At 44.2% G+C, this 219840-nt stretch overlaps 1 protein-coding gene across 10 annotated transcripts; it reads left to right on the top strand.

The window, feature by feature from the left end:
* The first annotated feature begins 44678 nt into the window (after nucleotides 1-44678).
* Nucleotides 44679-219539, top strand: Zfat (zinc finger and AT hook domain containing). Of its 10 annotated transcripts, none has more exons than XR_015624236.1 (16): nucleotides 44679-44875; nucleotides 78272-78448; nucleotides 90159-90407; nucleotides 114195-114380; nucleotides 116637-116787; nucleotides 120194-121632; nucleotides 122405-122637; nucleotides 126931-127018; nucleotides 128283-128432; nucleotides 131114-131287; nucleotides 149659-149969; nucleotides 185374-185512; nucleotides 194175-194260; nucleotides 199369-199492; nucleotides 202125-202255; nucleotides 218688-219539. XR_015624236.1 is itself a non-coding variant. In NM_001134957.2 (16 exon segments), coding segments are annotated over 16 exon segments (3657 nt in total). In that variant the 5' UTR covers nucleotides 44679-44856; the 3' UTR covers nucleotides 218928-219539.
* Nucleotides 219540-219840: the final 301 nt, after the last annotated feature.

The raw sequence follows: 219840 nt of genomic DNA, 5'->3' as shown, positions 1-219840 counted from the left end.
ATATTCTTCTTCAATTAGAACAGGTATTTTTATAATATTTGTTGGTGTTTGAAATTGGAATATGATTACATAATTTCCCTTCTCACCTTTTCTCTCTGGTTCTTCCCATGTATACCCTTCCTCAAATTCATGGCCTCCCTACTTCACTTGCACACACACACAACCTGCTCGGGGTTCAGGCCTTGTGAACTTTCCTCCTTCCATATGAGTGGATCTGTTGGTATACATCTTGTTCCCGTCTTGTTTAGGCAGCCATGTTGATGAGATTTCATGGGTGTAGCTTCTCTAGGAAATAAAATCTCATAGCAAACTTCCAGTTCCTCTGGCTTTTACAATTCTTCCACCCCCTTTTCTGCAGTGATCTCTGAGCCCTAGGTACAGGGGTTATGTTACAGGGGCATCAGGTAGAACTGAGCACAACACCATCGCTCGTTCTTTGTGTTTTGATAAGCTGTGGTTTTCTGTAGTGGTCTCCATCTGAGGCAGAGAAGCTTCTTTAATGAGGTATAATAACTACACTTCTCTGTGTAGACAATAAATATTTAGAGTGTACTTAAGGATCATGCCTGTTTTATGGATCAGTAGTTTCAGGTTCTTTTCCAAAAGCCATGACTTCAATAACTTCTGGTAGTTGGCTAGGTAGTTAATATCACACATGATTTCCCTCTTGGTGAGCTGGCCCTAAGTCCAATTAGAGAGCTGTTGGCTGTTGCCAAGATATGTGTGATGGCTATTCTTGGTTGTCACCTTGACTGTATCTGGATTAATTAAAACCTCCAAATGAAGGGGCACACCTATGAGGGACTTTTGCTTAATGTAAAGTGGGAAGATCTACTTCTAATTTGGATCTCTGAGGTGGGAAGACACACCTTTAACCTAGACACTAGAGAGGTGGAAAACCCCACCTCTAACCTGGGCCATGCTTCTGCTGACAGCCTATATAAGAATATGGACAAAGGAAGTGCTTGCTTTTTGCCTCTTTGCTCTCACCTCCCTAGCAAGTCCATTCCTTCACTAGCATTAGAGCCTACTTTTCTGGGATTCAGTGTATACTGAAGACCAGGTAAGACATCCAACTTCACAGACGAAGCAACTAGTGGATTCTCAGATATTCTGTTCATAGGCACCCAATGTTGGGTTAGCTGGTGCAGAGTGGGTGAGTCATATTAATAAATCTCTCTCTCTCTCTCTCTATATATATATATATATATATATATATATATATATTATAATTCATTCTATAAGTTTGTTACTCTAGAGAACCTTGACTAATACAGTATGTGTGTGGTTACTGAACATTTAGTAAAACAAGTATCTCAAAAAAGAGATGTTGCCGTGAGGAGTAAAATGGAGAAGCTCTGCACTTCTGGTCAGGGTGTTGCTGCTTGCCGGGGGAAGCTGACAGAAGACACATGGATTAGAAGGGAAAAGTTCATGGTTCCCAGATCCTACTGTGTGTGTGTGTAAATATGTGAAAAACTCTGAAAGAATTTACAATCAAAATATTACTGATATCAATATCAGTAGACCACAAATTCCTTGAATCTCTTATTTCAACAAGAAATAATAGTTAACCATATGATTTACAGTAATCACAATACAAAGTATATTTTTGAAATTATTAGTTACTTAGGAATTCATCCATACAAAGATTGACAAGGGTTTTTAAAGGTTAAAAAAAGTTTCGTACAATCTGATAGACTATTTAAGTGAACAGTAATTGTACTGTTTTTATGCTTAAAAAACACAGCACTATAAAAATGTCACAATCTCCTAAATAGTTCCATGTATCTGGCGTAGTCACAAAGGATTGATAAATTTTATGTCATGGCTGGTGATGGACCTGATTTTTAAAGAAAAAATGAAGATATTTATTTTATGAGCTATCAAGACAATATTGAATTCGTCAAGATGGTGTATCTAAGCAAATTCTAAGCATAGGTATCAGTGATGGAAATGCACTTGATTTAAGATGGGGTTGAGGAAGTAAAAGACATATTTTCAGTAAGTTACTTATACCAGAAATTTGACTCATTTCTTCCTGGTCCCATGTATGAAATAAAGTCCAGATAAATTAAAGACCATTGCATCATCTTCACATGCTTTCACAGTCATTCTGTGACAAAACTTTTCCTGAGAAGCATCAAACATGTCTATTCATTGCAGATAGGGAACCCAAGACCAACTAACATACAGCTAACACATGTCCAATTTGGGGAACTGTCAGTTTACTGGGGTTGCTTACAGAAATGTGGATGAAGCATTACTTACAGGAGCAGAAACGACTCAGAGACAGCTGCATCACCGAAGCCCACCCCAGCATGGGTGACAGTCACAAAAGCTGGGAACCTTCACCCTGCAGTTTGGAGGCAGCTCAACAAGTTGGAGCATCTCTTTTCCAGATGCCTTAGTTGATGTAAACTTCTCCTATGCAGCTCAGCTGGCTTCTGCTTATTTTAGGCAGTTGTTTTTGTGTCGGAGTCTTCTTTGCAGCTTTTCTCCTCTGAGAGTCTTTGCAGCTCAAATTGAGTCTTCCCAGTTTAGCTCCTCTGAGATTTTCTTTGAACTTGGCTTCTTTTCTGTCTGATAGGGACTTTAAGCTTTTATTGTTTACTCTGGCAGGGGAAGGCGGGGGCGGGGGAGATAGTGAATCTGATCAGTTTCAGGGAGTTCCTGAAACTATTTTCAGTTTTTTTACCTTCTGCCTGAAGGGGCTTCCCTGAGGGAAGGAATGTTTCAATCTTGGAAGAAACTGTTACAGAACCCAGTGTTATATTTTTAGGGGTGAAAACATTTGGGGCCCTTACAAAGAGATTTGATGGAGCTCCCTTGCCTCTTCTACCATGTGGAGACATAGGGAACCTATCCAGAAGAAACAGGTTCCCACCAAATACCAACACTTCTGGCTCCTTGATCTGGACCCTTCAAAGATATAAACAATACATTTCTGTTATTTATAAATTACCAGCTCTGAGGTAGTTTATTATAGCAGTTAATGAAAACAAGACAAAGACTTAATAAAGCTAACCTTTTAGAATGTCATATGGGAGAATTTCTTAGTATTTGTGAATTATTTGTGTGAAAAGTACAATACAAAGAAAAAGTGTTAAAGTATGAAGTAAGAAAAATTACCTATTGATCAAAATATAATGCAAAGAGTTGAAATATAAGACATAAGTTGAAGAACACAATTGTAATGTGTATACTTTTTTAAAGGACCAGTATGCAGAATATATAAAAATATTAAAAACAAATGAAAAATAATACAACATGATGGAGAAAGGAAAATGCAAAGATAGATGCTCCTCACAGAAAGTGATGTCGTCAGGGCTCTTGGGCATATGAAAAGTACTCAGTCTCTTAGTCAATTAGAAAAATTAAATCAGAATCAGATGCAACCATATTCTCAAAGGCTTGGCAAAAATTAAAAAGCCCAGCAATATAAAATGCAGGCCAGGCCATAGTGATTTAGAAATTACGTGCTTGATGGTAAGAAGGTGAGGCAAGAAGCTCATTGCTGTGGTTTCACTGAATACAAGGAGCTATTTCATGGACCTTGGAGAAAGACTTGTTTATATAGATTAAGAATATGGACAAGAATAAATAAGTACAATTTTTAAAAAAAGAATATGGACAAGAATTTTGGGAACAATATTTTTAGTAATTATCAAAATCCAGAAATAAGTAAAAGGCTTGGTGTATGGAATATTTATGGTATGCATCTCTATACAGCAAGGAAATAAATATTCAGTTCTGTGCAGCAATGTGATGAATTTTACAATGTTGAGAGGAAATGCATCATAAACACAGTGAAGCATAGTGCATTTCAATAATTCACGAACAGATAAAGCTGATATGTGTGGCTTGGGGATTCATCCACAGACAATAAGTGTACATGGAAATCATTACCATAAAAGACACTGGTCACTTCTGGGGGCAGAGGGTGAGGGATAAGAGGGAACTTCGTTAGCTAACATTAACTTAATAAACCACGTGTCAAACTGGACAGATACATTTTATGCATCTATCTGCATAACCCAGTTTAAAATTTAAGCATTTTTAAAATCTGCCAGAACTCCAGATATTTCAGAGACATGATGGATGTGCTGATGATGAAAGTGATAGATCATAATGAATGGACTTTGGACATTTATATTAAGAAGTCATCAGCTTTGGACTTCATCAGTACCAAAACCTCGGTGACCATCAGAGGGCGGTGTCAATTCACATCTCCTGTGGTCCCTGTAGACCTCAATACAATGACAGTACCTGTATTATAAATAAGAATAAATCCAAACCAAAATCATGTCACCTCAGAAAACGTGAGGAATGCATAAGAAAACCAAGTGGCCTAGATTCCATTATAGCCAGTTGACAGTTCAGGGATCTACCTGACCGTTCTTCACAATTTCAGCCTTCACTGCTGTCTCTCAAAGCTTGTTGTAGCTGGGTACATTTTGAAAGTATGTGCTCAGGGGCTGAAGAGATGGCTCACCAGTTTAAAGCACTTGCTGTTCTTTCAGAGAACCTGCCTTTGGTTCTGAGCACACACATGGTAGCCCAACACTCTCTGTAATTTCAGCCCCCAAGGATACCAGACATGCGTATGTACATGCAGGCAAAATACTCAGACCGTTTATACAATCTGAAAGTGTCTGTACTGGTTAGCATTTCATCAATTTGACATAAACTTGGGAGAAGGGAACCTCATTTGAGAAAATATACCCACCAGATTGCTCTGTGGGCAAACCTGTAATGCATTTGCTTGATTAATTATTGATGTGGGAGGGCCCGACCCATTGTGGATGGTGCCAGCCCTAGACTGGTGGTCCTGAACTTCATAATGAAGAAGACTGAGCAAGCCACCTAGTAACACGATTAGCAGCATTCCTCCATGCCTTCTGCTTCAGTTCCTGCTCTCAGATTCTTGCCTTGAGTTCCTGCCCTGGTAGCCTTCAATGATGGATTGTGCTATGGAACTGTAAACTAAAATAAACCCTTTCTACCCCAAGTTACTTTTGATCGTGGTCTTTTATCACAGCAAGAGAAATCCTAACTAAGACAGAAGTTAATACTAGGAGTACAATGTATAAGAAAGCAGGCTAACACCCCCTAACCCCTTATCCACAGCAGGTGAGCAAGCTGGCCCAGCCCCCTCACCTGGACAGAGACCTGGCCCTGATAGTGAGAGCGTAGGAGAACCAGTCGCAGCTCTTGACAGCTGCCACAAGCAAGAGAGCTATCCAGGCCCCTTGCCTGGGCAAAGCTTAGAGAGCTGGCCTTGGTGGAGAGATGGCAGGCTGAACAACACAGCCATGGTCCAGGCCCAGGCCCAGATCCAGGGCTTTGAGTGAATCACCCCAACATTTACTCCATCTATAAACTGCTGGACCATTTGAAGGGACCACTCCTGCAGTACCAAAGCTTCAGGATCTCCATGATACAGGGATAACAAGATATATGAGAGGAGTTCTCATGAGGATCCAGTACAGACCGTGTAGCAGAAGCTGAAGGCCTCAAACCAGACCCTGACTCACTGCCATGAACACTCATGAGTAAACACTAGTTGAGCAAAAGAGAACACAGTGTGACACACTGTGACATGCCACAGCTTCCAAAGTGAGAAGTTTATTGTTTATTTTTTATGTTATTTCTTTCTCTTTTTAGGGGGAAGGATGCAAGGGCAGAGGGCAAATATGCAAGGATGGGGAGAAGAGTGGGGTTGGGGTACATAATATCAAATTCACAAAGAATCAAAAAGTTCTAAAAAAAAGATTAAAGTGATACTAAATTAAATCTCAAACAGCAGCAAGCTGAGCCATAAACCTGAGCCATAAAAGCGAGCCAGGAAGCAGCGATTCTCCATGACCTCAACTTCAGATTCAGCCTCCTGGTCCCTGCCTTGCTCTGCCCTGGTTTCCCTCAGTGACGGGGAATAATCTGAGAGTTACAAGCTGAAATGAACCCTTCCATCCAAGTTGCTTTGGGTTATGGTGCATTATCACAGCAACGGAAACACTAAGCTAGTGTGTAAGTTACAACTAATAGTTCATAACATTGTTAGGGGCTGGTTGTTTTGAATGAATAGAATAGTGTTGTGGCTTTAAATCTATTAAGACATGCGTATATATAAATATTCACATAGGATGTTTAAACACCTGTGTTTTGTTCTATCATACTCTGTGTGCACGTTATGCGTGCATTTGTGTGTGCAAGCCTGTGGAGTTTAAAGGACAACTCGCATTGTAAGCCCCCTCCTTCTATCACGTGGCTCCAAGGGATTGAACTCAGGCTGTCAGTTTTGATAGAAAGCACCTTCACCCACCAAGCCATCTCACTGTCTCTAAGCCCTATGCTGTAACAAAATACTGAAATAGCATACAAAGAGAAAGGGTTTCTTTTGATCCACAGTTTTGGATAGCAAACCATAGCTGATTGGATAGGTAGTAGAGAGAGGAATAAGAAAAAAGCCTGCAGTTTCTGTTAGTCATATTGTGGATTATGCCACTCCTAGGCTGGTGGTCCAGGATATATGAAAGCAGGCTGAGCAAACCTTGGGTTTGCAAGCCACTAAGCAGCAGTCCTCCACAGCCTCTCCATACCCTACCTCCGGGTTTCCGTCTTGAGTTTCTGCCTTCCATGATAAGCCTTGAAATATGTGTGGATAAAGAGAGGAAAAGCTGAACAAGCAGCTGATGTATTGTATCACAGACTCTGACTTACAAGGATTTAAACACTGCTAAAATAGGAATCAAACAAAATGAAAACCATTAAACTAAAAGAAGTTAAAGAAAATTGGAAGACTCACTCTGGCATCCGTGTACTTGTGAAAGACACACAATTAAGCCAAGTTCAGAGAAATGAATGAGCAGTGTGATAGCGCCCTTTAAAACCTAATAGGATTTTAGGGTGCCTACCACAAACCTAATGTTCGTATCAAGTAAGGGTTGGTTTTGCAGCACTCTGCACCTGTTAAAGATGGTAGGAGCCTCCTCATTTTGGGGTATCTCATTAATAAAAGAGTTAGAGACCAAAATCGAGTGCTCTGGAAACCATCCTGCAAATAGTACAGGCTGTTGTCACAGATTTGTTTTTTATAACTGGAGATACCACATATTTTGGTCAAAGGACATGGAGTAACAAAGTCGGTTCTGAACAGGAAGATTCTTTTCTGCAGACTAATTTTCAAAGTACTAGAAAGACCTGTATAGACTGCTGGCTGGAAAAGTTATCAGCCATCTTCTCCACCTGGGAATCCTGTGAACTACGATACTAGCCACAGTGGTGAAATATGCCCCTGGGTGCAATGGTGGCATGGATGTTACGGGGAACCAACCATTTCCCAGTGGGACCTAAGGCTCACAGAAGGAAATACTTGCCGAGGACTGCAGATCTGGTCAAGAATTCAGTTGGAGAGCTCATGGGGTGAACCTACTCCAATTACCCTGCTAAATGGACGTAGCTTCAAACTGTCTTCTAAATTTGTGTCTCTATACCCGCAGATTAGAACAATTCTCAGATCTCATCTGAGAAGCTTCTTTATGCAATGAATGGCAGGTAACACAGAAACAACTGTTCAAAAGTAAAGGGAATAAGGGACTTTGGCATACTCACACAGCTATGTCACCTTGCTTCACCCATAATGCTCTGAGACTAGAAAGGACTAGAAAGATTGTAAGAGCCACTGGTTGTAGAGGACAGAGCAGTGTCTTCTGGACACAGCTGGACTGTTGCACATAAGAACTCACAGCAGCTGTGGCTGCCTACACAAGACCTACGTGATATCAAGGCAGTCGATATTCTAGCACGGAAGGGCCAGGGGCTTGTGAGCACCCTCCACTACTTGAGGAACCACAGACAAGTAATGGATTTGGGGTGAGGGTAAATCAGTATTCTGTAAGAGTGTGGTGGCCAGTAGGTCCAGTGGATTATACACACTCATGAATATATGGGCAGGACAAATTAGACTCAGTGGGCTTTTTTTTAAAGAAAGCAGATAAAGAGGGTACTACATTAAAAGATGGTAGATGAGTGGTGGGTGGATACAGGAGGCAGAGTATGAATATGGCCAAAATAATATTTTATGAAATTCTCAAGAAATACATTCTTTAAATAAAAAACATTCTACACACCTGATTGGCTGATTTGGAGAACTGGAATGTTGCAAGTCCAGAAGTAAATTGTCTTGGATTATTTCACCCCCATAAATATCTATTTAATGTGACCCAACATCTCTTTGATTATTAGATAAATCCTTTTGGAGGGATTAGGAGCATGTGATAATGCGTTATGTTTGTACCAGGCCAGAAAGGGGCTTGAGTACTGAGGTCATTAGGCAATCATCACCACAAGGCACTGATGGTGGACTAGCAAAGAGAAAGATCAATGGGCAGAGTTCAGTCAAGGAGTGTGACTGAGCACCTACTCACGTAGGCTACTGAAAGATGGGCTGGGAGGAAATAAGGTTAACACTCATCTCAGAGTTCCCAATCAAAACCTGAAGAATCGAGGTGTTGATGCATCCCTGCCATCCCTGGCTGATAGCTGCTTTGCAGGGCACACACCCTTCTTCCCCAGCAAACTATATGCAAGGACCTGAGCTGTGTACAGTTGGACAAATTGGGAATCTAGAGGTAGAGCTTCTGCTAGTTTGCCTCCATCCGTAATGCAATCCCATCAGACCACATGCTTCCTTATTATCTCATGCTGGGTGTAGCTTGAGTGTTCCTTAAGGAGTTATGTGCCCTGTTAGTCAATTTTCCATTACTGTGATAAAATACCCGAGAAAAGAAGAGACGGAGGATTTGTTTGGATTCATTTTTCAGTCTGAGGCTGCTGGCTCCATTCCTGTGTATCTGAAGCAAAGCTAAACTATCATGGTTGGGAGTAAACCAGTTTACCTTCCATAACCCAGAAGCACGGAGGCAGAGAAATGGAACTGGGAACCCTTCAAAAGCACTCCTGTAGTGACATTTGTCCTCTCTATTTAGTGTACATCACCTCACAAAAATATACTCCAATACACACACACATACACACACATGTATGTATGTATGTATGTATGTATGTATGTATGAAATATACTCCAACACATGTATGTATGTATGTATGTATGTATGTATGTATGTATGTATGTTATGAATGATCTGTTGATCAGGTCAAAGTCTTCATGATCTAACAAGTTCTCCTAAGCTCCACTTCTGAAAGCCTTCAAACCTACAATGCTTTTGAAAGATCTTCCAAGTACGTCATAATATGCATGGAAGTTATGTACTCATTGCATGTACTGAGAGGGGTGTCACATAGCTGCTCCTTTCCGGTGAGACCAACTACTTGTTTTCTTGAAGGAGAGCAGATATGATTGATAGTAGGAGGTCTGTATGGAATGGAATGGAGTAGCATTCCTTTGTGAATGTATAGGGGATGTGCATGGGACTATAAGGCCTTCAAGAAAGCCTCTTGAAGTCTTCTCCCCAACATTCCAATTACATAGACATCATTTTCAACAGTCAGGACCTCAGTCTTTCCTTCTCAGCCTCATGTTAAGGTTGCTTGGTATTCTAGTTTCTTTGTAAGATTGGTGACCGGCTCCTGATCTTGCCTGATGGCCTCTTTAGAATGACCTTCTGGTCATAAAGTGTGTTTGTCAGTGAGGGACTTGCATGTAGCCTTTTCAATGATTTAGGCATTTTTGATCCTGATCTGTGCTTTATTTGACATAATCACGGATTCTGTGAAAAACATGTTCTTCCCTCTTGAGATCCCAGGGTTAGTTTTTCTTTGATAGGAATGGCCTAGTATGCATCTGATCTCTACCAGAGGCACTGTGAGTGATTTATTGATTTCACTTTATAACAACTCCTCGGGTTACCCTAGTTTCTCAGTATTTCATTTCCAGTCTCAAGGATTAGAGGAAATCCACTGGTAAATAAAAGGGGTAATAAAATCAGAGTGTGCGCGTACACACACACACACACACACACACACACACACACACACACACACACACAGAGAGAGAGAGAGAGAGAGAGAGAGAGAGAGAGAGATGCTTGAGAAAAGCCAATCAAATCTCTCATAAGAGTTAAACTAGAGAGTCCACTTCTGTCAAGGATCAAATCTTTGTTACATCTTATATTGTAGTTCACGGTAGATTTTGTTTGTTTGCTTGTTTATGAGTGAGTCTTGGCCTGCTAACACAGTTTGATATGCTGGCCACTGCACAGTGCTTTTGGCAAATGACACCATGACCCTTTGTCAGAGAGAATTGTTTGGCAATTGCTCTAATTTAAAAGATTACACACACTTTAGGACTCAGGGAAAAGCTTGGGAACATTTTCCTAAAAAACAAAACAAAACAAACAAACAAAAAAACCAAAAACAGCCATAGCAGGATTTTGTACATGATTTTTGAGATTCTCACATATTCCTCAAGCCTTGGTTCAAAATAAAACAGAAATAAACAAAACCCCAAAGCTTGCTGTAAAATCTTTGCAATCTGGCCACTAAGTCTGAATGATCAAAAAGAACCTAATCCCCATGCACAGTAGGTATATAAGGCTCAGCCAGACAGTCCAGCCTAATCAAGCATCAGTAGGAGCAGGTGACAAGCAGACACTTGCACCCATGTGATCTCCAGTCTGCCAGGATGAACTGAGCATAGAACAAATGGCAGGTGTGTTTCACAGGACCTGGCTGCTGAATTGCTACTGACTGGGGACAGAGCAGAGGAGAGGAGGTGGCTCAGAGCTGGCTGATCTGATAAGAGGATTGGGTTACAGGGCTGCCCTCCCCCCCTTTCCCAGTGCCTTCCACTGAGCAGCTGCATGTGCTTGTTCTTTCTCAGTTAGAAAATGTCTCTCTGTCCAGGGCAGAGCTGCACGCCAGCACCCTTAAGCCAGCGGTCTTCCCCGAACACATAGTGTTCTGTCATATTCTGCCTATGCCATGCTGTGCCCTCCATGGGGGAACATGCCCCTCCCATCAAGGAGACAGTTGATATGCAAGACTGGGGTCAAGTGACAGCTCCTTTGAACTGTCAACCTAATTCTGGGGTAGGTTTTGCTGCTCCCTCCCGTGTGGCCTGGCACCATGCCTGCCTGTCTTAGCAGTTTTTTTCCTACCAAGATGAAGGCCAGCTCCCTGCGGTTTTTGGGTATATTTGATTATAAACCTTTGTGGATGCCAAGGACTTTGTGACACATAGTTTAGCTTAAAGGAGAACTAACTACTGGCACTTCCCTGAACTACCATAATCCATAATCCCTAACTGCATTTTATATTCATATTCTTATAGCCACAGAGAAGTATAGCTCTAACCCATGATCAAAGAAGTTTCCTTTTGAAGCAGATAGAAACCATTATAAAAGAAGGCTATATCTCATCAAAATACAGAGAATGGACTGTGTAGTGCCCAGACTCAACTGATCCATCTGCAATATAACGCCTAACACCCAAGGCTCAGGAAGTATGGCAGAAGAGAGAAAAAAATAGTAAGAGTCAGAGGACCTGGATATATGCTGTAAGAATGTCTCCTAAAGACATGGCCTTGCCATTTGTCTGCCCCACAGTGGTGTGGGCAGATATACACCCCCATACACACACACATACCTTCCTGCTTGACAGCTAGCCCTGAGTCTTAAGAGTGGGGGAGTTGTTCCAGCCCCTCTCATCCTGCAGCACTCAGGAGACTGGGCCCTGCACCTGAGAGGTCTAAAAACCTTGAGATGAACTTTTTCAGTTTCCCAGGAAAATGAACTAGGCTCCTCTGGGGAACCATGAACAATGGGCCATTAGTCAGTGATGACCCTGAACTTGGGAGGACAGCTCCAGAGCTGAGACAGTTCCTGGCCTCAGGAGATAATGGGGCCAGAGCAGAACTAGTCTTTGAACTTTTGTCAAGGTTTTACCACATAAAATGGAACTAATATAGTAAGCAATCCAAACTCTACTGATGTTGCTGCTATACTTCTAGCCAATTGTGTTAGAGGTTACCAAACCCTTCTAGAAAATTCCCCCAGCCGAGCATAAAAGGTAACTTGCCATCTCCTCTGGTGGTTGCTATTTTGATGAATGCAACCCCTCCATGCTGGTAATTTCTGCAGAATAAACTCTCTTTGCCTTTGTATACTGTTTGAGTCTGGGGTCTTCCTTCAGCAATCCTCAGACCCTAACACACCTCATCTGGTCAGTACCATAAAACTGGCCGGAGTGGGTATAAGTGAGCCAGCTCTGAGGGCATTAGAATGGGAGCTGGCTCTGCCTCTCGCCAGTTGCAGCATTGGAGGGAGCACTGAAGAGCTCATCCTGATGATGTGGGTATGGGAGAGTTGGCAGGCTGACCAGCTCAGCGATCAACCAGGCTCAGATCCATGGCTTTGAGTTGGCCACTCCAACACATCTACCCCATCAATGTTGGAGCATTGCTGGAGCACCTGAAGGACCTGAACTATAGACTCAAAATTGTAGGATCTCCATAGCAAAGAGCAACCAATAGATATCTACAAGAAATACCAGTGAGGTTCCAGTACTGATAGTGTAGCAGAAGCCAGAGGTCTCAAACCAGACCAGTGACTCATTTCAATGAACATTTGCACATAAAGAAGTGTAGACAAAAAATATTTTGTGGGACACACTATAGCTTCTACAATTATATATATTTATCTTTAGTTTTCTTTGGTGGGGAAGTTGCAAAGGTGGAGGGTAGGTACAAAGAGATGAAGAAATGAGTGAAATTGGGGTGCATGATGTGAAATTCACAAAGAATCAATAAAAATTAAATATTAAAAAGAACATTTTCTAGAAATGACAGGGAACTATACCCATGAAACCTTAATAATACAGTTACCTAAACCAGATATGAAAAATGACAACATCAATTGACTTCTGATGTAGTTGGGAGAAGTCCCATGATGTCCAACTCCTAGATGAAGAACTATAGACCCATAATGGCTGTTGAGAGAGGAAGAACCAGTCTTCTCTAGGGGTAAGCTCCCTAATAGGTTATTACATCCCATTCAGTCAGCTCCAAATACATGCATGCATACATACATACGTACATACATGCATACATAAGTACATGAATTGAAGTTATATAGGGAACATGAGAGAAGTTGAAAGAAGAGGAGGAGGAGGAAGAGGAGGGGGAATGACGTAAATTTAATAATCATTCATGAAATTCTCAAAACATAAAACATCAACCTAAATTTAAAAGGAAAGGGCAGAGATGACAGGAGACATTTTGGAGAAGCACCAAGAGTCATTAAAACTTCTTTCCTAAAAATAAAGACTGGTCAGAGTTCAGGATCAGCCTGAAGTGGGAGGAGCACCTTGATACAGAGATGAAACTCATCTCAGAGGAGAAACTGGAAGAAGAGATAGCCACCGAGCCACTGGTGAGCGGGGGCAGGAGAAGAAGCAGCTGGAGAAAGAGTCGGTGACACCTCTGACAGAGCTCTGTACTACTGGGCAAGCTCTCAAAGCCGCTCTGTGGTAAGAGCCTCCAATGGCTCTTCATAATGGGAAGGACCTTCTCCATCCATGGCAAGGATGAGTACTCTGAAAGTGGGATTCATGCAGGGCCCCATTGTTCAAAAGCATCCTTGGACATGGTCATACCTTACTGTTGTATTTCCTTTTCATTAACACTCGTGGCCTTGACTGTGAGTTGCTGGCCTCTTGCAGAAGTAGGACAGAAGGACAGTTTGTCCAGTAACGCAGGTAGTCCTGGGCAGATGCAAAGGGTGTTCCATAACAGGGACCTCTTTCACACAGTCATTGCATCTGACACGGGAGTCCTCTGTTGGACTAGAGTCCTTTCGAGCAAGGACTAGAAACAGAAGGGTAGAACTCCAGAAGGATAATCAGCACACAGCACAAGATCCACCTCACAGCAATCTCGTTAGTTGTTTTCTGAGCCATGGTCTCCATCTTATTTGTCTTATTTATTATTGTCTTATTTAGGAAATGGCAAAATAGGGTTTTTCTACAGGAGGAAACCCCATAGGAGAAGCTATGTTTCAAGAGGGTTAAGGGTCTGTTGGATTCAAGATAGTCTAGGAACATGGACCCAAATTCATAGATAGACTTTCTAATGAAACCAGAAATCAAGGGGAGTTTTGTTTGTTGGTTGGTGAATTAAAATTGTGTGTGTGTGTGTGTGTGTGTGTGTGTGTGTGTGTGTGTGTGTGTGTGTGTATGTATGTGTGTGTTTTGGAAATATTATTGGATGTATTAAATAATTTTATATTCACAATGCTTTTAATTTATGATAGATTTGTTGTTTTATAAGTAAAAGATTACAGAAAAAATAAAAAGAGAAAGTTCTTATATATTCCTTTTCTGTCCTAAAATTTTGCACTATTGAAACATTCGGGTGATACTAGTGGAGGACCACAGTTCACATTTGGTTTTATTCTTCAGATTGTATTTTAGAGATATTTTTACAAATGTGGGAGAGCACGTACTCTTAAAATATCACACAGTAGGTTTCACTGCATTGGACTCTACCCAATTTCTCTGTAGCCTCTACCAGCCACGAATAGTTGACTGCCTTGATATCTTGCCTATTATACATCTTTGCATCTCCACAATGTTATTTATAGATACTCCTTAACTTATGAAGCAACAAATCTATTATAAATTAAAAGCATTGTAAATAGAAAAATGTGTTTAATACATTCAAACTTCCAGATTCCCTAGCTTAGCATTAGTATTTCTCCCACAATCCTGCATATGCATACAAATGTGTGTGTGTGTGTGTGTGTGTGTGTGTGTGTGTGTGTGTGTGTGTGTGTATTTAGAGCTGTTCATGCAGGTGTGTGACTGTGTATACAGTTGCACATACAGAGGTCAGAGGTCCACATTGGTTGTCTGCCTCAATAATTCTGTCTTAACTTAGAATCTCTAGTTAAACTAGAGCTTATCATTTAGCTCCCTAAATTCTAGGGATCCTCCAGTCTCTCCTTTCCTAATTCTGGGATTACAAATATGTCCAGCTTTTGCTATGGTCTCTAGGCATTGGGAATCATGTCCTGGACTTTACCAGCACTGAGAATCAGTTGTTTACCTTCAAGAGCATACAACCGCCTAAGATCTGTGCTTGCTGCCACTCCCAAGTCTAGAAGTGTTGAACTATATACTATCAGTCTAGAAAAAGATCAGAATTAGGAATATTCTAAACACATCTATTGAATGTCTATCACTTTGTACCACCACAGAATTGAGAAAATTGGATATAGTTTCAACTACATAGCATATAGTCTTTTCAGATTAGCTTTTTTCATTCAGTAATATACATGTACATCTCCTGGCTTTTAACCACTGGTAACTCCTTGAAATTTTCTGTTGTGTAACAGTTTTGTTCAAGATTGAAACATTCCATCCTGTGGAGCCTGCTCTTTACTCGGGAAGGTTAACAGCACAGCTTCAGGAAGTCTCTGAAGCTGACCAGATTCTCTAGGCTTCTCCCTCTCAGAGTGAACAAGTCAAGCTGCTGAAAGTCACTCTAGACAAACTAAGCTGCAGAAAAGAATCTGAGACCAGAACAGCTGCCTGGAATGAGCAGGAAATAACTAAGCGGCTTCAAAGGGGTTGAAGACAGTCATTCTCCAACCTTCTGAGTTTCGTATAGGCTGTGCACTGTGCTCTAGAATTCCAGCTTTTATGAGCTGTCTCGACATGCTGTAGTAGGTTTTGGTGACACAGATGTCAAAGTCATGTCTGCTTCTATAAGTTACACCCCATTCATACACCTGTAAGCAACGCACAACGAAACTCATTGGTCATCAGTTTGGACTTTGTTGTTATCCATGCCTTAGTCTGTCATGGTTTCCCTAAGTGTGGTGAGGACATGTGTATGTGGCGTCACTCAGGAAAAGTTTTGTCACACAACAGTCCCCAAACCCAACAAGACAGACCTCTAACTCATGCAGTTCTCTGAGTTGTATAAGCGTATACCTTTATCATGTGAGAAAATGGGTGCTGGGGGCAAGGATGGGAAGTGATGTAGTGAGCTAAAGATAGGAATAAAATTGAGTGGCTGGTGACCACCAAAGGGATGCATTCTGCAGCCCATTTTGACGAGTTCCTCCACCTCAGCATACTTGCCTTTCTGCTTTCCCCAGCTGTGGAAATAACATACCTCAGGATCCTGCTGGGCTCTTCTCTCTCCAGCCCTTCCCATGCTTGCTTCAGAGAGGAAAGTCGGTGAAGAGTCAGAATCCTAGCTGTGCCAGTGCTTGCCAAGGGCAGCAGGCACATACTAATACGATGTATCAGCCCTGTTTGCTGGCAGGAGATGGATAATATTTTTTGGAGGGTGGGGCATCTAAAGCCTGTGGAAGCAGTTTAAGAATTGGATCAAATTAGATGGATCTGGGCTTAAATGGTAGCATTGTTTCTGCTGACTAGTGATCCTGGATAAGTTCACAACTTCTTGGCCTCCCTTCTCAACTAAAAAAAAGTATGTATAAATACCTTCTCTCAGTTTTCATGAGGAGTGGGTATTGTGAGTGCCTTGGACACAGAAACTTCTCATTAGTTATGAATTTTATTATTAGAAGATAGAGGCTCAGTTCCAGTTGGGTATTATCTTTGATTTGAGACTGATCAGTAAACCATTACACATTCCCAGGCCAATTCTCTGTTCATGTATATTTAAAACCTTGTTATTAAGTCATTTTGCCATGTTTTATTTTCATGAAGCATGGCTTACCCTACAGCCTGGACCAGCTATAGCCTAGGCTAGCTTGGAACTCGGTATGTAGCCTAGGCTGGCCTCAAACTCATGATCTTCCTACCTAAGCATCCTAAAGGCTGGATCTGTAGGTATACACCACCATGCTCTGCTTTAAACAGCTTTAAATCTTTTCATATACACACATATTGGAACTGTGGACCTTAATGAATGTTCACAAAAGAAACACACTATATATGCCGTCTGCTTTGTAAAGTTTTCCTGCAATAGCTCTGCTCATATATTTCTGTATGTGTCCGTCTGCAGCTGCTTTTGCCCTACACGGACAGAACTGAGCAGCTGAAATGGAGACACATGCTGTATGAGGCTCAGAATGCCACTTGATCCTCACAGAAAACCTTGAGTCCTGAGCAGTATTCCATCGTGTGAATATACTTGGCTTTGTTTATCCATTCTACTCGTGGACAGTCTGTCTCTCCTTTGGGATGCTAGGAATAGTCAGCAGAAACAGCTCATGTATGTTCTTGGTGAAGCATGCATATGCAATCTTGTGTCTGTTCCAAGGAATGGAGTGGGTAGAACCCAGGGAAGACAAAAGCTAACCTCACTGTAACTTCCTATCTTCTTGATGGCATTGCTCTCCCTCCTGTCGGTCGTCAGGGACACTTCCGGTTTTTCCTGTTCTTTCAGTACTTGCTGTTTTCAGTCTATTATTTTTGTCATTTCCTCTGCCTTCATGTTTGTGCTTCCTTTCTCTCCAAATGGTATCTATTTGTGTGACTGGACCCCTCTAGAGACAGCATTCAAGATTCTAGGGGCAACCATTTCTTCCTGGACACGCCTAATCTCTTAGAAAGCTCTTTTTTTTAAATATAGTAACCTTTCAGATATTTAAAAGTCAGTGCTTATTTTCACACTGAATGCCTCAAGCTCTAGAAAAAGAACCCAAGTATTTCCAGCTTCTTCAGCATTGCTCAGTTACATGCATTCACACTTTTTTGTCATCCTGGCAGGTGAATGAATGTAGTGTTTGTGGGCTTCAGGTCCTTCTCTATGAAATGAAGGATTTCAGGGCAAAGAACATTATGGCCATTGAAATCCCATCATTCTGTGTAAATGTTAGCATCGGCGACTCTTGAAGACATGTCTCATATATCACTAAACTGGAGAACGCTGCATCCCTGCAGCATCCCTGGCAGCTCTCTTTGCTGTCCACTGACAATGGAGAATGGACACACTCCTTCATTTCTAGTTCCTGAGTGACAAGGGTATTTCTGCAGCATCCCCTTAGCTCAAGATTATGAGCCTGATACAGGTCTCTCTTGTGAGGAGCACTGTTCTGGCAGGAAGTGGGAAGGGAAATGGATTGTGTGCCTGGGGGATGCTGTGGCATCATGGGAGGCTGTAACTGTGCCAAATGCATCTTTAAAAGGCAAGAGTCATGGGAAATGTCGAGGTCAGTGAACATCACAGGAGGCTCCAGGCTATGTGGCCAACTAGGGGAAGAGAGGAGAGGACTCAACTTTTGTCCTGTCTTTGGACTGGTACGTTGCTCTTTTTGGTGATAAGAAAGTGCCAGGATCACCCTGAACATTTCAGGACACACACATTTATTTATATATAACTCACAGGATGTGCTATGCTCTGGCACAAGTGTGAGCAGCATGTAAAGACCAGGATACAGGTCTCCAAGTCCAAGTGACAGATGGTCCTCTGATATCTGAACTGGACAGAGACAGGTCTTATTTAAGTGACCCAAATGGTGCCAAAATGCAAAAGTAGGATGGATAAAGAAAAGTAATGATTTGGCCCATAAGCTGTTAAATATCACAGAGGGAAAAAATTTAATATCTTCAAAGAAAACACAGTATTGATTAATGTAAGCCAGAAAATTGTTCCATGCAGTGGATACTATTGTCCCATTGTACTTCTAGGAAGTTTGAGAGTTTCCCCAAGCACTCCTTAAAGAATGAGGCCAGTATTCGTGCTCAGGCATCGAAACTCCAGAGTATGTGCCTAGAAGCATGATACCACTGTAGGTGTGATACCAGAGAGCTTCAGGTTTCAAGGACACTGTCACCTGCAGGTCAGAATCGGCCAGTGGCCAGGTGTCTATCTCTGTGTTAGAATAGTGAGCTGTGTGAAATCCAGGGGGAACCAATCGACCCCTAGCCTGATTTTAGAGACTAGGGAAGGGGGTCCAAGGCCATGGAACTTACTGGCAATGCCACTAACAGAGATACGAATAATCATTCTATGGATAAAATGAGGTTCCTTTAAAACACTTTGTTGCCATCAGCAGGAGCAAGGAACACTAGGCAGGCTGGAAGTATGGACGTCCACTCTGGAGCAAGTCTAAGTCTCCCAGGGTCACATTGCCAAAACAGGGAGGAGGAATCAGATGTAGACGCAAGTCGTCTAACCGTGGAGCACTGGACTCTTCTTTTTGCTAAACCTTAAGCAAGAAGGTTCTCTCTTGTCATTCTAGGCACAGAGGATCCTATCAGTTGAATAGAAGACAATGAATAGTAAAGACAATACAAGGTGCTGATGACCCCACATTTCTACTACCCTATAGCGATGTCCAAAGGACTTCACTTTTAAAAAAAAGATTTTATTTATTTCTTTTATATATGTGAGTACACTGTCACTCTCTTCAGACACACCAGAAGAGGGCATCAGATTCCACTACAGATGGTTGTGAGCCACCATGTAGTTGCTGGGAATTGAACTCAGGACCTCTGGAAGAGGAGTCAGTGATCTTAATCACTGAGCTATCTCTCCAGCTCACCACTTCACTTTCTATCTTTTTGTCAAAAGCAGAACATACACATTTCCCAGCCCCTTGATACTGGGGCAGCATGCTTTGGCCAGTGTATTAGGAGAGCAATATACTGGGGGTTTCCGTTTGCTTCCTTTTTCTGCCTACCATCCCTAAAACAAGGACAAACCAAGTCTAACTCATCTTCTCCACAAGCAGGAAAGCGGAAGCCACATGGAGCAGAGTTACCATGGCTAAAATGTCCTAGCCAAGCACAGTTTATAACAGAGTCCCCATTCAACCTGCCCTAGAGAGCAAGCTTGGCTGAACCCAACACAGATCAGCTGACTCACAGCCAGCCCTACAGAGCTGTGATTATCAGATAGTTGATGAAAGACAAATGTTGGCAGTATAGCTAATTTTCTGTCTTTTGTTCTGAGAACTTCTAGAACATGTCCAGTTAAATAAATTAGCATTCCTTTCTTGGCCATCTCTAAGTTGTCTCACTTCGAACTGACCAACACAACTCCTTTACTAAAACTGTTCAGATATCCATTGCATGACCATCTAAATAAGCATTTAAAAGTAGCATTACATATTGATATTTTGTGTGTGTATGTGGGGTACATGTGCACTCTGTGTGAAGGACAGAGAGCAACTTACAGGTATCAGCTCACTCTTTTAACCATGTGGGCCCAGAGATTGAACTCAGATCATCAGCCTCGGCAGCATGCACCTTCACCTGCTGAACTGTCTTGCTGGTTCATAACCAAGTTTTGAAACAAGACATTTTTATTTTTAATTTTCCACATGCCCTACATTTGGATGAAAGCCAAATCTTTCAAGCTTGAAAGCTTTTATGAGGTCAGTGCATTTCCTGTGTTTGGTTTGGGCATGTCTGTGTTACAGACCATCACTCTTCATACAGGATTAGCTTGATGGAACTACTTAGTGGGATTGTGGTATTTGCTTTTCTTACAGTACAATTCTAAGAACAGTTAAGGATTGTCTTAGACTTTGGCATACGGTAATTCTTTTTAATATATCGACAAAATTTCCATATAAAAATAGTCACAAATTTTACTTCATCTTAAGAAATCAAGAACAAGTATTTGAAAAAAAAGGGGGGAGAGATCAATTATAAAAGATGAGAGGTGCCCTGTACTTTGTATAATTTAAAATATCTTCCCATATCACTATGAGGTTATATATACTTCTGTGTGTGTGTGTGTGTGTGTGTGTGTGTGTGTGCGCGCGCACACACATGGGTGCCTTTAACAGAAAATTAAAAAGGCAACATGTGAAAGCTTTGTTTAGGAATGCAAACTTCAGAAATGCTGCTATAAGCTATGAAACATTTGATTAAGACATGGCCTCATTTTTTTTTTCTCTAGTAGAAAGCATTCGAGAATCTCTGCATGGGCATGCATTTCATGCAGACTTGTTTGCCATTTGTGGTGGAGGCAGGAAGTCAGTGAGCACTAATCCTTGCCCCATTCAGCATGGTATACTGAGCTTAATGCCAGGTTTTGCTGCTACTCTAGCCCCAAGAGCTAAGTCTACTGGGGCATCTGTGTCATAGGACCTTTCATGAGCTGCTGTGTAGTCTAAGTGGCTTAGACATCAACTTGTGGAAAATACTTAAATGAAGAACTTAGGAAAGCATTTATTTGGAGTCATGGTCTCAACTTATTTTGGTAGGGGACATGGTAGAGCAGAGCAGTCACCATTTGGTGGCCAGGAAATGCACACAAGATGCCCATACTAGGTGGGTTCCTCTTCCTCCAAGATTCCATGCTTCCAATCCATGGGATGGTAACAGTCACATTCAGGGATTGTAGCCCCCTGTCTTGTTTGTTCTCCTTGAACATGCTTTATAGGTAACACCCACAACATGATTCATTTTTATTTTTTAAATATTTTATTTTATATATATGGATGGTTTGTGCATGTGCATGTGCGTGTGCGTGTGCGTGTGCGTGTGTGTGTGTGTGTGTGTGTGTGTGTGTGTGTGTGTGTGTGTGTGTAGACAATCTGTGTACGGTGATCATGGAGGCCAGAAGAGGGTACCAGATCCCTTGGACCTGAAGTTACAGATACTTGTGATACCTAGTTTTCCAAAAAGAGTTGAATCCTCTGGAAGAACAGCCAATGCTTTTAACTGCTGAGCCAACTCTCCAGAAAATTCCTAGGTGCTTACTGATCCAATTAACTGATACTCAAGTTTGACCCTCACAGGAGTTAAAAGGAAGATCTTGCAGACTTTCAGGAAAGGCTATGGATACACAGTTTTATTAGACACAGCCACGATCTAGTCATTCACAATCACCTTTGGTTGCTTCTACATGGAAGCCTGGAGGATTTTCAGCAGGTACCCCATAGCCTGCAAAATGGAAATTATTTATACTATTTGTCTTTTCACAGAAAGGAAGATAGCAGAGCTTTGAGATCATGAGCTAGGTTTAGTTTGTAGCTATAAAGTTAGCTTGTGTTTTAAAACATCAATAAGGAGTACTTTTTAAAGGTGTTCTGTGTTTTGGTTTGTTTGTTTTGTTTTGTTTTTGGAAATTTGAGGCTTATATTTCAAGGTGCATGAAGTCCAAGAGAGGACATTTCCAAAATAGGAAGGGAACAAAGGTCTTCTGACACAGAGTAGTGGTGAAAAAGGCACCAAGACCCTTTACCTTGTCTCTTGCAGAGCCCCTCTGTATTCTTCTTATTCTCAGGCACAGAAGCTTTCTTGTGGCCTCAGAGCTCTCGTACCAGCCATTTCCTCTGTCCAGGCTAATTTCCACCCAGCTGTTTCTTTTCCACCACTCTGGCTTCAGCTTGAATGCTACCTCCATGGAGAGATTTTTCCAGACTACTCATTCCAATGAGTCACTTCCTTTTATCCTCCACATAGACACTAGAAAGACTACCTTTTCCCTGTCAGGATGCCGATTTTTAGCTGAAAGTCTCTGTGCTTGTTTAGTGAGTGTCATCTCAGACACCCTGAGACAAGGGCCCTTGTTTGTCTCATTGTTCTTGGTATCCTCAGTTCCTGGACTGGTCCAGACACACCCTGGGGCTCAAAGGAAAAGATGGTGTTAATGGAATGAGTTGGCTAAGGAATCAATAAAATTAGTGAATTCGGTCGGTCATTCCATTAATTAAGGAATGAATAAATGGATAATTAACAGCCACATATTATTGAGTTTTAGGCTTCAAATCTCTCAATACTAGGCCCTGCCTCACAGTGGAAAGCTAAAAGTAGGGCTTTCCTGTTCACACAGGGTGTAGGGACACATATCAAACTGGCAGCCATACATAGTGTTCTTAGCACATCAGGAGGACCAAGCTTACCTTTAGCTTCTGTCTAGCTGTTTGATTTAATTTAAAAATGAGTAGAACATCCATTCTTTGTCATTCATTGGCACTTGTCCCCTGAGGAAGTTTACAATTCAAGGGAGAAAGATCACTAAGCAGGTGATGACAGTATTTAGGATATCTAGTAATGCATGTCCAGGAAGGATGCCGACATTAGCCTTCATCCATCTGGTTAGGTCAGAGAATCTCTGAGTAGAATGCCATATAGAGGCATGGAGGATGAGCCCTGACATAAGAGTCAGACTAAGGAGGGCATGGTGTAACAAATAGGAGACGTCTCTCCAGCACAGAGCATGCTAGTTTTTAATGAACATGCAGAGATCTGATTGGAGCTGGGGAGGAGAGTGCCATGCAGAGGATAAACCAGGATACTGAAAAGCTGTGGGCCTGAGTTCCCAGGAGAGCAGAGTTTTAACTGAAGAACTTAGCGGATGTCTCTTTTCTGCGGACAGTGCCTGTGAAGGGCTCCTGCCCTTAATTGTTGAGTGAGTGACCTCACTTGTAGAGATAACAGCTGGCGCCATAATATTCTGGGTGGGACTAATAAGGATCTTGGAACACTAAAACCTAGCCCTAAAACAAAGTCCCAAACTATCTGCAACAAAAGTAGTTACCATGACAAGAAGGCTTGCAGTCAACACGTACATACTGGTATAGTCACAGTGGTTACTACAGCAGCAAGATATTTGCTGCTTTGATAACTGCCTGCACAAGCCCCTGCCCTGTGTTCTGGCATTAGGTAGCTGGTTGGATATTAGCAGGAGAGTCAGTGAGGATGAACCCTGTCTCAGTGAAGGTTTTACTGCTGTGAACAGATGCCATGACCAAGGCAACTCTTACACGGACAACATTTAATTGGGGCTGGCTGACAGGTTCAAAGGTTCAGTCCAGTATCATCAAGGTGGGAGCATGGCAGTATCTAGGCAGGCATGGTGCAGGAGGTGAGAATTCTACATGTTGTTTCAAAGGCAAATAATAGAACACTGGCTTCCAGGCAGCTAGGATCAGGCTCTTAAAGCCCACATACACAGTGACATGCCTACTACAACAAGGCCACATCTCCTAATAGTGTCACTGCCTGGGTCAAGCATATAGAAACTGTCACATTCCACTATCCAGTCCCATAGAATACAAACATATAAGTTTATGGGGTCAATGCCTAAACATAGCATAATGCAAAATACATTTGATCCAACTTCAAAAGTCCCTAAAGTCCCTAAAGTTTATAGCAGTCTCAACAATGTTAAAAGTCCAAAGTTCAAAATCTCTTCTGACATTCAAGCAGCTTCTTAACTGTAATCCTGAATAAAGTCAAAGATACTGGACCAAAGCAAGACAGAAAAATTGGCTGGGCAAACTTCAAATTTAATGTCTCCATGTCAGATGTCAAAGTACACTTCAGATCTCCAACTTCTTTTTCATCCTTGTTGACTGCAACAAGTTCTTTCTCCTGGGCTGGTTCTACTCCCTGTTATCAGTTTTCCTTAGCAGATAGCCCATATCTCTGGCATCAAATGTCTTGGGGGTCTCCAAAGCAACTTCAGTGTTACAGCTTCTTGTTTCAATGTTTGAGATCCACACATGATATTCTGGATTTCTCCTAAGGGCTTGTCACATCTTCATCTCTGCCCTCTGTAGCACTCTAAGTTCAGGTTTATCTACTCCACTGATGCTGCTGTTTTTGGTGATCATCCCATGGCACTGGCATATCTAATACACTACAGGGGTCTTCCACCACAACTAGGCTTTACCAATAGTCTCTCTCATAGGCTCTTTTATTGGTGTCAAGCTTCAATTCCTTTGCATAACCCCTTCAGTTCTGGGCTGTCAACTTCAACTGAGACTGTACCTTCATCAATGGCCTTCCATAGTCTCTCACAGTGCCATACTTCAGCTGCTCTTCATGACCCCATCATGCCTTCAAAACCAGTACTATCTGGGTGACTCTTACACATTATCAAGTGCAGCTGTAGCATGAGGTACAACCTTGGCTATCTCTGGGAACACAGCTTCTTTGTGCTCTCCAAAAACACTTCCCAGAAGATTTCACCTCAGTGATGCTGGCCTCTTATAAATCTCCACTGTTTTCTTAGCTTCAGGTCACCAGCATCAATTGTCCCTATGGTTGCTTCTAGTCTGGATTCTAAAACCAAAGGCATATGGGCAAAGCTGCCACGTTCTTCTGTTTGCTGTGGCAGGAATATAATCCCCCTTATTATCTTAGCAGCTTTCTGTTTTCCACTTCTCTTACTGCTTAAGCTTGACTGTCCTGGAACTTATTCTGGAGATTGACCTGGAACTCAAAGATCTGTATGGCTCTATCTCCTGGGATTAAAGGCATGTACCTGAACCTAAACTTAGCTGGGTTGGATCTTGCCCCAAAGTCCCAACCCCTTAATCTGTTCTCACTTATAACATAGGATTCAGCTCCATCCTAGTTCCTGGTGCCCCTTTAATACTTGAACCACATATTTTGTATTGTTCCTTTCTAAGCTTTCTATACTTGTTTAAAATACTCTTCATGAGACTTAACCAGAGAACAAAGTCTCTGATGAGCTCTTTTGAGACTTTCTTTGTCAATGCAATATAAATCTCTTTACCTTAGGACTCAGGTAGACTCTTCTGACAAGGGCAAAAAGCAGCCACATTCTTCATCAAAATACCACAAAAACAGTCTTAAGTCACATACTTGAATTCTACATTTAAACCTCTTAAGCCAGGTCTTCACAGTTCAAATCACCCTCAGCAACAAAGTCTTCCACATTTCTACTAAGATAGACCATTAAGCTCCAGTTAAAGCATTTCACTACTTTCCAAACCCAAAGTCACCAAATCCACATTCTTCTAAATAAAAGCATAATCAGGCCTATCACAGCATTACTCCACTCTTGGTATCAACTTCTCTTTTAGTTAGGGTTTTGCTGCTGCAAACAGACACCATGACCAAGGCAACTCTTATAAGGCCAATATTTAATTGGGGCTGGTTTACAGATTCAGAGGTTCAGTCCAGTATCATCAAGGCAGGAAGCATGGCAGCTTCTGGACAAGCATAGTGCAGGAGCTGAGAGTTCTGCATCTTGTTCCAAAAGCAAACAATAGAATACTGGCTTTCAAGCAGCTGGCATCAGGTATCTTAAAGCCCATACCCACAGTGATAGATCTACTACAATAAGGCCACACTTACTAATAGTGCTACTCTCTGATCCAAGCATATACAAACCATCACAAACCCCTTCATCACAATCAGCAGCTTGTGATACCAGGCACTGAATCTACAGGACTTTGATGAGTAGTGGGCTCTGGGTCCTACTCTGGTCCTGGTAGAGAAATGACTTTCTAAACCACCCCAAAGATTTCAAGATCACTATCTATCCAGAGGCTTTCTGGAAAACAAGACAAAACAAAGATACATTGTCCTCTCTCTTAGAGTCAACCCAAATGGGCCTGTCAATCACCTGTGCAGAAAAACAGTCCACAGGAAATGATCTATTAAAAAAATCAAGAATCCATAGGCTGCTTAAAAATATAACTTAGCACAAGGGCCCATTTGGCCATTGTCTGTTTTCACTTAAGAGTATGACCTGCGTAGTGTTCTCTCTTACCATTGTCTCCCCTTATTTCTTGAGATTGCCACATTTTACTCTGTAATAAATTCTTTCTATGTTCTGCACTATACTCTCTGTGTCTTAATTCTTTCAATGGAGATGACAAATACCAGAGCATCAAGATGAGCCCTTCCCCCCACCCCCCGCCAGTAACACTGACAACCCGTTGATACAGCCCAACCACTGGCAGAGGGCCTGCAGGATGCTAAAATTAGAGGGATGGACTTTGGACCAAGAATGTATCCTTCTGATTAGTTAGCATCTATGCTGTGCCTAGTAACAAGAGGCACCTCGAGTTTCCAGCCTATCAGTGTCTTTTTTTTTTTTTTTGGTTGTTTTGCCTGGATGTAATAGTCTTATCAACTTGACTGAATTTAGAATCAGCAGGAGATGATTCTACAATCTGGGTATGCCTGTGAGGGCATTTTCAGGAAGATCCACAATTATGAATATGAATGGCAGCACCCTGTGGGCTGAAGATACAGCCTGAATCAATGCAAAAGCAAGGAAGGCTATGCTGACATTTCTTTGTTTCCTGCCTCCTGAGATATGTGGTGACATATCTAGCTGGACACTCCTACAGCCATCAGCCACCACTCCTCTACCATGATGGCTCTATGTGCTCAGCCTGTGAGTCAAAGGAAAGCCTTCCTAAATTGCTTTTGTTATGTGTTCTGGAGCAGTCCTGAGGAAAGTGACTAACACTTGGTTTAAAGCTGCTCCATCCCCCTGCCTCTTTTTTTTTTTTATTGGATATTTTTATTTACATTTCTTTTTTTATAATAACTTTCTTTTTTATTTTTTTTTATTAACTTGAGTATTTCTTATATACATTTCGAGTGTTATTCCCTTTCCCGGTTTCCGGGCAAACATCCCCCTCCCCGCTCCCCTTCTTTATGGGTGTTCCCCTCCCAGCCCTCCCCCCATTGCCGCCCTCCCCCCAACAATCTAGTTCACTGGGGGTTCAGTCTTAGCAGGACCCAGGGCTTCCCCTTCCACTGGTGCTCTTACTAGGATATTCATTGCTACCTATGAGGTCAGAGTCCAGGGTCAGTCCATGTATAGTCTTTAGGTAGTGGCTTAGTCCCTGGAAGCTCTGGTTGCTTGGCATTGTTGTACATATGGGGTCTCGAGCCCCTTCAAACTCTTCCAGTTCTTTCTCTGATTCCTTCAACGGGGGTCCTATTCTCAGTTCAGTGGTTTGCTGCTGGCATTCGCCTCTGTATTTGCTGTATTCTGGCTGTGTCTCTCAGGAGCGATCTACATTCGGCTCCTGTCGGTCTGCACTTCTTTGCTTCATCCATCTTGTCTAATTGGGTGGCTGTATATGTATGGGCCACATGTGGGGCAGGCTCTGAATGGGTTGATCATCCGTCTTGAGTTTCATTTGTTCTAGGCATCTAGGGTAATTCAAGCATTTGGGCTAATAGCCACTTATCAGTGAGTGCATACCATGTATGTCTTTCTGTGATTGGGTTAGCTCACTCAGGATGATATTTTCCAGTTCCAACCATTTGCCTACGAATTTCATAAAGTCGTTGTTTTTGATAGCTGAGTAATATTCCATTGTGTAGATGTACCACATTTTCTGTATCCATTCCTCTGTTGAAGGGCATCTGGGTTCTTTCCAGCTTCTGGCTATTATAAATAAGGCTGCGATGAACATAGTGGAGCACGTGTCTTTTTTATATGTTGGGGCATCTTTTGGGTATATGCCCAAGAGAGGTATAGCTGGATCCTCAGGCAGTTCAATGTCCAATTTTCTGAGGAACCTCCAGACTGATTTCCAGAATGGTTGTACCAGTCTGCAATCCCACCAACAATGGAGGAGTGTTCCTCTTTCTCCGCATCCTCGCCAGCATCTGCTGTCACCTGAGTTTTTGATCTTAGCCATTCTCACTGGTGTGAGGTGAAATCTCAGGGTTGTTTTGATTTGCATTTCTTTTATGACTAAAGATGTTGAACATTTCTTTAGGTGTTTCTCAGCCATTCGGCATTCCTCAGCTGTGAATTCTTTGTTTAGCTCTGAACCCCATTTTTTTTTATTATTAACTTGAATATTTCTTATATACATTTCGAGTGTTATTCCCTTTCCCAGTTTCCGGGCAAACATCCCCCTCTCCCCTCCCCTTTCTTATCGGTGTTCCCCTCCCCACCCTCCCCCCATTGTCCCCCTCCCCCCAGCAGTCTAGTTCACTGGGGTGAACCCCATTTTTAATATGGTTATTTGTCTCCCTGTGGTCTAACTTCTTGAGTTCTTTGTATATTTTGGATATAAGGCCTCTATCTGTTGTAGGATTGGTAAAGATCTTTTCCCAATCTGTTGGTTGCCGTTTTGTCCTAACCACAGTGTCCTTTGCCTTACAGAAGCTTTGCAGTTTTATGAGATCCCATTTGTCGATTCTTGATCTTAGAGCATAAGCCATTGGTGTTTTCTTCAGGAAATTTTTTCCAGTGTCCATGTGTTCCAGATGCTTCCCTGGTTTTTCTTCTATTAGTTTGAGTGTGTCTGGTTTGATGTGGAGGTCCTTGATCCACTCGGACTTAAGCTTTGTACAGGGTGATAAGCATGGATCGATCTGCATTCTTCTACATGTTGACCTCCAGTTGAACCAGCACCATTTGCTGAAAATGCTATCTTTTTTCCATTGGATGGTTTTGGCTCCTATGTCAAAAATCAAGTGCCCATAGGTGTGTGGGTTCATTTCTGGGTCTTCAATTCTGTTCCATTGTTCTATCTGTCTGTCTCTGTACCAATACCATGCAGTTTTTATCACTATTGCTCTGTAATACTGCTTGAGTTCAGGGATAGTGATTCCCCCTGAAGTCCTTTTATTGTTGAGGATAGTTTTAGCTATCCTGGGTTTTTTGTTATTCCAGATGAATTTGGAAATTGTTCTGTCTAACTCTTTGAACAATTGGATTGGTATTTTGATGGGGATTGCACTGAATCTGTAGATCGCTTTTGGTAAAATGGCCATTTTTGCTATATTAATCCTGCCAATCCATGAGCATGGGAGATCTTTCCATCTTCTGAGGTCTTCTTCAATTTCTTTCTTCAGAGTCTTGAAGTTCTTATTGTACAGATCTTTTACTTGCTTGGTTAAAGTCACACCGAGGTACTTTATATTATTTGGGTCTATTATGAAGGTTGTTGTTTCCCTAATTTCTTTCTCGGCTTGTTTCTCTTTTGTGTAGAGGAAAGCTACTGATTTATTTGAGTTAATGTTATACCCAGCCACTTTGCTGAAGTTGTTTATCAGCTTTAGTAGTTCTCTGGTGGAACTATTGGGATCACTTAAATATACTATCATATCATCTGCAAATAGTGATATTTTGACTTCTTCTTTTCCAATCTGTATCCTTTTGACCTCCTTTTGTTGTCTGATTGCTCTGGCTAGAACTTCAAGAACTATATTGAATAAGTAGGGAGAGAGTGGGCAGCCTTGTCTAGTCCCTGATTTCAGTGGGATTGCGTCAAGTTTCTCTCCATTTAGTTTAATGTTAGCAACTTGTTTGCTGTATATGGCTTTTACTATGTTTAGGTATGGGCCTTGAATTCCTATTCTTTCCAGGACTTTTATCATGAAGGGGTGTTGAATTTTGTCAAATGCTTTCTCAGCATCTAATGAAATGATCATGTGGTTTTGTTCTTTCAGTTTGTTTATATAATGGATCGCGTTGATGGTTTTCCGTATATTAAACCATCCCTGCATGCCTGGGATGAAGCCTACTTGATCATGGTGGATGATTGTTTTGATGTGCTCTTGAATTCGGTTTGCCAGGATTTTATTGAGTATTTTTGCGTCGATATTCATAAGGGAAATTGGTCTGAAGTTCTCTTTCTTTGTTGGGTCTTTGTGTGGTTTAGGTATAAGAGTAATTGTGGCTTCATAGAAGGAATTCGGTAGTGATCCATCTGTTTCAATTTTGTGGAACAGTTTGGATAATATTGGTATGAGGTCTTCTATGAAGGTTTGATAGAATTCTGCACTAAACCTGTCTGGACCTGGGCTCTTTTTGGTTGAGAGACCTTTAATGACTGCTTCTATTTCCTTAGGAGTTATGCGGTTGTTTAACTGGTTTATCTGTTCCTCCTGATTTAACTTCGGTACCTGGTATCTGTCTAGGAAATTGTCCATTTCCTGTAGATTTTCAAGTTTTGTTGGATATAGGCTTTTATAGTAAGATCTGATGATTTTTTGAATTTCCTCTGAATCTGTACTTATGTCTCCCTTTTAATTTCTGATTTTGCTAATTTGAACACACTCTCTGTGTCCTCTCGTTAGTCTGGCTAAGGGTTTATCTATCTTGTTGATTTTCTCAAAGAACCAACTTTTGGTTCTTTTGATTCTTTCTATGGTCCTTTTTGTTTCTACTTGGTTGATTTCAGCTCTGAGTTTGATTATTTCCTGCCTTCTACTCCTCCTGGGTGTATTTGCTTCTTTTTGTTTAGATCTTTTAGGTGTGCTGTCAAGCTGCTGACTATATGCTCTTTCCTGTTTCTTTCTGCAGGCACTCAGCGCTATGAGTTTTCCTCTTAGCACAGCTTTCATTGTGTCCCATAAGTTTGGGTATGTTGTACCTTCATTTTCATTAAATTCTAAAAAGTTTTTAATTTCTTTCTTTATTTCTTCCTTGACCAGGTTATCATTGAGTAGAGCATTGTTCAATTTCCATGTGTATGTGGGCATTCTTCCCTTATTGTTATTGAAGATCCGTTTTAGGCTGTGGTGGTCTGATAGCACGCATGGGATTATTTCTATCTTTCTGTACCTGTTGAGGCCCGTTTTTTGACCAATTATATGGTCAATTTTGGAGAAAGTACCATGAGGAGCTGAGAAGAAGGTATATCCTTTTGCTTTAGGATAGAATATTCTATAAATATCCGTTAAGTCCATTTGGCTCATGACTTCTCTTAGTCTGTCTACATCTCTGTTTAATTTCTGTTTCCATGATCTGTCCATTGATGAGAGTGGGGTGTTGAAATCTCCCACTATTATTGTGTGATGTGCAATGTGTGTTTTGAGCTTTAGTAAGGTTTCTTTTACGTATGTAGGTGCCCTTGTATTTGGGGCATAGATATTTAGGATTGAGAGTTCATCTTGGTGGATTTTTCCTTTGATGAATATGAAGTGTCCTTCCTTATCTTTTTTGATGACTTTTAGTTGAAAATTGATTTTATTTGATATTAGAATGGCTACTCCAGCTTGCTTCTTCCGACCATTTGCTTGGAAAGTTGTTTTCCAGCCTTTCACTCTGAGGTAGTGTCTGCCTTTGTCTCTGAGGTGTGTTTCCTGTAGGCAGCAGAATGCAAGGTCCTCGTTGCGTATCCAGTTTGTTAATCCATGTCTTTTTATTGGGGAGTTGAGGCCATTGATTTGGAGAGATATTAAGAAATAGTGATTACTGCTTCCTGTTATATTCATATTTGGATGTGAGGTTATGTTTGTGTGCTTTCATTCTCTTTGTTTTGTTGCCAAGACGATTAGTTGCTTGCTTCTTCTAGGGTATAGCTTGCCTCCTTATGTTGGGCTTTACGATTTATTATCCTTTGTAGTGCTGGATTTGTAGAAAGATATTGTGTAAATTTGGTTTTGTCATGGAATATCTTGGTTTCTCCATCTATGTTAATTGAGAGTTTTGCAGGATACAGTAACCTGGGCTGGCATTTGTGTTCTTTTAGGGTCTGTATGACATCAGTCCAGGATCTTCTGGCCTTCATAGTTTCTGGAGAATAATCTGGTGTGATTCTGATAGGTCTGCCTTTATATGTTACTTGACCCTTTTCCCTTACTGCTTTTAATATTCTTTCTTTATTTTGTGCATTTCATGTTTTGACTATTATGTGACGGGAGGTGTTTCTTTTCTGGTCCAATCTATTTGGAGTTCTGTAGGCTTCTTGCATGCCTTTTTTTAGGTTAGGGAAGTTTTCTTCTATGATTTTGTTGAAGATATTTACTGGTCCTTTGAGCTGGGAGTCTTCACTCTCTTCTATACCTATTATCCTTAGGTTTGATCTACTCATTGAGTCCTGGATTTCCTGTATGTTTTGGACCAGTAGCTTTTTCCGCTTTACATCATCTTTGACAGTTGAGTCAATGATTTCTATGGAATCTTCTGCTCCTGAGATTCTCTCTTCCATCTCTTGTATTCTGTTGGTGAAGCTTGTATTTACAGCTCCTTGTCTCTTCTTTTGGTTTTCTATATCCAGGGTTGTTTCCATGTGTTCTTTCTTGATTGCTTCTATTTCCATTTTTAATTCCTTCAACTGTTTGATTGTGTTTTCCTGGAATTCTTTTAGGGATTTTTGTGTTTCCTCTCTATGGGCTTCTACTTGTTTATTTATGTTTTCCTGGAATTCTTTCAGGGATTTTTGTGTCTCCTCTCTATGGGCTTCTACTTGTTTATTTATGTTTTCCTGGAATTCTTTCAGGCATTTTTGCGATTCCTCTCTGTAGGCTTCTACTTGTTCTCTAAGGGAGTTCTTCACGTCTTTCTTGAAGTCCTCCAGCATCATGATCAAGTATGATTTTGAAACTAGATCTTGCTTTTCTGGTGTGTTTGGATATTCCATGTTTGTTTTGATGGGAGAATTGGGCTCCGATGGTGCCATGTAGTCTTGGTTTCTGTTGCTTGGGTTCCTGCGCTTGTCTCGCCATCAGATTATCTCTAGTGTTACTTTGTTCTGCTATTTCTGACAGTGGCTAGACTGCCCTATAAGCCTGTGTGTCAGGAGTGCTGTAGACCTGTTTTCCTGTTTTCTTTCAGCCTGTTATGGGGACAGAGTGTTCTGCTTTTGGGCGTGTAGTTTTTCCTCTCTACAGGTCTTCAGCTGTTCCTGTGGGCCTGTGTCTTGAGTTCACCAGGCAGGTCACTTGCAGCAGAAAAGTTGGTCTTACCTGTGGTCCCGAGGCTCAAGTTCTCTTGCGGGGTGCTGCCCTCGAGCTCTCTGCGGCAGCAGCAACCAGGAAGATCTACGCTGCCGTTTCTGGGAGCTTCAGTGCATCAGGGTTCCAGATGGCGTTTGGTGTTTTCCTTTGTCATCTGAGATGTGTGCAGAGTGCAGTCTCTTCTGGTTTCCCAGCTGTGTCTGCCCCTCTGAAGGTTTAGCTCTCCCTCCCACGGGATTTGGGTGCAGAGAATTGTTTATCCGGTCTGTTCCTTCAGGTTCCGGCGGTGTCTCAGGAGCAGGGGTCCTGCTGCTCCTGGGCCCTCCCCTACGGGAACCCAGAGGCCTTACACAGTTTCCTCTTGGGCCAGGGATGTGGGCAGGGGTGGGCAGTGTTGCTGGTCTCTTCTGCTCTGCAGCCTCTGGAGTGCCCACCTGACCAGGCGGTGAGGTCTCTCTCCCACGGGTTCTGGGAGCAGAGAGCTGCTGCGGGCCAGGATCCATGGGTGTGGGACTCCCGGTAAACACAGGAGGTGCCCAGTCCTAGATGAATTCTGCCTCTGTGTGTCCCGAGTTCAGCAGGCAGGTCTCTTCCAGCAGAAAAGTTGGTTTTACCTGTGGTCCCGAGGCTCAAGTTCGCTCACGGGGTGCTGCCCACGAGCTCTCTGCGGCGGCCCATCCCCCTGCCTCTTAAGGCATTAGTAGGGTGGCATCACTTTCTAGGGGTAGGCTGGCAGCTGAAGCCAATGAACATACTAAAGTTATCTCACTCACTTTCCTAAGCTTGTGTATTGTGTGTGGTGACATGAGAGTAATGTATGCCAACTTGCAGAAAATTCTGTACCAACCAAGATATGACAGAAGTAATTCCATGACTCCTGGGAAGGGAAGAAAGCCAAGTAAGAAATGGCTAAAGCCCTTACGTCAATTTGGATATTTGGAAGGTAGGGTGAAAAGACAAAGCAGTTACTTTTTTTTTTTTTAATGTCAAACTGTTTTTAGACTGTTGGTGGTGAATGAGATTTCCTTGGACATTTCTCTCTCAAGGTTCCTCACACAAATTATTTCAGATGTTATAGCATTTGCCTCTGAACTGGATCTAGTAGTTCTAGTAGTTCTGACTGCATACATAGATGCTTCTAAGAAGAGGCTTTGACCGTCTACTTCTGTCCAGGTTCAAATATGCTTTTGTTGGAACTGTCCCTTACATGTGAAGCATAGGAGATAGTTGATCCCAAAGGGTAGCCCCATGGCCCCTGGCCCTCCTTGTGCAATTCTGGACAGTCAAGACTTGAATATAGAGGTTTTGGAAAGACACCAAGTTTCTGCAAGACTCAATATCTGAACATTTGTTCCCTGTCTCCTTAGCTAAGTGTTAGGGCTTTTGACATGTTTTCTAGGCTCTGTGAGGCCTAGAGTGAGAGAAAATCAGGAATGTACTGCACTAGCTCCTTTATCTGTCCTTAACCCCCCAATATATCTTTGTAGTCTCTGTATCAACTTTTGCCTAGTTTGCATACTTAGAGGTGCCTCCTAGAGGTTGAACCACCAAGGACCTTTGCCATTTAGGTATATTCAAGGTGCTCTTTGTGGGGAATGGAGTTGAAACGTTGACTCATGGTTGACCAGTTAGCTAACCAGAATCCACATTATTCTACATTCTAATAGGTAACATGTCCGTCTTTCAGAGTTTATCTATCAGTTGGCTAGGGTCAACATAGTAAATATTAGAATGGCTACCCTAGCTAGCAGGCCTCCATTACTCTACAGTTTGAGAGGAAGTCCCAGTCTAGAAGTCAAACATCCAGCAGCCTGTGGGGTTGGTTTTACTCCAAGGCATCGTTTTAGATTATAGCTGGTCACCTCATTTCTTGTATCCTTCCATGTCTTTTTTTTATCACATTCCCTAAACTCCTTTCTAGAAAGACATTTTGAATTAAGCTTCATTTGTTGTGGGTATGGATTCTGGGGATGACACAAACAGCCACTTAAATAGTATTGGCCAAAGCACATAGCCTTTGAATGCAATTGGGTGAACCTATGTTTCTGCCTTCCTTGAAGACTGGGCAAACCTGAGCCCAGGTTTCTCTATTCTGCTTCTGGGCCAGGGTGTTCTTTTTTTTATTTTAAAAGACTTATTATATATAAGTACATTGTATCTGTCTTCAGACACACCAGAAGAGGGCATCAGATCTCATTACAGATGGTTGTGAGCCATCAGGTAGTTGATCGGATTTGAACTCAGGACCTCTGGAAGAGCAGTCAGTGCTCTTAACCGCTGAGCCATCTCTCCAGCCCAGAGCCAGGGTGTTCTATCACCATAGCATCACTGGGTCCCTCATGTTAGCCTCCAGCAATCTTCCTGATTCTTCAAGATAGTTGTGTCTTTCTTGATTTTTTTGCTCATTTATAGTGAATTGGCCCACACTCATCTTTTTAGGCTTGTACTGGCTAGTTTTGTGTGTTAAAGCAGACTGAAATTTTAATGTGTTTGAATTTGTAAAGAATGTGGGATTTTTAAAGTTATTTATTGAATTAATGTGAGATCCTCGGGATGATTAAGAAAGTAGAGGGTTGGGGCTTAATAGTGGTTCAGTGTTTGTATGTCAAGTGGACAAGGGGTCAACTGCTTTTGTGTATAACCTGACATAAGTCAGAGTCATCAGAGAAAGGAGCCTCAGTTAAGGAAATACCTCCACGAGATCCAGTTGTAATGCATTTTCTCAATTAGTAATGAATGGGAGAAGACACAGTCCATTGTGGGTGGTGCCATCTCTGGGTTGGTAGTCCTGAAAGTAGGCTAAGCAAGCCATGAGAAAGTAAGCTAGCAAGCAGCATCCTCCAACCCCAACCCCCATGACTCTGCATCAGCTACTACCTCTAGGTTCCAGCCTTGTTTGAGTTTTAGCTGACTTTTTCTAATGTTGGACTAAGATCTTGAAGTGTAGGTATAATAAGGCTTTTCTCCCCAACTTGCTCTTTGGTTGTGGTGTTTCATCACAGCAATAGAACCCCTAAGACAAGGCTGAATCCTCTTTTGAGCTCACAGGTTAGTGAGAAACAAAACCCACCCAGATCCTGTGATCTGTATTCTTTGAACGGTTTTGACACATGGTAGGCTTTCCACAAATGCTAAAGGGTTATATGAACAAGCCAACTCCCCTTTCAGAATGAACTGCTCACCAAAGTTATTCAGTTATCAGGACAATGGGTATTTTTCTTTCTTACACTAAGGTAGCAGTTGACTATCAACTTCTTGAACCATGCAGATTCAGATCATCTGTGGAGAGGTCATAGAGAATGGTTTGGTTCTGTTGCTGGGCCACAGAAGCCTCTTGTTAATCATGAAGACAGGTAGGTGAACAGGTACAGATGTAAAAAGTCATGAAAAGGGCTGAGAGTCATTAAACAGCTTGGAAGTCACAGAGTAGGGACACTTGCTCTGGGGTTTTAAAGGATGGTACAGGAGTCCACTGAACAGAAAAGCAATGAGGAAACTTTCAGGATCTGGCATCTCTAAGAGGTGTCAGTGAATACAGCTTGTCTGGTTTGAGGTGAATCCTGTTTCCTATAAACAACTGAATGGAATGGAACATTCATTTCCTCTAACTTCTGTCTCCCTCTTCTATTACCCTGTGATCTCCTTGGCTAGACAGGGATGTGTGAGAACTCTTATTTTTCTCCCACAATCCTTGCATCTGTGGAGGCTAGACAATATGGTTACTTGCCATGTGATACCAGATTCTGTCTACTCTCCACCATGCTTTGAGGTCATTCACCAGGTAATTACATGGTACTGGGGGATGAGAGTATGCCCTAAGATTATTGTCCTGAGCCTTGCATTCTTTTTTTTTAAGTGACAATGAATGATTTCCTTTTTTTTATTTTAACTTTTTTTTTATTAACTTGAGTATTTCTTATTTACATTTCGAGTGTTATTCCCTTTCCCGGTTTCCGGGCAAACATCCCCCTAACCCCTCCCCCTCCCCTTCTTTATGGGTGTTCCCCTCCCCATCCTCCCCCCATTGCCGCCCTCCCCCCAACAATCACATTCACTGGGGGTTCAGTCTTAGCAGGACCCAGGGCTTCCCCTTCCACTGGTGCTCTTACTAGGATATTCATTGCTACCTATGAGGTCAGAGTCCAGGGTCAGTCCATGTATAGTCTTTAGGTAGTGAGCCTTGCATTCTTACAGAGATGAATTTACTGTCACCTGTGATCACCGTGTCAATTCTTTGGTCTGTGTCACTACCCCACAGTAGTGTGCGGGCTGTCAGAGATCAAGCGGACAGAAAACTCTAGGAACTTGGCCTACATGACCATGATTGATTGTTTTATTACATGTCATTTCTCCCCACTTTGGAAGTGATCCATTCATACAGCAGAGGTCCCCACTGCTCCAAATACTCTATGTGGTCTGAACATTGCACAATGAATTAAGTGGGACAGAGTGTTTGACTCTTAGTCTTCTAGACTGCAGCTAGAATGTCCAAAGAATCCTGCACACCTAGAACCTCCATGCATGGGCTTCCTATAAATACAGGTAACTAACAAGTTTTTAAGAATTACTTTCACCCTGATTTTCCATTCACTTATGCATCTGTTAACAACTTGCTAGTTGCTGCTCTTTACTGAAATAGAAACCGAGGGTAGGTAAGAAGCTCATGTGCAGACTTTGCTTTCCTTCTGTCTTTTGCAGCAGGTGTGAACAGCTCTAGAAGGTATTCTCTCTTGCCACAGACCTCTGGCATCAGGATAATTTTTTGTACAAGTATTGCAGCTCTTGTGTAGGTCAAAGAAGTTAGGACTCCTTAGCCCTTGACATCAGACAGTGTTCAAGGTATTCTATAGTCTCAAAAGCCAGGACCCCTCAGTCCTTACCACTGGCCAGGTTTATAGCTCTTTGGACAGGGCTGATGAGACCACTGGTTATGAAGATCGGAGAGCTCTGTTACTCCGTTGGTGACTATCCCCTGTATTTCTCTCCTCTGGCTTGTTACAGCTCCTTCTTCTGCTTTAGTCTCAGTTCTCTACCTTCTTTAACTGCACTTCTCCCTGCCTTCGTCACTTGACCTGTTCAGCTGTGTTTTTTGGCTGCCAATGTATCAGATGGCTTGCCATGCCCTCAGCTTGGCCTGCCTACTGCTCAGCTGTTGCCCTTATTATTCTCCCTTTATTGCGACCAGTGTGGCTGCCTTACTGGAAACTGGTACAAAATTGACCACCTGGGCAATGATGGCTTTTATTGCAACACCAGGGAGGTAGCACAGTGTCTCCCAGTAACTGCTCAAAAGAGCTTGGACAACTTGTCACAGTCCTTGCCTCTAGCACCAGTCTCAGTAGGCCTTTGAGTAACTGCTCTGGCTCTGGCCAGGTAGAAATGGCTGCAGGATAACTGAAGTTCACTGACGTCTCAGACAGGTAAAAGCTGCACTACCCACCATTTCAACAGCCCTGGATGAGCCCATATTTTCAGGAGGTAGACCAATCTTCCTGCAGCTTCCTCAAAAGATTCCTGAAGACTCAAGGTGGCCAGTGTGTGCCTGTGGGTAGACTTGGCTGGCCATGACTGACAGTCCTTTTGTTTAAGGCAGCTAGGGCAGCACAGGGAAGGCAAACAAGTGCCAATCAGATGGTCAGACTGTTCCATCTCTTGTCACTTTTGCTTATTTACATAAAGATGAATGAACATGAGCAGTGCTTGGAATAAGAATTTAAAGAGCTTACCATTCATCCCGACAGCGATTTTTAACAGTGCTTAACCCCGTCTGTGCCCTAGAGAGGTGGATGGGTGACCCGTCTCCAAGTGGGTCGTTGAAATCTTTCCAGTAGCTGCATGGTTATTTCCATGTGGTGCTGAAGTGTTCATTCAACTTGCTTATAACCGCCCCCCAATCTGTTCTCTATTGAGATCCCTAAAACAGTGCTGATTATACAGTACAAAATAAATATCTTATAGTGTTGCTCTCTCCCCTTTCCTTACTGACAGGCTTTTCTCTTGAAATAAATCTTACCCATCCCTTTCTTCCGTAAGTGTTTACTGGGGCCTTGCTAAGGGCCTGGTATCCCTCCAGGCTCTGGGAGGGCTCCTGCTTTCTTCCTTGTTGCTGGGATCCAGGACCATCCTGCCCTACTTTTCTTTCCATGGCCCACTTACTCCTAAAAAAAATTTAACAATCTTAAGAGTTGTTACATTCCCTTAATTAAAACCCAACTGATGAGACCAAGCTTAAAACCTTATAAATCAGAATGTCTTAAACATATACAGCCAGAAGATCCTATTTTAATCAAGTGTAATGTAACTGCTCCCATATGCTTTGGGTATGTTAAGAACATAAGTCTTTCCTGTGTGCATATCTAAGTCTATGGGAAGCACTGCTATTGATAGTTCTAATTCTTTATCTCTGAAAAACCTCATTTTTGTCCTTTTCTAGAAGTGCATTTATTTGCCCCCAAAGAGGATTATCTTCTTCCCAGGTAAATTAAATTCACAGCCTCTGGCTGATAGATTCCTAGAAAAAGTTCCTGCTCTCAACTGTGGATTGAATCCAGGACCTTGTTCTAATACTGAACTATAGTGCCAGCTACCTTTCCACACCTCCTTTTTTTTTCTTTTAAGACAACACTTCCCAGGATATTTCCATACAGCCCCTCATGCTCCAATGTGACTTAAATGAAAGCTGGTGTTTGTAGATCAGTTCTACTTCTGACCAAGTTCAGTCACTACGTTAACAAGATTCAGATACAAGTTCTCCCAAGGCTCTTGAGGCAGGGTGTTATGGTTTGTATCTGTTTGGCCAAGGGTGTAGCACTATTAGGTGTGGCCCTGTTGGAGTAGGTGCATCACTGTGGGTGTGGGCTATAGGACTCTTGCCATAGCACCTGGAAGGTAATATTCTGCCAGCAGCCTGCAGGTGAAGATGTAGAACTCCCAGCTCCTGTTGCACTGTACCCTTTTGTAGAGGGATACACAGAACTTCAAAAACTAAATCCTACACATACCACATTTACCTCTTTGCTAAAATACCTAATTGCTATCTTTTAAGTTTGAAATAGCTTAGTAATTAAAGTAGCACATGCAGTTTTGTCCATAGGACATGCATGCGTGCGTGTGTGTGCGCATGTGTGTGCATTTGCCCTAGAAATCAAGTCTAAGGCATTATACATGCTAAGCATTGTAGCTATGCTCTTACATAAGTTCTTCCTCTTAGTTCCATGCTCCCAGAAATAAGACTCAGACTCAAAATATATTTACAAACACCTTGGACATATAGCTAGGCTCTACTCTGAACAGATCAGGACAAAAATAACCCATTTACATTCTGTCACATGGCTCATTACCTATGCTAAGATACCATGTGTCCATCTTGTCACGTCTCCCCAGTGAATCACCCCACCTCCTCCCATGCCCATCTTCTGTTTCCTGCCTAAGCCATAGGTCATTGGTTTTTGAATTGACAGGTGATTCATCCATACAATCAATACACAAGCTGTTCGTTCTACAGTCAGTCTAACATCAAGATGGCTCAGTGAGTAACAAATCTGCTAAGCTAGCTGGAGGACCTGAGTTTGGATTCCCTAGCTGTAATGTAAGAAAGTTAGGTTCAACAGTGTGTGCTGAGAGTCAGTCCTGAGGGGGAGGAATGAGGGATGACAGAGGAGCCTGCTTCAAAAAAACTAGCCAACCCATTTCTGCATCTGCCCTTGGTGTGGGACTCAAAGGAATGAAACCCAACCTTGGGGGTTGGTGTGTTGCAGTGTGTGTTTTGGGGGGACAACCTTCTCTGAGACGGTTTTCATTGAAACGGCTCTTTTATTGGGGATAGCAAGAGCTATATTAACCTTGGGGGCTGGGTGGAGCTTTTCAGGGTGAGTGTAATTATTGGTTGGTAATGCTTCATTTGCATGAAGAGAAATTTCAGGTGCTTGCTGGACATGCCCTTATAGGGAGAGTGGAAGTTAAACCTGTAATTTGGTCACCAGGCTACCTGTACTACTTCAAAGATGGCAGAGGTAGGGGTTGCAGGGCTGACATGCATTGGGATGCGTCCAGTAAGGGCCAGAGCAAGGAGGAAAACAGTCCTACTCCTGGTAGCCTTAAGATGAGATTTTCAGGGTTGGACAGGTCTCCATCTTACCCCTGCTCCAGAACGGTTCCTCTAGTCACAATGCTTTCTGGTCCCATGGAGAGTGATAAGGCATGCATATTAACCTCTAGCCTTCACATTCAGTGTACAGACATAGGCACAGGAACCTACATATGCACAATTTTCAGGAGCTCATGGCTTTCCAGACGTCACGTACTTAAAGATCAACAACTACCAATTACAGTCATGCTTTTGGTATGCAAATTAGCACACAGAGAAATCTATGCCTTTCTCACTAGATCCTTTGTCTTTCCAGCAGGCCAGAAATTTTCACAGCATCCTGTATTTGGAGGACAAAAGAGCTTCCAGCTTTCCTGAGTTTTCTTTATTGCCAATGCTGGGAACAGCTTCTTAGACATTGGCTATGGCCAATGGAAAACTCATGCTAACATCTACATACTAGGCACACACAGGTGAACGAGACATGGAGATCTATGAGGAAATGACACTGTGGCTCTTACTGCTTCCTGAAATCAAAATCATGTGGATATTAACAGCTTATGCTGTTCTGTTGGACAACATCCCTATTTAGGTTTTTAACATATTGACTACAACGCTTCTTTCTCTCCTTGTCTTTTAATACTTATGTGGCTCAAAATCCTTATGTTAAGGCTATATGTATCCTTTTCCAAGACTGCTGTCAATCAGCACTATATAAAATTATGTACATAAACTGTTTTCATATAAATGCATTTGCTAGCTATTGATACAATCATTTAATATTGCCACAAATATATTTAATTATACAAGGCACTACATTTCTCATATAACTAAATACCATGTCATGTCCATAGATTTGTCACAAAGCTATCCTGAAAGGTGGACTGTCACCAGTGAGCAAACTGGGTCTAGTCTCCTCCAGGAACCACTAAAGCAGGGGGCTATTCATTGTGAAATTCTCAGTGATTTATACTTCATTCCACCAATTCTCTCGTAACTGAAGGTATCTAGAAATATAAAGATTAAAAATGTCAGCCAGGGCTCAGTGGGTAAAGTGTTCTGCCGAAACATGAGGGCCTAAGTTTGAATCCTCAGCACCTACAAAAAAAAAAAAAAAAAAAAAAAAAAAAAGCTAGGTGTGGTGGGCATGTAATCTTAGTGCTGAAAGAGACAGGAAGATCCAAGGGGTTCATTGGCCAGCCAGGCTAGCCAAACAACAAGCTTAAGGTTCAGCAAAAGGTCCTATCTCAAAACATGAGGTACACAACAATAGAGAAGACCTAAAGCCAGCCTCCGGCTTCAACGTGCACACTCATGCCCTGATCCAAAAGTGTGAACCATACAAGGAGGCAAGGAACCAACTGTGTCTCTGTTCACAAAACTGGGTTCCCTACCTTTCCTTACTAATTTCCATCTGCCTGGGGCCAGCCCAATTCCTGGGAAAAGATACCTAGTATCTTTGAGTAGATTTAAGAAAGAGATAGTGGAGAAAAATCACAGCTATCCCCCTCCCCCATCCCCAGCGCCTAAACCCCCAAGACCACCATTTACAGTCAGTTTCTTTTCTTTTTAAAAATTTGCCTTTACTCTTTGGAAGCAATTGAGTTTTGAGATATATTTTAAATTGTTTCATTTCCAAAACTTAATTCAGCTACAACATTCAGGGGCAATCGACCCATCTGATAATCAATAAATAACATTTCAATGTTGTTTTAAGAAAGGCAGCCCAGCACAAAACCAGTATTGTCAGCAACCAGGACAACTCTCATTTCCTGACAAACTATTGTAAATATCTCTAGTTCTAAAAAGGAAAGCACCCACACACAAAAAAATTGAAGCATTTTGGATAGTTTGGACAGCTCATTTTCAAAACAAAGAAGTTCATGTTCCCCATACCTCCCAGCTATCCACGTGGCAGAAGTTAGTGGAGGTGAACAACTCTATGGTTCTCCTCATGTTGTGTCTGTTGGGCAAAGTGGGTATCTGGTGGGTCATAGAAAGATGGGGCCACACACTTCATCAGCTGGCTGTGTGATCTCAAAAGAGCCATGCAACCCTCCTGAACACCTTTCCTTTGCTCACCTGTCCAATTCAATTAAATAAAGGCGATATTTTTAAGACATCCTTAACAGAAGAACGAAGAATTAGACCAGTCACCTTAAGGCTCACTGCCCAAAGGCACTTCAACATTAATAAAAAAAAAAACAAACAAAACAAAAAACCTGAACAAAATGAATGAGCTCATTCAGTATCATCACTATGCGATCTGTGTCGGTTAGGTAAAGACTAAAAGACCCAGGGGCCTTTGCTACAGGACTCTGTGCTCTGCAAACAGCTTAAGTGCACCTTAAAGTACAGAGGGAGTAACCACATGACCTTGACCTGTGAGGGTGCAGGGAGGAACCTAGGGCTGTGTGAAGAGCATTTCAAGTTACTACAGAAGGATTATTCCCACCATTTCACCAGCACTGTTAAAACAAACGAGTGTTCCCCAGACGCAGGTCATTTCTGTTCTGCTTCTTTTAAAATTATTTTTGTCTTGTTTCTGTACGTGTGGAGTTTTTTTTTTCCCCCAATGGCTGATTTAAAAATCGATCTAAAAGATAGCCTTACCGGTACAAGTACGATTGTTATTATATACATATTTATTTGCCAACTCAAAACTCATTTCCAGTTTCGAATGTTCGAATGCTAAAGAGCTGACCAAAACAGGCAGGAATAATCGACTTCGACGTCGGTAGAAATATATTCTACTAAAGTTACGTGGGACAGGCACTTTCTACAGCGTGCGGAGAGGGCTCTAAGCTCCTAACATAAAAAATGGAAAGGTGGTTACTGAGCTTCCAAGAAATGATGTGTGAGGCACTCTCACCTCCAACCCGGCTCTTCCCATAGGCAGGGAGAGGAGCTGCGAACTCACGTGAGACTGCGCACCCGGCTTACCTGTGCCAACTACACCTAGGCACCCCGATGTGCAACCCTGGAAAGAAACAACCCTGGAAAAGCTAGTGTGAAAAACGGTGCACTATCCTGCCCGCTTGCAGCTGTACCCCTACGTTGGAGGATCCAGGATAGTCCGGATCCTGACACGGACGTCCCAGGATCACAACGTCCTGACCCAGGAGTGGCTCAAAACAGCGCGGAGAACGCCGGGACGACAGGCCAGCACCCCTGACAGCCCCGAGCATGCGCACTGTGCCTTGCGTGCCGAGGGCGGTTCCCCACGGCGGACGTCGCTACGTAGGCGTAGGATCCCCGTGGGGAGGAGGGCGAAGACTCCATCCGCCATGTTGGATGCCGCAGATTCGCCATAACCTCTCCGGCTCTTTCCCTAAAAAAATAAAAATAAAGAGCGAAGTTTCCTCAGGGTGTCCGACCTTCTCGCTCGGCACGGGAGGGAGCCAGGAAGAGCCCGAGGCTTTTTTTTCCTCCGTCGTGGGGGCGTTGCCATGGAGACGCGGGCGGCAGGTGAGCCGGAATGGGGGTTGGGGTGCGACAGGGTGGGGGTGGGGCGCGGCGCCGCGCGGGAAACCGCTCGTGGTGTGCTGTGGGGAGGCCGCGCGCAGGCTCGGGGTGGCGGAGGGATCCGCGGACGGGCGGAGCGCCGACGTCGCAGCGTTCTGCGGACCACGTTCAGTAGCTGGCTTTATCCTGCCGCAGGAAAGAAAAAGAGGGAACCAGTGGAGAGCAAGCTTGGGGAGTACCCTGCGCGCCTTGCAAGCTATTTCCAGGGCTGTGGGCGGTGCCAGGGCGCCCGCCAGCGGCAAGCCGCGTACTTCTGGTTGGATAGGTGTTCGAGTCCCGTTGCCTGCTGCTGTTTGTGTGAGCTTTGTCTGAATTAGCTTTTTGCTTAGTCACAGTTCCCCCTCTGTAAAGTAGATGACATCTCCATTCCAGTTATCAGCCACGTGTTCATGGCCAGGGCGTGTTTAAAGTCCAGCCTTCTCGGGTGACTCTGCCCCATGCACGTATAATTTACTTCTGTCTTTGGCCCAGTTCTGTAGAGCATTGTCCTCATGGGCTTGAGTGAAATGGCTCTGGGGCCACTTCTTCCAGGCAGCCCTTAGACTCTCTAGCCAGAAGCAGTTTTAGTTGGACTCATTGGAGGGGTGGACTTCCTATTTAACCCCTGGTTTCACTTAACCTTAAGCTTGTCACCCCTGGCCTGCGATCGATACCAATTTAGACTCTTGGACTTTGACTTCCAAGGGTCGCAGGCTGCTAATGTCTTCTGGTTGCTCTTAATTGTTCATTTACGGAGGAACCGAAAAGTTGAGAGGCAAGATTCCTAACAGAGGAGCCTTAAAGAAATCAGACTTCTTTCAGCTTGGAAAACAGTGTGAACTGCATGTTTGCTTGGCCATTGCTGCTGTCCGCTGGAATTTAGACAGGCTGTTAGTAGGGGCAACCTATATATTGAATGACAGAGTGGAGGAGCTGCTGATCATTCGTACAGGTCGATGTGGTTTCCTGCTGGAGCCTGTGTCCACAGGGAACAGAAAAACCGTGTTCCTGGGGCTTACCCTCCGCTATTGCCCCTCTCCAGCTTGGGCTTCAGAACCTATCACTTTATCTGTGAAAACCTCTGGAATTAATGTTGGTGATACAGAGCGGGTATAGGTCAAGGGGACACAAAACAAGCCCGGAACATACGCTATTTTTCTGACAAGTGTCAGAAGGCTCATAGTTTGAACAAAGTGTACTTCTGTCAACTCATGGGCAGCTCATTTCTGGGAAATTTCTGGTTTTGGTGTTGGTTAACTTAGGAGAGGTAGAACAGTAGATAAAGAGATGGGAGGGCAGTAAACAAGCTGGGTGGTCATTGCCCCAGTTCTTGCTCTGTTCTGTGTTGGTCTCTCTTTCCTGGTATCTCTTGTTCGGGTGCAAAGGTTTCTGCTTCTTTCTCCTCATACCTTGGAGTGTACACAACAGCCTTTCAACTATGGCTGTTTTGAAGGAGAATTTAGTACTTCTCAGAGCAGGCCTGGTCAGAATTGGGTGTGTTACACTGTTTCTCCTACTTGCTTTTCCTTTAATAGACATCTCATGCATGCCGCTCTGAAAACCTCTCTATCAAGATGGGCCAGTTTAATTGAGGGGGATTTAGCCTAACGTTTGCCCCTTGTCACCTGTTGGTGCTGCTAGGCTTTCAGTGTGTGAAACTTTTCAAGGGCAAGTATTCCCTTCAGAGGCAGTCACTCACTGTACAGCTTTGCTGGAGAGAGCGGCTCCTGAGATGTGAGGCCAGGGGCCCTGACCCTTGTGCTTGAGGCTCAGGTGTTGTGCCTCTACCTAGCTCCTGCTGGTGGCTCTCCAGAAGGTTTTCATAACAACATACTGTCACCATCCATTTGCTTTGGGAAGTGCTTGTGGATGGAAAGGTGGGGTGAAGTTTTTTTTGGTTTTGTTTTTTGTTTTTTGTTTGTTTTGTTTTGTTTTGTTTTGTTTTTGAGACAGGGTTTCCCAAGAAGCACGTGGCATCTCACGCAGCATGATTATGATTTCTTTTGTTTTGAAGATGGAAAAAAGTAATTTTGGAGTGAAGAAAAGTGAACATTTTAAACATGTAGACTCAAAGTTCGCTTAGAAAGAACATAAAATATAAGGACAAATGAATTTGCTTATGAAAAGATAATCATGCTTGGCATATTAATGTAAATTAGGGCCTTCAAGTTGAGTAGCAGAATTTTCTTTGTTCCTTTTAAAGTTTTAAAAATCGTAAGTTGATAGTTATAGCCGCGCATACTTGTGCTACTCACAGCCCTGAGATTGATGAGCACGATGTGGAATAATTAGGTTAGTCTAGGCTGGCACCTTTGCTTGTCATCATTTCTTAAGGTGAGAACATTTGAAATGTATTCTTTTATTGATTTTTGAAGTAAAAAATACATTATTTATTCTATTCACTATGGTATGCAGCATATCACACAGAAAGTGAAAACACAGTCCTGCTAATATAATAGAGTTTTGGCTCACGCCTCACCTCCCATTTTCTCCAACCCCATTCTGTTTTCTATGTTTGTGAGGTCTGTTGCTTCAGCTCCACCTGCCTATTTAAAAAGGCAGAGTCATACTCCATTGTATGTGCTCACGTTGCACAGTTCCTTCCTTCGTCTGCTTATGGACACTTAGGGAGATTCATCGCCTGGGTCTTAATAGTTCTTTAATGAACCAGAAGCTCAGAGATGCTTCTCTGTCAACTGATTTAGAATATTCTCATTCCTTTAACTCCCGGACAAGTGGCATTGCAAAATGCTGACCTCTGGAATCTGGTGCCTTTATGTTCCAGGACAGCAACTGGATGGGTAGGTGGGGACCTTGCTTCAGAGGATAGTGTACAGAGCTGCAGGCCCTCTGGATAGGAAGATGACATTGTCTCACAATGAGGAAAGGAAGCTGGAGCCAAAGAGCATAGGGAGCTTGTGGTATCTGCCACCATGATGAGGTGAGGGACCTGGGGCCAGGGAGCATAGAGAGCTTATGGTATCTGACAGCACTCAGTCACCAGTCTCTTGAGGTCCCAGCTAGCCTTGGAGTCCATATTGCTCCATTGTTGCCAATGGGCCTTCATGAGCTGCCATTTCTCATGCCTCGGTCTGTTCTTATTCTTTAGCTGCAGGGTCCCTATCTTTTAGACGTTTGTCAAACTGTCCCTTTCTTCTTGAGGGACCTCGGAGAGAAAAAACAGTTTCTGTAGGTAAAGGTATCAGGAGCCCTGGTGTGATCTCTGAATATTGCAGATGTCAGTAGGGCTCCAGGTAGGAATTCTGGGAAAGCATGAGGTACCGGAGTTGGATCTTGCAGAGTGAGTAGATACCCACCAAAAATGGCTGCCAAGACATGCGTGACACAAAACCACAAAGCTCCCATCTTTAAGGGAATAAGGGATTGTTGATTCTGGATTCGCTTTTCGTAGCCCTGGCCCCGAAGCAGAGATTCAGGTCACTCTGAATTCCATGTTCTACTGTGAAAGCAGTTTCACAAAGTTTTTATAGTTTTACCGAATCGAGAAAGGCAAGGTGAAAGTACACTGGTGGGTACATCAGAGAGGGAGGTATATCAAGATGGGGGAAGCTTCCTGTAGGCTCAAATTCTATCCAATTACATGCTGAGCTTTGGATTGGTCAAAGCTACTTGCCTGCTAAATAGATAGATTCTAAAAGGTTTTTATCTGTTGCCACAAGGTGTTCCGACACAGGTAGGTGTGGTGTGTGTGTGTGTGTGTGTGTGTGTGTGTGTGTGTGTGTGTGTCTGTCTGTCTGTCTGTCTGTCTGTCTGTAACCCAGCAATGACTGTTCTGGAGGGGAGGGCCAGAGCTTATCCCATGATAAGGTAATTAGTTCTGGACCTTCAGCATTCCAGTCCCTCCCCAGCGCTGAAATTCTAATCGACTGATCAGTCATAGCCACCTGCGGCTTCTTTTTCAGGAGTTTTTGTTCACGAGTTCCTGCAGACGTGTTGTGAGCATTGAGACTGGGGCAGGGACTGGGGCCTGTGACACTGAGACTGATGGGTGGGAAGCTGTTGGGAATTTGGCTTGAAAACCTTGAGAGCCAGGAGAACAATGCCTGCGGACTTGCTCTCTGGTGCCTGCCAGGAGGCATTTTGTAGTTGTGATTTAATACACAGAAGCACAGGGATCTTTTGTATAGACAGTACTCAGTTAAGCCACAACCTAATGATATATAGGCTTTTTTTATTTCTCATCACAGAAAATTCTCTCTTGCCCCTCCATACCCAGTCTTTCTCCTTCAGGCCAAACAATCTCCGGTCTTGCTGACCTCATAATTTATGTTTGCCTTTTGAGGACATCACATAATTACTTTGTGTCAAGCTTTTTTTTTTTTTTTCTCAGCATGAAGTTTCAGAAATCTACTTTAAAAAAAAAAATTGCTCAATGGTGTTCTAGTGCCTGGAGCCCACCACAGTTTGTTTGCTTGTTTCTTTCTTAGTAAACACCTGGGTTGTCATCATGTTTCCAGTTTTGGGTTCTTCTGTTTGCTTGTTTTTGTTTTTAAACTTTTAACTGATTCCTTGTGAGTTTCACATCATGTATCCCAGTCCCTTCATCTCCCTGTCTCCTTGTGTCGCTCTCTGCTCCTGCAGCCTCCCCCCAGAATAAAGAAAACAAACAAAACAAAATGAAGCATAGACTACATCTTATAGTGTGTCACAGTGTCTCCCACAATCTCTGTTCACACATCTGCCCTTGTGAGTGTTCATTACAGTAGATCATGGTCTGGTTTGAGGTCTCTGGCTTCCGTCACCCTCATCAATATTGGCTCCTCGACAGTACTTCTACTGACAAACTGTTGGTGCACTGTGTCATGGGGATCCTGCAGTTTTGGATCAGCAGGACCGTCCTTCCCTTTCATATGTCCCAACAGTTCGTAGATGATGTAGATTTTGGGGTGGGCCAATTCAAAGCCGTGCATCTGTGCCTGGGGGTGGGAGGTACACCTTTTGTTCTTCCTCATCCTTGTCCTCACCATCAGGGCGAGCTCTCTAGCACTGCTCTGGCTAGGCAACCCAAGGCCACCGTGGGCAGGAGCAGGGCGAGCCCTCCTGCTCTCATGCCCCCAGGGCAGGCTTGCCTGCTCCAGTGCCTCCAGAACCAGCTCCACCCTGCTGCCCAGTCAAGGCCTGGAGGCCTACTCTCCCAAGAGCTGCTTCTTGTCAGGCCATCTTTACTGTGTTTCTCAAGAGACATGCAGGGCCTACTCAACTGCCAGCGGGGGACAGGGTGGCCACCGCAGGTGGCTAGGGGTGAGGTGGGGAGGGCTTCACCCACCCCCAAGCCCACTCTATTACTGGACAGAGGAGGGGTCGGGCTAGCTCTCCTGCACCTCCTCTACTTGAGCTAGCTCTATTGTGCTGCCGAGTCGAGATGCAGGGCCCACTCTCCCATGTGCTGCAGCTGCTGAGGGGCAGGGCCATCTCTCTCTGTCCAGAGATGTCCGCATCGTCTCTAGAGGTAAGATAAGCAATGGACCCTTGCCTTTGCATAGCCATGACACAGACATCCATCACACATTTTTGGTTCCTGCTGCAGTGACCTCTTCGGTTCATGCTACAGTGTGTGGTGGCAAGCAGGCTTCTAGGTATCTACAGCCAGTCCGTGTGGCATGGAGGTGGGGGCGGGGGTGGAGGTCTATGGACATTTTCCCTGTCCAGCACCATGTGGCGTGGCAGCAGGAGGTGCTCTGAATGTTTATGACCTGCCCATGCTGTGCAGTGGAGGGCGTGTCTGCAGGTGTCTTTCCTATCCCATGGTGGTCAGCAGGTCTTTCGTTTTAAACTCCACTGCTATCTCCACAGCCCTTGCTGCTGCTGCTGCTGCTTCCTCTTCTTCTTCTTCCTCTCCTTCCTCTCCTTCCTCTTCTTCCTCCTCTTCCTCCTCCTCCTCTTCCTCCTCTTCCTCCTCCTCCTCCTCTTCCTCCTCCTCTTCTTCCTCCTCTTCCTCCTCTTCCTCCTCCTCCTCTCCTTCCTCTTCTTCCTCCTCTTCCTCCTCTTCCTCCTCCTCCTCTTCTTCCTCTTCCTCCTCCTCTTCTTCCTCTTCCGCCTCCTCTTCTTCTTCCTCTTCCACCTCCTCTTCCTCCACCTCTTCTTCTTCTTCTTCTTCCTCCTCCTCTTCCTCCTCCTCCTCTCCTTCCTCCTCCTCTTCCTCCTCTTTTTTTTTTCCTTTTTCTTTTTCTTTTTTTTTTTTTTAAGAAGGGTCTCATAATGTAGGACTGGATGGCCTGAAACTTGCTATGTAGAGCAGGCTAGCCTTAAACTCATAGGCATCCCTGCCTCTGCCCTCTGAGTGCTGGGATTAAAGCATATAGCCTAGTGCTTGTTTGCAGTTTGTTTGTTTGTTTGTTTGTTTTAATTACTGTGAACAAAGCTGTACTGAGTATTCTTATAAGCCTTTATGGGTATGTATTTCCGTTTCTCCTGGGTAAATAATTGCCTGGTGGTAACTGAGTTGCTAGTTTGTTGGCTACAGGCATGTTTAACTTTTATAGACACTTCCAGTTTTCCTGTCAGTGGTCCTGCCAGTTATATTACCACATTGAGGGAGTGGCTCTGGCTGCTGGGGGAGCCTGAGGTAGCCAGTCACACTGTTCACATGATCAGGATGCAAACACTTTCTCCAGTGAAACCCCAACCCATGGGAAGGGGCCACCAAACTTAGGGCAGGCCTTCCACCTCAACTCAATTTAGAAACTTTCTTGAAGTCTTGCAAAGAAGTTTGTCTCCTAGATCCTGTTGAGGTGCCAATATTAGCTATTCATAACCCAATGATGGAAAACAGGCTCTTCAAGTCATTAAGACAAGCAAAAGACTGGAGAGACTTCTGTCTTGAGATAGTACATAGAGGCATGTGTTTAGCATTGCTGGAGATGAGTGAGGTTCAGGTTAGACGGGGCAGCACTGCAGATGCTCTTGGTTTAAGATGACAATTAGAAGCCTTTGGGAACGTGGAGTGAGTAAGACTCTTAGACCAGAACCTGTGCTCAGGTTTGATTATTGTGAATAAAACTGCATCGAGTATTCTTATACTCTGGGCCAGAATGTCATGTTCAGTAATTGGGCCTGTGGCTCCTTGCTTAAGAGCATGTACGGTGCTCTGGGACTCAGTCCTGAGCTGGAGTGAGCCTTGTGAGCCAGGCTCAGGTAATGCAGTGAGCAAGGGAAAAGCCAGGGGAGAGGAGATGGTGGTGTGCGTATGGGAATTCTTGCTAAACTCTGGGACTGTGGCAGTCTCTGGACCATCACCACCATGTTTTAGTGACTTTGTTATTGGTTGCTGTGACTGAGTGACAAGAACAACTCGGGGAAGGATTTATTTTAGTTCTTAGTTTCTGGCACAGAGGCCTGGCTGCTGGTGCTCTGTCCATGGTTACAAGAACTTTCAGTGTTACCTGTTACATCGCAGTAGATCAGGAAGCAGACACACCTTGCCTAACCTGGGGGCCTCCACTATAAATCATAAGCCCCAGCCTTGAGGCCTTATAACTGTCAGCTGGTCTTCTCTGAACAGTGCCACCAGCTGGGAACCAACTGTTCAAACACATGAGCCTATGGGACATTTCATATTAAAGCCATGTTATAGTCTTAAGTGAAAAAGGTTTCCGCAAAGCACTGGGCTATGTGGCATAAAGTCTCCCTGGGAAACAATCAGACACTCAGTTTGGTCCTTAGTCCACTTTCTTCTATGCTATGATCTGTCTTTCACTTCCCCTCCTCGTCTCTCCCCATCTTGTGGATTTCAATAGTATCTTTGGAAATCTGATGCATAATAAAAGTGATTTGAAATTAGAAATCACAGTGCATGTTCAGTGGCCTGGCCCCTTATTAAATCATGCAGTTGTAACAAATAAAATGGGACCCAGTAATACCCACTGTTCTGTAGACCTGCTCAGCTGGGTGGTTCACAGCTTCTCACAAAAGCTCTGCACAGTGGCTTCACTGTCTGCTCTGCACTTGAGCAGAAGCTGGGACTGGAGTCGCTAGCCTGGCTCCAGGGAGGGTTTCCAAACAGGGTGCTGAGCAGGTGGGATTCATGTCAAGTCCCTGACTCCCTTAAGAGGCTCAACCTGGATTTTCTCCTGAAATTTTGGTAAGTTCCAAGATCTGGGCCTGGGCCGCTGTGGACCAGGCTTGGCTTTAGTTCTTATGACCTGGAGAGACCTGAGCAGAGAGGGATGGGAGAGTCCTTTCTTGAAAGCTGCCCAGTTTATTAAAGGCTATCAATGGCGCCTTCCAAATTGTCCAGGGCCCACTATAAGTGGATCAAGGGCTGAGCTTCTGATAAACTATAGCTTTATCTCTGTAGTACTCTTTGGGGTTGATTCTTCCTGGAGTTGTGTGTGTGTGTGTGTGTGTGTGTGTGTGTGTGTGTGTGTGTGTGTGTGTTGCCAAGGGCCTGTGTTCAAGGAGTTTATAACATAGACAACAGAGAAAAACATTTTCTAAATTGGCAGAAGGTTTTGAAGACAAAGTTATCTTTTGGTATCCATGGACAAGATTGGTTCCCAGACCCCCAGTGATTGAATGCTCAAATCCCGGATATAAAATGGTGTAGTATTTGCATGTGTTGTGCAAACATTCTTTTGTAAGCTTTATATCATGTATAGATTACTTATAATACTTAATTTAATACACAGTTAATGCTATTAAGTAGTGTACTGGTTTGTTTTTGTCCACTCAAACTAGATTCACTTAGAAGGAGGGAACCTTAACTGAGGAATTGCCTCTGGGAATTACCTGGATTGGCTTCTGGGCATGTCTATGGGACGTTTTCTTGGTTAATGAATGATGTAAGAGAACCCAGCCCACTGTGGGTAGTTCAACCCTGGGATATCCTGGGTTGTATAACAACAACAGATGAGTAAGTCATGGAGAAAGCCAGTAAGCAGCATTCTTCCATGATCTTTGCTTTACAGGTTCCAGGTTCCAGGTTCCAGGTTCCTGCCTCGACTTTCCCTGATGATGGGTAGATTGTAACCTTAGGCCAAATAAACTCTTTCTTATCTCCAAGTTGCTTTGGTCAGTGCTTTATTACAGCAAAACTGAAGCAGACTGGATCAACTATTTGATGTTTCTTTAGGGACTAATAGCAAGAAAAAGTTTCATGCATGTTTAGTACAGATACGTTTTCCCTCAAAGACTTCTCCTTAGTGGATGGCTAGCCGTAGTTGTTAGGATGGGAGGAAGGAGCATAAGGAATTGATGGAAACAGAGATTCTGTGTAGGAAGATGAAACGTTTCTGGATTTGTCTGGAGGTGATGGCTCTACACCAGGGTGAGTGTATACAGTGTCCTGAGCTGGACAATGAAAAGCATTTGGGATATTCTGTCTATTTTACCATGGCTTCTTCTGCTAAGATTTACTTGCTGAAGATGTTAGAACTGGAGAGGTGGGCCTGCCCAAGCCCTTGGGTCCTTGAAGATCATGAATGAGTTCAAGATGTCAGACTGGTAGGAGCTGGCAGGGAGAGGGGACTGGGTAGGGTGATGGAAGTGTTCAGTGTCTTGACTTGTCCACGGGTGATGGTAGGGTGCATAGGATAGGATGGGGGACGCAGAAGGCAGTCACTGCCTACTGGGTTAGAGAAGGGGGCTGGAAAGGCTCAGGGCAGTGGTTCTCAACCTTCCAAATGCTGTGACTTATTAATACAGTTCCTCAGGCTATAGCGACCCCCAAATCATAACATTTTCATTGCTACTTCTTAACTGTAATTTTGCTTCTGTTATAAATTGTAATGTGAATATGCATTTTCTGGTGGTCTTGGGTGACACCTGTGAAAGGGTCATTTGACTCCCAAAGAGGGCACAACAAACAGGTTGAGAACAGCTACTCTAGAATGATGTTTGAGCTGAGAAGCCATTCCAGAGGGATCTAGCAGGGGAAGGGCATGTGGTGGCTTCTGCAAATCCAACTGCTTGGCCAGTACTTCTCTGGGGTGAAACAGTGGCAGCTAAGAGTTGCAGACTTAGTTTCCATGTGTCGTCTTTGTACTCTGAGTCCGGGTGGGGAAGTGTGCTCTGCCTCTGTTCTCTGAGGAAGGCAATCAGGTGAAGTGCCCACTGGTACCTAGTGGCCAATGCTCTTGGAAGGATTTTGCAGTGGCCTTGAAAGTTCTTGTGCTTGGCACTTCAGAGAGCCTTGTAGTGCTTCATCTGTCATAGAACGCCACTCCCTGAGCATGTATCTGTCCTGGGATGTCACTCCCAGGATCCACTGCTATGTTTGCTTTATTGCATTGAGCCATGAGAGTCCAGCACAGCCCATAGGCTGTTCAGCTCTCACAGATGGGCTCAGCTTTCCCTAGTGTTGCTCCTGCTGGTCTCTACAACCTATCCAGCACGAACCTTCCAGCATGCATGTCCTTCAACAACAAGGAGGTTGTTATTATTATTACTATTATTTTACATTTTAAAATTCAGTTTGTGTGCGTGTGCGTGCGTGCGTGCGTGCGTGCGTGTGTGTGTGTGTGTGTGTGTGTGTGTGTGAAACCCCTGTGTGTGTGTGTGTGTGTGTGTGTGTGTGTGTGTGTGAAACCCCTGCAGCAGTTGCTTTCCCCACACAATTTCAATAATAGGATTTAGTCTTTGATTTACAGCCCGGAGGGCAGAGTCCTTGGGTCACACTCTGGTACCAGTACCAGTGAATAAAGCAGGAGTTGCATCTTATTTGTCTGACGCCAAACCACATCTTTTGATATATTTAGATTACAGAGTGAAGTTTCTCTGTTTTAGGAGCACCACCAGGGAAATAAAAATGGAAGGGCAGTGTGCATGGTGGGAAGGGTGGCATCCGCTACCTTTCTGGTCTGTTCTCCATAGAAGAACTTGGCATATGGGCTCAGGTCTTTCCAACCCCCACCTCCTTACAAGTGCATTTTAGGAAATGGTTTCCCTGCACATCTGTTGGTTTCCACTTGGTTTCTCTGGGGCTTGCTGGTTTCTTGGATGCTGCTAGGGTATCTGCATTAACCTTTTTCCTACTGCAAGAGGGCTTTCTTGCCAACCCTAGGGACTACTCTGCCACTTGTCACCCCTAGTCTGCCAGAGCAGGGACTGCTGGAGGAGTCTTAGCAACCACTTAGACAAACCAGTTGAGAGCTTTCTTGGGTATCAGAGACTGTGCCAGTTAGGACTGGCTTCAGTAAGAACCAGTTGTCCTCGGTGGCCAACATGTCAGTGGGAGGCCTCCCGTAGACATGCTGGGAGCAGACATATAGCCCCTCATCCTGTTGTGACCCACCTTAGGGACTGCCAGCCATGAAAATGTCTCCTTTACCTGCTAGTCTTATCTTCTAGAAGGATGCCTTGGGCTATGTTAAATCCAGTCTCCCTGGGCTTCCCACCCAGTTTCCTCTCCTGATACTAGAGGGTTTAGTTAGTAACCTCTCTGCCTATGGTGTTTCCAGGAAACAGCTATTGGTGGCACAATCTTCCTTTTTGCAGGCGACCTTTTTCTTATATGTTTTTAACAGTAAAGAGAGTTTCCTGGGAATGAATTTTCAAACTATTTGAAACCTGAGTTATATAATGTAGAAACATTTATACAAATTTCAGGACAAGAATAATTACAGTAATAGACATTTTCTTTATCTTGTTTGATGCCATCTGATGCTTTTGTTCTTTGCCAACTTGATGTGAGAACCCAAGTGCTTGAGGATTGCCTAGCTGTGAGAGCTTGTGAAAGACAATCCGATGGCCTGAGTGAGGCTGGAAAGGACAGTGGAAAGAGGAGAGGGAAAGAGTCTGAGAGAGGCCAGGGGGACTGTTCTGCGCTGACCTCTTGAGATGCTCAGAGGGAAACATTGGGCCTGCCCAATACATTTCCATCTCTGCCTTTTACTTTTGCATAAATGCTCTCTCGAAAAGAAATTGAGAGCATCGCAACCTTCCGTACCCTCTACTCTAAGCCTGGTTAGTGTTAGCATTTTAGTGTTGCTTTGCCTTTCCCACTTACCTGTCTGTCTGCATCATTTGAGATAAAGCGAGTGAATCAGTGCCCGTTTACCACCTTCTGACTCTTGTCAGTGTTTACTTTCCTGTAAACAGGAGTACCCTCTTGTATCAAGGGAACATCACTGTAGTCCTAATGTGAGAGTCACATCAATGCAGCTATTCACATTCCACCAACCGTCCTTTATAACAAAGGGAAATCCCGTGAATGTTCAGCGTTCCAGCATCGTGTTTCTGTGATCTCTGGGCTGGAGCACTAACTCTGTCATTGTTTATAGCATTGGCCCTGGAGGTGTGTAGCTGTTTGTTTTGCAGGTTACCCTTCTCTTACTAAGCACAATGCTTCCTTTTGACTAGGTCCTGGTCTGTGCACTTTTCAGAATTACCGCAGGGATGATACAGAGTCTCAGCACTGCTCACAGTGGGCTCATGATGGCCAGCATCTCCTTGCTACCAAGACCACATGTCAGGTTCATTGTCGTGAGGCTGCAGACTTTGCCTTTGTCATTAAATGCCCAATGGCAAATAAGTAGAGATGTTGTTTGTCAGGCTACACCTTAGTCCTCACGCCTTCTTTCCCTGCCCTCGCTTCTGTTAATGTTTGCTACCAAACTGTCATATGATGCTTGCTCAATGGTTTCTCCTGCTCTTACAGAGTGTCTCCCCTCATTGTAGTATGAACTGCACCACAGTATAAATGCTGGGTGAAGTTAAGGTTAACACATAGGTATATGCTTTCAAGGGATCACCAAGTTGAGGGAGTTCATTCTCTATGGACAAGAAAGTCTTTTTTGTTGATCCGTTTATGCTACATGGACTCTTATTTTCGTTAGTGGTTTTAACCCTTACTCATTATTTATTCTGATGACCACATTGCCTGTTTGGTGTGTTTGAAGCTCCTAAAGCCCCATGTCTGATGTGCTGACTCTTTCTTAAGCACCGCATTGCTTTCTGGGCCAACATGTTCTGCATTTATTCAGTCTCTTCCTTCTTCCAGGTCTGGCACCTGATGCTTCTTCCAAGAGCCTTGGGTTCTTGTAGGGAAGAGTAGCATTGGACACTGAAGACTGGGCATGTCACTGGTGGGCCTTTGTGTCTCAGTGCTCTTTGTAAACAACTAAGAAATAGGTGTCTCTTTATAGGTATGGTATATAATGTATTTATGCTTATCTATACTATCATCTTTATTTTTATTTTCAAGGCCATTGATTTTGTACAGAACTTTCCATTTCTAACTTAATATCACAGATTTAAAAAAAATTTATTAAAATTATTTATTTATTCCCTCCACTGGGAGTCCTGCTTGGCTTCAGGAAGTAGCCACTTCAAGATCCATATCCCTCTCTGCTCAGCTAGAGTTGCCCCTTGGACCCTCCTTGTTATTTGGCTTCTTGTTATTGGGCTAATATGGAAGTTATATAAAGAACTCAAGAAGTTAGACAAACCAAATAAGCCAGTTAAACAGTGGGGTACAGAGCTAAGCACAGGGGTTGTTTTTCCTCCCCATTCTGCACATTTGTCCCTTTCCTGGTAGCAAGGAAGCCTCTCTATACCCACAGCTTGCCTGACTGCTTGCTCTGTCCTAAAATATGCTAGGAAGTTTCTGATGTGTGCTCACCAGCCCTCCTGACTTAATCCGAGGCTGTTCCTCTCTAGCTTAAAGAGTGGTGCAGATTCTGCTCGGCAGAGTCTCTTGGGCTCATCTTGCCTGTCCTCCTGTTCAATGTAGTCACACATATTTCTTTAAAATGAGAACAGTTCACTTGTGTCATCTCCATTTCACTTTAGGGTCCCTGTACTTATTTTTTTTATTTATTTGTGTTGAATATATTGATTTGGGAGCAGTATATTTTTTTTTTTTTTGTATCTCAGTGAGAGGGCAGAATTTCTTTTTCTTATTTTCTCTCCTATTTTCAAGTTTTCAGTATGGAGACCTGCATGCAGAGAGTGGGGGACAGGGGCGGTACGTCTGTAGAAGAGAAGTAGAAGCCCTGAAAGGCATTGGAATTGAGCTAGGGCTCTGCCGTTGAGGTCAAGCTGAGCTGCCTAGGCTCTGCTCCCCTTCAGAGAGCATCACCTTTCCAGACACTTGGCCTCCGATAGGGCACCTCTGATAGGATTCTTTTAATCCATCACTTAGACACGGTGCGTATTCCTATTTTAGATAAGTTGTTGAGTGGGAGTCAGTGCTTTCTTCACTGATGGGACTCCTGAGCCTCAACTTCTTACCTACCTCAGGGTCTTACCTGTTTTGTTAGGAAGTGAGAGTTAGGAGAGCCTTGTTCCATGTTCTCAGAGGCCCTCAATGAAAGCTGGAAGTGTTTGTTCTGCCCTCACCACAGAGAAAGTGTGCTGTTGCTTGAAAAGAAGCAACTTCTTTGGTAATACTTACTGATGTTCTTAGTGCTTATACTGTGTTAGGGAGAACAGAAGCCAGAAAAATAAGCACACCATTAGACCCGCTGTTGGAAGTTGTGTTCATATTACCAAGCACGTATGTGGGAGGGAGACAGGAAATTCTGGAAATATTGAAAGTGGTTACTAAACCTCTCTGTGAGAAAAAGGCTGGCTCTAAGACTTCAAGAATGGGTCCTGAATCCATGAACAAGTTTGATAGACAGAGAGCAGGTGCTGCCCTCTCTCCCTCTCTGTGGAACACAAATTTGAGCTGGAGTTAGCTGCCCCTGGCAGAATTCCCATCTGCCCACTGTGTTCTCACAACCCTGAGCTATGAGAGGGCTGGGCTGCCAGAGTCCTCTGTCCTGAGGTAGCACTTCCAGGAACTCTTTGGGTGAGGGCAGCTGCCCTGCAGAGTGAGGTGTGTGGGCCAGGCAGGACCGTCTGACCCTGCAAGACTGTACCCTGTATCTGAGGTGGGCACTTCCCTGTGCTTCCCCCTCCCCCCTCCAGTGGCACGAGTCCTCAAAGTCAGGCCCCAGACAACAACACAGGCATGACAAAGGGAGTGGCTCATTTGTGTTCCTGGAGGGAGGCCCGGATGGATTATTCTCATTTCTAATTGTGACACGTATTGGGCAGTGATTAACTACTGGAGTATGAGCCACTGCATATACACTAAGCACGGAGCCTTGTTATTCAGAGAATAGATCTAAGACTTACTGTATATTTTGTCTTCAGGAAAAGAAGCTGGGGCATTTTGGTGAGCTGAGGGTAGGTGGGTGATCTGGAAACTTCTTTCCATACCTGCTGTTTTCTCCTAAATTTAAAGTTCTCTAAAGTTGCAAAAGACCTTAGCCGTGTCTGAATATTACAGGGCAGTTCTTACTCCTGGAATTAATTTTGAAACCCTGGACACTTAATAAGTAAGACCAATCTCAGGCTTTGATAATAAATAAAGCAGACATTTAGAATTTGAATTAGAATTAGCATGTTTCCCATATCCACCTTTAGCTTCTGTCTAGGCTGTTAGCTCTTTTGACTATGACCCTTGGAGCCCCAAGCACACAGCTGGCATTTAAACTGGCAGCAGTAATAAATGAACATGTCCCTCTGTCACCTGCCTTTCCCTGCAGAGTGTGACCAGCACTATGGAAATTTCATAGCCTGTATTTCCACCCACTCTTTGTCTGCACTTTCTAGACTGAGTTCCGAAGGTTTTGGGGTGGTAGAAGCTGTCCTAGCTTCCTGGTGGTTAGGGAGGTGTGCAATGGCAGACATTCCTGGTGTCTGGAAACAGAGCTAGTGGGTACTAGGTTTGTATCTAGCCCAAACTGGGATGTGATGTAAGTGGAAAGACTTTCGAGTTTGAAGATTTGGTACAAAGAGGATAGAGTTTCTCATAGAGCTTTCGGAAATGAGAAGTGGGTTACAGGGTGGATGCTGTTGTAGTATACTCAGTTAAATAAAGTGTGCTGCTAAACGCCATCTTATGTGCTTTGTTTTACTTTAATATGGGTTCTAGACAACTGAATCCCATTTATGGCTACCTCACATTTCACTTGGCATTGGTTGTGTCTGGGCTGGAGTGGGTGTAGTTCCTCACACATCTGTGGCATCTGCCTTCACCCTTGCTAGTGTTCTCTAGACAGGGCCATCTTCAGGGACAATGCACAGTACACTAGAGGAAGGAAGGATCTGTGGAGTCCACCCTGCCTGGCCGGTGGGACTTACAGGTCGGCGTTGACTCAGTGGATCGTCTAACTTGGAAGCTGCTCACCAAGTCCTACCCAGCTTACCCACAATGCATGCTGCGCCCAGGCTTGTTGATGGTAAATGTTGACTATGTACAAGTGGATTGAGCCAGGACAGAATTTCCCAGAGCTTGGTCTTCCTTGCTTGGACCGCTCTCCCAAGAAGCACCCTGTCCACAGATGGCACACATGGGGAGGGCACAAGGACACCATTGTGTGGCAGCCACAGAACCTGTGCCCAGGGACATAAACTCTTCCCATCTTAACATTAAGGCAAATGAGGAACAACAGCTAACAGGACAGGAGTGGCCTGGCCTTCCTGCATGCTTTGTTATCTTTGAGGACACCTTGTCCTTGTCTGCTGGGCTGAGGGTGCAGAGGCTAGATTATGTGAACAGAACTCGGGCCCTTGTGGAGAGGCTGGGATTGCCTTCTAGAGCTCGATCCAAGTTTCTTCCTGGTTCCCGATAAACCACTCTAGTACCTGGCATCTCTTCTTGCTTCCGTTCATCTCCTGTCTTCTTTTCTCTCTTCTTTCTGCTGCTTCTCAGCTCCTTAAGAGTCATAGCCTCCATTTCTACTTGGTATCACCGGATGCTATTTTGTTCTAGTAGTTTCTGAATTGCCTATGCCCTTTGATTCCCTAAAGTGTGTGCTTGTACTTGCATGTATGCATATGCATGTCATTTGTCCATACATCTAGGCATGCATTTTTGCTTGTATGTATGAGTACATGGATATTTATGTGCACAAGCATTTATGCTTTATGTGTGTCTCAGAGGACTGAGGAAGCAGGCAGTAGTGTTTAGCCAGCTAGGGTCTATACTGCTGCCTGTTCTCTTCAGCATCAGGACTTTGCTAACTTGCACTGCCCCATCCCCCACATGACAGCTCTCCCAGTAACCTCCCTGCCGTCCTTGCAGGTCAGTGGGGGCAGTTACAGTTATTATTACGTCCAGGGTGACTCTCTGTACATTCAGAGAGGGAAAGGTGGCTCCAGACTTGTTACTGGCTGTGGTGTCTGATGGGACACTTGTCAGTGACTTGAAAACAGCCTGTTACTTCAGAGGGAAGATGAGCAAAGCCAGAAAGCCAGATGTCCGTGGGTATTACTCTTTCTCTCTCAGAAACAGACAACATGGAGGTTTTGCTGCTTTTACTTTCAGCATGGGAATCATGGCAGAGGCTTGGCTGCTTCAGAGGCATCAGGTGAGTTATGGGTGGAGGCCTCAACCGTTTCCTGATGGATTGTGCTGTTGATTTGTGCGTTGAGGCCTCATGGTCCCATGCTCCCACAGGTCTGCTGGGTTCAGGGGCTATCCCTGTCTCGGTTAGTGTTTGTGGTGGTTTCCCATGGATAGGGCCACATTGTTTTTCAATGCTTGCCCTGGTTCAGTGTGAATTTATTTCATTGCACAGGGCTCTCACTTTGAGAGTGCTTAAAAATAACTTTAAAATTTTCATGTCAAGTTTTACCACGGAAGAAATGTGTATGCATAAAATTATAATGCCACTGTTGGCCCAGCCATAATTATAGCTGATATTGTACATTCCTCATTTTATTTTGTTAATTCAAATTCAGCAGAGAAACGCCTCTGGGATTTCTCCCTGGCATTTAATAAAGCCGTTAACTTTGTAAGCTGGAGAGGTTGGTGTGTGCATCAGCGTTTTCTGAGATGCTGGTAATCCCACACTTTTAAAGGTATGCATTTGTTGAAGCATCAACAGGGACTGAGCTGGCAAGGTACCTTGGGGGTTATCTGTGGGTAGGGGAGGCTGGCGTCTTGCCTGTCCAAGCTCCCCTTGCATTGGCATGGTTTTCAAGTCTTTGGAGATGGCTAACCTAAGACCAGCTTCCACTTCTAAACATGTCCAACCAACAGCTTGAGCTATTCATCCTTCAGATGAGAAATTGGACCGGAAGGGATTCAGAGACTTACATTTTATCTGCTGTTGGAGAGATGATGAGAGTCTTTCAATCCTGTCTAAGTGATGTCTGTTCTGCTTTTAGGTTAGTGTTGTCTCTGGGCTACAGGCACTGAGCCACATTCCCCTCTCTGAATTTGTGATAATAGCTACAACTGCCCCCACTGACCTGCAAGGACAGCAGGGAGGTTACTGGGGAAGCCGTCATGTGAGGGATGGGACAGTGCAGGTTAATAAAATCCTGATGCTGAAGAGAACGGACAGCAGTTTAGACCCTAACATCTAGCTGGCTAGCTAACATGACTGTCTGCTTCCTCTCTTGCGTCCTCAGACCTCTAAGACACACACATAAAGCTTAAGTGAATGTTCACATACCTATGCACCGTGTTCTTAACTTCCTCCTGCTCTCGATAGCTCTGCACAGAGGAAGAAACAAGTTCATAGAGGCCAGATCTGCTGCTCTGGGTCATTAGCTATTTGGGTCAAAGCCAGGGACTGAGCTATGCTGTTTTGAATCAGAATATGCACTTATCCCTCTATCTGTTCCTTTAATGTTAACTGTGTGAATTTCCATAGATAAAGAATAACATGTTGGTGATGTGTATATCACATACGTGAGTAGCTGAATGGATGTCACTGGCATTCACATGACCAGCAGACAGACCTGTAACAGATTATTATTGCCCCCACCCTCCCCAGGAGGCTCCAGCCCCAGCCACATTGGAGAAGCTGGCTCTGTTTCACACAGCATGCCTCAGTCACTGTCTGTTTTAGTCGCTGTTCTATTGCTCTGAAGAGATACCATGACCAAGGCAACTCTTATGAAAAGAAAGCATTTAGATGGGTCTTGCTCAAAACTTTGTTACAATGGGTTTAGTCTATTATCTGGAGCAGTAGCTGAGTGCTACATCCAGAAGGGAAAGAGAGAACTTGGCTTGGCATGTTCTTTTGACACTTCAAAGCCCAGCCCAAGTGACACACTTCCTCCAAAAAGGTCACATCTCTTAATCCTTCTCAGCCTTTCAAACAGTGCCATCCTGCTGGCTAAGCACTTAAATATATGAGCCTATGGGCGCCATTCTTATTCAAACCCCCACACCATCCCTCACATCAGTGCACATCTGTACCAATGCTCAACCTCCGGCTTAGCACCTTTGCTGCTCTGCAGACTTGTGCTCTGTAGCTTCCAGGCCGATTAAGACTAGGCCAGGCACTGACTGGTTATGAGGACAGTCTGTTAAGAGTTGACTCTCGCCTGATTAACCTGCCAGGGTTGACCAGGTAGGTGCACCTGGGCTGCCAGGACAAGTCCATTCTTGTGGACTTGACTGGATTTGATTGTGACTTTGGATTGAGTCCCTACTGCGTGCCCACCTGTTATGTGACCCAGTAATGCCTCACATGACCTAGCCTTCTCATTGTCAGGTGGACACGAAAGCCTCTCCTTGGTGAGGTAAATGTAAAGGCTAATTAAGTAGGTTAATAGGCAGAAAAATGTCTAGCAAAGTCAGTGTTGTAGCTGTTTTAAATTTTGTTGTATTGCCACAGATGACCACCAGAGGGTGATGTTAGCACATATATTTGTGTAAAGTTATCTACCTGGAATGGTGGTTCACTGTTTCCTGGTTTTGAGCCTGTCCCTAAACTGTGTGGTGGGCGAGATTAGTAAATATATATGGTCAGGGTGAATTTGCATCAAATTATTTCCCATTATCAAGTAATAACACACAAGGAACACAGTTCCTAACCTACTGTCTCTTCTAAGTTCTAATTATTCCTTTGATTATGATGCTGGTTGGGTTAGAGGACAGCAGGATTTAGATGCCTCTCGGCAATCACCAAACAACACACTGACACCACAGGTCGGCTGCTGTGCAGTCAACGTGGAAGGTTGTTGAAGCTTTGGTGTTGTTATTATTTATTCGGATGGGAGATCTTGGCGCTGGTTAGCCTCTGTCAGCCTCAGGCTTCTCTTCTGTAAGTGGGGATGGTGGTGATGATTATGGTGATAGCGGTGATGATGGTGATGTTGCTGCTGCTGCAGTGTATGGTCATAAGGGTGATAGTGATGATGATGGTGATGATGATGTGGTGGTGCTGGTGGTGGTGACAACGCCACCAATTTGGCTACTTCCTAGGACAGCAGTGATGCTGAAGTTAATCACAGATATGGAGAAATATGTGGATATTTTTCACTGCTGGGGGTAGCATAGATCTTATTCTGCAGTCAGGCTGACAGGGAAGGTTGGGCTGGTACCCAGGCTGTGGAATCTTGATGCATTTTTCTTGTGGAAAGTATGTGGACACTTGTAAAACTCTGAACTCTGGATAGGTCTTCTACCTACCCAAGTCCTCTACTTCCCCAAGCCTCTACTCACCTGGCCATCTATTTACCTAGGTCCTGTGCTCACTTAACTCTCCACTTACCTGGTCTCTCTCCTCAGCTGGACTCTCTCCCCAGCTGATCCTCCACTTACCTGGACTCTCTCCTCAGCTGGACTCTCTCCCCAGCTGGTCCTCCACTTACCTGGACTCTCTCCTCAGCTGGACTCTCTCCCCAGCTGGTCCTCCACTTACCTGGACTCTCTCCTCAGCTGGACTCTCTCCCCAGCTGGTCCTCCACTTACCTGGACTCTCTCCTCAGCTGGACTCTCTCCCCAGCTGGTCCTCCACTTACCTGGACTCTCTCCTCAGCTGGACTCTCTCCCCAGCTGGTCCTCCACTTACCTGGACTCTCTCCTCAGCTGGTCCTCCACTTACCTGACCTACACACTGCAGCCCTGCAATCTGCCACTCTGAGGCTGGGCAGTCTACACCTACCACGCCCGCTTTGAGGTTAGGCAGTCTACACTTACCACACCCACAGAGTGCCTAGGTAATGCACATACTTTGTGTATAAAAATATACTTTCTCATTTAAGCCACATGTGAATTGACTTTGCAACTTTTAAACCAGTTTCTTGCTTTTTTCTTTTGGGTCCTCTAATCAGTCTAGCCTGTCCTGTGAGAGAAAGACAGGGACAGACCCTGAGAGAGTTCCACCTGGCTCACGTCCATCAGGGAAATGTTTACATTCCCTTAGTTTGTCACTGTGTTCAGAGCTGGCCTTGGTCTCGTCTTGCTCAGTCTGGTGACCTGCACTAGGTGGCTTATATGAATGCAGAGCTGTTGGGGACTGCTGACTTCTGTCCCCAAGAAGCACACCCTATTGTTTTGTTTCAGTGTCTGTTTCCTCTGACACCAACTCAAGTGCTGTACATATGTGTGTGTATGCATGCATTCCTGTATGTGTGCATGTGTATATATCTGTGTGTTTGTGTGTATACGTGCATGTGTATTTCTTTGTGTGTATGTATATTTCTGTATGTGTACATGCATGTATATGTATTTGTGGGTATGTATGTGTATGTGCACAGGGCTGTCTCTATGTGCCTGTATGTATGTGTATCTGTGTTCACATGTCTGTGCTTGTGCACCTGTCTGTGCAAATGCATAGTGAGGTTAGAAGTTGCTGCCAGTATGCAGATGTTCTTGATTGCTTTATTACCTTTTATTTTGAGACAGGGTCTCTTACTGAATCTGGAGCTTGCCATTTTTAGTAGACTGGCTGACTACTGAACTTCAGGTGTCCATCTGTCTCTGTCACCCAGGGTTACAGGAGCGCCACACCACCTGGCTTTTCACATGGAGGCTAGGTATCTAACTGAGACCATGCTTGTCCAATCTAACACTGAGCTGTCTCCACAGAACTCAACTGATATGTATGTATGTATGTGTGTATGTATATATGTATGTATGTATTTAGAACCATGAAACCCCGAGTAAGACTCTATGTAGAAAATAGCCTTGTTCATAACCTGCCTCTCTAGGGCCTGTCCCTGGAACTGGTTGTTGGGAGCCACGTGGATGGACAGTCTGAATTTTCACTTCCTTCTCTCACTCACAGCAAGCTCCATTTCTCATTCTGTTTCCTTATGCCACTTTCTCTGACTGTCTCCCTGTAAGGTAGCAGCTATCTCCCAGCTGTCACCGAGGTGTGAAAGCTTTTATGAAAAGCTACTGGCCAGCAGCCCTTGAACTGTTTTGACTTCTGTGGTCTGCCAAACACTTTTGGGAGTTTTCTAGGAGATTCCTGAATCACATCCAGAATTTGGGCCCCTGCTGCCTAGACATAGGACGCAGATGATGACAGGTTTCCTCTACTTGCCTGCTAACTCCAGGCATCCTGGACAATCCCTTTCCTGGCCCTTGCTGGCTGACCATGCATCTGTGGTAGCCTATGAGGAGCTGGTTGCCTGCAGAGTGCCTGCTCTGGTCAGGGTCTCAGTTGTGTGTCTGAGCCTTCCGATATCATGCCGGGCTGCGTCTGTATCTCCTGGGCCCTGTGGGTTTTCTCCAGACTCAGCTGCTCTCTGTTTGACATAACCTGTTTTCTACATCCTGATCTTTAAGTTGATCTTTGTAGTGGGGCACGCCACCTCAGAGCTCCACAGGGCGTTCCTCTTAGACTAGTTGCATTTGCTCACCTGTAACACAGGATCATGTCTCCGTGTGCGGCTTAGTTGCCTGGCTCCTGGTGCTGGTGGTCAGATTGTACATGGTGTGATGGCATCGTGGTTAAGGAAGAGATAGCTCATTTCACATAATAGGTTCGTTTGTATCATGAAAGTCTACACATGGTAGAAATGTTACAATAATGTCTATGCACCATGATTTTCTACCGGGGTCTTAAGGAGATGTAGAGATGTCCTTTAGGTGGGCAGTACCGTGGCCAGGTGTGCAGCAGGAGTCTGACAACACTTGCTGTTGTTTTATTCGGATGTCTCGAGTTTGTCTTGAAAGAGTAGCTTGCAGCCGGTGTGCGGTGCAGACTGGGAAGTGATGTTCTACAGGGGTAAGGCAAAGCAGGACTCAGGTGTCTGCTGTTCATAGCCAGCCTACCTGGTACTTAGTGTGTGCCGGACCTGTGTTGCCTGCAGCCTTCACTGAATCATGAAAACTTTACGAAAGGCCATCGATGGAAGCCGCCCTGGCACCAAGAGGACTCTCAGTGGTGTGACTGAAGCTTGCGTATCTTACTTAGTCTGCTCCCTGGGTTTTTGTCCTTTTAGTGAGTGACCTGTAAATCGTCAGTACTTCTTAGGATAGATGTGGCCCTCTAGTGGAGAATCGTAGAGGATTGATTGGGATGTTAGGGCTCACTTCATGTGAGACTGTGTGTGGCACTGGTTGAGGGTGAGACTTGATGACTTTAAGCCTCCCCCCCCCCCACTTCATTCTTTTTAAATTTTAATTCCAGCAGGTTTTAATAAGTGATGGTGATGATGGTGGTGATGATAATGGTGACGGTGGTGGTAATGAAAGTGGTGAAGGTGGCATTGATGACCATGCTAATAACACAGAGGTGATGCTAGTAACCATAGTGGTGATGATGGTGATGGTAGTTATGGTGACTGTAGTGGTCATGGTGATGGTGATGATGTTTGTGGTGATGAAGATGATGGCAATGGTAGTTATGATGACAATAGTGGTCATGGTGATGGTGATGGTATTTGTGATGACAGTGACATTGGTGATGATGGTTATGGTGATGGAGATGGTGATGATAACATGGAATATATACACAGGTAGTTAAAGGTTCTTTAGAGTAAATGGAATCAAGGAAAACATCCTAACCTCTTTCCATCTGTAACTCATTCCAGGGGATCTGATGCCTTCTTCTGATCTTCAGAGGCACTATATTCAGGGTGTGTGTGTGTGTGTGTGTGTGTGTGTGTGTGTGTATGCAAATCACTCATACACATAAAAGGAAGCAAAGGGAAATAGGATTTTATGGGACTGATGTACTCCCTGCACCAGGGAGGCAGGTGGAAGGTGGTATCATATTACACAAAACTGCACAACGAGACTTTATTCATTATGTTGGGTGTGACAACAGTCTGGCTTTATGTTGTTAAAATATTTTCACTCCTATTTTGGTACCTGTTAGCACCTACGAATTTAATAACTTAAGGTCAATTGAAAAGCAGAAAAACAAAACTATAAGGATGCTCTTGCCCTACCTTCTTTTTTTTTTTTTTTTTTTTTTTTTTTTTTTTTTGGAGCTGGGGACTGAACCCAGGGCCTTGCGCTTCCTAGGCAAGCGCTCTACCACTGAGCCAAATCCCCAACCCCCCTACCTTCTTATAAGACAGACAATTCAGTAGGGACTTGGCTTTGGCTGTTGAACTCTTGCAGTTAATACATCCAAATAAAAGATATTGGAGAGCAGAGAGGGTGATTTATGCTAATCAAGGTGCAGAAGTAAAAGACTTTAAAAGTACAGTTTTTATTGGAGTAATTTAATAACGCAGCAATGTGGCATTTTGTCTTCTTGTGGTTACTGATAAATGTTTATGCATTTTTGCAATCACTAATTCATCTAACTGATTTGGATTCTTAATGGATCCCCATTGGCAGTATTACTAAGAGGAAGATGCCAGGCCTGTGAGGCAGTGGCTCATGAGTGGAGGCGACATGAAATGTACTGGAGGTGTGGGCTGTGCAGATAGGAATTCAGAATCCGAGCATCTGCCCCATCTCTCAGAGGTGGGCATGAGCTTGGACTGCACCTTGGCTATGCCTCTGTGAGTTGTGCACCTCCCTCCTGCCAAGTCTCAGGTCTCAGCAGTGCTTGGAATTAGATGGATTGTGGTACTTCCTTCTGGTCTCCATCATCTGGGGAGCAATCTGCTGTCTCCTGGATGATTCTCCTGATAGGAAATTATTTTCTTTTCTCCCTTGCTATTCTCATGTATTTCTTTGTTTTTAGTTCTCAAACATTTGATTATATTTCTTGGAATAGGTTTATTTGATTATCTTGTTTGGAATTTGCTCAGCTTCTTAAATCCATTAGTTTATTTTTCTAAAAATTTGCAAGTTTTCAATTGTCATTTCTTGCCATGTTCCCCAGTTTCAATATCTTTTTCTTCTCCCTGGGCTCTGATGACACAGTTTTAGTTCTTTTCCTGTGACTCCTGGCTCTCTGTGCTTTCTTCACCATTCTTTTCTGGCCATGGGTGTGTCCTCTGTTTCATGGTCACCATCTCCCCTGCTCTTGTCATTTGGGTTTGAGCCCAGCATTGGAGGCTTTTGTTTGTTACTGTTTTGGTGGTAGTGGCTTTAATTCTCTGTTCTAACTTTCCATTAGGTTCTCTTGGATGAGGAACTCCAGTTCCCACCGTGGGTGTTGCTTGGATTTGCTTTTGAAGACATTTTTGTGGTGGTTGCTTTAGTCCCTGACAGATCATCAAGGTTTAGAGCACCGCTGCTCTTTCAGAGGCCCATGTTTCATTCCCAGGACCACATGGTGGCTCAAGAGCATGTGTAACATCCTCCTGTTGGTGTCATGATGCTGATGTCTGTTAATGGCCTTCTATTCTTCTTCCTTATGCTATTTTCCTGTTTCTTTTTTGTCAAAGAGTCATGGATTGTGAATGATCATGAGTAATGACTGTTGGGGCTGTGAAATCCTGGATTTTATTTAGCTCTTCTGCCTAGGCTGGCTCTTGACTGTGTGTGGTAGAGACTCAGTGAGCCTGTGTTCATCTTCCCTGTTCTTCTTTTGACACAAGGCTGAGTGTTCTGGGTGGTAGAGGCCAGATTCTCACTGGAGTAGGTAATAGATTTCTGGCTTTACCCACATTGACCCTGGGGTAAATTGGTGAAATCTAGGTCCATACTGCCTCTGCCAACATTGGGTTGAACAGTGGGACCTAGTGCCTCTGCTGCTGTATTAAGGCTGCCCAGAGCCAGCAGGGCTGATGGATCTCAATGCTTTCCCATGTGACCTTCTGTAGCACTTTAGTGGAGAGCTGGCATGAGCGTTATGACTGGACACTTGTGAGAGTCATGGTTCTCTCTTAACTTTTGAATGTGGGATGGAGCCAGGGTCAGGAATTACTTAGGCGTTTGCTTATGGTTGGGGCATAGAGTTCCTCTTTTGCTTGTCTTTGGGTGGAAAACAGGCTTTTTCCTGGGGTTTCCAGATCTGTGGCCTCTGGTTTCAGACTAGCTGCAGGAGGCAGGATGAAACCCAAAGCATGCTACTGCTGTGCTGATCCCTGGCTCAGATTCGAGTTTCCCTATTGGCAGAGCCAGCGCTGTGAGCTGGTTGTTAGTGGGAAGAACGGATTCATGGATTCCATCTTTCTGGGACCTTTTGTCACAGGGTTTGGAATGGCAGGTGTGCATTGAGGGTGTCTGTCTATGACAGATGCCTTGGCTAGTTACTCCCCTTATTCTGACACCAGCCTTTGCATCTCCTTAGTGGGCCTTGGGCCACTCAACTGCCATGTCTTGTCTTGCCTCCAGCTAGCCTTAAGTTTTTTATTTTTTTCATTTCAGTCAATTTCATGTAGATGAAATCAATTTCTGGAGAGTTCAGAATTCAGTGTTGAGAAGGTGCCAGCAGTGGTCTCCCTCTCATCATGGTCTGCGTTGTCAGAGTCTGGCCTCATTAGGCTGACAGGCTCTAGATGACCGGCATGTCAGCCTTGTACTGCCCTGCAGGAGAGTGTCAGATGTAGGAATTGGTTGTGGCCTGTGTATTGCCCTAGGCACATATGTGTGTTGACTTCTTTCCCGAGAGTCCTGACGCCTGGTCTGCTCGGGTTTTACACCTTGGCTAGATGAAGCCAAACACAGAGGTATTCTGGGCCATCTGCCTCCCATCTGCCTCAGCCTTTTCTGTGTTGAGTTAGACCATTCTGCCATAGATGCACAGGTAGTCAGAGGGGATCCTGGAATCCTGACAGCCAGCCCTGAGAAGCTTCACAAGAGCGTAGGCAGTCATGTGTCACCAAGGATGTTCCTGTAAGACAGAGTGTTATAAGATTTCACCCAGGGCTCCTGACTACACCATCTATGTCAGTGATACCCTATGTCTCTTCTACTTTTCCCCATGCTGTGTCTGGAGTTGGAAAGAGCATGGGAGCTCCTGAAAGGACAGGAAAGCCTCTTAATGATATGAGAAATCCTCCTTGCTTTGCTGTCTTGCTCTGGCTGGGATGCAGAGCAGATCTGAAGACTTGCTGAGCACTCAGTGAGTCTATTGCCTCTAATTCCATTCGGCACTGTTTGATGATGGGCATGAGCTCACTGTTAATTCTGTAGTAAACGGCCTCTTCAAGATAGGCACTGGCATAAGGGCTGAGACCACAGAGGCCAGAGCCCTGTTTTAATCTAGTTATGACAAATGGATTTACCAAGATCCACAGCATAGGGTGTTAGATAGTGCGTCTGGTGCCAGAATATTCTTCATAGTGACTAAACCCTGTGGCTTCAGACCATAGCCTCACTGACACTGAATTATCTTGTGGAAGCCCAGACTCACAGTCTGGTTCATACTTACCTTCTGGGAGGACTGGGGCAGAGCCCTTGTTCATCTTAGGGTTCCTAGGGCAGTTTACAACAGAGGTTCACAGAGGACCTGGCTGCTCCTTAGCTTAGAATTTAGCATGAGGACTTGCTCACGCCAGCATCTGAAGGGTTTCCTCTGGAACAGTGCGGAGAGAATTCAGGGGAATTGCATGCTCATGCTTCAGACTGCTGTGGGTCTCCTTGTGCTGAGCATGTCATTTTTTCTCTGAGTTCCTTTGTTAAGGAGGCGAGCATAGTAATTGGACCCCAAAATGCACCCAAATTATCACATCTTCATCAGAGCTAGCTGACAACATAATTAGGACTATATTTGACTATATTTCAGGATGTAAGATACACTTTTTCATATCTGGCCACTTTAGAAATAAAAGCGGTTGTTATTTCGGTATATTAATACTCCTTAACATTTGGGAGGGGGTACAGCATAATACTGTACCCCTCTTATATGCTTTGGCATTTGCTGTTCATGTAATCATCTCCAAGAAGTCACCTATGTTGGAGCCTGTGTTCAAGAGGGTACGCCCTGTGCTTTGTCCTGGGTGTCTGGAGCAGGCAGTTACTGAAGACATAATTACGCTGTTAGTAACAGAGCAGAGGCCCTCACCTGCCTGCCCTCTGCTGCTCATTTCCAGTCACTAGCAGTGTTCTGCCCAGTGTGTGGTGTGTTTCTTCTCTCAGCCCTGCATATCCTGCCCTTGCCCTCATGCCCCATCTCTGTTCATGGCAGAGCCCTTTAGTGACCTCCAGTATCATGCCAGTTCTCCCCCAACCCCATTTTTTCTGTCTCCTCCCACAGCTCAGACTCTTGCTGTATTCTGCTGCAGTAGGTAAACAGATCCTCCCATTTGCAGAGGACTGGTGTAGTGAGCCTCTCAGCCGGGCAGGACTTTAGGGAGGTGGGTAGCACATGAGTGAGGGACTGGGGACTAGCTCTGAGAGTGAGGCCATCACTGCTGGACCTTTCATTCCTGTCCTGCTCTGCTCTTTGAACACCCCACTTTCTGGGCGTTTCCTTCCCATTTGGTGTCTGCTAGGATCAGTCTCTTGGTCTCAGTCCCTGTTGAGTAGATTCTTCCCTGGCGGCCTTTCCTGGTCCAGACTTTTCATTGAGCCCTGTCACATGTTTGGCCGAATCCATGTTTCTGCATATGGCCCTGGGTCTCAGGGCTTGTTTTTGTCCTCACTTGGAACTGCAGGCATAGTCCCCTGCCCAACAGCTGAAAACACAGTGGGTGCCTGGGAAGTTCATGCTAGTTAATAGCAGATGGCTGAGGTAGGTGTCACCCTGGGGTACCCATGCCCTCACTGGTGCTGTCTTATGAAACATCATCATATTTATTTAATCTCCACATGATGTTTACTGTGCCTTTGAATTGAGAGAGGCCTTATAATAACTCTGCGGTCCCCAGGCTTTCTTCCCTGCTAAATGTCACAAAGTTCTCAGCCTTCTGAGAATGTCTGTGAAATGACACTAGAACATTAGACCTAGCTAACATTGGATGCTAGCTAGGAAGTTACATCATGGCAAACTGTAAGAAACAGTGACTCTGTGTTGTCTGTTTTATGGTGGCATGAGGGTTATTACCTTTTGGCAGGCCTGGGACTAGATTCATCTTTGTATCGCAGATTGGATCAGGGCTTGTCAATAACCTGTGGTTGACATGTTAGTCAGTCATTATATGTTTAAGTTTGTGTCAAAGATGACTGGCTTTAGTCCCATAGATATCCTGAGTATTTTAGCTATAACTTGGTAGAACTCAGCTCACAGTTTCTGGTCATACATATCCATGTCAAAACTGGGTATCAACATGTGATGGTTAATCCTGTCCGTTGGACACCTAGATCATGTCTCTGAAGGATAATCTAGAGTCTGCTAATGTGAGTGGGAAGACCCATTCTAACAATGAGAGATCCCCATTCCGTGTGCTAGGGTCCAGACTGAATAAAAAGGAGGAAGTGAACTAAGCAATTGTCTCTTCCTCCTGACTGGCCGAGTGACCAGCTAGCTGCCTTGAGCTCTGTGAGGACAGGTCAGTCTTCCCTCACTAAGCTGCTTTCGTTGGGTGTTTTATCACAATACAGGAGTAACCGATACACAGGGCATTTGGCCTCTGGTCCTGCCGCTGGGACAGAAGCAAGTCTCTTCTCTAGCCTGTTTTCTGTCTTGTGGGCTGTGGATTATCAGCCAGTTCCTGCCTAAACCATGCTAATGTCTGTATGATCAGCAAGAATCACATTGAGAAAGCTTAGAAAGCAGTCTTTCTATGCAGAAAGAAAAGTGTTGTTATAATGTAACATCTTGCCTAGAAAACATTTGGCCTTCCCTAAGAATTTAAACCTTTTTTGGAAGAGATAAGTATGGACGGACAGTACTCATGAGCATGTTTTATCGACAAAGCAGTGTTCTGCTGTTACATTCCTGTTTTATATATTTGCTAGCACTGATCTCTGAGGCACTCACCTCCCCTGCCAGTTCCTGGTGAGATCTGTCCTGTGAATCCAGGGAGGGTCTCCTTCCTGGACTTCCTGTACCTGGCTGGCTTTAGTCTTTATGCCAGCAAAGCTGCGTGGCTGGTCACCCTGGTGCTCATATTGTCTTTCTTTCTACAAAGAGAAGTAGAGGAGGGAGCAGGGCGCTGGGGATCGGGAGAGGCTTTCGTTTGCAGATAGAAGAGATGGGGGGTGTTTGCAGGCCCACTGGAGAGCCGCAGGCGGGGGTGGGGTGGGGGGATGAGCTTCAGAGAGAAGCAACAGTGACCCAAGCAGTGTTGCCCAGTGGGTGAAAGGGGCAGGCCTGCAGGCTCAAGCCATTACATGATGTGGCCAGTGGCCTGCTTTCCTGGATAAAGACAACAAGAGATGCGTTGTCTTTTTTGGAGGGTGGGGAATATTTTTATTTACATTTCAAATGTTATCCACTTTCCCGGTTTCCCATCCATAAACCCCTATCCCCTCCCCCTCCCCCTGCTTCTATGGGGGTTCTCCCCCACTCACCCACCCACCCCTTCTTGCCTCCCCATCCTGACATTCTCCTACACTGAGGCATCCAGTCTTGGCAGGACCAAGGGCTTCTCCTCCCATTGATGCCCAACAAGGCCATCCTCTGCTACATATGACACAGTTCAAGGCACTCTGCACTTCTCATCTCTTAGAGCTCACAGTTCTGCATGCTGCCCGTGAGGCTACCTGCTGCCTGTGGCCCACCCATGAGTGCCAGTGTTGTGCGGATTCTGACACAAACCCCAGCCAGTGTCCTGGGATGGGCGAGGGAACAAGAGGGCCGAGCAGGTGTCTGTGGGGAAGGAACTACTCTGGCTGGAGCTAGTGAAATGGGCAGAAAGGTAAATGAGAGACTTGTGACACCTACTTAACAGGACAGAGTGCAAGGGCCGAGAGGTCTGTGGTATTGGTGGGCATGCGCCCAGCTCTCATAGCTGACATGTAGATCCCTTGGGGAGCTGGACGGTGTATGGTTTCCAGCTGTCTGCAAGGCAGAGGGCAGGGGAAGCATGGCCTTGGAGCATGGTGGGATCACCCGCTATCAGCTACCCAGAAGGCACTGACCTTCTGCCCACTGACATCAGCCACCGAGACAGCACCTGAACTTCCAAGGCCACACCACTTTAAAGTGTTTAGGGATGGGAGTTGGAAACTTATCTTGCATCTGTCTATCTGGAAAGCCGTGGTCTTTTATATCACACCAGTCTCTCCATTTCAGTAAACATGTAAAAATGTCAACAAAATCCTGCCTCATAATGGCTTCTGGGTCCTAAATAGAATGCTTTTATCTGTATCTATAATTCTTTTATCAAAATGAAATATGAGTTCTTTCTCCTCTCATTATGTCTCCCTACCTAATATTATATTAGGAATAATTAGTTTTGTTATGAAAAGTGACAGTGTCTTAGGTAGGAATTAAGTGGCATAAAGCAATATATTCTAGCCTCTGCTGGATGAGGCCTCTGAGGTGACCGTTATGCTAGGCTCCCGTCAGCAAGCACAGCAGATTTTCATAGATGGCTGTTGGTTGGCCATTTCCTCAATCTCTGCTCCCTCTTTTCCCCCGGTAGTTCAAATTTTGTGTGAAAGATTTTGTGGACAGGTTGGTGTTCCCATCACTGAAAGTCCTGCCTGGCTACAGGAGGTGGCCACTTTAGGCACCATATTCCCCCACTGCTAGGCGTCTCAGCTAGGGTTACCCCTATACCCTCTTAGGGGCCTCCCCCATCCCATAGCTCAAGCTTGTCCCAGAGACACCCCCCTAATGATTTCCCTTTTCTCTCCCAGTCTCCCACCTACCTCTGTTCTCCCCACTCCTGTTTCCCTCTCCAGCCCCCCTCTCAGCCAGTTCCCTCTTTCTGTCCATCTGAATGATAGTCAAGCATCCTTCCTTGTTACTTCTTTTGTCTGTGGATTGTAGCATGGCTACCCCATACCTGATGGCTAATAGCCACTTATAAGTGAAACATACCATGAGTGTCTTTCTGGATATGCGTTACCTCTCTCAGGATGATATTTTCTAGTTCCGTCCATTTGCTGTCAACATTTCCTGATGTCCTTGTTTTTAATAGCTGAATAGTATTCCATTGTGTAAATGAACCACATTCTTTATTCGTTTTTCAGTTGAGGGACTGAACTGGCTGTTTCCAGTTTCTGGCTATTATGAATAAAGCTGAATAAATATCTATGATAGCTTTACATAAATAAAACTATGAACATAGTTGAGCAAGTATCCTTGTGGGTAGTGAAGCATTTTCTGGGTACATGCCCAGGAGTGGTATAACTGGATCTTGAGGTAGAACTATTCCCAATTTTCTGAGAAATTGTTTTTCTCCATCCTCACCAGCATGTGCTATCCCTGGAGTTTTTGATCTTAGTCATTCTGATTGGTCTAGGATGGAATCTCAGAGTTGTTTTCATTTACTTTTCCCTAATGACTAAGGAAACAGAAGCAGAAACTAACATTCAAACTTTAGGCGGAACTCAGGGAGTCTTGTGGACAAGACTGGGAAGGATCAAGGGAGCTGGAGGGATCAAGGCCATCACAAGAAGACCTACAGAGCCAACTAACCTGGGCTTCTGGGGGCCCACAGAGACTGAACCACCAACCAAAGAACATGCATGGACTGGACTTAGGCCATGTGAATGATGTGCAGCTTGGTCTTCATGTGGGACCCCTAACAATTGGACTAGGAGATGCCTCTGTGTCAGACTCTGTCACCTGCCTTTGGATCCCTTTCCTATAGCTGGGCTGCCTTGTCTGACCTCAGTGGAAGAGAATGTGCTTCATCGTAATAAGACTTAATGTGCCTGGGTGGGTTGGTATCTAGGGAGGCAGGTTTGGGGGAAGAGGGGTGGGAGGGTGAAACTGGGAGGATAGGAGGGAGGGAGGGGGGCTATGATCAGGATATAACGTGAATAAATAAATTAATTAATGAAAATAAGAAAGCAACACATTTCTAGCTTTTATGTCTCATTGGGTGCTGGAACCAGTCATTCAGTTCAGTTGTTACAAGGGTCTTAGTTCTCAGAAAGTGTTGCCTTGGTCAAGTTTCCTTACACCTGGTCTGACAGAGCTTGGCTAGAATGCTGAGTGACCCCCAGTGTGCTTCTCCCTTCATCTGAGGGCAGGGTACGGCTCAGGCTGACTGTGCTTTGCTGGAGTTTGGGCTGCTGGGTGGATTTGGGTCACAGGGAGGTCTGTGTTAGTCTCTTCAGGAGAAACTTTTGAAATACAGAAAAAAAGGTTTCCTCATGATCATGGCCACCAGAGGTGTCCGAAAAGGGGACACTGTCTGCAGGGGTTGGATGACAATACATACCTCCCCTGCCTTGGAGTAATCATTGTTTATGTAACAGAGAAATAACAATACTTCCTGTTCTTTTATTTTTTTTTCTTACAGAAAACACAGCCATCTTCATGTGTAAATGCTGTAATCTTTTCTCGCCAAATCAGTCAGAACTCGTGACCCACGTTTCTGAGAAGCATGGGGAAGAAGGGGTCAATGTGGATGATGTCATCATTCCCCTCAGGCCTCTGAATACTCCAGAAAACCCCAACCCAAGCAAGGGTGGAGATGGTAAGGGCAACAGGCACGCTGGGCGGGGACTCGTGATCTGGGAACACTGTAGATTACTGTGAGGCCAGCTCTCTGGCTCATGGCCACAACAGAAACTTAGGAAATCCACCCCAGAGCCAAATAATTGTCTGAATGGAGATCTTCTTGTGTCAGATCAGATCTTTGAATTTCCTACCCAGTAGCTTCTGTAGGTGTTCTACCAATACCTGGTCAGGGATATGTATGTGTTTATTTGTGTGAGTGTATGTATGTATGTATGTATGTATGTACATATGTATATATATATTTATGCATGTGTGTATGTATATCTTTTTATATATATGTATGTATGAATATATGTGTGTGTATGTATATTTAGATGTGTTTGTATATATATGTGTATATATATGCATTGTATATATGTATGTGTGTCCATATGTATATTTGTGTCTATATATGTGTATAGGTATGTATGTTTGAGGCAGGTTCCAGGGGAATAAAAGCGGGAGTCTGACCTCAGACAAGTGTGGACTAGTTCAGCTTTGGCACCTATCAGCTGAATTATTTAAAGCAAATGAAATTTATTTTCTAATCCTCACTTATCTGAGAAGTGAAGACAAATATTCAGATTAAGTCAGAGAGTGTGCTTCCTGTGCCTCAGGTCCTGCACAGATGAGGATGAAGGTGGGTGTTGTACACTATCCATAAATTACCATCTGTAAGCTTGGGAACTGTCTCCAAACCCATAGTGTAAACCTAAAGGAAGGTTCAGATTGTGAGTCTTGGATTCACACAGCATCTTTCAGGTTCACAGTCAGTGGGCAAAGTGAGATACATCTGTCTGCAGCTGCTCTACCTCGATTCCTGAATGATAGCAGCTACAGCAGGCGCCATGGATTGGAGAAGCCATCTAGGCACTGTAATTAGGTCCCTGCAGACAGGAAAGGAAACAGTGCAGAAGAGACAGCTGCAAACAAGACTTAGAAAAATGCCCCACAAAACCCTTTATACACGATGAGGGACAGCAGCCAGTCTCCTGAGCAGAAGCCCAGGCTGGGTCGCAAATGTCCCGTTGAGGGATTCATTAGCCACTCTCACTGTACAGTTGCTCCTTCCCGAGAATATTCAGACTGGCATTCAAAACAGTTTGGCTTATTGATCATCTGTCGGATACTGTTAACAAGGAGAGACTCCAGATGAAAAAATGTTTGGTTAATAAGTCCCTCTGGCCAAGGCCTAGGGTGCTGGAGAAATATGTCTGACAGATGATTAAGTTGTTGAGAAACAAGAAATATTGCTGTTCATGTTGCATGATAAGAAACTAAGAACACAGGCCCCTGAAATGGGCATCGGGGGAGGGGGGATTCCCCTGGGTCAGCATCAACATTGCCCAGTGCCTGTGTTGCCTCCACCCTCAGAAGCTTTGGCACAGATCATTCTCTCTCTCACAGAAAAGCAACTCAGTGGAAAGTTATTCACAGTCACTTTTCAACCTGTAGGGACTGGTACTCAGAAAAAGAGGAGGAAAGCTTGCATAGACTGGAAGGAACTGCTTCTCCCAAGCACTGGAAGCCTCAGTTCCCACTCTTTCCCTGCCTGACCCCAATGGGGAGCTCCTAGGATGCAGACCATTCACAGAAGTGCTTCCCTGCTTAGTGAGGCTTCCCAGGAGGACTGCTTCCAGTTAAGAAACACCTGGACTGTTCGGGTTGAACAGGCATCAGCCTGGGGAAGAGGATTGTTTCTTTATCAGTGGATTACCGTGGCCAGCACGTCAGAGTAGCTTTTGCAAAGGTTTTAGTTCTTTTTCGTCAGTGTTTCTTAAGAGCTTCTTACTAAAAATGAAACGGAGCATGAATCAAACAGAAAACAGTTTTACAGTTTTGTTTCTTTTATAAGTAAGAACTGGAGAAATGAAAAGAAAGCCCAAGAGCTTACAGAGAGGTCTGTGGGGTGTTTGTGAGATGTATATTGTGACTTCTGCCCTCTCCCTTCTTACCTAATGATGCCATTATCCACACAAGGCCTCGGCTCCTTCCTTGTGGCATGATCTGTCTTTGACTGTGGCCTTCTATAAGGAGTCCCTTATGCCTGACTCCATCCTTTATTACCTGAGATCTAGCTGCTGGGGACGCAGCAATTGGCAGAAGGTAAAGGTCAACCTTTTGCCTGGGATGCTAGCTCCTGAAAGATGGTTTTGTCCAGTTCACTCCTGCACAGTTCTTAATCAGTTTGGGTTGACCTGGGAGGACTTGGCATTAGCCATGTGTAGGGTTAGAGCCCCTTCCTCTAGGCTATAAAACCTGAGTCTCAAAGCAATGCCCCTGGCCATTCATTAACTATGTCTCTGCTGTTCTCTTTCACTTATCCTGAAGATGGCTTTGGGCCATTCCTCTCTTGAGGGCACTGCCCCATCACAGGGTCTGGTACACAATCCTCTTACCCAAGAGCCAAGTATGTGGGTCAGCATTTGAAATTGCCCCCTTCTGATTTCTTGATGTTGACTTTGCTGCCTCACCTTGTCTCTTATAGAATCTGTTTCATTCCACACAGGAAGCATCACTAGTGACCAACAGAATGTCAATTACAATTATACATAATTTTAATTTTTATCATCAGATTGCTGAAAGCTCTTAAACATATACTGGTATTCTTGGTTGATATGAGTATGGAAAAATAGAAGCTTCTAGACCTGGGTATAATGTTAATGGGCAGTCTTTCTCACAGAGCATTCTGAAGACCTCTAAATGAGTACACTCTCTCTTTGCCGGAACAGAGCCTGCATAAATACACAGTGTATAGTGTTCATGGTGCATTGTGTAAAAGTTGGAGAGAAAAGAGATACGCTGTCAAGAAAATTATGTATTTTGTGTAGAAAGAAATATCACAGACATAGAAACAGAAGAAATGCTAATAATCCATTAGTGCTTGCTCGAAGTATGGGTCTTTGTGTTCATGTTAGCGTTTCCTAAGGTTTTGCTCCTTTCTATGCGTTCTACGTTTTCTATGACCTATTTTTTCAGACTGCTAATTCTATTTTTGCTCGACTTTTTCTGAGATAACACTGACATCAAATTTTGCCATATTAACAACCTTGGAACATATATTTCCATGACTTTAACCAGCATCAAAATGTGTATGTTATTATAATTACCTAGTTCTAGAACATTCTTGTCACTGTAAAGCCAAATCAAACCAACACTTGTACCTCTAAGCAACCATATTTCCCTTTATGTCCTGGAACTCAGTCTCTGATGGGTCCCTGTGGATGTCCACATTGTGTGTTTCATATAAACAGGAATCATAAGGTGTGGCCTTCTGTGTCTGGCTTCTTTCACTTAATGTGCTGGTTTCCTGATTTATCTATGTGCTAGCATGTACCAGTTCATTCCTTTTCATGAGTGAATGACATTTCAGTGCACAGACATACCATGCTTTTATCCATTCATTCATTGTTAATGACAGTTTAGCTTCTTTGAGCTTTGTGGCTATAGTGAATAATGCTTCAATGAATATTAATGCACAGATTTCACATGCATATATATGGGTTCATTTCTTTTAAGTATGTACTTAGGAATGGAATGTCTGGGTTACATAATTCTGTGTTTAATATTTTTGAGCGTGTGTGTGTGTGTGTGTGTGTGTGTGTCTGTGTGTGTATATGTGTGTGTATGTTTGTGTGTGTGTGTGTGTTTGTGTGTGTGTATGTGTGTATGTGTGTGCCTGTGTGTGTGTATATGTATGTGTGTGTGTGTGTGTGTGTGTGTGTGTGTGTGTGTGTATAGTATTTGTCTCTGTATGTCCATGTGGAGGCAATAGTAGGATGTTATGTGTTCCTCTAACTCTATTTTATTGTTTCGAGACAGGTCTCTCTTTTAATTGTGAGTTCAGCATTTTGATTTGGCTAGATGGTCAGCATACTCTCAGGATCTACCTTTCTCTGCCTCCCATACATATGTAGCATTGAGAGAGGTTAGCAACAATGGCATTATACAGAACAATTAAGATGATGGTCTGTAATAAAATTGCCAGCATGGCTAATCTTGTACTTTGTGGCCATTATTAAGTAGAATAAAGATTGGTGAAACATAAGCACTGATCCTTGGGTAGTTACTCTCTTAACCAAGGTCACCATGGAAGGACTAACAGACAGGTAGCATATGCAGTGTATATATGCTGAATGAAGAGATGATACCTAGAGATTTCATCATCCTGTGGACTCGATTAGTTCTGCTATTGCTCATTTGATATGTTTGGATTAACGTTGTCCTGGATGATGGTGGTCATGAAAAGTGCAACCTTGTTCTGCTGAGGAGGGTCAGCAGCACAGGACGGCCGGGAGTCACCACCTCGATGGTTTTCTCTGTCACTTTCTTCTGTGGTACAATTTACTTTTGACTAAATTCTCCTCTAGTACATTTTGTCCTTTTGTATTTAATAGATTAACTGCTTGTGTATTTTAATTTTAAAAAGTATTCCTTAAGACTTTAATTAAAACCATCTTCTTACAATGAGAAAATTTCTTCCAAAGTCTTTATTAGGAGCTCAGTGTTCCTCTGTTTTTCTTTATGAAAGCCTGAAGCTTGTCCAGGCTTAGTTTCTCTCTAAGGGCTGCCACCCAGGTTTAACCTTCACAATTTATTTTAACTTGAGAGATACTTGAAATGGTTTAATTAAAATTTTAACTGAGTAGTAATTGATTTATTGCTTTTCTCTCCCTTTATAACATGAAGTCTCCTAAACCCTCTGCTTTATTTGCTAGCCCTGTAATCTTTTCTGTTCACCAAAGATGTGGTCTGCAGAATGACCTTTCACCTCCTCCCTCCTGCAAATCAAGTCTCTGGCAGTGTTCCAAGCTGTGAGTCAGAAAACAAAATTGCCAAGTAGATTGAGCATCAAGTTCATTCTCCCTGCTGTGTTCATGAGTGTGTGTATGACTGTGATGTGCAGTTTGGGTGTCTTGATCCTGTCTGCATGGAAAGCTGGGTCATTGTTAACTGAAGAATTTATGGTCTTCCAACAACAGCATTTCATCTTACAGCCCTTTGCTGACCCTCAAGGGGAACACGTTCTTTTCCTTTTCATCTTCCCCTTCCTTCCCACTTGTATATTCACCACCCATTGCCCGTGGGCCTGCTTCGTTCTGGGTGCTATGCTAGGGGTCCCAAGTGCTCTGCCTGTTGCCTGTGCCTCTCAGATGGATGATGTGTAAGAGGTACTGTGAGTGCCCTGGCTGTGTGCTTTTGCAGTGCTAAGTCTAGGCTAAGCCATATGCCTAGACTTATGCTAGATCATATGCTCTGGCTTGAGGGTAAAAGGAGGCTTCCTGGGGAAGTTGATATCAAAACCTTTAGACCTGTTATTGAATTCAAAAAGGAAAAAGAAATTTATAAAGGGAAGGAAAGAAGATGACTAGTCCCGAGTTTTCGGGAAAGAAAGAAAGAAAGAAAGAAAGAAAGAAAGAAAGAAAGAAAGAAAGGAACAAGGGAAGGGGGGAGCGAGCGAGCGAGCGAGCGAGAGAGAGAGAGAGAGAGAGAGAGAGAGAGAGAGAGAGCACGAACATGACTGGTCCCAGGATTCAGCAGTAAATGAATGAAAACAATCAATAAACAGGGATGGACATGGCTGCTGCTAGTGTGGTTCAGTATAGGTAAAGGGAGAGAACAGCCAGAGCCAGACATGTCTGTGAGAGTCCAGAGTCGTCATGACACAGAGTCTCGTGAGGAGAGGAGGGAGGGGAAGCAAGAGAGGAGAGAGGGGAAAGGGAGAGGAGAGAGGGAGAGGGCAATCAGGTACAGCACTTCGGAGACTCAAAGGTACAAAGAGAACAGGTAGCCAAAATGGTTGGATTACTTTAGGGTAGGGGGTAGTGTATGCCAGCTAGAAGGGGCGGTAAAGAAAAGGTAGGGACTGAGGGGTGCCGGGGGAATCTGGTAGGCAGTGGGGGAATCTGGTGGATATGTGATATAGGCATCTCATCCGTTTGTCTCAGGTTTGAAACCTAACAGTTAGGTTGTCTCCTCTGGACATTTGTTACAGATAAAGCCATTTGTATGGTGTATGAGTATATTGCTCTGACATCGTTATGAAGGTTACTGACTAAGAGAGTTCTGTTCAAACCCTACCTCTGCTACTGACTAGTCCTGTGACTTTGGGTTATGCTAACTAATCTTTGCAAGTCTCAGTGGTTTTTTGTTTTCTTTTTTAAATATGTATAATTATATATATATATATATATATATTTAGTTTGCTTTATATGTGTGTGTGTGTTCATGTGTATGTATGTGTGTGTACCTGCATGTATATCTACTGCATCACATGTGTGGTGGTACCAACAGAAACTACAAAAGGATATCACAATTCATAAAACTAGAGTTACAAGTTGTTGTGAGCCACATGATGTAGTGCTAGGAGACAAACTTGGGTTCTCTGTAAGAAGTTGCAAATTTTCTTAGTGCCTGAGCCATCTATCTACCCTGTCTCAGTTTTCTTGACTGTGTAATTGGGATAGTGTGGCTGATGTCCCACCCCTGGGGATTAAATGAAGGAGAGCCTGTGCCGTGCTCAGCATGGTGCCTGTGCTGTATATACATCAGCATTATTAACTATGACTGTCCTCTCCACAATATGGCTGATGAAACTGCAGGGAGGAAACAGCGTCGGCCTTTGCCTTCTGATGCCTCAGCTGTGCTGTAGAACAGGATTGCAGTCTTTCCCCACAGAGGAGAATGGCATTGTTCAGAAACCTAAAAGGCTCCTTCTCTCCAGGTTCTGATAAATAATTCATTGTCTCCCCTATTGCTTCCTGGGCTTTGGAAATAAATGTCAGGGAGATTGACTGTCAGGGCCCTACAATGTTACTCTTACCAGACTTCCCAGTATCTGGAGCTATAGTGACTGGAGACCAAGCTGCCATAGAAGAGCATCGGAAGGCCATGAGAAAGCCAGTGTGACCTCAGTTCCACTTTGCTTTCATGGGTGTGAGCTATTTTAAAAGACAAAATGAAGGGAGAGCATCCACTGAGTCAGAGTGAATAGGAGAACAGGAGCCATGTTATTTAATGATAGCCTGATTGGTTTGATTTTTTTTTTTTTTTTGGGTTAATTTGAGATAGGGTTTCCTTGTGTAGTCTTGGCTGTCCTAGAACTAGTGCTGCAGACCAGACTGGCCTCGAACTCACAGAGATACCTGCTGAGTGCTGGGATTAAGGCAGTGCCACCTCTGTCTGTAGTACTTTCTTAACTAGGATATTGTAACTCAGAATGTTAAGGCCACAGTGAAATAACATCTAGTTGTCATTCTGCCAGCCATTCTGGACTACACTGCCTACTGTTACAGTGGCCACATTTCTATCAGGGGCTCTGTAGAGTGGAGACAGATCTGTGTGCTTAGAAACTTGAGGTGGGAGGATTGGACTGCTCAACTCAAAGGCATTTTCTCTGCACTATACATGGGTCCATCCAGATGTTTACAGCTGACTATCTATCATTAGCCAGCCCTGAGGTGCTTCAGGAGCAAGGTCTATGGTAGGGAATAAAAGCACCCACTTTCCAGCTCCACATGTCTAGCAAATGGTTTCGGAAAAAGTGCCAAGCCTTGGGCATCTCTAGGTCTTTGTTTTGTTTCTGAATGAGTGAATTATGTTTGGTGTACACATCTCACAAAGGTTTTTTTTAACAATAAAATAAGATACTAGCTGGGAAAGAATCTCACAAACTGAGATGTACAAAGGAAAGGCTTATAATAATTTTTTTATTTGTTAGGCTTTTTGTTTTGTTTTGTTTTGAAAACTTCTACCTGATTATTTCCTTTCTTTGCTAGGGCTTTTGGCTTTGGATCTTTAAGGGTGATTTTTCTGACAAAGAGAGTTGAATTCATAGGCTCAGATACACAATGGCTCGGTCCCTTTCTTTTGTTGGAAACTTAGAACACAAGACACAGCTCATTCTCCAAAAGCCCCTTTGGCTCTTGTCACACACTGATTATTTTGCTACTTACCTGTTTACACCTCTCTACTTCCATTTAAGAACCAGCAAGACCCAGGAATTAAAAGGCAGCTCAAGCCTCAGGGTTTATAGTGGGAGGAGAGGAAAAGGACTTAGGAAACTGTAGTTGAATACACAGTCCATGGACTTGTGCATGTGACAATCTAGTGAGGACATGGCTAGTCCTGCCCCAGTAGCCATTGGCAGCGTCAAGGAGAAGGTGCTAAGATTTGGATAGAACCACCTTTTAGGATGTTCATTAGGGTCTGACCTACAGGGAAGGAAGTGGACTTGGGGTGGGGGTGGGGGTTGACAGGGATATATATATATATATATATATATATATATATATATATATATATATATATATATATCCTAGCACCTCCTAGATTTGTGCGTCTGGGACGTTGGTGTAGGGTGAAGAGGGCCAGAACCTCAAGAGAGGGCTACTAGCCCTTGCCAGCCTTCCTCCTGTGAGGGATGGCAGCAGCCTCGACCTTAGGAGGGCTGGGTAGTGTGCCTAATCACAGCCGCTCCATTTCCAGAAGACAGCCCCTTGTTTGAGGATTGTGGGGCAGACTTGTTCAGAACAATGGGATGTTCCAGAGTCAGGAAATGAAAAGGAGACAAGGGCCAGTGGCAGGAAAAACCTGGAACAGAAGGCTAGGACAGAAATGAGTGGGCAGAGTCACTTCCTCTGTAGACTTAGGACAAATGGCCAGAGCCCAGTGACAGTCTGAGGCAAGGGACTCAGGGAGGAGCTGAGGAGGAAGGCAGCCAGTCTGTTCTAGTGCTTTGACTTGAGGCTGCGTGCTTTTCTTCCCAGCTCCAGAATTCACAGCTCCTCATGAAAATGTGGGTAGTTGACAGCAGCAACTTGTTTTCAGAACTTAAATTATTCCAAGCTCATTTATGAATATTTCATTTTTAGCTAACTAATTGGTTTCGAGGATCTGAATTATGGATGGAGAGGATGGAAGATTAGTTTTGTCGCTGTTGTGTGTTGGAGGCTTTCAGGGCTGATTTTTTTCTTTCTTAACCACCAGATTCCACACTGCTCATTAGTTCAGTCTGCCTGGCTTTGTGGGGTCAGGACACTGGCTAAGGTGCTAAGAGACATACGGCACAGTCAGGAGGAGGCCTCTGCCTGCCTAGAGCAGTTCACTGGCAAAGAGACTCACCGTTTGCCCTGCTGCTCTTTGTGCCGTGCTCCTGCTGTGTGTCATCAGCACCTACCAGCCCAGCACATACGTGCCTGGATATCCCTTGTCAAAGCAGGGGTACTGTTTACGCTGAGTCTCCCCGTCCTACAGGTGAGGACACAGCTCTCTACAAGACACCAGCCATGGCTGAACCTCTGAATGGGTAGCTCCAGTTTGGTGGATTGTTCTGGTCTTCCTCAGGTTTGCCGACTTGCTAGAGGAACTTGCAGAACACAGTTAGAGCCTCCATGCAGGCTGAGGCTGCGACTAGAACGGCTCCCAGGCTGGGCTCATCACCCCCTTTCCATCCTTGGTGCATGGGGTGGGAACTCACGGGAAGTCCCTCTAGCTCTAGTGCACCCAGCCTCTACTTTGGTCTGGAAGACATACTGCTCTTCTGTGACCTCTACCCTCCTGGAATTACCAATTCTCTTCAGTCCATCTGGAGGGCCAAGCTGCTATGTCGTGTTGTGAAGTCCCCTTCACACGGCACCTAGGTCACACTTTCAGGCAGACATAGACACACCTATCAGGAAGCACGTAAAGGCTGGAGGTTACCCAGGGCAAGGATCATACCTCTCCATGGATTAAATCTATCTTGACTACACAGCCGCATGCTCAGGACGTTCAGAGAGCAGCTTCTGTCTGCACAGCAGAGCATTGCTAGCCACCAGGCTAGGGCTGGGCCAGACTTCAGTAAGTGCCATGTGCAGCTAAGCTGGTGGGTGTGAGGTGGGTCTTTTATAGATTCTGCTAATGCTGCTTCTTGGATGTTAATTGCTGTTCCTTTGGGTTGCACATGCTGCTGTAAAGAATAATAATAGGACATTTGCAAGACGCTGGCATAAAGGCTTTGTTTTTATTCCATTACTGGATTCCTTCCTTCAACCTTCAGTGCCCAGCAGCTGGTCCTCCTCAAACACAGCCTCTGTCCCTTGATGGTGGTATTTAGGGGATGGCAAGGGGACCAAAGGGCTTTAATCGGTTGGCAGCTTTGTACAGTCTCTTAGTGTGTCTTCATGTCTCTATTTACTTCCATTTTTACCCAGCCCATATGCCCTAGTGAGATAGATTGAAGTCTGAAATGGTCCGCACTTCCTAGGCTGTAGCCTAGATCCTCAGGCAGTGCTGACCTGTGGTTGGCATTGTATCTCTGCAGAGACTCTGTCTCATAGGGTGCTCCCTTCCCAGGGGGTTTCTTGTCCCATTCCAGGGTCCCTGAATGCTTGAGGTGGGTTGGCTGGCTAGAGCACTGCAGTCATGCTGCTCTGCCTTGCAGACTGCTCCCCTTTCCCTCCCTGCCTCATGGGTTTGGGTGACTCCCTTAATTAAAGGGTGCCATGGTGCTAAGTTGAATAAAATGGCTGGTGTTTCTCATTGCAAGTCTCACCTTTCCACAACCAAGCCTTTACCGAAGATGGCACCAAACCCTAGGACCCCTCAACCCTGAGGGGTTGTCCAGTGACAGCTCTAGCACTGGGGGCGCCATCAATCTGGGGCCATAGCTTTTCAGAGTCCTTCCCTGGCATACCATGTCCATAGAACTGTATCAGTCCCTGCCCGCATGATTGTGTGCGGTTCTACAGTCCCTGCCCACATGATTGTGTGCGGTTCTACAGTCCCTGCCCGCATGATTGTGTGCGGTTCTACAGTCCCTGCTCGCATGATTGTATGCGGTTCTACAGTCCCTGCTCGCATGATTGTATGCGGTTCTACAGTCCCTGCCCGCATGATTGTGTGCGGTTCTACAGTCCCTGCCCACATGATTGTGTGCGGTTCTACAGTCCCTGCCCACATGATTGTGTGCGGTTCTACAGTCCCTGCCCACATGATTGTGTGCGGTTCTACAGTCCCTGCCCACATGATTGTGTGCGGTTCTACCTGATTCCCGCTCCCTGCTTCACTCCACCTCCATTCCAGCCTCATGATGAGCTCTAATGGACCAGAATGCTTCGTATCGTAGTTTGGAACTCACTCTGAAGCAGTTCGGATCATGCTATTTAAAAATCCCCAGGTCACTAGGCAACTTGAAAAATATTATCTTTTGCTCTGCAATTTGTGGCTTTACATTATAATATTTTTTCTCCTTTTTACCAGGACAATTTGAGTCTTTGACATAATCAGAATAGTTGTGTAACTCATTAGGAATGTGTCACTCTCAGCAGTCCCTGAAAACCTTCTACAAAGGCGTCCTGAAGCACTTTCTGAGAACTGGATTTAAGTGGAAGCAGGGATTAATAAGGGACAGAATTTGTGTACTTCCAGCCACGATATGAACTTGTGCCCCTTCCAGCTTTATTGAAGGACTGCGTGCAAAGGTTTTGTCCAGTTGATAGTCTTGAAGCAGGATATTGCAAAATCAATTGCCATTAGTAGATAGATACATCGGCATTAACATTAAAGATACTTGCAGCTGGTAATTTGGGGAACTGCTTCAGACCTCTTATTTTAACGAAACACAGGACCATTCCTACATAAAGAAGTTGAGTAACTGTCCTCCTTTGCCCCTCATGTGACTGCCTCCTGCCTTGTTTCTTTTACAGAGTTTTTGGTTATGAAGAGAAAGAGAGGCAGGCCTAAGGGTTCCACAAAGAAGCCCAGCACTGAAGAGGAAGTAGTAGAAAACCTCGTGAGCCCCATTGAGGATGGTCCCCTGGCTCCAGAAGAAGGGAGCAGACTGGCCCCTAGCAGCTTGGAGTGTAGCAAGTGCTGCCGGAAGTTTTCCAACACGCGCCAGCTGCGAAAGCACATCTGCATCATCGTGCTGAACCTGGGTGAAGAGGGAGATGCAGGTCAGTGCTGTGTGTTAGGTTTTATCAAGGGCGGTGGCAGCTAAGACCTGCTTTCAGGCTTGTACTTGGGAGTGCTGTGTGCTCGAGCAGGTCTCTCCGTCTGGTTCAGTGGTTGCTTACTGATCTTAGAATAGTCCTTGAGGTGAAGATGTCATGCAGTAGGTCAGACCCACGGCATGCTGGTCAGGAGAGGAGATGTGGGTATCACAGCAGTGGTAAAACTCTGTCTCTACCTCGGTGAGTCGAGGAGCTTTTGGAAGCAAAGTGTTGATGGGCAGAAGGGCAGTCATCAAGAACATGCATTCGAATGTGAGTACAGTGGACCTGGACAGTCTTGAGTGTGAGGTAAGGTGATACTCAGTGGACGGATGGAGCCAAGAAAGGCAGGCTGATCGGTCACTGCTGACTGAAGACTAGACTGTGGTGGCTGTTCTTGAAGAAAAAAACAGCATGGACTTCCTTTGTCTATGTTCCTGGCTAGATTTCAACTCTGAAGCAAATAAAGTGGGGTCAAGGGTGGCCCCAAGCATGGTATGAAGTGGGTATACCCTGGCACATCTGCAGATTACCTTCTAGAGGGAGATGCAGAGCTATTTCAAGGGCGCCTCGGCCACTGCTGTGGGCCTGCGGTTGTTTGATGCTCACACTCTTTCCTGCCTTCAAGGTGGGCTGTGCTGTGGTGTCCTAAGTGTGCTATGTGGGGCCCAGCATGTGTCAAGGTTTGGCTGCTCCAGCTTTGCTGTCCTGCTGTAGCTTCAGTTTTGTCATCGATAGCACAGGAGTAAAAACTGCTAATTTGTGTGAGTGCTTTGAGTGTTAAATGAGACAGGACCTCTGTGGAGTTTAGCATAGTAGTCGGAAGACCCAGTGTACATTAGTGCTGTTAGCTGTTATATCCATCTGGCTATAGCTCTTTTGTCTCCTGTGTTCTAAGGACAGCACACTTGAACACTGAGAAGGGAAGACATCTGCCTGCTGTCTGTTAGGTAACAAGAGGACCTGGCCTTCGACCCCAGGCCACCCTCTTGAATTGCTGTTTTTAATTTTTTTTTAAACTGTAAATGTCTCCCACTGATGCAGCAAGATGCTTGGTATGCAAAATCTCAGCACAGATTGGATGAATTATTAAGTAATTCATCAATTTATACTTAACAGGTGTCCAGGTGGGTGGCTGAGGCTCATTGCCAGCATCTGTGGCAGCTGATTAAAACATTTTTCCAATCCTCTATAGAGCGCTCTAGGTGATCACGTGGCCCTTGCTACTTTGTGTGTTAATAGAACCCTGACATGGCGGTAGGCTGGCTGCTGTCCCTCAGTGTGAGATTTCAGTGTGTGTGTGTGTGTGTGTGTGTTTGGGGGGCGGGAACCTAAAGTCATTTGGAAGGCTTTAGAGAGAAGTTGCTTAGGATAAAGTCATACCATCTCTGAAGCTGAAACTTGGACAGCCCTAGCTCTGTAATTCACTGATGTGGGTTATGGACAGTGCTGTTCTCTCTGTGTCTCTGCTTCTCCATCTCACTGCCTGTCTCTTTTACACACCACATGCGGACACACAGATATATGCATGAACACTGCCTCCTCTCTTCTTTTCTGCACCCTACTGCTTGTTGCACGTTCAGCAGCTCTGGTCAAGGCAGCCTTTCTGGTGTCTACCTGGTCCTTCTGAGAACTAGTTCTCTGCCGTTAGTGCCTGTTCCTGTGGTTCCACCGCTTTCTCCTGCTGCACCCCTGACCTTTCTGAGGATGACTAGGATCAGGGTATCTTTCGACATACTGAGTTCTTCCCAGAGCTAGGTCTGATTTTGGGGTGCAGTAATAAGTTCTCATGTAGCTGGGCTAGAACTTATCTCTCTATTTCTATACTTTATTATGTGGTACTGTGGCATCAGCTTTTTCAGTCCCCATATTCCAGTGTTGAGACCAGCCAGGGCACAGTTGGTGACAATTTATATTACTATTTTTCTTGTGTATTATAAACAACTTAGTACAATGTCTTTACATATGTGTATGTTCGTGTGATTAAATTCTTGACTATAGGTCTGCCTAGTCAGAAAATACATATTACTACACTTCTCCCTAGAAAGCTCCTACCAACTTATGGCCCATAAAGGCCTGGACGCAGCATTGAATGTTTTAACTTTTGGTGTGTGTGTGTGTGTGTGTGTGTGTGTGTGTGTGTGTGTGTGTTCTGGTGTATACAGATATGCATAGGGAGATGAAGAGATCCTCAGTTATTGATCCTCAGTTTCTGTCTACTAGACAGGGTGTCCCACTGGCTTTGAGCTCTGTATTCATCAAGGTACTCTAGAGTCACAGAACTTATGGAATGATTATATCAATATATGAAAAGGACACTTATTAGAATGTCTTACAGGCTGTAGTTCTGCTAATCCAACAGTGTCTGGCTGTGAATAGAAAGTCCAAGAATCTCATAGTTGATCGGTCCACTGAGTTGGGTGTCTCAGCTGGTCTACTGTATACACTGGGATCCTGAAGGAGTAGGCTCCAATGCCAGTGAAGAAAGGGATGTGCTAGTCAGGTGAGGGCAGGCAGGCAAAGAGCGAAAGCTTCCTCCTTCCATGTCCGCATATAGGCTTTCAGCAGGCGGTGTCTTCCCACTTTAAGATCCAGATCAAAGGTTTATGTTTTCCTATCTCACTTCAGACCAAGCAGGAAATCTCTCAGAGGCATGCCCTTCATTTCTGAATTATAGTTTAATCCAGATGCAGTCAAGTTGGCAACCAAGAGTAGACATCACACGCTCACTGTTTAGGCTAGGCTGCCTGCCCGGAGAAGCCCAGGGCTCTACTTGTCTCTTCCTTCCAGAGAAGACATTCTAAGAGTGTGCTACCACACCTATGTTTTTAAAAAGCTTTTTACTCTAGAGTCTGATCCTTGTTCCTGCAAGGTAAGCACTTTCCGACTGCACCAGCTCCCTCATCCTGTTGTCTCCTTTCACAACATGGGAAATTCCGAGAAGGCAACTCTAACTGAATCTCTGAGTACAGGTAATGTACCTGTGACACTGCCCGTGACGAGAGGCCTTACTCCACCCTCCGCCCCATACATCTTGACAGGACTTTCTCCAGTGTAGCAGATACACTTTTAACATTTTTAAAATTTTCATGTATGTATGTGACTGTGTGTGTGTGTGTGTGTGTGTGTGTGTGTGTGTGTGTGTGTGTGTGCCTGTATCTGTGATTGTTTGTCACATGTATGTTGGTACCCACAGGAGACAGAAGGGGGCATGGATCTTCTGGAGCTGGAGTTACAAGTAATTGCAAGCTGTCCCACATGGGCACTGGGAACTGATGTTGTATTCTGGAAGAAGTGTGTATATGTAACCACTGAACCATATCTTTAAAAATTTAATTTTTTGAGAATTTTATACATGAGTATATGATATTTGCATCATTTTCATACTTCTTTCTTCTCCAACTCTTCTTTCACTTCTGTTTTAGGGCTCATTCCCTCATGTTGTATAATTATTGTTACATGCACATGTGTGCCTGCGTGCGTGCGTGTATGTGTGTGTAGCATCTATCAAGTTCACTTAGTGTTACCCATATATACATAGGTTTAGTGCTGATGACTTGAGACTGGTTAAACTATTTGGAGGAAGTCTCTGGAGAAAGTTGATCTTCCCTCTCTAAATGTCCCCTAACTGCCTATAGCTCTTCATTTAGGAGTGAGGCCTTGAAACATTCTCATTATCCTCTTGGCATGTCAATTGCTATGGTAATTATGAATGCCGTTTTAGGCAACTGTAGTTTTGAGATTTCACAGGTACAGCATTTCTGTCATGTCTAAAAGATACTGACTTGCAGCAGGCATAGTCTGCATAAGGCTGCTATGAGCATAGTGGGACATATGTCCTTGTGGTATGGTAGGACATCTTTTGGGTATGCCAGGAGTGGTAGGTATATCTGGGTCATGAGGTAGGACTATTCCCAGTTTTCTGAGAAATTGTAGATTGACTTTGAAAGTGGTTGTACTAAGTTCGCACTCCCACCAGCAATGAAGGAGTGCTACCCTTTCTCCACATCCTTGCCAGCATGTGCGATCACTTAGTTTTTGAACTTAGCCATTATGACAGGTATAAGATGTAATCTCAGCGTTGTTTTGACTTACATTTCCCTGATGACTAAATGCTTTGGACATTTATTTAGGCTTCTCGGCCATTTGAGATTTCTCTGTTGACAATTCTCTGTTTAGCTCTGTACCCCATTTTTAAATTGGGTTATTTGTGTTGTTGTTGTTTAACTCTTGAGTTCTTTATACATTTTGGATATTAGCCCTCTGTCAGATGTAGGGTTCATGAAAATCTGTAGGCAGCCATTTTGTCCTATTAACAGTGTCCTGTCCTGTGTGTGCATGCATGTGTACAAGTATGTTAAGTAAGCTTATAAGACAGTATGTGCTCAGGTATACATTTTAAGACTATAGTTTTTTTCACTATCAAACACTTCTTCTTTCACTAGCACCTCTTCTGCTGCAGGGGCGATTCTCAGTGTTCCATAGAGAGTGCTTCATTTAGTTGTCAACCTCAAGAGGAAAGCATGGTGCCTTAGGAGAGAAGATTGCTCCCCACGATGATATCCCTGACTGGCCTGGAGCTTGCTATGTAGACCAGGGTGGCCTTGAATTCAAAGAGATTTGCTTTTTTTAAGCCTCGTAGTACTGGAATTAAAGGAATATGTCACTACTCCCAGCTTGAAAAATACTGACACGGCCTGTATATGGTACTTGTGACTGTTTTGCTAGACATCCCAACCCCAAACAATCAGCAGATGCCAACTGTTGTCATTTTTAAAAGCCATGTGACATTTTGTCATAGGTGTGGACCTATAGTTGAGGGGAAGTAGTGTTGTTTTAATGCATTTAACATGCAGTTTTATCTTTAGTCTTTGCGTACCATTTTTGACTTAGGTACACAGCTCATCACACAATTTGGGGTAAAGGACTGCTTTACATTTCAACACGTGTGGGTGTTGTCAGAGTGACCTGAGACTTCAGATCCCAGCTCTCTTCCAGCTGAGACTGCACCCACCTTTGACCTCTTTGCCTCTACTGAGTCTGTAGTTATCCGGTTGTTCTCATGCAAAGCATGCTTTAAAACTTTGAATCTGTAGCCTTCGTCACTAATGGATTCTCGTATGCATGTGTAGGTTATTGGCTGTTTGTGCTTGGAGATGACTGGGGTATTTCTCATTCATACCATTAACTCACTGTGCTTCTGGACTGTCCTGTGCTCTTAAAACATCCCCCAGTTCATCATTTATCCTTTACTGTCCCTTGCATTTCTTTGTGATGTTAAATTCCTTACCCTTTTTATTATTGCATAGAAAACTGTCATTATATCCTCCAATGATGGAAATGTACTTCTGTATATTTCTGTTTCTGGTGTGCTTTCATTCAACCTATATATTTGAAACTTATCATTTGGAAATTGTATTTTTGCATAACTTGAAAAGTAAGGCAATATATGCCTGCACCCATGCATGTGTGTACAAACACACACACACACACACACACACACACCCCTACTCACTCAATGCATTCCTGTAAAGGAATTCTTAATAAATATTATTTAGTTAATGAAATATTTAAAAATATAAGGTCTACAGAGAAGATAGGGTTTTGCAATTCAGAGTGTAAAAAACCCTTAAAAATAAACATTGTGCTTTTGTGTTTCAAAGACAGTGCAGAACAGCCCCATGTCCCCACCCCTTCACACAAAGCTAAGGAGTATCAACATTCACAGTGTACCCTGTGGTTCAGGTCACTTGTTGCCTGTATGGAGTTGTCAGCCATTCTGCCAGCAGGTGGCACAGTTGCCCTGTTCCCTCGAAGCTCACCTGTTGCTGCCCCTTTACCCACATTGCTCTCCCATCAGGTTTCCACAGGTCTAGTCTCCAAATCTGTGATTTTGTCATTTTGAGAATGCTGTGTAAATTGAACAACACAGTATGTGCTCTTGTAAGATTGGTTAAAAAACAACTGGGTGTTTAAACTCCTTTTCTAATTCGGTCCCTGAGGAATTTAAGTGTAGCCAAGGTGTTTATCCAGCGTCCCCTACTTATTTGGGGACAGGTGAGGAGCAAGATCTGCTCTTTCAGGCTGTGTCCTGTGCCACCACATTCCTGCCTTAACACTCAATGCCATCTCTGCCTTTGGGAGGCAGGGAACACTCCTTCCCCAGGCCTCTGGCAGGGCTGGTTTCCTGTACCTCAGGAAGAAATGAAAGTTCCTTTGTAAGCTTCCTACTGTTTGTAGTCCACTCCTTGAAAATTAGATAGTGACTGTAGCAAGGCAGGCAGGCAGGCAGGCAGGCAGGCAGGCAGGCAGGCAGGCAGGCAGGGGGGCAGGGAGGGAGGCAGGGAGGGAAGCAGGGAGGGAGGCACCGACTTCTCACAGGATTATCAGTGTACACAGTGATAAGCTCTGTGGAAAATATCCTCATCCTTCATTGATCCTGGTGGCCTAAAAGAACTTTAATTTCACAGATACCTAATGGGCAGGTAGAGGCCTAGTTGTTTTCCCCATCTCTGGTCTGGGCGGACGACTCTCAGGGATGTAGAAGAGCCCTTATGCCCAGCTGCTTACGGCTGAGTTCCACACACTGCATGGTGCTCCCTAGGCCGCCAAGCACAACATTGCAGTCGGAAAGTGGTCACCTAATTCCTGCAGTACATGCACTGTAAAGAGCACTTCAGTGACATTTCAGAAATTGACCTTGACTCCTTAGCTTGTTAAAGCAATTAGAAGAAAACAAAATAAGTGGTTTTTCTCTCTCCTCTGAACCCTGGCAAGTTAAAATAACATTTAGAATATGTATTCAACATTTTTTTATTTTATTCTGCATTTCAATAGTAAGAGGAACTGGGAATAGAGTTTTTTTCCCTGTTGTTATGAGGAACAGCTGGTGTTTTTGAAAAACATTTTTCAGCCTACAGAAATCAATATGTCAAGCTTGTGAAAGTGGCTTCTGAGCCCCTGAAGTTTCCTATTTCTGGGGTCATTCCCTGAAAAGAGAACTGTAAAATTCCCCATTGCTCATGTTAAACACATCCCATGCAAGAACACATGGTCGTTTGCAGGTCTTCTTGAAGACACCTCGGAGTTTTGGACTGTATTTCCTTTAGCTCTGTGCCTTGTGACACAGTTGCTTGAGACTTGATGAAGATGGTTCTGAGCTGCATTTGAGAATTTGCAGGTGGCGAGGGTGTGTGTGCGGCAGCCATCTGAGTGGCACACTTTCTCCCTGGGAAAGTGAGTGATGACTCTGATTTCTCCACTCCTAATAACTCAGGGAACCTTAGGAACCAACCGTAGCTCAGCGCAAAGGAGATTTGCTTGCTCCAGAGGAACGAAGGACAGAGAATAAGAGACAAAGACAGGAGGTAGAAGAAGAGGGAGAAGGGGAAGTGACCAGGGGAGAGAGAGAAGGGGTACTTATAGAGGACAAAGGACTTCCTCTGGAGAGAGGAGACTGATACGGCCTGTAGGCAAATGGCAGCTTATAAAGGTAAAAGGGGACTCCCTGTGTTAGGATGAGGTGTTTAATTTTAACTGGGCGTGTTAATTAGGTGGGCCAAAGGGGACATTTGATTACTTCTGTACTCTGAGAGCTGGACCTTGGTAGTTAACCGAAAGAGGAGGAAGTGACCAAATAAGGGAACATACTTTGTGAACTAGCTTTAGGAATGTAAATTTCTTTTAACCAGGCAAAAGAAAATGAGGGAGAAGGGCAAAGCCTGTTTGTCAAAGCTATGTTTGTCATGCTTGGGCTGGCTAGAGTCTCTCTGGAAACAGACACCAACAGGCGCGCGTACACACACACACACACACACACACACACACACACACACACACACACACACACACACGCAGACACACACACACACACCTACTCACCATAGATAGGGAGACCAAAGTATGGACACAACAAAGTCAACCTTGGTGAACCAGTAAGTTTATTACAGTTACTTACAGGAGTAGAAATGACTCAAAGCCAGCTGCACCACCAAAGCCTACCTCATAAAAGTGGAAAATCTGGAGCACACTATACAGCCTGCAGGCAGCTCTGAAGGTTGGAGTGTCCTTTCCAGGTGGCTTGGTTGGTCTAAACCTCTTTCTGGTGACTGACCGGTTTCTGCTGCAGCATGTGGGCTTGACTTAGACTCTTCTACGTGAACTCTTGGCTTGTCTAAGAGCGACTCTCAGCAGACTTTATTGTTTACTGTGGAAGGGTTAGTGGGGGAGCTATTGAATCTGGATAATTTCAGGACTTCCTGAAGCTAGTTTGAGTTGCTTCTTTCTGCCTTAAGGAGCTTCCCTGTTGGATGAAATGTTTTTATTTGAGAGCTAAGTGCTACATATTCTCAAATTGTTGTGGCCCAGGATGGTTCCTGTTCCCTGTGACTCAGGTTCTACAGCCCTCCTGCCTTCCCACTGTACCTGCCTAGTCTGCCCTAATCCCCCATCATCTGCCCATCACAGCACTGTGCCTGATTCTTCCCATAGGCAAGAGGCATGGCCACTCCTCCTGAGCAGAGCTCTGTTGACCTGTCTTTCCATCAACTTCTGGATTCTTGACCTATGACCTCCCTTACTTCTGGTCTTTTGTTATGTCCATATAGAGGCTATGTTGGTTTTAGTCCAGTCACTGACTTTCTGATTCTCATTCTGGACTTAAGAACCTGTCCAGAGTGTACAGAACATAGAGGAACCTGTGCTTCTTGCTGAAGTTTCTCCAGTGCCCCACCATTTAGATCATTGATTTGCCTGGCCTGTTTCACTATGGTCTGGGACTGGGCTATTTGTCGCAGTCCACCACCTCTTTGCATTTCTTGCTAGTCCGTGGCCCCTAGATTATTTCAGTGTTTGCCTCCTGCAGAGTCTTCTCATCCCCCTTAGCCAGCTATATTGTCCTTTACTGACAAGTACGGTGCCTATAGCAGAGGCAGTGCTGGGGAGGGGGAAGGGATGTGGATACAGGGGCGTCTGATTCTTTACACAACCTTCCCATTCATTCTTGGTGTTGCTTGGAAAAAGGTGGACTTGGGCACCTAGGGCTGTGAACATGTGTGGAGCTATACAGTATTTAGGGAAGCTTCCAGGGGCCTGCGCTTCCCACTCTTAATATAATCCCACAAATGTAGGTTGAGGATTGGGAAGCTGGGCACTGCTGTCTTCTTCATGTTGCCCACCTGAACCAGCCACTGTGCACTATATATGTCTGCTTCCTTCTACCACTGGGTGCTGGGGCAAGCATCTTCTCCTCCCTTGGGTTAAGACATGGAGGGTCTGGTGGACTAGAGAAATTTCTTAGGTGTGGGTGGAGAGTGCATTTAGAAATGAAGAACTGGGTTTTGATCTCTGAGACCACAATCTTACTCTTGCTATAAGGATCACAGTCTTTAGGAGGCAGCATTCCATGCTGCTGCTCTTGACTCTTCTGTCTGCCTTTGGAGCAAATGATGCTGGGCCCCTTTTCAAGGATCTGGGGTACCTACTAAATCTTGCCTCAAAAGATTTGAACCAATACTTTCTAAAGAAAGGCTCTGTCAATATCTTGGAGGCATCTGAAGGCTGTGTGCTCTTAGGACTGTGCAGTGGAGGCCTGCTGGAACATGACAGAGGCAACAGGAACAAATCAATGACTGTTGTTGGCTGGATTTCAGGACTGCTTGCTCTCTTCCAGTGTGAACAGGGCAGGACTGGGGTGCATGTAATGTAGCTCCTGTCACCGGGCTTTACTGAGCAGAGATGCAAGTGTATATAAACTGAGAGTTTCAGCACTAGATTTATAAATGGAGAACGTAACAACCACTCCAGAGTATGGTTGAGGGGAAGGTAACTGAATATGTCTAGCAGTCTGGACAGGACCATGAGAAGAGAGAGAGAGGAATGGAGGCAAAGAGACGAAGAGAAAGAGATTAACAAGTTAACAAGGGAGGAATCGGGAGTGGGGGTGGAGAGAGAGAGAATATGAATGAGAATGAGCTAGCAGAATAGCAACATTATATAGGAATGAGAAGCTGGGTGAAGAGCAGCCCATGAGCTGGAACAGTTTAGGGTAGGGGACAGGGAGAGCCACAGGTACTTGTGATACTGAGTGAACCTGAAGGCCAGCATGCACTTTGGTTTATTAATGGGACCAAAGGTAGCCTTTGTCCCTTTTGGCAGTGTTGAGGAAACGGCTCCTTTGGTAGAAGGGAGTGGGGCCCCAGAATGAGGGCCAGTACACAAGCAACTTTGGACCTGACACAAGCAACTGCTGCTTATTGTAAACCTGGGCCCAAGGACTGCTCTGTGTCCCAGTGGAAGTCTCTCTGGGCTGCGAGGTCCTGGAATAGATAGACAAGGGCTGGCAGTCCTTCAGCAAATTACCTAGGCTTCCAAGATGCTGAGGAAATCTGCTGTAGCTCAGGGCTAAGTGAGCCTTCGCAGCACACACAATCTCTCCTCTGCATTCTCCTCTGCATGCCCCTGAGCTTATGCTGCTGCTGTTGTGTGCCAAGGTAGACTGTGGGGATCATACCTGAGCTAGACACATCCACTCCTTTGAGCGGCTGAGCGGCTGGGGAGCAGATACATGAAATACAGTGGAGGAGTGAAGCACATGTTGGGGGCAGGACCACCCCGCTAATGGGGCACCTTGAGGGTTTCCTGCAGGAGTAGTTTGTAGGGTATGAGTTAACATGCTGTGGCGATGGAGGCGTGAGGGAGTGAAAAGGGTCTGCAGGCATTTGCTGCTTGATGGTGTGTGCCAAACCTAGAGGAGAAGCAGGAACAAGTTTACCCTGAGAGGAGGTCTGGGTGGTGCACTCAGTGAGTATATAGTGTTGGGGAGGGACATGCTACATGGAGGCCTCTGTGCATCCTGGTCCCATTTTCTTTGAAATCTCTTTGTGGAAGCTGTCAGAAGCGGGGTTCACCTGTCTTTCCCTCAGCACAAGAGAGCCAGGGAGGTGTGAGAAAGCCCCAGGGAAGAGGGAAGGGATGATGCATATTCAGCAGGTTAGAGAATTGCTGTGGATCTGGTCCTAAACTGCTGGATTAGCAGTGGAACAAATCGGTGGCAGAGTCCCAGAATATAACCCCTTTCAGTCTGCTGTCCTGACAGCTGTTCTGGGCCTCTCCTCAATGTGGCTGATCATATTGGACTCTCTGGGGCATTCTGAGATTTAATTAGTTCTGGGGCAATTTAGCAAAGGTGCTTTAGCACATTAGTGCAATGCTAATAATTCAGGAATGCACATAAACTAATAATGTCTACAAACTGGCACATCGGTCGGGAAGACCTGTGACGTGCAGAACATTCTGTGACTTTCTGTGGGGAGTTAAAGGATGGAAAATGTGGGTTCACATCCTACCCTTTGTGTGTGGATAACTGGGGGCAAGGAGCCCAGGGGCAGAGGAAAGAGCTAGAAGACATCAGCACAAAAGGAACTGAAGAGGTGTTAGAGCTTAGCATCCTTCTGTATCAGTTACTACACTGCTGTGACAGCTCCTAATGGAGCTGAAGTTAGAAAGGGTTTTGCCTTCTGTCTGAAAGGTTCAGTTCATTATGGTGTCATGGTGAACCGCTGGCTCACATCTGGATGGGTCAGGATGCTGAGCGATTAGAGCTGTTGCTCAGCCTCGCTCTTTCTCATTTACATTCAGTCCAGAGTCCAAACCAGTAAGGCAGGTGGGCTGGCATTCAGGGTGGGTCTTCTTCCTGAATTAATCTTCTTTAGGAACACACACACACACACACACACACACACACACACACACACACACACATCCACACCCACCCATACACACAGATCTCCTTTGTGAGTTAATCAAGTGAACAATGCAGAATACTAGAATTTCTTTTGTGCAAGTGTAGGGCGATACTGAGCAGATTTGAAGGTGAATGTGTGGGTGTATGCATGCTTATGGGTAAGGGGTAAGTGGAATGGGAGCTTTGAACCTCTGTTATGACCTAGAATCATCAAGTGTATGCTGTCTGTATCTCTGGAACTTGATGACTAAATAGTGTTCACAAAGCCAAGGTTCTTGCCATAAAATTCTCAGAGTATTGTACAGGGAGAAAGGTCTTCCACACTTCGGGCATGTACTAGTGATAGGGGTAGGACTTGCTGGAGGTGCAAGGGTGATGTGGAATTGCCCTGTAGCTGAAGGTTTGCTTCTGAAGTATGGAGAAGGAAGGAATACCTGAAGGCCTGAGGAGGTATGAGAAGCAAGGGAGAGGGACATAGTGTCAGTTCAGTTATAGAGAAACCAGCAACTCCATAGTAGGCACAAGGATCCCATGCAGGACTCTGAGGTATCAGTAGCTAAGATTGATAGACGGGACCCCACTTTAGAGATGCTGAGGGAGGGAGCTGGAGGCACTGGCTGTGTTGTTCTTAGCTTGGGAGCTTGAGCTGACAGGGGCAAACCTGGTAATCTCAGATACCCAGTGTGATAAACAGGTTTGGTAGAGAAGATAAGTTAATTTTGGTAGAGGATCAAGTTCGGCTAACTGAACATGTGTAAGAGAATGCCACCGGTCAGAGTGGTGAGCCAACATGCTAGTACAGGGCTGCAACATCAATGTCCTTAGTAGCTTAGAGTATGAAATGATGGTCAGGGGAGTGGATGGAAGCAGAAGAACTGGACATCTAGGGCAGCCTCTTGAGGACCTGGAATGACCAGAGGCATGTAGCAATAATGCTTACCTTCATGGGGAATTAGATGGCTGCAGTGCAGAATGGAGCTGGAGGCCCAGAAAAATGAAGTTGGTATAGAGGAGCTACAGAGTCATGTTACACAAGTAAGTGTAGGACCGGGGCTGGGAGATATTAGAACTCTATGGGGTCGTGTGTGGAATATCCACCAGAGGAGAGTACCCAGACAGTGGGTTTAAACCAAGAAAATGTCTTATTGTCCTGGCCAGTGACTACACAGGGTATTCTAGACCCCAGTGTAGCACCATGCCTTTCTCAGGGTGAGCTTTTAAGCACAGAACACATGTTGTGCTTTGAGATACTTCAGCTGACAAGAACAGTTAACTAGAAGCAGAACTATAGAAGCCAACAGACTTTGTCAGAGCTGTGGACTTTGATGGGTAAGGTTTGTTTTCATTTTGGCAGGCGATGCTATCTACATGCTAAGTTTTACGGCTTCAGTGATCCTTCCATTATGGAGTCAGTTGTGCTAAATTCTGGGGCCCTGTTATAGTTAGGGGCTGAGATGAATTTACCCAGTGATCAACTGGGAACCAGGGGCTCTGGGAATAAATGTTCACCCTACTCTCTTTTTGCTTTCACCTCTTGCTGGTGCCTCCAGTGGCCAGGCACAGTTTGAAACCAGAGGGTTCTGGGGTCTATTGTGTGACCCTTATGGATCAACCATAGGGATGGAAATTGGGTTAAGAAAAACAGAGGGTGGCCCAGAGGGATCATCCCAGGGTACATGAGTCCTATTCTTCTTATCTACCCTTAAAATGACAGATCAGATTTTGCTTCTTTGCAATGGCTGCCTCTAGTATTCCGTCAGAACACATCATTGCGTGCAAGGGTGCTAGAGCTGTGGTGCAGGGGAGAGCTGGAGCGCAGTGTGCAAGCATCCAGTAACATCTGCCTCACTTTCTAAGGTTTGCTTTCTCCTATGCAGTGTCATCACTTTTTCATTTCCAAAGGAAATGAAATATACAGAATTATGTTAATTTGCTGGGGTCGAAGAATGACTTTGCACAGATGTCAAGAAATTAAATGTTATAGTTGTCAGAAATGGTAAAACACATGACTAGGTAGCAGGATGGGGCAGGTACACACAGTCCATCTCTACCCTTTTCCAACTCTTAGAGCAGACCCATAGTGGCCATAGCTTTCACTAACACAAAGCAAATTAAAGCAGGATGTGATTCCAAATGGGATACCTTGCAAGACCCTCAGTGGATGCCCCAAACCTTCCTTGCATAGAGCTGAGCTCTGCACATGCTGTAGTTCTATACTTATGTTTTATAAAACAGCGGTGCGATGTGGTGGGAAGGAGTACCTAAGTGGGCTGGCCAAGGTGTTCACCCTGAGGAATAGGGTATGGCGTAGGTCTAATATAAAAGACGTTTATTGTTGGGAAGGGAAGGGGATCTGGGGAAGGGATAGAGGCAGAGAAAGTGGGGCAGAGAAGGACAGAAAGAAGAGGAAGAAAGAGAAGAGACTGGCCCAGTAAGGAGTGTTCTTATAAGCCTGACTCCTAGCTTGTACCTGGAGGCCAGAGACATAAGCTGTTGCTTGGTAACTGTTGGGCGGAGCCTAGAGGAATTGCTAACAATACTGATCACAGTTATGATGATGTGTATTCCTGACTATATATGGCTATAAGTGTTGATTTAGAAATCTGACATAGGAAGATTAATAATGATCACTACTAATAAACTGATCATGATAATATTGCAATAGAAGTGGCCTAAAATTCTTACTTGTTTACTTGTAGAATTTTCAGACTGTGTCTGACCATGTATAATTAATTGAAACCAGTCCCAGTGGGTGTGACTGAGTTCCAGTCCAGACCTGAGCTGGACTTGCAGTGGGACAGACATGTCTGTCCTGAGAACTTCTTATGTGTGCTTGCTTCACCCTGTGACAAGGCACTGTGATTGCTGTCTCATGAGTCTCACAGTGACTCATTCTGCAGATGCTGCTCTTAGATGTAGAGAATTCTAAATGGCTACAATGGAAAGGCAGAACAGGCTCTCAGCTGTGATGCCCTTGACATAGTATCTGGTGATCTCTGCCGTGCCTTCTCAAAGCTGACTTTTACATCTAGTGACATTTGGCAAGTACGTGGTGTATCCCAATCCAGCAGTTTTGACACTGATACCAGAATCCTTCAAAAGCGCTCTGAGGAAAGAGCTGCAGAGACCAAGGACAGGTGTGCAAGATGGTGAAGGGGTGGTGGTGGGACCACCCTCTTCATTCTACCTTAGTTGGCATGTCTGAATTGATTGATGACACTGAAATTGCCTGAACAGGTCATTTGAAAAAGTCCTACTTTTAAAAATTGTTTGAAAGTCACTATCCCAGTGTCTTGACAAACAAAGCTGGAATCACACAGCACTGAAGTATGGTACAATATTTGATGGACAAGGAGACTTTGGCTAAGGACGTTGTTCTTTGAAAGCACAGATTTTTAAAAGCCTTAGAGGGGAAAAAGATGTAGGAAATGATTGGCTAGAAAGGCACAAGCATGTGTGTAGGGAAAGTTAGGAGTTCTGGTCACAGCTCTCTGGAGTGCTTTGCCTGCAGGGACCAAGGCATCAGTACAGCAATATGGCGCCTCGCTCCTATGATATTGACTGCAGGAAGTGCAGGCGCCACAGACCATTGCTGGGCGTTTTGTGTGAACCTCACAGCTGCTGCTGGGCTTGATATTGCCTTCCTCCTTCCTGATGACACAGCTCATCAGTTGGGAACAAGAAAAGATTGCAGGGGTTTGACATAGTCTAGTTTGTCCTAAATCTTAAGTATCTCAGATGGGTTCAGCTACTGAGCTCCTAAAACTTATGTCCTGTTATCCTTTGAATGGGAATCTTTTCTAGACTTGTTGAAAAATGATGCTGCCTTAGATTTAACTGTGTGTGTTAATTTTTTGGGGGGTCATTATGATAAAATACTTGTGATAACTGACTTATAAAGAGGAAAGATCTCAGAAGTTTTACTCTGTGATCATCTGACTCTGCTGTACAGAGTGGGAGGAGCATCTTAGGATAACCTGGGGCTCATCCACTGACCCGAGTTCTCACTAGACCTCTCTTCTCTTAGAGGTGTCTCTGCCTCCACTGTGCCACAGGCTTCGGAGTAAGCATTTAGCATAGTGACCTTTAGAATCACCCCAGCTCCAACCAGCATTGTATAACTACGCACGCATCTGCCGAAGAGCACCCCACAACCCAGATACCTTTGCTGTCTTTATTTTTGGAACTTGGAAGTGTTTCTTCAGAGGGATCAGCTTGGGGCTGGAGTGATGGCTCAGTGGCTGAGAGCAGTGGCTGCATTTCCAGAGGACCTGGTCCTCTTCCCCACACCCACATGGAAACTTAAAACCATCTGTAACTCTAATACTGGGACATCCAGTGCCTTCTGGCTTCTGTGGGCATTGCATGCACATGGTATGTGAACATTCATAACCATAAAAATAGACAGACAGTCAGACAGTCAGATATCAGCTTGTCATCCCTTCAGCCATTCCTCACCAGGCATCCACCCTATATACTGAGGGGGAAGGAAGTGGGAAGGAAGTCAATGAGGTAGTCTCTTGAGCAAGAGTAATTGTTCCACATTTCTTGTTGACACTAACTGTGGATTCTGGATAGGGAGTCCCTCACTCTGCCCTGTGCCTTGCCATCACAGGAAGGCGGTGACTTTAGGGTTCAGCCTTCCTCTGTGCTGGGGAAATAAACACTTGTCTGCTGAACAGAGAATTGCTTCTTCATAACAAGGAACATGGCCGCCCAGCCAGAAGAATTGGGAATACCCTAGACAGCCTTAATGGTGTTGAGAATGCCTGGCCCTGGCACTGCATCTGTTGCTCTAGGAGCCAGCTGTGCAATTGGTGCATGGCAGGCTTTTGCCCAGGCTCAAGTGGGGCTGCTCATCTGCATAAAGTGATTAGGAGAAAATAGCCTCTTGCTGTTTGTGGAGACAAGGCTGAAGGCACAGAGAGCAAATGCCACTCTTTATTCTGGCCAAATTAGCCTTAAGCGCAGATGGCCTGGGCCTGTCTGAGTGAGCTGGGCTTGGGAGGGGACTGCTTAGCAGCTGCAGTCTATGAACTGCCTGTAAGCTGGCCAGGCTTTCTGAAGACTGCTGTGATAGTTGTGGCAATCATGGCCCAATGCATCAGTTTTCAGCCTGTGGGTCATAACCCTCTTGGGGTCATATATCAAGTCTTTACATTATGATTGATAACAGTAGAAAAATTACACTTATAAAGTAGTAACAAAATAATTTTATGGTTGGGGTAACCACAACACGAGGAACTGTATACAAGGGTCACAGCATTAGGACAGCTGAGATTCACCATTCCAGTATCAACTAGGCCTGTCGGTTGTGTCTGGGACATATTCTGTTAGATTTCTATCATATAGGCTTTGCTATTTGACCACATTCTTGTCCCATTGTGGAACTCCTCATGCAGTTGACTCCTTCCCATGTACTTTGTCTAACAGTTGGCCTTGCACAGTTTCAGAGGCAAGAGGGGACAGTGGAACATGCTTGCAGTTGAAGAGACTTACACATGATGCCGGTCTGTCACTTCAGGGAGAATCTCACCTATGTCATGCCTCCCTCTCCCTGCCTTATAATGTCTCTGAGGAATTGGGACAAGTCCCCTCAAGGGCAGAGGGGACAGACAATAGAGTCCAGTGAGCTGTATGACTGCGGTCTAGTCATTGTTCCCCATGGTTGCTTCTGAGCTGCCGGAGGATGGGCGACAGGTCTGGCCATTTTTCAGGTCCCTGGTACCCCATGTAGGGCCAGACACCTGGGACCCTTCCTTGTAGTTGCTTAAGGAATAAATGACTTCCCTTCTCTGAGATCTGTAGCTCTTCCTATCTCTCTCCACATTGTTGAGTATCTCTTTCTACTTCATCTTGTATTGGGCACTGTGGAAGTTGCTCAGCGGAATGGGCTGAACCCTGCTAACTTCACTGGGCTTCTCTTTTAGGGAGACAGATGAGAAAGTCTCAGTAGCTTTTCTGACCAGTAGTAGGGATGTTGGCGTGAGATGTGGATGTCTTTGCTACATAAGAACCCAGAGCACAGCCACACTTAGGAAATGTAAACTCACACTGCCTGTCAAGTCCTGCGCTTTACTGGTTCAGGTGAATTATACTTCTGCTGGGTGACTCATTTCTTGTGTTCACATCCAGTGTCAGTCTTTTCCTGCCTTGGAAGATCCTGACCAGAGACACAGTGTGGTGTTTGTCTACTGACTGTCCTCCATTGTTAGCAGACTGTTGGATATGTATGTTGGCCCATTGGCAGTGTGCAGACAGTAGGACTAAATCCTACATGGTTTGCAAGAGGGAGAACTAGAGAAGCAGATCCATTATGAGCTATTGAATTTTCCAAAGCAAAGGAAGCTACAGAGAATATAAGTATTGGCAAGGGTGGGGGTGAGGGAGAAAGTAGAAGAGCTCCTGAAGTCAGAGGAAGCAAGAGCCTGTTTAAAACACTTCAAGGAAAGGCCTCGAAGCGTGCTAGCTGAAAGTTGGAAATACCACATGTTTAAAGAAGCACCTACCATCATGACTGTCAGCCGATGTTCAGGAGATGTTTTGGTCGGGGAAGGCAACTGTGTTTGAAAAACAGAGATAGGTCAAGTGAGAGTGCTGGAAAATTCATGAACAACTAGGTCAAGAGTTGTATTGATTATTTTTCTCATTGCTATGACTAAACACCTGAATTCTTCACTACTCTCTATGTACCCCACTTTGGAGCAAGTTTGGACAGTTCTCTCTGAATGGCCTTATTAATTCTCCTGTCCACAAGGGATAGAAGAAAATTATCTCCAAGAACCATTTCCCATGATGCTCAGGATACTGCCTGGCCCATGGCATGGAGAAAACTTAAGTGTTAAGATTCTGTAGTCTCTTAAGCACAAGTTGTGGCTATTCTAGGCTGTTGATCTGCATCCTTTGAGGCCGTGTAAAACTGGAGACTGAAGGGACTCAGGAGTGTTCACTGGGAGGATTCCTGGAAACCTCTCAGCTTGTGTTTGTTTGGAAGTAGCTGTTGCTACTAGCCATTGATTGGGTTGTGATCCCAGGAAGGAAGAGTTGGAGTTGGACAAGTGAGACCTACCAAGTGAGTGTTGCAGAAAGTCATTTTAGAGCATAATGGCCATTATCTTCATCCTTCCCACTTTGACTGCTCATAAGAGACCCTGAAATCAGGCCTGTTGGCCTTTGACTTTCCTCCTATAAGGGGCTGGCCTGTGAGAGTCATTGGATCCTCACCTGAGATTCCAGACACTTTTGCCTGCCCTTCCTGGTCATTTGCACACACTTCTGCCATTATTGCATGTGGGCTCAGAGGTACTAGAGGCCATAGAATGTGAAGCATTGACTGCAGTTGTCATCCATGCAGAAGTAAGTGAGTTTTCAGTGGTGTGGCTGCTTTGGTTGGTGATACCCACAAACCAGTTAACAGCTCCTGAGTGACCCCTCACAAATGAATTGCTTCTTGAAGTTTGCTCTTGGTAGAATTGTACATTTATTAGCTGTTGGTACCCTCCTTATAAGGTTAGGGTAGATGCTTGTTATGTCTCCCTAGGGAAAGGTTTGTCATGGACACTGCCTTAGGTGTGGGAGTTGGACTTTCAGATGCTGCCACACGACTCTAGCAGTTGCAACCTGTGACAGTGGTTCAGAATGACTGTGTGCTGGCTCAGCCTCAGTGACTGCTAAAGTTGGGTTAGGCCATTTGTACATAGCCAGGCACTCGTGAGTGACTCTGCTGGAGGATATGTCAGAATGGTGATGACAGGAGCAGCGAGAGGTATATGATACTCTCTCGCTCTGACTTTTAGGTTTTCTTCTAATTAATTTTGTGGATCAGCATATAGGCTTGTGGATTTCATTGTGGCATTTTCATATATGTGCACGCACGCACACACACACACACACATGCATATACAAGTATAAACACGTCTACATACACACATGAGAAAAAATATGTACTATTTGTCTTTCTGTGTCTGGTTTAGCTCACTTAGCATGATGGCCTCTGGTTCCATCCATTTTTCTACAAGCATCATTACTTCATTCTTCTTTATGGCAGCCCTTTTTTCTGTTACTCTGATCTCTTACTCCTTTACTTTCCCCTCTTCTCAACACCATTACACCAGGGCTTAAGATTTCAGTGCATGAGTCTTTGGGGAACAGCCACCCTCAGAATGTAGCTACTCTTTGAATCACAAAAGATGTGTAGGTCCAAGGACTAAATGCAGTGTGGTTTTTCAGTCAGTTTGTAGCCCATGTTGTTGGAGCCATGAGTGGGAGAAGATATGCATTCGAGGGTGTTACTTGGGTGTCCAGGCTCTGGCCTCAGTGGGTACTGTGACAGATGGTGTATGGAAATGTTGCAGACTTGCATACTAGCTCCTAATGGAGACAGGAGAGTAGGCATTGAATAGTCCAAGTATGAGAGTAACTTAATTAGATTTGGATTGTAGAATGGTTCACTCTGGAGCTAAGGTGGAGGGTAGTGTAAAGATCTTGCTAGAGACACCAGTTAAAAACAAGTTTAGATCAGAATGGATCTATCCATAGAACAAGCTGACTGGGGTCAGTTGTCCAGACTGTCTTTGTGTGACATCTTAGATGCTGTGTGACATCCCTTTTCCTTTATGAACATTATGAACAAGCTTTGCCTTGGTTTCTCCTAGTGGCTTGTGCTTCAGTTCAACAAGTGGACCTGGTTAAGTCTGTGAGCAGTATTTTGCTTGTTAGGAAAAAAAAGTGCTTTCAGAAACTCCTGACAGCCTTCTCTCAGCCCTGACTGGCCAAGCCTGGATCCTGTAGCCCAGGCACTCTGCAGGTGCTGCAGTGTATTCTCAGTTCCTACAAAGGGTGGTGGCATTCCTACTGAGGGTGGAATTGGAGGTTGTAGCTGTGGGATCCTTTGAGTGGAGACATGGCTAGCAGAGGAGACACTGGTTGGTGGTGGCCTTTGACGGTTACAGCTTCTGGTCAGAACTCTTTGCTTCCTGATTGTCACAGTTGTATGACCAGACACCTTTGCCATTTACTGGAGCTAGCTCTGTCACTACCTGCTATGGTGGGCTACTTCCTTGGAACTATTAGCTAAAGCAAACTTTGTACCACTTAAGCTGCTTCTGTCAGGTATTTTGCCACAAGGATGGGGAAAATAACCAACCCAGGTGCATCCCAACAGCCTGACCACATTGCAGCCAGGAGGAGGGAGTCGCTGCAGTAGTTAAGGTGAGAGATGTTTTCATAGTCTCTACTGGGGCCGACGCAGGTCCCTCCAGTGTTTCTTAATCTGATGTGGCTTCCCAGTCTCCACCTGCTGCCAGCCACCAACTGTTCACACTCGTTTCTGCAGTGTGTACACCTGGCGCCCACAGCACAGCTTGCTACTGCTATCCTTGCAGTGGGTGGGGCCTCTGCATCCCCTATGACCCTGCTTGACAGTGGATACTGTTGTTTGCTCGTTATGGGTTTATATTGTTAACCTGGCTAAGCTTACGGTAAGCTCAGATTCTCAGGTCCTCTTTTTATGTCAACATAGCTATTCTTGGCATATCACCCACACATCGAATCATATCCCATGGTGAATTCTGTTATAGAGTGAGACATCATTTTACAAGCAAAAAAAAAAAAATCCATTAAATGTTGTTGTACCTTTTTATAGCAACCCAAATATCCTGCTGTAGTATTTATGTGCACACATCACCCAATATCTAGGCGACAGAAAGACTTCTGTGACTCAGACAATTTGTAGGGTTTTGGAAATGTTTTTGTAATAGCCATTAAAAAAAAAATCAAGCAAAACAAAAACTGTTGTGAATCATGTTGCATAGCAAGCTTTCCAACATGGAGGCTCCACCAGCCACCTTGGAGACCAGGTACTGTGCCCATCCTGTCGCTCTCAGGGTCTGATGGTGTTAGTATAGTGGTGCTCCTTGACTTTGGGCCTTGGAGCGCAGCATGCAATGCTGACTCATGATGCTTCCTATCACTTTTCTCTTTTGTTTGATGTTAATATATTTAATACTAATAATGCTCTGTTAAAGACTAACCCAGACTGTTTCCTGCAGGTCTGGAGATGATCCAGGAGCCTGGCAAGTACTGTTGGTTTGTGGGGCACAGTGTGAATGCTTGGGTTTGATCATTCTATTTCCCAGCTTCACCTCAGCTAGCATGGCTGCTAGGTTATCTGTTGTACATTTACTCGTGTTGTGCTGGCTGGAGCTGACTTGAGATGTAGGAAGCACCAAAGATTGGTTTCTGCTTGTCTCCCTTTGCCTGCTCCTTCCAACCCCCCACTGCTCTAATCTATTGTCTCCACCTCAATGTTTCCTGGTTTCAATCTCACATCCCTTATAACCCCATATATTCTGCCCTTGCCAAAACCCACCTTCACAGCTGCCTGTATACTCACCTGGGCTGTATCCATTGTCTGTCTGCTACACACACGTTTCATATAGAGGGATGTGTGGAATCACTCCCAGTGTTCTCTTTAGACATTCTGAAGATCTGCTCCTCAGGTGAGTTATTTTAGACGTGGTAATTCTACTAAAGCTCTCTGTCCCCTTATTCTCTCTGTTTATCTCATTTGGGACTGTCCAGGTATTTGTATTCTTGAGTGCTTCTTTGTCCTTCACTGATATGTGAAGGACATATGTCTTACTCCTCAGGCTAATACCAAGGTTGGACCTGTCATGGCTGCTGTTGTACGTCTGTAACTGATGCATTTGTTCTGCAATTGCATTTGAATGGTTGCGAATCCATTTATTTCATTCTCCACAATATGACATACATGTAAAGCTTTAAGCCAGCCCAGCTATTCCTTGGATTAGATGGCTTCAGTTGCTCACCAGTACCTTCAAGAGATGCATATGGGAGCCAGCAGGTCCCATGATACCCTAAATATGTTTTGCTTGGCTTCCCCTTTGTCTTAAGAAAGGTAAGGTAGCAACTAGCCTTAAAAAACAATGGCTCCTGTAAAAACCTGGATATACTGTCTTTTCTTTGGAGCCATTAAAAGATGTGACAATCACTCCATGTCCCAGGAGTTCCCAGAAGGGACAGGCCAGGCACAGTCTATATCTTCTCTAATGTAGGTTGACTGGGCTTAGTGTCCTCACCAGAGGAGATTGGGGCCCCTCTCAGCATTCATGGTCTTCCAGGACTTACCTCTTAATCTTGATATCTGTTTTGGTCACCCTCTCCTTTCTTATGGAGGTGTGGCCTCCAGGACGCTCAGCCGAGTGTTTATCTCTTGCCTCTGTCTGCCTTTGTTAGACCGCCCTTTATTATCACACACATTCCTAAGACCACACAGCTCTTTCCTCACCACATTCCTATCTTCCCCATCCAGTGCTTCATTAACCCTTGCTTTTTTAGGCAGCCATAGCTAACAGCTCAATGAAGCCTATCTGACCTATCAGGTAGCCTCTAAAACCATGTCCTTTACTTTTGTTTCATATAACACAGAACAGAGACTGCTCTTGATCACAACTGGTATCTCTTTGCTCTGGAGTGGAAGGCCCTTGAGGGCTTGGTATGTTCTTATTGTGTGTCCACCATGCCTGGCACAGAGAATGTGCCTGGGAAGCATAAGTTGGTTAAGAGAAGGACTGTCTTGGACTGTGAATTTCAAATCATTTTCTCTGTAGTGCCGATATTAATGTGGTTCATGAAATTGAGCCCAGGGTCTATGCTGCTTTGCCCAGCAGTTCATTCCCAGTACCCAGCTGTGACCTGGATACAGTGAACATGGCTTGCTTTGAGTTTGTGAAGAGCCAGCAATTGTGGATAAACCAGCACAATGTCTTGCAAGCACTGTGGGCCAGAAAAAGAGAGAGAAAGAGAGAGAGAGAGAGAGAGAGAGAGAGAGAGAGAGAGAGAGAGAGAGAGAATGAATATGTATATGGGAATATGGAAGTAGGCATGAGGCTGGAGGGAGGGAGGCATCTCCTTTGCTATGACCTCTGGTAAGAGTCATATTTCCTCTCCGAATGGAAAACTTATACATCTTGGCATTTGCTCCCTAGGTAACGAGTCAGACCTTGATCTAGAAAAGACATACAAAGAAGATGATCGAGAAAAAACTTCAAAAAGACCCCGGGCTCAGAAAACAGAGAAAGTCCAGAAGATCTCAGGAAAAGAGGCAGGGCAGCTTTCTGGAGCGAAGAAACCTATCATCAGCGTGGTCTTAACTGCTCATGAAGCAATTCCAGGTGACTGAGGACAGGCTGGAAATGATACAATGAGAGTGTGTAGCACAGCTGCCCTTGGGTCAGCCTGAGGCGGGAGGCCTAGGGCAGAGCTTATGTGTTAGGTATCCTAGTGCAGTTTCATTTAGTCACCTATGAGTGTGGAGTGATCACAGACCTTCTTATCTTCTGGGGCTGTCTCCTATCTCCTCAGCCTACTCTGTTGTCACTCAGGTATGCAAGAACAGTCCCTTCTGTGCCTCTCCCCATTCGTGCAACTGGTGGTGCCCCTGTCAGCTACAGTGACTGCAGTGGGAGCTGCCCATGGCACAAGAGCAGCAGCCGTTCTCCAGGCCCAGGTAGATGCTGCCTGGCTTCTTCACATTTTGGTGGTATTCATTAAAATATTTTCTTAGTGCTGGAAGTTTCTATTTATTTCTCCTTTTCCTTATAGATATGTTATATTTTCTTTTCTAAAGGTCTCTTGTAGGAAAGACTATTTTAGAAAAACAAGCAAGCAAGCAAGCAAGCAAGCAGTGTCTTAAGAGTTTCTATTGCTGTGATAAAATATGGCCAAAGCAACTTTGGGAACAAGGGATCTATTTTAGTTTGGCACTCTCAGTTCATAGGCCATCACAGAGGGAAGTCAGGGCAGGAACTCTAGGCTGGAACCCAGAGTCAGGAACTGAAGCAGAAGCCATGGAGGGATGCTGCTTACTGGCTTCCTCACTCATGGCTTGCTGGAATGCACCACCACATTTGGCTCAGCCCGCTGTCTTACACAAACCTGCCTAGCACTGGCACTGTCCACAGTGACCTGGGCCCTGACACATCAAAGTTCTCCAATGCTTGCTCATAGGCCATGATGGAGACATTGACTCAATTGAGGTTCCCTTTCGGCAGGCGACCCTAACTTGTGCCAAGTTGACATAAAAACCAGCCAGGAGTTTGTGATGGATTTCAAATTATCATAAAAGTTGACATAAAAACTAGGTAGCATCATAATATTGCTTTTTCTCTTTGTGTGCTGTGTGGATATTAGCTGTCTAATAAAATGGGGACATTTCAGGGTTTTCAGTACAGCTACCCACTTTAAGCATCTATTTTCAGTACTAATGGTAGATATTGAAATTCAAAACTCTGAATACATTTTCTCTTTTATACTTGACTACTAAGAAAGGTTTTCAGGAGAGAATAGGCCATATAACATTAGGCTACTTGAATTTTCTGGAAAGTCACTTCATCTGCCCTACTCTGCTTCAGAGAAATATTATTGTGGATAAGGAAAATCCCATAGGACAGTTTCCTGTTCTCAGTGGATATTAGAGAAAATTTCTACAATCTTTCTTAAAAATTTGTAGTAATATTTAGAGATTCCCATGAGTGTAAAAGCATAATCAATTCCCTTTAGTGTTTTAGAACAAAATGGTAGAGTGGATCTCTAACCTGGCCCTTCCCCACCCCCCTCCACTCACAAACTCACACAATCAAAGCTCACATATACATACACCCACTTTCACATTTATACACACACTCACACACATACTAATGTACACTCCCACACTCTCTCCAACTCTAATATCTTTTTATACTCATGCGCATCCAACACACCCACACAGACTCATGCACCAAAGCACAGTCACATGCATACTCATACACACTTGCTTTCTCACACATAGACTGATAGACACATCTATACACATACTTATACCCAGTGTCACACACCCACACCCACAAAGTGTTCCTGCTCTGAGAGTTCTTGGGTCCGTTTATGTTACAGAATTGCTGAAGCAAAGGTGACCTGGGGGTTTTCTCTTTGGACCTCCCATTTCTGTTCATGGGAAGAAAATCAGTAACAACAGGGTGCTCACATTTCCAACTTGTTTACTCCTCTGCCACCCCATGGTGCAGTAATGTGGTTTTATACTTGCTTCAAGTCTAACAGTTGTGGCTGTGTAGAAAGTTTTGCTATAAAATATATAGATATATATATATATAGTTTCATAATCAGAGCAAGTGAAATCAGAGCAAATGTCTTTAAGAAGACATTTGGGCATATTACTAGAAAAACTGTACTTTCACACACACACACACACACACACACACACACACACACACACACACACACACACATACACACACCTGTTTTCTGAATAAGAAAACAAATGTGTTGTGTGAGGCCCTACAGTAAGAGCCCCTTAGGACCTTCTGGCTCTGCTGGACAGGCTCAGGCTACAGTTAGCACCTCTCAGTAAGCAATGCACTGTATATCAATCTCAGGTGCTACCAAGATTATTCCAGTGGAGGCTGGGCCCCCTGAAACAGGAGCACCCCCTCCCGAGACCACTGCAGCAGACCTGGTGCCACGGAGAGGGTACCAAGAATACGCCATTCAGCAGACCCCATATGAGCAGCCCATGAAGTCAAGCAGGTGAGTTGTCCCATTAAAGTTAAAGGTGGGCGGCAAATGCCATGCACACAGAGCAAGGGAGATATGTACATCTGCTGGCCTGGTTTCTATTCATGACCTTATCTATAGGGTTTTAACCTATAGCTTAGCTGAAGAGGCCACCCCTCCATCATGTCCTAGTATAGTTCTTCTTCAGAGACCAAAGCAGAACAGTGCACCCTAAGGACTGAGCACACATTTGTCTTCACATGTTACCCAGTCAATTGTATTCTTCAACTATGAGAAGGTGCAAACAGGGCCTGGTACCGTTAGAGTGTCTGCCTTTCAATAGGGAAAACTGAAACAGCCCTCATGGTGGGAGCTACAGGAACCAATCATTCTTTCTGGATTCCACTAGCACTGTTAGTTCACTGCGTATATTTGATATTTTTTCACGATATACTAATAAATATATTAATATACATGTCTTATTTTTCAAATACAAAATACTAAATATGCTGGTTTTTTTTCTTTAAAAAATTTACTGAATCTTGAAAAAATCTTTCAATTTTAGTACATATTGAAAATATTTGTAGCTGGGCAGTGGTGGTGCACACCTTTTAATTCTAGCACTCGGGAACAGAGGCAGGTGGATCAAGGCCAGCCTGGTCTACAAAGCAAGCTTCAAGATAGCCAGGAGTCTTGATATCCCCCCAAATTGTCTTCTTTTTTTTATGTGTTTCTATTATAATTTAAGTGGCTTTTCTTTTAAAAGTTCATGTAGCCCAGGCTGTTCTTAAACCCATAGTTTTCATGTCTCAGCTTCCTACATATATGGAGACATATGCCACAATGTTATAGGCAAGTGTCACACTGCCCGGGTGAAACAGCCATGCTTTGGTGTGATAGGCAGTGCAGTGATTCACACTCTGGGACATTCACCTTCCCAAGCTTCTAAAGAATTTCCTGAAGTACAAATTGCTCCAGGTGAAATTGTTACGTCCAGGAATATATACTTAAAAGTTAAATGGACATCAAAACCTGCCCCTTATCCCCAGACTTGGGGTGTTTATTGCTTTCTAGATAAATCTTAGTTGGGTATGGCCCCGTTGAAGTCAGTGGACAAATAGACGAGCAGGCTCTGAACACAAACTCTGTGTCTATGTGGGAGGCTTCAAGGCTCTTTCTGTCCTTAACTGTTGTGAAAAATGGGTGTGAAGGTGTTCCTTTCTTCAACTGACTGTCCCATTGTTCCTTAGATTCCTAGAGGTAAAGGCACAATGCTAAGGTGTCCTTTGAATAGTCTTCAGCAGTACCTCTCTCACCGATTAGGAAACACTTGCTGTAAGGTAATTCAGAAAGCATTCTGCCCCCATCACAGCTCTGTGCACTGGTGCTCAGTGATCACTTAGGGATCCAGCTTAAAACCCAATGGAGCCAACTTCTCAATGTCACTAGTTGTAGCATCTTTTGTCAAAGCAGGCCGCTCAGGACTCTGCTAGGTATTTGTCTAATAATATAAAAACGAAGAGCAAAAGAGTCTCTTAAGACCATTTAAGTCTCTCCACAGAGGAGGAAATGCTGAGGTATTTGCTTATTTAATTAATATGATGAGTCCAGGACTTTTTTCTTCAGTGTTCTTTATAAAATGTATTAGCTTCTGGATGTGTTTGGCATTTGGGAAACATCCAAATTACTTTCCTTAAAGAAGCTTTAGATGTAGGATACAGGTGAACTAGTAACTTCCAAATTTGAATATTGTAATTTCATCATGTGAATTGTACTCTTTAGCATTTATGGACTGCAGTCCACTTAAGTGCTTTAAATTTAAAGAGACAGTTGTATGAATCCCCTCATCAATACAGACCTTATATCTGTGGTAGGCATAGTTTAATGGGGCTAATTAATAGCACTGCATGGTTATTAGTGTGTCATAAATCCTTCTTGGCTAGCCTAGATAGACCTTCCAGAGGAAGCAGCAATTGCCAGAGGTGCATTCTCTTTTGCTTCCTTGATCACTCTCAATGTTCTTGTTCCTGGTTCGTGGTCTCATATTTCAGTGCCTGCAGTTTTGGTAGCAGGAGTAGCCCCTCTGAAAGCCCCTGTTCCACGTGCGCAGTCACACTGTAGGGGGGTTGTTGTGCACAAGAGAGTTTATGTCATAAGGAGGATGAGGAAGGCTGAGCATGCTCCAGAGGCCCTGTGATCCTTGGGGTCAAGTCACTAAGCAATTGTTTGCTGTTGGACAGATGCTTAGTTTCCTTATGTGTAAAGTGGGTCTAATGAAAGTGGGGGTTAAATAGTCCACGCAGGGCTAGTTGTAAGCACTCACTGATTATTAGTGAGAACCTCTGTATTTCATCCAGTATATTCCTTGCCGCATTGAAAGAGGTAGGTTCCATGAGACAGATCATGCTTTTATTTACCACTGTATATGTGAAATCTAACACATGCTGTCTTGTCTAATCAGTAGAAACTATTTAATGGCATGTGAAGTTAATAAAGGCAGTGCTGTTTTCCCCATTCCTCTAACCCAGAAATGGTAGAAGAGGACAGTTGGTAGTGAGTTAGCCATCAGCTATGTAGGAGAGCTTCAGAAGGTAGGAGTGTGGTTCATATCAGCAGTGAGCCTGCCCAGCAGCCTGGCTCTCCTACCTAAGACCTGGACCATCACTGGCCAATCTCACAGATGCCTCTCTTGATAGCTATTGCTCACCACAGGCAGGCACATCCCTGCCATCTAGCAAACCATAGGTCTTCTTCCAAATGCATTACTATCCATCTGTTTTCTCCCTTTCTGTGTAGAAGGGAGGGCATAGAGAAAGGCCAAGGGTCTTTCTCTCCAGAGGGGTCTCCCCCATGCAAGCTTTTGAAGAGAACGAAATCTACCCAGACAGTTAATGGAATGAATAGGCAGGTGTGGATTACCAACTTTGCTGAAAAAGCTCATTCTGTCTAGTCTCATGGGGACAGATTTTGCTCCTGTTCATGTATTCCAGAATGAACACAGCTTTGAAGCATACCCAGTGTCTGTGCTTGTATGGTCATGCCCTGTTTCTATTTTCTTCTCTTGCTACCACCTTTCCTGTTCATTGAGCTTTGACACAGATGTTGCCTTGCCAGGCATTCCCAGAAGCCTTTGTTCCCTTAGAGGTGTCCTGTCTTTTCTGCACATGCTCCTTTCAGTGACTACCATGCTTTGTGGGACATTGCACATTGCACTATAGTTTATGCTCTTCCCACTATAGTTTATGCTCCTCAAGGACCCGCATCCTCTTTCCTCATTGTCTGTGCCTATTCTGTTCTGATTCACAAGTCATATTTGCTGAATGAGTAGATGTTGAACCTTTGTCCTGCTCCCCTGTGGCGGACTGCATAGGCTTCGTAATTGGTTCATTGGAATGCTTCAAGGTCTCCAGAAGTTAATGGTGCCATCTTCCATCCCTAGGTTAGGTCCCACCCAGTTGAAGATCTTCACTTGTGAATACTGCAACAAGGTGTTCAAGTTCAAGCACTCACTGCAGGCCCACTTGAGGATCCACACTAATGAGAAGCCATACAAGTGCTCCCAGTGCAGCTATGCCAGCGCCATCAAGGCTAACCTCAATGTTCACTTGCGCAAGCACACTGGAGAGAAGTTTGCCTGTGACTATTGCTCCTTCACCTGCCTCAGCAAAGGCCACCTCAAGGTACACATTGAGCGAGTACACAAGAAAATCAAACAGCATTGCCGCTTCTGCAAGAAGAAATACTCAGATGTCAAGAACCTCATCAAGCACATCCGGGACATGCATGACCCACAGGACAAGAAGGTCAAGGAGGCCTTAGATGAGCTACGCCTAATGACGAGGGAAGGCAAGCGGCAGCTGCTTTATGACTGTCATATCTGTGAGCGCAAGTTCAAGAATGAGTTAGACCGAGACCGCCACATGCTGGTTCATGGTGACAAGTGGCCCTTTGCTTGTGAGCTCTGTGGCCATGGGGCCACTAAATACCAGGCCTTGGAACTGCATGTCAGGAAGCATCCCTTTGTGTATGTCTGTGCTATATGTCTCAAGAAATTTGTCAGCTCAATCAGGCTGCGCTCCCATATCCGAGAGGTGCATGGGGCGGCCCAGGAGACCTTGGTTTTTACTAGCTCCATCAACCAGAGTTTCTGCCTCCTGGAGCCTGGTGGGGATATCCAGCAGGAAGCCTTGGGAAACCAGCTACCACTGGCAGCTGAGGAATTTGTGTGTCCAGAAATTGATGTACGTAAGGGGGAGGTTTGTCCTGGGGAAGCTCAGCCTGAGGTGGGGCTGAGGGAGTTGGAGGCCCCTGGAGAAGCATGTGCCCCAGCCGTGCCCTTGGCCAACCCCCAGAGTGTCAGTGTTTCCCTGTCCCCCTGCAAACTGGAAACCACTGTGGTCAATTCCGACCTCAACTCTCTTGGAGTGGTTTCAGATGATTTTTTACTGAAAACTGATACCTCTTCTGCTGAGCCTCATGCTGCTGCTGAGCTAACCTCGGACACACAGCATCGAGGCTCAGCCCAGACTCAGGGTGAAGAAGTCACACTGCTGCTGGCCAAGGCCAAAAGTACTGGACCAGACTCAGAGAGTCCTCCAAGTGGAGGGCAGAATGTGGGTGCTCTGCCAGCCAGTGAATCTGACTCTAACAGGTGTCTCAGGGCAAACCCAGCAGAGACCTCAGACCTCCTTCCTACAGTGGCTGATGGAGGAGACCTCGGTGTGTGCCAGCCTGACTCTTGCACGTCGTCCTCTGAGCACCACCCTGGCAGCACAGCATTCATGAAGGTCCTAGACAGTCTCCAGAAGAAGCAGATGAACACCAGTCTTTGCGAGCGGATCCGGAAGGTTTATGGAGACCTGGAGTGTGAATACTGTGGTAAGGAAAGGCTATGCTGGTCAGGTGTGCCTTTGAGTGGAGCTTTCCTTCCCAGCAGCCCTCTCCATTCTTATCATGCTATTCTTACCATGGATTCCATTTGAGTTCATGTTGTTTTGCAAAGATCACCTCCTACCTGAGCCACCCTCCTCTGCAATAGATAGAAACAATGAGCCTGTGTCAGAAGTCCCAGTTGGAGCCTTCCAGGAGTTGGCTGGGATGATGCACTGCTGACCATGCTGAGGGCCATGTTGGGGGCTGCCCACAACTCCTACCACCTTCTGACCAAGAAGAATCATTCTTCTGGCTTTCAGTTGTGGTTTCATCAACTGGGTAGCAAGGGTAGGAGACTGGCTGCAGCTCTGCAGAGGGAGGCCCACGCAGCTCCCTTCTGACTGGTAGTGAAAGCTCAGCGTGGGAGATTCCCAGACAGTAGGAATGTAGGACGTGGGCAGCCTAGAGCATGGCCCGTAGCCCAGAGTGTCAAGAGGACCAGGAGGCTCTTGGCTTTGTACATTTGCAGGATAGTGTTTGACATAATTGGTTCTCCTTTCTCTTTTCTTGGCCCTAACACCATGTGCAAGCTGGTGGTACCTTAATACTTGAGTACTGCCATTTTTGAAAAATAATTTCCTGACAGAAATGTGGTAGAGAGTGTGAAGGGCATACAAGATAAAGGAGATAAATATGGTAGCTTAAGGATGATAATTTAAAAAAATCAAGTTTAGTATTAAAGAAACTTCCTTGTTCTCATGTGAAAATATTTTTTTAGGCAAACTTTTTTGGTACCAAGTGCATTTTGACATGCATGTCCGCACCCACACCCGGGAACATCTGTATTATTGCTCCCAGTGTCACTACTCTTCCATCACCAAAAACTGCCTTAAACGCCATGTAATTCAGAAACACAGTAACATCTTGCTGAAGTGTCCCACTGACGGCTGTGACTACTCGACTCCAGATAAATATAAGCTACAGGCCCACCTTAAAGTTCACACAGAGCTGGTAAGTAGCAAGCCCAAACAGCAGCCCTCGCCTCCCCCTGGGTGCCCGTTACTCCCTCACATTTATGCATATAGAGCTATCCCTGCTGCAGGGGCGTGCACACCCTGTCCCCCCAGACACACAGGGCCTTCTCCTTCCTCTTGATGCCTCACTGAACTTTCCCCCACCTCAGCTCCTTTCCTAGTGAGTTCCTGACTAGACTGGACAAATTGAATTCTCTCATTCGAGAAAGTCTACAGAAGAACGATCTGCAGAGTAGAAATGAAGTAAAGGTTTCATAAATGGCATTTTTAAGTCTTATAACAGCAGGAATAGCAATGGCTGCCTGTGAGTGTTGTTGGGGGATTAAACTGGATGACTGGATAGGCTTAGGTGCTTGTACCTGGTACACTATTGTCTTATTAGCCTGGCACTCCCTGTAAACATCAACAGAAGCTGGGAAGCTTTGATGCTTTGATTTAAGAAGTGACATGTTTATCCGAGGTGCTCTTAACGGCACGATGGTCGTGTCTGGTTCAATAGTGGCTGATCCCATAATGATGCAATGAGTGAATGGTGGTTTTTCTGGCAGGGTCTAGTGTGATGAGAAGAGGTTGACACTCCTGAGACAGGTTTACCATCATAAAGGAGCCATACCTGGGGCCTGTGTGGCTGTTGTATGTAGACAGCACAAAAGGAAGCTTCAGCCACTTGTCTTCACTGTTGCTGACACACTCACACCATCACTGCTAGGAACAGATAACACTGGGGATTTGGAGCTGAGGACAGAGGCCCAGCATGCCGAGACCTTATGCTGACTGCCTGCCATTCAGAGAGTCCTGTGAGCAGTCTCTCCCTGAGGCTGCTGAGTTCCAGGGAGACGAGGTGAACCTGCCGGTGATGTAGAAACATCTTTTTACATTGCTGTGGTCTCGCTGAGGACTTCAGTTACATCAGCTACTGGGCCAGGGCACGGTTCTATTCTTACTAGGAAACCATGGGAAACCTTCTCCTAGGGCTTGATTTTCTTGTATGTGCTCTTGAAGAGAGGATCAGATGGGTTATAGCCCTGGCCAAGGTTTCACTTTTGTTGTTTTGCTTTGAACACAGATTCCTGTGAAGAACAGAAATTAAAATACCATCCTCTACCTCCAGTTGAGCTTACATATCCTGGCATACTCTGGTTGTATTAGGACGCAGAGATAACTTAGCAAATTGCCAGTTTCTGTGCTCTTCATGGTATTTCACAGCTAAGAACACATTAACAATCAAGAAGAGTGAGAAGAATGTAGTTTCCCCCTCCCCCTGCCTCTTCCTTCTCATTACTAAGGATATGGCATCAGGGCAAGTAATCACTTCCAGAGGTTTTTTGTTTCGTTTTGTTTTGGCGTTAAGTGTTTGAATGTCAGTGAGTAATTAGTATTGTGGGGTGCAGTGGGGAGTGAAGGGAATGGAAGCCGTCAAGTGGTTGGGCTCCTGGGTCCCTATTAAAAAGTGCGTAAGTTCTTGACCTAAGTGATTTAATTGCTGACCTCCGTGAACCTCAGTATCACAGTAGCATTTGTTAGGAATGAGACTCCTAGTCGTCTGCTGTGGGCTCTGGGCATCTGTTACTCGAAGAAGCCCCCTGCTTCTGTTTTATATTCCTGTCAGGAGGCCCCAGATGGGCCTGTTGGGAAGCTGCATTCCAAGCCTGAATGTTGGTTTCAGTGTTTAGATGGAACATACCCTTGTCCTTTAACCTCTCTTAATCCATGTCCTGGAATGAGGCCACTACTGTCCACACCCAGGCTCGCCCTGGGAACATAATATGGTAATGTTCATGAGGACTCAGCATGGTCTCATGCCTGTGAAGCTGCCCTGGTAACTGCTATTGCTGTTCTGCACCTCTAGCACACCCTCCTCATCCCTTTCGTGAGGGAGTTAGCAGCAAGAGTGGTGGTATGTTCATTTAGCATCCAGTGGGTTCTCAGTAAGTGTTCAGAATACTTGGCCCTGATCCATAAGAAGCACACAAATTTGTCTTGTTTGGTACTTGCTAAATAATAAGTACTTTTTGGAGAAGCTAAAACATTAGGTTGCCTAAAAGCCCAAAGAAATTAAAAGAAGATACTTTCCATCTCTTTCCAGAAGGAAATGGGTATACCTGGTCAGACTGCATTCCTGTGAGCAGAAGAAAATGCAGTAACTTAAATGTGGTTGTAAGACTGTGATCACGTGACACAAACCATGCTTGACTCTGAGTTACTCCTTCAGGCTCTCTAAGTTTCCAGTTGGAGAGCATCTTCCTTGGGCTTTTTAGCAGACAGAAAACTTCTTCTGTGCAACCCTAAATCCAGCACATTTTGGTATTGTGTTCCAATCTGTGATAACACAAGTGTCACCTTCCTCCTTCTTGCTGCAGTTTCTCTATCCTGCATGAATAGGCGGGCTCTCCGTGTTGTCTTTACATGACTTACAAGTCACAGATCTGCTTCCTTTGTCTCCAGCAGATTCTGGCACATAACAGGCACTGTGGCTGTGACCCATTCCTGAAAAATCGTTCAGAGCGAGTGCCAACCATTAAGGCTTGATATCAGTGTTTTATAGGGACATACAAGAATGTGTTTCATATATATATTCTGGGGAAATTCATTTTGATCTTTTGTAGCCTGTGTGGACCTCAGAACTTTCCATTTCTTTAGAGGCCAGTATTATCTGCCAGTGATGTACAGGCCAGATGAGGTCACCTGCCTGATAAGCTATGCTCTTAGCTTCAACCAAGGGCCTCTCCTGCATCTCCTGCAATGGCTTCAGTCTCATGCTGACACCCACTTCTTTCTAGGGCACAGATGGCTTTGAAGGCATCTCTGTTGGAGCAAACAGACTCCAAAGGCTAGGCTCTTAGGCACCCTGTGGCTAGCTTTCTTGTGTTCCCTGCCTTTGCCAGGGGCTCTTTTAGCTATAGTCCTTTTAATGTTTGCTGAGTGTGTTTTTGGTGTTTGGGTTTCATGTGCAGCAAGACACTGAGTTTTTGAAAAAGAAGTAAATGAATCCTAAGAGTCTACCCTTCTCCCAGCCCCCTCTCCTCTCTGTTTCCTGACAATCTTCAAAGACATCAAGAAATGGGGCCCCTGATAAGCTCTAAGATAAATTGCTTTCAGACTATCAGGGATTAAAAGAAGAAAAATTAAACAGCAAGGACTCAGGGGAGATCAGTGTAAACTCCTTCAAAGCCCTTCTGAACGCTTCCATCAGCTCTGATGACAAGGGCGGCTGGGACGGAGGTGGGAGGGCGCCTCCAGAATGCCAGAGGGATCTCACGAATTTCTCTAAAATGGCAATGTGAACCCAGTGTCAAGGACAGTAGAAGGGAGTAACAGGAGCACATTGAGAAATCCCAAGGCTGTATTGTCAGGAAAGTCAGTGGCACTGTCTGGCCAGATAGCTCATAGTACATAGCAATATCTTGTGTGTGTGAGTGTGTGTGTGTGTGTGTGTGTGTGTGTGTGTGTGTGTGTGTGTGTGTTTCATAGTAGAAAGCTTTATCTTTTATTGTATATTGATCCTACTCACCTCAGACCTCTCTCTAATCCCTCCCAGATTTCCTCCCAGCCTCCTAATGAAGCCATCAACTTTAAATAACCCATCAATTAGGGGCAGGGCCACCTGCATTCATTCTCCCCAGATCTCCTTGCTAGAATGTTGACTGGCTTGGTCTTGTGTTCATCTCTCTAGGCCTCCGTCTTTGAATCTGTAATGTAAGCATGAATTATAATATTAGCGGGTACTTGATTGAGTCTCAGTCGTATGTGTAAGCTCAGTATGAGCAATGTTTTGAGTGCTGAGGTCATCATATACCGTTGGGTCATGGAGCAGCCCTGGAGTGTGTGGTAGACCTTCTTGGCTGTCCTGTCTATCTTCTTAGAGTTGCCTCATCAAAATCTTCCACAGGCTGGTAGGGCTGGGTGACTGTATATTATGTGCTTGGAAGGATGTGCTGGATGTCTGGTTTTGATGAGGCTTCTGCTTCTGGTTGTTGAAGGGGTAATAGTATTGATGCTGATTATGATAGTGTCCATGACGATGGTTGTGTTGATGGTAGAGGAGACTGTGTTGATGATGGTCGTGGTGGTAGTGTTCATGGTTTTGATGATGGCATTTCATAATGGTGATGATGGTGGTAATAGTGGTGATGGTATTTGATGAGAGCAATGGTGGATGTGGTAGTGGTGGTGATGATGATTGTGTGTGGCGATGATGATAGTGATAATAAATGTTATTTTTTACAGAACCTAGATTTAAGATTTAATTTTTTTCCTTTTTTTTATTAAGGACAAAAGGAGTTATTCTTGTCCTGTATGTGAAAAATCTTTTTCAGAAGACCGATTGATAAAGTCACATATCAAGACTAATCATCCAGGTAAGGTTATGTATTTAAAAAGAAGATTAATTTTTAGATACTTATGTTTATTTTAAAACATAGTACTGTAGTAAGAGGTACCAGCTTAGAATGAAGAGGGAGGATTGAATGAATTCGGTATTTGAAATGTTCTTGCCTAAGGGAATACCTGTGTCTGCCTTGCTCCACCCTGCACTGTGGTAGGTATGCTGACTACCGACCCCTCCAGGAGATGTCAGTTTTACTTCTATGTGATCTTTGAGGTGAACCTTACTGCCAGACTCCATTGTCATATTAAATAGGGCAGACCGAGCAGACCTGGGTACTCTGTGTTAATTAAGTACGTAGCAAGCAAAATATACCTCCTTCTCTATTCTTGTCTCTTCTTCTTACAAATCTGTATGTGCCCTTGATAGAAGAGACTGGAATTCTCTGTGAAGAACAAAGGGCTCTGACTGTTTTAGCTGGGGACACATAGAGCCTTGAACCTTTGTCGGTGTGGGAACTCATGGCTTATGCCATTTGTTCTATGTAACTTAAGTGTGAGCTGACAGCAGCATTTAGAAGCATTGACCTTTGATCATGAATACAGAATTTTGCAAGGAACCTTGTGTGTCCAATCTCAGCCTCCACATGCTTCTTCTACATTTTCCAAGCTCTTTGTATGTATCCATCCATGAACTGTTTTCTAGAATATTCTAAAGTTTATCTTATTTAATTTTCCTATGAAAGCCTTTACAGGTTATCTCCAATAAATAATGTGTTAGCTTAGGATGACCTCTGTGTGACCTATAAAAAGCGGTGCTAACCTTGGTTCTTACTGCTTCCTGTGATATTATATATGGCCATTTACAACATCCTGAATTGGTCTAAGACTCTCTTTTTGGTACAGTTAGTTTGAATCAAGCTGCAGTATTTTAGTGATTATGTTACTTACATTCCTTGTAGTCTGTAGAATCCCCAGTCTGCTGTCTGTTTTCCACACCACTGACTTCTGGGAGAAACTGAGTTACTTTTTCCATGAAAAGCCTGTGCTTCACATTTGTCTTGTCATTGCTTGGCAGTGTTTTCTCCATTCTTCATACTGTAGGTTAACAGGTTCTTAGATCACGGCTTCATCGGATTCAAGTTTAGCCTTTTCGGTAAAAACCCTGTTTCATGCACCAAGGGTGCACTTGATGGGTATTTCTTAGGTATGTAGGTGCCCCACGGCAGCTTATTTACCTCTCACCTGAAGAGCAGAGTGCCTTGTCCTCTCTGATTATCACTCTGCTTTTTCTGACAGAGGTCTCCATGAATACCATTTCTGAGGTTCTTGGGAGAAGAGTCCAGCTCAAAGGGCTAATTGGAAAGCGAGCCATGAAGTGTCCGTATTGCGATTTCTATTTCATGAAGAATGGCTCAGACCTTCAGCGGCACATCTGGGCTCACGAGGGTAAGTTGTCATTCCATCTGGAACACCTATTTAATTTCACGCTGTGTGCATTATTTTGGGACTACACAAGGAGGACACTTACCTTTACATGCCCTGATGTTAGGATGTCTTTAGCACATAGATAGATGACTACCAGCCAATGGAGATCAGAGATTAAGACCATGACTTTAACTGCAGTTGTGGTTAGTAGAGGTATTCCCCACCTTCAAGCTCTGGTTATAACTATAGTGAAATAGATCACTATACTTTGCTTACTGGTTAACTAGTGTCCGGAGATCAGGAAAGCCCATATGTTCTCTGGACACTTGCACTGCCCATTACTATGCTCTGTATATAGTTGGCATTGAAGTACAATGAAACTATGCATGATTGGCAGTAAAGAAGACAGCAGGAGGCTTGGCATTTTGGCAGTGAGGAGTGTCACTGTTTATGTTGTAGAGAGAGGATTGGACAGTGGAAGGGTTGAGTAGAAATGTGGCAGTCCAGAGAAACATAGGGCCAGCTGTGCTCAGGGGGCTTGACCAGGAATGAAAGTGTTGGACAGTCGCTTGCCAGGATTCTGGCAAGTTGGAGGTCAAGAGTCTTCTGTCATCTACCTCATTCTTTGCTGCTAGAGGAGAATGTTGCCCTCGTGGGCATGAGGAAGGTGCAAGCAGCAAAATGCCCTGCTAACCTGTGTGTTAGTTCCTTCCTGCTTGTCAGGAGCTTGACCACTATAGGCAGGACCACAAGGTCAGAGGAAGAGGCATGACCAAGGATGTTGTATAATATACAGTCAGGCAGGGTCCAGGGAGGAGCAGGTGGGAAGGGAAACACCTCTGTCAGTGAAGGGAGAAGGCAGTGGAACTGAGGTGTGATGCTGAGCCGTCAAGGTGCTCTTTTGTTTGCCAGCACTTACTAAGCACTGTGGGCCCCGGCAGTGTATTTTCAGCTTGCTCATGGTACCCTAGTTAGTGTATTCAGGGACTTGAAAGCCATGCTAGTTTTACCAGTGAGGAACAAGAGGCACAGAAAGTTAAAACAAATGCTTATGTTGCACAGGCAATAAATAGTAGGAACTGGGATTTGAACCCATGATGCATGATTCTGCAGCCCTGTTCTTTACATCTTTGCTCGCTCGCATTAAGAGAAAGTAATACCTCCTATGTGGAGGCAAGAATGGAGGAGTTGACAGTGGTGGTGAGATGAACACCCATGTTACTTTCTGAGGGCATTGAAGGGATTCATTGGTAGGTAGGAATTTTCTCAGTAGAGAAGGAGGCAGAAGCCTTTGTATGGAGATTGGTTTAGAATGGTGCTCATGGGAATCATCTGGGAGTGGTCAGAGACAGAACCAAGGACCTGACACTGAAGGGCATCCAGGGAGATGGGAGCCCAGGATCATAAATCCATTCCCTTGGGTGATAACGCTTGCATGGCAGACAAAGGTCTGGAGTGGGAGAGCATGCTGCAGTCTTCCCTCATAGGTGTATATGATGCAGGATGGGACAAACATTCTATCTTCCGGTCACTTACCCATGAAACACTACTATAAACTGCCTTGGGATTTGCTGTAGGTATCAATCAGATGGTCTCCTACATTCTTTAGAAGAAGACTCAATGTGTGTCCAGGCTTAATGGATAGCCAACAGTATGCTTCCACAGGAGACAGGGGTGTTGATATTCCACATCGAGCTTTTGGAAGAAATCTCTTATTTTGAAAACCTTCTGAATTATGGTAAAGGTTAAGGAAATGAAAGGCTGCTGTTTTATGTTAGAGTGTCATGGCCTGCTCTTTTTCATTTGTTTATGAATCTCTCTATAATGATGGAATTATAAAGGAAAAAGAAAAGCCTACTTACCCACATTACAGTGTTCAGGGATCTTTGGAGCTAATCACTGCACTGCACTGTAAGTATTCTTTCTCTCGGCTCCCTCCCAAAATAAAACACGGGACAAGAGCAACAGTAGGCAAATGCAAGAGCTAAGCATGAAGACTAACAAGAAGGGGCAACATAAAGACAAGTCCTGGGGACTGTCGATAGTCATAGATGTGACTTCATTCACACGGCAGGTGCTCATAGAATCTAAAAGTTCAAAGTGGTCAAGAAATGCATTTGAGATGAACCACGATGGCTAGTGGGTGAAAGCAAGACGAGCAGAGTAGGCACAGTAGCTTGGGAATGGTTCAGTGCGAGTCATTGGCCTGCAGAACATCCAGTGTAGTGTGACTCTGTTTATGTTATAAATGGGAATATTCTTCCAGACTTGACCCTGAGTGTCTGACCCCATTGATTTCTGCAAAGAATTTAATTTTTATTTAGTTTAACTCAGTTCAGTTGGATTTAATAACTGCTTTGTAAGTTGAGCAGGGTGTCTGTCTTTGGGGAGTTACCAGACTATAGGGAGAGCAGAGGTGACCAACTTGTTGTGATATGCAAGAGTATATTGTAGAATGTTGATAGGCAACTAGAAAGGTCAGGAAGTACAGACTTGGGGACCTTGACGTCTTCTGCAGTATTTCTGTAAGGTAGAACAAGATGAGACAGGCTAGATATGGGAAGTGTGGGCATGTTGGGAGTAAGCAAGTATATTGCTTTGTTCAGATGGATGCTTTACATGGTGTGAACTGTTCATCTGGATCTCCACCCATGTGTACACAGACATGTGTAAATTTACAGCTATGCATTTCTCCTTGGTAGGTGTGAAGCCCTTCAAATGTTCTTTGTGTGAGTATGCAACTCGTAGCAAGAGCAACCTCAAAGCTCATATGAATCGTCACAGCACTGAGAAGACTCACCTCTGTGACATGTGTGGCAAGAAATTCAAATCCAAAGGGACATTAAAGAGTCATAAGCTCCTTCACACATCTGATGGTGAGTTCCTAAGCCCCAGTGACCTGTAAATGTATGGCTGGAAGCTGGTATTCCAAGTCCATCAGAGACTGTCCAAACTGGTGAAGCAGGAAAGCACTATATTTTGTAGGATGTACGCTCTGAAAGGGCACAAGGTCCTATCCTGTGTCTGTCCAACCTCTGACCAGTGCTAAGCAGTGCCTCCCTTCAACAAGCTCTGCATAAACCTTTTTGGGATAGCGGGGAGAGGTAGACTGCTGGAGGAAGTAAGCTGTTAATGTTCGGTTCTGGAAGTTTCTAGCCTCTTTAGCCTTCCATCTCACCTTGAGATTGTAAGGACAACTGTGGTGGCACCTGGCCTGTTTTTTTGAGTTGATGTTTTTACATCAAAGCTACCTCAGGGTTCTTACTGTTAGGACTTAGCTTTAAGTATAAACAGTATGAATTCCTGTGTGCATAGTCATGAAGGTGGGTTCTAGGCACAACAAGGCCATAAGGATCAGTTCCTGTTTCAAGAGGTCATGATCTAGGTGGGATAACACAAGAGTAGGTATGCTTTTGAAGGTAAGTGTCTGGATATGTGGAGCTCAGAAGCCTGTGGGTCAAGGGTCAAAGTTCTAATGGATAAGCACAGAGCACCCATAACACCTTCTGGTATGGGCTTCATAGAGCAAAGACATTGAGAAACACAGGCAGCCAAACTATACAAGATCTTACGAAGTTTTGATTTAATTAGAAATCTCAGTTGGTAGGAGGTACTTGTGAATACTCCATGTTACAACGCTAATAAGATTTCTTAATATATTGTTATTGTATCATAATTAGATATAAGAATTAGGGTTTACTGAACAAGTTAAAGCAAGTTCCATGGTGATTCTAATTCTGGAGCTTAGGAGGTGGTCTGTCTGTCATATCTGGCTTTTCTGGGGTATATGTCCTGGGAGTAAGACCTGCTAGCTAGTTCCTTAGCAAGAATCAGGCTGAGCTTGAGGGACTTAATGGGAAAGGCTGAATGCTTGGTTGTGACTCATTAGAACTAGAGTCAGGGACTTGGGGGATATTGAACCAAAGCCACAGCTGTGAGTATTGAACAATACTTTCTTAAAAATGAAAAAACAGTCATATCAAGATGAAAAATATGCAAGGTTGGGCGTGCTTAGTGGTAGAGTACTTGCCTTGCATGGATGACTTTAGGTTCCATCTCTAAACAAAGAGATAAACCCAATAATATAGGCCACCACATTGGGATAAAAAAGCTTTCGTGGTCATGTAGCTACTTAGGAAGGTTTCACCTTCTCAGACAATGGTCTTGCTGATCTTGCATACCTGAGTCTTTCTATAGGAGCTGTGCTCCTTTACATGGTAGCCTGTTTTTCACTAAAACCTGTACTCATGAATGGCGTCAAGCCCCAGAGCACAGTAGTCTCATTGTCTCCTGAGTTGTGGGAACAGCATTAGGAAGGCATTCCTGGGGACTTCCAAAGGGTACAGTGGTCTTAAGTTTGACTCTGAAATCTGGGTAAATGCTATGGAAAAACAACTACTCAGACAGACCCTGGATAACAGCTTTGCACATGGAGGGAAGGGACTGTTGCAAACAGTGTGGTTAAAAAGCAATATTGCCTCTGCAAGGGAGAGCCTAGCAGTTGAAGTGAAGTCTTTCTTAGCAAAGCTATTGAAAGTTGCAGTTTTTCTTCATTTATTTTTTTCCCAGCATTTTGGGAAACATTACTCTGAAAAAATGTAGAGACAAGACCTTAAAATTTTCCTGGTCTCTTAGCTGTGGTGTGCATCGAGCAACTCTATGCAGCAACAGTGAGGAGGATCAGCTGTGTGTGGAATGTGGTGTGCCTGAGGCTTGGTTCTTTGCCCCTAGGCCACTGTGACTGTCATCTGTGTTTTCTTCCCTTTGACACTTGCCTTGCATTCCTCACTTTGAGGGCTGGCTGTAAGCAGAGCGCTCAGCTCACCCAACTCTCCTACCTCCAGTGATGATCTGCTGTAGTTCTCTTCAGACCACGTCCTCTTAAACCCCTTTTTATTTTATTTAAAAAGCTTTGAATTTCTCCCTCGGATGCCATCCATAAGATACAGACATTGAAAAGGTTTTATTTCCCTCACTGAGTTTTGCAATGCTACTGTTGTATTTCCTTGGCTTCATAGAGCTCTGTGGACCTCAGTGCATTGCAGGGTTCTATAAATATCCCCCCAGGTTATCATTTGCTTTTATACCTTATGGCCTCTTTATATAGACAGCAGTTAAAAAGCTTTGCTCATTTACATTTTTCCTTTATGTGTTTACCCCCTCTGAGTTCTCTGTGGTAAAAGAAACCTCTCTTACTTCAAAACGAATTCTTTTGCCATAAATTTTATTTATAGTTTTGTACCATTTCTGAATTTCAGGTTCTTATAATCTGTTCTAGCGTCTGCAGTGTGGTAGGAGTCTTCATTTTCCCACAGCTGTCTACTGACTCAGCGTATTTATGGAGAAATCAATCCTCTCCATTTACGTTTGCAGGGCCAGAATTCCCCAAGATGCTGCGTTTCATTCTGAGATTTGGGGTTGTCCTCATGGGTTTTATTTTAGGTCATTGCTTTAAAAGATACTGTTTTAACCAATGCAGTTTTGTCGTGTATCATTCCTTCTATTTGATCTTGTAGTGAGACTTCTGAAGTCTCACTGGATTGTTCTCTTGCTCATGGAGTGATGGTCATGAAAGCATCCTCGTTTCCATCCCTGGCTCGTCCCCATAAGCCTTGTGACCAGCCTGGCTGGCACCTGTGCTCCTCACTCATGCCCGGGTGTCCTAACGAAGCCTCAGCATTCCACAAGGAGGGACTTCATGTCTAACAGCAAGCTCTGCTTCAAAGTCCGCAGTGGCCATTAGGTCTACAGTACACTATCTTATTAGGAAGAATTAAGTTTCTTGCTTGAGAAACCGCATAGAGTAAGTGGAGCTGGGAGTCTGGGTTGAATGTTGTCTGTCCGTTCGCTGCAGGGTTACTAGGACAGGTGACTTCTCTGTTTCCATGTCATTGAACTGTCATTTTCAGCTACTTACACTCTGTAGTGGAGGGCTTTTCATGCTTCAGTGAGGCCACCGAGCTCCAGGTGTACTGACCATCTCTTCCTGTGAGCATCAGGGTTGTTCATGTGGAGGCTTTCCATGCAGAAATGTCCCACTCTGCTACCCAGGCCTCAGCCCTGCTTAACTGCCCACTGTATGTGTGCTTGTGGATGTCTATTTGACTCACTCTTTTAGATGCCCCCACATTCCACTGCTCAACACCAGCTCTTGCTTTTCCTCCACACACCCACTTTTCTGTGAGCCACGGGGATAGCCAGACGGTGTAATGATATAGTAAATATTTTTTTATAGTAAATATTTTAAGTTTTCTGTTCCAATTAGTTTCTGCCACATTTTTAGCTTCCATTCTTGTTCTTACAAACCTAATCGAAAATGTAGAAAAACAACTGTTCTTAACAGGCAGATAGATATATAAAAGCAGGAAGCAGCATGGAGTTGGTATGGGTCTTATGCTGCTGACCCCCGCTGCATGCACCTTTAGTGAATGGCTACCCATTTTCAGCTGCTCTGGTAAGAAACCAGGTCAGTTTGGACAGCCGTATTCTCACTCAGAAAAGATCCATTAGCAAGCTGTCATGTTCTCTTTCACATGATCTAGAATTCACCCTCTACTTCATAGCTCACAGTGCCCTTTTTTGTCTATAACACCGTCTTTTCTCGCTTCTGTTCAATTTTTTAATACAGCATATTTGTTTCATTGGGAGTATATAAAAAGAAAGAAAGGGAACAAATTTGATGATTTCCTAACATGAGCTCCTGTCTGAACCCAGCTCCTGCATGGGTCTGATAAGGAGATGACATTCTAGGCTTTTCCACCCGGCTCAATGCCCAGAGCTCCAGGTGCTCTGAAGACGACAGGTCCATCTCCAGCTATTCCCACTGGCTGTCACCTCTACTCTGCTAGTTTACTCTCTGATGTTCTCTGGGAAAAGTGTCTGTTGGCCTCATCACCTGAAAAGCTGATATTCTTTCTGAGAGCTTTGAGAATTCCACTCTCCGTTGAACCTGCTCCTGTTTACAGGCTGCTGGCCTGCTGTAACTCAGCTCGGTCTATTGTGCAGATACCTCATGCAGGTTGTTACTGTACAGGACGACATAGCATCAGGGTCCTCCCTCAGAGGTGAAAGTGTACTTTGGTCATACTTACGCTCTATAGCTCTGTCTTTGATCATGGTGGGCACCATAACCAGACTTTTACTTAAAATAGTTTTGGTGACTTTTTCAGATCAACCATAAAAGAAACCCAAGCTTTGTTTGAGAATACCGTACTAAATCCCAATACTATATATGATAATTCAAACAAAAGGGTTTTGGCCATGCTGGGGAGTGAATAAGCACTCTGATATTGAACTACAGCCTCACCGCCTCAGGCAGAATATTTTTGAGGACATTTTGGAAAGCTAATCAAACTTCATGCACATATCAAAAATGCACGTTACATAACTGAAGTGACATGAGTGGTAGGACAGAGTTTATACCTGTGTATACCACATACTCTGTCACACTGCTCAACGCTCTTCGACAGCATTCTGGCTGTTAGACACATTTCAATTTCACAGATAAGAGGTGAAAAATATCTCAGAACTGATGAAAGAATATAGTCAATGTAGTTGTGAACATGAGCCCAGGGGAGAGAAATTGTCCTTGTCATCCCTGTGTTTCAGGGAGTGCAGTGGCCTGGTTGCTGCTAATCCACTTCTGCTCTTTGCTCTGGGGCCTGTTCTCCTGCCTGCAGCCAGTGATCCTATTGCAACAGAGGCCATATCTGTCCCTTTGGGTCCACAGCCCTTCTTCCAGTACAGCTATGCACATTCTGAGTCAAATCTCAAGTTAATTCTTTTCTTTTTGTTTGTTTTTGTGAAACAGGGTATCTCAATGTCCTGAGACTCACTCTGTAGACCAGGCTGGCCTTAAACTCAGAGATCTCCCTGCCTCTGCCTCCTGGCCAATCCTCAAGTTCTTTGCAGGGTCTATGTGGTCAGCTCACCTACCTCCTCTATGCCCTCATCCCTTCTAACCCTCCCTGATCTATCTGCTGGATACATAGGTCTCCTTATCTCCATTCTGGAATACACTTCCTCTTCTCAACAGAGATTTCGGTCTTTCCTGAAGAACATTTCTGAGCGTGTCTTTCTTGGGTACCTTGTGTCTGAAGTCTCACCAGTTGTCTAGACTTGTCTGCTTTTCATGCTCCTCTCCCGGGCTGTCTTCTCAGGTGTCCTGTCTACTTGATTGTTGCCTCTGCCCTTGGAGGAGCCCTCCTGGCAGCGACCTCATGCCCTTTCCTCCTGTGTGTTCTGTATCTCTTTAGCCCTGTCATTCTCCAGTGCCCTGTAGCATTCCCTTGTTTATGGGTTTCCTGTGTCTTCCTCTAGGCCGTTAGCTCAGCAAGCAGGCATGGGAGATGGTGCATTCGTTTTGTATATACAGCCTCAGAACAGCACCTGGGTTCAGTAAATTTTTGTAAGGTGCAGATATGAAAAACAAAAATCTAAAACTTCTCATATAGAGAGGCTGGGCTATAGCCCCACTTAAAAAATGTCAGTTTTTTTTTTAATCACTTCATCTTAGATACTTGTATTAAATCAAATGCATGTGGATTAGGTATTTTAAAACCCACAGTTGAGGAATTCACTATTCAATGAATCTTCTTGGGCACCTCTTAATGAAGTAAGAGGATGGTGACTCATTGCCCTCTCTTCTACCTGCTTGTGAATCTAATTTTTCACACTTACTGGCTTATTTAAAGTGATCTATCCCTGTGTGTTACATTTCTCTTTCCCACAGGAGCTCATTATTGTAACTTAGAAAGGATAGGCTGATCTGGGTGAGGGTTTTACTTATAAAGGTTTCCCTGTCAGTATGAAATTGATCTGTTAGGGGCCTGATCAGTCAGTGGTATAGACTCTAGGGGGAAACTGTGAGACCACACACTTTGGCTTTTTACATAGATATACATGATGTAGAAACTCGAGGTTTCCACTTGTTTGGGTGTATGTATGGCTGCTGAGGAAGGATGGACCCCATGGTGCTTTTCTCTTACATAATCAAGTGTGAATCCTTTCATCATGAAACACGCAGTTCTTTGAGGTTCTCTGTTGATTCCGTGGAGTCTTTACTTCCTTTAGTTCGACCGTGTTGTATCCACTCAGGAAGACTGTCTCTGGTAAGATTTATTAAGAGGTGTTTTTCAGACTTCAAGCACTTGTGTAATAATTAGACAAGTTGACTGGGATTTAGAGATGAGCTGAGTTCAGAAAGTAACTTCTCTCCTCTCTCCCTTTACTTCACACCTAGAGCTCTTGTAGCTGCTCATTGGTTGGAATGTTCCTGGTGATGCCAGGATTATTTCCCCTCCCTTTCCTTCCTTTTCTGTCTTCTAAGAGAAAGCACTGTCACTCTGGGTTGAAGTACATCTGTGGCTCTAACTTCTCAGAACTGTGACAGTCAAGAAGGGCATACGAAAAACATGTGTAAGCAGTCTGCACCTAGGACAGTGTCCTGGTCTCATCCTTCCTTCCTGTCCTTCCCTAGAAAGAAGCCTGAGAGCAAAGGTGGGTGTGGGGCAGGTGATAGATACCGCAGGCCCCTATGTGTCTTTGTGGGCTGCTGCCTAAGTGGTGTGGGGAGAAAGTGAGATGATGCCAAGGGCCAAGGGGATCATTTTATATGTGTGCTCTGGTCCATATGAAGCCTTTTTATTTTTCTCAGACTTAATCTGAACCACAAGAACTGTGAAAAAGAATCGAGGCTATTGCACAACATGTGCCTGTGAGCTTACTTGCCTTATTCGCCTGATATGCAGATTGAGGTCACAAATTAAGTGATGTAGGGGTTTTGTGCAGATGGATGCCTGACACAGTGTCTGCCACTCCAGTAGAGGCCTAGTGCCCTACTCTTTCTTCTTCTTTTCTTTGGTTCTGCCTTATTGCCCCATGTTGGTCCCTTCCTCTTTGTATAAAAACTGATGCACTAATTACAGGGAGTCATCATCAGGCTCAGTCTGCAGTTGCTTGAAATTCAGCTTTTTAAACTACAGAGACGTCTTATGCCGTATTTTTATTGCTGTAGCTATTTCTGTTCTGGTTTGCCATTGCACAAATTACTGCTGATGCTCAAACTATGAGCTGTGGCTCTGCAAAACTCTAGCAGCAAAGAGCTGGTGCCGCTCCCTGCAGGATGCTCTCCTTGCTGTAGGTGGCAACCTTTGAGTGGCTGGCCTGCTAGAAGCAAGAAGGCAGAACAGGTCAAAGGTCATGTAGAACTCTGTCCTTAGGCATGACACAACTATTGGTGTTTTGAAGAGCCATGATGATAGACAGGAAACTCTCACAAGACTGTTCCCACTGACATTTTCTGGTAAAAGGGGTGAGAACACATGAGTTTTATAAAGTATATTAAGTCATACCCATCACTGAGGATGGTTAGCTGTTTCAGGGGGATCTTCCATGGTGTGGCTGTTCATAATTGCCCAAGTTTGTGTAAGTAACCACGCTAGAGCATGTGTGTGTGTGTGTGTGTGTGTGTGTGTGTGTGTGTGTGTGTGTGTGTGTGTGTAGTCTTTGTCTTAGAGTGAATAGAAAAGAACACTTTGGACATGTTCACCAAACACTTCCTACTATACAACCTCCTTAGCAGATTTGTAACCAGGGCTTATTTTCGATGCTGCTGTAGCAAATTGCTGAAGGTGTAGTGGCTTAGCGCAGTGGTGGGCTCATGACATCATGCCTCTAGAGGCCCTCAGTCTGTGACTGTGCTGTCAGCACAGCTGCACTCCTTCATGAAACTCTTGGGCAGAGTGCTCTTCCTTCCCTTGTAATGCACAGACTGTGAACCCCTTGTTTTAGCAGCTCCTTCCTCCATTTTGAGAGCCACCAGTGCAGTGTCTTTTAGTCTGTTCCTGCTTCCTCACATCTATTTTCTGTCTCTGCTCCTCATGCCTCCTTCTTCAGATGCCATTAGACCCTCTACATATTCCAGGATAGGTTCCAGCTTAAGAGACTTTACTTGGTCATATCTACAGACTTCCTTTTCTCTCTACATAAAGTATTGGTTTCATATTTGAGAACTTTTTGCCTTTGTGACACATATGGGTCATTATTAGCCTGCTACCCTGAGGTAGTGGGCTCACACCAAGTATTTGGGCCTTGTCCCTGCTCATCTCTAGGCCAGGGTTCTCAAAAGCACAGTACTTGACAACAGTGGCTAGCTGTTTCAAGTAGCTGAATCACCAAGGGGAAAACAAATCCACCTTTTCTTGGACATTCTGTCCTTAGGACACAGAGCCATAGAGAATATCAGAGTATTACTGTAGGAAAAGGGTAAACACTACTTTTCTGAAAAAAGTATATAAAGCAACTTTTCCAAAAATTCCTAAAGATTTACTTATGCAAAAATTACCTTTTTCAGTAAGACTGGATAAACAGCCATGAGACATTTCTACTTTATTCCTGTAGATTTTTTGCTAGTAACAGTCTAGGCTTATGAAAATTCTTTCTCTAAGAACTTCAGGATTTCTTCAAGTCTAAGATACATGTAAAGATCGATTTAGCGGTGCTGTTTGCTTAACAGACATTGCAAACAAGTTGCCTTCGATCTGCAGGCATCTTCCGTTGTTGTGGCTTTGTGCTCAGATGTAGTCCAAATGCTAGAATCCAAATGCAATGGCTTAAGTTTCTTTGGTCATTGTATTACTTTTATATAAAACTCTATTTAAAGCTGTAACCTGTCCCTGAGAACCCGATGAAGCAGGCACAGGTGTGGGTAAAGGCAAAGATTGTTTGTTCTTCATGGCGACCTTGTATATGCATTAGAGCAGGCTTGGGGCTCAGAGTTCCCCTCCCTTGTGGGCAACCACATGTTTCTGTGCTTCAGCCTCTATTTCAGTATAACTTCCTGCTACAGCCTAGAGGTGATGCTTTGCTGGCTCCTATAACCACCTATGTACCTGGTCTTTCTTCTACAACAGGCAAGACATGGGCAGCAACTTCTAGAGAGGTCTGCTGGACCTTCTATCTAAGATGAGGCAGGCCATTGGGTGACCACAGTTCATCTTCCCCTACTGCAAATCGCTCCCTGTCCCATTTGCATAGAGTAGGTCAAGTACTTGTCCATGAGCAATAGGGCCTGAGCAAGGGCGAAGCTGAGGAAGAATCACTGTATTCCGTTTCTCCCCATCGGGTGGCAGTTGAATTTAGGAAGTATCTGGTTCCCAGGCTGTGACTAGTAGGTCAGAGTCCATCACTGGACATTTGCCCATATTCAAAGAATGAGCCAGGAGCTCCTATTAGTTGAAGAAACAGAAGAGGTTATGATAGCCAAGGACAAAGAACAGTTTTCCAAACCTTCCAAAGTCTCCCTGTCCTAATGCAGTTGCTTCTGATTTCTCACACTGCCTCTGACATTTGCACATATGATGTCTATATCATTGCATCTGTATAGCGTGTGTGGCTTCGTTATTTCTGGGATTCATCCAGGTTGCCAAGCCTTTGACTTTTTAACACCTGAGCCCCTAACTCAATGAAGGGAAGTTTTCTAATAATGAGATGGGAAATCCTGCAGTTTGTAGTTGAAAGACTTTGTTGCCTCCATCCTTGAAGGGATCAGTACTGCAAAACTCGAGGGCTTTCTGTGGTGCAGTCCCCGTAAGGAGGGCTGTCTCCACTTTCTTTCACATTTCATCTAGGAAAGACCTGGATCAGAAGACTTCTGACTGTTTACAGCAGTGAAATCTTGGTTTAGAGCACAGTAGCTGAGATTAAACATAAATTGGGCCCCTGTCTCTTGGGAGTAAGGAATTCAAGACACTTAGCCTGAAAAAGTACTAAATCAGGAAACAGCCAGTCTGATGTTCAGAAAGACAAGAAGTCTTCTTAATCTTCCACATCAGGAACTGTTGGCACCATTTTTGTTCCTCAGTGTCAGACCTGCCTCTGTATGTTGTGTGTGAGAGAGGCCATCCTGACCTACTGGGGATGATGCTGATGACCTGGGATTTTTTATGCCAGAGCACATATGGCTTTAAATCACAGGGAAACTTTCACCTTCATATAGGTTTGCATGGTTCTGTCATCAGGGAGTGAGTGACTCCTAGTTGATATTTGAGTTTGATCCTAGGTAAAGTTTATATGGATATGATTATATAGCTATGATGACACTTTGATACTGTAATCACTCTTGATGGGTGTGGAGCAATAGATAAACTGGCTTTGCAGTTATATTAACGTGGTGACCCATGGCTTGCTGAAACATCTCCTTAGTTTTAGACAGTCTATTACTTTTCTACCCTTCAGTGGCTATAGTCTTTGAGTCAGGGGGTTGTCTTTTACATGCGTACCTTCCCTTAATAGGAGTCCTCCTTCGGATACTTTCTACCACCATACTTTTGTTCCTGAGCATTAACCAGTGTTTTACTATTTAAGTACTTTTACCAGAGACTTGAAAGTATAATATCTTTTTTATCTTAATGTGTTCATTCTTTAGTACTATGTGTTATGAAAAAATGATTAGCAATCGCTGTTGAGTCTTCTGGGTTATAATTGGTATTTATCTGACAACTCATAAAGCTGACCAAGTACTGTACAGACTACGTTTCATGAGGCTTATGTAACATGTTCTAAGCATATGTTGTGTGCTTGCTTTTGTAAGGAATTCTGTTGGTGGCCTGAAACTGATTTCCTTTTCTCTTGAGGAGGTGTGTATTCATCCATTACTTGCTGGTTTAGGAGCTACCTGTACTGGAGGTCTTGACCTGTGGAAAGAACCTTTTTGAGGAGCCAAAACAGACAGTGGTTTATTGTGAAAGTCCTTAGGCTCTACAGAGACAGTGGCTATTTCTTTTCCCAAAGCTGGCTCTGTCTACTTAGCCACTCTCTTTTACCATCTATTTCAACTTAATGTCACATCTTCAGTGGGGCCTTCCCTATAAATCAGCCCTAGGACCATGCTGCCTCTCACGCACCCACTTCATACTCCGCACTCTGTGTCAATAATCGTTCTTGGTCCACATTTTATAATACTTTATTTGCATTCTTGCAGGTCTAGGCCTAGGTTAACAGACAGAAATAGGAAGCCTCCAGATAACAATTACATCTGGCAAATAAAAGTTGATGAGCTCCAGAGGGACCAACTCCATGGTCTTGCTCACTTTTGTCTCCTGTAGTCAGGGATGGCTCTGGCATATAGCGACTGTTTCATGAGAGTTGATAAGTATTGAACACAGGTCTCAGGTTGCCATCTGCACTCTGCACTAGCTACCTTGCCCTCTTCTTTTTGAGACTCTCTCTTCTCTCTCTGTCTGTCTCTATCTCACATTATCTCCCTTAGCCACTGTCTACCCCCATGTACACTGGCTACTTTTTTAAGCCACTAATTGTGGCATAATATTTGATTCATTTCTAGATAGTTCAATTTCTGGATCAGCTCAGGCCACCTGTTTTTTTAGTGGTTTAGTCCCTTGTGGCTAGAACTGGAGATAATACATAGGCTGTGTCCCAACTCCAGTCATAGCTTCAACTTGACTGGGTAGAGGGAAAGGGAGTGTGTTGCAGGATGTTTGATCATACCTTGAACCCCAAGATTGTGTTATTTACTGAAAACAACTGTTTCTGGTTTTGATGTCATTTAGCCCTTGGAACACACCTTTAATCCCTCTGACTGAATACAGACGTGCCCTTAATTACCTAACAATGAAGGTACAATCATTTGTAGAAGGAAGCACCCATGTTTGAAAGTGATGTCTAATTGAGTGGCAGACAAATTGATGAATTTGACAGAATAGGATGTGCCCAACTCTCACAAGAAGAAAGAGAATAGAGAAGCTACTTGAAGGGCAATGGAGAGAGAGAAAGAGAGAGAGAGAGAGAGAGAGAGAGAGAGAGAGAGAGAGAGAGAGAGAGCGCGAGAGCGCGCGCGCGAGCGCGAGCGCGAGCGAGAGCGCTTTACTGGGACAGTTGTACAGAGACACGTACAGAGAAAGAACAAGTTAGACACAGGTGAAGACAGAATGAGAAGGAGCCAGAAGATTAGAAGAGATTGCTAGTTAGTTTGAGACCAAACAGAGAGTTAAGGAGAGTCTGAGGAGAGCAGGGTGGGGGGCTGGGGGGGCAGACTGAATCAGTCAGCTTAGAGTAGGGTTTGAGCCAGAACAATAGAGTTGAGCCAGCCAGTCAAAGATCAGAAAGTACTGGAAGGGGTGAGCTAATTCAGCACTCTCCGAGGCTGAAAATACTCTAGGCCTTGATACGATTGTCCGGAGGTAAGAATCTTCCAGGACTAGGCCTAGGGTAGCAGACAGAAGGAAGAAGCATCCAGACTACAATAACATCTGGCAAATAAAAGTTACTTGTACAAGGGTGTCTATGCAGCCCTAGTGAATGCTGCTGTAAGCGTTCATCACTGGTCTCATCTTCTGTAGGCCCTCAATTCTCAGCACATAGACTGTAGAATGAAAGGCTTATAGTTCTGACTCCAGAGTGCCCACATCTACGAAGGAGCTCACAGCACAGCAGAGGTGCACTGGTTAACTGCTCTAGCCATTTCATGAAGAAAGTCTCTTCGACATTCCCAGTGACAGCAAGCAGAAAGTATAAACTTGCACTGTCAGGAGGCTGCAGGTCCAGTGAGTGAGATAGATGGCACACATGGCAAAAATCAATAAAGACCTGCTGTGTTACAGTGGGAATCTTGAACCTTCTCAAGTATTGAGGAAATGGGTTTGAAAGTAAAAATATAAGTAAAAAATGATCAGTTTCTATACAAACATGAGCTTCCTAGTACTCAAACTGAATCAGTAAAGCGGAGTATGGGGACTGTTATTCTATATTGGATGGCTGTGGAGTGACCCAGGAGAGATGACACTTGAGTGTAGGCCACTGAGCCAACAGAACATGGATGACCTGAGAAGCATCCCCAAAACAGGGAAGAACAGGCTCTGGGTGTGTCGAGTGAAGACAGGAGAGATGGAGTCATGTGATAGAAGGCCCACGCAGCCATTGCAGGCTGTGAGCCTGTGTTGTGGGTGGAGAGGCCGAGAGCTTGTGGGAGACTGGAGCCAACAGTCTTTTATAAACGCATTGATTCCACACTGCTTGTACTTTACACAATCGTTACACTTTTTCTCCTCTATCCGTAGTCTGTGTAGACAACCTTCCTTAGAGGTTAAGCTTAGATTCCCTTAGAGAATGCCAGGGAAATGAATAGCAAGAGGAAAGGAGGGTCACCACTAAGTAGCCTGGGGGCCCCCTGTGGAAACGAGGCTCCCTCTGGTCCCCTGCATGTACCCCATCTCGCCTCTCAAGGACTTATTTCTAGGGCTCATAGTCCTGTGCTTTAGTCATCCTTACAGTAGAGAGGAGTTTGTGTTTCATGTTGTCTACTGTGGCCCCTGATTATCCAGGACCACATAGGGTGAACCAGTTACTTTTTCTGCTACTGTTTTCTTGGGTGTCTTTCAAATGGACTGCCACTCTGTGAAACAGGCCACCTTTGTATGTGAGAGGTTCTGAGCACCGTGACTGGTGGCAGTTATGTCAGCCCTCACTGGACAAAATGACTCTCTGTGCTTGAAGGTAGAATGTAGCTGGGTCTGAGTCTGGGCTCTCTTGCCCCAGTTTAGGACCTAGAAAACTACTTAGCTCTGATTTGCCATCCAGAAACTGATGATACTTCCTGTCTCCCTGGTCTCTGTGCCCAGGCGGAAGATACACACCCAGCTCTAGGGCAGCTAAAAGATGCCTAGGAGTTCAGTAAGGAGAACGAGAGGCAAAGATGGACAGTTTTGAAAATTAACCTCTTTTGCTTTGTTGTTGTTTTCCTTCTTGGGTACTGTGTGGTTTGTATCCACTACAGCTGTGTATGTTCATTGTCAGTGTTGTGAGGTCATTTTAACCCAGGAAGCACTAGCTTGCCTTCCATATTATTCATAATTCCCAGGTGTATCTTGCTGGGATCCACTTGACAACCTGAAAATTGCTTCTTTATAACTAGTCGGAAATCTGCATTCCCTTGTTTTAATTAGGCAATAAAGATCATGTAACTATGCTTTCAGGCCTGTTGGTTGGGACACTATTGCCTGGCTGGATTGTCCAGGGTGGGGATGGCCTTTTGGAGACACCCACTTTCCTTGTGTGATGCAGAGCCTTGAATACTAGGTCATTTCGTTTCTTTCTTTCAAAGTTTCCTTTAATTTTCTTTATCTTTTAAATTGAAATACAATTATATAATTTTTCTCACTTTTGCTCCTTTTAGTCCTTCTCATGTTGTGCCCCAAACCCCACTTCCTCCTGAAATCATGGCCCCATTTTGTTGTTGTTATTATTACACCCCTCATACACATGCCTCATATATAAATGTCACTTGCTCAGTTTGTTTAGTTACTTGCATGTATATAATTTTGGGGATGGCCACTTGATATTGGAAAACTGATTAGGGGGCTTATCCCTAGGAAAGGCTAACTCTCCTTCTCTCAGCTGTCCTCAGTTGCCTGTAGTTCTTTGTCTGTGAGTGGAGTCCCATAAGAGTTTCCTTTTCAATGATAGCATGTCTATTGGTATTGTATTTATTCAGGCCTTGTTTAGGCAGCCACATTGTTGAGGTATCATGGATAAAACTTGTCTGTCATTTTTACGAGATACATTCTCACAGCAGTTTTCTGGTCCTCTGCTTTTTCAGTCTTTCCACCGGATTTCCATCAATGTTCCTTCCCCTATCTGTAAGTGCAAGGAATCTGCTATACAGTCAGTTTGGGTTAGACATCCCACAATTACTTGTGGGTTTGTTGTTGTTGTCGTCATCATCGTTGTTCTTGTTGTTTAGTTTTTTGTCTTTTTTGGTTTTATTAATTTTGATCTGTTGTGATCTCCGCTAATCATCTCTGTTACAAAGAAAAGCTTCTTTGACAAGTCATGAGAGCTATACCATATCTGTCAGTATACTAATAAATATTTTAAGTGCAGTTAAGATTCATGCTGGTTTAATAAAATGTCAGTAGTAGCTCTCCTGTAAGATACATAACCTCATTTGTGGATGGTTGACTGTGTTTTCAGTATCAGACAGGATTTCCTTATGCTTAGGGTACCTAACTCTAAATAGAGAGCTCCTTGTTACCACAAAGATATGAGTACCACTACTGCTGTTATTTCTGCTATGATCACTGTCCTTGTTGTTCATAACTACTTATGAGTATTCGTTGCCTCCAATCTCTTGGCAATAGCACCTGCCAATATTATCAAAGTTTGTTGTCAGGCTGTATCTCTCTCTCTCTCACACACACACACACACACACACACACACACACACACACACACAGAAACCAGTAAAATCTAGAGTTTGGAGTTCATACCCTTAAGATGAGAGGTATATAACTCTAGTATTAATATTTTTGAACCATCTGTCTTTTGGTTGTTGTTTTTGCTGCTTCTATGAAGACTGCTATGTGTATAAGATGTAAAAGCTTTCTTGTTTGTTTCTTACCTATTTCAACTTAATAAAATACATGTAATCCAGTCATATATGTCTGAACCTAGACACTGGGTTGCTGAGAGGAAGAATGCATGGCAGTTGATGACAGCCCATCTTGAGAGCAGGTAGTTACTGTGTGTGGGGTGGGAAGCATACTGTTGCATAGGGTGTAGTTGGAAGAGAAGCCTGATGCTAAATGAAATGGAGAGGGTGATGACCTCAGGGCAAGACCCTACCCAGCCAAGTTTTCAACATGTAGAAAGGAATTAAAGAAAAGTTTAAGCAGTGAAGAAAACCATCAATATCAGAAAGTGGATGAAAATATATTTGAGAGATGGAACCAAGTTGCAGCCTCAGTAGTAGTATTGGCTAGGTGGTTCTGGTTTTAGACTGAAGAATAGAAGAGAGGGCTTGTGGAAGCTCCCTCCATGACTAAGGAAAGTGTCTGAGGTCAAATAGATGTCAGGGGTGTCCCTGTATGGAGACTGAGAGAGGCCATTTCATGAAGTTGTGAAGGTGAAGCCTGGATTGTGTTGGGAGACCCCAAGATGGTGGAGAGGTCAGAATCCTGGGGTGCTTGCCAAAGACAGCTGCTAAGAGGAAGTGGAACCAGTGCCTGACAAGGAAGTATGTTGCAGTCAGCAGTGTGAAAGCAGTTGAGGATCTGAAGAGTGCTTTGACATCAGATGTGGGGATGCAGAATTTGGAGATTGCCCTGCTGGTTTTTATTCTTGCTTTGATCCAGTATTTTCTCATGGTGCTTTCTTTACTCCCTTTTGGAATGGTAATGTATATCCTGTGCCATTATATATTGGAAGTATGTGATCTGTTTTTTGATTTTAATTTTATAGAAGGTTGCATTTAAGAGATTGCCATGAGTCACGGAAGAGACTTTGGACTTTGAAGAAGTCTTGAGACTGTGAAAGACTATAGGGACTTTTGAAATTGGACTGAATGCATTTTTCCATTACGATATGGCTACAAGCCTGTGTTTGCCAGGGAGTGGATGTCCTGGTTTAAACAAGCATCCACATATTTGAATGGTTACTCGTCAGGGAATGGCATTACTTGAAGTGGATTAGGAGCTGTGGCCTAGTTGAAATGAGTCGCTAAGGGTAGGCTTTCAGGTTTCATAAGTCCAGGCCAGGTCCATGTTGCTTTCTTCCTGCTGCCTGCTAATCTAGATGTAGAATTCTTAGCTCCTTCAGCACCATGTCTACCTGTGTACCCTCATGCTCCCCAGCTTAATAATAATGAACGAATCCTCTGAAATTGTAAGCAAGACCCCAATTAAATTCTTTGTTTTATGAGTTACCTTGGTCTTGGTGTCTCTTCACCTCAATAGAGCAATGACCAAGGCAATGGGTAATGTCTCAAATGTTGGGTTGAGGGAAGAGATCTGAGTAGAAGGTGTAGATATGGGCATCAAGTGTAGGAATCACTCATGTGCAGTGGGTGCAGAATAAAAACAGCATGGGCTAGAACACTGTGGGGCATCAGCCTATGGAGAACCAAAATACTTATTGGCTAGTCAGAGAGACACACTTAGGTGCTGGTGATGTAGTACCAAAAAATAAGGCTTTCTAGTCATAGATTGTCAGTAGAGACTCAGGTAGTAGAGTCATTGACAAACACCAGGAATGACATCTGCCATCGACTTGACTAGTGGTTACTTTGGTAGGAACAGGTGTCAAGACCAGTTGTGGCTTTGCTCAGTTTGCTTTGACTTCAGGGGTTCAGAAGAGGGGAGTATAGGGAATGGAACTATGGAGCAGTCTTGCTAGTCTGGTCTGATGGAGATGTGTAGGATTCCCCATTAGAGCAAGAGTTTTTGGGATCCATACTGCTGAAGCAGTAGTTTTGTTCATGTAATGCTGGCACCATTAGGGCCATTTTTTGCTGCAGGAAGTAGGTCATACTTCTGTTTGATTACGTATTTGTATGGTTGCAAATGGAGATTTTGGTTACTCTCATAAGGAACAGGGTGCTGTGTTCCACATATCCATTCTTTGTGTTGTGTTAACATGTTCAGCTAGTCACCTGATTATTGAATATTGCTAAAACAGTGATTTTCTCTGACATTGTCTTTGGCACTTCTGAAGGTATGCTATTGGCTCTCCCACCAGCATGGGAGCTTTGCACAGTGATCTTTTTCCACATGGAAAGTCTTTCTACAGATTCCTCTGGTGCTTAGGACATTATCTTCATTGAGATGCCCCAGATCCTCAATATTTTGCTTCCCTCTTCTCCAGATCAGCTTTTGACTTCCTGTAGACTGCATACTTCCTGTTCCAGGAGGAACATGTGGCTGTTTCATGATTCTGACCATGGTGTGGCCTATTCTGCTCTTGTGCGCTCTCTCTCTCTCTCTCTCGCTCTCGCTCTCTCTTCCCCTCCCTCCCTCCCTCCTTCCTGCCCTCCCTCTCCCTCTCTTGGTCTCGCTCCCCCTCTCTCTCTGTCTCTCCCTTCCCTCCCTCTCTTCTTTCCTTCTGTCTCCTCACTCTCTCCCTCTTTCTCTCTGTCTCTCGTAAACACTCCTCTGTTTTCAGTGTCCTTTCTAGGTGGCTGGGCATACACTTTTCTCCCTTTAGGAGTCTGCTGTAACGTTACTGCTCAGAACCTTCCTAGACAAAGCTGGCCACTCTCCTCCTTCAATGGGTGAGCTCCTTTCTGGACCTCCTTGCTGACAACTGATCATGCTGCCTTGCATCTGTGTACTGCCTTCTTGACCTGCTCTGAGAATCTGCTCTCCCACTGGCAAGGGACACCTGTGTGTACATGGCCCCTTTACATGCAGGAGCTACAAGCCTGGCAATGATCACTTTGTCCTCCGCTTCATTCCAGGGAAGCAATTCAAGTGCACGGTGTGTGACTACACAGCTGCCCAGAAACCACAGCTGCTGCGACACATGGAGCAGCATGCCTCCTTCAAGGTAAGAGGTGTGCAAGGCAGAAGTGGGGAGGACACAGGTAGACACACAACACTTGTGTTGACTTTGTTTTTCAGCCCTTTAGCTGTCATATGTGGAGTTTACTTTGTGCTCCCTCTTTCCATAATCATGGAGTTTCTCTGTGTTTTGGAAACCAAGTCAAGGAAGAGTGTTCAAGAGGATGCAGACAGAAAAGAAGGCATGCACTTCCCACTCAAAGCTTGAGTGAGTTGCGAGGGGTGTGGTGGTGGTGGGGGCAAAGTACAGACTTAGGGAGGTGTATCTGTGCCTTCAGATCTTGGATTACTGCAGGTAAATTGTGTGGTAAAACAGGTGTAATAAATCTCACCTAGCAGGCTTCTCTATGAGTGGGAGAACATTCTGGTATACCCACTGTAGTGCCCACCCAGCACAGTGGTTCTCAACCTTCCTAATGATGTTTCCCTCAAATATAGTTCCTTATGCTGTTGTGATTCCCAGCCATCAACTTATTTTATGGCTACTTCATAACAGTAATTTCACTACTATTGTGAATTGTAATGAAAAACTGATTTGTGATCCTTGTAAAAGGGTTGTTTGACACCCCTCCTTCAAGGAGTCATAATCTACAAGTTGAGAATCACTGGCCTGTTATGTATAGAGATTGGAGGGTGGAGTCCCTCTGTGTTTTCCTAATGCTTGTAAGTACTGTTTTTTTGCATGTATTTGGTAATATCTACTTAGCCAGTCTCTCATGGAATTGTGGAAAGGAAGAAAGATGGCCTATTATGTCTCTCAATAAAAAACTCTGCATAATCACTTAAGTCAGCTTGACCCTTGACATTGTTATGTTTGCTGATATGTACTCGGGAAATTAAATTTTTAAGGTTTGCAACTATTTTGCTCTAAAATGCCTTTGAAAATGCCTACTATAGAATCCCATAGAACTGTCTAATGTGGAAGGGATGTTGGTCACCGGATCAGGCTCTCTCTCACTGAACACCTCAGGCGCTGACTCTGTGTAAGGAGGCTCATACCTGTTACGTTAGAGCTCCCCATGGTATATGCTGCCACCCTTGCTTATCAGATGAGAAATCTGAGCCTCAGAAGTGAGCTGATTAGTGCTAGTCTTTTCTGCCACAGACTTTTATTTCAGCTGGTGTTGTCATGTTGACCTTGTCTGTCACTTGTGAGGTGAGAAGGACCTTTCCCAGCAGCAAGCTCATCCTGTGTTCAGGACAGCTTGTGAGGTGCCTTAGGGCTTTTCCTCATGGATTGAAGGGCTCAAAGCACTCTGAGTGTGGGGGCACACACTTTTAGCATCCAGAAAGCAAAGGAGCCAGAACTTAGACTGTATCCAACCAATGTTCCGTGCTCTTCGTGCTGTGTCTTAGTGACTGGGCAGAAGGGAGGGCTGGGAAAGCTACAGTGTTGCAGACAGTTTTGAGGGAGCTGATCAGTCCACAGTGAGCATGAGTTGCTAAGGCGGAACCTACATGTCACCGAGTATCAAGTGACTGAATCTGTTACATCTTCAGTTTTATCCCTATTTTTGTATATAATTAAATCATGTCTTATGGGACACAAACAAAGTGTATTTACTGTGCTAGAGATCAGAGGACCAAAGCAGCCTTCTGTCTTTGTAGATGAGAAGTCAGGTCCACTGAGAATAATTCTAGCTGCTGCTGTCTCAGTGGCCTTTGCAGTCATTTTTGGTTTACATTGATCCTGACCAGAACAGGTGAAGCAGTCTTTGGCCCTGAACTAATTCTCAGTTTCTAAGGTTTTTGACTGTGGCTCAGGAGAGGAATGGGGGATTTATTCTGTTAAGCATCCACACAGGCAGTAATACATGTCATGTCTTTGGCATCCAGTGCAGAACCTGTTGTTGCTGCATTTAGCTGATTCCTGGGCTATGGCTGGTCTCTCTCAGGCTCCCAGTGGATTCAGGATCCTCTTTATCAAGTAGTACCATAGCTTAAAATGAAACTCTCCCAGGTTGTGGAACACCACAGCCAGCCTTGGCCTCTCATCCTGTAGCTCTTCGATGTCAGTTTGTCTAAGGGAATTTCTCAGTTAGCTCATAGAGCTGCATGAGGTTGGTCCACACCAGCCACTGTCATCCAGACAGTGGTAATCGCTCCTCTGTATTCTCCCCTTTCTCACCTCATGTTGGTTTCCTCTTGCTAAAATGGATGTTGTGTTGAAAGAACATACATACTTTATAGTTCTGTAACTCAACAGTCTAGCATGCTGCTCCTGCTCCCAACTGTGAATGTTGACAAGGCCAGCTCTCGAGCCCATGCCCTTGCCTTTCCTCACCACTAGAATCACCTGCAATCCATGACTTGTAGCCACTTTCTCTGTTTCAAGGCCAGTAACATGTCATATCCCCTCATAACTTCTGCTCTGAATTTCCTCTCTGACTTTTAAAGATCCATTTTGGGTTGCTGATGGTGGTGGGGTGATGTGGGAGAGATGGCTGTTGGTGGAGCGCTTTGTTGAACAAGCATGAGGTTCTTCGTTTACTCCCCAGCACTCACATGTAAAGCTGGCTACAGTGGTGCATGTCTGTAATCCTGGCGCTGGGGAGATGGAGACAAGCAGATCTGATCATGATACTTACCCTAGTGGAGTCAGTGAGATCTGGGTTCACTGAAGAAACTCTCAGAACATAAGGTGCACACTGATTACAGAGGATTACCAACCTCACATTGGCCTCTGGCCTCCATGTGCCCCCAGGCTGACATGCACATGGATGTATAAACATGTATGCACATACCACATGTACCTGTATACACACACACACACACACACACACACACACACACACACACACACACGGGGAGGGGGGAGGAGAGAGAGACAGAGACAGAGAGACAGAGACAGAGAGAGACAGAGAGGGAGAGAAACAGAGAAACAAACTGCGTTTACTGGGTGTGGCTCAGGTGGTAGTGTGCTTGCCTATCATGTACTCCATTTCAGTTTCTACCAAATAAATAAAAAATGACAGCATGTTTGTAATCTCAGCACTCAGGAATTGGACACAAGAGGCTCAGAATTCTCTTTCTTTCTTTCTTTTTTTTTTTTTTGGTTCTTTTTTTCGGAGCTGGGGACCAAACCCAGGGCCTTGCGCTTCCTAGGCAAGCGCTCTACCACTGAGCTAAACCCCCAACCCCGAGGCTCAGAATTCAAGGTAAACTTTGACTATGTAGAAAGTTCAAGACCAGCTTGGGATTCAGGAAACCCTGTCTCAAATAATAAAATGTTTAAAGGCCCCTGTGATGACACTCATATAACCCAAGTAAAGTCTTTATGCTTTGGCCAGCTGTCTAGTGACCTTAGGTTCTGTCCTTTAGTTATTACTGGGTTTTCTTCAGTGACAGGGTGACCCAGGTCTCATCCATTTTCGAAAGCACTCTTAACTCTGAGCTAATAGCACCGCCTACTTCCTATAGTCTTCGTTCCTTTTAAACAGTTTCATGGATTAGGACATGGGTGTCTTGAGAGGGCCACTGTTCTGCCATCATATTCCCCCACAGTTTTCCTTTCCAGTATGTTTGTGGAGGAGCTGTTCTACGGAGGCCAGAAAAGCCATCTCACCTGCTAGCTAATGCTGCAAAGCACTCAGGTTTCTCTTTTGACTACCCCTCTGAGTGGGCAGGGCTCCTCAGGAGATGCTACTGAACTTCCGCAGTTAGTTTGCAAAATGAAAACAATTTGCTTTTCCTGAGGTAGACTTAATAATTTATAGTATATGACTTGTGACAGGAAACACTGAAGAAAGGCAGATTCCTAGATTTTTTTTTTAAATGGCACATTTCTATTTATGTATTTATTTAGTATTCATTAAACAGGACTTGAAAATGCTTATAAATTTCTTTCTCCATAGAATCTAGAGTGCTTTTGAAGCATTTTTAAAAGATGAGTTTGCAGTCCAGCAGTAAATGAGATTTTTTTTTTTGATGGAAATCACTGCACCAGCTTTACCACTGATAAAGCTTTGTTGGGTTCCGTGGCATAGCTGAGTCTTGGTGGTTTGCTAAAAATGCCCTTCTTTGGCATCAGAACTGAAGGAGGGTAGAGGACCCTCACAGCTGAAGGAGGGTGGAGGGCCCTTTATGCAGTTAGAAGCATTGCGTTCCCTTGAGTGTTTCTAGTTATTTTCACACTTCATGAAATAGACTTACAAGCTCCTTGTCATTGCTGCAGAAGTATTGAGTTCTACGCTTTATTTAATCTTGCCCCTCAGTTGAGTCCTTTGGTTGCTTCCAGTTTGGGCTGTTATAAATAACTGCGCAGTAGACATCTTCATGCAGGAAGCGTTTTCGTGTCTCCTAAAATCTAATGGGTGATAAAGTTGAGAGCCAAGCCCACTCACCACTGAGAAATCACAGATATTGCCTGCAATCACAATGCATTCTCAAGGGCAGAGTCTGTCTTGACCTTGCACGGCTTAGGGACTGACCTAACTGGGGAAACGGGGATTTAAGGACAACAGGCACACATATAGAAAAGCTGGAGTTTTATGGTGATACACCAGCAGCCTGGAAACTCAGTGTGTTTGTTTTATGAATTCGAATCATGGAGGTGGCTTTATTATATGTAGGTGAAGTGAAGGAGGAGGCAGGGTCAGCTCATCTATGTAGGTGGGTCTCTGAATCAGAGAAGTCGCAGACTATAAATATCAAGGAAGAAGGAGTAACAGTTCACATTACCTGTACAGACTGTCTATATCCACACATGAACCAGGGGAAGGCTTTGCCTAACTCCAGGAAGGCTTTGGGTCTGAGGCACTGGAGTCCTTGTCATGGTTGTGCTCATGTCAATGATACAACTTCCTTTAGGATGTACCCACTTCTTCCATATTCTCTCAGGGCTTCCTCTACTCCCCACAATAGTCAATATGCTTTACCTTAGAGGAGGGCTGGAGAATGTATCTAGTGATGGGCAGCCCCTGAGCTGGAGGGTTTAAACAATAGGCTGGTCGTCATGTCTAGATGTACAACACCTGTATTAAATACAAACCAGGAATGTTTGGTTAGTTCCATGACATTTATGCCCCTGTTAGACCAGTGAGCATGCATCTGCAGGTGAGTTGTATTGTAGTTCAAACAAACTATTTTTAAATGAAGTCTTGCTTTTCATCTAAAGGCAATGCTTTATTTTATAGGTATCACATTTTATCCATCCTAAGTTTGAGAGTTATGTTCTTAATTCTGTTGAGTCCTACATCCTTTGCGTTGTCTAAATGCTAGCTCTGAAAATGTAGCCCTACTATACTTTTTCCTATTGTGAGAGATGTGGTGGATGTGGATGGTGCTGTTGCTGGAGGAAGGCAGGGGAGAGAGGAGGAGGGGAAGAGAGAAGTGAGGGGATCAGGAAAGGAGATGGCTAGAAGAATATCCCAGGGAAGTCCTTAGCCATGAATCACAGCCTCACATATAAATGGTGGCTTAGATCTTCCCTCCTTGCTGAGTTGAGCCATTCTCTTTCCTTGGATTCTTTCCTAGCGTGATTATCTCTTTCATTCAAGGAAACTGAGCTTTCTCTTAACAAACTTTGAGATATCAAGGCCTCAGAATGGTATTCTGAGATTACTCTAAAATTCAAGAGAAAGGCTGAGCAGCTAGAATTATTTTCATATGAAGTTTTTAATTTATCTTTTATTTTTATGAAGAGTTTTCTTATAGGCAAGTATGTAACAAGAATTGGTCACAAAAAAGGGAATAACTTGGGTACATGATAAAAAAATGTTCAACTTCATTGATTAAAAATCAGCAAAACTACGCTATGATCATTTTTCACTTGTATCAGTAAACCTCACAGTTCAAGTACACATCCCACTGAAGGCCATGAGGGAATCGCTCTGTTCAGATACTGTCGTTGGGAGTAAAAATGGCATGTTCCCCAAGGAGATGAGTGCAGCAGAAACTGCCCCAACTGCAGGTGTGTCATAGAAGATGTAAAATGGTCACTTGTATGAGCTCATCTACTGCATACATTCTTGCAGATATATGAAATAACCGTGTAGGGTCATTTATTAGAAATAGGTAATATATGCATGTATAGGGTAAGTCAGAAATCAGCAAAATGCAACAGAGTGATTTGTAGCTTTAAAAGAGGCTAAAAATCTCTCTCTGCTCACTTTTACAGAGAGATATTTAATCTGTTAAGAAACTGCAAAAGGGAGATTAAAAATGATAAAACCATATTTCTTATGTTTACTTTCAAGGCTCTGTAAAAATAAATGCAATAGAAACAGACACATCATCTATTGAGGAGAGTAGGAATATGAACTGACTATATGGGAGGACAGGGTTATAGTGATGTGTAGGGAGTGTACACACATGCATGTTTGTGTGTGGGGGGCACATGTGTAGAGGTTCACATTTGTATGTATGCTCACGTATACAGTGTACCTGTAGAGTGCCATTTTGGCATCCCATCTTGCCCCAGGAATCCCTTGTCTCTGTCTCCTGTATACTTAGACTACAGGTCGACCATGCCCACTTAGCTTCTACATGGGTCCTGAGGATATGAGCTCTGGGCCTCACACTCTCTTTGCCCACTGAGCCATTACCCCCAACCAAGGCTTGATTTTTAAACTGTGTGAACTGAATGGGTCACCTCCTTGATATATAAATAAAAAACGTAACATTGTAAGAAAAAAAAGGTATCTTAGAAACTAAAGTCGAAGCAGATTATGAGCAGAATTTGAGCACGCTCGTAGTCTCTGGTGGCATCTTGTATGAGCAGTGGCAAACTGCCTTTGGCAGTTGAACACTCCAGAGCAGCGAGGTACCTTAGATACTGCAGGACTAATGGTCTAGTTAGTTCCTCACTGTGCCACCTGTGCATTGTGTCATTTCACTCCTTTCTGTAAATCTTACTACCTGTAAAATGTTGCTGTGCTATCTGTCTCCTGGTGTGGAGATATTAAAAGCAATATAACTTTTATGAGCAGTGGGTCTGGTACATGGTACCTGGTGGGTGACCAAAAGATGCTGGCTCCATCTTTTTCTCCTGTATCTCTTGAAAATGGCTCCAAGTTCCCAAAAGTACCAAAGCAAGGGATGTAAACCAGCTTGACTGTGTCCATATTCTTTTTGTTTGGGTTGCACTGAGTCTGTAAAGCACCTACTCTAATATTCTCATAGATGTTTTCCTCTATTCACTTCTAGGCAGTGATGCTCTCCTCACTGTGGTGTGTATTGTTCATCAGCAAGTAGATTAGGGCCATACGGCTGGGTCACTACCTGCCCATGAGTAGACCTCTGTGGTGCTCCTTTGCTAATTTGAGCCACTGCTTGCCTCTTTGAAAACTTCCAACAATAATCTCATTATTTCAAAAGCTGCTTTTAGGAGGACTGCTGTGAAGAAACTGGACAATGACTCTGCATAGCTGTCGCCTGGCCACATTCATGAGGATGGCTGGGAAGGGCACCAACTTTCACTCTCTTTCTCCAAGGCCTATTGCCATCTCCATACCAATTTGGCTTCTCTATAGTGGGCATTGTAATCATTATTGGATCTTGGAAATGTGTAGAGAGTGAATTTCTAGCCCTAGGGGGTGTTCTCAGTGAGCCAGAGCCAGTCATTCTCCTTGACTGAAACACGTTCCATGTGGTGGTGACTCCAAAGCTCTCAAGGCTCGAAGCCACTGCAGTTTCTGTTTGTTAACAGCCAACATGGGTATGGCCGTGTGTCCTACTGACAGTTCAACACTGACACATTATTAACTGAGTCTGTGTTTCACGTCCTTTCATTTTTATCTGATGTCCCTTTCTTGCTTTAGGATCTGAGGAGGAAACAACATTTTACTAAATATCTTATATTTTACAGCACTGTTTTAATTTGACAGTTTCTTAGACATTTTGGTTTTGATGACCTTAGAAGAGAATATTACTTTTACCCCCCCCCTCTCTCTCTCGTGTGTGTGTGTGTGTGTGTGTGTGTGTGTGTGTGTGTGTGAGTCTGTGTTTAAGTAGTTGCTGTAGATGTTATTTTTTAAAAACTCTACGGTTTCAAATAATATACTCTTTCACATAAATACTAAAATCTGCAAAACTCTATATTTCTACATTGACAAGCTTACACTTTATTATCATTTACATTATATTTAAGTTGTTAACTCTTCAACACAGTGCTGCCTTTGTTTTAAGTAACCGGCAACATTTAATGAAATTTCAAATATACCTTTGAAAATATAATTCTTAAAGTGTTAAATTTAGAAAATTAACTTGAAATGTATTAAGAGTTGTAAATGTAAAGTTTACCTATATCTTTTACCCCTTTCTCTTGCAGGTCTGGGCTTTGGTCAGAGACTATTTTCTGGCCTGGAGAATTTCCTTGAGCATACTCATGATGCTCATGTTCCTGACTGAGTTGGGTTTTCTGTTTATCTTTGATGATGCCTTCATTTGTACGCAGTATTCTGAAGGCAGAGGCAGGAGGAGCAAGCACCGTCAGGTGAAGGCTAGCCTGATTTATACACTGATCTACATGCTGATCTGTGTACAGACTGAGCCACAGATTGAATCTCTGGGGGGACATCATGACAAGATACTTTTTTTTTTTTTTTTTATTAACTTGAGTATTTCTTATATACATTTCGAGTGTTATTCCCTTTCCCGGTTTCCGGGCAAACATCCCCCTCCCCCCTCCCCTTCCTTATGGGTGTTCCCCTCCCAAACCTCCCCCCATTGCCACCCTCCCCGCATAGTCTAGTTCACTGGGGGTTCAGTCTTAGCAGGACCAGGGCTTCCCCTTCCACTGGTGCTCTTACTAGGATATTCATTGCTACCTATGGGGTCAGAGTCCAGGGTCAGTCCATGTATAGTCTTTAGGTAGTGGCTTAGTCCCTGGAAGCTCTGGTTGCTTGGCATTGTTGTACTTTTGGGGTCTCGAGCCCCTTCAAGCTCTTCCAGTTCTTTCTCTGATTCCTTCAATAGGGGACCTATTCTCAGTTCAGTGGTTTGCTGCTGGCATTCGCCTCTATATTTGCTGTATTCTGGCTGTGTCTCTCAGGAGCGATCTACATCCGGCTCCTGTCGGTCTGCACTTCTTTGCTTCATCCATCTTGTCTAATTGGGTGGCTGTATATGTATGGGCCACATGTGGGGCAGGCTCTGAATGGGTGTTCCTTCAGTCTCTGTTTTAATCTTTGCCTCTCCCTTCCCTGCCAAGGGTATTCTTTTTCCTCATTTAAAGAAGGAGTGAAGCATTCACATTTTGATCATCCGTCTTGAGTTTCGTTTGTTCTAGGGATCTAGGGTAATTCAAGCATTTGGGCTAATAGCCACTTATCAATGAGTGCATACCATGTATGTCTTTCTGTGATTGGGTTAGCTCACTCAGGATGATATTTTCCAGTTCCAACCATTTGCCTACGAATTTCATAAACTCGTTGTTTTTGATAGCTGAGTAATATTCCATTGTGTAGATGTACCACATTTTCTGTATCCATTCCTCTGTTGAAGGGCATCTGGGTTCTTTCCATTTTCTGGCTATTATAAATAAGGCTGCGATGAACATAGTGGAGCACGTGTCTCTTTTATATGTTGAGGCATCTTTTGGGTATATGCCCAAGAGAGGTATAGCTGGATCCTCAGGCAGTTCAATGTCCAATTTTCTGAGGAACCTCCAGACTGATTTCCAGAATGGTTGTACCAGTCTGCAATCCCACCAACAATGGAGGAGTGTTCCTCTTTCTCCACATCCTCGCCAGCATCTGCTGTCACCTGAGTTTTTGATCTTAGCCAATCGCACTGGTGTGAGGTGAAATCTCAGGGTTGTTTTGATTTGCATTTCCCTTATGACTAAAGATGTTGAACATTTCTTTAGGTGTTTCTCAGCCATTCGGCATTCCTCAGCTGTGAATTCTTTGTTTGGCTCTGAACCCCATTTTTTAATAGGGTTATTTGTTTCCCTGCGGTCTAACTTCTTGAGTTCTTTGTATATTTTGGATATAAGGCCTCTATCTGTTGTAGGATTGGTAAAGATCTTTTCCCAATCTGTTGGTTGCCGTTTTGTCCTAACCACAGTGTCCTTTGCCTTACAGAAGCTTTGCAGTTTTATGAGATCCCATTTGTCGATTCTTGATCTTAGAGCATAAGCCATTGGTGTTTTGTTCAGGAAATTTTTTCCAGTGCCCATGTGTTCCAGATGCTTCCCTAGTTTTTCTTCTATTAGTTTGAGTGTGTCTGGTTTGATGTGGAGGTCCTTGATCCACTTGGACTTAAGCTTTGTACAGGGTGATAAGCATGGATCGATCTGCATTCTTCTACATGTTGCCCTCCAGTTGAACCAGCACCATTTGCTGAAAATGCTATCTTTTTTCCATTGGATGGTTTTGGCTCCTTTGTCAAAAATCAAGTGACCATAGGTGTGTGGGTTCATTTCTGGGTCTTCAATTCTATTCCATTGGTCTATCTGTCTGTCTCTGTACCAATACCATGCAGTTTTTATCACTATTGCTCTGTAATACTGCTTGAGTTCAGGGATAGTGATTCCCCCTGAAGTCCTTTTATTGTTGAGGATAGCTTTAGCTATCCTGGGTTTTTTGTTATTCCAGATGAATTTGCAAATTGTTCTGTCTAACTCTTTGAAGAATTGGATTGGTATTTTGATGGGGATTGCATTGAATCTGTAGATTGCTTTTGGTAAAATGGCCATTTTTACCATATTAATCCTGCCAATCCATGAGCATGGGAGATCTTTCCATCTTCTGAGGTCTTCTTCAATTTCTTTCCTCAGTGTCTTGAAGTTCTTATTGTACAGATCTTTTACTTGCTTGGTTAAAGTCACACCGAGGTACTTTATATTATTTGGGTCTATTATGAAGGGTGTCGTTTCCCTAATTTCTTTCTCGGCTTGTTTCTCTTTTGTATAGAGGAAGGCAACTGATTTATTTGAGTTAATTTTATACCCAGCCACTTTGCTGAAGTTGTTTATCAGCTTTAGTAGTTCTCTGGTGGAACTTTTGGGATCACTTAAATATACTATCATGTCATCTGCAAATAGTGATATTTTGACCTCTTCTTTTCCGATCTGTATCCCTTTGATCTCCTTTTGTTGTCTGATTGCTCTGGCTAGAACTTCAAGAACTATATTGAATAAGTAGGGAGAGAGTGGGCAGCCTTGTCTAGTCCCTGATTTTAGTGGGATTGCTTCAAGTTTCTCTCCATTTAGTTTAATGTTAGCAACTGGTTTGCTGTATATGGCTTTTACTATGTTTAGGTATGGGCCTTGAATTCCTATTCTTTCCAGGACTTTTATCATGAAGGGGTGTTGAATTTTGTCAAATGCTTTCTCAGCATCTAATGAAATGATCATGTGGTTCTGTTCTTTCAGTTTGTTTATATAATGGATCACGTTGATGGTTTTCCGTATATTAAACCATCCCTGCATGCCTGGGATGAAGCCTACTTGATCATGGTGGATGATTGTTTTGATGTGCTCTTGAATTCGGTTTGCCAGAATTTTATTGAGTATTTTTGCGTCGATATTCATAAGGGAAATTGGTCTGAAGTTCTCTTTCTTTGTTGTGTCTTTGTGTGGTTTAGGTATAAGAGTAATTGTGGCTTCATAGAAGGAATTCGGTAGGGCTCCATCTGTTTCAATTTTGTGGAATAGTTTGGATAATATTGGTATGAGGTCTTCTATGAAGGTTTGATAGAATTCTGCACTAAACCCGTCTGGACCTGGGCTCTTTTTGGTTGGGAGACCTTTAATGACTACTTCTATTTCCTTAGGAGTTATGGGGTTGTTTAACTGGTTTATCTGTTCCTGATTTAACTTCGATACCTGGTATCTGTCTAGGAAATTGTCCATTTCCTGAAGATTTTCAAATTTTGTTGAATATAGGTTTTTATAGTAAGATCTGATGATTTTTTGAATTTCCTCTGAATCTGTAGTTATGTCTCCCTTTTCATTTCTGATTTTGTTAATTTGGACACACTCTCTGTGTCCTCTCGTTAGTCTGGCTAAGGGTTTATCTATCTTGTTGATTTTCTCAAAGAACCAACTTTTGGTTCTGTTGATTCTTTCTATGGTCCTTTTTGTTTCTACTTGGTTGATTTCAGCTCTGAGTTTGATTATTTCCTGCCTTCTACTCCTCCTGGGTGTATTTGCTTCTTTTTGTTCTAGAGCTTTTAGGTGTGCTGTCAAGCTGCTGACATATGCTCTTTCCTGTTTCTTTCTGCAGGCACTCAGCGCTATGAGTTTTCCTCTTAGCACAGCTTTCATTGTGTCCCATAAGTTTGAGTATGTTGTATCTTCATTTTCATTAAATTCTAAAAAGTTTTTAATTTCTTTCTTTATTTCTTCCTTGACCAGGTTATCATTGAGTAGAGCATTGTTCAATTTCCACGTATATGTGGGCATTCTTCCCTTATTGTTATTGAAGACCAGTTTTAGGCCGTGGTGGTCCGATAGCACGCATGGGATTATTTCTATCTTTCTGTACCTGTTGAGGCCCGTTTTTTGACCAATTATATGGTCAATTTTGGAGAAAGTACCATGAGGAGCTGAGAAGAAGGTATATCCTTTTGCTTTAGGATAGAATGTTCTATAAATATCCGTTAAGTCCATTTGGCTCATGACTTCTCTTAGTCTGTCTACATCACTGTTTAATTTCTGTTTCCATGATCTGTCCATTGATGAGAGTGGGGTGTTGAAATCTCCCACTATTATTGTGTGAGGTGCAATGTGTGTTTTGAGCTTTAGTAAGGTTTCTTTTACATAAGTAGGTGCCCTTGTATTTGGGGCATAGATATTTAGGATTGAGAGTTCATCTTGGTTGATTTTTCCTTTGATGAATATGAAGTGTCCTTCCTTATCTTTTTTGATGACTTTTAGTTGGAAATTGATTTTATTTGATATTAGAATGGCTACTCCAGCTTGCTTCTTCTGACCATTTGCTTGGAAAGTTGTTTTCCAGCCTTTCACTCTGAGGTAGTGTCTGTCTTTGTCTCTGAGGTGTGTTTCCTGTAGGCAGCAGAATGCAGGGTCCTCGTTGCGTATCCAGTTTGTTAATCTATGTCTTTTTATTGGGGAGTTGAGGCCATTGATATTGAGAGATATTAAGGAATAGTGATTATTGCTTCCCGTTATATTCATATTTGATGTGAGGTTATGTTTGTGTGCTTTCATTCTCTTTGTTTTGTTGCCAAGACGATTAGTTTCTTGCTTCTTCTAGGGTATAGCTTGCCTCCTTATGTTGGGCTTTACCATTTATTATCCTTTGTAGTGCTGGATTTGTAGAAAGATATTGTGTAAATTTGGTTTTGTCATGGAATATCTTGGTTTCTCCATCAATGTTAATTGAGAGTTTTGCTGGATACAGTAATCTGGGCTGGCATTTGTGTTCTCTTAGGGTCTGTATAACATCAGTCCAGGATCTTCTGGCCTTCATAGTTTCTGGCGAGAAGTCTGGTGTGATTCTGATAGGTCTCCCTTTATATGTTACTTGACCTTTTTCCCTTACTGCTTTTAATATTCTTTCTTTATTTTGTGCGTTTGGTGTTTTGACAATTATGTGACGGGAGGTGTTTCTTTTCTGGTCCAATCTATTTGGAGTTCTGTAGGCTTCCTGTATGTCTATGGGTATCTCTTTTTTTAGGTTAGGGAAGTTTTCTTCTATGATTTTGTTGAAGATATTTACTGGTCCTTTGAGCTGGGAGTCTTCACTCTCTTCTATACCTATTATCCTTAGGTTTGATCTTCTCATTGAGTCCTGGATTTCCTGTATGTTTTGGACCAGTAGCTTTTTCCGCTTTACATTATCTTTGACAGTTGAGTCAATGATTTCTATGGAATCTTCTGCTCCTGAGATTCTCTCTTCCATCTCTTGTATTCTGTTGGTGAAGCTTGTATCTACAGCTCCTTGTCTCTTCTTTTGGTTTTCTATATCCAGGGTTGTTTCCATGTGTTCTTTCTTGATTGCTTCTATTTCCATTTTTAATTCCTTCAACTGTTTGATTGTGTTTTCCTGGAATTCTTTCAGGGATTTTTGCGATTCCTCTCTGTAGGCTTTTACTTGTTTATTAATGTTTTCCTGTGCTTCCCTAAGTGTGTTCAGGGCTTTCCTGAAGTCCTCCAGCATCATGATCAAATATGATTTTGAAACTAGATCTTGCTTTTCTGGTGTGTTTGGATATTCCATGTTTGTTTTGGTGGGAGAATTGGGCTCCGATGATGGCATGTAGTCTTGGTTTCTGTTGCTTGGGTTCCTGCGCTTGCCTCTCGCCATCAGATTATCTCTAGTGTTACTTTGTTCTGCTATTTCTGACAGTGGCTAGACTGTCCTATAAGCCTGTGTGTCAGGAGTGCTGTAGACCTGTTTTCCTCTCTTTCAGTCAGATATGGGGACAGAGTGTTCTGCTTTCGGGCGTGTAGTTTTTCCTCTCTACAGGTCTCCAGCTGTTCCTGTGGGCCTGTGTCTTGAGTTCACCAGGCAGCTTTCTTGCAGCAGAAAATTTGGCCTTACCTGTGGTCCCGAGGCTCAGGTTTGCTCGTGGGGTGCTGTCCAGGGGCTCTCTGCAGCGGCAGCAACCAGGAAGACCTGTGCCGCCGTTTCCGGGAGCTTCAGTGCACCAGGGTTCCAGATGGTCTTTGGCTTTTTCCTCTGGCGTCCGAGATGTGTGTGTAGAGAGCAGTCTCTTCTGGTTTCCCAGGCTTGTCTGCCTCTCTGAAGGTTTAGCTCTCGCTCCCACGGGATTTGGGTGCAGAGAACTGTTTATCCTGTCTGTTTCCTTCAGGTTCTGGCGGTGTCTCAGGCAGGGGTCCTGCCGCTCCTGGGCCCTCCCCCACGGGAGCCCAGAGGCCTTATACAGTTTCCTCTTGGGCCAGGGATGTGGGCAGGGGTGAGCAGTGTTGGTGGTCTCCTCCGCTCTGCAGCCTCAGGAGTGCCCACCTGACCAGGCGGTTGGGTCTCTCTCTCACCGGGTCTGGGAGCAGAGAGCTGCCGCGGGCCGGGATCCGCGGGTGTGGGACTTCCGGTAAACACAGACCGTGCCTCCTAGAGAAATTCTGCTTCCGTGTGACCCAAGCTCACCAGGCAGCTTTCTTGCAGCAGAAAATTTGGTCTTACCTGTGGTCTCGAGGCTCAAGTTCGCTCGTGGGGTGCTGCCCAGGGGCTCTCTGCAGCGGCAGCAACCAGGAAGACCTGTGCCGCCCCTTCCGGGAGCTTCAGTGCACCAGGGTTCCAGATGGTCTTTGGCTTTTTCCTCTGGCGTCCGAGATGTGTGTGCAGGGAGCAGTCTCTTCTGGTTTCCCAGGCCTGTCTCGACAAGATACTTTTTCTTTGCTCTCTGTCCGTCACTGGTTTGAACCAGTCTGTAATGGGTCTTTTTCTTCAGGCTGACTCATGTCTTTTCTGCCCTATTTTGTTTTTGTCTTATGAACACTGGGAATCAGGGTACCCTTTGTGTGTACCAGACTTGCAGGTGGTGAATCCTTGGTCTGTAGGTGGTGTCTTTCATCAGCTGGACGGTCCTCAGCCATTGTCTCCTGTACTATTCACCTCATTACTTTCTTGCATGTCCCTTTCCTAAGAAAGGCAGTAAGATCCCCTTACTCGTCAGATCTCTCACCTCCTTCTCTTTCTCTCTGTCTACTTCTATCTCTTTGTGTTTCAGTTATTTTTCTTGGCCTTTCTTCAAGCTCATTAGGTTTTACCTGCCATTCGGAAGATGATCAAATCAAGGGTTTTAATGGTTACAACTTCCTAGCATTTTCATTTGGTTCAATTGGCTTTATTTTTTGCCCAGTTTTTCCATCTGTCCCAGCAAGTTCTCTCTGTCTTCCCAGAGCCTTTCACACATACTTATTTTCACATTTCATTCTGGCAGCATCAACATATGGAATCTATATATCAATCTCACCCCCATTTTGAGGTTACATTGCCTTGCTTCTCTCTACATATATCAGAATATTTAATAGATCAAATACTATGTTTCAATAAATAATAAAGTCTGTGGTAAATGTTGTTTGATATCAGAATCGTAAGTGATTTCGATGTGGAGTATTGGGTAGAAGAGACAATGAAGCAATCCCAGCTGCTCTCAGGAGAGCTGGCTTAATGGTTGGTGTATGAGAACTTGACTTCATGAGTTCCTGACAACCTGGCTGGTAAGAACTTGCTCTGCCTTCCCTGTACAAGAGAGATGACTTATCTTGGAGAAGTGTCTTCCTTCCTGGAGCTTGGGTACATGTTAGGAAGAACATGCCCATGTCAGCAGTACCCATCCCAAAATGTGCAGGTGCTGAATCTCTGAAAAATCTCTGATTGGCATCAGTATATTTGTTTAAAGGAGTATGACTATGTTCCCTATGACCATATTGGAAGAAAATTCTTACATGTTTGCTCCTGGTTTCTCTTGACTTTGCTGCATGTTTATCTTATCTTGTCTGACATTGCTCTGTCCTCTTTTTCAATAATTGGTTTTATGATGAGTCTTCTGGGGCCTCCCAGTGAGTCTGTAAACTTGCATTCATTTCTTAGGGCCCTCCAACTCAGAGAGCAGTGATTCTAGTATGTAGTCCAGCTGGGTCCAGAGCAGTTCCTCTGTCTGCAGATATTCTGGGAACACAGTCAGGACTTTGCTTCCTGTAAGGTTAAGCTTCTGAACCCCAACACTCCTGGGCATTACCAAGCTGCTGGATCTCTAACCATGAAGCTGTCACCTTCCAGGTCTTCCCTGATGCCTTCCTAGAGTGACTGCCCATTTCATGTTCACGTTGGCCCTGTCCTATCCATGCCAGACCCAGAGGAACTCTCACCTGATGTCAGGAGAGAGGAGAGTGATTGAGGAAATAGCCAGCTGCAGACAGATGTGACAGATTGAAGGTTACCCACCGAGTACTCGGGCAGCATTTTTGTTACAGTTTTATCTACACAGACTTACTCACACTAGGACAGGGAAGACCCTGATTCGTGTCCTTTCACAAGCACCCGTGGGAGAAGCACCAGTGTGCAACTGGAAGAAAGCCCTGTGTCTTAGAGCAAGGCCTGTGCTCATGTGCGTCCATACTGCCTTGGAATCCAGCTCAGTCATGTACTGGGTGATCTTGGGCAAGTCCTGTTACCTGTTGCTTAGGAAGAGAAGCAGTATATGGGCTACCTCTGTACAGAACAACATTAGCAAGAAACTAAGTGACAAGGACTTGCCACACAATTCTCAGATGTTTGTATCTGTTTTTTCTCTGCCTTCTTCCTGGTCGCAGTAAACTTGCCTTGACTGTGCATATACTCTGTCCATCATGGTCCCATTACTCAACATTCTTAGTATCTGAGACAGGCTCCAACTGTTCTTAGAGTCATAGTCACATGTCCTCTTGGTTTGACAATTTCCTCAATGGTGGCTCTAACACATATACATGCCCTGGGCAGAGAGAACCGTTCATCAGGTGCATGGTCCATTTACAATGCTTGTGAACATCTAGGCGTGTGCTCCTCATCAGCCCCACCCCTTCCCACTGGACCTATTGTCCGTGCTTTCCAGTTCTGCTTCCTGGCAAAGACCAGGCTCTGTACTTCCCCAGCATTCTCTCCCCGTCGATGCTGTCCACCAGTGCTTTTCATCACACTGAGACATGTCACGAGGGCTCAGTTTAGCTCTATCCTCTATAGAGTTTCAAGGTCACCAAGAATCTCCTGGCCTCTAGAGAATAAGTGTTTTTTTAAAAAATGGTCTGTGAGTTGTGCAAGTCTGCAAAGAAAAATTCATTCTAAAGTCAGCAGTTTTGAAATATGTACCTTTTGGAAACTGTTCAGGGTGGCTGAATGCTGACCCATCTTTATTTAGCTTCCTCTGTTTCTGACACTGTGTGACCTTCTTGGCCATTGGCCCTTCCGTTTTTGTGGTCAGAAAGCCCTTAGATATAGCTGAGGTTAGGAATTGACCCTTCACCTTGACAACACACTGTCAAATTTATATTTGATGTGTTTGAATGCAGTTGAAAACTTGACAATCAATGCCACAAAGCCCAAGGAATCTATTGCTTTATTGCAGTTGAAAATTTGCATAGCCACAGCATTGTCACAAAACTGATGACAAGAAGACCTTAATCTCTAATCTCATTACCACTGATAAACTTCTAACTGTTCCCTGTGGAGTACCTCATACCACTGCTCAACAGTAAGAACTTTCAGGGGCAAAGTAAAGGCAACGAAGTCTTTTCTGGGTCTTTTGATGCAATGTACATGAGATGATCTGGGAACCAGACCCTTCTCTGTCAGGCAGTGTGCCAGATGCACAGGCTTCTGGGCTGAGCCCAGGCCCCTGTTTGCCAGGTTCATAGGCTTTTGCAGAGCCAAAAGTGCAAGAAAAATAATAGCTGTTGTATGGTGTATTAGGTGAAAGTTATGTCCTAGGTCTGTGGGAACTCAGAAGACCAGCACAACCATCATTCCAATTATAGTTTTTAATTCTTATTTCAGTCAAGTTAAGATTATAGTACCCTAATGCTTAAAACCCATATTTTTAGAAACCTGCAACAGAAAGATTCTCCATTGATTGATTACCACAAGTCAAAGGGAATTCAAGCAGCACTCAGAGAAGGAACATATAAAAGGGTTCAGTGTCCACAAATCCATCAGTGTACTGAGGTGTATTGTAGGTTTACATGTGGGGAAAATTGAGGTGTATGTGATTTGCATAGCTGAGAAATCCTGGTCGAGCTGTGGTACCTTGTCTCTGGATGTTCTGAATGTGCTCAGAGATTGCCTGAGAGGCCAGAGTGCCTGTCCAGAGAGGGCTGCTCTGCTCCGTGGTGTGACTTCATCCTTATGGAGAGACCCTCCTATTTGGCAAAGTGTTGGCCCTAGAAAGGTTTTCTTGCCTAGGAATCTAAGGCAAGAAAATAATTTCATAATAGTGGCTTACCTGTCATCATCCAAACTGAAAGAGACAGGAACAATGGCAGAAATGCTAGACTTTCATCCTGCATGTACAGTTACCTCGTAGGTCCAAGTTGTAGAGTTTTAACAAAAGCAGTTTTTAAGCGCCTGAATTTTCATAGTGAAATAAATTCTAAAGGCCTTTGCGATGTGAATACAGCAAGCTATAGTGAGCTATGTATGTAGAAGGCAAGGGGCATCTGAACACATGAGAATACATATGCAACATTGGACAAAGATAGTGTGCAGGATGAAATCAGCCAAGGAGATTCCTGTTTAAATAATTTACTCCTTATTTTCCTTCTAACCCTTGTAAGGAAGGGAGTAGAAGTAAAGAGATAATCTTGAGTAAATAGAATAGAAGACAAAAATTTGCAAGCAGTTCAAATTACAAGTGCCCGTGAGTGATCTCACTCAGTTGTCTGGTGTTGCTGTAGAAATTGTTTTATATGCACACTTTAATTTGCCCTGAAAACCCTTCAAGGCAAGTATTATATCTCCATTTTATGGATTGTAAGGTTAAGGCTCAGAATCCGATGAAGGGACATGAGTTACGAGTATGCGGCACAGGATGCTGACTGAGTTAGTAGCTGGAACACTTAACAGGTTCAGTGGAAACCACAGAATTCAGGGGCAGCAGGTGAGGACTATATGTGAAGTTTCTGTGGCAGTATCTGAGCTTGAAGGGCAGTAAGGTCTCTGATACTGCACTCTTTTCTCTGTTTCCTATGAGTGTGGAGATGTGTGTGGGAGGAAGAAAGGACATGTGTACTGGGTGGAGCCTGTGCTAAACCTTTCCTGTTCAGTTCTGTTGTACCTTAGAGTTTTAAACATCTCTGGAAAATATGGAAACTGGATAGGTTTAAATTAATGTCCTATCTATCTATGAGTATGCAGTATATTTTCTGGAAATATTGCATTTTTGACATCACAAGTGATTACAATATTAATAATAATAACAACAAGAAAATAAAATCAATAACCAGTTAACATTAAAGAATCTTCTAAGCTCTTGCACCAAAATGCAATTAGTGTTGATTGATTTACTGTTATTTATTGTGATGAGTTAATTGCCTCAAAGCAAGCTGGCTTTGAACTTGTGGTACCCCACATCTTTACAATATTTATTCTTTTAAATTGTTTAATTTCTCTCTGGCCTTATTTGAAAACTGAGCTAGCTTTGTGCTTATTATCTGGTATGAAGGTCTGACTCCTGCTCTTTGGATAGTGACCCTGGGAGTGGTTTTGTTCCTGCCACATTTGATCCACAGTGGAACTGAGTACCAGCTTTGGATGATGGGAATTCTTAAAAGAGACAAAAGCGTTAGCAAAACTTTTAACCCTTGACTCGGTAATCTTGTCTTTGAGACTCCCAGCACAACACAAAGCTTCTCCCATGCAAAATCTGCCTGTGTTGCAGGGAGTGAATAGAATTTTCATTGACACCCATATCCAGTAAGCCTCTGAGCTACTTAGATGTCTTTGTATATAGTTCTCTTATCTTTGGTACAAATATTTCTGAGAGTCAGGAACATGAGTCCAGGAAAGCTTCCACCCTTCCCTGTGCTTCTCTGTGAGTCACATGGCTTTCATATCCAGTTGCTTCTGTACTCCTGCTGTTCTTTTCTTGTTTGTCCCTCCAGAACTGCATACTTATCAGTATGTGCTTTGCCGAGTCAACCCTGTCGTTTGGCAGTACTTACCAAGGAGGCATGGATTCCACCCGAGACTGAAAATGCTGCCAGCTTCCAGCCCCTCCTCTCCACTCCTCTAGGTGACCCAGTACAGCCATGTCACCCTGTCCTTTGCCCCACGCTCAGCTTACACCTGCTCCTCACTTTTTCTCTGCTTTACTTCCAGGTGGCCACGGTGGTCTCATCTCTTCCAGGTCTCAAGCATCGTTCTTGGTTTTTCTAGGTTTATTTCTGGCAAATGCTATGTGTTTTGTTTTGATGCAGGAAGTAACTTCTGTGAGGCTTTGGTTTTACTTTTTGTTCTATTTCTGATGCTTGGGCAGCACTTTCTAAGTTGTGCACAAGCACACAGTCTGTAGATCTTTTATATTTTTTTACACAGGGACTCACTTAGCCCTGGTTGGCCTCAAATTTGATATGTAGATGAGGGTGATCTTGAACTCCTACTCCTCCTGCTTCCATCATCCGAGTACTGGGATTATAGGTGCTGGGCACCATGTCTAGTTTATGTGGTGCTAGGAATGGAACCCAGGGTTCTTTGCATGATAAGCAAGCACTCTGCCAGATGAGCTACATTCCTGACTCTAGTCTGTCAGTCTGTATGGTGGTATAACTTCTAGGTTGAAGAAGGCATTCTAAGCTGCCTCAAGAGCTCAGTACCACAAAGGTTCAGAATACCTCAGACCTTCTATTATGGTTCATTCTCATATGGAGCCTCGAGACCTAAGTCCTTCCTTCTCAAAGTAGTGAGAACATTGAGATTAAATGGGATGAAGCAAGTGGGAGTGCTTGGGAAGTGAGATGTCGTGTCATTACCTTGCTCCTAGCTTCAGTGAGTCAGGCCCTGGTTAGTGCCAAGCCTCAGAGCAGTTGCGCAGCCAGTGGACAAGGGCTTGTCTTTCTTTCAGCAAAGAGGAAGGTAAATATATGTAAGTGTATTGTTTTCTTTTGTTGGCCCCTGTATACCTTGTTTTACCGTTGTTAAGGAATATCAACCCCAAGGTTCCTGTGGAAGGCACATGGCTGACCCATTCTGGTGTATCCTTAGGAAATGCAGGGAAACAGGGTTAATATGGGTCTTCATGTTGTGGCAGTGTTAATCCTGTGTGGTCCGCAGTTTCCAGTCAGCAGGAGCACACTGGTGGTTCATAGGCATTCCAGACAGGGTCTACACAAAGCCACATCACCACAGTGGGGCTAGGGAGAAAAGGGAAAGAAATGGCTGATTGTGCCACCACCAGTTTTCTAGATGTTAGAAGTGCCATTGTCAAATGACAAGACCATGTTGATTCTGTAATTTGAAACCCAGAGTCATCTGTAAAATGAAAAGTTCAGTGTAGTGGGAAAGTTGCACATGTTGCCCAGCTGATGCAGCAGCAGGAGCGATTGTAGCTGAAGTCACACTTACTTGCAGTGGCCCTGACTGATCTGTGCATCAGCTCCCCAGGAGGATGGTACCTGACCTTTGGAGTCTGACTCAAAGCCTGGTTTCATTTGGGAACCCTCTGCACCAGCCCCCACCTCCCAGGTCTCATCTGCAGAATGTGTTTTATTTTTTCACCATAGATGACAATCAGGCAGGACAGGTTTAGTGGCCACTCTACTACTCTCTTCTCCTCTCTTATCATCAGCAGATGGGAGTCCCCTTCATCTTCTCCTCTTCTGTCACTGCAAACAGAAGTAGTAAGGTACTCAAGCGTCAAGCGCAGATGTTCAGATGAAAGGAATACCGTGTGTTCTGTTGTTTTAGATGAGGCCTTTTGCATCCAGGGTGCCTCTGAGCCACTGGTGAGAGTTAGTTGATAAAGTGTCTGTATAGCTTCTTTGTTTATATCACCACTACTCCAGTCAACAAAATGAGCAAACTTGCCTAAGGTTGCCCAGCTGTTAAAAGGCAGAACCCAGATTGAGTCCAGGGATCTGTGACACCAGAAACTGCTGACAGTCAAAGGTGGTGAGAAGTAGCCAAGGTTACAAACCTCTTCTGAACAAATTGTTGGGAACACATTCTAGCAGCATCAGCCCTGGACCATGTTCAAAAAATGCAATCCAGGGACACCTCAACCTGAAAGGGCTGTCAGCTTACACCCTCTTTCCTAGGATCTGATTGGATGGAATTATCTCATATGCCTAAATAGTAACTGACTTAGGTCTGGGAGAGAGATGAACGCTGAGTTCAAAGTTCTCAGGCATGCGGGAGCTGCCTCTTCTAACCTAGCTGCATCTTTGCAGGCCACCTTAATGCAAGCTTGCATTTTAGGAGATTGATGGCTACTTCCGACATTAATGAATCAGACTACATTCTTCTCCAAGTGCTGGTGTAAATCTTTTGGGTGTTTCATTTGAATCCGAAGCCCTGGGGAGTGCTTGCATAATCCAAGGCTGCTGGAGCATGAGGGAGCTTGAGGGTGGTTGGGTCAGATCCGTAGTTAGTGGCCACTCCAGGCCTGTGCCCCTGCTGAAGGCCCCCCTTTGTACCCCATGGTCTGGTGCTGATGAAGCACATGTACAATAGCAAGGCAATTTTGTGGCACAAATTAAAGAAAAGACATTTAGAAGTTTCCTTTCATGGCCAAGTAGAGACCTTGTTATTAGTAATAGAGGCGACCACTCATGCTCTCTGTATTCTGTGGGTTCTCCATCAAACCTTGCCCAGGGGGATCATGTCACTGAGTTCCCCATTAGTCAGCCAGTTCTTTTCTCTATTCTTCCCTTCACTTACTGTGAAATTAAGTATATATACAGAATATCAACTATTATATGAACTATGTAATAAAGATTGTCAATTAACAGTCATGCTGTCACTGTCCAGAACCGGATCATTTCCTTATTAGATTAGATTACCTGAAGGAGGGGGGGCACTTCCTAGGCTTTTGCTTCCTCTATTCCAAGATTACTGCCTGCTTTTTATTTTCACTCTGTAGTTTTACCATTTACACTTGTGTGTCCAGAGAAATTAACCTAGTATGTAACATCTTAATTATACATATAATGGCTATGCCTTATTTATTTTTTAAGATTTTCATATATTGTATACTGAGTCTGATTCCTCCCTACTCTCTCCCTCCAGTTATTTTTCTCCATTACCTTAGATGCTTTCAGTTCGGTCCTCATGTTGCACGTATGTCTAGGACACTTGAAATGGTTGTGTTGAGCTTTGCTTCTGCAACATACAGATGAGACAGAACAGGGGTTTTTCTTGCCCCTGTTCTAATCCACTCATTCTTTGCAGTAGCCAAGTCTACTGGCTGCCGAGTCCAGCCTGACCACTAGGGAAGCATAGATGATTATGCCCTGATGTGGAATCCAGAGAGGAACTGCAGGCCATGGGGGTGGGTTGACATGCTGGTCAGTTTTCCAGTGAGAAGGAACTGGTTCTTCTGAGAGAAGTTGGGGAGTTCTTACAATGCACGTGGGTGTATGTCATATGGGAAGACCATGAGCATGTGTGTTGCATGTGTCTACTATCAAGCACAAGGCAGCACATGTACTGTAAGTAACTTATGGATGAAAAGATGTTGTTAGAATCATCAGTTTTGGTTCAAATCTGTGATGTGTGACTCACAGCATAATTGAAGGCCTTCACACCAGCAGGAATTGTCTTCAGTAGGGATGGGAAATGTTTTCAGAGGATGTGGTTCTGTGAATCATGCTTTGTGGATATGATGTGATGCTTTGCCAGGAATCAGTGTGTCAGCACTGAACTCATTTTGAACTTCTTTATTCACATGGCTGTAGCTGACTGTCACTAAGGTATGGCATATATCACTAAGATATCACATCCTTTTTTTCCTTGTCATATGGTATTAGAATTGATTGATTGATTGATTGATTGATTAACGATACTATGGAGGAAAAAGGCAACAGTGTGGCCTTAGGAACTCCAGCAGAAAGAAGTGAGGTCAGAAGGGCAGAGATTCCTACAAAGAGGAGCATGAGGCACCCTCAAAGGGACAGTTATATCTGCCCATCTCCTTGAAGTTGCCCTAAAGTTTTAGACAGTAGAGCAGGATGAAATGGGCTTTCTTTAGAGAAAAAGGAACAGCCAGAGGATGTGAGTAGAGCTGTAGGGTGATTCAGTGTGGAGCGAGCTATTAAGCATTGTCTTATATCTCATATACACCTAACAGTCACAGAAGATTTCTTAAGCTCATGTGGGGCTTCGTACATGCCTTTCCCACCAAGTGCAGTAACTGCCTTATCACAGAGACTCTGAGAAGATCATCTGGACTATGCCTGTCTTATTCCCTGCAAACTTCAGCCGTCAGGAGGAAGTGGGGGAATTGTAAAGTGAAAGGTGGGTAAGAAGCAGTCAGGAGTGTGGTCCAGGACATGGTACATGAAGATTAGGGCAGAGTGACAATAAGAAAGGATGTGCTATGACTGCATCTGGCCATTGTGGATGACTGTGGAGAGCAGTGAGGCCTGAGCCATGGACAGACATGGAGCAGACAAGCCTAAGGGGAAGGTGCTGTTCCTTGCACTGTGCAGTGGGGAACAAGACCAAGGCATACATGGTCTACTTTCATGTATGAAAAGATTGCTCACAGAAGTTCAGTGCAGAAGAAGGACTCTGGACAATAGGGTAGGCTGCACTATCAGTCCAGGTGAGGGTGGGACTCAGTCAGGCTCTCTCTCACCTGGCCCTCACTGCCTGCCTAAACTCTCCTTCCCCTCTGAATGCTCTGAAGCATTTACTTAACATAATGTTTACATATTTCTGATTACTTAAAAATGCATTCAGTTGTAGGAAACACGGCTTATGAAGAAAAGACTTGAAGTGACTATAACCCCAGACAGTGAAAGTCACAAAATAGAGTCATTGCATTGTTAACCTTATTAACCTTTGGGTATACTGTCTCCCTTTTTGCTCCTGTACCTACAAAAACCCTGGGGGACTGACTTATCACCAGAGTGCAGATGTAGCCAGGAGGGAATGCTCCTGTGTCACTAGTACAGCCAGCATTGTCTCTGCTTTCCTTGGGTACTGTCCTAGGTGCTGTCAAGTCAGTACACTCTAGCCAAAGGGGACTCTGCTCTTTAGAGTACATGTTCTCAAGGGAGAGTCAGACATAAGCAGAATGAATACAATGCTAATTGTGTGTCATAGTACAAGACAGTGAAAGTCACAAAATAGAGTCATTGCATTGTTGCAAAATATAAGAGGATGATCTCTGAGCTCATGATGCAAGACTCTGAAGAAGTGTGTGTAGAGACCCTCCTAGGGTCCAAGGAGGACATCTGAGTTGCTGTGATATTTACTTGCTATCACACAGGATGGAAGTCTTGTGGTAGTGGTGCATACCTTTAATGCCAGCACTTGGAAAGCTGAGGCAAGTGGATCTCTGAGTTTGAGGCCAGCCTAGTCTACAAATAGAGATCCAGGACAGTCAGAGAAATGCAGTTTCAACAAACAAACAAACAAGCAAACAAAAAACAAAACAAAACAAAAACCAGAAAAACCCCAACAACAACAGAACAAGAAGGAGGAAGAGCATAGAGCCATGGATTCTGGCAGTGGTGATGTGGATACTTGAACATTTAGCGTTACTGTCAGAGAAATGGTCTCCCTGACCCCTTATAATAACTGTTCTGATAGTACTTTCTAACTTTCATACTCCAAGGAGGGAACTAACACATCAGGGGGTGGGGGAAAATGTTTAATGGCTCATAGGTGACGATGGCAACCTTTTACCCGACCCATTGCACTAAGAAGACCTAGGGACACAGAAGGTCAGGTATGCCCCAGTCCTGCCATCAGATCTTGTGTGCCATTAGTGCTCACTTAGTGCTGGCCAGGGTCCTGCTGAATGTTTAGCAAAGAGTTTAGGATTCTTGATCAGGATGTACCATCCCCATTCTAGTTTCCTCCCTATTGAGAAATCGTCTGTGGCCAATTTGTTTCCTCTTCTGTGCCTACTGCTGCCTTCTCTGCTCCCATCACAGTCTCTGCTCCCATCACTGTCTCTGCAGTGCTTCTGTCTTGACAGTTTTGGGCTTGACACTTCTGATTGGATATAGGGAACTGAAGAAACCAGTAGGACTTTATGGATTGTTCTGTTCCAAATCTTTCTAGGACAGGTAAAAATGTCGTTATCTTCTTGACATTTCAGGTTTTTCTGATGTAGCAAAGATGTGGTTCTGTTCTATTTGTGCAAAAGCTGTGAAAACCGTTTTCCTGTTGCTGCTGTTAATTTTCCATTCATTTTCTGACATTTTCTTCTATAGCTTGTTGACATTGAAAATAACAATGGTGGTGACAGCTAACATATGAACTAACACTTATCATGTGTCATGTGCTGTATTTATAGCGTCTTACTCCATCCTTACAGGATCTGATCTTATGTACATTTGACAGATGAGAAAAGTGAGGCACAAAAAAGGTCAAGAGGCTTTCCCAGGCACTTGTGATCATATGGTACTTGTGTCTTCATTAGCTTAAGAGATTTTCATAGGCATCACACAATATGTGTGTGTGTGTGTGTGTGTGTGTGTGTGTGGTGTGTGTGTGTGTGCGCGTGTGTGTGTTATTATGTATTGTGTTGTTTTAGAGACAGTCTTGCTATGTAGCCTAGGTTTGCCTCAAGTTCTTGATCTTCCTGCCTCAGCTTCTTGTTTGCTGCTATTGAAACTATATACCATCATGCCTGGCTTCAGATGTCTTTCATTCTTAGTGTCTTTTAAACTGCTGTATTAATCTAACCCAATTCTTTTTTCTTGCCCATGGGTAGTTTTGGTTGTGTAGGGCAATATCTACTCTTAATTCCTTTAGTTGAATTCATTGCTGGACTTGAACTTGGTCAAAGGCTTTGGAGTCAGCTCATTGTGTATCTATATTGGCACTTGCTCTTCCAGATGTTTCTCCTTGTGGGACTTTAGGCAGATCATATAACTATCTTTAAATTCAACTAGCTGTCTGAATGAGAAAGAAAGAGAGGAAAGAAGGAAGGAACAAAGAGAGGGAGGGAGAGAGGAAGGAAGGGAAAGAGGGACCCAGGGAGGGAGGGAGGGAGGGAAAACATTTGTAGCCTTGCAAGATTGTTGTGAGGCTGAGCAAAGATGTGCAAAGTGTCCCCTTCCATGTCTTATGCACATATGTTTGTGCATGCGTAGTGCTGATGATAGTCATGCTCTGCAAGTGCAGATCTGCAAGTGTGTGCAAGGGTCATGCTGCTGCAGTAGTAGGGAATGCATCCTGAGGTCACCAGAGTGCCACTGCATTGATGTATCTTAGTCTGGAATCTGTGGGACAGGGTAGCTCAGACACTGAGAAGAGAACCAGATATGGGAGAAAGAGCTATTGATCTGTGGACTTGGTGATTACCTAATGAATGTAGCCCTGCTGTAATCTTACCTCTAGTTCCCAACACACTAATAAGCAAGTAATAACTTATGTATGAACATTTATAAGAGTTTATTAGAAAGGTTATATATCTTACAGTGGTTCATGGTCTTGGGACTGATATGTTACTATTCTTTCACCTCAAACTCTGGACTCATTTCTTTGTTCTTTTCTCATCTCCTTGTCTCCTTTGTTATTTATAACTGTTCTCTTGCCTTTGCCATCTGTGTGGTAAGTAGAGACTATGTAGTGACTGGCTGTAGATAAATCTAAGCTCTGAGGCTCCCTTCTGGGCCCTGTGGAGAGGTCCTGCAGTTCATGTTCTCTTGGTCAGTACACAGTGTTTGTATATACCTGAAGCCTGTAAGAACTGGGCCCTCATCTCTGGCACCAGTACTAACTGTATTTTCATTAACCTAAAGAATATGATTCTAGACCAAAGATGAATGAATGCTTACCCGAGCTCCTATGTGACAAGGTTGAACTTAGTTGATGGTTAAATATACTGACAATAATGGGACATTTGAAAACAACATCTTCTGTCAGATCATCCACAGTCAGAAGTCTGTCAAGTGTTCTCCGGCTGCTGGTCCCCTTGCTAACTCACTTAAAATGCAGCGCTATGAAAGTATTTAGAATGGCTTACGGTGTACCTCTTCAGTTCCACCCCCAGCACCATGAAAAGCAGCAAACCTCAAACTCTTTTTCTACTGTTTACAGGAGCATGTCATAGGCAAGAGTCACAGTCAGTGTGTACACAGATGTTGTGATATGGTTGCGGTGATGTGGGGGAAATACTTTGGAGACTTTGTTGATGGTGCAAGGACCATGGTGCATGGTGAGGGGCAAATCTCACTCAATGTGCCTCAGGCTGCAGGCAGGCGTCTCTCAGAATGGACAGCTATAGGAAGAGGAGGCCTTCTCTGGGGTGAAAAGGAAAGGAATGTTCTCTTCGTGGAGAGTTAAAGTTAGCAAATGTAGGCAAAGTTCACCGTCTGCCTCTGAGGAGCTTGCCTTCACAATCCTCACAGACACCAGCATCTGCTGTGCTCAAGTCCTTTTCATAAGATGCTCAGGATACGCATGTGACCTAGGTACATCACAAATACTTGGTCTCCACAGTAAATTGCCATATGTAAAGCAATATGTTATAGTTTAAACAGTTGTTATAGAGACCTGCCCATAATAGAAGATTTTACAAAACAAACTTTGGTTCCTTGGTTGAATCCATAGAAATGGAATTTATAGATATAAAGGACTGACAGTATTACACATCTGATTAACGACAAATGTCACAAGGCCTGTTGCATTTTGTACTTCTGAAATTATAATCCCATTTTGTTTTTGTGATCTCTTTAGAGCCTTGGTAGGTGAGCAGGGCTTACTCTTGCATTAATAGGGGAGCAGAAATGATAGGGAGGAGGGAAAAGCCAGACAGGATGTGGAAGTGTAGGTTTGTAAGCCCAGAATTGAGGAGGTGGAGATGTGTGTATCCTTCCTCTCCAGCCAGCAAATTCGGCGACATCCTAGGTAGTAAGAGCCAAAACAAGATGGTTGCCCCTGACGACAACAGGTGAAGTTGGCTTCTGACCTCCACCCGTATACCAAATGAACCCACATCAAATTAATATGCACACAACCGAGAAAGAGCACTCACTCCATCTCCCAAAGCAACTGGACTTGTTATGGCTAACTAGTGATGGATCTGATATCTGAGCTCATCTCTCGTCTCTAGTTCACTTATGGGTTTACTCCATCTATCTGTCCACCCTTTTTTGCTTGATGTAACAATAATAATGTCACTATTCAGGGCCTACTAAAGTGTGGAGGTGTTTGTGGTTTAATAATGCTGCTTCTAATAACATATCTTGCACCAACTAGTCTGCTTGGTACAGGCTAGTATTACCTTGTCTTTTCCCACATTTACTAGGATGCAAATCCAAGGAGTGCTTAATTTTCTGTGTTAATTTCTTAGGCCTGTCTCTTTCAAGGTGTCAGACTTAGGCCATAGGTTTCAGGCACTAGAGTCATCTGCTACTGTCACCCTCTGCATAGGGAGGTCCTTCTCAAAGGTGCAGGTTCAGCTCTTGGTCTCTGAGCCTTTTGGACACACCCACAAAAGGAAGGCAGCACTTGTTTGCTTGGATTAAGCTCTTCCTGATATGAATCCGTGAACTTAGAGAATCATGCCTTCCAAATTTTACATTTTTTCAATTACATTATAGATCATGAATAGATGATATCTTCTGAGCATCGGCCCATGACCCAGAACTCATTCCTGACCCCTGTCCCCTTAGCAACTTGCTGAATTCCATCTTTGTTTTTACCTTATTAGTGAATTTCCTCAGTGAGCTCACCACAGGTGAACTTTCCTTGTCAGGACTGTGAACAGTGCTAAGGCCTTTTCTGATTGGGCTTCTCAATCTACTTGACTCTACTATCTCTCCCACCCTAAGGACAACAGCCTTGGACTCCACAACTCCAGAAGCTTCTAATTCTACTGACTGAGCTCCCTTTCTGCTGCCCCTTTTCCTGTTCATTATTCTGGGCCACTTCTGTAATGCATAGCTGCCAGTTCTCTTGCCACAGGCACATTTAATCATAGAGCATCTGTGGGGCTCTATGTCCAGATATGTGTCTATACCACAGTTTTTGGCATGTTTTATATTTATGGCTCTGCCTCTTCTCTGGACCAGGGATCTAGACTTCCTGGTTTTACTCCTGTAAGACTAGTATCATCTTTTCTGTTATCTGAACTAGACACACTGATGACCCCTTTACTCACGCCTCTAATCTCTGTCTTCCTGAACATCATCTCAGCCATTGGGTCGTCTGAATTCCTGTCTCCTTCTCTCTGACCAGTGGCTTCTGTGCAGGGTATTTGTTCCCCACTCTAGGCTGGCCCTCAGTGCCTCTGGCCTACAGCACTGCAGCAAAGGAAGATTGGTTCCTGCTTCACTCTAGTTCCCCCTTCCCCTCTCTCTCCCCCTTCTCTCTAAAGATTTATTTGTTTATTTTTATGTGAGTACACCATCGCTCTCTTCAGACACACCAGAAGAGGCATTGAATCCCATTACAGATGGTTGTGAGCCATCGTGTGGTTGCTGGGAATTGAACTCAGGACCCCTGGAAGAGCAGTCAGGGCTCTTAGCCACTGAGCCATCTCTCCAGCCCCTTCACTCTAGTTTCTTCTAGTCCATCCTTTATTTAGTCTCCAGAGCAATAATTTGAAATTTGAGCAAAAACTCTAACAATTCCAATAGTTAAAAGCCACATCATGTACTAGTACTTTCTTCTCTAAATAAGCAAATTTTCTGAAGTTATTATGTTTGGCATGCTAGTATTTACACAGACATCAAGAAAAGACACTGAGCTTGTTTACTGTTTACATGGGCTCATTCTCCTGCCTGATACCTAGAGCCTAATGTTATTATTCCCAGAGATCATTCATTAATAGTTGGTGTGTGTGTGTGTGGTGTGTGTGTGGTGTATGTGTGTGTGTGTGTGTGTGTGTGTGTGCACGCGCACGCATATATGCATGTACCATAGTAGACCAGCAGTATCCTTAGTCTTTCCCAGTCCACCATGGCTATTAGTTGATGCTTAACTCTGGCTCTGGGCTGACTCATATCTGGTTTATATAAGAATACCAGACTGAATCCCTCCCAGAAGAGCTGTGAGGAAGACCAATGCTCTCAAAATTGTGACTACTGAAAAACAAAACCATTTCTGAGTGATGAACTCTTCCTGGGTCTGAAGCAGCGAAGACTAAGAGACCATGAGGCTTTGTGCAACTCCTTTCATTACTTTGTGCCCCAGTTGCCTTATTAGTAATATGGGACCTCTAATTGCATCCATATCAAATCGTGAGACATAGAGAAATGAATCCATGAAAAGCACAGCTACCTGGCTGGCATATGGTAGCTCAAACTGTTGGGTGAAACAGCTTAATTGTGATGGTAGATCTCAGAAAGCTGATTAAACAACTTCAGTGTGCTGAACAGAAGCTATGACTGGTGGGTTCCTGTCTTTTGTGGGATTTCTTTTCTTTTGAACCACAGTGAGAACTTTAGACCTTGTTCCAAGTGAACTATGTGGATGCCTCAAGTTTATGTTTCTCCCTAACTCTTGGCTAGATTCTGGTCTGAAGCTCAGAATAAATAACATCTCTTTGGCGGTCCAGTGTCATTTGCTATTTGCGAGTATCTGGCTTAGGAACCAAGTTTTATGATTTAGTTTGCCTATGTAGCATTTAATCTTTGGAAGCTCATATGCATTCAGAGAATCACAAGCCTGCCTCATTTATCATAGACTCCCCAGGTCAGGGAAGAGTGTCTAACTCACAGTAGGAAGTCAATAAATAGATGCTTCAGATATGAAATCTTAAGCCCTGAAGCACTGGGGTTGAAGCCAGACCTCTTGCAAAGCAGGGCCTTAGCAGTGGTTTGTGTCCCTTCTTGGTACCACAACTCCTGGAGAGTTGCCAGATTGGCAGTACCGTGCCTTCTCAACCTAGATTTGGATTTGTAGAAAGGTCCAAATGTAGTTCAGTGAATGTAGTTTAGAACAGAATACCCTAGCAAGGGATTTCATGAAATGATAGAAAGGGTTAAGGAGCAGAATCAAGCCCAGGGAAGGCAATTGTTATCTTTCTAGCCCCAGAACTGCTCACCTGGGAGCCTTCTGCTCAGCTTAGTGCTGAGCTCACTGTATCACAGCAACCTGATGCCCTAGTCTGTCTGCGATGGTGTGGCAGAGCCCTCCCACAAGCCTTCCAATGTCAACAATTGGGGTTTTGATAAAACTCTGTAGCTTCGGAATTGCTCTGTCATTTGGCCTTCCATGTGCAGACACCCCTCCACCCCCAGCCCCCACCAATACCTGCTTGCAATTTTTTCTTATTAGAAATTCTTCCAAGGACTCTGCATGGAAACTAAAAGGCATTGAAGTTCTACTGTGGCAATTTATCTGCTTTGCCACATGAAGGATAGACTTGGCTCCTCGATCTGGATTTGGCTTGTAGGACCATTTCCTACTTTGATTGGCCTCTCTCTTTTGCACCTGTTGCCCACTTACTGCCCCGCCCTCCCAATGTAGGCAGGATAGCATTCTCAGTTTCTTTTCTTGATGTCTGTGTAAGTGTTAGCATTCCAAAAATAATAAACTCATAATGCTTGTTTATTTAGAAAGGAAAGCACTAGAACATAGGGTGGCTTTTTTTTTTTTAACTTTGTAATAGTCTGTTCTTGAACCGTTTGCTCCCTATGCAGTTGATAGATGAGAAGCCCCTACAAGTGTTGCCTTTGTTTCGGGTCCTTGTGGTCCTGATGTAGGGTATTCTCTGGGAAGTTTTGAAGCTCCTGTTTGTCTCTCATTTGAGAATGGCCTTCCTGGGGTGTGACAGCTTTCTTGTAGGAGGATTTGGGCTTGAGACGTTTGTTCAGTAGCAGGGTGCTCGCCTCACAGTGAGAGGCCCAAGGTTGCAGGCTCTGGTACCCAAACCAATACAGTTGGAATAGCCTCTGTCTCTGGACTGCAGTGGCAGGCAGAGAGGGGCAGGGACAGATTCTAGGGGCCAGGTAACAGAAGTGGTTAAGCTGTAAAAGTGGTGACTGTGGTGAGTGTCAGCTTTTTGTGTCTGAATGGTCAGCAGATTATGTAGGAAGATATGAATGTGAAATTGCTTTGAGTTATGCCTGTAGCATGTCCCTGTGGTGAAAACTTGAAGGAAGTTAGATATTCCTACCTGGGGAAAGAGAGAGGAAGGATCACACTGAACATTTACAGCCAGCCATCAACGGTGTAAAAATGATCATGGAAACCAGAGCAGAAAGACAGAACAGGCCCCAAGGCAGTGCCTTAGAGAGAGTCAGCCCTAAATATCAGGACTGAAATGCTGATCCTGTCAGGTAATTCAGAGGCCATCAGCAGAAGCTGGCAATAGCAGTGCTGCTGTGTCCTCTTGTCCTGGGAGTGACACTAACTGACGGCTGTGGGACATAGGATCTGACAAGCCAGTGCTGGCCAAACCACTTGGAACTCTTCTCCCAGGAGACTGTAGAGCCCTAAGTAGGAAGGAGAGGAGTAGAAAGCATGGACAGGAACGGTTTTGAAGGAATGGTCAGGTATGCAGTATGGAGAAAGAAGACTTAGGCAAAGAGCCTCCTTTGTGTTTACCCATCCATCCTTCTTCTCTGCCTTCATTTGCCTGAGAGGAAGAAGCCATTGTTAGAGGTTGTGGAAGCTTCAGGTCAGCCTAAGCCCCCTGGTTGGTGCTCCCCACATTCAGTTAGTGTGCCTCTGCATAATTATGGTGAAAGGATGAGTTTGTCAGTCACAGAGTCAAGGTTGTCTTACTAGACACAGTGATGTGTCAGCTTCTGTGTGTGCAAGAGAGTTGGAAACTTGCTAACGGAAACCATAGGGAGCATCTTAGCTGCTGGTGTGCCTTCTACCCTTTCATCCAGAGCATAGACCAAGAATGTAGTTATTATCCTCAGGTTTCCTGATGAGGAAATGGCTCCAAGATGTTTTGTTCCTTGTCTGAGGTTCCACTGAAGATGAGTTCCAGCTGTGAGGTTAAGCATGCTTCCTCTGAGCACCTCCCTGCACCATTCAGAGTACCACTGAGGCCATCTTACTGACCCATGTGCTGCTTCTGTTACTGCTGCACCAGAAATCTGGTGCTGCTAGATGGGCCCAAATGCCAAACAGGGATTCCTGTCACTGTCTGAGCTACATAGCACCATGACACAGAAGGGCACTTTGGTATGAGAAAGAGCCTGGCATGTGGCTAGGTACATAGATCCAGGTACATAGCTATTCCAAGGCTGCTGCTGGTGTTTTTCTAAGGGACCTGTGGGCACCCCTTCCCTACTTCTCATTGAGTCCTCAGATGTGATGTGCAGGAGGCCAGACAAGGCTGTGGACCCATTTGTAACCCATTCTGTCAGTGCCACCTCCAGCCCAGGTCAGGCTACAAGTGGCTTTTGCCAAATATAGGTCCCCACATCCTAGTACTGCATGTGGATGATGATAGGGAAATGTCACCAAGGAAGTTGTTTAGATGAAGAAACAAGAGTACAAAGGACTCGGCTGTAACAGGAACCACTTTTAATGACACCAGCTTAGAATAGTGATTGATTCATGGACTGGTTTTTGTTTAACATCTTCAGTGACAGTGGAGGAGAAAAAGAGGGATCATGAAGTAAGGACAACAAACTTGTTTAGCTGACACCCTGAGTCCTTGCCCTGGCCACTTGGTGTAGCACAGAGGCAGGATATGTTGGTTAGTTTTTATGTCAACTTGACACAAACTAGAGTCATTTGGGAAGAGGGAATCTCAACTGAGAAAATGTCCCCACCAGATCTGGCCTGTGGACAAGCCTGTTGAGCATGTTATTGACTCATAACCAATATGGGTGAACTCATCTCACAGAGGGCAGTGTCACCCCTGAGTAGGTGATCCTGAATTGTTTTTAAAAAGCAGGCTGAGCAAGCCATAAGTTCTTTTCTCCTTGAGTTGCTTTTGGTCAAGGTCTTTTATCACAATAGGAACTTTAACTAGGACAAGCAATTCCTCAGTGGCAGGGTCTACTGGGTCTGCTAATTGAAAGCATTCTGGTGGCAGATCTTCACTAGGAGGCACACTGGGGAAGTGACATGCTTGTTTGCAGAGGCTCACCTTTGCTGTTCCTTGTCCTCCTCCAGCCTTTCCGCTGCGCTCACTGTCATTATTCATGTAACATCTCTGGATCTCTGAAACGGCACTACAACAGGAAGCACCCCAACGAGGAGTATGCCAACGTGGGCAGCGGGGAGCTTGCAGCTGAAGCCCTCATCCAACAAGGTGAGTGAGGAGCTCGGGCCTTCTAAGAAGCACCAATGTCTGCTAGCCTCTAAAAGCTCAGATCTAACCTGTGGACTTGGCATGGCATTAGTCCATCCTCTTTGTTGGCCATGCCATCCCCACCCCATCAGTCACCAGAAAGCATGAGGCGATATTGCAGCTGTCATATGGTGAACTAAAAGGATGGTGGTTACCTACAGTCTCTGATACAATTGTCAACACTCTCATCTACTCGTTATCTGCTCATGTTTGCAGACTTCTGGAAATTTTAGGCTTTTTTCTTCACTCAGTGTCATTAACAAGAACATTTTGTTGTCCTTTGGTGCAGGCTTTAAAAGTTCTATTGTTGAAAAGTATGGAGTTTCTGAGTCTTTTTTTCTGTTTTTAACTCTTATTATTACAAACACATATAAAAGAATAAGCATAAGTACAACCTGCAGAGTCATTCTGTGTCGTGCAAGCGTGTGTATTTATACATTTCTAGGGCTGACCACATGGTATTAGATAACCAATCGGGGGTCTCATTGTCACCGAGAACTAATTCTCCCTTTCCCAGTGCTGGTTGTTTTTAGCTCCTCACACTTGGGTGGTGCCCTGTAAATTTTCTCCCCTCTCTCTTGGGCTGTCAGCTGGTGTTGGACTTGTTCAGGTCTTGTGTAGGCAGCCTCGTTGTTGAGTATTCATGAGTGTAGGGTCTCTGTCATAGCTAGAGCTGTGATCTTACAAAACATGTCATGGTCCTTTGGCTCTTGCAGTTTTTCTGCCCCCTCTTCCTTGATATTAAAAAAGAGCACCCCCATGAACTCCAGATGGGAGTCTAGATATGGGCCAGTAATGAGGAGGCAAAAAGAGAGGTAATGATTATACTGTAATTAAAAATCACTCTGTAGACCAGGCTGACCTCAAAATCACAGAGATCCACCTGTCTCTGCCTCCTGAGTGCTAGGATTAAGAGGATGCCACCACTGTCTGGCTTCTCTTTATGGGTTTTATTGAAAGTAAATAACCACATATTACTACTGAAGAGGGCATAACACATTCTCTTACCACATAAGGAAGTATAGCCATGTTTATGTCTCCATTCCAGTAATTCAGCTAAGATTGACTACAGCGTGTAGCTTTAGTCATTACTCCTTGATGGCTGCTACTGTGTGGAACTGAGAGAGGTTTTAGAAACCTTACCAGTTGGAGGATTGTGAGCTGTGTTAGAGCCAGGGATGCTTATTTTTCTGATTCGGTACAAAGCATCCCTTGCTGAGCTGCCTAGAGATTCATCTCCATGTAACACAAATGGATTGTCTGTATCTGGAGCATCCAGTGACAGAGCAGAACAGGAATAGATGAGCAGCTCACTCTCAGGAGCATTTCAGAGCCTTCCATCAGAAAGGTACTGTGGGCCTTTCGTTTTCTTCAGCAAGAGTTTTATGGGGCTAGGAGCAGGATGGTACAGTAAAGAGGAAGGATCTTGCCTCAAATCTGTGTTTTGTCTTCTTAAACTGTGCTGGCTTAGGCAGGTCTCTTAGCCTTGCTAGGTCCCTTGACTGCAGAGCAGAATCAGCCATGAGGGTAAAGAGAATGCAGTGCAGGGGCATCTGGCATGCAAGACTGATTCATTCCTAGATTTTTTTCTGGAAGTATCTAACACTTATAGAACCATTGCTGGGGTCTTCCTCTTGTGTGCCAGGGATGGAACTCAAGGACTTGAACATGCTAGGCAGTTGTCTTACCATGAGCCGCACCACTAGCTCCCATTACATCACTTTTTAATGACAGTTGTGGCCAGCAATCACCAGGGAGAATAGATTGACTTAGAGTCACCATAAATGATGAGCAGGAGGCTGGGGCTTGGTTTTCACATTCTTCACACTCTTGGGTTTGATTGGCAGCAAACAACCATTCAGTGTGGCTGGTGGGACAGGCCCCTGGATCTGATTGATGAGGCTATCACTGCTTTTAGATCTTCAACACTGCCTTGCAAAAAACATGTTGAACTTGTGCTATTTTCTGCCCCAATTTTTCTGTTAGCTTTCTAAGGTTCTCTAATCAATTGGTATCTCTCCAATCAACTCACATTTCCTGATAGGATGTGGGTTTCATATTTAAGCATTGAAGATGAGTGCTTTCTCGTTTTCTTTCAGGTACCTGCCCCTCCCGCCCACCCCTCCCTGTATCATTCCAGGTACTTGTTGAAGAAGCAGACATCTAAATGTGTCTTCACTACTCTGGTACTATTTGTACATTAGACTTCTAAGTCCTATACATGAAGTAGTTTATTCCTGGCTTGTATACATCTCATATTTTGAAAGCAGATTGCTCTTAGCACTCACTTTATCATCAATATAGATTTGAAATATTCTCCTGTAAAAGCCTTTGTGTTGTGCTATTTGAGGATGGTGTACTTGGATTGCTTCAGCAGGCCTTCCACTCCTGCCCTTTCACCCATGCCTGATTAAAATCCGTTCAAGGGGTAGGTTAGCTATCAGAGCCACTGAGGTGTGTAAGGTGCTTTGGATGCCAAGCTTCATGAAGTCATAGCTCCCTTCTGAGTGCTATGCCATACCATGAAGATGGGGCTTAGAAAAGGTCAGTTTTCCAGTACCCCAAAGCACTTTGTGCAGTTTCTCTAGATTCTCCAAAATAAACAGAGGGTTAGGAACAACACAGACTGGGACCAGGGTCTCTGCACAGTGTGGCCTTTGGACTAGGTACTTATGTTCCCTGTACTTGAGCTTGCATTCAAAATCATCATAAAGAAGACCAACACCTTCCTCAAGTAGCTGCAAAAATTACATTTTATTCTCTAACACTTCTAGCTATTTCCTGACCATGGAGTAACTGCTTGATGAAATGTATAGATTATAGTTATCTATGCATTTCCTTAAGCACATGTCTCATGAGCCTATTCAGTGTGGTCAGCCCATTTCCAGCCACTGAATCTCAATATTAAACTAGGTGATTTTACGGTGGCACTCATTGGTATTACTACCTGAATTGGACCTGTTTATCTCTTTGTTCAGTAGCAGTGGGACTAAGCAGTTCCTTTCATCAGCCCATGTTGTGATGGTGTTGCTAAAGAATACATCGCTTCCACCTGAGAACAAGATCCTGGGAGGCCATCAGCTGTTCTGCAGTAGCTGGGTTCTCTCTGGAGCCCTAGTTACTGAAGTGACAGTAAATAATCAAGACTAGAGAAGTAATGACAGGAGAGGGGTCAGGATGGTTTCAGTTTTGTCTTCTGCTGAAGTCTTTGTTGTTTTGAATTACTGAATTAGAAGAATGTAAATCTGTGTCCACGGGAACCTTGTTTGCAAATGCATATCATGTTATTCATGCTAATCTCAGGAAATAGCTTAGCATAGCAGAGAATCCTGTAACTTGTAAGTAGTGCAGACGTTATCACTTTAGTATTTGGACATGTTTAAAATGTCTCAACCCCAGACTCAGTGATCACTTTAGTATTTGGACATGTTTAAAATGTCTCAACCCCAGACTCGGTGAGTTATTGCTAGGTGCTCTAGCGGCGCGATGGTATGCCTCTTACTGATTATTGCTAGTGCTTGGGTTAACTTTTCTTAGCAATAGTCCTGTGAGGTTGGTGTGCTCATTCAGCCGTTTTAAAATGAGAAGCTGAGAGAGGGCAGTAAGGAAGTGACCAGGCCAGTTCTGTCTCCTGCTTCAGTATGTGGTGAGGCAGAAGAGTGGGATGAGGGTGAGGACAAGGCATGGTCCCACACTGGGGTAGTGATTGAGTTGTGCCTGCAGGTTCTCACATGAGGCGCTCCTTCTTTCCTCTTATCCTTATCCCTAAGGCCAGTCACTAATGTGGCCCAAGGTTAACTATGGGACCTATGTATCTCCTTTGCTCAGTCCTTCCCAAGGTCTCAGATCCTAGAGAGAAGCGGAGAAGACTTCACTTGAACTCTGTTTACCAGGGATGACTCATTGAAGTTCAGGATATTCGCTCAGATAATAATAAATTTTGCTTGTTTTTCTATGCTGCTTTTCTCAAGGATCCTGTGGGAAGAGAGGCGAGAGTTTGACACAGGATTTAGATAACATTGAGTTCTGTGGCCTGGTGTGATCTCATAGCACTTCAAGTCACTAAGGATAACACTGTCATTCAACAGGAAATGAGAATGTCTGCAAGTAGGCCTAACCACATTTCACTTCCTCACCTTGTAAACTTAAACTATTTACTTTCCAAGTTCATTAATGAAGCTGTTTCTGCTTTGGTCTCTGAGTGCCTGTTTTAGTTTCCCAAAGCTGCTATTGTACATGACTTCACAGATTTGTTATCTTACAAAGGTCAGATATGCACACTGAGGATCACTAAGCCAAAACAGAGATGTTAACAAGTCTACAGATACTAGGGCAGTGTCTGTTTTCTGACTTTGTTTAGCTTCTAAATACTACTGCATGCCTTGGCTTGTGGGCTCTTCTTCCACTTTTGAAATCAAGAGTGGTCAGTGGAGTCTTTCTCATATTTCATAATAATGACCCTCTTCACTTTGTCCCTTTAAGGATCCTTTTGATTATATTAGATATACTCCATGATCCACAATGATCTTCACTAGAGTTCTTAGCTGAGTCACATGTGCAAAGTACCTTTCCCATGCAAGGTAATATGCTGATATGTTCCAAGCAGTAGTATATCCATACATTTGGGGTCTCTAGTCTGTCTATCATGCTGTAGCTTCCATGAAGATATGAGAATTCATATATTTACCTTAGTAGAAGAGAAAACTCAGAAGTGTAAGGAAGTCTGTCCTGCCTGCCTAATGTTCTATGTCATTCCTGAACTGATATTATTGAACATGACATGGAATATTCCATAACATTAGGGACCACAATAAAGGACAAACCTTTTAATACCTAGGAATCCAATAGATTAGACTCTTTAAAGAGGAAGGTTGCCCTGTGAGCTTTTAAAGTTGCACCTGAATGTCCTAGCTTTCTTTGAGTTAATCAGCCCAGGTGAGAAAACTGTGGTTTGGCCATTTGCACCTTTACTGAGCACTTAATGCCAGGGCTGTGAGTAGCTAAGTCTTCTGTTGACCTTTGCTGTGCATGCTAAGAAATTAATTAATTGAAGCAGAAATTATTTCTCTCTGCTTTAATGTCAATTAGCTAGCATTGTTATATATTCAGGTAAGATTACATATTTCTGTTTGTTGTTCTTTAATTAAAATCAACTATGGCAAAGGTTGAAGTTTTAATTAATATTGGGCATTATCATATTAAGCTCAATTTAAACATAATAGGAGAATGTTTTTCTCCCTGAATTAGTTTCCTTAAAATAGTATTCCAGTTTCATTGTGAAGCCTCCATTTGACCTCAGGAAGTTTGCTGTTGGTTTTATTTTAACTCAAGGAAAAGCAGGGTTGGCATCAACATGAGCAGAGGTGGAGGACCTCACTGGGAGAGTTATGGTCTCTCCCAGTCTTCAAAGATGCTCTTCAGAGATGGTCATGGGGAAAGACAGTGGGGTAGGTGACTAATACATGATAACAGGGAGCATGTGTAAGTTTTCTTCTTGCTGCTGTGATAAAACACTACAACAAAGAGCAACTTATAGAAGAAAGAGTTTATTTTGGCTTATGTTTTAGAGGGAGAATCCAGAGTGGTAGGAGAGGCATAGCATCAGGTGACTGGAGCAGGAAACTGAGAAATTGCATCTTCAAATACAGGCAGGAAACAGAAGTGGATCTGGAGTGAGGCTCACATTTGCAAAGTGACATACTTCCTCCAGAGAGGCTGCATATCCTAAAAGTTCTGTAGCCTCCCCAAGAACACCAGGAACTGGAAACAAAGTATTCAAACACCCAAATCTATGGGGTCACTGCTCAAACTACTGTGGAAGGTTAAAAGGAAGTTGACTTATGCTCCTGGCTAAGAACAATTCATTCGATCTTATCTATAAGAACAATGCAATGTCTCTGAGATTCTGAGCATAAGCATTCACTTAAGAATTTGCCTTTTCTGTAGAATGTTTTGTAAGGAGAATCTGATGTTCATTCTGGACATTCTGGTGATGACTACTGTCATCTGGCTTTGTCTCTCCTCTATCTTGTTTTTCTGCATGTGCTTGAACATGCCAAGGATAAGAAGATCGAAGAGCAATGAGCTCAGGTAGGAAGGGAATTGCTGTTAGCCTCCAGTTCTTCAGTAGACAAGAAACTCGAATTGTAGACAGTGTTTTGCACAGATTCCACAGACGTGGAGTTAGTTCAGGAGACGGAGTGTACTGTAGCTACACGTGAAAGAAGATAAAATTGAATGATGCATGCCCCTGAGATTACCTGGCCCATAATAAATTTATCCAGACAAACTCAATATCAAGACAGAATTCTTCAGAATGAGTAATAAATAAATGGATATGACAGCCTGAGACAGGCTCATCAGCTCAACCCTTGGCGGCCTAAATTTAAGCATCTCTGTGATTCACTCACCTCAGAGACATTGGAAAAATGGGTCACCTTGGACATCACTTGATGTGCATGTCAAGGATGTAGAAAGGATTGTTTGTGAGGCTTCGTAATTGAGACTAAAGGGAAGGAGCTGGTGCAGGTGTCCAAGCCAGAGATGTGTTGAGGGGAGAGTGAGGTGTCATACTGTCCAGGAAATATTTGGTAGAAATTGTGTACAGTTGTTGTTTACTTTGCATACTGTTGGTTACAGCCTTGTTTCAAGGCAAATACTACTTCATACTCCCAACCTCTGTTTAAAATGAGGTAATCATTGCTGGAAGTCAGCATAGCTTATGATCCACCAAGTACAGAGGCTTTACTGTTACTTCTGCATTAGGCAGGGTTCGCTACAGTCACAGAACTTAGGGAATATATATATATATAAAGGGAGTTTATTTGAATGACTTACAGCCTGCAGTTTAACTAACCCAACAATGACCAGCTGTGAATGGGAAGTCCAAGAAGGTAGTGGTTCCTAAGTCCCACAATGTGACGTGTTTTAGCTGGTCCTTTGTATAAGCTGGAGTCCTGAAGGAGTAGGTTCCAGCAGAGGTACTGGCAAGTAAGTCAAGCAGGCAGAGAAGAACCAACCTTTCCTTTTCCACTGTCCTTGTGTATCCTCCAACAGAAGGTATGGCCCAGTTAGAGTTGTGCATCGCCATGCCTGGACCTAAGCTTTTCTTTATTTGGAACTTGCTCTGTCCTAGGCTGGCCTTGAACTCAGAGATCTGCTTACCTCTGTCTCTTAGGATTAAAGACATGTACCATCTTGCCTAGGCCCAAACTTTTCATGGCAACTATGCCTCAAGATCCAGGTCAAAAGCATGCATTATCCATGCCAAGATCCGGATTAAAAGCCTGTGTTTTTCAGCTTCAAGATCTGGATCACAAGTGTGCCCTTCATTTCTGGATTGTAGTTCATTCCAGAAATAGCGGAAGTTGACAGTCAAAAATAGCCATCACACTGTTGCTGCTACTGTTATAGGAGTGTGACATACAGTGTTCATTGGCTTACTGACTGATCTGATCATGTGCTGGGTACGGGAGAAGTTTGCCATGGTGGGAGGCAGGATTAAAAGAACAAGCAAGATAGGAACACTGAATTTCCAAGACTAACAGAACACAGGGAGAGCTGGTTAAAGAGGAAGGGAAGAGAAGCCCTCCTTATGAAATTAAGGTTAAGTTTCATTGTTCTCATGATTAAGTTCAAGGATGAGATTGGGGAGGAAAGGCTATCCATAGGGGAAACACAGGGCACAGAGGGTGAGGCCTGAAATCTCACCTTTGGGACATGAGCTGCTGGAAGTGAATAGTCAGCAGCAGGCTGCAAAACTCAGGCAGGAGGCATTGGTAAGGGTATCTACTGTCTGGTTCCAGTCCCATGTGGAGACCCAACTCTAGCCTAGAGGGCTAACACCTGGTCATCTAACACCTCGACCAATTGAAAGCAATTGGCTTTCTCTGGCTAGAGCTTGCATCTCCTGCTACAAGATTAGTGTTCAGTACTGCTTCTGATATAGTTTTAGAAAGACAGTCTCTTTTGTGACCTTAGGGTTGGTTTGTGTTGGTAGTGGTGTTCTTTTTATTTTTACCTTGAGTTTTACTTCCAGTTAAAACATCTAAACTCTTCCTGGAACGTGTGCAAAATTTAATTGGTTCAATAAACAGTGACACTTCAGGATGTGACCAGCTTTTTAATTTATTCTTTACTGGGAATGTCACAGGAGAATTTATCCTTGTGACTTAGCTTCTCTTGGAAGGGGTTTAATAATTGAGCATCTGATCTTAAGCATTTGGGAGCAAAGGAGATGAACAAATCAGCCACTGCTCTTTAGTGACTTAAAAATTGTTATTTGCAGATAACAATGTGGAAGATTGATTTTAGCCACAATCTAGTTGGTCAAGGGGATTATGTTGCTCATTTCTCTCTGGCATTTAAAATATCAAGCAGGTATTAGGCTCTCTGCAAAGGCCTATTCAGTAAATAAGAAAAGTGTGTGAAGTTCTAAAATCTCTACTCTAAAAGCTGATGTGTGGTTGCTGTTGTATTCCAATACTAAGGTAAGCTTGAGTGGCTGTGGCTGCTGGAGAAAAAAATAATGTACTAAATTTATAGATTCCCACACATTTGGATAGGAGACACACAGCATGCTTCTGTGCTCTAAACACTTCTCCTTGCCTGTCTGTGCTTGCAGGTGGTCTGAAGTGTCCTGTTTGCAGCTTTGTGTATGGAACCAAATGGGAGTTCAACAGACACTTGAAGAACAAGCATGGCTTGAAGGTAGTGGAGATTGATGGAGACCCCAAATGGGAGGTAACACTTTAAGTGTGGTCTGGTCTCAACATGTTGAAACACAGGTGACAAGTCAGGTGAGCCCAGGTGCTGGGCACAGTCAGCCCTCAGGATCACCGGAAGTGTTCCTTGGAAATCCTCGGCAGCCATTTCAGATCAGGGCTCTGGGTCCCTCTGAGTGAGATCTGAGCCACCAATGTGGATTTATTCTGGGTTGAATTTAGACATTTTTGTGAATGTTGTCTTGGCTTCTCCAGCCCACAAACCCTGTTTTAGATGTAACACCCAGCAGAGTAGAAGGCAAATGGTCTGTTGCTGTCCTCACAGAGAGAATTGGAAGGGGCCCTATTCCCTGGTTCCAGGTCCTTCGCATTAGCTGTTTCCCTAAGGAATTTGAATCTGTCACCATTATGAGCATCAGCAGCCACCCAAGTGTTCAGGTACCAGATGCTACTACAATGGATAGATTGCAGTCATTCTCAGCAGGGCTTCTGAGACTCCGTTTTATTGGGGTTTTGATCTGCGTGACTTTTTGTTGTGGGAGGACTACTCTTGACCTTATAGAAAGTTTAGCTGCATTTCTAGCCCTTTCCTACCAGATACCTCTAGCATCACCCTGCCTCTCTGCACCTCATTGAGACAATTACAGATGTTTCCAGACACTGCCAAGATTCATCACGTTCTGGCAATCACAGACACCTCCAGCTGATGGTAGCTTTAGAGGGTACCTGGTTATAACCAGTCAGGAGTAAAGTCTTTGAAACAGTTTATAGCACATAGGAATAATGAAACGCCATGACTGTGTGGAGATTACTTCGGAGTGTGAGGAAAGCTTGGCCCATGGAAGAGCATATGTTAGTATCACTAACCATGAACCAGGGGAGAAACGGAGTGATCATCTTCACAGATGCCAAAAGGCCTGACAGACAGCATCGCTCACCTTTTAGACACGTTCAGTAGAATGTAGTGGATGCTCCTAAAGAGGACAAAAGTATTTGTGTTGGCCATAAGCCAGCATCTTGTTTCATTTGGAAACACTAGAGGGGTTTCACTAAAGTCAGAAGCAAGTAACTATGGAAACAGTGTGTTGCTGGATACTCTAGGGCCAAAGTCAAAGAGCCGATGAGTGCTGCAGCCTGCTCAGAGTGCTTGCCACAGTACTATGCTTAATCTCTGCAACCATTTCTTGTGTATTTTATAATTGAGCAGTGTTCTCTTGAGAACGTTCTGTATATAAGTGGAACTGTGTTTTCATCGTTTGAGATGTTACAATAGCATAGGCCTAAGCTACATGGAGCCTCAGCGCCAACCTGGAATCAAAGAACTCGAAACTCATGTAATTTACTGTTATTATTATTTACCATCATCTACATGATGAAAATCCCTAGCTAAAATAAACAAAAATAATCAGAATCCACAGTGCTGTAAACTCCAAAAGCTTTGGGATATCAATGTGGCCCCCACAAGTGGAAAATTCCCATCTCACCTCATTTGAAATACTTGTGGAGGAAACAATGATTCTGATTTGCTTCAAAGCTACCAGTGGTAGAGCCACAGCAAGATTAGCACAATGTGTGATTCATTTCCTGGACCCGCCTGATAGCCTGAGTTTGATCCCCGGAACCCATGTAAAATGGAGTTAAAGAACCAACTCCACAGTTATTGTCTGACCTCTAAATGTGCATGTGGCGTGCACACCGACACTCCTCACAAATCGAAAAGCATGGCATGGAGGACGTGGGGCAACGGGTGAGACAACTGACTGTGAGTTGATAATTGTTTAAATCAGGTGATTGAGTGACCCATATGTGAAGCTTTATTATTCCTTTCTCTTTACTTGTATTTGTATTTGAAGCATTTTATAAATTATGATTAATGGGTTAGGGTTAGGGATTACAGGCTTTAGACTTATCTGTGTTATCTATAAGCTGTTTGACTTGAGCCGTTGTTGACTCAGTTTACCCTTGGTGTTGTCGACCATGCAGTAGGCTGATAGATTGAAAAACTGACAGAGCGAATACTGTAACATGCTGGAGTCCCTGTGTGACAGACAAGCCCTTTGTGTTGTAGGTGCTGAGGACAGGCTCAGTGTCTCATTACCATAGATGGTGCCATGATTATTTTCCAGAACTCTCAAGTTCATGCTACAGAATGTGTTGTCTGTTAAAGAGACAGACTTGGAATACCAGTTCATGGTGGGAAGCTCACTAAGTCAGGTACCTCCAGCAGAGGCGAACTATTAGTAAGGCTTTGACCCTCACAAAACAGTACTCACAAAAATAAGCACTTGCAGGGGTTGGGGAGTTAGCTCAGTGGTAGAGCGCTTGCCTAGCAAGCGAAAGGCCCTGGGTTCGGTTCCCAGCTCAAAAAAAAAAAAAAAAAAAAAGCACTGCCTCTCGAAGTGAGACAGCTAAACATAGAGGAAGCTGGACACAGGGTGGGCCCCCGGTAGAATAACACACTGGCAGCCTGGCAATTTAGATTGTTACTTAACTCCTAAGAGTGCCTTGCAGAGAACACAGGCCTTACTGAATGTCATGATTACCTGGGTTCCTCAGAAGGAGAGCAGCTCTTTCATAAGCTAAGGCACTTGGGTCTATAGTTGGGTAGTGCACTCTGTCTTAGTAAGAGTTTTATAGCTGTAACAAAAGGGCACAGATTAAAAGCAAGCTGGGGAGGGAAAGGTTTATTCAGCTTATATGTCCACATTGCTGTTCATCACCAAAGCATGTCAGGATCTGAACTCAAACTGGGCAGGAACCTAGAGAAGGAGCTGATACAGAAACCACGGAGGGGAGCTGCTTCCTGGCTTGCTTCTCCTGGTTTGCTCAGCCTGCTTTCTTATAGAACCCAGGACCACCAACCCAGGGATGACACCAAGATACCACAGTAAAAACATAAATAACTAAAGGTCCTATAGTCTTTACAAAATTGGATACATTAAAATTTCAGTTCCTTTAGAATAGACAATCTCCTTTAAAATACAAAGTCTTTTAAAATTCAAAGTCTCCACTGTGGGATTATTTCCCAAAGGAAAAGTCAGTTTGGTCACAATCAAATCAAAGCAAAAGCAAATTCCAAGCAGCCAGCACACGCACGCCGTAGCCTCTTCTAGGCTCCATGTGCCTCCACTCCACTGCTGCTGCTTTCTTAGTGGCCATCCCATTGTACTGAGATCTCCAAAACGGTTGGCTCTCCGGCTGCACTTTCACCGATAGCCTCAATAGGCTGTCTTTCTGTGCCAAGCCTCAGTGTCTTTTTCACTCCTTCATTCCTGGGTCTTCAACTGCTATTGAGGCTGCACCTTCACTAGCGGCCCTTCCTGGCCTCTTACAGTTCTAAGCCTCAGCTGTTCTCCACAGCCCCTCATGCCTTCAAAAGCAGTACCATGTGGATGACTCTCGCACTACCCAGCTTGGTTGCCGGGTCAAGGTACTTAGTTGTCTGTGGAGCACAGCTTCTGTGTGCTGACTCTCAGGAAACATTTTCCAGAAGATTTCACCTCAGCAATGCTTATTTCTTCTTAATTACTGCTAAATTCACAGCTCCAGCCGACCAACATTGAGTAGTTCAGCAAAGCAAAGTTTTGTTTTAGAAGTTCTGGTGTCTTGTTAATCACAGCTGATTCTTCAGCTTCAGCTAACCAGAATGACAGAATCTTGAAATAGCCAGTGGCCCTGATAGTCTTTATACTCCTCCTGAAACTTCACAAGCCAAGCCTCCATCTTCTGCACTGTTTTCAACATTTTTATCTTCCAAGCTCCTACAGAACATCCCACTAAATTCTTAACCCTCAATGGCTCTTCTAGCCTAAAGTTTCAAAGTTCTTCCACAGTTCTTCCAAAACCATGGTCAGATCTGTTACAGCAACATCATACACTCTTGGTACCTACTTGTCTTAATTAGGGTCTCTGTTGCTGCAGCAAAACACCATGATCAAATAGCAAGTTGGAGAGAAAAGGGTTTATTCTGCCTACACTTCCATATTGCTGTTCATTATTGAAGGAAGTCAGAACAGGAACTCAAACAGGGAAGACTCCTGGAATCAGGAGCTGATGTAGAAGCTATGGATGTGCGGCTTATTGACTTGCTTCACGTGGCTTGCTTAGCCTACTTTTTATAGAATGCAGGACCACCATCAGGGGGTGGCACCACCCACAATGGGCTAGGCCCTCCCCTATTGGTCACTAACAGAAAATACCTTACGGCTGGATCTCATGGAGACATTTCCTCAACTGAGGTTCCTTTCTCTCTGATGATTATAGTTTGTGTCAAACTGACACATAACCAACCAGTACACTACTGCTCAATGCTATTCTAAAGAGAAGTTATCTTTTTAATAGCTTCTGCCTTCATTTGATATTTGTTAGGTGTTTCTTTATGTCAAACAAGTATAACCAAACTGAATTTGGCCAGTTAACTATGAAAGGGCAGTTACATGCCACTCTGATCTTGTCAGTTACTCATGGATGTTGATAGAGCATAATGTTGGCTCCTATATGCTTTGGCCAAAGTTCTGCCTTTCTATTGGTAAGATTCATGGCCCTCACCTTACATGGAGTACCATCACAAATTCTGACATTGCAGAATATGCCCTTCTGCATTTTTTGTATAATATGATGTGTGTCAGTAACTAAAGTTCAGTGGGATCTCACTGTATGGTAGGGCCTGTACTTCATGTGCTAAGTAACAATGCATTCTGCCTTTTCCACCTTCCTCCATGACTATTCCTTGCCTCTGTTAGCTGCGTTTCTGGAGGCCTCAGTATAAGGGGCAGATTAAAGACAGTGTTGGTAGCAGTGGGAGGAGACAGAAGCCTGTAGAAGTGCATACTCAAGCGTGTTCATTGTGAACAACATTCTTCACTTCACACCAGGAGCATGGGAGACAACAAGCTTCCACCCAGAGTGTCTGTGTAAGGTCTTGACCCTCAAGAGAAAGTGTTCTCTTTGGGTGATGCATCTGTTGGAGCCGACGGCTCTTCGGGGGAGCAATGCCAGTGAAGTGTTAGTGCTGTTCTCCTGAATGTGCTTCCTCGAATTTTGGGTTGCTGTGAGTCTCTTGGAAGGATGTTGAGACATGATATTTTTATTTAGCCAGCGACAGAGACTCCCGAGGAGCCCTCCACCCAGTATCTCTACATCACCGAGGCTGAAGATGTTCAGGGGACACAAGCAGCTGTAGCTGCACTTCAGGACCTGCGATATACCTCCGAGAGTGGTAAGGACATACCTGGTTTTCTTCCTCACTTCAGTGATGCTCTTTATGTAATAAATAAGCCAACATGTCTTTCCCTGTAAATGCTCCAGAATGAACTTACCCAGAGTGGGGCCTACGTAGCTCAGACTTATTTCCAGAGCAACTTTGGGTGTGGGCTGTCCTGCCATTCTTACTTAACTGCTGTGTAGATGGCTGTCCACTGAACATAGTGGAGTCTTCCATTTAGGTCACAGAGTTGGAGTCTGGTTCTCCTGACTTACCTCAAGGCAGCCCTACCTACAACCTCATGCTTCCTTATGGCCTTTATTTCACAGGTCTTATCCCAGAGTGTCCAGGCAGGTGATAACAGTAGGTGGCATAGGATGTGATGTACTGGTGTGTCACCCCAGGACTACCAAAACTCACCTGTATGCTCAGGATCACTCATCTGTCTCCATTTTCCCAAAAACCCAGATCATGTTTTTAAATCAAATGTGATAACTGAATTTTTTTGATCCATTTCTAAACTTGACACTGTTCTTGGAAACAGTTTTTCCAAAGCTCTAGGAGTGCCAGAGCACATGTGTATTGGAGGCTGAGTGAGGCAAGCAGGATTGATGGGGAAGCATTAGGTGATGTTCTCAGTGGTAATGGGAAATAAGAGGATGCTCCTGCCCTGCCCTGAAGTCCTCAGTTCCTGGTCCTAAGAAAGCTCTGTCCAAACACCTATGGGCATCAGTTTCCGACCAGTCAATTGCTGCTACCTGTCAGGCTAGAGCAAACTGGGGCTGCAACACCCCCGCCTCTACCAGAATCAAGGCCATAGTGTTAAGCAAGACTCTCACTACTGAGTCCTTGTTTGAATTTGGGTTTCTGTCTCAGTGGTTAGTGATGTCTGCATCTCCCATGATCACTTGCCCACCAGTGTCTTCCCATAGAGCGTCCACAGGCACATTTCTACTCGCCCAGCAATGGCTTTCTTTAGAGCATCTGTGTACACATGTCCACTCTCCCCACCCATGTCTTTCCTGTGAGAACCATGAGCTCATGCTCACTTGCCCATTGGTGTCTTCTTAGGGGGTGTTTGTAAGCATGTCTACTTCCCTCCAGTGTCTCAGAACATCCGTGAGTGCATGCCACTCGCCAGCCAGTGGGTTTCTTTGGGGAGTTCATGCACATATGCCCACGTGCCCACCAGTGTCTGCCAGTGGTGCTGTCTCTCTTCTGTAGTTCAGCAGGCCAGACCTCCTTCTCTACCTCCTGGCTGCCTATTTGTTTTGCTTTTTGCCTCCAGGCTATGTCGTGCAGACCAAATTCTACACTTATTATCATAGGCTGCATTTCTCATAGGTATATGCTCAATTTTATGGTCCCCTCATGGCACTTTTCTGCCTAGCTCACCACCATCTGCAGCACTTAGATTGCATGTTGTCTACTGGGATCCCACCAGACTTTTCTATGCTGTCCCCTAACTGCCCTCCAATACCATGTGTTAGGATGATTTGCTTACACATGGGTCTCAGGAGCTTGTCAGCCCAGGAAGGATTAAGGGAGGGATTATGCTTTATCTGTTTTCTTTATCTGTATTCCCAGTGGGAACCACAGCTCCTGGCTGACCCAAAGCTTGGGCTGGATAATGAGCAGTGAGGAGGGGAATGGAGGAAGAATTAAAATCTAACCTCAGTGACTCACCAAAGTAAACATTTTTGTATGTAGAATTTCGGGTGTTTAGCTGCAGGGCACATCTGAGTCATCCCCCAGGTCTAGGCAGAGGTGCTGTAGATGGGGCATGCTATGTGGTGTGTTTGAGCACATGCAGGTCACCTCCTCCTTCTTAAGCCAGTTCTACCTACCGCTCTGATCATGTCAAATCCTCTTTCTCCAACCTCTTACCGGTTGATTTGTGTTGGCTCAAGGCCTGCAGAAAGCCGTGCATGGGGGTGTAAACATTGGCAAACACTTCATGGCATTACGAAGCACGGAGACCAAGCAGTAATTTCCATTTTAGTAAATTAATGGTCTGGGTGAGGGTGTGCTCAGGAGGATTACAGATGGGCAGCAGATGGTGAGAGAGAGCAGGAGGGGTGTGCCAAGTTGCTGCCCTGGTGATGTGGGCCCCTGTCTTTTGACAAGATTAAAACAACAGCAAGCTAAAATTGGTTAATAGTTCAGAAGCCCATTGGCTGAATAAGTAAGACATTCTTGGGTGTCCTGCCTGCCACTCGGCATATTTCCACTGCCTATCATCCTCCCTTAGGAGAAACCAGCTCTGCATTTGAGCATGTCAACTGGTAATCCTCAGTAGTGACACCGAAGGGCAGTTTGTGTAACCACATCAAGATCCAGGTCATCTGGGCTTCAGTTCCATGTTTGTGATGCCATTGCCCCAATGGCCTGAGGCATATTTCTGCTTTTGTGTCCAAGTGATAATACCATCATGCCATCCTCTATGGTTTCAGTCAGGCCTTGAGCAGTTCTTATAGGAAATATGTAGTGAACTGTATAAATCACTTATCTGAATAAGTGATTTGTGAGAATCCATGAATTCTCTGAATAGGTAGACCCCACAGTCTTCACGTCTAGGGGCCAGTTTGCCCTCGGATGCCATTCAGTGCAGAGAGCTTAATGATGTCCTGTTGCTTCTTTCCCATAGGTGATCGACTTGACCCCACAGCTGTGAATATCCTGCAGCAGATCATTGAACTGGGTTCAGAGACTCACGATGCTGCTGCCGTGGCCTCCGTGGTTGCCATGGCGCCTGGGACAGTGACTGTTGTAAAGCAGGTGAGGTCCCTCTGCTCAGAAGCATTTGTCTGCTCAAGCCACTAGCCATCTTTCTCCTTTCTTCTTCCTCACAACTTCAGTTTGCCCAGAGTAGAATTTACAAGGAAATGGGTCTCCTTGGATTAGTATGGGATTGTGTCTTGATGGCTCTGTTTGTGCAGATGTGTTAGAGAAAGCACCCAGGTGTTTTAGGAGCCCTGAGGAGACTCTTCATTTCCTTTCAGAGAATCATAGAGTGCAAATGAGCATAATGAGAAGTGTACTACCCAGAAGTAAACTAGTTGGAGGCGTGGGGAGAGCCAGAGGTACCCGGGAATGTTTGCCCCTGGGCTGATTCTTTTAAAAGAGAACTATCATCTCTCGGGAGAGGAAGAAAATGATGAGTTGGAAAGAAACAACACCACGTTGTCCTGGTATTCCTCTCATCCACTCCTTCTCTCCTCTGTCCTCAGAAGAGACACCACCAGCCTGTTAGAATACAGCACATGAGATAGGTGATCAGCTTCCTCTGCTCACCCATGCCTGCCTCTTTACCGCAGGCTTCAGTTTTTAAGAGTAGTTTACACAGCTGCTTTAAAGGTGTAAAACAAAACCAGTAGGCACATCAGAACCAGGAAACTATATACTTGAAATGCATACAATAAGTTTCTATTTAGATTTTAGCATTTTGCCTGGCTGCTGTGTGTTCTTTTATGAGTCACGGGGTATTTATTGAGTACTTGGCTGTTGTCAGTCAGTCAGTGCTGAGGTGCTCCAGTTCCAGGGAGAAACCAATGCCTGCCATCAGGGTGGCCACTCCTCGTGGAAAGGGATTGAGCAGGAATAAAGTAGTAGGCCATGAAGAATGTGAAATGCAGACCCAGTGCACATATCATGGCCGGAGGGGGACCAGCAAGCATGGGCTGAAGGCTGTTGTAACAAAGCGTTGTTAGGCAAGATGTCTCTAAAATTTGAGGCTTGGGCTACTAGAGCTGCCCAGACTTTAATGTAAAATTAGTGTAGTTTTTTTGTGTTTGAAAATAAGAAGAAAACATGAAACGTTTAACTTAAAAGGTTGTGTGTGTGCACGCACACACACATTTTTCCTTTGCACTAATGAAGACATGTCTTACAATGGTTCTGATATATGCTCTCCTCGGTCCTGTGCCCTGGCTAACACTAATTGCCTTTGTGATTAATATGGCAATCTCACTGTTGTCTCCATGACTGTACTCAGTGCCTGGTGCAACATAGGAAGTTCATGCCACACAATTCTCTGGGGCAGTAGGAACTTCTGGTTTAACACTGGAGCTCCTGATCCAGAGACAAGGCTTGTCCTGGAGAGGAGTATTTGAATTGGGTGTCCTGGAACTCTTATTCCATAGTGAAGCTTCTCTCCAGGTCTTGGATAGAAGTTGGACAGCAGAAAGATGAGTGCTTAACTCTGCAGCATCTTGATTGAAAAGACACATTATAGTCTTTTGTTTTATCCTGGCATTTGCTAGGTTTCAGACTTCAGATTGTCTTATCGTATCTTCTGAAACTGCTCACTTAAATCCTGGTATGTGGAATTTTAAAGTACGAACTGGCACAGGGTCTCATTAGGGAAGTATTGGGAGACCTTGCTTGGTTTGATCACGTGACCACTGAGACTTAAGGTGCAGCTTATTGTCATCTGTATCTTTTCATATCGATAGGCTGTTACTCAGGATATGATTTATTGAGTGTCACGGGCAGTGCTGCCATACATGAGGTTGCAAATTTAGAGTCCTGCTTAAATATGCTTCTATCCATCGGACTGACAGCCCAACAGAGGCCAAGGCAGACACACATCAATACAATTGTACACAAGTCCAGATTTGCACAGGAGGAGGGGACAGTGATACCCCAGAAGAATCTTCTTTCTTACTTCAGCCTAGAGCCGCAAGTGAAACTTGGAACATACTCATACAGGATGACATTTGAAAATGTTCCCAAGAAGATGTGTGTGGCATAGTCACCATCTCATGTACCTGGCTGAGCCTCCCTTTCAGCTGTGACTCATAATGATAAAAATGTAGGGGGAGGGAGGGATGGCTGGATGGCCAGATAGACGTTAACCTGCCCACACCTATAGCAGAGGGGCTGAAGCATCTCAAGCTTTTGCAGGTGAAGGAATGTCTGTCTTTTGATTAAATTATCCCATCATTTGGGTTTACTTTGGCTGTTTTTATTGGGTTGATTGATTCTTTTTCTTTTAATTAAGCACTGGCTTAGAGTATTTTCAGTCAGGAAGTCACATGTGCTAAGGAGACTGATGAAGCCCTGATGGAGTCCTGCCCCATCCCCCCGCTGGGCCACCCATGCTGCCTCTCATCAGGGGCAGAGCACACAGGGCAGCAGTGTCGAAGACTTTCTCTTGCTCCAACCCAAGTCAGGACACAAAGCAATTGACCAGCAAATGCTGACTAAGTTTGCTTGCACTGTTGATTTCATGTGTTCATTTTCTGATCACCTCCTGTTAATACTGAAGAGAAAAAGAGCAAGGAAGTGTCATAAAAGCACATTCAGACATATAACAACAATGCCTGAAATTCCTGTTGCATGCCATAATCTTATATCTTTTAAAACAGAATTGTCTGTTTTATGTACTTATTTTACAGGGTCCAAATATATTCTAGGTTTTGTATGGACTCATTTTTCTATATGTGTATGTGGTGTATGCATGTATGCATGAGAATTTAGTGGGTGGGTGTGCCCACATGTGTACCTGTACAGGCCAAAGGTTGATACCACATGTCCTTCTCCATCATTTTCTACATTTTCTGAGACTGGATCTCTCACTGAATCTGGGATTCTGATTGGCTTTACTGATTGACCAGAAAGTCCCTAGGTCTTCTTGTGTCTACCTCTCAGCACAGCAGTTTCAGGCTTGCACTACCATGTTCTGCTTTTTATGTAGTGCTTATGAGGTGATATGTATTATGGCCGTGGCTTCGGGGGTTTCACTCTGTGCTATTTTAGCCTCATCATTTGGCCAAAATTACATATTGAAGTAAAGCTGCTTATGTCATGGTACCTGAGCCACAGAGTGAGAGCAGGAAGGGCTGGAAATCTAAATATTCCATTCTAGGAACTGCCTCCATATTCTTCCTTTCTTCTGCAAGACCCTACTTCCTAAAGCTCCTACCTTCTCCCAGCAGTACTAACTAGCCTTGTGGACCAGGCTCGTCAAGGAGTGAGTCTCTGGAGACATTCCAGAATAGAGCAATAATTAAAAGTGATCTGTGCCCAATTTTTAAGCTTGCCAAGTCCACTGTCACCATCTCAGCACACATCTGAACTGTGTGCTAAGAGAAGCTGTTCTACAGAGGAACAAGTGCAGCCCCTGGCCTGAGAGCCTGTGTGCCCTGCAAGGAGAGCCCAGCCTGGCCTCTTGCCTTAGCTCATGAAGCTGAGCGTGACCTGAGACTGTAGCCAGATTATGGGCTGAGCCATACAGGAAAGGATTTAGATGAAGTGGCTTCAAAGTCTGTTTTCATGACCACTTTAAAGAAAGCGTCCTCTTCTATTTTATTGTAATTACATGTCTAGCAGCCTGACCCAAGAACCCTACATGGTATAGAGGAAATCTGGCAGATGAAATGCCTTAAGGTGGCTCAAGGTTAGGTTTCTCTTTCCTTGACCTCAAGAAGCTTGGCTTAGTTTTCTTTGTTGTCCCTTCAGTGCTAATGACAAAATAATGGAATTTGACAGTTTTGTTTGTGCAGGACTGGAAACAGTTTCTGCTGAGGTTCAGGACAGCCAAGGGCTAAAGATAAGGCCCCAGCAGGCCTGGCCCCTACTCTAGCTACATTCCTAGGCTGGTGTGACTTCATGTTGGTCTAGTGTGCATACCTCAGCTAACAGCTGCTGAATCCCCTTACACCATTAACAAAATGCTAGCTTGTGTTGTTGCCTGTCAGTCCCATTAATGGCTTTTATCATTGTGGTTCATCTAAGGGATTCTTTGTAGAAGATTAAGGAAATATGCATGCGTTCATGTGTGTGTGTGTGTGTGTGTGTGTGTGTGTGTGTGTGTGTGCGTGTGTGTGTGTGTGTGCGTGTGTGTGTGCATTGCGGATACTCAGACCAGTGCATGTCACAGGGATGGAGAGTAAACACTTGCTGGCTTCTGGGAGTCTAATGCTTCGGGATTCCAGCAGGTGCCTCCAAGCCATGGTTTACTAGTATTGTCCAATTCCCAGCTCTTCTGTTTGTATGTTTGGTTTAGTTTGGTTTGTTCTTTGAGACAGGGTATCACTTTCTAATCCTGACTGGCCAGGAACTTGTTCTGATCCTCCTGCCTCCTTCTCTTCTGAGCGCTTGCATTTCCAATTCCTTGGGTCCTTTGTGAAAATGACTGTTCTTCCTGCTGTCCCATCATAGCGCTCTCTGTGACAGACTTCTCATCCCATAGTTTGGTTTTGCTTTTAGTTGCTGCCTCAAGAACTTTGCCATAAAATCGACTTGATCACAAGTCCCTGCCAACTTTAATTCTATCAGGACCCTAACATTTGTGTAGGTAGCCTCCTAGGGCACGTTCATACTGTGCCTTCTTTACAGAGCATTTGTTCTGTTGTTGCTGAACCGTGGCCTTCAGCATGGAGACGCTGGGACAAAGAGCAGCTGACCCTCTCTTGTTACTTAGTACCACCTTTGTACTCTGTAGGCCCTCCTTAGCTCTCCCCCTGCCTTTCAAGCCTCTTCTCTTTCTTCTTGCTAAATGACATTTTTCAGAGGGTTCTGTCCCTGGCATAATGTCTGATGACTGACATGCCAAATGGCTTCCTCTCAAAGCTCTTTTATTACTTGCTGTGCCCTCCCATGCGTTGGTAGTTGCTGAAAAGCCCATTTCTCTGTGAGTTCTTAGAAGTAAAAATAAGCCCCGTGGTATAACACTGGACATAGGAGAAATGGTCTGCAGAAACTGAGTAAAGGCTCTGTCTGTCTCATTATGGTACCTTTCCCTCTATATCCCTCCTTTAGAGCCGAGGATGTAGTCTCTTCTGTATATCCCTCCATTAGAGCTGAGGATGCCAGTCTCCCTGTATATCCCTCCTTTAGAGCCGAGGATGCCAGTCTCTCCTGTATATTCCACCATTAGAGCTGAGGATGCCAGTCTCCCTGTATATTCCACCATTAGAGCTGAGGATGCCAGTCTCCCCTGTATATTCCACCATTAGAGCTGAGGATGCTAGTCTCCCCTGTATATTCCACCATTAGAGCTGAGGATGCCAGTCTCCCTGTATATTCCACCATTAGAGCTGAGGATGCCAGTCTCCCTGTATATTCCACCATTAGAGCTGAGGATGCCAGTCTCCCTGTATATTCCACCATTAGAGCTGAGGATGTCAGTCTCCCTGTATATTCCACTGTTAGAGTTGAGAATGTCAGTCTTCCCTGTATATCCCTCCTTCAGAGCTGAGGATGCCAGTCTTCCCTATACATCTTGCTATAGTGCTGAGAATGCCCATCTGCAGAACATTACTTCTCCTTCCCTTTCTCCGAGCTCCACTTTTCCTACTGTGGTCTCCTACACACTGCAGAATCCCTCTTGAGCTTTGTTACAGTTGCTTGGTACCTATTTCCTGCCTCTCGTCCTTAACGCTGCTGATACATTTTCTTTTGTCTCATCCCTTCTCTCTGCAACTTCACTCTGGGAAAATATGTGGATGGTTGAACTCACTGAGTCTATTTCAGGTGCGGAGATAAGGCCAGGGCAGTTCTCCTGAGAGGAGGAAATAGGAGATAGGATGTGAAATGGCCTTTCTTGGATTTGTTCCCACATAATACTTGTCTGACTTAACCCTTGCTCCAAACTCCCACTGAGCCAATAGCCTACATCCTGGCCATAGGAATTCCCCTCAGTACACTATCCACTTCTTACCTCTTCCTCCTCTTCTCTGTTTCCATAACCAATCCAAATGTGCCACATAGGCATTTATTTTGGAGCCTGGGAGTCACTGTGCTCCTTTATATGTCACCTTCCTACTAGCATGTTCTTCAAGCTTCACCTGTACAAGATGCCTTAAAAACTCCCTTTGTCTATGGCTGCTGCTCTCATCTAGGTGCTCACTCATTAAAATGTGCTCTCTAGTGCTAGTAGTGTTGACATTGGGAGATACACACACACACACACACACACACACACACACACACACACACACACACAAATACACATACATATACATATATACATATACATATACAATCACTGGTCTTGCCACACATACCCCCTGAGTTAGACTATGCACCTCTCCAGCTCTTATAACTCTTTTGATAACTTAGGATGTGCTCCTAAACTTAGAACTTCACTATGGTCCCGCTAATTCCAAGGCCACCTACCCTTTTGCTTCCCACCCCTCTTGCTTAGCCTGTACCAGCCCACCGCTGCCTTTTCTTCCTCTCCTTCCACCTTGAGGCTTGTGCATCAGATGTAGGCATGGCCCAGGATGAGAGTTGCCTATTTGTACGTCCTAGCTTCTTCTTGGCAGTGAGCTTTAATTAAGCCCTTAGTGGACCTCTTAATCCACAGGGTATAGTCCTCTAGAACCCGTGAATATAAGTGACCCTGCTTCTTTGTGGCTAGGTGATATTGTAGATTCTAAAGGAGGAAGCTTGGTCAGTGAGCCGTAATCATATCTATGGTCCATAGAGACCATCTCCAGTTAGTGACAGCCACCTATACAATTCGGGTCAGGGGAGTTAGGGTTGTTATAAGCTACTGCCTTTCTGTTAATTTTTTAGGCAATATAGATGATGGGTCTAGTCACCGAATAGTCAAATGAGAACCAAATACTCTATGTTAACATTAGACCTATATACAGTAACCTGCATTATAGGGCCCTGGTCAGAGAAACAGGCATATACGGACTTCTTGCTTGCCCAGGAAGGACTTCATCCGGAAGAACACTCAGTTCGCTCTCTGTCTCCATCCCCTAGCTCTAAGCAGAGAGAAGGTGAGTGGTAGTGACCTCTCCCTGCAAGGAGACCCACCCTGCAAGAAGCTCTCCTCCCTTTCCGAGCAGTAAGGAAATGTGAACAGGCAGCAGGACCCTCTTCTTCATCCAGTTCTTAGAAACTTTGTTCAAACCATCCCTAGTATTGCTGTATATGTGGTTAGTTCTTATACACTGAAGACCTGTCACGGTAGGTGGAGGTTTAGTCTCCTAGGTGTCCCTGGGCTCTTGAGCACCCGACTCAGGGCCTGGCTCATTTCCCAGGCATCATGAGCATTTCTACTAATGACTGTGAGCTCAGAACCGGGTATGCTGAGCTAACTGGGCTGGAGTGCATTTACTGAGCTGTCTTATCATCTCCAGGCAGGCTATGGCTGCCTCGCTGTGTGGAAATCACAAAGGCATGCTTTCCACAAAGTCTATGACATGGGTGTCAACCTAGGGTGTGTCACAGTGGTTGGGTCTCCCTTGGCACAACTGTTGAATATTAAGCTTATGCAAATACCTAAATGGGAGGTAAAGAATGCCTGGTTTGAACGCCAGATCTCTCCTTATAGCTCATGACCTTGGAAAAGTACTTTGCAATGAACTTCAGTTTCTTTCTCTGTAATATTTTAAAATAATAGAATTTCCCCAGTGGGGCCATTGAATAGATTATGTAAATGAGGCAGTTGGCCCTGGGCTTGGTATGTGTTACAACTGCAGTATCTTAGCTCTTGGCACTACAGACACAGCATAACTCCTCAACTCCTTACTATATGCATAGAATTCAATTATGAATGTTTATCTTTTGATGATTCTATTCAGCAGGCAGCAGGCATTTATCTAGGCTCCATACTGGGAGTCTCAGCAAGGTAAAATGACATTTTTTCCTTTTTATCTTTTGTGATGCTAGGCATTGAACTCAGAACCTTGCCCAGGCTAGGCAAGTATGCTATCATGTAGTTACCTCTCTAGACCTACCTGTTTCTTAGAAGAGTTTGTTGTGTGACTCATCCTAGATGAAAAACAATTCTATTAACTTAAATTAACACTTGCCTGTGGGTCCCTGTACAACCTCATGTTGAGTCAATTTGAGTTATTTTCACAAAGGCAGTCCTCCCTGGGAGAGGCCTTTATGGAATGAATGCCTGTATCTCAGAAGGCATATGGTACAATTCAACCCCAAATATGATAGTAGATTAGAAAGTAGGGCTTTGGGAAAAGAGATGGGACACTCATGAGTGGGACAGATGCTGTTAAAGTAGGCCTCAAAACTCCTTCATACTCCTTCAACCATTACATGAAGATTACATGAAGGCAGCATGTGCTGTGGTGAACACAGTCCTTTCTAGACTCCAGCCACATTGGGGCCATTGTGTCAGCCTTTCCTTTTCTGTTCTTTCTGAGTGATAAAAATATAAAAATATACTTCTGCTGTTCATAAGCCACCTCGTCTAAGGTACTCTGTTACAGCAGCCCAAGCCAAGATGGGCTGATTTGATGTGACTGATGCTGAGGGGCATGGACCAAAGTGAAAAGGAGTGGGTGGTGACTCTGAGCATGAAGGCACTGATCTGAGAGTTAGGGCTCTTCTCCAGTAGAAATAGTGACGAGACGTAAGCCTGTGCATTTTGTGAATGGGAGCCAAAATAAACTCTTTTGTTTCATTATATGTTTTTAAGTGCTCTTGGTCATGTTATTTCATCACAACAACAGAAAAGTAACCAGTACACCTGCTGACAGAGAAGCATCCTTACATGTCCAACAAAAGGCAGAGACAGTCCTGGCCAAGCCTTGTTCCAGCTCCTACCCACCAGACTCAGAAAATGGTGGACAGTGAGAGTTGGGAGTGCTGTGCTCTGGGTGGGTGGGGTGGAGATCTTTTCTCTTGAGAAATTGTAGAGCTATATGAAATGGTTATCTGACCTGAAGGGTTGCTATTAGAAGCAAAGCCTTACTGGGTTGTATGTCTGAAATTTTTAACCTGGAGAAGCCTTGTGGGAAGATCCTGGCGTTGATGTACATTTGCATGTCCTGAGCATAAAGTACAGCAAAATAACATCTTCCATAAGGTTGTCTACATATGGAAAGATGCAAAAGATAGCAAAAAGCCACACATGTTCTCTACCCCTTACTGTGACTACTCTACCATCTGTTTCAGTGGGCCTTTAAAATACTCCTCTGGTGCCCACTTTACTAGCACACGTCGGTATTTATTGAGCACCCACTGTAAAGCAGGTACCATGTATGTATTCAGTGAAGAGGCATGTTCCAAGTGTGAAGGATTGGTTCATGTGTTGGAAGGCCATCTTTTGGGGATGGAGCCAGGTGGGAACTCTTCCTCCTGAAGGAATTGGCAGCTCGCAGTAACTGTGAGTGCCATTAACCACTTACTCCTTCTGAGATACCATGCTGCTCTCCCCATTGCTTGTTTACAAGACACAGGTCTACTTTTCTCCCTCTCAGGCAAGTGAGGGCAGATTAAACGGGACATATACTCCTGAGAGAAGTATGAGATGTCCAGTTAGGGAGACATCTGATCACTGTGCAGCAATTGATTTGTCCAATATGGAAACTTTTTGTCCTTCTCCTATGATTCAGGGACCAGGTAAAAGTCTGCCCATCATTTTTCTCATTTACCACATTCTTTATCAAAGACAGTTGGTCCTTCCCATTCTGGTTGGGTCAGGGAGCCCAAGTGAACAAACTTGTATAAAATGATAACATTTTGCATCAGAGCCTGCCCTGCGCTTCAAACACAGGATACAATTGTGCTTCTGTGCTCACCAAGAAGCCCAGCCTATCAGGTCCTGGAGATTGTTATAGAGATCAGGAACAAGTATTAGCAAGCTGCTGTGAAAACTTGACTTTGGGCTATATCTGAGGTGTGTGTTCCCAGAAAAGAAAAATATCAGCTATCTGCATACTACTGAGGGAAAAGAGTGAGTAGAGGAGGAAACGTGCCATCTCTCCTGTGAAAGATGGTTGCCTGGTGTGTAGAGGGCCATGGCTTCCCTCTATCCTTGCATTCTGCCCCTTTGAAAGGACTTTCAATCTTCAGGAATGGCTTCTTCCTGTCTGTGAATATTTTTGGTATTTGTACAAGTTTCTTGAGGATAGCATCACCACATTTTGGTCTTGTATATAAATATACATATTTCTAGAGTTAGAAATTTATAATGTTTACCCACAATGCACATTCATTTTTCCCTTCTCTTTCCTCAATAAATTTGGGATTATAGTTATAATATCCCTGTTTCCAATGCATGGGGCTCTACTCCTAAGCTAGGCTGCAACAGGGCGTGTGCCTGCTGTGACTCCCATGAGACAGATCTGCCTCTCTTCTGGGAGTGCAGGGGAAGCAATGGTGGGGTAATCACCCAAGCAGTGGGGAGACTCCTTTACAGGGCCAAAATGTGCACAGGATATGCCACTTAACTTCAGACTGCTTTCTCATTTGATTCTGTCTGAGAAGTAGCTCTGACTGTCCTCGGAGTCAGGGTGTTTTAGATGAAACCATTCATTACATCCTTTCCTTCTATCTTGAAGATTATATGTGGGAACAACTGATCAGTAGGACACAGGTGAGGCAGGAATGAAGTCACACTAAGATAGTGGCTCTGAAGACATCAGCCCCAGTCTTGGTTTGTTCTCCTAGTGAGAACCAGGGCTAGCTAGTAAGTAGCAGGTTTGGCTGCTAGGAGGGCAGAAGACTTGACAGTTCACAGAGTCACCAGCCCATGAATCAGAGGTTTCATTGAGTGGTAGTATATCACCTTGATTTTACTACCCAAGATTCCCATATACACATGACCAAAAGAAACAAAAACAATCTAGTGGTCTATGTATACTAAGGCAAAGTAAATAGACTCATTTATCATAAAACAGTGAGAGTACTCTGCTCCAACCACACAGATTCAGAGGTCGGCAGAATGATTGTTCCCCTGTAGATACAGAACCTGTGCATGTGTGACTGCTTCCACTTACAAAACAGTGCTAACCTGACTGGATTTAAGATGAATAACTGGCTGTCTTAAGAGGGATAGAGAATGAAGCTGGATCCAGAGAGGTGACATCAGGAGCAAGATACCATGTATCTTATATATGTATGCAAACCCATCTTCCTTCCCATATTCATTCATTCTCTCTCTCTCTCTCTCTCTCTCTCTCTTTCTCTGTGTGTGTCTGTGTGTGTGTGTCTGTGTGTGTGTGTCTGTGTGTGTGTGTGTGTGTGTGAGTGAGAGAGAGAGAGAGAGAGAGAGAGAGAGAGAGAGAGAGAGAGAGAGGCTCTTGGATTCTTTCTTTATGCCTCTGATTCTGAGTCTTATTTAATAGCCTTACCCGTGCAGAGGGTTCATTATGTTCTGATGATTGTCTTGAGCATGGTTCATTCTCCTGAGGCATTCTGAGTCCTGTGACCTTCTCCCTGTCACAGGGTTCTCAGCAGTTCTTGAGAACCACTCCTAAGCAACAGGAGTGCCAAAGCGAAGAGAGCAAGAAGTGGCTTCGTCTGTTTGCTGGGCTGCAGCCCCAGGTACTTCTTATCATGGACACTAAAGACATCTATAGAGAGCTGTTCTCCAAGGCATGGCTTAATAAAAAGGAACTTGGCTCAACTCAAGTTATCTGAAATGTGAAGGATGCCTGAGTTGTGCAATCTCCTGGAATGGCAGCAACAGTGGCAGAGATGATGATGGTCTTGACCTTCTGCCTCTTGAAAGGCATACATAGGGTTCCTATCCTGACAAGACCCTTCAACTAGGATCCTTGAATTGAATCCACTTGTCTGCTTGCAGGTCTGCAGTGGCCCCCAGGCTTGGGCATGAGGGCAGCATGTACTAATAGGGTACTGCTGGCTATATTTATTTAGAGATATAAGCTAAGTATATGATAAGACAATGCCTTCCCACTCTGTCCTTCTGGTTTCTTTTCATTGATGGCCAGCTGAAGTATTTCTCATCTTTCTTTAAGCATTTATTTATGTGCCAGGCTGGGTCCAACTTTTCCCTGTATGAAGCCTGGCAGTTCCAATGCCCCACTGGGACTGAACTCAAACTTATTTTAGTAGATGGTGCTGATGAGGATGTGGCTATGAGCCCCAGCACAGGTGTTCGGGATCTGGTGCCAAGGAATTATTTGCACACTGCTTTGAGAGCTCTGGGTGAAGATATGCTGCAGATGTGTCCTGCTTTTTGTGGTCCTTGGTGGCTTTAAAGAGTGTTCCTATCAATGCCAGCTAGTGAGAATGTTTTCTCCTTTCCTCATCGCTGCTGCTGGGATTCAGCCATGAGCTACAGCTTTTTCTTCCATTAATTATCTTTGTTTGCCATATGTCTGTGTCCTTGACTGTGTCTCTGGGCTGTTTTGGTGTCCACAGAGGTAGTAATTGGTGTAGTCTCAAACAGAAGAACATGTGCTTAGATCAAGACTCTAAAGGTGTGGAGGGATGCGAGCCGAGGGTCTAGAACTGCCAAGAGGAAGAAGTCTCTGCAGGCTTCCAATAGACCGCCTCTTTCCTGTGGTCCTTTTGTTGGACAAGGCACCTCCTCAAATTTTTCTCCTGGCCAATGCTGGGTCCTGACGATGCATTTGTGCCCAGCCCAGGGGACTGTGCTGTTGGTCCTGCTCTCTGTTGTGGGCATCTTTTTTTTTTTTTTTTCTGAGACATTTAACACTTCGGCAGAGGAGCCTCTCAGTGTATTCTTATTAAAGAGATAGTAAAAGAAGATTCAGCCCAAGAAACTGATGAGAGACTGGGGAAGATTCTGAATGGTGGTCCCAATACCTGCTTCCCTTTTGGCTCAGTCCTGGGTTGGAATAATTATCTGAAGCTCCAGTCCACCAGAAGCACAGGAACCTGGGTGTGGCCTTACCCTGTACTTGACCATCCATGGCTGTGGGGGTAGGGCCTTGCAGGCAGCTTCCATCTTTTCTGAGCCCCATACCCTCTGAGGCTCGGGTGCTAAGATCCTTGAGATGCTGTGGGGAGTGGTTGCTAGGGTAAACACTGATGCTTATGCTGGCATCTGCACAGCAACTATTGCTGTTCTCGCTCGATGCTATAGGTCTATTGGGAGAACTTGGAGGTGGACTGTAACACAAAATCCATTCAGGGTCATATATTCCTTGAGGGTCTGTGAGCAAGGGGAGATCCGAGACTTCCTTTAAAGTTGGGAAGGAAAGGATTTAACCTCATGGGGATGGACTTTATATAGACAGTGGAGAAGAGAGCTGAGGAAGAGCAAGAAGGAAGAACAGGTGAGGAGTATGGAAGTAGTGGAGGGATGGGGAGCCCCTGGATGACATGGCGTCCTGCAAAATATCTATCCGTGCTGCAGAGCAGACCGTGAAATGAAGGTGAAGACACAGGGAGCTGCTCTCCAGCAGCAATAGATCTGCCAAGGGTAGGTCATAGCAGGGTTTAATCCTGATTCTAGAACATCTGAGGTGGGCAGAAGTACTGAACATAGGACCGGATTTAGTGAATAATGTATGCAGTCCCATGGATTAAGGTTTTCTATTAAGCTATCTGTGCTGCTAATAATTTAGCTGAAAGACATGTTAGATACAGCATTGTGAGGGGGGGGAGGATAGAGTATCTGTCTCAGGGGATAATGGCACTGTGAAAGCCATATTATTTCTGCTGCAAAGAACAGTTTTAAGCCTGTGCTAATAGATTAAACTGCTAGAGTGATCATTTTGAACAAAGAGATTGGTTAGAGCAGTACAAGCCAACCTTTGTCTGCCTCGGATGGCTAAAGAGCAATAATTCTACCCTATCAATCTGTGACATGTGATACCGTTAGTCACTGCCACACTCGCCAGCTGAGGGAGAAAGAGCTCTCGACTTCGCCTGTGCACACCAGGCCAGCTTTTGCTACTTGTGAGCTCGACCTTATTCGAATCACTGGACCCTTAGGGGCTTCATGATGCCGTTGTGAAGAGGAAACAGATACTATGTGTGAGGAATTGGAGTGAGGTTTGATGGAGTGTTCAGTAAACTGCAGCACTAAATAGCTGTTAACTTCTGTGGGAGCAGGGTAGGCAGTGCATAATTACAGCAATGACAGAAAAGCAGAATGAGCAGGTGACACTTAGAATGCTTGAGGAACACGTATTTCCAAACCTCATAAGCCCCCTCGTAGAGCAGCCTCTTGCCTCTGGCTGTTCCTCACTGTGGAGCTCCTAAGTATCTAGAGGAGGTGCACCCATAGGCAGCAGGTAGATTCAGGGATCCCCCAGTTAGCATGACCTGTGTTACCTAACACATGCTTATGCTAGGACTTGAGTGAAATGCAGTTACCATCATCTGTCACCTTTTCTGATGACCAATTGTGATATTCTGTGGATGAATATAGTACAGGTTTTGCTGACAAGACCAACCCAGGGCTAGAAACTGAAGAAACAGATGGAGAAAGGGTTCTCTTAAATGGACTTCAGCACCTAGAAAAGGTAGCAGACAAAACAGACAGAACTGTTTGGCAGGATGGTAAGAGAGCATAGATAGGTTGAGGCCTGGGTTTCTCAGAAATGGCTGCTTTGCTTTGTGAAATAAAGGCCCAGTCTTTGTGTGAACTGCTAAGGCTCTTAGATCTGATGAGCTCATGCAAACATCGCTTTAAACCTCATCTGTCCTTCTCTGCAGCCTTCACCCTGCCGTAATAAGTACAGCCCAAAGTGTCACACGAACTCATTGTGTCTCTCCCCTTCTGCTCACATGATACCACCACACTTACCTGGAAGGTGCTGTATTTTTTGCACATGTTTCCTGAGGACCTCAGTGTTTATCACCCACCCTCCTTCTTTCCTTTGTATAATTTACCAACAAGTGAGGAAGGAGGTTTGCAGCATTCCAATCTCCAGTTAGGTACTATCTTTTAAAATGAAAGAAATCAGTGTTTACCTCCACAACCTTGGTTCTGGTGCATCTCCCAGATAAATGAAATGGAAATAAATAGTAAAAGAAAGGAAATAAATGTTTTGGTTTATAAATAAAGAAATGGCTAGATAAGTTAGCAGTTTTCTCTCAGAATAGCTTTGCAGCTTCGGAATTCTCTCTGTCGCACTCTTCTTTTAGCATCTAACATCAGGATGCCCAGATTCCACCCACAACTGTCTCCTCCCTCCCCAGTCTCTATGAGCTGAACCTTCTCTACTTGGTCCTTCTCAGGCAACTTCAGTAGGTATGGAGCTGAGGTGAGACCTTCCAAGCTAGAGAGCCATGGATGGGCAGTGTGGGGAGTAGAAAGCTACTCTCCTGCTATCAGTCACTAGCCAGAAGAAGAGTCTGAAAAGTCATGAGTAGGAGCTTGTGTGGCTGCCTAAGCAAATTCCCCTCTTTCCCTTCTTCCACTTGCCTAGAATCTGCCCCACATCTACATGGGACCCAGAAGTTATCTATGGTGTGGTCATGATTTGTTTTGAACCACCCTGTCAATTCTTACCCCCTTGTCTTGCTATCACCCATCACAGTGCCTGGGACCTGGTAGATCATCAGCTAACAAGCATTAGACGCTTACTTGTGCTCTTCTAAGGTAGGCACGCTGGTCCTTTTTTCACCAAGGATTGTAAAGCATTTTTCCCAGGCTTCCCAGAAGTGCTGGAGCTGACTTTCATACCTGCTTAGTGCATCCCAGAGAATGTTAGCCTTGTCACTGAGACCCTGAAAGGACAGCTGCTCCAATATCCCCTATGGGCCAGTGGGGCTACCACCAGCACCTTGTCTATTTCTCAGCCCACCCCTTAGTTTGCGATCTAGGTTCTCAGTTCTTCCGAAATTTGTCTCCTGTCCCTCTTCTCTGGTTAAAGATGGTTATTATCATCAATTACAAACAGCCTAGAACTGATTGGTATTCAGTGATATGGTACCTTAGCATTGGTAGGAATTTGGCTTCATCTGGACTCTGTAGTCTCTGAGCAATCTAGAAAGTTCTGGCTGTTGAAATCAGCTGGTTTTCTCCACTGTCAGTGTTCCTGACCTCCCCTGCTCAGCACTGTGGCAGCATGGATCTATTGGCAGGCCTCCAAAGAATTGCCAGGCATCCACATTGATCGACAGCCCCTGGGGACTGTAGCATTTGAAGTGGAACTCCCAGAGTAGTAAAAACAAAGAAACCAGAAAGAACCTAGCCACTTTATCAGTATCAAATGGACTAGCTACATAGTTTTTAGGAGCCCCCTACTCTATACTCTATGCCTATGCATTTAATATCCCCATGGTGCCTCCTAACCCTCATGCTTTGTGACTCCACACCTTGTAGAAATCAGATGAGGCATCAGGATGAGAGATTACATTTGGGGTGTGGACACTTCCATTCGCAACAGGGAAAGACCTGACCTTGTCACTCTGTTATGGAGTCTCATTCTTCTCTTTATGAAAAAGGGGCGAGACAGTGCAGCATTGATGAGAGGATGGTGTGCAGCTCCTAATGCCTCATTTGTGATGTTGACATTACTGCTGAAGCTAAGTCACCTTTTGCTTTCCCTCCTAGGTCACCGATGAGGAACCCAATTCCAACCATACAGTCATGATCCAGGAGACTCTGCAGCAGGCCTCTGTGGAGTTGGCCGAGCAGCACCATCTGGTGGTGTCCTCTGATGACGTGGAGGGCATTGAGACAGTGACAGTGTACACACAGGGTGGGGAGGCCTCAGAGTTCATCGTGTACGTGCAAGAGGCTGTCCAGCCCATGGAGGAGCAGGTCGGGGAGCAGCCAGCCCCAGAACTCTAGAGAATCCCTGCCTCCTTTGGCAGCCAGCCTTTGTGGGCCTGAAGACCTCCTAACCCACCAGGTCCATCCCTGCTCTTCTTGCCCACTGGCCCAGATAAATTTCTCCATACTGTCCTCTGTGTGGTCAAAGCCAGAGAGTATCACCAGCAGTACAGAAGCCCAGTCCTCAATACAAATCACATCCTGACCCAGGACCCTCTGTTTCCAGAAGACATTTCCATCAACTCTCCTGCCCTACCCCTTACTTGCTTCAAGACTCAGAGACTCCTCTCCCCATCAGCATCTTCTTTCAACCCCAGCCCTTTGGGTCCCTACCCTCCACCCTTGGTACACATCCTTGGCTGGGCCCACTGTGCTGTCTGTGAGAGGGAGACAGACATTACACAGCAAGTGGCCTTATGTCTTTTGAGTTAACCCTGGGTAGGGTGGGCAGAACCATCCAAGCATTCACTGGGCCCTGCCCTCCTCAGCGCAGGGACACTGGAAACAAATCAGTGACCCATGGTCCTCTATCACAAGGGCCCAGCTTGGAATTCTTTTCTCTTTTAAAATAAATGCATTTTTTCTTTCACCCCCTCCCCCCCATTCAGGGAGGTGGGTGAGATTAAAGCATTTGTACCTGTTCCTTGTCCTTCTTGGGGACAGTTTATACTTCCTCTACTGAAGTCCCCTTCCCAGTGGAGCTGTGTGCAAGGGTGCAGAGACTGACACAGACAATAGTACTTCTTGTTAGTATCCCAGTTGTCCCTAACCTTACCATACAGGACCTTCTAGAACTTGTGGGAGAACACTTCAGTAGGAAGCCAAGCAAGGCTGGCAGGGAGGAGATGGGAGGGTATGCTGACCTCAGAGGAACAAAGGGCCCTCTGCTCGCATGAGTTCGTTTACACCAGTGGCTGTTGGAAGGGCCATG

The sequence above is a fragment of the Rattus norvegicus genome, chromosome 7 (genome assembly GCF_021556685.1).
Source record: "Rattus norvegicus strain SHRSP/BbbUtx chromosome 7, alternate assembly SHRSP_T2T, whole genome shotgun sequence".
NCBI lineage: Eukaryota > Metazoa > Chordata > Mammalia > Rodentia > Muridae > Rattus > Rattus norvegicus.
The sequence above is the reverse complement of the archived record's forward strand: the minus strand, read 5'-3'. Positions and strand labels throughout refer to the sequence as shown.

Bases quoted from the DNA above. Each gene is read 5' to 3' on its own strand.
- Zfat (XM_087558057.1), top strand. The intron at 122,638-126,930 runs GTAAGTAGCAAG...TTTTTTATTAAG, and splicing joins TTAAAGTTCACACAGAGCTG to GACAAAAGGAGTTATTCTTG. The intron at 128,433-131,113 runs GTAAGTTGTCAT...TCTCCTTGGTAG, and splicing joins GCACATCTGGGCTCACGAGG to GTGTGAAGCCCTTCAAATGT.